The sequence below is a fragment of the Dendrobates tinctorius genome, unplaced genomic scaffold (genome assembly GCF_039654945.1).
Source record: "Dendrobates tinctorius isolate UK_male_01 unplaced genomic scaffold, ASM3965494v1 ptg000120l, whole genome shotgun sequence".
Classification (NCBI taxonomy): Eukaryota; Metazoa; Chordata; class Amphibia; order Anura; family Dendrobatidae; genus Dendrobates; species Dendrobates tinctorius.
The window spans coordinates 46,262,597-46,517,500 of NW_027361788.1; the positions used below are offsets into that span (position 1 = coordinate 46,262,597).

At 47.1% G+C, this 254,904-nt stretch overlaps 3 protein-coding genes across 13 annotated transcripts in view; 1 reads left to right on the forward strand and 2 right to left on the reverse strand.

Annotated features, from left to right (window-relative positions):
- Positions 1-7,419: 7,419 nt before the first annotated feature.
- Positions 7,420-52,226, reverse strand: ARAF (A-Raf proto-oncogene, serine/threonine kinase). Of its 6 annotated transcripts, none has more exons than XM_073541380.1 (17): positions 52,066-52,226; positions 51,195-51,239; positions 44,383-44,632; positions 44,176-44,279; positions 43,605-43,707; positions 43,370-43,521; positions 39,467-39,547; positions 39,236-39,374; positions 38,417-38,444; positions 36,123-36,241; positions 34,639-34,841; positions 34,377-34,553; positions 33,114-33,160; positions 32,087-32,205; positions 31,876-32,007; positions 14,508-14,642; positions 7,420-8,422 (listed from the first exon to the last, which is right to left on the reverse strand). In XM_073541380.1, the coding sequence occupies exons 3-17, from the start codon at positions 44,623-44,625 to the stop codon at positions 8,282-8,284; spliced, it is 1,923 nt and encodes a 640-aa protein (XP_073397481.1). In that variant the 5' UTR covers positions 44,626-44,632; positions 51,195-51,239; positions 52,066-52,226; the 3' UTR covers positions 7,420-8,281. The 6 variants fall into 6 exon arrangements, with proteins under 6 accessions (XP_073397481.1, XP_073397476.1, XP_073397477.1 ...); XM_073541375.1 differs by having other exon boundaries at positions 39,236-39,377; XM_073541376.1 differs by having other exon boundaries at positions 39,236-39,377; positions 52,004-52,226.
- Positions 52,227-52,592: 366 nt separating this feature from the next.
- Positions 52,593-236,350, forward strand: ZNF618 (zinc finger protein 618). 6 transcript variants are annotated; one of them, XM_073541369.1, is made up of 18 exons: positions 52,593-52,835; positions 55,775-55,859; positions 181,210-181,453; positions 183,800-183,955; positions 184,127-184,270; positions 184,498-184,605; positions 184,995-185,072; positions 191,181-191,219; positions 198,591-198,680; positions 203,462-203,539; positions 207,249-207,338; positions 212,182-212,262; positions 212,562-212,645; positions 213,615-213,659; positions 220,476-220,559; positions 226,733-226,810; positions 227,248-227,346; positions 228,169-236,350. In XM_073541369.1, exons 2-18 carry the CDS (start codon positions 55,812-55,814, stop codon positions 229,677-229,679), a joined length of 3,057 nt encoding a protein of 1,018 aa, XP_073397470.1. In that variant the 5' UTR covers positions 52,593-52,835; positions 55,775-55,811; the 3' UTR covers positions 229,680-236,350. The 6 variants fall into 6 exon arrangements, with proteins under 6 accessions (XP_073397470.1, XP_073397471.1, XP_073397472.1 ...); XM_073541370.1 differs by having other exon boundaries at positions 183,800-183,940; XM_073541371.1 differs by lacking the exon at positions 226,733-226,810.
- Positions 236,351-251,053: 14,703 nt separating this feature from the next.
- LOC141046739 (cholesterol 7-desaturase nvd-like) overlaps positions 251,054-254,904 on the reverse strand; it is an 18,729-nt gene continuing 14,878 nt past the window's right edge. Inside the window, 2 exon segments of the mRNA XM_073541382.1 lie at positions 251,054-252,152; positions 252,321-252,497. Coding sequence (XP_073397483.1) covers positions 251,991-252,152; positions 252,321-252,497 — 339 coding nt within the window. The 3' untranslated portion in view covers positions 251,054-251,990.

Here is a 254,904-nt window from a genome sequence, read left to right on the forward strand (position 1 = left end):
CGCTGCCCGTCACATGTAGCCCTGTCATCACTAACATTATGATCAGAACACTTCTTTCCTGTAATACTCTGTGCTGCTCAGGGACCGCTCTCCTTGTGCTGTAGGGGATGTACATGCTGATCAGTTCAGGCTCATTCCCAGGCAGTGATCTGCTGTAGGCTGCCAACTGTCCCCTCTGGTGGTGAAACTCCTCATTACACTGGCATCCAGACTGTAGATCCTCATCAGATTCCTCCAGACTTCCTCAGCAGTAAAAGGGTTAAAGGTAAGCATCAGTCTCCTAATATTATGTTACAAGATGGGTTCAACATTGCCCTACAAGAAATACATGTCATACTATATGGAGAAAAGTAACGAGCTCACTGATACCAGCGCGGTCCTGTAAAAAGTAGCAAGTCCGATCATGACATTTCTTCCTCCTAAATCTTCCCCCATCACCTGTGAATGATATTATTGAGAAGTGGAAGGAACCACAACAACTCAGCCATGAAGTGGAGACCCCATAATAATACAGAGCGGGGGGGGGGGGCCGAGTGCTGAGGAGCAGAGGGCAAAAAAGTCACCACCACTCTACTGCCTCCATAACCGCAAAGTAAAGACCTCTGGTATCAACATCAGCACAATCACTGCGCCCCCACCAGGAGCTTCATGGCCGAGCAGCTGCATGCAGCCGTACATCGCCAAGCGTTGGATGGAGTCATGTAAAGCCGCCACCACTGGACTCTGGAGGAGACAGATCACACTTCTCTATCTGGCATCTGATGGAGGAGTCTGGGTTTGGTGAATTCCAAGAGAGCGTTACCCCCTGACTGCATTGTGCCCCCTGTACAGATGGTGGAGGAGGATAATGCTATGGGATTGTTATCAGGGGGCGGCCTCAGCCCCTTAGTTCTAGGGAAGGGAAATCTTAATTCTTCAGCACAAGACATTGTGGATAATTGTAGCCTCTAGCTTTGTGGGAACAGTTTGGGGAAGACCCTTTTTAGCCATACAGACATGGTTGATGGAGTTTGGTGGAAGAACATGAGCAGACGCACAGAGCCCGGACCTCAGCCCCATCCCATAATGGAGATTGTGAGCCCAGCCTCCCCGCAACATCAGGGTCTGACCCCACAAATGCTCTTCTGAATGAAGGGGAAAATATTCCCTCAGACTAGCGGCAACTGTTATACCTGCAGAGAGGCCGGCTCCATTTTAATGTCTATTGAAAAAGGGAGGTTAGAAAAGGCCATGGAGGGGGCACATACTTTTCTTCATATAGTGGATATCAGACCCCACCCCTTGTGCAGTTTCCCTAAACTGGCACAAGAGTCATCTGGTGTTTTTGTTTTCCTGAGGAAGGAGTTCTGTGAAACTTCGAAACGCGTCGAATAAAGACCACTGTAATAATAATTGTTCATAGTGATTCGAAGCGCGGATTGTCTGACTTTTTTCCTATCCTGCATCTTCTCCATCGGTCCCTCGTGGATCTGTGGTTTCTGCAGCAGCGAATCCTCCATGCTTATTACAAGCTCCATCTGGTGAGTGTATTATTTTCAAATTGATATACCTACACTGGATAATGCACTATTGCGCTATTTCTCTTCAATAGTATCCCTAGTATCTTGGACAATCAGTCACGTGATCATTATACTCCACCCACAATGGTATAGGAAATGCAGGTGGGTACCATTTTTAGGACTGAGACATAATGCTTATCAGGTCATCTGTATAAACTGGGGGGCAGCACGGAGCCTAATATTAGACCCTATATCCCCTGTTGCCACCTTACAATTTCACTTACGTGCCACGCTCCAATTTATATAAAAGTAGTTATGCAGATTCCATGTGGGCAGTGCTACTTATGGTGGAGACATGTCATGTGGGCGGTGTTAATGGTGGAGACATGTCATGTGGGCAGTGCTACTTATGGTGGTGACATGTCAGGTGGGTGGTGCTACTTATGGTGGAGACAAGTCATGTGGGCAGTCTTACTCATGGTGAAACTTAGCTTTTAATGGTACAAAGTTAAAAAAAAGAAAACAAAATATGCCACCTAAAAAAAAAGAGAGATCAGGACTCTCTCCCGGGTATGTAACATTCTAAAAGGACAGGATTTTGTTCCCACCCTGACATGGGCTGTCCATAACTGGTCCTATATTGGAGGCCCCCCTTATTGCATGTCTCGACGTGTTTCTTCCACGTAATTCCTCAGGGCACTAAACGCTTGTATCAAGGAGTAAGGTTATCTAAACTGCTAGGTGCAGTGTAATCACAGGTCCACGGGTCCCTCCACTCTGTCCCTGCAGAGAATGAGTCAGTCAAAAGGCCAAATATATAGAGGGTGGATCATTAGAATATAATTAGTAAGTCAAGGAACTTACCCTCGTTTGTCCAGCCCATGATGAGCTATACCCTCCCCAAGAAACCGCCCCTCTTCCATGTGTGGTTGGCAAGTGGCTCTGGGTTCAGGAATCCTCCGTTTCCGGTGGTTGAAGCGCACGTCAGAGCCATCTCCAGTCTCGTGAAACGCACAACACCCACCCATAGTTGATGTTATGTGGAAAGCAAAGGCGCATCACATCCGGAGTTTGGAATGCAAGTGCCAGGTTATGAATGGAGTAGGCATCCCCAGCATCTCCCCTCAGAAGGTCCACCCCATTGTTTTCCTAGGACATCCTTTCTAGACACAAGCCACACATCACACAAAATATCAAATTCAATTTTAGACACTCTCTACACACTATAAAAATAATGTCTATATATCGAGTCCATATATAAAATCTGATGACCTCCTCCATGCCATTTCTGAACACCTAGGTCTCTTCCCACCATCTGAGGAAGAGATTTGCGTATGTTGATGCACACGGATTGCCCAAGTTCCTTGAGTTACTAATTATATTCTAATGATCCATTCGTCAAGATCTTATCTCACAAATTTAATATCACAGGCTGGGAAGGTCACGCTGAACCACACGCTGTTATCTTTGTGTCGAACAGCTCTCAGCTGCCCCTCATCGTTTGGATAATTACACGTTTGACCGACAAATAATTGAAGAGGCAGCATGATGTTTGCACTAACAGGTGAATTATCGGGAAACTAACAGTGAGCATATGGTATATACACCTCCGGATTCCAATGCATGGAATATATGTATATACCCCCCCGTACGGTCACCGCTAACTCCACGCTAACTCCAGACTACTCACCGCCACCACCAGTCATTTACACAGGCCAATTGGAAGCCTGACAGGTATCGGATGGCTTTGGGGTGTAGCTTACAGAACAAAAGGAACAGAACTATTACATTTTATATTTAATCCAAAGGGAGACACTGTTCATGAAAAATATACAAAAGATTTTACAAGGGGGTAAAAACAATACAGTATATACAGTTATATAAAAATAAGGCTGGTTTTAAAATAGCATATTTTTGCCGTTCGATTTTGCAACCCCAGTAGCTTTCTATGGGGCCGCAAAGTCAGCCCGCAAAAATTCAATAGTGGGACGTATATACGGCCGTGAAAATATATTGAGCTTGCTCGATATTTTTCACGGACACCGCCCCCATTTAAATCAATGGGGTTGCAAAAACAAACAGAAGTTTGTTTTTGCGGCGCGCCGTCACTTCCGGTTTTGTGGAATGCCATTTTTTTTCTCCAATACTATTTCCATAGTATTGGAAAACAAAATGGTGATCCGCAAACATTTTTTGCGGCCCGTTATTGCGGTACAACACAAAAAATGCAGTGATACGGCCCGCAAAAAATGCGGTAAGTGTAAAACCAGCCTAAAAGGAATTAAACAAAAACTTACTACACCGATCGCAAAGACGATTTAATTTAGCTAAAGGAGAGCACTTTGGCCATTCAGTGAACGGGATCCCTGCATACGTAATATGTATCTCTCTACATGAACCCAGATCATAATTCAGCTTGATCTTTTATTGGCCTCTGAGTCCCACCCACACACCCTCCCCGTGATGACCCCACGTGGACAGGGTTGTGGGGTGTTCTCAGCCCTTCAGGATTTTACGCGATAACTCCACACTAGACAATTACATAAGTTCAAGATTGATGCCACATCTTTTATCAGGATTTTATGTTTACTTAGAAACCAAACATGGCATAGCTGTTGGCAGTTATCTGGCCCCTATGGCTTTGGGGTCTTTTGGCGGAGTTATAGTTATAAGAAAATATATATCTTTTTTCCTGGTGCCGAAAATGTATGCTTCATTATTAACGGAATTATACAAATTCCCATATTCAGTATTTTCTTTCGGAGACATTCTGTCTGAGCTCGCTTATTGTAACATTTCCCCCTGCAGAAACCCAGTGTCACCTGAATCCAACATGCATTTCTTGTACAGGGTGGGCCATTAATATGGATACACCTAAATAAAATGGGAATGGTTGGTGATATCAGCTTCCTGTTTGTGGCACATTAGTATATGGAAGGGGGGAAAGTTTTCAAGATGGGTGGTGACCATGGCGGCCATTTTGAAGTCGGTCATTTTGGATCCAACTTTATAAATGGCCCACCCCGTAGACAAAAGGTCTTCCACTGTCCTGCTTTTGTGTACGCTGGGTAACCATGGCTATGTCTAAAGGGTGTGAGATATCCCCTTTAATCCTCTCAAAACGTAAAAAGTCTTTTCCTGTCTTTGTCCAAGCTCTCAATGCAGAATCTACATCCTCGTTCAGTCATCTGGGCATAAAGAGGACGCCATGCATTTTAATTAAGATGGTTCACGTCTCTTTGTACACTACCATTTTACATACAAGCAGCTTTAGATTGCTAGCTCCTGTTTCCTTACTGCAAATGGGAGAGGGGACGAGGAAGAGGGGTTTGGTATCAGGTCCTCTATTGCTCTTACTGGAAATTGGTGTGAGAAAAAAAGGAGGGAGGATATGAGTGACTAGAGATTTTTAGGGTCTAAGAGGTAATGTTTCTCCTTGCGGAGAGTGACATGCCAGCTCTGGCTTGTCAAGGTAAGGAGGCTTATTCGCCGTGCAATGCTCCTCTGGGAAAATAATATGCAAATTGCCTCTTCAGAAAGAAAGAGGACTTTTACTCTACAGCGCCACCTATTGGTAGTAGCGATCCTACAAGTCACAGTCAACCCTTTAACGAGTCTTGTAATATGACTTAGGATACAAGCCAAATCTGATTCTGATTTGGCTTGTATCCTAAGTCATATTACAAGACTCGTTAAAGGGTTGATTGTGACTTTAAGGATCGCTACTACCAATAGGTGGCGCTGTAGAGTAAAAGTCCTCTTTCTTTCTGAAGAGGCAATTTGCATATAGAGATTTTTAATATCTTCTATGACAAACCACCCTTTATACATTTGGCCTTTTGACTGACTCATTTTCTGCAAGAACAGACAGAGTGGAGGGACCCATGATTACACTGCACCTAGCCCTCTATAATGTAAAGTGCTGCGGAATATGTTGACGCTATAGAAATAAAATTATTATTACAAGCTTTTAGTCCCGAGGAATTACTTGGAAGAAACACATCAGGACATACAGTAAGGGAGAGTGCAGGGCCCCCCAATACAGGGGACTGTGGACTGCGCTTGTCAGGGTGGGAGCAAGATATAGCCACTGCAGGGGGTCTAAAGGGCTACACTGCATCCCTGATTATCCCCCCCAGAGCAGCGATGGCGAACCTATGGCACGCGTGCCCTCTCAGCTGGCAAAGGCATCGCCTCATCCTTGTTCCGGAGCACCGAGCTGCAGCTTCCTGCCTCACACATTGAGCAGCATGGCCACGGCTGGATGACATCATTCAGCTCCACAGCCGCTGTGCCAGTAAGAGGAAGGAAGCTGCCGGCGCGCAGAGAGGCGAGTGTGTCCGCTGTGCCAGTGAAGCTGCTGTGTGTATCAATGATGGGGAGGGGGCCAATGAAGGGGAGAGGGCCAATGATGGGAGTGATGGGGAGAGGGCCAATGATGGCGGTGATGGAGAGAGGGCCAATGATGGGAGCGATGGGGAGAGGGACAGTGATGAGGATAGGGCCAATGAAGGGAGTGATGAGGAGAAGGTCAGTGATGGGGAGAGGGCCAATAATGGCGGTGATGGAGAGAAGGCCAATGATGGGAGTGATGGGGAGAGGGCCAGTGATGGGGTGATGGGGAGGAGGAAATGATGGAGGTGGTGAAATGGGCAATTTCTACATGAAGGGGATCATGATGGGGCATATTTCTACATGAAGGGGATCATGATGGGGCATATTTCTACATGAAGGGGATCATGATGGGGCATATTTCTGCATGAAGGGGATCATGATGGGGCATATTTCTGCATGAAGGGGATCATGATGGGGCATATTTCTGCATGAAGGGGATCATGATGGGGCATATTTCTGCATGAAGGGGATCATGATGGGGCATTTGGCACTTCATCATAAATAATTGGGTTTTAGGTTGCAGTTTGGGCACTCGGTCTCAGAAAGGTTCGCCATCACTACCCTAGTGGAATACTAAAGGATGAAGTACTCCCCCAACGGCCATGAAGAGCACCATATGTGTGAGGACGCTCCTTATTTATTACCATTATGCACTCAGGGTCAGATTATGTTTTGATTTATTCCTCTTCCATGGTTTGATTGTCTTTTCTGTATCCTATTGTGTCTAATTAGTCCCAATATGACCAGTCAGCTTCGGGCCTTAGACGCCAGTAACAGATGGACTTAGTAACATAGACACGTGTTATAGTCCTAGAAATGCCATGTGGGGGGATAATTTGTTTCCTGGAAGTGGTGGGATCATTGAGACAATGTTATACAAAGGGTCACTGTTTGCCCACCCTATTCCACCGTACAACTCCCAGAATATAGGATTCTGATCTCCAGACTGTATGGATGATGGCTTCATATTTGTTCTTTTATTATGATATACAGACCATGTCCTTCTAGGGTGTTGCATACCCGGGAGAGGGTCCTGATCTCTCTTTTTTAGGTGGCATATTTTGTTGTTTTTTTAACTTTGCACTATTAAAAGCTAAATTGTGGAGGAGTGATGGAGACAACATGTGGGCGGTCCTACTCATGGTGGAGGCAAGTCACGTGGGCGGTCCTACTCATGGTGGAGGCAAGTCACGTGGGCGGTCCTACTTATGGTGGAGGCAAGTCACGTGGGCGGTCCTACTCATGGTGGAGGCAAGTCACGTGGGCGGTCCTACTCATGGTGGAGGCAAGTCACGTGGGCGGTCCTTCTCATGGTGGAGGCAAGTCACGTGAGCGGTCATACTCATGGTGGAGGCTGTCAATCACTGACTGACTCTGCCCATTGGTCTCTTCACTAAATGCGAATACAAACTCTCCCCACAACAATATGTATCAGTGAAACATTGTAGGTGGGGGTTGTCTTCAGTTCGGCAGATCACAGGGGTGCCGTTTCTTCTATTTCAGAGGGAAAGAAAAAAAATACATGTTTTTTTTTTTTACACCAAACTTATTTTATTTAAAACTATATATATATATATTACACATCCGTATATTCAATGCATTCAGATTTCCCTCACCGTACAGTTTAATTTATGGGATTCTCAAGCATGACGAGGCTCAATGTAACCCCCTCCTCACCACCCACGTCCATCCTCACAGCAGAAGACGGGCGACTTCACACGTGAAGAAGCTTGATGCCAGGAAAAAAATCATTAAATCTGAGTTTTTACAAACAATTCTCCCCAATTAAAAAAAAAACCCACATGATTTTCCGAGAGAAGGAATCAGGCACGTGAAGAAATAAATATCTTCCCCCTCTTGGACTCGCAGCTCATGACAGTGCCGGAAAAGGAAATGCAACATTGATTCAAGGGCGTGGCCTGAATAATCGGCTACGCCCCATAAACACACGGGGAAGGGGCATGGTATAGTTTGATTCGCTCATGGAAAATAATTTGCATTCATTTTATTGGTTCCCAAAGGACCAGATTTTGTCACAGTGCATTATGGGAAACCTTAAAGGAGAGCTCCTATCAAGAAATTACAATGTCTCTGAGAACGTCGGCAAGTGCTCCCCGTTACAGTTTGGTTTCTACACAGTAGCAGCTTGTGGTTCTCTCCAACATAAGATCCCACTTTCTGTGGCCATGAGCATCTTAGGAGAAGACGACAATTCACCCCATAGTTTTTAAGACGACCGGGAGACACCCCGGAGAAAATAAACAGCAAGGAAAGAAAAGTCTATCGAGGAAGAGGACTAGGAGTTAGGAGATCAGGACAGAACGGCCAAACGAAGCCCCGAATTAGAGATACTGCCACCTCGGAGTAGGAAACATGGAGAACGCTGATCACTGAGGCACGAGGCGCAAGGTGTTAATCAAGAACGGGTTGAGGTCCTCAGAGTTCACAGCTCGGTGAAGCGAGGGTTCGGATGCACTGCGCTCTATTTTTGGGAGAGCCCGCTGCAGCAGCTCAATAGAAGAAAGGATCTAAAGGAGAGAAGTGAGAATGAGCAAAATCCATGTAAATGTGACCCTCAAATTAAAGGCAATACGCAGAAGCAGCCTGCATCACTATACACATACATTACTGATCCAGAGTTACACCCTGTATTATACTCCAGAGCTGCACTCACTATTCTGCTGGTGCAGTCACTGTGTGCATACATTACTGATCCTGAGTTACATCCTGTATTATACCCCAGAGCTGCACTCACTATTCTGCTGGTGCAGTCACTGTGTACATACATTACATTACTGATCCTGAGTTACACCCTGTATTATACTCCAGTGCTGCACTCCCTATTCTGCTGGTGCAGTCACTGTGTGTATACATTTCTGATCCTGAGTTACATCCTGTATTATACCCCAGAGCTGCACTCACTATTCTGCTGGTGCAGTCACTGTGTACATACATTACTGATCCTGAGTTACATCCTGTATTATACTCCAGAGCTGCACTCCCTATTCTGCTGGTGCAGTCACTGTGTGCATACATTACTGATCCTGAGTTACATCCTGTATTATACCCCAGAGCTGCACTCACTATTCTGCTGGTGCAGTCACTGTGTACATACATTACTGATCCTGAGTTACATCCTGTATTATACTCCAGAGCTGCACTCACTATTCTGCTGGTGCAGTCACTGTGTACATACATTACTGATCCTGAGTTACATCCTGTATTATACTCCAGAGCTGCACTCCCTATTCTGCTGGTGCAGTCACTGTGTGCATACATTACTGATCCTGAGTTACATCCTGTATTATACCCCAGAGCTGCACTCACTATTCTGCTGGTGCAGTCACTGTGTACATACATTACTGATCCTGAGTTACATCCTGTATTATACTCCAGAGCTGCACTCACTATTCTGCTGGTGCAGTCACTGTGTACATACATTACTGATCCTGAGTTACATCCTGTATTATACCCCAGAGCTGCACTCCCTATTCTGCTGGTGCAGTCACTGTGTACATACATTACTGATCCTGTACTGATCCTGAGTCACATCCTGTATTATACCCTAGAGCTGCACTCACTATTCTGCTGGTGCAGTCACTGTGTACATACATTACTGATCCCGAGTTACACCCTGTATTATACTCCAGAGCTGCACTCACTATTCTGCTGGTGCAGTCACTGTGTACATACATTACATTACTTATCCTGTAGGGATCCTGAGTTACATCCTGCATTGTACTCCAGAGCTGTACTCACTATTCTGCTGGTGCAGTCACTGTGTACATACATTACTGATCCTGTACTGATCCTGAGTTACATCCTGTATTATACTCCAGAGCTGCACTCACTATTCTGCTGGTGCAGTCACTGTGTACATACATTACATTACTTATCCTGTACTGATCCTGAGTTATATCCTGTATTATACCCCAGAGCTGCACTCACTATTCTGCTGGTGCAGTCACTGTGTACATACATTACATTACTGATCCTGAGTTACATCCTGTATTATACCCCAGAGCTGCACTCACTATTCTGCTGATGCAGTCACTGTGTACATACATTACTGATCCTGAATAGAAATAGGCAAATCCGAACAGTAAAGTTCAGCGTCCGAACCTAACATCTACTGTTCGGGCACAGATACCGAACACAGACTTCACCAAGAAGTCTGTGTTACTGTTCGCGGCAAACACTGCTTCTGATCAGTGGTAAAGTCATTACTACAGTCAGACAGCTGCAGTTCCCACGCTCATATGACAACGTGAGCCCGAAGCTGTGATCGGAGGTATAAAGTTTACCTCCATTCACTGGCACAGGCTGATGGGACTATTGCTCCCATCAGCCTACGCCTGCTGCAGCTAACAACAGGGAAAGTAGTCGGCAGCTGTTGAGAGTATTCATCAGCCAGGGTATGCGCTCTAAAACCGCCGTGGGTTCCCCTGTATTATTGCTAACAAGCCGGGGGGGCTGCAATCCTCAGCTGACAGCATTAGTAAAGCTGGTTATCAAGAACAGAGGGGTCCCCAAGCTGTTTTTATAATTATTTAAATAAATAGTTTAAAAAGCGGTGTGGGGTCCCCACCATTTTTGTCAACCAGCCTTGCTAAAAGCAGACAGCTGAGGGCTGGTATTCTCAGGCTGGTAAGGGGCCACGGATATTGACCCCCCCCAGCCTAAAATTAGCAGCTCACAGCCGCCCAAAAAGGCACATCTATTACAGGCGCCAATTCTGGAGTTTTGTCCGGCTCTTCCCACTTGTCCTGTAGCAGTGGCAAATGGGTAATATTTGTGGGGTTGGTGACGTCAAGTCCTCACCTTAGTAATGGAGAGGAGTCTGTAAGAGACCCATCTATTACTAATCTTATGGTTATATTGTAAATAAACACACAGCAAGTATAAATTATCTAATATACAAAGCTCAATTTGGGTATGTATGTATGTGTGTATGTGTGTGTATGTCCGGGATTGGCATCCGCACAGTCGCAGCTACAGCCACAAAATTTGGCACAGTCACACGTCTGGACCCCGAGAGTGTCCTAGGCTATGTTGTGAGGCAAAATTTTAACCCCGCGCGTTCCAATTCACCAAACAATTTTGCCCCTATCTGCATAATGGGGAAAAAGTGTATGTACAGTTAGGTCCATATATATTTGGACAGAGACAACATTTTTCTAATTTTGGTTCTAGACACTACCAGAATGAATTTTAAACAAAACAATTCAGATGCAGTTGAAGTTGAAGTTCAGACTTTCAGCTTTCATTTGAGGGTATCCACATTAAAATTGGATGAAGAGTTTAGGAGTTTCAGCTCCTTAACATGTGCCACCCTGTTTTCAAAGGGACGAAAAGTAATTGGACCGTTGACTCCAAGGTTATTTCATGGACAGGTGTGGGCAATCCGTTATGTCATTCTCAATTAAGCAGATAAAAGGCCTGGAGTTGGATTTGAGGTGTGGTGCTTGCATTTGGAATGACAGCTGCCAGATGTGAACAAGGGGGACTTAGAGAATGAGAGCGATGGCGCCAAACAGTATATACCGTACAGTTGCTAAGGTGGGGCCCTGACATGGGATACTCACCACACACGGGGATATGAACACACACACAAAATGCGCCACACACTACCACGTGCTTCAACACATATACCACCCTCAGCACGCATTTCACCACACATACACCAACCTCGCCACATAAAAGTCAAAACACAAAAGTCGCCACTCAAAACTCGCCACGCTGTTTAAAAGATGAAAAATGAGCTGTGATTGGTTGCTATCAGCAACAGTTTTCCTTGTAGACAGTTGTGGTAACTGAGGCCTATTATTCTTATCATTTCTATGGTGTTATCGTCCTTCTGTAAAGCTGGAAATAACACAATTTATTACCGTGCCAACACAGACCACCCTCTGACACAGACTGCAGGGGGAGCCCAGTATCACACAGGATAGGATTAGATACACAGCTCAGCAGTCAGTATCATACAGGATAGGATTAGATACACAGCTCAGCAGACAGTATCACACAGGATAGGATTAGATACACAGCTCAGCAGTCAGTATCACACAGGATAGGATTAGATACACAGCTCAGCAGTCAGTATCACACAGGATAGGATTAGATACACGGCTCAGCAGTCAGTATCACACAGGATAGGATTAGATACACGGCTCAGCAGTCAGTATCACACAGGATAGGATTAGATACACAGCTCAGCAGACAGTATCACACAGGATAGGATTAGATACATGGCCCAGCAGGCAGTATCACACAGGATAGGATTAGATAAACAGCTCAGCAGTCAGTATCACACAGGAGAGGATTAGATACACAGCTCAGCAGACAGTATCACACAGGAGAGGATTAGATACATGGCCCAGCAGGCAGTATCACACAGGATAAGATTAGATAAACAGCTCAGCAGTCAGTATCACACAGGAGAGGATTAGATACACAGCTCAGCAGACAGTATCACACAGGAGAGGATTAGACACATGGCCCAGCAGGCAGTATCACACAGGATAAGATTAGATAAACAGCTCAGCAGTCAGTATCACACAGGAGAGGATTAGATACACAGCTCAGCAGACAGTATCACACAGGAGAGGATTAGACACATGGCCCAGCAGGCAGTATCACACAGGATAAGATTAGATAAACAGCTCAACAGTCAGTATCACACAGGATAGGATTAGATACACAGCTCAGCAGTCAGTATCACACAGGATAGGAATAGATACACGGCTCAGCAGTCAGTATCACACAGGAGAGGATTAGATACACGGCTCAGCAGTATCACACAGGAAAGGATTAGATACACAGCTCAGCAGTCAGTATCACACAGGATAGGATTAGATGCACGGTTTTTATGTGCAATATAATCATTATAATTTGTTATAACTGACCACAGTTGGTTACTATGCCCAGGCAACGCCGGGCTCTTCAGCTAGTTTGAAATAAAAAAGGAAAAGTGTGTTTTGTTTTTATTTAAAAATAACAAACACAGTTATGCATACCTAATGCCCATTCCATTCAATCCCTCGTCTCGTGTAATAAAACAAAAAAAAACGACGACAATATCCCTCACCTGTCCGACGTTCTTTCCCACGCCATAATCCATGTCTGGGGATAAATAGTTTTCCACCTGGGCGGTGCCAACATGTGACCATCCAGGCTGAGAACAACTGATGAATGACCTGCTGCGAGTGCAGCATCAGTGACCGGGGGTGACATCATCGAGGTTACTGCAGTCACTGAGGCTGCGTTCCCAGCCAGGCTGAACAGCGGTTACCTCCCTCCAGGGAGAGGCGAGTTCACTGGGAGAAGTTCACTGCAGTGAATTTGAACTGCGGTAAACTCACATCTCACCGGAGAGAAGTCTCCGCAGTTCTTCCCAGCTGGGAACACAGCCTCAGTGACTGCAGTAACCTCAATTATGTCAACGCCAGTCACGGAGGCTGCGTTCCCAACAGCTCAATCATCAGTGGTTCTCAGCCTGGATGGTCGCATCTTGGCACCGTCCAGGTTGAAAACTAGCATGGATTACTGCGTGGGACAGAACGTCAGACAGGTGAGGGATATTGTTGTGTTTTATATTTGCTTTATTACAATATTTAATATTGTTTGATATTTTTAAATTTCAAAAAAGGAAAAGTGTGTTTTGTTTTTATTTCAAGTAAAAGACTTTATTCTTACCGAGTCTTTATTTACAATAGAACTAAATAGGATTAGTAATGGAAAGGTGTCTCTCCATTACCAAAATCTGTGGGCTTGATTTCACCAGACAATACAAAGGTGACATCAACCCCACAAATATAAACCCCACTTTCCACCTCTACAGAGCAAGTCAGAAAGAGTCTTAATAGATGTGCCTTTTCTGGGCGGCTGCAGACTATTTTTAAGCTGGGGGGAGTGTCAATATCAATGACCCCTTACCAGCCTGAGAATACCAGCCCCCAGCTTTAGCAAGGCTGGTTGTCAAAAATGGGAGGGGCCCCATGCCTGTTTTTATTTATTTAAATAGTTAAAAAAAACTGTGTGAGGACCCCCTCTATCCTTGATAACCAGCCTTGTTGAAGCTGACAGCTGAGGGTTGCAGCCCCCAGCTGTCAGTTTTGCCTGGCTGGTTATCAAAAATACAGGAGAACCATGCTGTTTTTTTTTTTTAATATTTAATAGCGAAGCCCCTGGCTGATGAATACTCCCATCAGCCACCGCCTGCTCTCATTGTTATTAGTGGCAGCAGGCGTACGCTGATGAGGGCAGTAGTCCCATCAGCCTGACTGGAGCACCATCATTTGATAGCGTGGGAACCACGGCTGTCTGACCGGCGGTTATGATTTTACCACCGATCAGAAGCAGTGTTTGCCGCACTGTCATACACATGACAGGGTTGCAAACACTGGATATTTGGGCCCCCCATTCAAGTGAATGAGGTCCGGGTTAAGAGTTCTGTTCTGGTACCCAATTGTTATTTTAACTATTCGGCTGAACCTGAGCATTCAGGGGTTCGCCCATTTCTAATCCCGAGTTACATCTTGTATTATACTTCAGAGCTGCACTCACTATTCTGTTGGTGCAGTCACTGTGTACATCCAGTCACACTGTGCTCACCTGTGGGAAGAGCGGCCTCTCATCCCTCTTGAATTCCAAGCAATTTGCAAGAAGTCTTTTCATGGCTTTGGGGCAATTGTTCGAGACTTTACTAAGGTCAGGAGTGAGGTATCCGCGTCCAACCATGAAGATGATCTGGGGATGTGATTATACGGTGATTATGCGCTCAACTTACAACCAGGTGAGTTGTAAACATTACTGGACCGAGCAAATTTTTACAATTATGACCACTGTCACTATAATAACTCTGGAACGCTTCAACGAATCCCACTGATTCAGAGATTGTTTTTTCGTGACATATTGTACTCCACGTTAGAGGTCAAATTTCTTCCATATGACTTGCGTTTATGAAAAAACGGAAGTTCGGCAAAAAATTTGAAAATTTTGCAATTTTCAAACTTTCCATTTTTGTGCCCTTATATGACACAAAAGACTTAATAAGTAAAATTTCCCACATGTCTAACTTACATCAGCACAATTTTGGAAACAATTTTTTAGGAAGTTATAAGGGTTAAAAGTTGACCAACAATTTCTAATTTTTCCAACAAAATTTACAAAACCATTTCTTTAGGGACCACATCACATTTGAAGTGAGTTTGAGGGGCCTATATGACAGAAAATACCCAAAAGTGACACCATTCTAAAAATTGCACCCCTCAAGGTACGCAAAACCACATTCAAGAAGTTTATTAACCCTTCAGGTACATCACAGAAACTGAAGCAATGTGAAAGGAAAAAAAATGAACATTAACTTTTTTACCAAAAAAATTACTTTCGACCCAAACTTTATTTTCAGAAGGGCAACAAGAGAAAAAGGACCCCAAAATTTGTTGTGCAATTTCTCCTGAGCATGCTGAATGCTGATACCTCATATGTGGGGGAAATCCACTGTTTGTGCGCACGGCAGGGCTCAGAAGGGAAGGAGCACGATTTAACTATTTGAATGTAATGTTTGCTGGAATAATCAGCGGACGCCATGTCGCGTTTGGAGACTCCTTGATGTGCCTACACAGTGGAAACCCCACAAGTGACCCCATTTTATCTAGGGGTATAGTGAGTATTTTTAACCCACAGGTACGACACAGAATTTGATAACATTAAGTTGTCATATACAATATGTCATCATTGGTATTGAGCGTAAGTGCTTCCTACTCCAGTTTGCACTAGGTGCTCGAGTATTCACCGGATATCGCGGGTGCTCGAGTGACATGCTTGAGTCCCCCCCCCAAAAAAAAAAAATATGTAGGGATCTGTGATACTCCATGCATATCCGGGCACCTGATGCAAACGTGAGTAGTAGGCACTTGTGCTCAACACTAGCAGTCATATCGACTCGACATCACATTATATCGATCTGTTTCCACAAGACATAGTTTAGGGTTTACCCTCTTACCTTCGGGACTCCACACAGTTCATCCAGAAATGTAAAGACATAGTATGGCAAGAGGGTTTTCCTTTTATTACTCTTGATGTAGTAGGTTTATATTCCAGTACTGATAATACATTGGGACTGGCAGCTGTGGATTTTTACCTCCATGAAAACAAACTAATACCATCCCTACAGTGGGAGTTTTTATTAAGGGGTTTGGAATTTATTTTAAAATAGGGATTTTTGTGTACTCACCGTAAAATCCTTTTCTCCGAGCCATTCATTGGGGGACACAGAGACAGTGGGTGTTATGCTGCTTGCCACTAGGAGGACACTGATTAACCAGAAAAAAAGTTAACTCCTCCCCTGCAATATACACCCATAGGTCTCTTCTAATGGAGATCGCATTAGCGGCAGTTTGAGCAGCGCAATTGGCGGCATCAAAAGAAGCGTCCACTACAAAGTAAGCTGCGTGAATTATCTGCCTGGCGACAGTGGTTGCCTCCGGAGGAAGATTGGTGCCCTGGAAGGAAGTAATCAAGACATCTGCCCAAGCGGCCATTGCCTTAGTGACCCAAATTGCGGCGAAAGATGGAAAAAGCGCTGCTCCTGAAGCTTCAAAAACTGAACGGGCAAGGTAGTCAATTTGACGATCGGAGGGGTTTCTGACTGAGGAACCCTCAGAAATGGATAGGAGCGTTTTAGGAGCAAGACGTGATACAGGAGGGTCCACCGGAGGGGACTGTAACCAATCCTTAATTAGGTCTGGATCAAAAGGGTATTTAGCCTGAGTAGACTTTTGCCCTGTGAACCGCTTATGTGGACGATCCCTGTTTCTGGACAATTTCCTTTAACTACGGATGGCTAGTAAATAACCTGCGCACACACATGCTTGGTTTTCTTAAATGAGATAGGGTGTGCTGGAGCGGGAATATTTTCCTCATCCAACTTCAGAATCCTGTTGACTGATTCTATAAGAGAATCAAGCGACTCTTGATCAGTTGGGGGATTCTGAAGAGCTAATGTGTCAGATTTGAATTCAGAGTCGTGCTCGCTGTGAACCTCAGGAGAGGGAGAGCGAGAGACAGGAGTCGCTGAGGCGCGAACGGGACTAGGGGACGCGTCATGGGTCCGCTTTCTAGAGACCTGACCATCCGTTGAACGAGTACGGCCCCTGCTGGTGGACGGTTCCCGGCCGACGCCAGAGCCCTCCTCGGGAGGTAAGGACGCTTCCTGACTGGGTCAGAGACTCCACCGACCGTGACAGGAACGCAGCCCACTCAGGGGTACTAAACACAGGAGGCCCGTCAGCAGCGGCGGTGAGGGGCGTTTGAGCGCAGGCTGGGGGTCGCAGACCGTGCATAACGGATTAGTCTGTGCACTGGGTAAGGCAAGTGGTACACACGGTAAATAATGCAGTGTGCTTCTTAGCAGCCCGTTTAGCCTCCTTAGATTGAGACATAGCACTCCTGAAAGGGTTAACGGCAGAGTCTGTCTGCAGCTACAGGGAATGTGCCGGGAAGGGGTTAAGCTTTAATCTGAGGACAGATGCAGCTTACCCACGGTCCTGTGCGGTGTCCCTTGGGAGGAAAGCGGTGGCCCTGTGGTGTCACCCGGTATCCGACAGAGTGCACGCCTCACAACTTGTGTCCAGAGCAGGCTGAGGTAAAAGACATGGCCCCCAAGGTTAGAATTGCGCTTCTCGTAAGGAATGAGAGCCGCCAAGAGGAGGGAGCGGCGCTATTCAAATTGCGGCCTAGTAGGCCGGTAAAGCCAGGGACTCAATTTTTGGCCTACCCGCGGTAGGCGCTATTCAAATTGCGGCCTAGTAGGCCGGAAAAGCCGGGGACTACATTTTTGGCCTACCCGTGGTAAGCGCCGAGAGCGTGAGGGCCGCGATGGGGTGCCGGTGCACCGCCGCTGACGCTAAGTCAGCGCTTCTCCCGGGGACCAGGACTCGACCCCATAACTCTACTCCAGTGCTCAGGCAGGCCGCGCTGTCCGGGGCCATCCCTCCAGGTCTTCTCATTCTCCTGGGCTGATGTAGCAGAGCTGGAGGAGTTCTTAAAGGGGTATGCTCATTCGATCCTCCCTATGGCAGGGGGATGGAGAGCTATGGGGCTGATTCAGGGCATTTGGAAGCGCTATTCCAGTCTTCTCCATTGCACTCCATGCGCTTGCCCTCGTATCCGTGGATTACCGGGACCGTAAAGATAATCGCCATCATCGCCAGAGGAATCAGCCCCAATCGTCGCAGGAAAGTGTACGGGGAGGTATACTCCGTGTGCTTGCCTGTTGTTGGTTCGGGGGGAGAGCGGGCTGTAGAAAGGAACCGTCGCCCCCTTCACTCCGTTAATTAAAAAATAAAAATTTACAGAAAAATAAAAAATAAAATAAAAATGGTGGGGTCTGAAACCAGACTCAAGTGCCTCCTACAGACACTAATCAAGAACTGGAGAAATCTCAGCCAGCGAGAGGGTGTATACTGCAGGGGAGGAGTTAACTTTTTTCTGGTTTACTTAGTGTCCTCCTAATGGCCAGCAGCATATCACCCACTGTCTCTGTGTCCCCCAGTGAGGCGTAGGAGAAACCTAACTTTTTTTGCCTTTCAGGATTCACTCTATTTACAGAGGCTCGGGACCGTGATGGGGACGCGGGTCGCCTCGAGTTTCGTTAATCTCTTTATGGGGCGATTTGCGTCCCTATCTGCGTTATCTGGGCCTTTTTGCAAAGAAAAAAATTTGCTTTATAAACGCTACATAGATGATTTAGTGATCCTGTGGAAGGGGTCCACAGAACACGCATGGGAACTAATTAATAAACTAAAAGCAAATGAATGGTGGATTATTTTTACTGCAAATTTAGACAAAAATAGAATCACTTGTTTAAACCTTTACGTTAGCCACAAAGATGGTCACATAATGACAAAAACCTTTTTCCAAAAGTGGATAGTAATGGCTTTTTAGACTTCCGTAGGGCACACTATTGTAAATGGAAGCAAAATATCCCACGCAGTCAATTTCAAAAGAATTGCAGCAGTGAAGAGGACAATGTGGAACAATTCAAGATTGTTAAGGCCAGATTTTTGGAGAAAAAATATCCTAAAAAAAAGTAGTACAACGCGCATACAAAAAGAATCTGAGAAAAACTCAGGTTGACTGCTTATCACTGAATAATCGGGAAAAAGTCTTCTCCCTAGAAAATGGGACTAGTAACAATCTGAACGAGGTAGGGGCTGAATCTTGTGGTCCTTTGAAAAAGAACCAAACAATAAAAACAAACACCTGGCGTTTTAGTTTCGTCACCCAGTTTAATAATGGCAACCATAAAATAAGAGACATCCTTGAAAAATTTTGGTATCTTTTAAAGACCCCATTTTAAAAAATTTGTTACCGAAAAACCTTTAACTCCTTAATGACCGAAGCTTTTTTGGTTTTCGTTTTTCGCTCCCCAACTTTCCAAAGCCGTAAATTTTTCATTTTTCCGTCAATATCGCCATGTGAGGGCTTATTTTTTGCGGGACAAGGCGTACTTTTGAGCGACATTGGTTTTAGCATGTTGTTTACTTGAAAACGGGAAAAAAATTCCAAGTGCGGTGAAATTGCAAAAGAATGGAATCCCACACTTGTTTTTTGTCTGGCTTTCTTGCTAGTTTCACTAAATGCTTAAACTGACCTGCCATTAAGATTCTCCAGGTCATTACGAGTTCATAAACACCAAAAACGTACAGGTTCTTTTTCATTTAAGTGTTGAAAAACAATTCCAAAATTTCCTTAAAAAAAAAAAAAAAATTTGCGCCATTTTCCGAGACATGTAGCGTCTCCATTTTTTGTGATCTGGGGTCGGGTGAGGGCTTATTTTTTGTGTGCTGAGCTGATGTTTTTAATGATATCATTTTGGTGCAGATATGTTCTTTTGATCGCCCGTTATTGCATTTTAATGCAATGTCGTAGCAATAAAAGAAACGTAATTCTGGCATTTTGATTTTTTTTCCCCCACTATGCCGTTTAGCAATCGGGTTAATCTTTTTTTTATTGATAGATCGGGGGATTCTGAACACGGCGATACCAAGTATGTGTAGGATTGATTTTTTTTTTTAAATTGTTTTATTTTGAATGGGGCGAAAGGGGGGTGATTTAAACGTTTATATTTTTTTATATTTTAAAATTTTTTTTTTTACTTTTGGCATGTTTCAATGGCTAGAAACTGCCATAGCCTGATCAGCTCTGCTACACAGAGGCGATGCTCAAATCGCCTCTACGTAGTAGCAGAATTACTACATTGCTATGAGCGCCGACCACAGGGTGGCACTCATAGCAATCCAGCATCAACAACCATAGAGGTCTCAAGGAGACCTCTGGTTGTTATGCCGATGAACCGATTACCCCCGATCACGTGACAGGGGTCAGCGGTGAGCGCATTTCCAGACCGATGGTTGGAAGTGTACGTTAAATACCGCTGTCAAGAGTTTGACAGCAGCATTTAACTAGTTAATAGGCGCGGATGGATCGCGATTCCACCCGCACCTATTGCGGGCACATGTCAGCTGTTCAAAACAGCTGACATGTCCGGGCTTTGATGCGGGCTCACCGCCAGAGCCCACATTAAAGCGGGGGTACTGTCACTGGACGTACTATTCCGTCCAATGGCAGTAAGGGGTTAAGCAACATCTGTCTTTCGAAGTGACTGTTATTTATGTAGTCACGTGCTGCTGCGGCCTCCCGCTATGTTGGCTGCACTACACAAACAGTCAGAGAAAGAATGAATGGACACCGTCACAACACAAAAATTGGCTTCCTTCAGCATAGCTTGGACCGTCGAATGTTATTAAAGCATAATAAAAAATTTCAAATAATGGTTACACTAGTAGAAAAAAATGTTTCTTTTTTTATTTAGGTATTTTCGTTCTACATTATCATGGTTTCATTTCAGTTTTCTAAGTTTTTTTGTGATATGCCATATTGGCCCTATAATGTATGATTACCTTCTACCAGGGTTTAACATTTCAAAGGGAATCTGTCACCCCATTTTTGGCCTATAAGCTGCGGCCACAGCCATCAGGAGCTTATCTACCGCATTCTGTAATGCTGTAGATAAGCCCACCGATGTAACCTGAAAGAATAAATACTCACCCCGGCGTCCGGTCCGATGGGGTAGTTCCGTCCGGCGCCTTCCATCTTCATACGATGCCGTCCTCCTTCTTGCTTCTCCCTCAGCTCCTGCGCAGGCGTACTGTATCTGTCCTGTTGAGGGCAGAGTAAAGTACTGCAGTGCGCAGGTGCCGAACCTCTCTGACCTTTCCAGGCGCCTGCACACTGCAGTACTTTACTCTGCCCTCAACAGGACAGATACAGTACGCCTGCGCAGGAGCTGAGGGAGAAGTAAGAAGGAGGACATCATCGTATGAAGATGGGAGGCGCCGGACCGGACTGCGACACCCATCGGATCGGACCCGGACCGCCCTTGGGTGAGTATAATGTAACTCGTTTTTCTTATCTTTCAGGTTACATCGGGGGCTTATCTACAGCATTACAGAATGCATTACAGAATGCTGTAGATAAGCCCCTGATGGCGGTGCTAGCAGCTTATAGGCCGAAAATTAGGTGACAGATTCCCTTTAAAACATATGGTTCATTTTTGCATATAAATTCCTTTTTCTTTAAAGTGAATTACATCCCTTATCCTCCTGTACTAATGAATTAAACTAAGTAAGCAAATCAAGTGGAGTATTGGTGCTGGTAGCAAACACCCCTCCCTTTCCCTTTGTAAAAAAAGTTTTAAAAAGACATGGCTAGCTTTTCAGTATGATTGTATAATTTACATGATGAAGGCTTTTGCTCTTTTTAAGCCGAAACGCCTTGTTTTTACTTGGTATATGTAGAATAAATAACTTTTTCAATAAGCCAATATAGCACGATATAATTTTCGGAAGCGCCGGAGTCAGACTGGTTTTCGGCATCTTTTTACTTTCACCTGTGGACGATTGAAAATCGTCTCGTGGACCAGGAGTGGTGCAGCAGACCGAGTAACCAGGACCTTGGTTGGGATCCTCCCCCAGGGCCAATACGCTGTTCCTTCAACCTCAGTCTGGTGAGTGCATCAGCTTTGCACTTTTATTTGTGATATTTTTAATATTGCGTTTAGATCCAGTGCGGTTTTGTCCCTTTTATATTCCCTATCCTTAGGGAATTATATGAAAATGACTAGCAGTCATATCGTCATGTTTTTTTTTACACTTTTGAAACTCCCCCAATGCTGACTAACTACAACCATAATTGCAAAGAATGGAAAAAATTCCAACTTTTCCCTGTTACAATTTGTATCTAAGGGGGGGGGGAATTGAACACAGGAGGATTTGATTTACTATTTTTTATTATTTTGATCACTGTGATAGGGTCTTTGACAGTGATCAAAAAGAACCAATAGGAAAAATTCCCTATTGTTGCTGGGTACCGGCTGGCAGATCTTGGCGGGTGCACTGCGGAAACGCTCGCCATTTCTGTCCAGGATGATAATGCAGAGGGCCGGGGAATGGCGGAGGTACTAAGGGGCTCGGGGGACCATATTTCTCTCTTATCTGAGATGTTAGATCATATTAGTGGAGAGAGAAATTAATTGTAAATTAGACTTTTTTTGTGATCGCTGTTATTTGGTGAATAAAGGCGATTACGTGACAGGGGACTGTAAAAAACGGCCCTGAATATGTTTTCCAGGGTCTCAGGTACCCCTGGTAGGTGAGAACCTGGAGGTGTTATACCCTTATTCCTCAGCGCTGTTGAAAAATGGCGCTGAGGAATAAGTACCTTTAAATGTCGCCGTTAAAAGGCGTATCGGCCGTTGTTAAAGGGTTAAATCCCATCCCCAATCCAGTAGAACTCCCAGCATGCGCTTACAACCAAATGATGTCAGGCATACTGGGGAGTTGTAGTTTTGTAACAGCTAAGGAGCTGGCTGAGGAACACCGCCTATGGAGAATGGAGCCTGTGATGTACAATGTCTGTGAGGTATGGGGTTTTGTCCACAAAATATGATGTTTTCTGTTGTAACTTTCCAGAAAGATCGGCACATATGACAATCCAGGCTGCTAGCTCTGCAGCTTCACCCCTCCTCCCTTCACACACACACAGAGCAGTGCCACCCCCCTCCTCTACAGCCTGTGTTCGCACTAGTAATAGGAGACCCCCCTGCTGTTACAACCATTTGTTTCCTTCTCTCAGCTGAAAAATGCGGGAAAAGGTCTTTGTTTGAAATAAAGGTTAGTAGTAAACCTTTAAGAGCCTACCCTGCGAAAACCGTACCAAGTAGAGATATGAAAATCATATTTTTGTAACCTGAGCGGTCCCAGCTTCGATACCGCGTATCTTTCGAAGTTCTACCCTGTCCAGAACATGAGATAGGATTTGCACCCAAATGGACGGTCATATCTCATAGATGTTTGATGTTTTCTTGATAGGCTCATTACGCTGGGAAACATGATACCACTGATGAGTCCATACCAGCTTCTCCCATAAAGTTATAGCTAATCTAAGTTTTGTAGCCAAAACATAACTTGGATAAGAGAGGTGGGATCAACCCAGAATGCACCTCTCTGTGATGTCACATAGGAAAGTCTATAAGGCATTCCCTGGCAGAACCAGCTCAGAACAGCTCAAGTCGTCGTGCTAGAAAGACCCGCAGATGAGCGGAGAAGTGCAGCTCCGCCTCCACCCCCCTTAAAGCCACATGGGATGCCAACTGACCACATGTGAGTGTGACTTTCTACCCTTTTAATCCTTTTATTTTATATCTGTACTGTACCTATTTTATGTCTCAATTTTATAGCAACTTTTATCTGTAATCACTGTCCTCTTTCGGAAAATAAATGAAATAATTATTTAGATCTGTCTCCATGCTCTAAGAATCGAACTATACGCCTTTGTTAGATAATCGCTACTAATTCAAGGGGTTTGCCACGGACCCTCTTAATTTAACACTGTGAATTAAGTAACCGTGACTGGTGGCAGCGCGTTGTGCACGGCTATTGCGGCTTGCTGGCAGTCCAGAAGGGTCTTATATTGCTGAATAAGGGTCTGCGGCCACAGCATTGATAATTCCCTTACTGCAGAAGCCCAATTGCCGGTTCACAACAGGCAGCCCGTCCGGCGACCAATTATCCTAGGTGCAGTTCCCTGACTGACCTGAGGGTAAGGGGGGCGCCGGAGAGCTGCGAGTTCCAAAGTGGAACTGAGAAAGTGGGATGTACATAAATCCCCGCAGTACTTGGAAGATTGATAGCAGTGGTGGGGCATCCAAATTAAACTCCCCCTGTGGCAAATTGTAGAGCGAGATTAGCTTGCTGGATATTTTTGGTCACATGGTGCCAGTGGTGGGATAACTAAGATAAGCCCCAACGGTGCCTGTGATAGCCGTGTGCCGGCAGTGTGTCTCGTCCCTCCGTCCGCTGATACACCCGTGTCAGTGGTGGGACTGTGACATAGTGGTGACACAGGGTCCGCTGTCCGTTGCGTTTTGGTGGCAGCGGGACCCCCGTTAGTCGCCTCCGTAAGTGGACGAACGGCCGTGGGCTGTTCGTCACATATTGGTGGCAGAGCGGTGGGATAATCCTAGAGCATTAGTGATTTGGTTTGAGCAATCATTCCTCTCACTAAAAACCTGCACGGTTCCTGCGGGAATCCTGCATCATAGGTTTTGGAGAACAAACTCAGTGGTTACTAGTCCTGAGACATTAGTGTGTACTTGCAAGTATCCCCCTTCCGTTTCTTCGTTTTTCTTTTTCTATCTTTTATTTGGCAACCATGGCGGCAAAAGGAGAACCTTGGTACAACCGGCAGACAAAGGAAGTTCTTGCTGGGTTATGCACGTACCAAGGCCTTGACGCCACGAACAAAAACAGAGCTCAAATGATCGCGGCTCTAGTGCAGCTGGACAACGACCAGAATCCAGCGAGCGCAGAAGTTGGCCCAAGTGGCAATGGGGCTGCAGCAGAGGCTCCACTCATGAGCGCGGGCCCCACATTCAACCAGAGCACGCTGGACCCCTACCTGCAAGTGGCCTTGGACGCACTCCCTGCCGAAGACCGTGATGGACGTCTGGCGCTGATCCAGCAAGCTCGAGAGAGAGCAGAGCAGCGAGCCGAGCGGGAGGCTGAGAGAGCCGAACGTGAGCGTCAAGCCCAGGCTGAGAGAGCTGAGCGCCAAGCAGAAGCTCAGAGGGCACATGAGCTGGAGATGCTCCGACAAGGGGGGCATGCCCCCACAGCCCGAAGCGGTGAGCCCAGCAGCGTTCAGACTCCTAAACCCCGGCTAGAGCATTTTCCCATGATGGAAAAAGACGGGGACTTGGACACGTTCCTGCGAGCCTTTGAGAAAGCCTGCAGACAGTACCAGCTGCCTAGAGACCAATGGGCAAGGTACTTGACCCCAGGGCTAAAAGGCAAAGCCCTTGAGGCATTTGCTTCTCTTCCGCCAGAAGCCGATGACGACTATGACGCCATCAAGCAGGCGCTGATCGCCAAATACCGGCTGACACCTGAGGTATACCGAAAGAAGTTCCGGCACCTCCAACGTGGCCCACACGATAGCTACAGTGATGTGGTGCAAGGACTCAGGACCCACTTTGACCAGTGGATCCATGGACTGTCCGTTGAAACCTTTGAGCAGCTACGGCACCTGATGATCAAAGACCAGTTCCTGCATCTCTGCCCAGCTGAGGTCCGACAGTTCATCCTGGACCGCGAACCAACGAACGCGGACAAAGCGGCGCAGATCGCCGACAACTACGAGGCCAACCGGAAGCCCGAGACGCGGAGGCCAGTCGCCACCAGCTGGAAAGGGGGTAAGCCAGCAACCAACCCCAATGCCCCAGCTAGCCGTCCCTCCGGAGGCCCTGTCCCTGTTGCCAACAACAGGCCGGCTACTGACAGTCGCCTGTGTCACCACTGCCAGCGGCCTGGTCACTTCTTTTACGCCTGTCCGAACAGGCCGAAGAACCTCCCAGCCAAGGCCCCCGGGCCCAACGCCTCTGTTCTTTTGGTGGGAGGTGTGGTTGGGAGGGCTGACGATAACGTTCAACCTGTTCAGGTGGGGGCCCGTCTTGCTACAGGCCTCAAGGACACCGGGGCTGAACGAACCCTCATCCGTCCTGGACTGGCGGCCCCTGAAGAGTTTGTTGAGGGGAAAACCCTGACTGTCACCGGGATTGGAGGCACCCGTTGTCCCTTGCCAGTGGCACGAGTTTTTCTTGACTGGGGTGCCGGGAGCGGGTTGAGGGAGGTGGGAGTGTCTGAAAACCTGCCCACTGATGTTTTATTGGGGACTGACTTGGGGCGGATGGTTGCATACTACGTCCCTGACACCCTTCCCCAAACTGATAATAAGGGTAACGTTAACCCTGATGATGAAGAGTTTGTTGAGGGGAAACTGAATGTGTTACCTGCTAATGCCTTGATGAGTAATGATGCAACTAACAACCATTCCTTCCCCAGGTATGATGCTGATGTGAATGTACCAAAGCAAACTGATAACCATTCTTCTCCTAGGAAGGATGATGATGATGTTGATGTATCTGTGCTGACTGAACCCGTTAACCCTTTCTTTGAAGCGGTAGATGTGTCCACAGGTACCGAAGTGCTCAGCCCCGTCACTCTGCGGAGTGAGACGGCTGAGGAACCCCTGGCAGGAGTAAGCAACGGTGCTCAAGGAAATGGGGAGATGCATGGGGACCATGAGGAAGGTAATGCCATGCAGCTGACCAGTGCCACCGAGGAAGGTAACTGGCCCATAAGTAGCACTGCTCCTGAAGTGTTGGGGGTGGATGGGGAGGTAGAGCCCAAGCCAGCACCGGCTGGTGGGTCTGTAGAAATCCCCAGGGAGACAGCATACATAGCAGCTGTCACACGCAGTCAGAGTGCCCAGATCGCAGGTAACGCACTGTCTTCTGGACCCTCTGCTGCTACAGGAGAGACTGAACCAGAGGTGAACCCAGAGCCGGTTCCAGAGGGTCCCAGTAAAGAGGGGACCCTGACGTCACTTCTGGCAGCCTCCAGCATGGAGTTCCAGGCTGCTCTGCACTCAGATGCCAGCCTGGAGAAATTGAGAGGTCTCGCCGAGACGCCCACCTCCAAGTCTGATAAGGAGAGGGTGTTCTGGGAACGAGGAAGGTTGGACCGGGAGACAGTACCCGGAGATCCTAAAAAGGAGTGGTTGAGGGAAAGACAGCTGGTCGTCCCCTATCAGTTCAGAACCGAGTTGTTGCGGATTGCCCATGAGATTCCACTCGCTGGACACTTGGGGATCAGCAAAACAAAGGCACGGCTGTCTCAACACTTCTATTGGCCCAAGATGGGGACAGATGTAACACACTACTGCCGCTCCTGCGCCACCTGTCAAAAAGTGGGTAAGGCGGGGCCTGCTCTTAAGGCTCCCCTTATTCCTTTGCCGGTGATAGAGGAGCCTTTCCAGAGAATCGCGGTGGACATTGTAGGACCGCTGTCCGTCCCCAGCAGCTCCGGAAAGCGATACATTCTCACCGTGGTAGACTACGCTACCCGGTACCCAGAGGCAGTAGCTCTGTCTTCAACCAGGGCAGATAAGGTGGCTGACGCACTGGTGACCATCTTTTCAAGAGTAGGATTTCCCAGGGAGATGCTTACCGATCAAGGGCCCCAATTCATGTCTCGCCTAATGGAGGCTCTCTGTGAGAAAATGCAGGTGACGCAGCAGGTATCGAGTCCGTATCACCCACAGACTAATGGTTTGTGTGAACGTTTCAACGGTACCCTCAAACAGATGCTCCGCATACTGGTTGAGACCCTAGGGCGCGACTGGGAGCGGTACCTCCCACACCTGCTGTTCGCTTACAGAGAAGCTCCGCAGGCCTCGACCGGGTTCTCCCCCTTCGAGCTCCTGTATGGCAGGCGAGTCCGGGGACCCCTTGGGTTGATAAGAGAAGCCTGGGAAGATGAGCCAAACCCCACAGAAGTGTCCATCGTGGATTATGTCATGCACTTCCGTGACAAGATGCAGACCTTGACGCAGTTGGTGCATGACAACATGACGCAGGCTCAGGCTGACCAAAAGCGCTGGTACGACCAGAACGCCCGGGAGCGGACCTACCAGGTGGGTCAAAAGGTGTGGGCGCTGGTCCCTGTACCAACGGATAAGCTTCAGGCAGCCTGGGAAGGCCCGTACGTCGTCCACCAACAGCTCAACCCGGTCACCTACGTAGTCACGCTTGACCATGCTCGGGGTAGGCGCAAGGCCTTTCACGTCAACATGCTGAAGGCGCACTACGAACGTGAAGCTTGCGTCCTACCGGTCTGCAATCTGCCAGAGGATGGGGAGGAAGATCCCCTCCTGGACATGCTGGCCCAGGCCAAGGCCGATGGGTCCATTGAGGACATGGAGATAAGTGGTTCGCTAACCATATCCCAGCGGTTGCAGTTGATGGCCACCCTGGAACTCTTCCGGCCCGTGTTCACCAACCGTCCTGGGAGGACGGAGTTAGCGGTTCATGAGGTGGACACCGGGAATCACGCCCCATTACGGCGAACACCTTATCGGATCTCTGAAACGGTGCAACAAGTCATGCGCCAAGAGATCGATGAGATGTTAAGGCTGGGGGTGATTAGACGGTCAAAAAGCGCGTGGGCTTCACCTGTAGTCCTCGTGCCTAAAAAGGATCGAACCACCAGGTTCTGCGTGGACTACAGGGGGCTCAACGCCATCACAACCTCTGATGCCCACCCGATGCCGCGCATCGAGGATCTGCTCGAGCGGTTGACAAACGCCAACTACATATCCATCATGGATTTGAGTCGGGGATACTGGCAGATTCCCCTGAGCCCTGAGGCGCAGGAGAAATCCGCCTTTATCACCCCCTTTGGACTGTACGAGTCCACGGTCATGCCCTTCGGCATGAAGAATGCCCCTGCCACTTTCCAGCGGATGGTCAACCACCTGCTTCGGGGACTGGAGGAGTACGCGGTGGCGTACTTAGACGATATTGCCGTCTTCAGTTCCACCTGGGAGGAACACCTTCAGCACCTCCAGGAGGTGCTCAAGCGTCTTCACCAGGCAGGCCTGACCATCAAGCCGGGGAAGTGCCAGATAAGCATGCGCAAGGTCCACTACCTGGGGCACCGGGTAGGCGGGGGTTCCATGAGTCCGGAGCCAGAAAAAGTGGACGCAATCGTGTCCTGGCCCACCCCCAGGACCAAGAAACAGGTGAAGTCCTTCTTGGGCACTGCAGGGTACTATAGGCGGTTCGTACAGGACTATAGCGCCCTTGCCAAACCCTTGACTGACCTCACCAAGCAGAGGCTACCCCAAACAGTCAACTGGACAGATGACTGTGAGGCGGCTTTCCAAGCTTTGAAAGCAGCCCTGTGCAACTCTCCAGTGTTGAGAGCAGTCGACAGCAGTCGCCCGTTTCTGGTACAGACCGACGCCAGCGAGTTTGGCCTCGGTGCTGTGCTTAGCCAGGTCGATTCGGGGGACCAAGAGCACCCCGTGTTGTATCTGAGCCGGAAACTTTTGCCGAGGGAAGTGGCATACTCGACCATCGAGAAGGAGTGTCTGGGCCATGGTGTGCAGCGTTTGCAGCCCTACTTGCACGGGCGCTCCTTCACGGTGGTAACTGACCACAACCCTCTGAGCTGGTTGCACACAGTGTCCGGAACCAATGGAAGGTTGCTCCGCTGGAGCCTTGCCCTTCAACAGTACGACTTCACTGTAAGACACAGGAAGGGCAGTGAAAACGGCAATGCCGATGGGTTGTCCCGCCGGGGCGAACCCGCTGAGGTGCGCATGGCCGATTACCGAGAGGTAATGCCTCCTTAGCGCCCTCTTAAGGGGGGAGGTGTGATGTACAATGTCTGTGAGGTATGGGGTTTTGTCCACAAAATATGATGTTTTCTGTTGTAACTTTCCAGAAAGATCGGCACATATGACAATCCAGGCTGCTAGCTCTGCAGCTTCACCCCTCCTCCCTTCACACACACACAGAGCAGTGCCACCCCCCCTCCTCTACAGCCTGTGTTCGCACTAGTAATAGGAGACCCCCCTGCTGTTACAACCATTTGTTTCCTTCTCTCAGCTGAAAAATGCGGGAAAAGGTCTTTGTTTGAAATAAAGGTTAGTAGTAAACCTTTAAGAGCCTGCACTGCGAAAACCGTACCAAGTAGAGATATGAAAATCATATTTTTGTAACCTGAGCGGTCCCAGCTTCGATACCGCGTATCTTTCGAAGTTCTACCCTGTCCAGAACATGAGATAGGATTTGCGCCCAAATGGACGGTCATATCGCATAGATGTTTGATGTTTTCTTGATAGGCTCATTACGCTGGGAAACATGATACCACTGATGAGTCCATACCAGCTTCTCCCATAAAGTTATAGCTAATCTAAGTTTTGTAGCCAAAACATAACTTGGATAAGAGAGGTGGGATCAACCCAGAATGCACCTCTCTGTGATGTCACATAGGAAAGTCTATAAGGCATTCCCTGGCAGAACCAGCTCAGAACAGCTCAAGTCGTCGTGCTAGAAAGACCCGCAGATGAGCGGAGAAGTGCAGCTCCGCCTCCACCCCCCCTTAAAGCCACATGGGATGCCAACTGACCACATGTGAGTGTGACTTTCTACCCTTTTAATCCTTTTATTTTATATCTGTACTGTACCTATTTTATGTCTCAATTTTATAGCAACTTTTATCTGTAATCACTGTCCTCTTTCGGAAAATAAATGAAATAATTATTTAGATCTGTCTCCATGCTCTAAGAATCGAACTATACGCCTATGTTAGATAATCGCTACTAATTCAAGGGGTTTGCCACGGACCCTCTTAATTTAACACTGTGAATTAAGTAACCGTGACTGGTGGCAGCGCGTTGTGCACGGCTATTGCGGCTTGCTGGCAGTCCAGAAGGGTCTTATATTGCTGAATAAGGGTCTGCGGCCACAGCATTGATAATTCCCTTACTGCAGAAGCCTAATTGCCGGTTCACAACAGGCAGCCCGTCCGGCGACCAATTATCCTCGGTGCAGTTCCCTGACTGACCTGAGGGTAAGGGGGGCGCCGGAGAGCTGCGAGTTCCAAAGTGGAACTGAGAAAGTGGGATATACATAAATCCCTGCAGTACTTGGAAGATTGATAGCAGTGGTGGGGCATCCAAATTAAACTCCCCCTGTGGCAAATTGTAGAGCGAGATTAGCTTGCTGGATATTTTTGGTCACATGGTGCCAGTGGTGGGATAACTAAGATAAGCCCCAACGGTGCCTGTGATAGCCGTGTGCCGGCAGTGTGTCTCGTCCCTCCGTCCGCTGATACACCCGTGTCAGTGGTGGGACTGTGACATAGTGGTGACACAGGGTCCGCTGTCCGTCGCGTTTTGGTGGCAGCGGGACCCCCGTTAGTCGCCTCCGTAAGTGGACGAACGGCCGTGGGCTGTTCGTCACAGAGCCATGACATCATTGCAATGCAATGAAAAATGAGGATGAATGAACTCATGGAGATCAACATCCAACACTGAGGAGACACCATCACATGTTTCTCAACGCAGTGATTCTAGAGCAATGCCCCCATCCCTTATGGGAAATATGTAAAAACATGCAAAACACAAGCCGCGGAGACACCATCACGTTTCTCAATGCAAGCAATGACAAGCCAGGTCTTTCCCCGGGAAGGAACAACCACGGGAAGGGCAGTCTCCAATGAAGGAAACCACCTATGCCAAAACATGGTATCCATCCACAGACAGGCATTGCTCCTACTAGCCAGTTTCCTACTCCACACTGATGAGGGGCAATACCCCGAAACAGCTGTCTGTGGATGGATACCATGTTTTGGCATAGCTGGTTTCCTTCATTGGAGACTGCCCTTCCCGTGGTTGTTCCTTCCCGGGGAAAGACCTGGCTAGTCATTGCTTGCGTTGAGAAACATGTGATGGTGTCTCCGCGGCTTGTATCATTGTAATAAAAGTCACAGAAGCCTCTGCTCATCACCTGGTCTCTGTTATTGATATTTGCATAGGGTAGCAGTCCGGCCATCAGCTCATACAGCACCACCCCGTATGCGTAGACATCAGACTGGAAGCTGTACGGACTATTCTCCTGCATCCTTATCACCTCAGGGGCCTGGGGAAAAAAAAAAAAACCATCAGCGCGAGAGCGAGAATATACAGCAAGTTACAAAGCGGCGGACTGATGAGCTCACCATCCATAGGATGGAACCACTGGGCTGCTCCACCTGCTGTGATCCACTCCACCGCGTCTTTACTGTGGCCAAGCCAAAATCTCCAATCTTCACGGTGAGCCCCTCATGAAGGAAGATGTCTGCACACTCAGTTAAGGAGGAAAACAAGTCAACAGTGAGGGTTTCCCCAATGTATGATTCGCAATCAGCAAGTGATCGGCTGCCAAGTGTGTCTATCGCTCTGGAGGACCCAGCGAACTACATGAGGGCCCATTGATTTCAATAAGAATTCTGTAATGCTTCTGTTCACCTTTGGTGGTGATGTAGGGAAACTGAACACTGTCAGATAATCTGCGTTTCTTTTACCAAAGTGATAAGTTGTTTTTAGGAGGCAGTTCATAGCAGCAGCTAGAGTTTTCCTGAATGGTATCTTGGATGTGTACTACCCATTTGACCAGGTAATAGGGGGGGGGAGCATGACCAATGCTTTTTTTTGCGTCGGTACGCGAAGGTATGGCGTGCTGGAAATATGAAGGTGCTTCAGCGGGGGAGGAGGAGCGGCGGCAGGAGCCGGTGGCTGGGAAGTCATACTCACACCTCCCGTGCCTCCCTGAATGTCCCTAGCATCCTCCTTGTCCCAGCGCTGACAGCTTCTTCCTGGCTTCAGCGGTCACATGGTACCGCTCATTAAGCTCATGAATATCGACGCCCATGGGCGTGGAAGCATATTCATGAGCTTAATGAGCGGTACCATGTGACCGCTAAAGGCAGGAAGAAGCTGTCAGCGCTGGACAACAGAGGATTCAGGGACGCTCAGCGACGGCACAGCAGGGTGAGTATGAAGTAGGAGGACAGGGGCTGCACAGAGGTGGTCGGGGGCTGCACAGAGGAGGTCGGGGGGCTGCACAGAGGAGGTCGGGGGCAAGTATTGCGTACCGGCAAATATTTTTTTACAAAAAAAAGCCCTGAGCATGACAAATATATCCATAGTGTTCCCTTTAAAAAAAAAAAACCTTTAGAAAAAAAAATGTGTGGGGTGAAAGGATACTGTTGGATTTCAAATCACGATGGATGATATTCTTCGCATGGAGGTAGCTAAGAAAAAAATAAGTGAAAAATTATAAGAGGTTGAAAAGTTACACCCTGATAGAGGGAATGCCAGATGGAGGCTTGGAGTATGTCCCCTGCTGGATGAATTCGCAGGACCCGCACTTTAGTAGGTAGGCAGGGAGGCTCGGAGAATGCCCCCTGATGGAGGAGTTCCCAGGACCCGAGCTGTAGTAGGTAGGCAGTAAGGCTCGGAGAATGCCCCCTGCTGGAGGAGTTCTCAGGACCCGCACTGTAGTAGATAGGCAGTGAGGCTTGGAGTATGCTCCCTGCTGGAGGCGTTCCCAGGACTAGCGCTGTAGTAGGTAGGAAGGGAGGCTCGTAGTATGCCCCCTGCTGGAGGCGTTCCCAGGACCCGCGCTGTAGTAGGTAGGAAGGGAGGCTCGTAGTATGCCCCCTGCTGGAGGCGTTCCCAGGACCCGCGCTGTAGTAGGTAGGCAGTGAGGCTCAGAGTATGCCCCCTGCTGGAGGCGTTCCCAGGACCCGCGCTGTAGTAGGTAGGCAGGGAGGCTTGTAGTAGGCCCCCTGCTGGAGGCGTTCCCAAGACCCGCGCTATAGTAGGTAGGCAAGGAAGCTCGGAGTATGCCCCCTGCTGGAGGAGTTCCCAGGACCCGCGCTGTAGTAGGTAGGCAGTGAGGCTCGGAGTATGGCCCCTGCTGGAGGAGTTCCCAGGACCCACGCTGTAGTAGTTAGGCAGTGAGGCTCGGAGTATGCCCCCTGCTGGAGGAGTTCCCAGGACCCGCGCTGTAGTAGTTAGGCAGTGAGGCTCGGAGTATGCCCCCTGCTGGAGGAGTTCCCAGGACGCGTGCTGTAGTAGGTAGGCAGTGAGGCTCGGAGTATGCCCCCTGCTGGAGGAGTTCCCAGGACCCGCGCTGTAGTAGTTAGGCAGTAAGACTCGGAGTATGCCCCCTGCTGGAGGAGTTCCCAGGACCCGCGCTGTAGTAGGTAGGCAGTGAGGCTCGGAGTATGCCCCTTACTGGAGGCGTTCCCAGGACCCGCACTGTAGTAAGTGGGCAGTGAGGCTCGGAGTATGCCCCCCCTGCTGGAGGAGTTCCCAGGACCCAGGCTGTAGTAGGTAGGCAGTGAGGCTTGGAGTATGCCTCCTGCTGGAGGAGTTCCCAGGACCCGCACTGTAGTAGGTAGGCAGTGAGGCTATTTTCTGGATTGGATCGATTATGGTGTAGGGGGATAGCACATTACTTACTCCATCCCCTGCGCCGTCTGTCGAGCGATGTCGATTAGCTGGAAAACGTCAAATCGCGTCTCGATGACGTGCAGGTGGCGATACAGGCTGCTCCCCTCACACCACTGGGTTATTATTGCAAAGTTGGGTTTTGTCATGAAGCCCATGAAGAGGAGGATGTTGACGTGACGCGTTTTCCTGTAAGTGTGAGGGGGGGGTGTTAGTCACGTGGACAGATCTCAGGGAAGGGGTGGTCTTCCTCGGGATGAAACTCCTTCCTCACCTGAGAACCTGCATCTCGTTCTTAAAGGCCTGGATTTGCTCTGCGGTTGGATTTGTCACTTTGAGGATCTTGACAGCCACGTCACCATGCCACTTGCCTCTGTACACTGTGCCAAAGGATCCTGTGCCGATGCGCTTTAGTATCACCACCTCGCTGGAGTTCACCTCCCAGTAGTAGCTGGAGTCCCGGTAGCCCAACTGTTTCTAGAGGCGAAAGGATGGAACCAGGGGCGTCATTTACATGACACGTAGGACTCTTGGTGTACATGCACAGCAGACGTCGGGGGATAGGGCTCCGGAGTAGAGCTTGACCTATATGCAGCCATAAGTAATATACAGAGGGGCTCCTTGTGCAGTGGCCAGAATAGGAGACAACTCTGATCACGGCTGTTTCTACTGGGATTAATATAGGATCTTTCAAACTTATATCCACTGTGATCATGGGGTGCCGATGGGCAGTAAAGGCAGCAGAGGACTAAAAGAAGCGGAAGGTTGCGGCAGCCAAAAAAAACCCCATAATTCTGGTGTTTGGGATTTTTTTTTGTGTTACGCTGTTTACCAATCAGATTAATTTACTTTATATTTCGATAGATCAGGCGTTTCTGAATACAGAGATACCAAACATCTGGGTTCTTTTTAATTGTTTTATTTTGGAAGGAGCAAAAGTGGGGTGAACTGAACTTATGACAACCCATCGGCACCCCAAAATCACGAGACGGGGGGCCGGGAGGAAGGGGTGATGCACTTCCTCCCAGCATATGTTAAATTCCGCTGTCAGAGATTCACAACAGCATTTAAATGGGTTGTCCAGAACTTGAAAAAAAAAAACGCGCCCAAGCACTATCGTACTTGTAGTTACTAACAGAGGCAACTACCTGTCTGTTGTTCCCAACTCCAGTCATTGATTGCTCATGACAGAGATTCAGCTGCTCCTTGTCAACAGAGAAGTGGTTTCTCTTCCTGTGGAGAGGGTGGAACTACTGGTGTCATGCTGATTGACAGCTGACTTTCCCCAATTAAACTTGAGCTGTCAATCAGCATGACAACAGGCCCGCCCTGTAAACAGGAAAAGAAACTGGCGCTCTGTTGACGTGACATCAGCAGACATCTGTGACCGCTCTGTGTAGCAACTACCTGCCTGTTACTTGTTCGGCACTTTTTTTTTTTTTAAAGTTCGGGATATCCTGTTTAACTTGTTAACATCTGTTAGAGGCAAATGACAGCTGATCGCATCAGCTGTCATGTGCAGGAAAAGATGCCCGAGCCTGCATCAAAGGGAGAGACCCTGGATGTACCTAGATGTGAAGAGGTTAAGTCTGTGCTGCACACTGAAATGACAAGCGCTTCATGCACAGGAGTCTCTCTTAAACCTGCTTTGGGCATGACACGAGCCATTGAAACCCCTTGAGCCCCCCCGATATACAGGGACTTGTCTAGTGGACAATCTGAAGGGTTTCCCCTCTCAACTAAATATCCATCACTCACCACTTTCTTCTTATCATCAGAAGATGAAGTCCTCCGGTCTCTTGGGGCCTCCACAGACGACTTAGCTGGTGGAGACTTACTGCCAACAGGGGGGACAGTTTTGGGGGTTCCATCCTTGGCTGCAAATAAAAGATTTAATGTTATAGGCGGTGGGGCACAGCATGGAGAGAAGAGGACACAGGGGTCCATACGGGGAACAGGGGCACTGTATGAAGAGAGGAGGAGACAGAGGTCCATACAGGGGCACTGCATGAAAAGAGGAGGAGACAGAGGTCCATACAGGGGCACTGCATGAAAAGAGGAAGAGACAGAGGTCCATACAGGGGCATTGCATGAAAAGAGGAGGAGACAGAGGTCCATACAGGGGCATTGCATGAAGAAAGGAGGACACAGGGGTCCATACAGGGGCATTGCATGAAGAAAGGAGGACACAGGGGGTCCATACAGAGGCAATGCATGAAGAGAGGAGGACACAGGGGTCCATACAGAGGCAATGCATGAGGAGAGGAGGACACAGGGGTCCATACAGAGGCAATGCATGAAGAGAGGAGGACACAGAGGTCCATACAGGGGACAGGAGCACTGCAAGAAGAGAGGAAGACACAGAAGTCCATACAGGGGACAGGGACATTGCCTAAAGAGAGGTCGACACAAAGGTCCATACAGGAGACAGGGACACTGCATGAAGAGAGGAGGACACAGGGATCCATACAGAGGCACTGCATGAAGAGAGGAGGACACAGAAGTCCATACAGGAGACAGGGACAGTGCATGAAGAGAGGAGGACACAGAGGTCCATACAGGGGCAATGCATGAAGAGAGGAGGACACAGAGGTCCATACAGGGGACAGGGGCACTGCATGAAGAGAGGAGGACACAGAGAGGAGGACACAGAAGTCCATACAGGAGACAGGGACATTGCATGAAGAGAGGAGGACACGGGTCCATACAGGGGGCACTGCATAAAGAGAGGAAGACACAGAAGTCCATACAGGGGACAGGGACATTGCCTAAAGAGAGGACGACACAAAGGTCCATACAGGACACAGGGACACTGCATGAAGAGAGGAGGACACAGAAGTCCATACAGGAGACAGGGACAGTGCATGAAGAGAGGAGGACACAGAGGTCCATACAGGGGACAGGGGCACTGCATGAAGAGAGGAGGACACAGAGGTCCATACAGGGGCACTGAATGAAGAGAGGAGGACACAGGGGTCGATAAAGGGGCACTGAATGAAGAGAGGACGACATAGAGGTCCATATAGGGGACGTGGGACAGAGGCACTGCATGAAAAGAGGAGGACACAGAAGTCCATACAGGGGCACTGCATGAAGAGAGGAGGATATAGAAGTCCATACTGGGGACAGGGGCACTGCATGAAGAGAGGAGGATATAGAAGTCCATACTGGGGACAGGGGCACTGCATGAAGAGAGGACGACACAGAGATACATACAGGGAAACTGCATGAAGAGAGGCGGACACAGGGAAAGGGGCATTGAATGAAAAGAGGATGACACAGGGGTCGATACAGGGGCACTGAATGAAGAGAGGAGGACACAGGGGTCCATACAGGGGCACTGCATGAAGAGAGGAGCACACAGGGAACAGAGGCACTGAATGAAGAGAGTAGGACACAGGGGTCGATACAGGGGCACTGAATGAAGAGAGGAGGACACAGAGGTCCATACAGGAGACAGGGACAGTGCATGAAGAGAGGAGGACACAGGGATCCATACAGAGGCACTGCATGAAGAGAGGAGGACACAGAAGTCCATACAGGAGACAGGGACAGTGCATGAAGAGAGGAGGACACAGAGGTCCATACAGGGGCACTGAATGAAGAGAGGAGGAGACATGGAACAGGGGAACTGAATGAAGAGAGGAGGACACAGGAGTCCATACAGGGGACGGGACCCTGCATGAAGAGAGGAGGACACAGGGGTCCATACAGGGGACGGGGCACTGCATGAAGAGAGGATAACACAGGGATACATACAGGTGACAAGGGTTGCTGTATAGAGAAAAGGACACAGTGGTTCATACAGGGGACGGAGGTGCTGGATGGAGAAAAGGAAAACAGATGGCTCTATACAGGGAACAAGGCACTAGATGGAGGGGAGGATATTTGGGTCTATACAGTGGACCGGAAGCATAGAATGGACAGAGGAGAATACAGAGTGATCTATACAGGGAATGGGGGGTGCAGGATACACTGGGGTCTATACAGTGGGCGTTGGATTGAGAGGGGAGGATATAGGGGTCTATACATAGAGAAAACAGAAAACTCACGAGAGATTGCTGCATTCCTTAATGCCTCCTAACAAAGAAAGAAAAATGTGACAATGAATGATCAAATGATACATTTAGGAGTCCACTCCTTGTCTAGGAGGGAAGCAGAAGCTTCTACAGACCTCCCCAAGACTCGAGTCCGCAAATACTGTTATAATCAATCCTCGGTCTCAGACACGGTGAGAGTTATAGATGAATCACAAGAGGAGGAGGACAATGATGTCTGAATATGAATGGACATGGCTGACTGGTGTCTGTCTAGTAGCCCACGTCCCCCAACACCCACCTGTAATACATGGTACTAGGGCCCGGACAGCCCTTCCCACCCTGGACATTGCCATCATATGAGCAGACGTATTGGCAGATGAAAAGATTCTCAACGTCAGCCATTAGATGGGGCATAGTGGTGCTTGTTAGTCCAGCCCTAATTTAAATGGTCGCATTTTGGCAAAGCATAGCACATAAATAACTACTAAACAGAACTGATACCCCATGAACCCTGGTCCATGCCTCAGCTGAGATCATGGCACACAAACCCCCTGGTGATCAGAAGGGGCACCACAGAAATATATACTGCAGTGGCCACTACAGGGAAAATGTGGTATTACATGTGATACATGGTGCTCCAGAGCACTTGGCAACAACCCTAACAAATAAGAGGGGCTGTGACTGGATAGAAAAAATTATAAAAATGAATGCCCCCTCCCCTTGTCAATGCCCAGTGGTCTATGCTCATGGCACTCTCTACTCCCTTTACAGCGGGGTCTATGCTCAATCACATACAGTAATAGCACAGATGCTCCCCTCCTGACAGGGTACCTCAATGACGCTGTTATCCACGGGACCAGTGGTGCTGTCAATATGAACGTTGGGGGTGGAGGTGGAGCGATGCCGTTGCAGGGGTTGCCCCTCGCTGGGGAATGAAAAGGATGCAGCTCCAGGGTGCTGTGTCCGGGGGCTGCTGGAGGGAGAGATGGAATGGGCTGGGTACCAGGGACATAAACAAAGAATGACACAGACGTGACGAGGACAGTATGGAGACGTCATTACCTCGATGGCTGAGGGGTGTAAGGTTCATGGATAATGCCAGGGGAATGATCGTAATAATAATCCTGACAACTGGGTACTGGTCTAAAGGACAAGCAAACAAGAGGCATTAGGATCCGGGAGGTGGGTAAAGAACGAAATCTGTACCCCATGTGACTGCCGAGAGTGGCGTCTGTGTGCCCAACTTTCTGCACTATCATTTTTTTCAATATTTATATCCAAAATTCTGATTAATTTTATAATATGTTTTTATAATGCTCAGCTCAAAATATTCTGCAGAGCCATAGTGCTACATGGTACCATTCTTTCTACTTGCAGCTACCACTAGGGGGAGCTCCCTGTATACAGAGATACATAAGATTCTGTCTACATCCACCACTAGGGGAAGCTCCCTGTATACAAAGATACATGATAAGATTCTGTCTGTCTGCAGCTACCACTAGGGGGAGATCTCTGTATACAGTGATACATGATAAGATTCTGCCTGCAGCTACCACTAGGGGGAGCTCCCTGTATACAGAGATACATGATAAGATTCTGTCTGTCTGCAGCTACCACTAGGGGGAGATCTCTGTATACAGAGATACATGATAAGAATCTGCCTGCAGCTACCACTAGGGGAGCTCCCTGTATACAGAGATACATGATAAGATCCAGACTGCAACCACCACTAGGGGAAGCTCCCTGCATACAGAGATACATAAGATTCTGACTGCAGCCACTACTAGGGGGAGCTCTCTTTATACAGAGATACATGATAAGATTCTGTCTGCAGCCACCACTAGGGGGAGCTCCCTGTATACAGAGACAGTTAGGTCCATATATATTTGAACAGAGACATTTTTCTAATTTTGGTTCTAGACATTACCACAATGAATTTTAAACAAAACAATTCAGATGCAGTTGAAGTTCAGACTTTCAGCTTTCATTTTAGGGTTTCCACATTAAAATTGGATGAAGGGTTTAGGAGTTTCTGCTCCTTAACATGTGCCACCCTGTTTTTTAAAGGGACCAAAAGTAATTGGACAGAATAATTGTAAATAAAATGTTCATTTCTAGTAGTTGGTTGAAAACCCTTTGTTGGCAATGACTGCCTGAAGTCTTGAACTCATGGACATCACCAGACGCTGTGTTTCCTCCTTTTTGATGCTCTGCCAGGCCTTCACTGCGGTGGTTTTCAGTTGCTGTTTGTTTGTGGGCCTTTCTGTCTGAAGTTTAGTCTTTAACAAGTGAAATGCATGCTCAATTGGGTTGAGATCAGGTGACTGACTTGGCCATTCAAGAATATTCCACTTCTTTGCTTTAATAAACTCCTGGGTTGCTTTGGCTTTATGTTTTGGGTCATTGTCCATCTGTAGTATGAAACGACGACCAATCAGTTTGGCTGCATTTGGCTGGATCTGAGCACACAGTATGGCTCTGAATACCTCAGAATTCATTCGGCTGCTTGTCCTGTGTCACATCATCAATAAACACTAGTGACCCAGTGCCACTGGCAGCCATGCATGCCCAAGCCATCACACTGCCTCCGCCGTGTTTTACAGATGATGTGGTATGCTTTGGATCATGAGCTGTACCACGCCTTCGCCATACTTTTCTCTTTCCATCAATCTGGTAGAGGTTGATCTTGGTTTCATCTGTCCAAAGAATGTTCTTCCAGAACTCTGCTGGCTTTTTTAGATGTTTTTTAGCAAAGTCCAGTCTAGCCTCTTGATTCTTGATGCTTATGAGTGGCTTGCACCGTGCAGTGAACCCTCTGTATTTACTTTCATGCAGTCTTCTCTTTATGGTAGATTTGGATATTGATACGCCTACCTCCTGGAGAGTGTTGTTCACTTGGTTGGCTGTTGTGAAGGGGTTTCTCTTCACCATGGAGATTATTCTGCGATCATCCACCACTGTTGTCTTCCGTGGGAGCCCAGGTCTTTTTGCATTGATGAGTTCACCAGTGCTTTCTTTCTTTCTCAGGATGTACCAAACTGTAGATTTTGCCACTCCTAATGTTGAAGTAATTTCTCGGATGGGTTTTTTCTGTTTTTGCAGCTTAAGGATGGCTTGTTTCACGTGCATGGAGAGCTCCTTTGACCGCATGTTTCCTTCACAGCAAAACCTTCCAAATGCAAGCACCACACCTCAAATCATCTCCAGGCCTTTTATCTGCTTAATTGAGAATGACATAACGGATTGCCCACACCTGTCCATGAAATAGCCTTGGAGTCAACTGTCCAATTACTTTTGGTCCCTTTAAAAACAGGGTGGCACATGTTAAGGAGCAGAAACTCCTAAACCCTTCATCCAATTTTAATGTGGATACCCTCAAATGAAAGCTGAAAGTCTGAACTTCAACTGCATCTGAATTGTTTTGTTTAAAATTCATTGTGGTAATGTCTAGAACCAAAATTAGAAAAATGTTGTCTCTGTCCAAATATATATGGACCTAACTGTACATGATAAGATTCTGCCTGTAGCCACCACTAGGGGGAGCTCTCTGTATACAGAGATACATGATAAGATTCTGTCTGTAGCCACCACTAGGGGGAGCTCTGTGTATACAGAGATACATGATAAGATCCTGTCTGCAGCCACCACTAGGGGGAGCTCCCTGTATAGACAGATACAGAAGAGTCTGTCTGCAGCCACCACTAGGGGGAGCTCCCTTTATACAGAGATACATGATAAGATTCTGCCTGTAGCCAACACGAGGGGGAGCTCCCTGTATACAGAGATACATGATAAGATCCTGTCTGCAGCCACCACTAGGGGGAGCTCCCTGTATACAGAGATACACGATAAGATTCTGTCTGCAGCCACCACTAGGGGGAGCACCCCACATACAGAGATACATGATAAGATTATGTCTGCAGCCACCAGTAGGGGGAGCTCCCTGTATAGAGATACATAAGAGTCTGCCTGGATCTACCACTAGGGGGAGCTCCCTGTATACAGTGATACATGATAAGATCCTGTCTGCAGCCACTACTAGGGGGAGCTCCCTGTATAGACAGAAACATAAGAGTCTGTCTGCAGCCACCACTAGGGGGAGCTCCATGTATACAGAGATACATGATAAGATTCTCCCTGTAGCCACCACTAGGGGGAGCTCCCTGTATACAGAGATACATGATAAGATCCTGTCTGCAGCCACCACTAGGGGGAGCTCCCTGTATACAGAGATACATGATAAGATTCTGCCTGTAGCCACCACTAGGGGGAGCTCCCTGTATACAGAGATACATGATAAGATCCTGTCTGCAGCCACCACTAGGGGGAGCTCCCTGTATACAGAGATACATGATAAGATTCTGCCTGTAGCCACCACTAGGGGGAGCTCCCTGTATACAGAGATACATGATAAGATCCTGTCTGCAGCCACCACTAGGGGGAGCTCTCTGTATACAGAGATACATGATAAGATTCTGTCTGCAGCCACCACTAGGGGGAGCACCCCACATACAGAGATACATGATAAGATTATGTCTGCAGCCACCAGTAGGGGGAGCTTTCTGTATAGAGAGATACATAAGAGTCTGTCTTCAGCCACCACTAGGGGGAGCACCCCACATAGAGATATATGATAAGATCCTGTCTGCAGTGAGCTCCCCCTTGTGGTGTTTGAATATATTTAACAATTTAGCTCCATGTCTTTCAGAGGTCTGGATCATAAAAATGGAGCCCGACCGCTATTTAAATACCCAGTGTAGAATTTTAATCTTTTCTGCCATAAAGCTCTATTCGTGCTGCCAGTGAATGTAAAGCCTTCCACGTTCCACTCACTGCAGCACTACAAACAGGATACTATTCCTGCCATTCCCTGACAGGAAGCAGAAATGATCGCAATGCTGGAGAATTGAAATATAAAGTGTATTAGTAAGCATGCATGGCACCCGGGCGGTCGGAGGCACTTACTTGGGCAGCTTGGTTATGTCCACACAGGCGGTGGGCACCTTACTGCTGCAGTGCTGGTGAAACTTGTAGCCGCAGGTCTGACAGCGAAAACCATGAAACAGGAACTTGAGGCAGAAGTCGCAGAACGCCAGGTTAAAATGGGTCTTCCGCACCTGCAGCAAGGCATTGTGGGAAAGTGACATGGCGGCGGCGGCAGCAGCAAGAGAGAACACGGGCACACAGATGGGGCACTCACAAAATTGTGCATGGACAGTGGGACGTCAGCCAGGACCTCCACCATCAGCTCCTCCCCCACTAGCGGCGTGATGTCCGTCTCCCAATCTGTGAGGGTTTTCCGTCTGCAGGGAAATAGGTCTTATTACTCGACATTGTTTGCTCCTTCCCCTTTAAGGATGGGCATGACAACCTGAAGGCACCACAAAGTGGCATCCAATATGGTTGTCAATCTTCAGGAACATGCACCAAGGGAGAAGCGAGGGCAGTTCTATCTGCAGCGCCATGACAGCACTGCTGTGCAGGACAGGGGTTCACTTACTTATGAGGCCAGTGATGGCGTCTAGGAGACAAATGAAAGGGAAGCTGCAGCAGCATGGCGTTACATAACCGCATCCAATGCTGGGAGAGATGTGTTAGGGGATGGGAACGCCGAGCTGCCAACAAGCGGGGAAGACAGCGCTGAGCGACAGCCACCCATATGGTGCTGAACGGCGATGTAGCAGAGCTGTCACAAGAAAGAGGAGAACCTGTGCTCCACACTCTGCTCTGCTGCACCAGAATATAACCAGGTCCGTCACCCTGCTCCGTACCCGTGTAACAGGCGATACACCGCACAGCACTGCTGGTTCAGGCCGCGCACTTTCAGCGCCTTATCCAGGGAGTCGTAGACGGTCATCCCCGGACGGACATTCACCTGGAAACAGATACGGACAGCATGACATCTAGTGATGGCTCCATTTAATATCCAGCCATCTCTTCCCACCCCCTATACCCTGATGCCACCAGATCCAACTCACCACTGTCCTCTGCTGGTTGGGCAGATAGACTTTGACGGTGCCCCCAGACTTCCCCTCTGCGGCTGTCACTTCACTCTGCGATCCTCGGGGTCCCTCTTGGGGGAGCAGTCCTCGTCCCCCAGGACTTGGCAGTTCCAAGACGGCTGCCGACAACATGACGGCGCTTCCTTTGCCGAGCTCCTGAGACAGGAAGCGCAGGGCGCCATTGGCAATGTTTGCCGGTGGGGTATGGGATCGCTTCATTGGGACTCTGCAAACAAAGGAGAGTGGGTTAGAGTCGGGGCACTGGACAGGTCTCCTGCTCTCGCCCAGAAGTGAGGTACTCCGCCTGCCTTCTCCTTGGCCACGCTCACCCACTGCCTGCCGCTTGCTATCGAGCTGCATCTCTCGCACACGAGAAAAAGATCCGCCTGTTTGTGCCATTTGGCGGAACAATAACTGTGGCAGATGGAGGCAAGGGGAGTCATAAAACAGAAAGTGGGAGGTGGAGAGATGGGGGAGCAGCGGGATTGACAGCCACGAGCGGCTTAAAGGGGACTGTCACAACCAGCCATTCAGAGGGAAGAGGAGACCAGGAGGGAAGGGGGGACGGGGGACAGAGGAGGAGGAGCCTGGGGATGGGTCAAAGAGGAGGAGGGTCCCGGGGGAGGGAGCGAGGAGGGGGGAGGGGGAGGGGGGGAGAGGAAGAGGAGGAGGAGCCCGGAGGGGGGGGGAGAGGAGGAGGAGGAGACCGGAGGGGAACGGGGAGAGGAGGAGGAGGAGGAGACCGGAGGGGAACGGAGAGGGAGAGAGGGAGAAGGAGTCCGGAGGGGAACGGCGAGAGAGAGAGGAGGAGGAGTCCGGAGGGGAACGGCGAGAGAGAGAGGAGGAGGAGTCCGTAGGGGAACGGCGAGGGAGAGAGGAGGAGGAGTCCGTAGGGGAACGGCGAGAGAGAGAGGAGGAGGAGGGAAACGGGGAGAGAGAGGAGCACGGAGGAGGGGGGGGAGGAAGAAGCGCCTGGAGGGGGGGGGAGGAGGAAGAACATGGAGGGGGGGAGGAGGACCCTGGAGGTGGGGAGAAGGAGGAGCCTGGAGGAGGGAGGAGGAGGAGCCTGGAGGAGGGAGGAGGAGCCTGAAGGAGGGAGGGGGAGGAGAGAGAGGAGGAGGAGGAGCCCGGGGAGGAGGAGAAGCCGGGGGGGGGGGGGGGGGCAGTGAGAGGAGAGGGAGACCAAGGTGCCTAGAGGGGGATGGGGAGAGGAGGAGGAGTCCGGAGGGGAACGGGGGGAGAGAGAGAGGAGGAGGAGTCCGGAGGGGAACGGGGGGAGAGAGAGAGGAGGAGGAGTCCGGAGGGGAACGGGGGGAGAGAGGAGGAGGAGTCCGGAGGGGAACGGGGGGAGAGAGAGAGGAGGAGGAGTCCGGAGGGGAACGGGGAGAGAGAGGAGGAGGAGTCCGGAGGGGAACGGGGAGAGAGAGAGAGGAGGAGGAGGGGGGGCTGAGCGGAGGAGCACGGAGGGGGGTGGGGAGCAGAGAAAGGAGAAGGTGACCGAGGGGGGGGGGAGCCGGGAGGGAGGAGCCTGGAGGGGTATGGGGAGAGAGAAAGGAGGAGGAGGAGCCCGGAGAGGAGAAGCCGGGGGGGGGGGGGGCAGAGAGAGGAGAAGGAGACAGAGGAGTCCGGAGGGGGACGGGGAGAGAGAGAGGAGGAGTCCGGAGGGGAACGGGGAGAGAGAGAGGAGGAGGAGTCCGGAGGGGAACGGGGAGAGAGAGAGAGGAGGAGTCCGGAGGGGAACGGGGAGAGAGAGAGAGGAGGAGTCCGGAGGGGAACGGGGAGAGAGAGAGAGGAGGAGTCCGGAGGGGAACGGGGAGAGAGAGAGAGAGGAGGAGGAGTCCGGAGGGGAACGGGGAGAGAGAGGAGGAGGAGTCCGGAGGGGAACGGGGAGAGAGAGGAGGAGGAGGGGGGGCTGAGCGGAGGAGCACGGAGGGGGGTGGGGAGCAGAGAAAGGAGAAGGTGACCGAGGGGGGGGGGAGCCGGGAGGGAGGAGCCTGGAGGGGTATGGGGAGAGAGAAAGGAGGAGGAGGAGCCCGGAGAGGAGAAGCCGGGGGGGGGGCAGAGAGAGGAGAAGGAGACAGAGGAGTCCGGAGGGGGACGGGGAGAGAGAGAGGAGGAGTCCGGAGGGGGACGGGGAGAGAGAGAGAGGAGGAGTCCGGAGGGGGACGGGGAGAGAGAGAGAGGAGGAGTCCGGAGGGGGACGGGGAGAGAGAGAGAGGAGGAGTCCGGAGGGGGATGGGGAGAGAGAGAGAGGAGGAGTCCGGAGGGGGATGGGGAGAGAGAGAGAGGAGGAGTCCGGAGGGGGATGGGGAGAGAGAGAGAGGAGGAGTCCGGAGGGGGATGGGGAGAGAGAGAGAGGAGGAGTCCGGAGGGGGATGGGGAGAGAGAGAGAGGAGGAGTCCGGAGGGGGATGGGGAGAGAGAGAGAGAGGAGGAGTCCGGAGGGGGATGGGGAGAGAGAGAGAGAGGAGGAGTCCGGAGGGGGATGGGGAGAGAGAGAGAGAGGAGGAGTCCGGAGGGGGATGGGGAGAGAGAGAGAGAGGAGGAGTCCGGAGGGGGATGGGGAGAGAGAGAGAGGAGGAGTCCGGAGGGGGATGGGGAGAGAGAGAGAGGAGGAGTCCGGAGGGGGATGGGGAGAGAGAGAGAGGAGGAGTCCGGAGGGGGATGGGGAGAGAGAGAGAGGAGGAGTCCGGAGGGGGATGGGGAGAGAGAGAGAGGAGGAGTCCGGAGGGGGATGGGGAGAGAGAGAGAGGAGGAGTCCGGAGGGGGATGGGGAGAGAGAGAGAGGAGGAGTCCGGAGGGGGATGGGGAGAGAGAGAGAGGAGGAGTCCGGAGGGGGATGGGGAGAGAGAGAGAGGAGGAGTCCGGAGGGGGATGGGGAGAGAGAGAGAGGAGGAGTCCGGAGGGGGATGGGGAGAGAGAGGAGGAGTCCGGAGGGGGATGGGGAGAGAGAGAGAGGAGTCCGGAGGGGGATGGGGAGAGAGAGAGAGGAGTCCGGAGGGGGATGGGGAGAGAGAGAGAGGAGGAGTCCGGAGGGGGATGGGGAGAGAGAGAGAGGAGGAGTCCGGAGGGGGATGGGGAGAGAGAGAGAGGAGGAGTCCGGAGGGGGATGGGGAGAGAGAGAGGAGGAGTCCGGAGGGGGATGGGGAGAGAGAGAGAGGAGGAGTCCGGAGGGGGATGGGGAGAGAGAGAGAGGAGGAGTCCGGAGGGGGATGGGGAGAGAGAGAGAGGAGGAGTCCGGAGGGGGATGGGGAGAGAGAGAGAGGAGGAGTCCGGAGGGGGATGGGGAGAGAGAGGAGGAGTCCGGAGGGGGATGGGGAGAGAGAGGAGGAGGAGGAGCCCGGGGAGGAGGAGAAGCCGGGGGGGGGGGGGGCAGTGAGAGGAGAGGGAGACCAAGGTGCCTAGAGGGGGATGGGGAGAGGAGGAGGAGTCCGGAGGGGAACGGGGGGAGAGAGAGAGGAGGAGGAGTCCGGAGGGGAACGGGGGGAGAGAGAGAGGAGGAGGAGTCCGGAGGGGAACGGGGGGAGAGAGGAGGAGGAGTCCGGAGGGGAACGGGGGGAGAGAGAGAGGAGGAGGAGTCCGGAGGGGAACGGGGGGAGAGAGAGAGGAGGAGTCCGGAGGGGAACGGGGGAGAGAGAGAGGAGGAGGAGTCCGGAGGGGAACGGGGGGAGAGAGAGAGGAGGAGGAGTCCGGAGGGGAACGGGGGGAGAGAGAGAGGAGGAGGAGTCCGGAGGGGAACGGGGGAGAGAGAGAGGAGGAGGAGTCCGGAGGGGAACGGGGGAGAGAGAGAGGAGGAGGAGTCCGGAGGGGAACGGGGAGAGAGAGAGAGGAGGAGGAGTCCGGAGGGGAACGGGGAGAGAGAGAGGAGGAGGAGTCCGGAGGGGAACGGGGAGAGAGAGAGGAGGAGGAGTCCGGAGGGGAACGGGGAGAGAGAGAGGAGGAGGAGTCCGGAGGGGAACGGGGAGAGAGAGAGGAGGAGGAGTCCGGAGGGGAACGGGGAGAGAGAGAGGAGGAGGAGTCCGGAGGGGAACGGGGAGAGAGAGAGGAGGAGGAGTCCGGAGGGGAACGGGGAGAGAGAGAGGAGGAGGAGTCCGGAGGGGAACGGGGAGAGAGAGAGGAGGAGGAGTCCGGAGGGGAACGGGGAGAGAGAGAGGAGGAGGAGTCCGGAGGGGAACGGGGAGAGAGAGAGGAGGAGGAGTCCGGAGGGGAACGGGGAGAGAGAGAGAGGAGGAGGAGTCCGGAGGGGAACGGGGAGAGAGAGGAGGAGGAGTCCGGAGGGGAACGGGGAGAGAGAGAGAGGAGGAGGAGGGGGGGCTGAGCGGAGGAGCACGGAGGGGGGTGGGGAGCAGAGAAAGGAGAAGGTGACCGAGGGGGGGGGGAGCCGGGAGGGAGGAGCCTGGAGGGGTATGGGGAGAGAGAAAGGAGGAGGAGGAGCCCGGAGAGGAGAAGCCGGGGGGGGGGGGGCAGAGAGAGGAGAAGGAGACAGAGGAGTCCGGAGGGGGACGGGGAGAGAGAGAGGAGGAGTCCGGAGGGGAACGGGGAGAGAGAGAGGAGGAGGAGTCCGGAGGGGAACGGGGAGAGAGAGAGAGGAGGAGTCCGGAGGGGAACGGGGAGAGAGAGAGAGGAGGAGTCCGGAGGGGAACGGGGAGAGAGAGAGAGGAGGAGTCCGGAGGGGAACGGGGAGAGAGAGAGAGAGGAGGAGGAGTCCGGAGGGGAACGGGGAGAGAGAGAGAGGAGGAGTCCGGAGGGGAACGGGGAGAGAGAGAGAGAGGAGGAGGAGTCCGGAGGGGAACGGGGAGAGAGAGGAGGAGGAGTCCGGAGGGGAACGGGGAGAGAGAGAGAGGAGGAGGAGGGGGGGCTGAGCGGAGGAGCACGGAGGGGGGTGGGGAGCAGAGAAAGGAGAAGGTGACCGAGGGGGGGGGGAGCCGGGAGGGAGGAGCCTGGAGGGGTATGGGGAGAGAGAAAGGAGGAGGAGGAGCCCGGAGAGGAGAAGCCGGGGGGGGGGGGGGCAGAGAGAGGAGAAGGAGACAGAGGAGTCCGGAGGGGGACGGGGAGAGAGAGAGGAGGAGTCCGGAGGGGAACGGGGAGAGAGAGAGGAGGAGGAGTCCGGAGGGGAACGGGGAGAGAGAGAGAGGAGGAGTCCGGAGGGGAACGGGGAGAGAGAGAGGAGGAGGAGTCCGGAGGGGAACGGGGAGAGAGAGAGAGGAGGAGTCCGGAGGGGAACGGGGAGAGAGAGAGAGAGGAGGAGGAGTCCGGAGGGGAACGGGGAGAGAGAGAGAGGAGGAGTCCGGAGGGGAACGGGGAGAGAGAGAGAGAGGAGGAGGAGTCCGGAGGGGAACGGGGAGAGAGAGGAGGAGGAGTCCGGAGGGGAACGGGGAGAGAGAGGAGGAGGAGGGGGGGCTGAGCGGAGGAGCACGGAGGGGGGTGGGGAGCAGAGAAAGGAGAAGGTGACCGAGGGGGGGGGGAGCCGGGAGGGAGGAGCCTGGAGGGGTATGGGGAGAGAGAAAGGAGGAGGAGGAGCCCGGAGAGGAGAAGCCGGGGGGGGGGCAGAGAGAGGAGAAGGAGACAGAGGAGTCCGGAGGGGGACGGGGAGAGAGAGAGGAGGAGTCCGGAGGGGGACGGGGAGAGAGAGAGAGGAGGAGTCCGGAGGGGGATGGGGAGAGAGAGAGAGGAGGAGTCCGGAGGGGGATGGGGAGAGAGAGAGAGGAGGAGTCCGGAGGGGGATGGGGAGAGAGAGAGAGGAGGAGTCCGGAGGGGGATGGGGAGAGAGAGAGAGAGGAGGAGTCCGGAGGGGGATGGGGAGAGAGAGAGAGAGGAGGAGTCCGGAGGGGGATGGGGAGAGAGAGAGAGGAGGAGTCCGGAGGGGGATGGGGAGAGAGAGAGAGGAGGAGTCCGGAGGGGGATGGGGAGAGAGAGAGAGGAGGAGTCCGGAGGGGGATGGGGAGAGAGAGAGAGGAGGAGTCCGGAGGGGGATGGGGAGAGAGAGAGAGGAGGAGTCCGGAGGGGGATGGGGAGAGAGAGAGAGGAGGAGTCCGGAGGGGGATGGGGAGAGAGAGGAGGAGTCCGGAGGGGGATGGGGAGAGAGAGAGAGGAGTCCGGAGGGGGATGGGGAGAGAGAGAGAGGAGTCCGGAGGGGGATGGGGAGAGAGAGAGAGGAGTCCGGAGGGGGATGGGGAGAGAGAGAGAGGAGGAGTCCGGAGGGGGATGGGGAGAGAGAGAGAGGAGGAGTCCGGAGGGGGATGGGGAGAGAGAGAGAGGAGGAGTCCGGAGGGGGATGGGGAGAGAGAGAGAGGAGGAGTCCGGAGGGGGATGGGGAGAGAGAGAGAGGAGGAGTCCGGAGGGGGATGGGGAGAGAGAGAGAGAGGAGGAGTCCGGAGGGGGATGGGGAGAGAGAGAGAGGAGGAGTCCGGAGGGGGATGGGGAGAGAGAGAGAGGAGGAGTCCGGAGGGGGATGGGGAGAGAGAGGAGGAGTCCGGAGGGGGATGGGGAGAGAGAGGAGGAGTCCGGAGGGGGATGGGGAGAGAGAGGAGGAGTCCGGAGGGGGATGGGGAGAGAGAGAGAGGAGGAGTCCGGAGGGGGATGGGGAGAGAGAGAGGAGGAAGAGTCCGGAGGGGGATGGGGCAAGGAGGAGCTCAGAGGGGCGAGGATGAGCCCGGGAATTGTGGGGTAGGGGAAGAGAGGAGAAGACTAGGAGCAGAGATGCTGACAACATGTGGGGAATAGAGAAAAAGGGTGGTCTGTGCTTTCCAACATGCTGCAAACAGTACCGATGCAGAGCCATGTTCTCACCTTGCTGAGCACTGCCTCCTATCCTCAGCCTTCAATGTGCACTATCTGGAAAAGGAATGGAGAGAGTTAATGGGTAAAAGCAGCAGTACATAGCTTGTGACACTACTCCTAGTGGCCAGAGAGATCATTACAAGCAATGTTTACAAGGTGGGGGATTATAGAGGAAGAGGAGCCAATCAGAGCTGCAGAACGGTTGGTTATTGGATTAATAGTGGCCCCAGAGCAGGGGACGCAACCTTTTTTTGGGGTCCGAGAGCCACATTGTAAGATCGAACCAACCCCATGGGTTGGAAATATTCCCACTCATTGTGCCATAATATGGCTGCCCCAGAGATGACCACAGCACCCTGTGTATAATCCCCCATCCCTCAGGACATGGAGGTCACAGGTGAGCAGATACTCCAGATGGTGGAGCCCCCTTAATAGTCCCCTGCAGTGAGGACATAGGAACATTGCAGCCATATGCAGTGATCACAACCTGCGATTCCCCAGCTGTCACAGAACTACAACTCCCAGCATGGCATGCCTGGTCAGGGGTTGTCAGGGCATGCTGGCAGTTGTAGTCGCCATGAGCAGGCCCATCCACTGACAGCAAGCAGAGATCTGGAAAATGGCGAGGATACAAGTCAGGAGGGAGCAGGTGGCCTGGAATGCCGGCACGGCCCCGTTATCCGGTGACTCAGGTCCGGCCCTCACATACAGGACGCGGTGTATACAGGAATGTCGCGATATACAGGCTCGCACTGTGTCATGTATCGGGCTGTCGCCGCACACTCGGGAGCAGCACTGGCCTATCAGAAGGTGCTTACAGCACAGTCAGTACTGGACGTGTCACTGCTTCCTGACGTCACGCCGGCCCGTTCTCACTCACCCGGTGCTGGGAGCCGCCGCCATGTCACACGGAGCACGTCCCGGACCCGCCCCCTTCTGCGTCCTGCTCTCCGCCGCATGCCATTGGTGGAGAGGAACGTCAATCAAACGTCTCCTCGGTTCCTCCCAGGGCCAAAGAGAAGGGAGAGGGCGGGGCGTGCTCGGTGGTGACGTAATACTAGTAAACCTGAAGGAGCCGGAAAGTCGGCGGTGGTCGCTGTGTGTGAGGCTGGAAGGACGGTGTCTGAGGACGGGGTTTCTGACGGGACGTGACCGGTTTGCTGCGTTTTCTGTCACCATCTGCGACAAGGAAGCGCTCCAAACATCCCCCAAACCGTGCGAGACTGCGAGTGGCTGCTGTGAGGGCTCGGGAAGGCGCCTGCGCACACGGCATTTCTTCCAGATTTGACGAATTTAGAGGGGTTGTCCATAATAATTTTTTTTTTTTTTGTATTTTTGTCTAAAAAAAATCGTTTTTTTCTTCTTTTGGATTTCATTAAACATTTTTTTAGTGTTTACCTTCTACAGCCCCTGCTGCCTTCAGAAGGAGCCAACTGAGAGTCAGTCAGCGAGCCCGTTCCAAGGGAATGTGCGTGCTAACTCAAGAGAACGAGCAGATGCGTCTTATGAAAAAGCGACTGTTCACATGTTCAGCCTTTTCAGCATCTTTCCGCAGATTCAGGCTTCAGAAGACGTCAGAGGGTTAAAAGAAGGGGTCCGTCTGGTGATCTGCAGACCCTCCGTACTTTACCATACAAGTGAATAGGAGAGGTCAATAGCCGCCTGGGCATCTGCCTTTCTTTTTTTTTTCCTTTTTGCTGTCTTGAAAATTTGATACATTTATTCATTTCATGGCTGAATTATTTTTTTTTTTTTTTTTTTTTTTTTAAAGCAAAAAAAAAAAAAAAAGGAAAATTACTGTGAAAACTGACCAAACACTTGATTATTTGTTTTGCAAATGCGAAGAATCATTGATGTCTGAGATTAGCCCTAAAGGGAATCTGTCACCCATTTTTAGTGATATGTAACGATATCACCCAATTGTGCGTCCCATAAGGATTCTATTAGGAGTTTTTATTCCCCCTGACCCTGCACCTTTGAGGCATAAATACCTTTTTTATCTTGTTGGGAATGTATGCAAATCACCCGGTCCGATGGGCGGGGCTTAGGCTGGTTTCACACTAGCGTTTCGTCCTTTTCCCGTATCTTTAACATGGGGGCACATGGTCTAGCGCATGCACACCATTCGTATGTGTTTTCGTGCGCATGCGTTTTTTGTAGTGTGCGCCCAAGCGCTACGGACGCAACCTGTTGCATTTTTGGTCCGTCCGACCTGTCTCAAAAAAACCCATGCGCACGGAATGCGCAAAAAAACACATTACAGTCTATGGGAACGCAGATGTGCGCATGGACATGCGCACGTCTGTGTTTAAAAACGCATGCGTTTTAAGAGTAAAAATGGTTAAAACACGTGCAAAAAAGCAGTAAATGCATGATGTGTTTTTTGTATGCGTTTGCACTGCGCAAAAACGCAGCCCAAAAAAACGCTAGTGTGAAACTAGCCTTAGTCGCCTTCTTCCCCCCCACCTCCTCGGCTTGCTTCACGTAATCTTCGTCTGTGAACATCACATGCCATTGTTTTCCACGCTTGTGCAATGTAAAGGCCCCCAGCGTCTGCACAGTATGCTTTGCCCAACTGTGGGCGAAGCATACTGCGCATGCGGCGGTATTTTCCAGTGCGGTCTATGCCCCGGAAGTGTGTCCTCCATGTGAAGACTTCCAGGCATAGACGCAGGTTTCTAAGGTACACATCAGGTAACTAAGTGACGTGCGCTGCTTAGTAACCCGATATTTACCTTGGATACCAGCGTCCTCGCTGGTGAAACCTGCCTGTTTGGCAGCTCAACTGCGATCATGTAGCGACGCACCAGCGATCCTGACAAGGTCGTATTGTTGTCGCGATCACTGGTGCATCTTTATGTGTGACGGGGCCTTAAAGCATGGGAGTTGATCAGCAGCTGCTTATGATGAAGTTGGAGGTGAATTCTAAACACAACCATGTAGTAGTTGTTTGTAATCTATCACCTGAAAGTGGAAGTCCCATGCACAACCAATTGCAAATTTTGTGGCCGTTCTGCAAATCAGAAAACGTGGCCGCAATAGGGTCATGTGACTTGGCCTTGTAAAAAAATATATATATACTGTATATATACTACTAAGCTGCAATCAATCATAGTGGTACATTGATAGAGCAGAGCTGTAGGGTAAAGCATGGGTGGTGAATAGATCAGTAGCTTGACCCTTTGGGCCTGGAGTTGGATTTTTGAGGCAGTACAGCTAAATTGGATTTGCTGTATGGTATGGGAGAGGGACAGGGCAACAGGTGGGCTCCAGACCCCCAACAGACCGTAAATATCACTTAAAGCATCGGTCAAAAGTTTGGACACCCATCATGTAATGTTTCTCCTTGTTCTTATTGGAATGTGCACAGTGTAGGTTCAGACTGAAAGCAGCAAAATGACAAAGGAACATAGCGAAATAGGGAGTAAATAAATGTGTGATACCAACCAGTGCAGACCAGTTGGAATGGCCATGGCTGCAGAACGGTGGGGTGTACATGCTGGAGAAGAGCTGGGAATTTGGAATAAATCAATAGGATCATCACAAAGCTCGCCTCTACCCGTCACACCTCCCCTCCATGCTTCATGGTGGTCACCACATGTACAAACCATTCACCTTTTCTGCCTGTCACAATGACACGTTAGCTGATAAACGTTTCTAATTCTGACTCCTCAGACCACCGTGTAGATCTCTCCTGATCTACTGTTCAGTGCTTGTGTTGCCCGGTCCATACAAGTCTCTTATTGTTTGCGGTCCTCAGTAGCGACCTCGTTGCAGCATTTCGGCCATAAAGGCCGCTTATCGCTTTCTTCTCTGGACAGCTGATGTTGACATATGTCTGCTACATGATGTCTGTGCATCATTTATGAGGGCTGATATCTGAGTGGCAGTCGGCTTGTGATTTTGGAGGCTGGTAATTTTGATGAACCTATCCTCTGCAGTAGAGGTTATTCTTAGTCTTCCTCTCCTGGGCCAGTTTCATCATAGCGATTGATGGTCTTCTTTATTTTGGCTAACCTTCATATCTTAAATTAATGATGAACTGTCGATTCAAATTACTTAATTGATTGGTTCTTGCCAGATTCTGGCTTGATACAGATGTGGAATGGTTTCAGCGCTGGAAGGAGATGTGGACCAACACTGCTCCTGCAAATGGCCACAGATATTCATTCTGATGGCTGATCATTGAAGCCATTCCAGCTGATGAAGATGATGAGTGTATGACGGGGGTGGAGGTGTAAAACTGACATCAGAGTAATGAGGTACATGAGGAATCTTTGGTGTACCTGCTCCTGGTTTGTGACACATGTTTGTTCCTGCTGTCTTCAGTCTGAATCTACAATGTGCACATTCCAATGAGAACAAGGAAAACCATTGCATTGAACAGTGGTGTCCAAACATCTGGCCAGTACTGTATACGTTGGTGTGATATCTAGGTGCCCAACACTAGAGGGCCAGGCGGTGAGGACTTCTCCCAGGAGCCTGTTAGGGGTAAGCTGAAAGTAATAGATACACATCGGCCAGAGAGTTACTAGCATACAGCAGTGAGCTTTTCTCTACAATTACTGATCATCCTCCATATGTTTCAGGGATTATAAATTGGGATTCCCAACATCCTGGAGAATCATGCGAGTCGCTGCGGGTCTGGAAATCGCAAGAGGGGATTATTCCAAGGTAAGACTTAAAAAGCAGGGTGAGTGGTGACATCTCATAACGGAGCTCCTAGAGAGAGAACTTGTGACACGTTCTGATTCCTGGCTAATAATTCCATCACCTGTGCAATACTAAGGGATCCTGAAAAAAATTATTTGGTTTGTGGCCGTTAGGAAACACTGGTATAGAAGATCTCTTTGACGTTGAGGTGGTGCAGTGCAATTTTTTATCAGTAAGACACCTAGTTGGCCACAAGGTGGTGCTATTTATAGTGTCGACCACAAGAAGTCTGACTTGGGTGATCGTCCATGCGCACACTAGTCTCCACATTTACAGCATCGGATCAAAAATGACAGCAAGCACCAGGCTCATCTGTTGTAAAGACAGCACTAGCATCAACGGAGCCGAAAAGCCCATAGCTCGTGTGTCCATCAGTCAGATGTAAGCTGACATGGTCATTTAGTGACGTGTATATTGAATACTTGTAGATTGTGAGCCCTCACGGGTAGGGTCCTTTCTCCTTCTGTATCAGTCGTGACTTGTTTAAGATTACTGTACTTATTTTTTATGTACTGTATACGTCCTCACATGTAAAGTGCCATGGACTAAATGGCACTATAATAATAATAATTATCCTTTTAAGAATTGTGGTTTACAATGGGATTATTGGGTTCACCCCCATCAAAGTTGGACAGTGGAGCCAAAGTACTGATATAGTTAATAGTAGCAGCTCCCTCTGCTGGACAATCTGTTGTACTGCATGAGAACTGCTCAGCGACCTCGCCTGACTGCTTGCAGGACAATAACCTGTGATTAGCGCAGATTGCAGGTGCATAAATAGCAATGTGCATTTTACCATAAAACATTAGCACTCAGCAGGAGACCCCCTGCTGCTCAGTATCACACTGTGCCTGATAGGTAAACAGCACCTCCTAAAATCATATCCACTCCTCCACCGCAGTGGTACCGAGTGGCTGGACGGAGGCAGCGAATCTCTCCTTCCAGTCTGCCTAGTTGGGACCTGTGGATTATTTTTGTTCATTCATTCACAGTCGTAGCCTCCAGAACTTTATCTTTATGTAGCTTCACTATAAGACATCTGGCTTTTTTGCGTCTGTATGACCGTGTTCACGTGGAGCATAAATACTGTGTTTACACAATAACAATCTTCTCTGATTATTGCAGTTTTGCTGCATTTTTTATGCCTTTCCCTCTTATTTGGTTTGTTTCTGGTGCAGATATGAATCTATGTTCTTAATGTGTTTTTTTTAAAGTACAAGAAGTTTTGACTCTGGTTTTAAAAAGTACCTGCAGATTTTTATAATAAACAAAATCCCATTTGGAGTTTAACCCCTTAACGACCGCCGATACGCCTTTTAACGGCAATAGATAAGGGTACTTAAACCACAGCACCGTGAATTCACTGCGCTGTGGAAAAAGTGTATAGCGCCCCCCAGTGTCAGAATTTCTCTGGGGTGTCGGCTGCCAGTGGTAGCCGAGACCTCAGAGAACATGAATGTGGTCAGTTTTTACCGACCCTGGTGTTACGATCGCCGTTATTAACCGTGTAACGGCGACCGCAAAAAAAAGCCCAATGTGCCATTTAATTTCTCTGTCATGATCCCAGTGCAGGTTTTTGAGCTGCACGTCAGGGGTTAATGTCTGGAACTCAGTGCAGGTTTTGACTTGCACACCTGGGGTTAATGATTGTGGCCTATTTCTGGTTCTGGGAGAGCTTCTTAAACCCCTGGGAAGCTCCAATCCCTGCCAGTTATACTTTTGCCTTTGGCCGAGTGAGGTGACCTCTGTGTGCCTGTGCCTGTTCATTGTTATAGCTTGCTTATATGGTTCTGACCCGGTTCTGTTTCCCGTTGTGAGTTTGCCTGTTGATTCTGTACTGTGCTATCCTCTCTGTGTATGACTCATTGCCTGTTATCTGACTACTCTCTGCTCGCCCCTCTTGTACCTTGCAGCTATCTCTGTGTATGACTCATTGTCTACGTCCTGACTACCCTCCCTGTCTATGCCCCTTGGTAACTTTGTCTCGCAGTTACCCTGCTAGGAGTTCTCTTGCAGCTCCTGGCTCTCTGGAGTTTAGGCCACGCCCCTAGCAGTCACGTGCTTCAGGTCCTGCGGCTGCTGCCCGCTCCACAGGTATCTTTGAGCACAGTTCGCTTTACTCAGGACACACGCACTGGCTCAGTGAGCAAGTTCAGTGCGGTGTTTCTGACATTCTCTCTCCTCTGATGTGATCGCACATCAGAGAAGAGAGAAATAGGGTCCCCGATTTCCCCCCGGTACCTTCCTGGGTCTCCTGGCCTCCCCCCATGGCTGCTGGCGTCTTCAGAGGCCTGTTTCACACTTCAGTTTTTTTGCATCAGTTCAAATCCGCCAAAAAGTCATTCAAGCGGATCCGTTGTTAACTGATGTGAACGGATGGCACAGGATCCGTTTTTAGACGGATCCTGAAAATGCGGAAATTTAAAGGAAATGCTGGCCGGGAAGGGGGGGGGGAGGAGAGAGAGAGAGAGAATTTTTTTTTTTTTTGTCCGGCACCCAGAAAGAATTTCGGGTTAAATGAGTGTCTGGAGGATCCGCCACAGAAAAAACGTTACAAGCTCCGTTTTGAAATCTTTGAGGATGGTGACGGACAGCAAATTTTGGCGGATCCTCAAAAAAAACGGATGCAACGGACAGCAATCCGTCACAATCCGCCATTAATGCAAGTCAATGGGGAAAAAAACGGATCCTCAAAAAAAATTTGAGGATCCGTTTTTTTCAAAACCTGGCGGATTGTGACTGATTGTAAAAAACGGAAGTGTGAAAGAGGCCTTACGGTAAAAAAATAGTAAATAAACTCCCCCCCTCTGTCACCCCCTTAGTTAGGGAAAAATAATGAAATACAAAAAAAATATATTTATTTCCATTTTCCCATTAGCGTTAGAGTTAGGCTAAAGTTAGGATTGGGGTTAGGATTAGGGTTAGGGGTGTGCTGTGGTTAGGGTTGTGGTTAGGGTTATGGTTAGAGCTGGGATTAGGGTTAGGGGTGTGTTGGGGTTAGGTTTGTGGTTAGGGTTATGGTTGGGATTAGGGTTATGGGTGTGTTGGGGTTAGAGTTGGAGTTAGAATTGTTTGAGAGTTTCCACTATTTAGGCACATCAGTGGGTCTCCAAACGCGACATGGCGCTACCTGTTACGCTATTGGAGACGGGAGCAAGAGTGGACCCACTGGACCGTGACGTCGAACCCTCCCTGAGCGAGCGCACCAGGTGGACCGACCCCTATACAGGGACCGTTTGGGAGCAGGCTCAAGGAGTTCAAACGTCACGGCAGCCAGGACCAGGGGTCGGCTCGAGAAGAGGAGCAGCAGAGGAGAACCTAGCGAGACATCCGGAGGAACCAGAGTCCAGGGACTGGCGAGAGTGAAGCTGGCGGAGGAAGGAGGACAACGGGACCAGGCGGAAGCAGGGTACAGCGGGCTGAAACAAAAGGAAAACACAGAGAAGGTTAGCGGGGAACCAGAGGAGAAGGACACGGGAGCCGGGAGAGAGAACTGGAGCAAGGGGCTAACAACAGGGAGCAGGGCCTAGACAAAGTGAGTAGTAACTCGATAGTCAGGCGCCTCCCACAGGGAGGGCAGCCTGAAATACCTAATGGTAGCCTCTGATAGGCCAGGCAGAGAGTCCGGGTCAGGTCAGGCTGGGAGGCGTCCATACTGTACGGACGCGTGGTCTGGCACCCCGGCGCGTGCGCAGAGGCACAGTGCGCGCGGCCGAGGGCAGAGGAGGAGCGCCCCGGGAAGCCGCCCGCTGGAAAGGAGGAAGACGGGAGGCGTGTGCTGGAGCCGAGAGACAGGAGGGACCCGGGCCGGAAGCAGAAGCGGCGGCGGGAGCAGCGGTTGAGTATGGAGGCGGCAGGGGCAGCGGGGCCAGGAGCGACGGTGCTGACACCCCCATTGATTCCAGCCAATTTTGCGTTCAAAAAGTCAACCGGTGCTCCCTCCCTTCCGAGCCCCGACATGTCCCCAAACAGTGGTTTACCCCAACATATGGGGCATCAGCGTACTCAGGAAAAATTGCACAACAACTTTTGGGGTCCAATTTCTCCTGTTACCCTTGTGAAAATAAAAATTTGAGGGCGAAAAGATCATTTTTGTGGAAAAATATGATTTTTTATTTTCACTGCTCTATGTTATAAACTTGTGTGAAGCAGTTGGGGGCTCAAAGTGCTCACCACACATAGATAAGTTCCTTAAGGGGTCTAGTTTCCAAAATGGTGTCACTTCCATCAGGTGCTCTTCAAACGCGACGTGGCATCCTATCTCAGTTCCAGCCAATTCTGCATTGAAAAAGTCAAATGACGCGTCTTCCCTTCTGAGCCCTTCCGTGCGCCCAAACAGTGGTTTACCCCCACATATGGGGTGCCGGAGTATTCAGGAGGAATTGCACAACAAATTTTGTGATTCATTTTCTCTTTTTAACCTGAGAAAATAAAAAAATTTGGTTCTGAAGTAAAATGTTTGTAAAAAAAAAAAGTTAAATGTTAATTTTTTACTTCCACATTGCTTCAGCTCTTGTGAAGCACGTAAAGGGTTAATAAACTTCTTTTATGTGGTTTTGAGCACCTTGAGGGGTGCAGTTTTTAGACTGGTGTCACTTTTGGGTATTTTCTGCCATATAGGCCCTTCAAAGTGACTTCAAATGTGATGTGGTCCCTAAAAAACAATGGTTCTGTAAATTTTGTAGTAAAAATTAGAAATCGCTGGTCAACTTTTAACCCTTATAACTTCCTAACAAAAAAAAAATTTGTTTCCAATATTGTGCTGATGTAGACATGTGGGAAATATTATTTATTAAGTATTTTGTGTGACATATCTCTCTGATTTAACCCCTTTCTGACATCAGACGTACTATCTCGTCCACGATACCTGGGCCGGTATGACCGGGGAAGGGATAGTACGTCTTAGCGACCAGCAGCGCTCCCGGGTGTCAGCTGATTATCACAGCTGACACCCGGCACTGTGTGTCAGGGGAGGTCACGTACCGTCCCCGGCACATTAACCCCTGGCACACTACAATCAAACATGATCGCAGTGTACCCGGGGATTATGGAAGAATCGCGCAGGGAGGGGGCTCCCTGCGTCCTTCCCTGAGACCCTCGGAGCAGAGTGACGTGCTGCGCTGCTCCGAGGGTCTCTTTCCCTGCAGGGCAGGCACTGAGAAAGCCTCTGCAGTGCCTGTCAGATCGCAGATCTGACAGAGTGCTGTGCAAACTGTCAGATCAGCGATCTGACACTTTATTATAATGTCCCACATTGGGACAATATAATAAAGTGAAAAATAATTTATAAAAAAAAACCTAAATAAATAATAAAAAAAATCCCTAATAAACTCTTTTTTGTAAATAATAAAAAAAAACACATATTTCGTATCGCCGCATCCATAACGACCCGCCCTATAAAACTGTCCCACTAGTTAACCCCTTTAGTGAACCACTTCAAAAAAAAAAAAAAACTAGGCAAAAATCAAATGCTTTATCATCATACCGCCGAACAAAAAGTGCAATAACACACAATCAGTTCAATAAGGAATAAATTCTTGGACTTTGAGTGCGCTGCCAGACAAATTCAATAACCACACAAGGTTAAAAAGTTAACCCTTTAATCCCTACGCGTTTCGAAGCATAACGCTTCTTCTTCAGGGGTTGATACATGTAGATGTATCAACCCCTGAAGAAGAAGCGTTATGCTTCGAAACGCGTAGGGATTAAAGGGTTAACTTTTTAACCTTGTGTGGTTATTGAATTTGTCTGGCAGCGCACTCAAAGTCCAAGAATTTATTCCTTATTGAACTGTGGTACGGTTCCGCTGTGGACCGTTGGACGTGCAGCAGGCTGACTTACTATACAGGCTTTATTTTCTCTTTGAGAAGGTGAGTTTAATACTTTCAGTATTTGTACATTTTACCCGGATAAGACCCTATTGCGCTTTTGTTTCAACCCTTTAGTGAAAATAACACACAATCAAAGAGACGTATATAAATAAACATGGTACCGCTGAAAATATCATCTTGTCCCACCCCACAAAAAACGAGCCGCCACACAGCGTCATCAGCAAAAAAATAAAAAAGTTATAGCTCGCAGAATAAAGCGATGTAAAAATAATTATTTTTTATATAAAATTGGTTTTATTGTATAAAAGCACCAAAGCATAAAAAAATGAAATAAACGATATATCACTGTAATCGTACTGACCCGAAGAATAAAACCGCTTTATTAATTTAACCGCACGCGGAACGGTGTAAACGCACCCCCCAAAAAGAAATTCATAAATTGCTGGTTTTTGTTCATTTTGCATCCCAAAAATCGGAATAAAAAGCGATCAAAAAATGCCATGTGCCTGAAAATGGTACCAATAAAAACGTCAACTCATCCCGCAAAAAATAAGACCTCACATGACTCGGTGGGTCAAAATATGGAAAAATTATAGCTCTCAAAATGTGGTGATGCACAAACTATTTTTACAATAAAGAGCATCTTTTAGCGTGTGACAGCTGCCAAATATAAAAACCGCCATAAATAGTAAATCAAACCCCCCGTTATCACCCCCTTAGTTAGGGAACAATAATAAATAATTTAAAAAAATGTGTTTATTTCCATTTTTCCATTAGGGCTGAGATTAGGGTTAGGGGTGTGTTAGGGTTGGAGTTAGAATTGGGGGGTTTCCACTGTTTGGACACATCAGGTGTTCTCCAAGCGCAACATGGCGTCTGATCTCAATTCCAGCCACTTTTGCGTTGAAAAAGTCAAACGGCGCTCCTTCCCTTCCATGCTCTGCCGTGCGCTCAAACAGCAAACAGTAGTTTACCCCCACATATGGGGTATCAGCCTACTCAGGTCAAATTGCACAACTTTTGGGGTCCAATTTCTCCTGTTACTCTTGGGAAAATAAAAAAAAATTGGACCTGAAGTAATTTTTTTGTGAAGAAAAGTTAATTTTTTTTTTTTTTAAACATTCAAAAAATTCCTGTGAAGCACCTGAAGGGTTAATAAACTTATTGAATATGGGTTTGAGTACCTTGAGGGGTGCAGTTTTTAGATTGGTGTCACTTTTGGGTATTTTCATATAGACCCCTCAAAGTGACTCCAAATGTGATGTGGTCCCTAAAAAAAAAATGGTGTTGTAAAAATGAGAAATCGCTGGACAACTTTTAACCCTTATAACTTCCTAAAAAAAAAAATACCGTATATACTTGAATATAAGCCGAGATTTTCAGCCCAAAAATTGGGCTGAAAGTCCCCCTCTCGTCTTATATTCGAGTCATATACAAAGGGGGTCAGAGGGGGAGGGGGGGCGGGGGTGTCAGGTCATACTTACCCGTCCTGACGCTGTGTCTTGAACCCCCAGCTTCTCCCCGTGCTCTCTCTTCCTGCCTTCATGAGTTTTAATGAGCGGTACCACATGACCGCTGAAGGCAGGAAGAGAGAGCGCGGAGAAACTGGGGGCTCAAGACACAGCGTCAGGACGGGTAAGTATAGTGATACTCACCTGTCCTGCGTCCATGGCTGCTTGCTGCTGTCTGTCATCGGTCAGTGACTTCAGACAGCAGAGGGCGCGGTGACGTGGTTAGTGCGCGCCGCGCCCCCTGCAGTCTGAACGTCACTGACTGATGACGTGGCAGATAGCGGTGAGCAGCCATGGACGCAGGACACGTGAGTATCTCAGGTGCCAGCAGTGACACCGGCACCTGACACCCAGCGACGGAGAGATGAGTATGTCATTTTTTTTATTTTTACATGCAGCAGCAGCAGCATGGGGGCAGCATACGGGGGAATAATCTATGGAGCTTCTTCTGGGGTCAGCATATGGGGGAACAATCTATGGAGCTTCTTGTGGGGGCAGCATATGGGGGAATAATCTGGAGCTTCTTCTGGGGTCAGCATATGGGGGAACAACCTATGGAGCTTCTTATAGGGGCAGCATATGGGGGAATAATCTGGAGCTTCTTCTGGGGGCAGCATATGGGGGAACAATCTATGGAGCTTCTTATGGGGCAGCATATGGGGGAACAATCTATGGAGCTTCTTATGGGGCAGCATATGGGGGAACAATCTATGGAGCTTCTAATGGGGGCAGCATATGGGGGAACAACCTATGGAGCTTCTTATAGGGGCAGCATATGGGGGAATAATCTGGAGCTTCTTCTGGGGGCAGCATATGGAGGAACAATCTATGGAGCTTCTTATGGGGCAGCATATGGGGGAACAATCTATGGAGCTTCTTATGGGGACACCATATGGGGGAATAATCTATGGAGCATTTCCCACCCTAGGCTTATACTCGAGTCAATAAGTTCTCCCAGTTTTTTGTGGCAAAATTAGGGGGGTCGGCTTATACTCGGGTCGGCTTATACTCGAGTATATACGGTATATATATTTTGGTTCCAAAATTGTGCTGATGTAAAGTAAACATATGGGAAATATTACTTAAGTATTTTGTGTGTCATATCTCTCTGATTTAAGGGCATAAAAATTCAAAGTTGGAAAATTGTGAAATTTTCAAAACTTTCACCAAATTTCCGTTTTTTTCCAAATAAACACAAGTCATATCAAATAAATTTTACCACTAACATGAAGAATTAGTGTGATCCGTTAAAGCGTTCCAGAGTTATTACCTCATAAAGTGACAGTGGTCAGAATTGTAAAAATTGGCCTGGTCATTAAGCTGCAAATTGGCTCTGTCACTAGGGGTTAAAGGGGATAAAGAGGCATAGGCGAAGTATGCTAAGAATTATATTTTATTAAAAAAAAATGTAAAACAATAAGCAGCAGGATAATCTCAAATTATCCGGGTGATTACACACAGTGGCCCAGGATATAAATTTAAGGCAGCCATGTTTCATAAACAGTGATTCAAAACCGTATCACATGCAATAATGTGTTGTAGGAAGAAGCAAATCACAGGTATCCTATAAAGTGGTAAGTGCTTATATGTAATGTAGAATGCGATCACCTACAACACAGAAAATTACAATCTTATACTAGTAAACAAGCTGAAGAGCCCAGCGCTGCCCGGGCATAGTACCTAACTGTGGGTCCCACTCTCTTCCTTAACAGCCCCGCTCTCCACCCGCCATCACGCTCTGTCCTTTTGCAGCCCCGCTCTCCACCCGCCATCATGCTCTCCACCCGCCATCACGCTCTCTCCTTCCACAGCCCCGCTCTCCATCCGCCGTCCTGTTCTATCCCTCTGCAGCCCTCCACAGCCCTGCTCTCTTCCTCCACAGCCCCGCTCTCTTCCTTAACAGCCTCGCTCTCTTCCTTAACAGCCCCACTCTCTCCCTCCACAGCCCCGCTCTCTCCCTCCACAGCCCCGCTCTCTCCCTCCACAGCCCCGCTCTCTCCCTCCACTTCCCCTCTCTCTCCCTCCACAGCCCCGCTCTCTCCCTCCACAGCCCCGCTCTCTCCCTCCACAGCCTCGCTCTCTCCCTCCACAGCCCCGCTCTCTCCTTCCACAGCCCCGCTCTCTCCTTCCACAGCCCCGCTCTCTCCCTCCACAGCCCCGCTCTCTCCCTCCCCAGCCCCGCTCTCTCCCTCCACAGCCCCGCTCTCTCCCTCCACTGCCCCGCTCTCTCCCTCCACTGCCCCGCTTTCTCCCTCCTCAGCCTCGCTCTCTTCCTCAACAGCCCCGCTCTCTTCCTCAACAGCCCCGCTCTCTTCCTCAACAGCCCCGCTCTCTTCCTCAACAGCCCCGCTCTCTCCCTCCACAGCCCCGCTCTCTCCCTCCACTGCCCCGCTCTCTCCCTCCACTGCCCCGCTCTCTCCCTCCACTGCCCCGCTCTCTCCCTCCACTGCCCCGCTCTCTCCCTCCACTGCCCCGCTCTCTCCCTCCACTGCCCCGCTCTCTCCCTCCACTGCCCCGCTCTCTCCCTCCACAGCCCCGCTCTCTCCCTCCACAGCCCCGCTCTCTCCCTCCACAGCCCCGCTCTCTCCCTCCACAGCCCCGCTCTCTCCCTCCCCAGCCCCGCTCTCTCCCTCCCCAGCCCCGCTCTCTCCCTCCCCAGCCCCGCTCTCTCCCTCCCCAGCCCCGCTCTCTCCCTCCACAGCCCCGCTCTCTCCCTCCACAGCCCCGCTCTCTCCCTCCACAGCCCCGCTCTCTCCCTCCACAGCCCCGCTGTCTCCCACTCTCTCCCTCCACAGCCCTGCTCTCCCGCTCTTTCCCTCCACAGCCCCGCTGTCTTCCTCCACAGCGTCAGCCCCGCTCTCCATGTGTGGCACCCCTGAGGGTTCATTTGCCACAGAGGTACTGCACCTCCTCCTGAGGTGTGGTGCCCCACCATCCAGGTAGGTTGGAGGCTCCCAACCACGCTCCAACACTCGCATCCCACACAACACGGTAGTTCAGCAAAGCCACATTGCGGCTCCCTGCTTAGAGTGTAGCAGAGCACCTTTGGTGGCTCCCTGCTTGGAACACGAAACGTGCTGGGAGGCGGGTGGAGTTTAAAATACATAAGAGAGTGGGAAGTTTTAGAATTTCAGAGAGTTCGAGGTCAGTCAGTCGGAGGGAGTCACTCAGAGAGGAGTGAGGAGAGAGGATCCCTGAGAGAGGGATGGAGGAAGGAGTGCTGCAGCTGCCTCAGTGATCTGAGCCAGCTGGCACGGGAAAGGAAAAAAGAGAAAGACATTGAACAGAAACCTGATCTTCCATAAGAAGGAAAGAATAGTACGGAACGTAGGAGTAAAAGGGAACAGAGGGCGTGGGTTAGAAGAAGAACCCAGCCTAGAAGTTCTAAGCGCAAGGCCGGGGCCCGGTCCCTGAGGTTGTATGGACACTAATGGTTCTGCAGCAGACACCAGTGGAGTAGTGGGCTGTAAATGCACTACTCCCATCTAAGACTTGGGGGCCCAACAGCAACATTGATAGTGAGCCGGCACTCAGGAGTAAGGAGTCCCCGAAGCAGGCTACAGCTGTCTGCCGTACAAGTAGAGTTCTTGGGAACATCGTCAGAAGGAACTCCAGTGTAACTCAGTACTAGGAGATCTTCACACTTAAAGGCGCTATAGAGGAGACGTTCAGAAAGGCACATGTTGGCGGAGTGTTGGAAGGGAGCATCCTATCTTGCCTGGAGGTCGACTGAGTCCCTGACCCGGAGGACACAGCACGGAGGCAGGCACCTGTGTGTACTACAGACTGTGAGTGAAGCTTTGGAACTACAAGCCCTGGTGTCCTCCATTCATTCCTGCGCCAACACACCTGGTACCGCTACATCTGGGTACCAGCTTCTACACTGCCTGCGCCTCTCAGCTACCCCTATATCTACACTGCCCTGGGACTACAGCTCCACCTGTGGGGAGCTTCACCATCTTCGCTGCAACACACCACCAGTCCCAGAGGATCTGCATGCAGTGTCGGCTTAACATCTCCCTTGCCGAACACCACAGGTGGCGTCACAAACTATTCATCAATTCTGTTTCATTGTTCTTTCACCCCCTTTTGCCATGGAGCCCCAGGGCCACGGACCTGGTCACAGCTTCCATGACAACTCCCATTGAGATCAACGGGCCCGGTGCCGAGTACCCCGATAGCCCTGGTCGGGCGCTCCACATGCACCACCCGCGGTGACGCCGGGACCAGGAGAGAGAGCTGCGCAGATTGTTCGGCCGGAGTTGCAGCGTGTGTGATTGGGTGGCCTGCAGGGGGCATGGCCTAGCGCTGTAGTAGGCCGCAGTAGAAGCCGGGGGCTAAATTTAGGCCGGGAAGCTGCAACGAAGAGGGGTGATAGCGCGGTTGGCGACAGGGAGCGCCGACTGAGCCGGGACAGGGCTGGGAGGCCCCTGTCCTGAAGACTGTCTTCCTCCACAGCCCCGCTCTCCATGCACTGTCCTGCTGTAGCTGTATCCGTCCTCAGCCCAGCTCTCCATCCGCGTCCCACTCTGATGCTTCGTGATTGATTGGTGTCCCACTCTGCTGCTTCATGATTGGTTGGTGATACACACATACATACATTCATTTTTATATATATACATGTGGGAACATAAGACCATAGAGTGCATAAATGCATGTAATATGGAGTTGCCGACTAACTTAGATTGCCTTTTAAACTTACCTGAGTATAAGTCTCGGCCACAGGCCCACCTCGGCTAGACGCCGACAGCGCCGTTTCGCCTGACTGGCTTCCTCACATGGGGGTATGTGTTCCCCATTTGAGAAAGCCAGTTAGGCTGGAGTCACACACAACGATTAAAAAATCGGTCCGATTTTAACGGTCCGAAATCGCACAAAGGTTTCTTCAACATGGCTCCGTCTGTGATCCGATTTTCCAGCGTAGAACCGATTTTATACGCATGTAAGCATCCGTTTGACATCCATCTGCCGAGATTTTCTCGCAGACTTGCAAAATGGACATCTAATGGAGCCCTATGACAGGTTTTCAAACACAAAGGAAAGAATAGATATAGACACATAGAATACATATATATATATATATATATATATATACATATATTTATAATTCATGCAGTTCTTCATAGCAGAATAGCCACTGAAACATTTGCCGGCTTCTGTAAAATCATTCCCCTACCCGACATGAAATGACACATGGTTTACATACAGTTAACCATTTCATTTCATGTTTTTTTTTTTATGTCTATCACTAGTAATTAGATGAGGGTTTTTGTGTAAAATTTTGGAGTTGTAGGTGTTAATTTAAGGGGTTAATTTGTTGTAAAAAATTGCGGGGACTCCCTGCAGCCTCAGTGACGTCAGCGGAATTCCCCGCAATTTTTTACAATTAACCCCTTAAATTAACACCTACAACTCCAAAATTTTACACAAAAACCCTCATCTAATTTCTAGTGATAGACATATAAAAAAAAACATGAAATGAAATGGTTAACTATATGTAAACCATGTGTCATTTCATCTCAGGTAAAGGAATGAATTTACAGAAGCCGGAAAATGTTACAGTGGCTATTCTGCTATGAAGAACTGCATGAATTATATATATATATATATATATATATATATATATATATATATACAGTGGGGAAAAAAAGTATTTAGTCAGTCAGCAATAGTGCAAGTTCCACCACTTAAAAAGATGAGAGGCGTCTGTAATTTACATCATAGGTAGACCTCAACTATGGGAGACAAACTGAGAAAAAAAAATCCAGAAAATCACATTGTCTGTTTTTTTTTTCATTTTATTTGCATATTATGGTGGAAAATAAGTATTTGGTCAGAAACAAGCAATCAAGATTTCTGGCTCTCACAGACCTGTAACTTCTTCTTTAAGAGTCTCCTCTTTCCTCCACTCATTACTTGTAGTAATGGCACCTGTTTAAACTTGTTATCAGTATAAAAAGACACCTGTGCACACCCTCAAACAGTCTGACTCCAAACTCCACTCTGGTGAAGACCAAAGAGCTGTCAAAGGACACCAGAAACAAAATTGTAGCCCTGCACCAGGCTGGGAAGACTGAATCTGCAATAGCCAACCAGCTTGGAGTGAAGAAATCAACTGTGGGAGCAATAATTAGAAAATGGAAGACATACAAGACCACTGATAATCTCCCTCGATCTGGTGCTCCACGCAAAATCCCACCCCGTGGGGTCAGAATGATCACAAGAACGGTGAGCAAAAATCCCAGAACCACGCGGGGGGACCTAGTGAATGAACTGCAGAGAGCTGGGACCAATGTAACAAGGCCTACCATAAGTAACACACTACGCCACCATGGACTCAGATCCTGCAGTGCCAGACGTGTCCCACTGCTTAAGCCTGTACATGTCCGGGCCCGTCTGAAGTTTGCTAGAGAGCATTTGGATGATCCAGAGGAGTTTTGGGAGAATGTCCTATGGTCTGATGAAACCAAACTGGAACTGTTTGGTAGAAACACAACTTGTCGTGTTTGGATGAAAAAGAATACTGAGTTGCATCCATCAAACACCATACCTACTGTAAAGCATGGTGGTGGAAACATCATGCTTTGGGGCTATTTCTCTGCAAAGGGGCCAGGACGACTGATCCGGGTACATGAAAGAATGAATGGGGCCATGTATCGTGAGATTTTGAGTGCAAACCTCCTTCCATCAGCAAGGGCATTGAAGATGAAACGTGGCTGGGTCTTTCAACATGACAATGATCCAAAGCACACCGCCAGGGCAACGAAGGAGTGGCTTCGTAAGAAGCATTTCAAGGTCCTGGAGTGGCCTAGCCAGTCTCCAGATCTCATCCCTACAGAAAACCTTTGGAGGGAGTTGAAAGTCCGTGTTGCCAAGCGAAAAGCCAAAAACATCACTGCTCTAGAGGAGATCTGCATGGAGGAATGGGCCAACATACCAACAACAGTGTGTGGCAACCTTGTGAAGACTTACAGAAAACGTTTGACCTCTGTCATTGCCAACAAAGGATATATCACAAAGTATTGAGACGAAATTTTGTTTCTGACCAAATACTTATTTTCCACCATAATATGCAAATAAAATGAAAAAAAAACAGACAATGTGATTTTCTGGATTTTTTTTCCTCAGTTTGTCTCCCATAGTTGAGGTCTACCTATGATGTAAATTACAGACGCCTCTCATCTTTTTAAGTGGTGGAACTTGCACTATTGCTGACTGACTAAATACTTTTTTTCCCCACTGTGTATATATATATATATATATATATATTGTATTCTATGTGTCAATATCTATTCTTTCGTTTCTTTATTTAACCGGTCAGTGTGATTTTACTGTATTGCTAAATGAATTGCCGGCTTTTTGTAAAGGACACCGGGTGCGATTTTATCGCAACTCACATATCTGGTCCGTTTGTAATCCGATTTTTTATCGCCCCCATAGACTTGCATTGGCGAGTCCGATCCGAAATTCGATGACAATCGCAGCATGCTGCGATTGTCTCGGTCCGAGGAGACGTTCAGAAAAAAAATCGGATAATGGGAGCTGCCCCATAGAATAACATTGGGACGAATGCAATGTGATTTTTTATCGCATTGCATTCATCCGATTTAATCGCTAGTGTAACTCCGGCGTTAGGCGAAACGTTGATATAGAAGCCAAAAGAGGAAAAAAAAAAGCACCAAAGCCGCACAGATCAGCAGCGCCTCTAGACACACAGGAGCACAGTTTTCTTGAAATCACATCAACTTTGCTTGGCAGTTAAATACAGCAGAATTTATGTGCAAAAAAGCAGCAGAAAATACGCAGATTTATGTTACATGTGAACACGGTCTAAATGTCTAAGAAAAGTTGATGTGATTCCATGAAATCTCACATGTCCTAATATTTCCAGGACCGGAAAAACCAGTATGAGAGATATCAGTGTCTGTGTGTTTAACACTCGTGGAATACATGTGGCAACCACACGTACCGACGACTGGGAAGCAGCGGTACTATTCGCATTGTTCCCCGGCGCCAGGTGCTGAAGACAGCTCTCATCATTCCCTCCTGCTTGTGCTGCAATAAGCAATAGGGAAAAATGTTGAGAGTTGTATTCAGCTGATAACAGCAAGACAAGGTGGATGCTGATAGGAGTACCATATTTTTCGGACTATAAGACACACTGGACCATAAGACGCATCTGAAATTTCCAGAAGGAAAATAGGGAAAAAAAATTAATGTGTCAAATGGGGGTCCGTCTTAGGGTGTGTGCACACTTTGCGGATTCTGCTGTGGATTTTTCCGCGCAGATTTGACTAAATCCGTAGGTCAAATGACTGCGTTTTACCTGCGGATTTTGTGCCGATTAGCCTTTGGTTTGACACCTATAATGGAGCAGGTGTCAAACCACTGCGGATTCCGCACAAAGAAGTGACATGCTGCGGATTTAAAGCCACAGCAAATCCGCGCGGAAAAATCCGCAACGTGTGCACTGGGTTTTTCATTTTCCATAGACTTAAATGGTACTGTACAACGCAGCAGAAACTGCTGGGGATCCGCAGGGCCAAATCCACTGCGGATCCACAGCATAATCCGCAACGTGTGCACACACCCTTTCAGTCCAATTTCAGCTTACTCATGGGGGATCAGCAGCACTGGTGGAGCGGGGTCACAGGCGGTGTTCGGTGGTCAGTTGATATAACTCCCATCCCAGGCAGGAAAGGAGACTTCCGGGAAATCCCATCCCAAGCTGGTGCGGCCGGTTCGGCGGTGTTGCTCTGTGGTGCGGTGGGGCTCCGCTAGCATCTTGTGAAAACCTGGAGGCCCCGCATATCCATTGCTGCTATGTGGTGACATCCGGGAAAATGGCCGCCGGGGGCGTCGTATGCTCGGATTGAGATCTCGGCGGCCGTTTTCCAGGAGGCCACCGAATCACAGCAAAGGATGTGCTGCGCCTCCGGGCTTTCACAAAATGCCAGTGGAGCCCCCCCCGCACCACAGAGCACCACCACCGAACCTGCCGCACCTGCTGCACCAGCCTGGGAAGGGAGTGAGATCATTGCCCGGCAACGTCGGACCGGGACTGCCGCAGAATCACCCGATTGGTTATCAGCTCCCATCATCTGACACCTACAGCTGCTAATTACAGTGAGAGCAGGAGCGGTGGATGGGAGTTTTCATCTGCCGCTCCTATAATAATTAAAAAAAAAAAGGCATGGGTTCCCCCCTATTTTTGCTAACAACAAACCAGGCAAAACTCACAGCTGGGGGCTGCAACGCTTAGCTGTCAGCGTTAGCAAGGTTAGTTATCAAGAATAGAGAGGTCCCCATGCTTTTTTAAAAATATTTAAGTAAATAATTTAAAAAAAAAAATGGCGTGGGGTCCCCTCCATTTTTGACAACCTGTCTTGCTAAACAGACAGCTGGGGCCTGATATTTTCAAGCTGGTAAGGGGCCATGGATATTGACCCCCCAGCCTAAAAATATCAGCTTGCAGCCGCCCAGAAAATGCACATCTATTAGATGCGCCAAATCTCGTGCTTTACCCAGCTCTTCCCACTTGCCCTGTGACGGTGGCAAGTGGGGTAATATTTGTGGGGTTAATGTCACCTTTGTATTGTCCGCTATGAAGCCTTCGGCTTAGTAATGGAGAGGCGTATATAAGGCTAGTTTCACACTAGCGTTTGGCAGAGCTGCGGAGGGCTGCGTAGTTCCTCTGTTAAGTCCCACCCACTGCCGCACCTCTTCCTTCAGCTCCGCCTACGTCGGCATGCGTCCTGCGTACCCTATCTTTAACATTGGGTACGCAGGCCATGCGAATGTATGCGGATGCCTGCTCATACATCGTTTTGACGCTGCTGCGAACGCAAAATGTTGCATTTTGTTGCTGTCGGTGCAGCGTCAAAACAACGCATGCGCAGGCATCCGCATACATTCGCATGGCCTGCGTACCCAATGTTAAAGATAGGGTATGCAGGATGCATGCCGACATAGGCGGAGCTTAAGGAGGAGGTGCGGCAGTGCGCGGGGCTTAACGGAGGAACTACGCAGCCCTCCGCAGCTGTGCCGAACGCTAGTGTGAAACTAGCCTAAGATACTCATCCATTACTAATCCTATAGTTATATTATAAATAAACACACATCAAGTATAATGTCTTTTATTGTAACCCCTTAGTGACAGAGCCAAATGTTAAAAATCTGACCAGTGTCACTTTATGTGGTAATAACTCTGGAACGCTTCAAGAAATTCCAGTGATTTTGAGACTGTTTTTTCGTGACAAAATTATACTTTATGATAATGGTAAGTTTAGGTTGAAATGTTTGTGTTTATTTATAAAAAATATCAGAAATTTGACAAAAATGTAAAAAAAAATTTCAAACTTTAAATGATTATCCCTTTAATTCAGATAGTCATACCACACAAAAAATTAGTAAATAATAATTCCCACATGTCTGCTCTACATCAGCACCATTTGTAAAATTGTATTTTATTTTGTAAGCATTTTAGGAGGTTTAAAAATGTAGCAGCAATTTTTCATTTTTTCAAAGAAAATTTACAATATTATTTTTTTTAGGGACCTATCCAGGTTTGAAGTGACTTTATGGGTCCTATGTATTGAGAAACCCCCCAAAGTTATACCATTTTAAAAACAACACCTCGTAACATACTGAAAACTGCTATCAGACAGTTTATTAACCCTTCAGGTGCTTTTCAGGAATTAATACAAAGTGGCATGATAGGAACGAAATAGTTGATTTTCACCACCTAATTGTCACTGACTTTTGAACAGGTTACTATAACCGGCAGACTCTAAGGCCGCTATTTGCTAGTGAATTGCCATGGCAAACATCAGGGCCACACAATCATGACCTGAGGGTGCCAATAGGGATAAAGAGGGAGAAGCCACACTCTCTTAAACATTTATATGTAGCAGTGAGTATTGGCAGCAGCATCTAAGGGGTTAAACATATATGGACGGTGACAAAACTGATCGTGGCTGATGCAGCAAGTTGTCAGCTATAGTGTACAGCTGACAGCTGCTGGATTGTCACCAGTATGGGGATGCTAGTCTCTTATATCTCAGGTCAGTTAAAAGGCGTATTGACGGTCATTAAGGGGTTAAATAAAAACAAAACACATTTTTCCATTTTTATTTACAAATAACAAACACAGTTATACTCACCTAAAGCCTAATTCCATTGAATCCCTCGTTCTCAGTATCCAAGATGGGAGATGGTGGTTTGTGAATGGTGCCTGTAAGCTGAACATACACAGAAGTGGCACAAGTCCTTGCCCCGGGCCTCTGTGTTGGTGGCACTTTATATAGAGTGTGGTCACCAGTGATGGACCTCCAGTGGTCACAGGGTTGTACATGGGTGCAAGGAATGCAGACTATAATATTGGTAGGTGGGTATAGCAGAGGTGCTACATACACAATTGATAAAAGTTCTCTGAAACCACCAATTTTGGTGGGATTGGCCATACATCTAGTGGGTATGGGTGGTTTCTGATAGATGGTGTAGGAGGAAAGAAGGATCCAGCATGTTGGATTTCATTGGTTGATTTTTTTTCTCTTGGAGATAGACATTGGTGGCAACTTATGAGTGGTTGTCACACAAAGAATACAGTAGCGCTCCTATGTATGGGGGAGCCGGGAGAGGTAACAGACTCCAAAGCATCTAATGTATATGATGTGCAATGTGTGTGGTGTTAGTGGACGTGGTAACTGGCATTTGGATGTCATGTTATGAGGACATTGTGAGTAGTGGGGCTCTCTTATAGGGATGTTGCACAGTGCGTGGTGTGGCTCTATTATGGGGCTTTGTGAGCGAAGAGGCTCTTTTATGAAGGCACTGAGTGTTGAGTCTCTGGTATTAGGATATTGTGAACAGTGGGGCTGTTATGGGGACACTGAGCGGTGGGGCTTTATGAGAGCACTGTGAGCTGTGGAGCTCTTTTAAGGGACATTGAGTGGTGGGGCTCCTGTGAGCAATGGAGCTCTATGTAGCACTGTGAACAGTGGAGCTCTGTTATGAGGGCACTGAGTGGTGAGGATCTGTTATAGGGCACTGTGTGTGGTGGGGCTCTGTTATGAGGGCACTTTGAGCAGTGGTGTGGAACGCCCGACCAGGGCTATCGGGGTACTCGGCACCGGGCCCATTGATCTCAATGGGAGTTGTCATGGAAGCTGTGACCCGGTCCGTGGCCCTGGGGCTCCATGGCAAAAGGGGGTGAAAGAACAATGAAACAGAATTGATGAATAGTTCGTGACGCCACCTGTGGTGTTCGGTAAGGGAGATATTAAGCCGACGCTGCATGCAGATCCTCTGGGACTGGTGGTATGTTGCAGCCAAGATAGTGAAGCTCCCCACAGGTGGAGCTGTAGTCCCAGGGCAGTGTAGATGTAGGGGTAGCTGAGAGGCGCAGGCAGTGTAGAAGCTGGTACCCAGATGTAGCAGTACCAGGTGTGTTTGGCGCAGGAATGAATGGAGGACACCAGGGCTTGTAGTTCCAAAGCTTTACTCACAGTTTGTAGTACACACACAGGTGCCTGCCTCTGTGCTGTGTCCTCCGGGTCAGGGACTCAGACGACCTCCAGGCAAAATAGGACGCTCCCTTCCAACACTCCGCCAACATGTGCCTTTCTGAACGTCTCCTCTATAGCGCCTTTAAGTGTGAAGATCTCCTAGTACTGAGTTACACTGGAGTTCTTCCTGACAGATGTTCCCAAGAACTCTACTTGTACGACAGACAGCTGTAGCCTGCTTCGGGGACTCCTTACTCCTGAGTCCCGGCTCACTATCAATGTTGCTGTTGTGCCCCCAAGTCTTAGATGGGAGTAGTGCATTTACAGCCCACTACTCCACCGGTGTCTGCTGCAGAACCATTAGTGTCCATACAACCTCGGGGACTGGGCCCCAGCCTTGCGCTTAGAACTTCTAGGCAGGGTTCTTCCTCTAACCCACGTCCTCTGTTCCCATTTTACTCCTACGTTCCGTACTATTCTTTCGTTCTTATGGAAGATCAGCTTTCTGTTCAATGTCCTTCTCTTTCTTTCCTTTCCCGTGCCAGCAGACACAGGTCACTGAGATCTGCTGCAGCACCTCCTTCCTCCATCCCTCTCCCAGGGATCTTCTTTCCTCACTCCTCTATGAGTGACTCTCTGACTGACTGACTGAAATTCTAAACCTTCCCACTCTTTTATGTATTCCAAACTCCACCCGCCTCCCAGCACGTTTCGTGTTCCAAGCAGGGAGCCACCAAGGGTGCTCTGCTACACTCTAAGCAGGGAGCCGCAATGTGGCTTTGCTGAACTACCGTGTTGTGTGGGACGCGAGTGATGGAGCGTAGTTGGGAGCCTCCAACTCACCTGGATGGTGGGGTACCACACCTCAGGAGGAGGTGCAGTACCTCTGTGGCAACTGAACCCTCAGGGGCGCCACACTCCCCCCCCCCCCCCCCCCGTTAAACACAGCACGTCTGCAGGCTGCAAGTTAAACAGAGTTAACAATACAGGAACATACAAAATTTCATAATGCTGAATAAACATGTCTTATACTAAACTTCCTAATATAGGAGGCACGGTTTCTTGAACGTTACAAACAAATTAACTGTCTAAATTTTAAATTATGCTACCTAATTTAAAGTGCTATATAAGCAAACTCAATATCAATTCACATTTGCTAGCAACACATCTCCTTTCTTTCACATTTTCCTCTTTCTACTGTCTCTTCTAGATGTAGGATGACAACCGTGGATACCTGGTTCGTCACCTGTACTTTCGATTCTATATTCACATCCTCAACATCTTTATTCAAAGTTCTGTAAACATTCACTATGTCTTTTTCTCAAGATACTTCCATAAAATCTGTCATTAATACTTTTCATCATACACTATTAATGTTATTCCTGGCACAGAAGTTAAAAAGTAAGCATTATCAATAAGTGCAAAAGTAGACACTGGTCCAGCCATCGTGTCTGGAAATGTCCCTATAACGAGGTAGGTCTTCTTTTACGAAGAGAGTCCTATGTAAAACCATGAGAGAGCACCTAAAGAGGTGCAAACTATGTATAATAACAGTTCTGGACCATTCAGCGTTCATGATCTCCACAGTTCAAGTGTGAAGGCTGCCAATACAACTGGGCAACAACTGGAAAAACAAAACTAAACCATGATGGTGAAAAATAGGAAACAAATGGCACAACTGTGCAAATACCCTCCTGGGTAACGAGAGTTAAAGTAAAGAGCGTTTTAACTAGTGATTGTCCCCTCCTGGGGTTTCTGGACTGGAACTGCTACCAGATGAGAGAAACGCATTGGCAGTCCTCAGGTATTCTTCCTCCAGTGGGGTGAAACTTGCGGCTTTCTGTACTTTTGGCTGTGGGACTGGTACTGAAGTTACGTTGCACATAGGGGTAGGTACAAACACAGTCTTCTCAATAACTGTTGCTGCAGAGGTATCAGGTGGCTGCTGCCTGTAGGTCTTTATGAGATCTTCCGGGATCCGTCTAATGTTCATAGCATACCATCCCCCCAGTCCTTCGTGTCTAGTGAAGGTCACATAATCTCCCAGGCTTAAGTTTCTGGCAGGGTGTCCTTCTCTCAAGTGAGGTTCCACATCTCTCCGGTCGAAAAACAGATCGGAGACTCGGCTAGGGTCATGGATAAAGCCGAACCCCCTCTCAGGATCCACATTCAGGATGCGGCCCCAACCTGCCGAGTCTCTGGGACCGTAGTGACCGGCACGATCCTGCTCCTTCCGGTCCAAATCAGGGCCCAGTACAGCTAACCTCCACTGCTCTCTGTCTCGGTGTTCAGCTGCCAGTTACCGGATAGTTGCTTGGCAGCTAGCCCAGTTCTCCTCGTCCTCCTGTTCCTCCCAAGACTGATCCAGACTAGTTTTGTACCGCGGCGCCACTGTCAGGGGTTCTGGTGTTACCCCCCGGGGGCTAGTATCCCGGTCCCAGACCAGATCTAACACGACCTGGCCAGCCGCTGAGACCGCGGTACACCCCAAGGCCTTCCCAGGTGCAGGGACATCAAACATACCTGGAGCCTCCTGGCAGTGTGAGTTCTGCTCCGGTGCAGGTGGGAGCTGGCCGGTGGCAGCAGTCCGCGTTGGAGCGGATGGTGGCTCCGGGCCCACGGGGCCTCTGGTGGGACCTGCGCAGCCGCGTCAGGTCCGGGCGGGAGCTCCTCTTCCTCCACTTCGGCTCCCGGGGCCTCATACAATTCCTCCTGTGGCGGCAGCGAAGGGGTTCCGGATGCTGCCGGTGGTGTGATGGCGGCTGCAGACTCCGTGGAGTCTGCCTGGGGATGCCCCGATGCAGCAGCGGCGGTTACCGCAGGTGTAGGCCCCTCCCGGGCGTGCTGCCAGTTCAGCCTCCACAAGGCCTCCTGCCTCAGCCGCAAACATTGGGTCAGCCGGGCAATCTCCTCCTCCAGCTGCCGTCGATTCAGCCTAGAAGCAGGGTCCGAGCCTTCAGCCATGGCGCCGGGGAGATCCAGCTCAGCCTCCCCGCGCTCCGCAGGCCTCCTTCCCTCTTCTTCCATCATGGCGTTCTGGTGTTCTTCTCCTTCCTGTCTCGGCTTCCTTCCCACCACTGGCTTCTGCTCCTCCTTCTGGGGGCGGCGTCTTCTTCCAACTCCTCCATACCAAGCCAGTATACGAACCCCTCGGGGGGTGGGCCATGTTGCTGTCGCATAGAAGTTTAGACAGGGGAGGCCCAGGACAGTCCGCGCTCTTTTCATAGGACCACCCATATGATCACGCCCTTCTTCTCCAGGCTGTCGGACATTTTAAGTATTCATTTCACAGTCTATCAAATTGGGTCTTCTGCACATTCTCAGAAGTTTTAAGTCCAAAAGATCGTAGGCACACAGAATTCGATGGCATCAGGTCTCGTCACCCTGTTCGTGAAGCCAAAATGGAGCGCCCGACCAGGGCTATTGGGGTACTCGGCACCGGGCCCATAGATCTCAATGGGAGTTGTCACGGAAGTTGTGACCCGGTCCGTGGCCCTGGGGCTCCATGGCAAAAGGGGGTGAAAGAACAATGAAATAGAATTGATGAATAGTTCGTGACGCCACCTGTGGTGTTCGGCAAGGGAGATGTTAAGCCGACGCTGCATGCAGATCCTCTGGGACTGGTGGTGTGTTGCAGCCAAGATAGTGAAGCTCCCCACATGTGGAGCTGTAGTCCCAGGGCAGTGTAGATGTAGGGGTAGCTGAGAGGCGCAGGCAGTGTAGAAGCTGGTACCCAGATGTAGCGGTACCAGGTGTGTTGGCGCAGGAATGAATGGAGGACACCAGGGTTTGTAGTTCCAAAGCTTTACTCACAGTCTGTATTACACACAGGTGCCTGCCTCCGTGCTGTGTCCTCCGGGTCAGGGACTCAGTCGACCTCCAGGCAAGATAGGACGCTCCCTTCCAACACTCCGCCAACATGTGCCTTTCTGAGCGTCTCCTCTATAGCGCCTTTAAATGTGAAGATCTCCTAGTACTGAGTTACACTGGAGTTCCTCCTGACAGATGTTCCCAAGAACTCTACTTGTACGGCAGACAGCTGTAGCCTGCTTCGGGGACTCCTTACTCCTGAGTCCCGGCTCACTATCATTGTTGCTGTTGGGCTCCCAAGTCTTAGATGGGAGTAGTGCATTTACAGCCCACTACTCCACCGGTGTCTGCTGCAGAACCATTAGTGTCCATACAACCTCGGGGACTGGGCCCCAGCCTTGCGCTTAGAACTTCTAGGCAGGGTTCTTCCTCTAACCCACGTCCTCTGTTCCCTTTTACTCCTGCGTTCCGTACTATTTCCTTCTTATGGAAGATCAGCTTTCTGTTCAGTGTCTGTCTCCTTCTTTCCTTTCCCGTGCCAGCAGACCCAGGTCACTGAGATCTGCTGCAGCACTTCCTTCCTCCATCCCTCTCCCATGGATCTTCTTTCCTCACTCCTCTCTGAGTGATTCTCTGACAGACTGACTGAAATTCTAAACCTTCCCACTCTTTTATGTATTCCAAACTCCACCCGCCTCCCAGCACGTTTCGTGTTCCAAGCAGGGAGCCACCAAAGGTGCTCTGCTACACTCTAAGCATGGAGCCGCAATGTGGCTTTGCTGAACTACCGTGTTGTGTGGGATGCGAGTGTTGGAGCGTGGTTAGGAGCCTCCAACTCACCTGGATGGTAGGGTACCACACCTCAGTAGGATGTGCAGTACCTCTGTGGCAACTGAATCCTCAGGAGCACCACAGGTGAGCTTTTATGAGGGGACAGTGTGTGTTCTGGAGTTCTATTATAAGGGAACTGTGAGTGGTGGGGCTTTGATATAAGCAGGGCTGTGGAGATGGAGGCGGTATAAAATGGACCAACTCCGACTAATAAAATATAGTATATTGGGTACAGTAGTACAATGCAGGATGTGCTGTAAATGTTTTCAGGAGAATTTGGGAAATTTATGAAATGTACTGTAAATGTCTGTCCTGTTCCTGATCTAAGAATCTGGCCTTTTAGTTGAGATGAATCTGTGCTGCACTTTATGTACATGCTCAGTAGTGGCCAGTGCTGTGGGGTCATAGATGAGATGTATCTGTGCTGCCCGTTATGTACATGCTCAGTAGTGACCAGTGCTGTGGGGTCGTAGATGAGATGAATCTGTGCTGCACTTTATGTACATGTCAGTAGTGACCAGTGCTGTGGGGTTGTAGATGAGATGTATCTGTGCTGCCCTTTATGTACATGCTCAGTAGTGACCAGTGCTGTGGGGTTGTAGATGAGATTAATCTGTGTTGCCCTTTATGTACATGCTCAGTAGTGACCAGTGCTGTGGGGTCGTAGAGGAGATGAGTCTGTGCTGCCCTTTATGTACATGTCAGTAGTGACCAGTGCTGTGGGGTCGTAGATGAGATGAATCTGTGCTGCCCTTTATGTACATGTCAGTAGTGACCAGTGCTGTGGGGTTGTAGATGAGATGAATCTGTGTTGCCCTTTATGTACATGCTCAGTAGTGACCAGTGCTGTGGGGTTGTAGATGAGATGAATCTGTGTTGCCCTTTATGTACATGTCAGTAGTGACCAGTGCTGTGGGGTTGTAGATGAGATGAATCTGTGTTGCCCTTTATGTACATGTCAGTAGTGACCAGTGCTGTGGGGTTGTAGATGAGATGAGTCTGTGCTGCCCTTTATGTACATGTCAGTAGTGACCAGTGCTGTGGGGTCGTAGATGAGATGAATCTGTGTTGCCCTTTATGTACATGCTTAGTAGTGACCAGAGCTGTGGGGTCGTAGATGAGATGAGTCTGTGCTGCCCTTTATGTACATGCTCAGTAGTGGCCAGTGCTGTGGAGTCGTAGATGAGATGAATCTGTGCTGCCCTTTATGTACATGTCAGTAGTGACCAGTGCTGTGGGGTTGTAGATGAGATGAATCTGTGTTGCCCTTTATGTACATGCTTAGTAGTGACCAGAGCTGTGGGGTCGTAGATGAGATGAATCTGTGCTGCCCTTTATGTACATACTCAGTAGTGACCAGTGCTCTGGAGTCGTAGATGAGATGAATCTGTGCTGCCCTTTATGTACATGTCAGTAGTGACCAGTGCTGTGGAGTCGTAGATGAGATGAATCTGTGCTGCCCTTTATGTACATGCTCAGTAGTGACCAGTGCTGTGGGGTTGTATATGAGACGAATCTGTGCTGCCCTTTATGTACATGTCAGTAGTGACCAGTGCTGTGGGGTCGTAGATGAGATGAATCTGTGCTGCCCTTTATGTACATGCTCAGTAGTGACCAGTGCTGTGGGGTCGTAGATGAGATGAATCTGTGCTGCCCTTTATGTACATGCTCAGTAGTGACCAGTGCTGTGGGGTTGTAGATGAGATGAGTCTGTGCTGCCCTTTATGTAGATGTCAGTAGTGACCAGTGCTGAGGGGTCGTAGATGAGATGAATCTGTGCTGCACTTTATGTACATGTCAGTAGTGACCAGTGCTGTGGGGTTGTAGATGAGATTAATCTGTGTTGCCCTTTATGTACATGCTCAGTAGTGACCAGTGCTGTGGGGTTGTAGATGAGATGAGTCTGTGCTGCCCTTTATGTACATGTCAGTAGTGACCAGTGCTGTGGGGTCGTAGATGAGATGAATCTGTGCTGCCCTTTATGTACATGTCAGTATGTATATGTCAGTAGTGACCAGTGCTGTGGGGTTGTAGATGAGATCAATCTGTGTTGCCCTTTATGTACATGCTTAGTAGTGACCAGAGCTGTGGGGTCGTAGATGAGATGAATCGGTGCTGCCCTTTATGTACATGCTCAGTAGTGACCAGTGCTGTGGAGTCGTAGATGAGATGAATCTGTGCTGCCCTTTATGTACATGTCAGTAGTGACCAGTGCTGTGGGGTCGTAGAGGAGATGAATCTGTGCTGCCCTTTATGTACATGTCAGTAGTGACCAGTGCTGTGGGGTCGTAGATGAGTTGAATCTGTGCTGCCCTTTATGTACATGTCAGTAGTGACCAGTGCTGTGGGGTCGTAGATGAGATGAATCTGTGCTGCCCTTTATGTACATGCTCAGTAGTGACCAGTGCTGTGGGGTCGTAGATGAGATGAATCTGTGCTGCCCTTTATGTACATGCTCAGTAGTGACCAGTGCTGTGGAGTCGTAGATGAGATGAATCTGTGCTGTCCTTTATGTACATGCTCAGTAGTGACCAGTGCTGTGGGGTTGTAGATGAGATGAATCTGTGCTGCCCTTTATGTACATGTCAGTAGTGACCAGTGCTGTGGAGTCGTAGATGAGATGAATCTGTGCTGCACTTATGAACATGCTCAGTAGTGACCAGTGCTGTGGGGTTGTAGATGAGATGTATCTGTGTGCCCTTTATGTACATGCTCAGTAGCGACCAGTGCTGTGGGGTTGTAGATGAGATGAGTCTGTGCTGCCCTTTATGTAGATGTCAGTAGTGACCAGTGCTGTGGGGTCGTAGATGAGATGAATCTGTGCTGCACTTTATGTACATGCTCAGTAGTGACCAGTGCTGTGGGGTTGTAGATGAGATGAATCTGTGCTGCCCTTTATGTACATGTCAGTAGTGACCAGTGCTGTGGGGTTGTAGATGAGATGAATCTGTGTTGCCCTTTATGTACATGCTTAGTAGTGACCAGAGCTGTGGGGTCGTAGATGAGATGAATCTGTGCTGCTCTTTATGTACGTCAGTAGTGACCAGTGCTGTGGGGTCGTAGATGAGATGAATCTGTGCTGCCCTTTATGTACATGCTCAGTAGTGACCAGTGCTGTGGGGTCGTAGATGAGATGAATCTGTGCTGCCCTTTATGTACATGCTCAGTAGTGACCAGTGTTGTGGGGTCGTAGATGAGATGAATCTGTGCTGCCCTTTATGTACATGCTCAGTAGTGGCCAGTGCTGTGGAGTCGTAGATGAGATGAATCTGTGCTGCCCTTTATGTACATGTCAGTAGTGACCAGTGCTGTTGGGTCGTAGATGAGATGAATCTGTGCTGCCCTTTAAACATGCTCAGTAGTGACCAGTGCTGTGGGGTCGTAGATCAGATGAATCTGTGCTGCCCTTTATGTACATGCTCAGTAGTGACCAGTGCTGTGGGGTCGTAGATTAGATGAATCTGTGCTGCCCTTTATGTACATGCTCAGTAGTGACCAGTGCTGTGGAGTCGTAGATGAGATGAATCTGTGCTGCCCTTTAAGTACATGTCAGTAGTGACCAGTGCTGTGAAGTCGTAGATGAGATGAATCTGTGCTGCCCTTTAAACATGCTCAGTAGTGACCAGTGCTGTGGGGTCGTAGATCAGATGAATCTGTGCTGCCCTTTATGTACATGCTCAGTAGTGACCAGTGCTGTGGGGTCGTAGATTAGATGAATCTGTGCTGCCCTTTATGTACATGCTCAGTAGTGACCAGTGCTGTGGGGTCGTAGATTAGATGAATCTGTGCTGTCCTTTATGTACATGCTCAGTAGTGACCAGTGCTGTGAAGTCGTAGATGAGATGAATCTGTGCTGCACTTTATGTACATGTCAGTAGTGACCAGTGCTGTGGGGTCGTAGATGAGATGAATCTGTGCTGCCCTTTATGTACATGCTCAGTAGTGAATAGTGCTGTGGAGTCGTAGATGAGATGAATCTGTGCTGCCCTTTATGTACATGCTCAGTAGTGACCAGTGCTGTGAAGTCGTAGATGAGATGAATCTGTGCTGCCCTTTATGTACATGCTCAGTAGTGACCAGTGCTGTGAAGTCGTAGATGAGATGAATCTGTGCTGCCCTTTATGTACATGCTCAGTAGTGACCAGTGCTGTGGAGTCGTAGATGAGATGAATCTGTGCTGCCCTTTATGTACCTGTCAGTAGTGACCAGTGCTGTGGGGTCGTAGATGAGATGAATCTGTGCTGCTCTTTATGTACGTCAGTAGTGACCAGTGCTGTGGGGTCGTAGATGAGATGAATCTGTGCTGCCCTTTATGTACATGCTTAGTAGTGACCAGAGCTGTGGGGTCGTAGATGAGATGAATCTGTGCTGCACTTTATGTACATGTCAGTAGTGACCAGTGCTGTGGGGTCGTAGATGAGATGAATCTGTGCTGCCCTTTATGTACATGCTCAGTAGTGACCAGTGCTGTGGGGTCGTAGATGAGATGAATCTGTGCTGCCCTTTATGTACATGCTCAGTAGTGACCAGTGCTGTGGGGTCGTAGATGAGATGAATCTGTGCTGCCCTTTATGTACATGCTCAGTAGTGGCCAGTGCTGTGGAGTCGTAGATGAGATGAATCTGTGCTGCCCTTTATGTACATGCTCAGTAGTGACCAGTGCTGTTGGGTCGTAGATGAGATGAATCTGTGCTGCCCTTTAAACATGCTCAGTAGTGACCAGTGCTGTGGGGTCGTAGATGAGATGAATCTGTGCTGCCCTTTATGTACATGCTCAGTAGTGACCAGTGCTGTGGGGTCGTAGATTAGATGAATCTGTGCTGCCCTTTATGTACATGCTCAGTAGTGACCAGTGCTGTGGAGTCGTTGATGAGATGAATCTGTGCTGCCCTTTATGTTCATGCTCAGTAGTGACCAGTGCTGTGGGGTCGTAGATGAGATGAATCTGTGCTGCCCTTTATGTACATGCTCAGTAGTGACCAGTGCTGTGGGGTCGTGGATGAGATGAATCTGTGCTGCCCTTTATGTACATGCTCAGTAGTGACCAGTGCTGTGGGGTCGTAGATGAGATGAATCTGTGCTGCCCTTTATGTACATGCTCAGTAGTGACCAGTGCTGTGGAGTCGTAGATGAGATGAATCTGTGCTGCCCTTTATGTACATGTCAGTAGTGACCAGTGCTGTGGGGTTGTAGATGAGATGAATCTGTGCTGCCCTTTATGTACATGCTCAGTAGTGACCAGTGCTGTGGGGTCGTAGATGAGATGAATAAGTGCTGCCCTTTATGTACATGCTCAGTAGTGACCAGTGCTGTGGGGTCGTAGATGAGATGAATCTGTGCTGCTCTTTATGTACATGCTCAGTAGTGGCCAGTGCTGTGGAGTCGTAGATGAGATGAATCTGTGCTGCCCTTTATGTACATGTCAGTAGTGACCAGTGCTGTTGGGTCGTAGATGAGATGAATCTGTGCTGCCCTTTAACATGCTCAGTAGTGACCAGTGCTGTGGGGTCGTAGATGAGATGAATCTGTGCTGCCCTTTATGTACATGCTCAGTAGTGACCAGTGCTGTGGGGTCGTAGATTAGATGAATCTGTGCTGCCCTTTATGTACATGCTCAGTAGTGACCAGTGCTGTGAAGTCGTAGATGAGATGAATCTGTGCTGCCCTTTATGTACATGCTCAGTAGTGACCAGTGCTGTGTGGTCGTAGATGAGATGAATCTGTGCTGCACTTTATGTACATGCTCAGTAGTGACCAGTGCTGTGGAGTTGTAGATGAGATGAATCTGTGCTGCCCTTTATGTACATGCTCAGTAGTGACCAGTGCTGTTGGGTCGTAGATGAGATGAATCTGTGCTGCACTTTATGTACTTGCTCAGTAGTGGCCATTGCTGTGGAGTCGTAGATGAGATGAATCTGTGCTGCCCTTTATGTACCTGCTCAGTAGTGACCAGTGCTGTGTGGTTGTAGATGAGATGAATCTGTGCTGCTCCTTATGTACATGCTCAGTAGTGACCAGTGCTGTGGGGTCGTAGATGAGATGAATCTGTGCTGCCCTTTATGTACATGCTCAGTAGTGACCAGTGCTGTGGGGTCGTAGATGAGATGAATCTGTGCTGCACTTTATGTACATGCTCAGTAGTGAACAGTGCTGTGGAGTCGTAGATGAGATGAATCTGTGCTGCCATTTATGTACATGCTCAGTAGTGACCAGTGCTTTGAAGTCGTAGATGAGATGAATCTGTGCTGCCCTTTATGTACATGCTCAGTAGTGACCAGTGCTGTGGAGTCGTAGATGAGATGAATCTGTGCTGCACTTTATGTACATGCTCTGTAGTGACCTGTGCTGTGGAGTCGTAGATGAGATGAATCTGTGCTGCACTTTATGTACATGCTCAGTAGTGACCAGTGCTGTGGGGTCGTAGATGAGATGAATCTGTGCTGCCCTTTATGTACATGCTCAGTAGTGAATAGTGCTGTGGAGTCGTAGATGAGATGAATCTGTGCTGCCCTTTATGTACATGCTCAGTAGTGACCAGTGCTGTGAAGTCGTAGATGAGATGAATCTGTGCTGCCCTTTATGTACATGCTCAGTAGTGACCAGTGCTGTGAAGTCGTAGATGAGATGAATCTGTGCTGCCCTTTATGTACATGCTCAGTAGTGACCAGTGCTGTGGAGTCGTAGATGAGATGAATCTGTGCTGCCCTTTATGTACATGCTCAGTAGTGACCAGTGCTGTGGAGTCGTAGATGAGATGAATCTGTGCTGCACTTTTTGTACATGCTCTGTAGGGACCAGTGTTGTGGGGTCGCAGATGAGATGAATCTGTGCTGCCCTTTATGTACATGCTCAGTAGTGACCAGTGCTGTGGAGTTGTAGATGAGATGAATCTGTGCTGCACTTTATGTACATGCTTAGTAGTGACCAGTGCTGTGGGGTTGTAGATGAGATGAATCTGTGCTGCACTTTATGAACATGCTTAGTAGTGACCAGTGCTGTGGAGTCAGTCGTTGGTTAGGCTTACCGACTCTATAGCCCTGGTTATAAGGGCACTATGAATGGTGTGCCTTTGTTATGCGGGCACTGTGAGTGGTTGGGCTCGGTTATCGGTTATTGTGAACAATGTGGCTCTTGTTATTGGGACACTAAGTGTTGGGGCTCTTTTATGAGGGTACTGTTACGAGTGGAGCTCTGTTATGAGGGAACTTTGAGCGGTGTGGCTTTGTTATGCTCAAAAACATGACTGTTCACACTGGGCGTTTTTGCAGCCCTTTTTTTGCAGCCCTTTTTTTGCAGCCCTTTTTTTGCAGCTTTTTTAATGCTAATTTTCAGCTGCTTTTTACAATACCAGCAAAGCCTATGAGATTTCAGAAATCTCATACACACACACATTGTTTTTTTTGTCATCAGAGTTTTGTGCTTTGCAACGTTTTTTGACATACAGCATGTCACTTCTTTTAGCGTTTTTGCAGCGTTTTTCACCCATTGACATGAATGGATGGTGAAAAAATACAGCAAATACGCAGGTTGACTTTTCTCCTTCGTCTCATTGGGGGACACAGATACTGTGGGTGTATGCTTCTGCCGCTAGAAGGCTGACACTAAGTGAAAAAAAGAGGTTAGCTCCTCCTCCGCAGTATACACCCTCGCCCCTATTGCGGGCGGAAATCAGTTTTTTGCTTAGTGTCCTATGGAGGCACACACAGTCTGGATCTCTCCAGACTATTTTTTTCTAGTTTACTGTGAAGATGAGACAGGGGCGACGGATCCTATTGAAAGGGTCCGATCTCCCCAAACCATCAACGGGCGAGCACGCGTTGAGTATCATCTCCGCGTATACTTTCCCGCACCGAGGGAAATATCTGGGACTTTTCCCCAGACTTCTATTTTTTTTTGTTATTTTATGAAGATGAGACAGGGGCAACGCATCCTATTGAAAGGATCCGATTTCCCCAACCCATCAACGGGCGAGCACGTGCGAGTGTCCCTCCACGTATCCTTTCCCGCGACGTGGGACATTATGCCAGACTTAGCCCTGTCCACCCCTAGGTATTGAAACCATGGGCTTGCACAGAGGCACAAGACTAATCTGTGCGGCCCCCACTGCTCCACCAATGCTAGATGGCGGTGCTGCAAGGTGGCGGACTGTCCCTCTCCTCACCCCCTGAAGGGGTTAGATGGAGCTAGGGTGCCTGCACCGTCCTATTTTTTTTTTATCAAAGACCCCCTCACATACCTGCGCTCAGGCTGAAGAGGATCATCGGTGAGGAGAGGGTCGGGGAGGGCTCCTGCGAAGATTTCGGGCTGGAGCCCACAGCCGCAGCAGGCGGCGTCCACTAGCATGCAAGAGAAGGGCTGGATCCGGAACGCTGCGCCGGTCAGTAGCACCATTTTTTGGTACCGCGCCCCCCACCCCACCCCGGTCGGGTAGGGGAAAAATTGAGGCCGCGGCTTCGGCCGGAAGTTCTGCCCTCGGGGCCGCGTGTCACTTCCGGCAGCACGCCCCGCACTCGGCGGCGGTAAAAATCGAGGCCCCGGCTTCGGCGCACGATTTAAAGGAAGCATCCAGGTCGGTGGGGCGCAGGACTGGGGTAAGTGCTGCCCGAGAGGCCATGCTAGGGAAAAACGAGGGGCTACCTCTTCCCCATATCCCCAGCAGCAGACAGATACAGCATGTCCGAAAAAAGCAAAGACACACACGTTCTTTTACGCGGCATGCATCTCTTGTCGGACTGCGTTTCTGCGGGCGTAGAGCAAGCGTTTATGCGAAGCCTGCGAATCCAAACGCGCCCAGGAGCCCTCCCCTGCGACCGCGACCAATGTGTCAAATCCCCCGGAGTGGGCTCGATCACAGTCACAGTACATGGTGTCGCTTACGAGAGCAATAGAATCCCTTCAAGCCCCAGATAGGGGCAGGGACAGTGTCGCCGCCTTTAGAGGGAACATCCACCCCACAGGAGCCTCCGGCCTGCAGGGGCCGCCCTCACTCCAGGCAGACCCGGGGGAAACAAATCCACACGGTGTCGCCCAGTCCATCCGGTACCTTTTGGCATCCGTAAGATCTGCTTCTCGCTCCCCGTCACCAGTGGGTGATAGCGAGCAGACCTCAGATTGCGACTCAGACGAGCCCATGGACCTGGACACTCCAGAGTCACGTGAAATAGTGGACAGCCTCATAGAAGCCATCAATCAGACCCTGGGGATTGAGGATGATACCGCAGCGGCTACGGGGCATAAAGTGGCATGTAAACGAGTGAAGCGGCCGCACAGAATTTTTTCCTCTCACCCTGAGTTTGAGGACATGGTACAGCGGCACAGAGAACATCCAAAAAGGCGTTTTTCTCGGGTTAAAGGGTACTCGAAACGCGTTATCCGTTTGCTCCGGACCTCCGTAAACAATGGATGGAATCCTCAATAGTGGATCCTCCGGTTTCACGCCTGGCCACTAAGACCCTGTTATCTGTCCCTAGGGTTTCCTCGATTAAAGATCCCATGGACTGCCTTATTGAGAGCCTAGCTCGTTCAGTATATGAGGCGTCAGGGTCTGCACTCGCTCCCTTGTTCGCAGCAACTTGGATAGCCAAGGCTATGATATCATAGTCAGAAACATTAAACAAGGTCGCTCAGGAGCAGGATCTACCTGCAGAGATCTCGGAGGTCACAGGTCAGATGACGATAGCCGGAGATTATGTAATGAATGCGTCTTTGGATGCGGCCAATTGTTCAGCACTTGCTGCCGCTAATGCAATCTCTATCTGAAGAGCCCTATGGTTGAGGACATGGCGGGCCGATTCTACTTCCAAGAAGTCCTTGACTTCCCTGGCTGATCAGTGCGGCCGCCTATTTTTGGATCAACTTATCTCCGACTCCACAGGAGGAAAGAGTGGTTTTCTCCCCCAACAGAAGGTTAGATCGTTTTTTTCGTCACCCGGTTCAGGCACGTTTTCGGGCCTTTCGCAGTGCCACCGGCCATTCTAGGCCGGGCGTGACGGCATTGGTCAGGGGGCAGCCGCTAAGCAGCCTGAGCCTGGTCCGGGACCCGAATAGGAGTCGGTCTGGGGTCATGCGTTAAAAGATTCCGGGTGGACTACGGGGCCCAATTCCGCCACCTCAGGCCGCCCCAACCAGGATAGGGAGCGGCAGGTCATATAGAGCCAACCCATTGGGGAGAATGCGTGCTCAAGAGGCCAGATCGAGGGGACCCAGATCCTAAGGATCATCGGCAAATGACTCGAGGTCTTTACCTGACGACACCAGCAAAGTGGGCAGCTGCCTACTCTGTTTTCACCACGTCTGGGCCAACATCGCTCACGACGCATGGGTAAAAGAGTTGGTGTCCTCAGGTTACAAAATAGAATTTGTCAGATACCCTCCAAGAAGGTTTTTTCTTTCCCGGCTTCCCAGGGTGGATACCCAGGTAAGGGCTCTATTGGGAGCCATCAAGTCGCTCCTGCACAACGGAGTCATTGTTCCAGTGCCGGAACACAGAAGAGCTCAGGGATTTCATTCCAACCTTTTTGCGGTTCCCAAAAAGGACGGGTCTGTTAGGCCTGTTTTGGACCTAAAGCTTCTGAACAAATTCATCAGGATCAGACATTTCCGGATGGAGTCTCTCCGTTCAGTCATAGTGGTCATGGAGCAGTGTGAATACTTGGCCTCAATTGACAGCCATGACGCTTTTCTGCATATTCCCATTTTTTCCTCCTCATCAGAGGCGGCTACGCTTCACCATCAGCGTTCAGCATTTTAAGTTTGTAGCGCTACCCTTCGGGCTAGCCACGGCTCCCAGAGTGTTCACAAAGGTTATGGCAATTGTCAGGGCCACACTGCATTCTCGAGGCATAGTCGTCTTGCCTTATCTGGACGACCTCTTGGTCAAGGGCCCGTCAATACGGGCATGTGAGGAAGGTGTCAACATCACGCTAGATACTCTTGCCGCTTAGATAGTTGGTCATTGCAAAGAAATCATCCCTTGTGCCAGCTCAGAGGATCTCCTTCCTAGGAATGATCTTCGACACTTGCTGAGGGTTGATAATTCTCCCTCAGGAAAGGGCGCTAGTCTCCGGCAGGGAGTCCGGACACTACGCCAACCGGTCCCTCATACCATCCGATCCGCGATAAGGATCCTAGGGAAAATGGTGGCAGCAATCGAAGCGATACCTTTTGTCCAGTTCCATCCTTCACCCCCTGCAGCACGCCTCGTGTCAGCCTGGGACAAGAATCCTTTCACGCTCGATCGACGGTACAAACTGTCCTCTCAAGTCAGGCAGTCGCTCGGATGGTGGATAACCAGTTCCTCTCTGGCCTAGGGGAAACCTTTCCCCCCATGTCATGGGCTGATGACAATTGACGTCAGTCTCCTCGGTTGGGGAGCGGTGTTTCGCCACCACACAACCCAGAAACGGTGGTCGCCACAGGAGGCACGCCTCCCGATCAACTTATTGGGGGATACGAGCAATTCGGCTGGCTCTGCAGAGGTTTCATCACTTTCTAGCAGGCCGTCCCGTCCGGATTCCATCGGACATCACCACGGCAGTGGTTTACATAATTCGTCAGGGGGGCACCCACAGCAGAACAACCATGCGCGTGGTGGAGCACGTTCTTCAATGGGCCGAAGCAAACCACTCGGTGATTTCGGCTGTCCACATCCCGGGAGTGGAAAATTGGGCGGCAGACTTCCTCAGCCGGCAGGGTCTTGCATCCGGAGAGTGGTCTCTACATCCCAAAGTTCTTCAACAGATTTGTCAACTGTGGGGAGCTCCGGATGTGGACCTGACGGTTTCCAGAGTGAATGCCAAGGTGCCCACATATGTCGCTCGGGCCAGGGACCCGCAGGCATTCGCGGTGGACGCGTTGGTTCTGCCATGGAACCAGTTTTGCCTCCCATATCTATTTCCCCCACTGCCACTAGTCCCGAGAGTCAGCAAAGGGATCAAGACGGAAGGCGGGCCGGTGATTCTGCTGGCCCCAGGCTGGCCCCGTCGAGCGTGGTACGCAGATCTAAGGCAGCTGCTCGCCGACGTTCCTGGGCGCCTGCTAGAGCGTCCAGATCTACCGTCTCAAGGGCCAATTTGCCACCCGAACTCAGGGACACCCTGTGTTTGACGGCAGGGCCGTTGAATCTTGGATTCTAACCCAGACAGGGTTCGGGAGCAAGGTGGTCGCTACAACGATTAGCGCCCGGAGGCCTGCTTCAGCATGAATTTACCACCACACCTGGAAGGTGTTCTTTGCTTGATGTCGAGGCGCGGTGTTTCTCCGCTAAGATTCTCGATCTCCAACATCTTGGTTTTTTTCCAGTCGGGCTCAGAGAGCCAGGATAGCTCAGTCGGTAGAGCATTAGACTCGGGCTTTGCCCCAGGTTTCCGCAGGAGACAAATGTCGGCCTTATCCGTCCTGTTCCAGTGCAGGGTTGCTGCCAATTTGCAGGTGAAAACTTTTCATCCGGGGAGTGTCCCACTTGATACCTCCCTATATGGTGCCGATGGACGCCTGGGTTCTTAACATGGTCTTAAGCGTTCTGCAGGAAGCTCCATTGGAACTGCTTCAGGATACCTTTCCTGGAAAGTTGTTCATCAGGTGGGTTTCAGAGCTGGCGGCTCTATCCTGCCTAGCTCCGTTCCTCACTTTCCATAGGTATAAGGTGGTCCTCAGACCGGCCCCTCTTTTTCTGCCGAAGGTCGTGTCCTCTTTTTCACATCAATGAAGATGATGTTTTGCCTTCATTTTGTCCAGCACCGGTGCACCGTGTGGAAGAAGGCTCTTCACACGTTAGACCTGTAAGAGCCCTCCGGAGGTACGTGTCACGGACGACACCCTTTCCTCAGACGGACACGCTGTTCGTGCTCCCTGAAGATTGCAGGAAGGGACTCGCCTCAAAGTCGATCATAGCCAGATGGATTCGTTTGACTATTCAGGAGTCCTACCACATTAGAGGCACGCCGATTCCAGCAGGGATCAGAGCGCACTCTACTCGGGCAGTGGGCGCCTCTTGGGCGCTTCGGCATCAGGCTTCGACGGAACAGGTTTGCAAGGCAGCAACCTGGTCCAGCCTGCACACACTTGCCAAACATAATATCCATGCTCAGGCCTCGGCGGATGCAAGCCTGGGTAGAAGGATTCTCCAAGCAACGGTGGCGCACCTTTAAACAGGAGGTGAATGTAGCTTGGATCGGTGAGTCAATCTCCCACCCAGGGACTGCTTTAGGACGTCCCACAGTATCTGTGTCCCCCAATGAGACGAAGGAGAAATATGGATTTTTGTGAGTACTCACCGTAAAATCCTTTTCTCAGAGTCGCTCATTGGGGGACTCAGCACCAACCCTATTAGCCAGTTGGCTCTTGTTTAAATGAATTTGTGTTTACTTATTTGATATAAGGGTGGTGTTTTCCTTTGGACATGTTGTACCTGTATTAAGGCTGATTTGTTGTCCTCCTACTGCTTTGGCACCAAACTGATTTCCGCCCACAATAGGGGCGAGGGTGTATACTGCGGAGGAGGAACTAACCTCTTTTTTTCACTTAGTGTCAGCCTCCTAGTGGCAGAAGCATACACCCACAGTATCTGTGTCCCCCAATGAGCGTCTCGGAGAAAAGGATTTTACGGTGAGTACTCACAAAAATCCATGTTTTTTACAAAATATTTGCAGCAGAAAAGTCAAGGACAGCTGGATGGGACCTCACACTTGGCTCTGCTACCTCTTGATTGCAGGCTGCATGATGCGTCCATACAGCCTGTCATCCAGCAGAGCAGACTCGAACCCCATTCACTTGAATGGGGGGCCTGACAATACAGTGTTTGACATGTGCATGACAGCGCAGCAAACACCGCTTCTGATTGGCGGGGAAATTATCCTCTCCTGTCAGAGAGCCACGGTTCCCACGCTGTCAGAAGACAGTGAGAGCGCTCAGCTCTGATCGGAGGTATAAAGTTTCCGGTCACTGGTGTCAGCTGATGGGACTACAGCTCCCATCATCTGACACCTACAGCTGCTAATTACAGTGAGAGCAGGAGCGGTGGATGGGAGTTTTCATCTGCCGATCTTATAATTAAAAAAAAAAAAAGCGTTTTTTACAACCAACCTTGCTAAAGCAGACAGCTGGGGGCTGTTATTCTCAGGCTGGTAAGGGGCCATAGATATTGACCCCCCCCCAGCCTATAAATACCAGCCCGCAGCTGCCCAGAAAAGGCACATCTATTAAATGCGCCAGTTCTGGTGCTTTGCCCGGCTCTTCCCACTTGCCCCTTAGCGGTGGCAATTGGGGTAATATTTGTGGGGTTGATGTCACCTTTAAGGTCACATCAAGCCCACAACTTCGTAATGGAGAAGCATCTATATGACACCTATCCATTACTAATCCTATAGTTTCATGTTAAGTAAAGACACCGCTAGAATAAAGTCTTTTATTTGAAATAATACTAAACACAGTTTTCCCTTTAAATTATTGCACCTAATCCCAGCAAAGCCCTCGATCTCCTGTAATAAAAGTAAAATATAAAAAACAACAATGTACCATACCTGTCCATTGTTCTGTCTCACCCCGTAATCCATATCTGGGGGATATACAGTTTTCAAACTGGATGGTGCCAATATGCGACCGTTCCGGCTGAAAACCACTGGTGAATGAGATGCTGCAGGCGCAGCTTCGGTGACTAGCGGTGACGTCACTGAGCCTACGCTCCCTGCCAGCCTGAACTGCGTGACCTCTGGACCGTGGCAAAATGCCAGTGAAGAGGTGACCACAGTTCAGGCTGGCAGGGAGCATCAGTGACATAACTGCTAATCACTGAAACTGCGCCCATTCATTTTGAAAACTGTTTATCCCCCAGATATGGATTACGGCGTGAGACACAATGATGGACAGGTATGGTATATTGTTGTTTTTGTATTTTACTTTTATTACAGGAGATTGAGGGCTTCGCAGGAATTAGGTGAGGTCGTAAGTATGGTTTAATTAAGAATATTAAAGGAGTCTTCTGTGTCGTTATTTCAAATAAAGGATTTTATTCTGAGTGTCTGTGTTTTCTTACACTGTGACTATGGGGTTAGTAATGGGGCGTCTTATTGACGCCTATCCATTACTAACCGCGGCGCTTGATGTCACCTGACAAAATTGTGACAAATCGTATTTGTCACTGACATATATATAACTACTTATTCTAAGTGTATTTACTGTGTGTAATCCATCTCTTCTATCATGTTGGCTTTTCTTCTATCTCTCTATGCAATATATACAGTACAGACCAAAAGTTTGGACACATCTTGTCATTCAAAGAGTTTTCTTTATTTTTATGACTATGAAAATTGTAGATTCACTCTGAAGGCATCAAAACTATGAATTAACACATGTGGAATTATATAATTAACAAAAAAGTGTGAAACAACTGAAAATAATGTATGTCTTATATTCTAGGTTCTTCAAAGTAGCCACCTTTTGCTTTGATTACTGCTTTGCACACTCTTGGCATTCTCTTGATGAGCTTCAAGGGGTAGTCACCAGAAATGGTCTTCCAACAGTCTTGAAGGAGTTCCCAGAGATGCTTAGCACTTGTTGTCCCTTTTAACTTCACTCTGCGGTCCAGCTCGCCCCAAACCATCTCGATTGAGTTCAGGTCTGGTGACTGTGGAGGCCAGGTCATCTGGCGTAGCACCCCATCACTCTCCTTCTTGGTCAAATAGCCCTTACACAGCCTGGAGGTGTGTTTGGGGGTCATTGTCCTGTTGAAAAATAAATGATGGTCCAACTAAACGCAAACCGGATGGAATAGCATGCCGCTGCAAGATGCTGTGGTAGCCATGCTGGTTCAGTATGCCTTCAATTTTGAATAAATCCCCAACAGTGTCACCAGCAAAGCACCCTCACACCTCCTCCTCCATGCTTCATGGTGGGAACCAGGCATGTAGAGTCCATCCGTTCACCTTTTCTGCGTCGCACAAAGACACAGTGGTTGTAAGCAAAGATCTCAAATTTGGACTCATCAGACCAAAGATTTCCACTGGTCTAGTGTCCATTCCTTGTGTTCTTTAGCCCAAACAAGTCTCTTCTGCTTGTTGCCTGTCCTTAGCAGTGGTTTCCTAGCAGCTATTTTACTATGAAGTCTCCTCCTAACAGTTGTTGTAGAGATGTGTCTGCTGCTAGAACTCTGTGTGGCATTGACCTGGTCTCTAATCTGAGCTGCTGTTAACCTGTGATTTCTGAGGCTGGTGACTTGGATGAACTTATCCTCCAGAGCAGAGGTGACTCTTGGTCTTCCTTTCCTGGGCCGGTCCTCATGTGAGCTAGTTTCTTTGTAGCGCTTGATGGTTTTTGCCACTGCACTTGAGGACATTTTCAAAGTTTTCCCAATTTTTCAGACTGACTGACCTTCATTTCTTAAAGTAATGATGGCCACTCGTTTTTCTTTACTTAGCTGCTTTTTTCTTGCCATAATATAAATTCTAACAGGCTATTCAGTAGGACGATCAGCTGTGTATCCACCAGACTTCTGCACAACACAACTGATGATCCCAACCCCATTTAAAAGGTAAGAAATCCCACTTATTAAACCTGACAGGGCACACCTGTGAAGTGAAAGCCATTTCCGGTGACTACCTCTTGTAGCTCATCAAGAGAATGCCAAGAGTGTGCAAAGCAGTAATCAAAGCAAAAGGTGGCAACTTTTGAAGAACCTAGAATATAAGACATATTTTCAGTTGTTTCACACTTTTTTGTTAATTATATAATTCCACATGTGTTAATTAATAGCTTTGATGCCTTCAGAGTGAATCTACAATTTTCATAGTCATGAAAATAAAGAAAACTCCTTGAATTAGGTGTGTCTAAACTCTTGTTCTGTACTGTGTGCATATATATATATATATACTGTGTGCATATTGTAGGGATTCAACTCGCTCAGGAGCAGCGGGAGTCAATCAGGAGGCACGTTCCTTTAAAAGTTCATAGGGTTTATTGCTCCAAAACCCATAAACCAGCACATAACATAAGGAATAGCCTTTAGCTCAGGTGAAATCAAGTATAAGTGTCCATTGTTTCAGGCTCAGTCCTGGAGCCTCAGCAAACACAGGAGGCTTATCAGTCCTCACATACAGCCAATATCCACAGGTCTCACCGGGTCCGCAGCCTCAGCACGTGGTCTTCAGGAAGGTAGCACACCTTCCTCCACGTAGGACCTTCCACATAGCTCAATCAGATCCATGCGCTCTCTCTCATGTGACCTTCTCTGGTTACCTTATATGGTCCGTAGTCACGCCCAGCGGATCACATGGCTATGACCTCATCACAGGTCCTTCAAGCATTCATACATATATACTTTATTATGACACCCCCTGGGTGGGTTTGTAGGTAACTGGCCCTCCCATCTCCCTAGTTACCTGGAGACTTCTCCCTGACACATTAAAGCAGCACCTCAGCAGTATCACTGCTGATCAACACATAAGTCTCCCACTTTGATATTTTTTATTTTAACCTTTCAGTGTGATTTTTACTGTAGCAGCACTTGAATTGACGGCTTTTGAAAGGAGGTACGGTTCTACAGGAAGTGTTTTTTTTTTTTTCCCTCTGGGGCACTCAACTTTATTAGCATGCCCAGAGAGACACAAATTAGCCCCAAAAACGCACTAAAACATGCGTTTTGCCATAGCTTCTTTCCTGCCAAGATATCAGGTTTTGCTGCAGAAAAAAAACACAGCAAAAATGCACAGTGTGAACATGCCCTAAGAGTGTTGTGCCACTCAACACATTGATGCCGCTGCTACCGATGTCATTGTTACTATGAAATCTCTCGTTTTAATCTTCTGTTTGTACTGATCTGAATAAAATTAATTCGTCGTTCGAGAGCTGGATTTTCCTTACTTTGTTATGAGTGTCCCGTGAGTGGTGGGGCTTTGCTATAAACTGTGAGCAGTGGGCCTGTGTTATGGGGCCACTGTGTGATGGGGTTGTGTTATGGGGGCACTTTGAGTGGTTGGGCTTTGTTAAATGGCACTGTAAGTGTTGGCTCTGCTATGAGGGCACTGTGAGAAGTGGGGCACTATAAGGCTATGTGCACACGATGTGTTTTTTACGCGCGTTCTACCTGTAAATGCTCCAAAAACACAATGGAATACTAAAGCAAGGTAATTCAATGAAAATCTTGAAGTGTTGTGCACATGATCAGTAAATTTCCGTCCGTATTTGCAGCGTTTTATTTTCTGCAGCATGTCAATTCTTTTTGCGTTTCTGTAGCATTTTTGACTCATTGACTTCAATTGAGTCAGTCAAATCTGCAGCAAAAACGCAGGTGTTGAAAGGTTTGCGTATTTACTGTAGATTTGCTGCCAAAAACGCTGTGAATTGTCAAAGGAAATGTCAGAACGAGGAAGAGTGTGTGAGCAGAGAATATGCGTGTGTCTGCGGGTGTGTGTGTGTCTGTCTGTGGGTCTCTGCGTGTGTACCCATGCGATGAACAGCCCATAGTGATTGTAATTGGGCATCGTCTGATGGGACTACTATTTATGTCTGCTGTCACATATAACAGAGACCGCATGAGCCGATGATGGGAGAACAGTCTCCTCATCCGGTGCCTGTGTTCAATTATAAAAAAAATCAAAACATTTACATAATTACATTACATATTTACATAGAAAATACATACTCACTTAACGCCTAATTCCCAACGCCCTAGTCTGCAAGCAATTAAAAATAATAAACCAACATATACTCCCTGTCCGCCATAGTCCATTTAATACCGAGTATCCCACGGCGATCTCACGTGTAGAATAGTCACATCCGGAGATGTGACCACTATACCCGGCCTCCGGAGATATACTACGGAAGCGATTACCTCCTGTCAGTGTATCACTGTGCTGCTGCGAGAGTTCACCGGAGTTCAGCTGATCAGCTCCAGTTCTCACGCAGTGGTGCCGTAAGTGAGAGCACCGGAGCTGATGAACTCTGGTGAACTCTCATGGCAGTGCAGTGATATACACTGCGGGAGTGATTACTTCCTGTCAGTGTATTTCCGGAGGCCAGGTAGAGCAGTCACTGCTCTACACGTGAGATCGCCTTGGGACACTCGGTATTAAATGAACTATGGCGGGCAGGATAGTATTATATGTTGATTTATTATTTTTTGATTGTTTGCAGGAGACAAGGGCATTGGAGATTAGGCGTTCAGTAAGTATACATTACAATCACACATAGCATCATCCAAACACAGTACATGACACTACACACTGTACATGTCATCACACACTATACATGACATCACACACTGTACACGGAATCACAAGTCACCCACTGTACATATGATATTACACACTACACACTCTACATGACATCACACTGTACTTGACCTCAAACAGTAGATCACACTACTCGCTGTACATGACATCACAAATCACACAATGTACATGGAAAAAAACACACTGTACATTACATCACACACTACATGCTATACATGACATGGCACGCTATAAAAGACACCAGACATTACACACTGTAGCTGTACATCACATCACACATTGTAAATCACACTGCAGATTACATCACACATTGCACAGTACATCACCCACTGTACATCACATCACACACTGTACATCACACACTGTATATGACATCACACACTATAAATCACACACTATGGATGACTGCACATTTCACTGTACATGACCCACTAAATGACATCACACACTGTACTTGACACTGTAGATGACATCAAACTGTACATTACATACTGGATTGCACACTGTACATGACTTTACACATTAGATTACATCACACACTGCAGATCACACATAGATAACATCACACATGGTAGATGACATCGCACTGGACATCACACACTGTAGATGACATCACACAAACTGTACATTTCACTGTACATGACACTAAATGAAATCACACACTGTACATGACACCGCACCCTAGATTACATCACACACTGCAGATCACACATTATAGATGACATCACATAATGTACATCACCCACTGTACATTGCATCACACTGTGCATCACACACTATAAACCACACACTGTATATGACATCACACACTGTACATGACATCACACATTGTAAGACTGTGGAGACCCGCGTGTCTCAATCAGTGCCTTCCCCTCCCACCAGTCCAGTAATAACAACACAGACAGGCCTAGATGGGTAAAAACAGGTCGGTCACAGTTAATTAATTACATAAGCACAGAAAGGCACTTAAATTTCAAAACAGGCTCATTGCCGAAGGCCCTGTCTGCGACAGACAGGTGAGCAGGTCACTGAAAGGTTCGTAACCGTTGCCCCTCTCCACTACGGGGGATCATGTGTATGACCTCCACAGGACTCCGACCCCCAACCATCAACATTAGGGCCTCTCCGACTCCGTCCTGTAAGCTGGATAGAAGTATGTCAAGACCAATGTCCGTGAGGTGTACTCCATCCTGTCTTAATAGTGCCAAGTTATCACCTTCCAGCTGGTGGTGACGAACCACAATACCACGTCTTCCCCCCACGAATTTCGCCATCTGCGCATTGTTCTTCCTCCTTGAACGCTCTATGGCTTTTGCAACCCTTGTGCCATGCCAGACGGCTCGTGGTACTATCTCTGGGCCACATCAGTACAGTGCCTTGCAAAAGTATTTGGCCCCCTGGAAGTTCTCAACCTTTTCCCACATATCACTTGATTACACACAGGTGGATTATATTTATCATCATTAGTCATTTAGGACAACATTGGATCATTCAGAGATCCACAATGAACTTCTGGAGTGAGTTTTCTGCACTGAAAGGAAAGGGGCCGAATAATATTGCACGCTCCACTTTTCAGTTTTTGAATTTCCATAAAAATTTAAAATAACCAATAAATTTCGTTCAACTTCACAATTGTGTCCCACTTGTTGTTGATTCTTCACCAAAAATTTACATTTGGTATCTTTATGTTTGAAGCATGATATGTGGGAAAAGGTTGAAAAGTTCCAGGAGGCCGAGTACTTTCGCAAGGCACTGTATCATATCCGGGAAGAAATAGGTAGAAAGTTAAATGTCTGTTTTCATTACTGTATAGAGTTCAGCAATTTGGCGTGTGCCCAGATCATTGCCACCGGTGTCTCACTAATATTACCGGCCCTTTGGCCCTCCTGGAGATGACAACTATCTCCGGGAAAACCTTTTGCCATTGGAGCCCTCTGATGCCTCTCCAGTTGACCTTTCTTCTCGGGAAGCCTAGATTTTTTCCTCCTGGCCGAAGCTCGACCCTTTTGCCGCCCAGTAGACAGATGAATGTCCTAATACCCAAACTGCGAGCTTAGGCTAGTTTCACATTAGCGCCGTTTTGCGAAGCGTTTTGTGCGCACTTGAAACTCGTTAAAAAAACACTTGCAAGTGCATGTAAATGCAGCGATTTTTTTTGTCGCATCACCATGTGCATAGCGACAAAAAAATGTAGCGTTTGTATACGTTTTCATGCGTTTTTGTATGCGTTTGCGTTTTTTTATGTGCATGTGTTCTCTAGGTGTCACATTTCACAGGAGGTAAATCCTTGAAACATACTACACCAATGGGACACCAGTGGGCGTGTGTCTTGGGAATCCTTTATATAGACCCTGTTACAGCTGAATTCTTCAGATGTTTTTTTACTTTTTCCTTTGCGAACATGGATCTGTGTTGGAAGACTTTTCACTTTAACTTGGATCAAATGGTGTGAAATAGATTTCTTGTGTGTATGTTAATAAAAAACCTAATTTCATACCTGCACCGAGTGCACCCTGTTTTTATACACTCCAATACAATAATCACCTGGCCAGGTGTACCAGTGAATTATTGATGCTGTGTTTTGTTCATCATGAATGTACTAGTACTCATGGCCATGTGACTACGTACACAGAAGTTGTATGACCTTTATCATCTCTATAGTTTATGTTCAATGTGCAGCGATGGTGGAGATAATGCAACTAATATTTGTATCACATGGCCTGATGTTACAAATATTGCTTTTGTGATGCAATTTTATCCTTCACTTTCAAAATATTAGTTGTAGGATCTCCACTGTGACTACAGTAGGAATGCAGACTCAAGAGATGATAAAGTTTATACAATATCTACAATCCCCAGGCCGGGTGTCATGGTGGCGGTATCACACCTGGGCAGGTGAATACACATATGAGTTAAACTGCAGCATCGCTACAGTCTGCGTGCAATAGATAATGCAGACTGAAGCGACGCTGCAGGTTATCTCATATGTGTATTACCTTGCCAAGGTGTGATTAATAGTTATGATACGAGGCTAGTGTATTGTACATATGATGTGTATTTTCTCCATCATCTCTTCAGTCTATTCGCCACAGACTGAAGAGATGATGTGGTTAATTACAAGGTATATCTAGAATCCCGTGGCCTTGTGTCACAAAGAGTGAAATGATGATGGTCAAAACACACCATGATCAATTCACTCTTTATGATACATGGCAAGGTAACCTTGCACTCAACACCATCCTGTATTTCAGTCTGTGCAATATTAGCAGACTGAAGAGAGTGGTTGTGAAAATACAAGTCATATAGGGGTGTTTTTGACTACACATATCTCCATGAATGACACAAGAAACATGTGTCAGGTAATGGAGCTATGTGGTGGCAAAAACACATATTGTACGGCGCTGTGTGTGTAGCCGGCGAAAGACACATTAATAAAACATTAGTATGGTAAACCACAAATTCACATTTATTTAAAAAAAAAAAAAGAAACATTTTATTTGGACCGACTTTTTGGGGAAGATGGAGGCAATTTTGGGGTGTTGGAGAGATGAGGAATGGCTTAAAGGGGGGGAAGGGGTTCTAGGGGAAGGGGCAATGAAAGTAGTGGGGGATGAGAGCTCAGGGATGGAACTGGAGGCAGGTTGAGACACACTGGGAGGTGATGGGGAGGGAGGGTAAGAGTCCTTCTCTTTTTTTGTCTCCTGTTGCCTTGTGGGTCCTGCCTGGAGCGCCTGCTAGTTGTGGACCTCCTTGCGGTGGGTGAACGCCTGCAGCTGGTGGACCTGGGCCTGGTTTCTACTAATAGAGAATGCAAGTCACCCCTCTGCTGCTGATGCTCAGTGGTGGCGGTGGCAGTGCTGGTCCAAGCAGGAGGAGCGGTGGTGGTGCCCAAAACAGGAATATCGGTGGCAGTGGTGGTGCTCATAGCAGGAGGAGCGGTGGTGGTACTCCTATCAAGGGGAGCGATGGTGGTGCTCATAGCAGGCGGAGTGGTGGCAGTGCTCCTATCAGGAGGAGCGGTGGTAGTTCTCCTAGGAGGATGAGCCGTGGTGGATCTCCTATCATGAGGAGCGGTGGCGGTGCTCCTATCAGGATGAGCGGTGGTGGTGCTCCAATCCGGGGAAGCGGCGGCAGTGCTAATATCAGGAGGAGCGGTGGCGGTTCTCCAATCAGGAGGTGCGGCGGTGCTCCTATCAGGAGGAGCGGTGGCGGTTCTCCTAGGAGGATGAGCGGTGGCGGTGCTCCTAGCAGGCGGAGTGGTGGTGCTCCAAGCAGGAGGAGTTGTTTCGGCGGAGGTGCTCCAAGCAGGAGGAGTGTTTTCTGCGCCGGTGTACCAAGCTGGCGGAGTGGTGCCGGTGGCGGTGCTCCAAGCAGACGTGGCGGTGGTGGTACAGACAGGAGCAGCGCTTTCCATGGTGGTGGCGGTGGAGTATCCAGCAGCACTCGGACTTGGGGTGGTGCCCGGCTTGGCATTCAGGTGGCCGTGCAGTGGTATGCAGCAGAAGTCTGTAGTGACGTGAAGCGAGTCAGTGGTGGCACAGGTGGAAATGCCACCACTGACTGCTGCCCGTACTGACTCTGCTGCATAGCCTGCAAAAAAGCATTGTTGCAGGCCTGCATCACAGTCAGCTGGAGATCTGGACTAAGGCTAGTTTCACACTAGCGTTTATTTCCTGCAGCGCACGGCGCCGCTAAGCCCCGCCCCCTCCCGGCTCCCTGCCCGCCCCATCCGGTCATCGGCGCCTACTAGCGCACATGGACGCTTGCGATCTGCGCACCCTATCTTTAGCATAGGGTGCGCAGATCGTGCGCTGGCCGTGCGCTAGCAGGATTTTGCCGTGTGCTGCGCACATTTGAAGGTGCGCCCGTGTGCGCCGAACGCAGCATGTTGCATTTCGGCGCGCACAGCGCACCTTCAATAGTGCGCAGCGCACGGCAAAATCCTGCTAGCGCACGGCCAGCGCACGATCTGCACACCCTATGCTAAAGATAGGGTGCGCAGATCGCAAGCGTCCATGTGCGCTAGTAGGCACCGATGACCGGATGGGGCGGGCAGGGAGTCGGGAGGGGGCGGGGCTTAGCGGCGCAGTGCGCTGCAGGAAATAAACGCTAGTGTGAAACTAGCCTTAGGTGTTCCGCCATGGCCCGTTCAATTTTGCTAAAAAAAATGGTGCGCTGGTCTGTTGAGGGCGCTTCAAGACGGTCAAGGCGACAGAGTGGAAGCGGTCGTCCATGTGGTCAAAACCACGTTCCATGAGGCAAAACCGCTTTCCACTCTGTCTGCCAGTGCCTTGAGGCCATTTTGAAAGGCCGAGCGCAAGTGAAGGAACTCGGGCATGACATTCCTGTCTGAGGCCCTCTGCAGGAAGTGCCCGCAAAACCAGTGGCAGAGACATGGGGGATGCAAGTCGTTTGAATCCTTCTGTTAGGAAATTGGTTAATCATTTACTTTTGGTTTCTAAAAATGAAATTGCGTTTTATTGGAAATCCACTCGAGTGCCCTCTTCACTCGATATTATTGCAAAGCTGACTTTGCATAAGTCATATGAGCAAAAATTGGCGTTGATGAATGGCTGTCTTCCTTCCTTTATAAAGAAATGGTCTCGCTGGCTGGAAATGTTTCCATGAGTTCTTATTATTATTATTATTATTTATAGTCTGGTTGTGTTTTTTTTAATTTTTTCTTTCATGTGTCATGAATGCCTCATGATATTGCATTTATGTATGCTCTGTTATAAAATGTTAATAAAATTGTTTGGAAAAGCAGAGACATGGGACAGGAGAAGACCTGAAAGACCAGCTTCCCGGTCTCCAGTTGTATGTGTTGCTGACTTGCAAGATGCTTCCTGGCTGTCGGATGGCTGGGACGGGTCTGAGGCAGCTTGATGACGGACCACTCCAGGGACAGGTTGCAGGGTGCTGCTCCAGGTGCTGTGGAAAGAAAAGAAAAACATTAGTATCATGCATTTACAAGTGCCAACTGCTGTGGAATAGAAAAGCACTGATTAAAAAACTACAATACACCAAAATTCTTACGCTCTGGTGGCACGGACCGGTCTTAGGAATGCCAACTCCCGATGATAACGGTATTTTGTTCTGGTCCTTGCCGCTGAACCACTGCGAACCTGGCCCTCATCACGAACATACCTGTTGAAGCGGCCCTTCATCGAGTGCTAGCGGGTTCACTGTGGGAGAAACAAAGAAAAAAAATTATACAATGCACTGATGGCAAAATCTCTATGATGGCACACACCTGTTTGAACATGGCCAACAGTCAATGCAGCATCACACAGCAATACAATAGAAAATGCAATCACTGTTGGCCAATGTAACACAATTGTGTATCATGCTAGAATATATCTAGCATGACACACAACTGTGTGATCAAGGCCAAGAGTCAATGCGGCATCATACAGCAATACAATAGACAATGCCCTCACTATTGGCCAATGTAACACAATTGTGTATCATGCTAGAATATATCTAGCATGACACACAACTGTGTGATCACGGCCAAGAGTCAATGCGGCATCATACAGCAATACAATAGACAATGCACTCACTGTTAGTCATGATAACACAATTGTGTATCATGCTAGAATATATCTAGCATGACACACACCTGTGTGAACATGGCCAACAGTCAATGCGGCATCACACAGCAATGCAATAGACATTGCACTCACTGTTGGCCATGATAACACAATTGTGTATCATGCTAGAATATATCTAGCATGACACACACCTGTGTGATCACAGCCAAGAGTCAATGCGGCATCATACAGCAATACAATAGACAATGCACTCACTGTTGGCCATGATACATGGATTTTTGTGAGTACTCACCGTAAAATCCTTTTCTCCGAGACGCTCATTGGGGGACACAGATACTGTGGGTGTATGCTTCTGCCGCTAGGAGGCTGACACTAAGTGAAAAAAAAGAGGTTAGCTCCTCCTCCGCAGTATACACCCTCGCCGCTTTTGCGGGCGGAAATCAGTTTGGTGCCAAAGCAGTAGGAGGACAAAAAATCAGCCTTAATACAGGTACAACATGTCCAAAGGAAAACACCACCTTTATATCAAATAAGTAAACACATATTCATTTAAACAAGAGCCAACTGGCTAATAGGGTGGGTGCTGTGTCCCCCAATGAGCGTATCGGAGAAAAGGATTTTACGGTGAGTACTCACAAAAATCCATGTTTCTCCTTCATCTCATTGGGGGACACAGATACTGTGGGACGTCCTAAAGCAGTCCCTGGGTAGGAGATTGACTCACCGATCCAAGCTACATGCACCTCCTGTTTAAAGGTGCGCCACCGTTGCTTGGAGACTCCTTCTACCCAGGCTTGCATCCGCCGAGGCCTGAGTATGGATATTATGTTTGGCAAATGTGTGCAGGCTGGACCAGGTTGCTGCCTTGCAAACCTGTTCTGTCGAAGCCTGATGCCGAAGCGCCCAAGAGGCGCCCACCGACCAGGTAGAGTGCGCTCTGATCCCTGCTGGAATCGGCGTGCCTCTAATGCAGTAGGACTCCTGAATAGTCAAACGAATCCATCTGGCTATGGTCGACTTTGAGGCAGCGAGTCCTTTCCTGCGTTCTTCAGGGAGCACGAACAGCGTGTCCGTCTGAGGAAAGGGTGCCGTCCGTGACACATACCTCCGGAGGGCTCTTACCAGGTCTAACGTGTGAAGAGCCTTCTTCCACATGGTGCATGGGTGCTGGACAAAATGAAGGCAAAGCAACATCTTCATTGATGTGAAAAAGAGGACACGACCTTCGGCAGAAAAGGAGGGGCTGGTCTGAGGACCACCTTATACCTATGAAAAGTGAGGAACGGAGCTCGGCAGGATAGAGCCGCCAGCTCTGAAACCCACCTGATGGAAGTGATGGCCACTAGGGGAACAACTTTCCAGGAAAGGTACCTCAAAGCGATATCCTGAAGCGGTTCCAATGGAGCTTCCTGCAGAACACTTAGGACCATGTTAGGAACCCAGACGTCCATCCGCTCCATATAGGGAGGTATCAAGTGGGACAATCCCCGGATGAAAAGTTTTCACCTGCAAATTGGTAGCAACCCTGCACTGGAACAGGATGGATAAGGCCGACATTTGTCTCCTGCGGAAACCTGGGGCAAAGCCCGAGTCTAATGCTCTACCGACTGAGCTATCCGGGCTCTCTGAGCCCAACTGGAGAAAAACCAAGATGTTGGAGATCGAGAATCTTAGCGGAGAAACACCGCGGCCTCGACATCAAGCAAAGAACACCTTCCAGGTGTGGTGGTAAATTCATGATGAAGCAGGCCTCCGGGCGCTAATCGTTGTAGCGACCACCTTGCTCCCGAACCCTGCCTGGGTTAGAATCCAAGATTCAACGGCCCTGCCGTCAAACACAGGGTGTCCCTGAGTTCGGGTGGCAAATTAGCCCTTGAGACGGTAGATCTGGGCGCTCTAGCAGGCGCTCAGGAACATCGGCGAGCAGCTGCCTTAGATCTGCGTACCATGCTCGACGGGGCAAGTCTGGGGCCAGCAGAATCGCCGGCCCCCTTCCGTCTTGATCCCTTTGCTGACTCTCAAGAGTAGTGGCAGTGGGGAAAATAGATATGGGAGGCAATACTGGTTCCATGGCAGAACCAACGCGTCCACCGCGAATGCCTGCGGGTCCCTGGCCCGAGCGACATATGTGGGCACCTTGGCATTCACTCTGGAAGCCATCAGGGCCACATCCGGAGCTCCCCACAGTTGACAAATCTGTTGAAGAACTTCGGGATGTAGAGACCACTCTCCGGATGCAAGACCCTGCCGGCTGAGGAAGTCTGCCGCCCAATTTTCCACTCCCGGGATGTGGACAGCCGAAATCACCGAGTGGTTTGCTTCGGCCCACTGAAGAATGTGCTCCACCTCGCACATGGTTGTTCTGCTGCGGGTGCCCCCCTGACAAATTATGTAAACCACCGCCGTGGCGATGTCCGATGGAATCCGGACGGGGCGGCTTGCTAGAAAGTGATGAAACTTCTGCAGAGCCAGCCGAATTGCTCGTATCCCCAATAAGTTGATCAGGAGGCGTGCCTCCTGTGGCGACCACCGCTTCTGGGTTGTGTGGTGGCGAAACACCGCTCCCCAACCGAGGAGACTGACGTTGATTGTCATTATCAGCCCATGACATGGGGGGAAAGGTTTCCCCTAGGCCAGAGAAGAACTGGTTATCCACCATCTGAGCGACTGCCTGACTTGAGAGGACAGTTTGCACCGCCGATGGAGCGTGAAAGGATTCTTGTCCCAGGCTGACACGAGGCGTGCTGCAGGGGGTGAAGGATGGAACTGGACGAAAGTTATCGCTTCGATTGCTGCCACCATTTTCCCTAGGATCCTTATCGCAGATCGGATGGTATGAGGGACTGGTTGGCGTAGTGTCCGGACTCCCTGCCGGAGACTAGCGCCCTTTCCTGAGGGAGAATTATCAACCTTCAGCAAGTGTCGAAGATCATTCCTAGGAAGGAGATCCTCTGAGCTGGCACAAGGGAAGATTTCTTTGCATTGACCAACCATCTAAGCGGCAAGAGTATCTAGCGTAATGTTGACACCTTCCTCACATGCCCGTATTGACAGGCCCTTGACCAAGAGGTCGTCCAGATAAGGCAAGACGACTATGCCTCGAGAATGTAGTGTGGCCCTGACAATTGCCATAACCTTTGTGAACACTCTGGGAGCCGTGGCTAGCCCAAAGGGTAGCGCTACGAACTGAAAATGCTGAACGCTGATGGCGAAGCGTAGCCGCCTCTGATGAGGAGGAAAAAATGGGAATACGCAGAAATGCGTCCTGGCTGTCAATTGAGGCCAAGTATTCTCACTGCTCCATGACCGCTATGACTGAACGGAGACTCCATCCGGAAATGTCTGATCCTGATGAATTTGTTCAGAAGCTTTAGGTCCAAAAACAGGCCTGACAGACCCGTCCTTTTTGGGAACCGCAAAAAGGTTGGAATGAAATCCCTGAGCTCTTCTGTGTTCCGGCACTGGAACAATGACTCCGTTGTGCAGGAGCGACTTGATGGCTCCCAATAGAGCCCTTACCTGGGTATCCACCCTGGGAAGCCGGGAAAGAAAAAACCTTCTTGGAGGGTATCTGACAAATTCTATTTTGTAACCTGAGGACACCAACTCTTTTACCCATGCGTCGTGAGCGATGTTGGCCCAGACGTGGTGAAAACAGAGTAGGCAGCTGCCCACTTTGCTGGTGTCGTCTGGTAAAGACCTCGAGTCATTTGGCCGATGATCCTTAGGATCTAGGTCCCCTCGATCTGGCCTCTTGAGCACGCATTCTCCCCAATGGGTTGGCTCTATATGACCTGCTGCTCCCTATCCTGATTGGGGTGGCCTGAGGTGGCGGAATTGGGCCCCGTAGTCCACCCGGAGTCTTTTAACGCATGACCCCGGACCAGTCTCCTACTCGGGTCCCGGACCAGGCTCAGGCTGCTTGGCGGCCACCACCTGACCAATGCCGTCACGCCCGGCTTAGAATGGCTGATGGCACTGCAAAAGGCCCGAAAACGTGCCTGAACCGGGTGACGAAAAAACGATTTAACCTTCTGTTGAGGGAGAAACCCGCTCTTTCCTCCTGTGGAGTCGGAGATAAATTGATCCAAAAATAGGCGGCCGCACTGATAAGGCAGGGAAGTCAAGGACTTCTTGGAAGTAGAATCGGCCCGCCATGTCCTCAACCACAGGGCTCTTCAGATAGAGATTGCATTAGCGGCAGCAAGTGCTGAACAATTGGCTGCATCCAAAGACGCATTCAATACATAATCTCCGGCTATCGTCATCTGACATGTGACCTCCGAGATCTCTGCAGGTAGATCCTGCTCCTGTGCGACCTTGTTTAATGTTTCTGACTATGAAATCATAGCCTTGGCTACCCAAGTGTCTGCGAACGAGGGAGTGAGTGCAGACCCTGATGCCTCATATACTGAACGAGCTAGGCTCTCAATAAGGCAGTCCATGGGATCTTTAATCGAGGAAACCTTAGGGACAGATAACAGGGTCTTAGTGGCCAGGCGTGAAACCGGAGGATCCACTATCGGGGATTCCATCCATTGTTTACGGAGGTCCGGAGCAAATGGATAACGTGTTTCGAGTGCCCTTTAACCCGAGAAAAATGCAATTTTGGACGTTCTCTGTGCCGCTGCACTATGTCCTCAAGCTCAGGGTGAGAGGAAAAAATTCTGTGCAGCCGCTTCACCCGTTTACATGCCACTTTATGCCCTGTAGCCGCTGCGGTATCATCCTCAATCCCCAGGGTCTGATTGATGGCTTCTATGAGGCTGTCCACTGTTTCACGTGACCCTGGAGTGTCCAGGTCCATGGGCTCGTCTGAGTCGCAATCTGAGGTCTGCTCGCTATCAACCACTGGTGACGGGGAGCGAGAAGCAGATCTTACGGATGCTGAAGGCACCAGATGGACTGGGCGACACAGTGTGGATTCGTTTCCCCCGGGTCTGCCTGGAGTGAGGGTGGCCCCTGCAGGCCGGAGGCTCCTGTGAGGTGGAGGTTCCCTCTAAAGGCGGCGAGACACTGTCCCTGCCCCTATCTGGGGCTTGAAGGGATTCTATTGCTCTCGTAAGCGACGCCATGTACTGTGACCGTGATCGGGCCCACTCCGGGGGATTTGACACATTGGTCGCGGTCGCAGGGGAAGGCTCCTGGGCGCGTTTGGATTCGCAGGCTTCGCATAAATGCTTGCTCTGCGCCCGCGGAAACGCAGCCCGACAAGAGATGCATGCCGCGTAAAAGAACGTGTGCGTCTTTGCTTTTGTTCGGACATGCTGTATCTGTCCGCTGCTGGGGATATGGGGAAGAGGTAGCCCCTCGTTTTTCTCTATAGCGTGGCCTCTCGGGCAGCACTTACCCCAGTCCTGCGTCCCCCCGACCTGGATGCTTCCTTCAAATCGCGCGCCGACATCTGTGGCGCGCACCAGCCTGTAAAATCGCTTTAGGGGCGGTACTCCCACTATGCGGCCTAGCCGCATATCTCCGTGCTCCGAAGCCGTGGCCTCGATTTTTACCGCCGCTGAGTGCAGGGCGGGCTGCCGGAAGTGACACGCGGCCCCGAGGGCGGAACTTCCGGCCGCGGCCTAGCTCCGGCCGAAGCCGCGGCCTCAATCTTTCCCCTACCCAACCGGGGGGGGGGGGGGGGGAGCGGTACCAAAAGTGGCGCTACTGACCGGCGAAGCGTTCCTGTCCCGACGGATCCAGCCCTTCTCTTGCATGGCTAGTGGACACCGCGAGGCGTGCTGTGGCTGTGGGCTCCAGCCCGAAATCTTCGCAGGAGCCCTCCCTGACCCTCTGCTCACCGATGATCCTCTTCAGCCTGAGCGCAGGTATGTGAGGGGGTCTTTGATAAAAAATAGGACGGTGCAGGCACCCTAGCTCCATCTAACCCCTTCAGAGGGTGAGGAGAGGGACCGTCCGCCACCTTGCAGCACCGCCGTCTAGCGTTGGTGGAGCAGTGGGGGCCGCACAGACTAGTCTTGTGCCTCTGTGCAAGCCCATGGTTTCAATACCTAGGGGTGGACAGGGCTAAGTCTGGCATAATGTCCCACGTCGCGGGAAAGGATACGTGGAGGGATACTCGCACGTGCTCGCCCGTTGATGGTTTGGGGAAATCGGATACTTTCAATAGGATGCGTTGCCCCTGTCTCATCTTCATAAAATAACAAACAAAAATAGATGTCTGGGGAAAAGTCCCAGATATTTCCCTCGGTGCGGGAAAGTATACGCGGAGACAATACTCATCGCGTGCTCGCCCGTTGATGGTTTGGGGAGATCGGACCCTTTCAATAGGATCCGTCGCCCCTGTCTCATCTTCATAGTAAACTAGAAAAAAATAGTCTGGAGAGATCCAGACTGTGTGTGCCTCCATAGGACACTAAGCAAAAAACTGATTTCCGCCCGCAATAGGGGCAAGGGTGTATACTGCGGAGGAGGAGCTAACCTCTTCTTTTCACCCACTGTATCTGTGTCCCCCAATGAGACGAAGGAGAAAACACAATTGTGTATGATGCTAGAATATATCTAGCATGACACACACCTGTGTGAACATGGCCAACAGTCAATGCGGCATCACACAGCAATACAATAGACAATGCACTCACTGTTGGCCATGATAACACAATTGTGTATCATGCTAGAATATATCTTGCATGACACACACCTGTGTGATCAAAACCAAGAGTCAATGCGGCATCACACAGCAATACTATAGACAATGCACTCACTGTTGGCCATGATAACACAATTGTGTATCATGCTAGAATATATCTTGCATGACACACACCTGTGTGATCACGGCCAATGGTCACTGCGGCATCACACAGCATTGAAATACTTACGAAAATCCTTGCGGACCCTGGTACAGTTGTTGTCCCAGCCATCCATCAGCGCTGCGGCCACCTCATTCCAGAGCTGGCGGGTCACCACCGTGTTTGCGTGCTGTGGATCACAGCTGTCCCACAACGGGACACGCTCCTGGACCAAGCGAATCAGGGCATCATTGTCCAGAAAGATGTCTTCCTCCCGTTGTGGAACCTAGAAAAAAAAAATTAGATTCTTGGAAATATTTGTAAATGAAAAAGATAGAAAAACATACAGAAAAGATTTAAGATGAAAAACAGGACAGAAAAAAAGCCAGGGGAAAAAAAAAATACCAAAAAAATGGACATTCACAGTCAGTCTGTTATGAATGGGTCACCGAGGAGAAAAAAAGCAACACACGCTAAGTCTAAAAAAACCAGAGAGGTTGGTAATTATGCAGATTGCAGATCCCTGATCTTAACACACAACTAGCAGCAGTCGTGGAGCGTGCCTACGATGGTCCTGGACGCTTCGTCACAACCGGAGAGCTAAATAAGCCTAAAGTAAGAAAAGAGGAAAACTAACTCCCCCAGAGCAGACCCCAAAGGAAAGACAGCCCCCCACATGTATTGATGGTGAAGCAAGATGAAAACACAAACAAAGGCAGAAAAATAGGCTGAGCAAACGATGGGCCCAAACTAACTTGAAAGGACAGGAAAGGAAAGATACTGTCTGCAATCTGCCAAAAAACCCTACCCAAAGTAATGTCCAACACATCTGATAACAAAATTAACCCTGAAGTCACTAGACTTCTCCCACTATATCAGCACTCTGAAATATTCTGAGACAGAGCAAAAAAGAGGCCAATCTAATAAAGGACAAAAAAGCAAATTGGCAAATACAGATAAATAAGAGTGGAAGTTCAGCATAGCCCAGCCGGGCTGGCTGACCACAAAAAAACAGAGTTGACCAACAAGAGCAAGTGTGAATGTTAGCAAAAACAAACTTAACTTGAGAAGACTGGAGCAGAGCTGAAGTCCAAGACCTGAGAAGCAGACTGAATCACCAGCAACTAGATAGGGCGTCGGCTGTCTTATATCCAGTCTGATACTCCAGAGATCCAAACATTATCCTCCTCGTCAGGTGGCAGACCATTACCAATTAAACCAACCTCACTACCTCCTGTCACCAGAGGGAGAACGGAAGGAGAACTCCCAGCTGGTGGAGCAGAAAATAAGCTCATAACAGTACCCCCCCTTGAGGAGGGGTCACCGAACCCTCATCCACGCCACCAGGCCGATCAGGATGAGCCCGGTGAAAAACACGAACAAATTTATTGGCATGAATATCCGAGGCAGAGACCCAAGAATTATCCTCCTGGCCATAACCCTTCCATTTGACCAAATACTGGAGTCTCCGTCTGACCAAACGAGAATCCAATATTTTCTCTACCTCATATTCCACATTGCCTTTAACCAAAACAGGGTCAGGAGTTGCCGCCACAGGAACTACTGGCTCAACAAACCTCTTCAACAGTGATTTGTGAAATACGTTATGGATTTTGAACGTAACTGGAAGAGCCAATCGAAAAGAAACAGGATTAAAAATCTCCAAAATCTTATAAGGTCCAATAAATCTTGGCTTAAATTTTGGAGATGCAATTTTCATAGGAATATTCTTAGGCGACAACCAAACCATATCACCCACTTTAAACCGGGGACCAATGGTCCTATGCCGGTTGGAAAAACGCTGGGCCTTTTCCTGAGAGAGTGACAACTTATCCACCACTTGATCCCATATCTGCTGCATTCTCACAACCACAGTGTCCACACCTGGGCAGGACGAAGATTCCACTTGTCCTGAAGAGAATCGAGGATGAAACCCAAAATTACAGAAAAAGGGTGACATCAAAGTGGCAGAACTAGCTCTATTGTTCAGCGCAAATTCGGCCAAGGGCAAAAATGAGACCCAATCATCTTGATCAGCAGATATAAAACATCTTAAATGAGACTCCAGGGTCTGGTTTGTTCTCTCAGTCTGCCCATTGGTCTGGGGATGAAACGCGGAGGAGAAGGATAACTGAATTCCCAGATTGGAACAAAAGTCTTTCCAAAATCTGGAAACAAACTGGACCCCTCTATCGGACACACTGTTCTCAGGAATCCCGTGTAACCGAACCACCTGTTGTAAAAACAAAGGTACGAACTCCGCGGAAGATGGCAACTTTGGGAGTGGTACAAGATGGACCATCTTCGAAAATCTATCACAAATTACCCAGATAAGTCATTCTCTGAGAGATAGGAAGATCAGAAATAAAATCCATTGAAATATGGGTCCATGGCCTCTTGGGCACCGGCAGGGGCATCAGCAACCCACTAGAATGAGAACAGGGTTTAGACCGAGAACAAGTCCCACAGGACTGTACAAAATTCCTGACATCACGAGATAAGGCAGGCCACCAAAACGACCGACTCACCAAATCTCTAGTACCAAAAATACCTGGATGACCAGCCAATGCGGAGCAATGGACTTCAGACATCACTCTCTTTCTCCACTGGTCAGGAACATACAATCTTCCCATAGAGCAACACTCAGGTTTATCCTCCTGAAATTCCTCCAGGGCGTGTCTTAAATCGGGCGAAATGGCAGAAAGAACTACCCCCTCACCTAGGATAGTAGTAGGCTCAGTCACATTAAGAGAATCAGCAAAGAAACTCCTAGAAAGGGCGTCTGCCTTAACATTCTTAGTGCCCGGAAGAGACCACAAAATTAAAACGCGTGAAAAACAAGGCCCATCTAGCCTGTCTAGGATTCAAGTGTTTAACCGACTCCAGATAAATCAGATTCTTGTGATCGGTGAGGACCACAAATTGATGTCTAGCTCCCTCCAACCAATGTCTCCACTCCTCAAATGCCCATTTCATGGCCAACAATTCCCGATTCCCCCATCATAGTTGCGTTCAGATGGGGAGAGCTTTCAAGAAAAGAAGGCACAGGGATTCATCTTAGAAGTCACAGGGTCTTTTTGGGACAAAACAGCTCCTGCACCAATCTCAGAAGCGTCTACCTCCACTTGAAATGGAAGTGAGACATCAGGTTGCCGTAGAACTGGAGCTGAAGTAAATCTCTGCTTAAGCTCCTGAAATGCTGAGACAGCCTCAGGAGACCAATTCAGCACATCAGCGCCCTTCTTGGTCAGATCAGTCAGTGGTTTGACAATACTAGAAAAATTACCTATAAATTTACGATAGAAATTAGCAAAACCCAAAAACTTCTGGAGAGCCTTCAAAGAAGTAGGCTGAACCCAATCATAAATGGCCTGTACCTTGGCCGGGTCAATTTCAATAGTCGATGGAGACAAGATAAATCCCAAAAATGAAATCCTCTGTACACCAAAGAGGCATTTCGATCCTTTAACAAACAGGGAATTCTCCCTCAAAATCCGGAACACAGTCCGGACATGTTCCACATGGGAATCCCAATCACTAGAAAAGATCAAAATATCATCCAGATAGATGATCAAAAACTTATCTACAAAGTCTCGAAAAATATTCATAAAGGACTGGAAGACAGAAGGGGCATTAGAGAGCCCAAAAGGCATCACGAGGTACTCAAAATGTCCCTTCAGAGTATTAAACGGCGTCTTCCATTCATCCCCGTGCTTGATGCGAATAAGATTATACGCCCCCCTAAGGTCAAGCTTAGTAAACCAGCAGGCACTCTTAACTCTGGAGAATAAATCAGACATCAGAGGTTACGGGTACTGATATTTAACCGTCATCTTGTTAAGGGAACGATAATCAATACACGGTCTTAATGAACCATCTTTTTTGGCCACAAAAAAAAAACCAGCGCCTAAAGGTGACGAGGATGGTCTAATATGACCCTTCTCCAACAACTGCTTAATATAAGATCGCATAGCATCATGTTCGGGTACAGATAAGTTGAAAAGTCGACCCTTGGGAAATTTGCACCCAGGCATTAACTTAAATGCACAGTCATAACTCCTATGAGGACCTCGGCAAAGATGCAGACTTACTCTCACTAAATACATCAGAGAAATCAGCCAGATAATCAGGAATATCATGAGACTGAGGAGAGGTGGAGAAAACAGGAGCGTCCCTAAGAACACACTGACAACCTCAACTCACCACAGACACAGATTTCCAATCCAAAACTGGGTTATGAGTTTGCAACCAGGGGAAACCCAGAACAATAGTATCATGCAAATTCTGCAGCATCAAAAATTTACAATTTTCTTGGTGGGCTGGGGCAACTCGCATTACCACCTGGGTCCAAAACTAAGATTTATTCTCCGCCAAAAGAGTGGCATCAATACCCCTCAAAGGAATAGGCGTCTGCAGAGGCGTCATGGACAGACCACAACGTTTAGCAAAGTCCAAATCCATCAGATTCAGAGCTGCTCCTGAATCCACAAAAGCCTTAGTGGAAAACGTGGACAAGGAGCAGATCAAAGTAATTGCCAAAAGGAACTTAGGTTGTACACTGCCCACAGCAAATGTGTGTGCAAAATGTTTCTCTCGTTTAGGGCAGACAGAAATAGTATGAGAGGCGTCTCCACGAGGGTACAACAGTGTCAACCCGTACTATCCGTCGGCGTCTGAATGAAAAGGGACTGTATGGTAGGAGACCCAGGAAGACCCCACTTCTTACCCCGAGACATAAAAAAGCCAGGCTGGAGTTTGCCAAAACTTACCTGAAAAAGCCTAAAACGTTTTGGAAGAATGTTCTCTGGTCAGATGAGACAAAAGTAGAGCTTTTTGGGCAAAGGCATCAACATAGAGTTTACAGAAGAAAAAAAGAGGCATTCAAAGAAAAGAACACGGTCCCTACAGTCAAACATGGCGGAGGTTCCCTGATGTTTTGGGGTTGCTTTGCTGCCTCTGGCACTGGACTGCTTGACCGTGTGCATGGCATTATGAAGTCAGAAGACTACCAACAAATTTTGCAGCATAATGTAGGGCCCTGTGTGAGAAAGCGGGGTCTCCTTCAGAGGTCATGGGTCTTGCAGCAGGACAATGACCCAAAACACACTTTAAAAAGCACTAGAAAATGGTTTGAGAGAAAGCAATGGAGACTTCTAAGGTGGCCAGCAATGAGTCCAGACCTGAATCCCATAGAACACCTGTGGAGAGATCTAAAAATGGCAGTTTGGAGAAGGCACCCTTCAAATATCAGGGACCTGGAGCAGTTTGCCAAAGAAGAATGGTCTAAAATTCCAGCAGAGCATTGTAAGAAACTCATTGATGGTTACTGGAAGCGGTTGGTCGCAGTTATTTTGGCTAAAGGTTGTGCAACCAAGTATTAGGCTGAGGGGGCCAATACTTTTGTCTGGCCCATTTTTGGAGTTTTGTGTGAAATGATCAATGTTTTGCATTTTGCTTCATTCTCTCTTGTGTTTTTTCATTTAAGACAAATTAAATGAAGATAACAATACCAAAGAATTTGTGTTTTGCAATCATTTTCAGGAAGAAGCTGAGTATTATCTGACAGAATTGCAGGGGTGTCCATACTTTTGGCCACAACTGTAGCATTCCAGCATCAGGGCGTATCCTGCTGGAGAGACAATCCACTCATGGGGAGCTGAGACATGGGAAAACCAGTGTTAATGTAAAGTATTCCCCTACACTCCCTGTCGTGCCCCAGTGTTACTCCTGTCCTAACAAGAACAGGCCCCAAGTGGATCCTGTAGTGGACACCCCCACTGATAAGAGGAAAATTAGACAGAAGCTCCCTACACGTTTCTTCCCCAATGGGGGGGATTCATCAGGGGAGTCAAATAGATGTAAAGCAGTAGGAAAGGATATATAGAATTAGTGTTATCCGTTAAGTCCACAGGCCCTGCAGGGGCGAGGTGCCTAACAAACTAGTGTGACTGTCCCTGTCACTACCAAGTGGAGTCTGGTTTTAGCTAAGCACTACTTGAAAATTGCCTGAAATTGATACTTAGTAAGAGGGGACCCGTCTGTATGTTAGAAAAAATCTGCTTGCGTGTCTTATTAGCGAGTAGCGTTTGACTATTTTTAGTGGGCATACCGGGCCATCTGATGAGTTAACCAGGACCCACGTGCCCCTGCCAGCGAGATCGCACTTGGATTTACGCATGCAAATGCACAGAGCGTCGCTGCATATGACTAAATCCTCGTTGATTAAACCGCCTTCCGTCGCCACTTTTGAACGCGGCAACAATTCTGATGGGGATATTGAAATAATGTCATGTAATAATCCCAATGAAATGGAGCGACAGTATTCCTGACTTGGTTGAAGCCTTTTCCATCCTTTAATAGCTTGTTTGATGAAAAAGAACTTTCCTACATGTACCCACCCCATTTGTTGAAAGAAAAAGGCTATTCCCAATAATTGTCGTTGTGCCGATGTATCAGACACCCCCCTTTCTTTGAGCCAAATCAAAATTCTTTTGATACTTTGCATCTCACTTGGTCGCACTTTTTGATGAGCCTACCCTGAATTAGAGAGCACCAAGCCTTACCATAGACCTGCCAGTTAGTCTGTGTAATGGAGGCGCAAATTAATGGCATCCGTGATTGGCCACTGTGTCCCATTGGAATGGGGGACACTGGACATCTGATGGTTGCACATTGGGAAAAAGGTCTCTGAAGGCCAGCCAATCGGAAGATAACAGTGAGTTAACGAGATTATCATCTACATCTGTCAATAATCTGGCTCAGCACCAGATGTTGTGTTTCAAGCATAGTAGTGCTAGCAGGCGTAAGAGAGCGAGTAAGGGCCAGGATGCAGAAGACATATGGTTTAAGCTCCTTGCAGTTGTCGGATTTTTCATTTGAAAATCGAATGTTGGCGTATTTCAACTTTGTATCCCATAGCTCTACCGACGATACTATTGCGAAAATTTCTAACAGGACTGGATCACACCCACAGCTTGATGTGGTCCATAGCTCCAGCCAGCTGCCTTTGCACCATTGGTTTTTGTAGATTGCTGCAAAACCCTCTTTGTTACCTCTCCTACCGCAAGCCCTAGGTCCTTGCTTGACATCTCTTTTGCCATGAGGTATGGCCATTGTAGGACTATTTTCCAGACTAGTAAGTCTGCCTTCAATGAGTGAGTGAGCCTAATTCTTTGGCCAGGCTGGGAAGTGCCCTTTGTTGCCAACGATAATTGGCGAGAGAAGGCTCTGCCGACTGGAATTACGCGGCTGGCGATTGTCAGCAGGCCCAGCAAGTACTGCATCTGTTGGAGGGTGACCTTTTTGACTTCACAGAAACCTTCCAACATATGTAGTTTTCAGTATTTTTTTCTGCTGGTAAGCGAAAAATCATTGAATTGGTGTCTAGTTTGATGCCAAGGAAAGGCATGGTCTGTTTTTTTCTGGTGATAGCGGTACGCTGAAATGGCATGATATAAATTTAAATTTTGCGAGAAGGAAGGAACAGAGTTTTCAATTTTTGGGGCCGACGAACAAAAAATCGTCGAGGTAGTGAATCAGAGAATTGCTGCGTGTTTCATAACGGACTACCCAGAGTCCAGGAAAGTAGTCAATGTCTAGAAATAGTGACACAAAATGGGAACATCCCATCAGCAAGCACATATCAAAATAGTGCTGGTCTACCTTGCAACCTAACAAGTGGAAGCAGTCAGGGAGCATGGGTAATAGGCGGAATGCCGTCTCTGAGTTGGACCCAGCTGTGCGGACTAATTCTCCTGCTTTGACAAGACGCGTATGTCACGGAAGCTTCCTCTGGGGAAATAGTGTCATTAACCGATTCGCCTTTTGGGTGTGACAGATGATGGATCAAACAATATTTCCCAGGTTCCTTTTTAGGAATAAGGCCTAATAGCGTGATTCTGATATTTTGGAAAGGCAACAATTGAAAGGGGCCTACCATTCTCCCTAGTTCAACCTCTTTTTGGATTTTTTGGTGCAAGATTTTGGGGAATTCGCGAGCGGATTTTAGGTGGTTGGTGTTCTACTGAATTTGAAGGGGATAAGAAAACCGTATGTAAAGCTGGAGTGTAATTGCCGTGCTGCTTCTTTATTGAAGTAGAGCTCTAGCCAGCGGCTGATAACGACCATACGTCGACTGTCGGGGAAATATAAATTATTTCCTATGTTCCTAAGTACACATACAGGGCTGCCTGTTTTTCCTCCCCCCATCGGTTTGTGAGAAAACCCAGTTCCTGCTGCATCCCCCTCCACTGCTACAACCCCCTCAGTGTTTACAAAAATACAAAAGATATTACAAAAGGAGACAAAATACAATATGTATAACAGAAATAAAAGGAATTAAAATATGAAACTTACTCTCTGTCACAGGTATGACGTGTCAATAAAGGGGAGGAGAGCCTTGCCAAAGAAAAATGGTTCTTCACCACAGAATGTTGTCTAGCTGAATCGCTGGCGTCTGACACCTTCCCAAATGTGCTTTTCAGAGAGTACTTGGCTTCTATCGATATCCAGGATGCCTATCTACATATCCCCATTTTCCTTCCACATCAAAGGTTTCTACGCTTCGCCATCAACGGTCTACGTTTTCAGTTTGCAGTGCTGCCCTTCGGGCTAGCCACTGCCCCCAGAGTGTTCACAAAGGTCATGGCAGTCCCCATCGCCATCCTGCACTCCCGGGGCATAATTGTTTTCCCCTACTTAGATGATCTTTTGGTCAAGGGCCCTTCTAGGTGGGCATGCGAGGAAAGTGTCAGCATCACGCTAGATACTCTTGTCCGCTTAGGGTGGTTGGTCAACGTAAAGAAGTCATCCCTTGTTCCAGCTCAGAGAATTTCCTTTTCAGGGATGTGTCATGTCCGCCATTTCTGTCATGTGCGTGTCATGTCTGCCTTGTCTGTTTTCTCTCAAGAACTTCTGGAGCGATGTGCATGCGCATATCTTGTCTGCTATCCTGCTCGTTCCCTAGAGCAGTGTGCACACTCACCTCATGTCTGAGCTGCAGGATGCCTGCGTTTCTGCTCTGCCTTCTGTTATCTTCTTGTGATGTCTAGAATCCCTGATCATGTGTCCCTGCCTGGATCCTGCACTGTCTGGTTCTGCAATCATCTCGTCATGTCTAGAACTCTGATCATGTGACCTGTCTAGGTTTCAGCACTGATTCTGCAGTCGTCGCTCTGTACCCTGTCTAGTCCCAAGTTCCTTCCTTGGCCTGGCTCTGGGCTTCGGCCTACGCGCCGCTGCTAGACTGTCCCTGGCATGCTCTTCGCATGCGCAGGTCTCTGCCTCGTTCTTTGTCTTGTCCCTGTTTCGTGCGCTCGTGCACATTTCGTACTAGGCTTTGCCATGCTGTCTCGCATGTGGCTCTGTCCTGTACCCTTTGCCTAGCCCTGCCTTGTGGCCCCGTGCCTCTGTGCACGTGTCTGGTCGCCTGTGCCTGCATGGTGTGCCTCAGCCGTGCCGCCTCTAGCCGTGCTCGCCTGTGTGCCCCAGCCGTGCCCCGTCCAGTGCTATAGTGGTTTGGCTGCGTGGCCCCGCAGCGGTGCCGCCTCTAGTCGTGCCCGCTTGCAACTGCCATCGTCAGTACCACCTGCCGGTGCTCCCAGCCGTGGTCTCTGTGCTTCCTTGCACTCACGCTGGTTCTCGCACTTTTCGTGCTACTCTTGCACAAAGCCTTTGTCTCTTTTACTCTTCTCTGACCCCTAGTTTGCCTGCCGGATTCCATAACCTGCCGACCGCTGCCAGAGGTCCGGACCTAGATGACTGCGGCCTGATGTCCGGAGCTGATGTCCGTAGCCAGATACCTGGACCTTGTCGGTCAATGCCAGCATTTGGATTCCGATGCCACCGTACTCTGTGCCTCTCCCTGGTATGCCCCTGGCTGACTTCTGGATGTCCGGATCCTCCCGATCATCCTCTGAGCTACAGACCCTGATGCCCTGGTTGATCGTAGACTGTTGTCCGGAGTCCGAGGTCCGCATACCATCTGCACGTTCCATGCCTGGACCTTGGCGTGCCATTGCACGCACCCTGTTCCACTAACGTCTTGTCTCGCCTTGTCTTATTTCCCTGAGCCGGCCGTCTGGTCCAGCTGCCGTGGTGGCTCACCCCCTTGGTCTTGCCCCTGACACTCCCTGTATAGGGGGTGGTTCTTATTAGGTCAGCTCGCCCTAGGTGGGGGGTGCCATGGCCCAGAGGGTCCACTCTTTCAAGAAAGAAACGACTCAGCGTAACCTGACACTCGTCATAGGATGATCTTCGACACTTGCCGAGGGGTGGTAATTCTCCCTCAAGACAAGGCCCTAGCCCTCCGGCAGGGAGTGTGGGTACTGCGCCAACCAGTCCCTCACACCATCCGTTTCTGCATGAGGATTCTAGGAAAAATGGTGGCGGCGATAGAAGCGATTCCGTTCGCCCAGTTCCATCTTCGCCCCCTGCAGCACGCCCTCTTGTCATCCTTGGACAAGAACCCGTTCACGCTCGATCATCAGTGCCGGTTGTCCTCTCGGGTCAGACAGTCACAAGAGTGGTGGACAATCAGTTCCTCCCTTCAGGGGAAACCCTTTCCCCCAGATCAGTGGCTGGTGGTCACAACCGACGCCAGCCTTCTCGGCTGGGGAGCGGTTTTTCGCTGCCACAGGGCCCAGGGACGGTGGTCACTGCAGGAGGCAGCCCTCCCGATCAACTTGTTGGAGATACGGCAATCCGGCTGACTCTGCAACGGTTTCATCACCTTGCAGGCCACCCCGTCCGGATTCAGTTGGACAGCGCCACGGCGGTGGCTTACGTAAATCACCAAGGGGGCACTCGCAGCAGGGCAACCATGCGCGAGGTAGGGCACGTGCTTCGCTGGGCCAAGAGGAACTTCCTCAGCCGGCAGGGGCTTGCATCCGGGGAATGGTCACTACTAAACCCCGAGGTCTTTCAGCAAATTTGCCAACGGTGGGGAACACCGGATGTGGATCTGATGGCCTCCAAGGTGAACGCCAAGGTGTCCGTATTTGTCGCTCGGTCCCGGGACCTGCAGGCAATCGCCATGGATGCGCTGGTTCTGCCATGTAATCAGTTTCACCTCGTATACCTATTTCCCCCACTGCCACTACTTCCGAGGGTCATCAAAAAGATCAAGGCAGAAGGGGTGCCAGTGACTCTGCTGGCCCCAGACGGGCCTCGTCAGGCGTGGTACGTAGATCTAGTGCAGCTGCTCGTCGGCGTGCCATGGCGACTGCCAGAGCGCCCAGATCTACTTTCTCAGGGGCTGATCTGCCACCCGAACTCAGGGGCCCTGTGTTTGACGGCTTGGCTGCTGAATCTTGGATTCCGACGCAGGCGGGGTTTGGGCGCAAGGTGGTTGCTACGATGGTTAGCGCCCGGAAGCCTGCCTCAGCATGAATTTACCACCACACCTGGAAGGTTTTCTTTGCATGGTGTCGAGGCAGCGGTTATTCTCCACTGAGATTCTCCATCCCTAATATCTTGGCTTTTTTCCAGTCTGGCCTAGACTCAGGCTTAGCCCCCAGTTCTCTCAGGAGACAGATATCGGCTTCATCCGTCCTTTTTTGGCACAGGATTGCTACCAACTTGCAGGTAAAGGCTTTCATCCATGGGGTCTCCCACTTGCTACCCCCCTATAAAGCACCCTATGGACGCCTGGGACCTTAACCTGGTCCTAAGCGCTCTGCAGGAAGCTCCATTTTAGCCGCTACAGGATGTCTCTTTGTCATGCCTTTCCTGGAAGGTGGTGTTCCTGGTAGCTATAACATCAATCAGGCGGGTCCCTGAGCTGGCAGCGTTATCTTGCCAAGCCCCGTTTCTGACCTTTCACAAAGACAAGGTGGTTCTTAGACCAGCTCCCCCTTTTTTGCCAAGTCTTTTCCTCGTTTCACATTAATGAGGATATTGTCTTGACCTATTTTTGTCCAGCATCGGTACACCGTGTGGAAAAGGCCCTGCATACGTTAGACCTGGTGAGAGCACTCAGGAGGTACGTGTCGCGGGCGGCACCCTTTCCGTCAGTCAGACGTGCTGTGCGTGCTCCCTGAAGGTCGCAGGAATGGACTCGCCTCAAAATCAACCATAGCCAGATGGATTCGTTTGGCTATTCAGGAGTCCTACCGCATCAGAGGCACGCCGATTCCAGCAGGGATCAGAGCACACTCTACTCGGGCAGTGGGCGCCTCTTGGGCACTTCGGCACTAGGTGTGATGAAGGAGCAGCCGTCATCTTAGATATGGGGCCACATGTCTGAGCTTGGCATCCATTTTGCTCTAAGTTCAGGAATTACAGGCAGCTAACGGCTTCTATACCCCCAGGTGCTGTGTACTTAGTAAATACAAGCAGGATTTAGTGTTCCAATGCTAAATCGCCAGAGCCATTGGTGTGATAATGAGGATAGGCCCAAAACAGAGCTTCAAAGCTCAGGTACGGCGCCGTGCCAGCAGGGGGCCGGAAAAAAGCCTAGGGCTTCAATTAGAATGTACCTGCTAGCAGATGCAGGAATATACGTCCTTTGTGTGTCCCAGACGCTTTGGCTCCATCCTAGGAGCATGGATTATTAGCCCACCCTCTGACACAGGGGGAGGAACCTAGCGTGTTTAAGTACTAGCAACCCCTGGCAGATATTCAGTCTTTCACACAGAAGATCCAGACCATGACTATCTAAGAAGAACCTGGGGACGAGGACCTCAGCAGAAAGAGGAACAGGCCATGGGGGGAGGGGGCGTCCCGGGAGAGGAGCCACCAGGTAAGACCCCAGCGCAGGAGTTCCCCACATCCGGGATGTCAGGAGGCCAGGGAAGTCTGCCTGACCCGGCGACTTGGTCGGGGGCCGAGGGGAAGCAGGCGCTGCCTGTGGTCTCAGCGGTCGTGGCCGCTGTTACCAGGAGTAGGAGCGCCGGAGCCCAAGGAGCCTCGCGGAGGTCCGACGGTTCCCCTCTCTCTGACCAAGTGGCTGTTGAGTCAGACAGCGGCCAGGAGACAGATCCCGGGGAGCTGACAGAGGAGGTGGCAGTTTCGTCAATTCTTGCCACATCGATTCAGGGATTTCAGGCAGCGTTGGAAGCTGACGCTAGCCTGAAAGCTCTCAAGGAGCAGGCAGCACAGCCTCCCCTGGAGTCCGACCGCGAGCGAGTGGTCTGGGACCAGGGACGGCTGTAACCGGGTAACGGTCGAGCAGGGTTCACCGGAGGCGTGGCCCAGGGACCGACAGTTAGTGGTACCCTATCCGTTTAGGGCAGAATTGTTGCGGATCGCACATGAGATTCCCATGGCCGGACACCTAGGGATTGCTAAAACCAGGGCCAGGCTCAGCATTTCTATTGGCCAGGAATGAGGACCGAGGTGATTGCCTACTGCCGTTCGTGTGACACCTGTCAGAGGGTGGGGAAGGCGGGGCGGTGCCCCAAAGCCCCACTGGTAACTTTGCCCATCATCGAAGAGCCTTTCTCGAGGGTGGCTGTGGATCTCATTGGACCTCTGTCCACTCCCAGCCGCTCCGGGAAATGCTTCATACTAACGGTAGTGGACTATGCCACCCGGTACCCGGAGGCGGTAGCTTTGTCGTCCATTCGAACCGACAAAGTGGCCACTGCCTTACTGGAGATTTTCTCCAGAGTGGGGTTTCCCCAGGAAATGCTCACCGACCGAGGGACCCAGTTCATGTCGCAGCTGATGGAGTCTCTCTGTAAGCAGGTACAGGTGCAACATCTGGTAGCCAGCCCGTACCACCCACAGACCAATGGCCTGTGTGAGCGGTTCAATGGCACCTTAAAGCAGATGCTGAAGATGTTGGTTGACTCCCACGGGAGAGACTGGGAACGGTATCTCCCACACCTGCTGTTTGCCTACCGAGAGGTCCCACAGGCCTCAACAGGGTTCTCCCCCTTTGAGCTCCTGTACGGGCGACGTGTACGGGGGCCCCTTGCTCTGGTGAAGGAAGCATGGGAAGGGGATTTGGCTACCCCTGGAGTGTCGGTCATTGAGTATGTCGTGCGCTTCCGGGACAGAATGATGGCCTTGACACGGCTGGTGCATGACAATATGGCCCAAGCCCAGGCTGACCAGAAGCGGTGGTACGACCAGAATGCTTGTGAGCGGACCTACGAGGTGGGTCAAAAGGTGTGGGTACTGGTCCCCGTACCTCAAAACAAGCTTCACGCAGCCTGGGAGGGTCCATACCTCGTGCACTAGCGGCTCAATGCTGTCACCTATCTGGTCACCCTGGACCACCCCGTGGAAGGAGGAAGGCCTTCCACGTGAACATGATGAAGGCCCATCATGAGCGGGAGGCTTGTGCCCACCCAGTGGGCAACCTTCCCGAGGAAGGAGAGGTAGAAACCCTCCTGGATCTGCTCACCCAAGCCAAGGCGGGTGGATCCATCGAGGATGTGGGGGTTGGCCACCAGCTCTTGCAGGAACAACGTTCCCAGCTGAGGGTCACCCTACACCCCTTTCGGGAGCTGTTCAGCAGCCTGCCCGGAAGGACTGAGACAGCCGTCCATGACGTGGACACCGGCAATCACCCCCCGATCCGGCGTGCAGCATATCGGGTCTCTCTTGAGGTGCAGCAGCACATGCGCCAAGAGATAGACGAGATGCTGAAGCTGGGGGTGATCCAAGTGTCCAATAGTGCATGGGCTTCGCCTGTAGTCCTCGTCCCTAAAAAGGACCGAACTACGCGGTTCTGCGTGGACTACCGGGGGCTCAACGCTGTTACGGTCACCGATGCGTACCCAATGCCGCGCATCGATGACCTGCTCGATCGGCTGGCCGGGGCCAAGTACCTGACCATCATGGATCTGAGCAGGGGGTATTGGCAGATTCCCCTGACCCCTGGGGCACGGGAACGCTCTGTCTTTATCACCCTATTCGGACTGTACGAGGCCACGGTGATGCCATTCGGCATGAAGAATGCCCCTGCCACTTTTCAGAGGATGGTCAACACGCTGCTCGAGGGACTGGAAGGGTATGCGACCACGTACCTAGACGACATCGCCATCTTCAGTCCCACCTGGGAAGATCACCTAGAGCACCTGGTGCAGTAGATGACCTCAAACGCACTGCACATCACACACTGTAGATGACCTCACTCTGCACATCACACACTGTAGATGACCTCACTCACTCTGCACATCACACACTGTAGATGACCTCACTCACTCTGCACATCACACACTGTAGATGACCTCACACACACTGCACATCACACACTATAGATGACCTCACACACTGAACATCACACACTGTAGATGACCTCACACACTGTAGATGGTACACTGCGTATCACACACAGTAGATAACCTCACACACACTGCACATCACACACTGTAGATAACCTCACACACACTGCACAGCACACACTGTGGATGACCTCACACACACTGCACATCACACACTGTAGATAACCTCACACACACTGCACATCACACACTGTAGATGACCTCACTCACACTGAACATCACACACTGTAGATGAGCTCACACACTGCACATCACACACTGTAGATGACCTCACTCACACTGCACATCACACACTGTAGATGAGCTCACACACTGCACATCACACACTGTAGATGACCTCACACACTGCACATCACACACTGTAGATGAGCTCACACACTGCACATTACACACTGTAGACCTCACACACACTGCACATCACACACTATAGATCACCTCACACACTGAACATCACACACTGTAGATGATCTCACTCACACTGAACATCACACACTGTAGATGACCTCACACACTGCACATCACACACTGTAGATGACCTCACACACTGCACATCACACTGTAGATTAGCTCACACACTGCACCTCACACACTGTAAATGACCTCACACACTGCACATAACACACTGTAGATGGTACACTTCACATCACACACTGTAGATGACCTGAAACGCACTGCACATCACACTGTAGATGACCTCACACACTGCACATCACACACTGTAGATGACCTCACACACTGCACATCACACACTGTAGATGACCTCACACACTGCACATCACACACTAGATGAGCTCACACACTGCACATCACACACTGTAGATGATCTCATACACACTGCACATCACACAGTATAGATGACCTCACACACACTGCACATCACACACTATAGATGACCTCACACACACTGTACATCACACACTATAGATGACCTCACACACTGAACATCACATATTGTAGATTACCTCACTCACACTGCACATCACACACTGTAGATGACCTCACACACTGCACATCACACACTGTAGATGACCTCACACACCCTGCACATCACACACTGTAGATGACCTCACTCACACTGCACATCACATACTGTAGATGACCTCACACACTGCACATCACACACTGTAGATGACCTCACACACTGCACATCACACACTGTAGATGACCTCACACACACTGCACATCACACACTGTAGATGACCTCACACACACTGCACATCACACACTGTAGATGACCTCACACACACTGCACATCACACACTGCACATCACACACTGTAGATGACCTCACACACTGCACATCACACACTAGATGACCTCACACACACTGCACATCACACACTGTAGATGACCTCACACACACTGCACATCACACACTGTAGATGACCTCACACACTGCACATCACACACTAGAGATGACCTCACACACTGAACATCACACACTGTAGATGACCTCACTCACACTGAACATCACACCCTGTAGATGACCTCACACACTGCACATCACACACTGTAGATGACCTCACACACTGCACATCACACACTGTAGATGACCTCACACACTGCACATCACACACTGTAGATGAGCTCACACACTGCACCTCACGCACTGTAGATGAGCTCACACACTGCACCTCACACACTGTAGATGATCTCACACACACTGCACATCACACAGTATAGATGACCTCACACACACTGCACATCACACTATAGATGACCTCACACACTGAACATCACACACAGTAGATGACCTCACTCACACTGAATATCACACACTGTAGATGACCTCACACACTGCACATCACACACTGTAGATGACCTCACACACACTGCACATCACACACTGTAGATGACCTCACACACTGCACATCACACACTGTAGATAACCTCACACACTGCACATCACACACTGTAGATGACCTCACACTCTGCACATCACACACTGTAGATGAGCTCACACACTGCACATCACACACTGTAGATGACCTCACACACTGCACATCACACACTGTAGATGACCTCACACACACTGCACATCACACACTGTAGATGACCTCACACACTGCACATCACACACTGTAGATGACCTCACACACTGTAGATGACCTCACACACACTGCACATCACACACTGTAGATGACCTCACACTCTGCACATCACACACTGTAGATGACCTCACACACTGCACATCACACACTGTAGATGACCTCACACACTCTGCACATCACACACTCTAGATGACCTCACACACTCTGCACATCACACACTGTAGATGACCTCACACACACTGCACATCACACACTGTAGATGACCTCACTCACACTGAACATCACACACTGTAGATGACCTCACACACTGCACATCACACACTGTAGATGACCTCACACACACTGCACATCACACATTGTAGATGACCTCACACACACTGCACATCACACACTGTAGATGACCTCACACACTGAACATCACACACTGTAGATGACCTCACACACTGTAGATGGTACACTGCGTATCACACACAGTAGATAACCTCACACACACTGCACATCACACACTGTAGATGACCTCACACTCTGCACATCACACACTGTAGATGACCTCACACACTGCACATCACACACTGTAGATGACCTCACACACTGCACATCACACACTGTAGATGACCTCACACACTCTGCACATCACACACTGTAGATGACCTCACACACTCTGCACATCACACACTGTAGATGACCTCACACTGCACATCACACACTGTAGATGACCTCACACACTCTGCACATCACACACTGTAGATGACCTCACACACACTGCACATCACACACTGTAGGAGACCTCACACACACTGCACATCACACACTGTAGATGACCTCACACACACTGCACATCACACACTGTAGATGACCTCACACACACTGCACATCACACACTGTAGATGACCTCACTCACACTTAACATCACACACTGTAGATGACCTCACACACTGCACATCACACACTGTAGATGACCTCACACACACTGCACATCACACATTGTAGATGACCTCACACACACTGCACATCACACACTGTAGATGACCTCACACACTGAACATCACACACTGTAGATGACCTCACACACTGTAGATGGTACACTGCGTATCACACACAGTAGATAACCTCACACACACTGCACATCACACACTGTAGATAACCTCACACACACTGCACAGCACACACTGGATGACCTCACACACACTGAACATCACACACTGTAGATGAGCTCACACACTGCACATCACACACTGTAGACCTCACACACACTGCACATCACACACTGTAGATGACCTCACACACACTGCACATCACACACTGTAGATGACCTCACACACACTGCACATCACACACTGTAGATGACCTCACACACACTGCACATCACACACTGTAGATGACCTCACACACACTGCACATCACACACTGTAGATGACCTCACACACACTGCACATCACACACTCTAGATGACCTCACACACTCTGCACATCACACACTGTAGATGACCTCACACACACTGCACATCACACACTGTAGATGACCTCACACACACTGCACATCACACACTGTAGATGACCTCACACACACTGCACATCACACACTGTAGATGACCTCACACACTGCACATCACACACTCTAGATGACCTCACACACTCTGCACATCACACACTGTAGATGACCTCACACACTCTGCACATCACACACTGTAGATGACCTCACACACACTGCACATCACACACTGTAGATGACCTCACACACACTGCACATCACACACTGTAGATGACCTCACACACACTGCACATCACACACTGTAGATGACCTCACACACACTGCACATCACACACTGTAGATGACCTCACACTGAACATCACACACTGTAGATGACCTCACACTGCACATCACACACTGTAGATGACCTCACACACTGCACATCACACATTGTAGATGACCTCACACACACTGCACATCACACACTGTGGATGACCTCACACACACTGCACATCACACACTGTAGATGACCTCACACACACTGCACATCACACACTGTAGATGACCTCACACACACTGCACATCACACACTGTAGATGACCTCACACACACTGCACATCACACACTCTGCACATCACACACTGTAGATGACCTCACACACTGCACATCACACACTGTAGATGACCTCAAACACTGCACATCACACACTGTAGATGACCTCACACACTCTGCACATCACACACTAGATGACCTCACTCACACTGAACATCACACACTGTAGATGACCTCACACACTGCACATCACACACTGTAGATGACCTCACACACTGCACATCACACACTGTAGATGACCTCACACACTGCACATCACACTGTAGATGACCTCACACACTGCACATCACACACTGTAGATGACCTCACACACTGCACATCACACACTGTAGATGACCTCACACTCTGCACATCACACACTGTAGATGACCTCACTGCACATCACACACTGTAGATGACCTCACACACTGCACATCACACACTGTAGATGACCTCACACACTGCACATCACACACTGTAGATGACCTCACACACTCTGCACATCACACACTGTAGATGACCTCACTCACACTGCACATCACACACTGTAGATGACCTCACACACTCTGCACATCACACACTGTAGATGACCTCACACACTCTGCACATCACACACTGTAGATGACCTCACACACACTGCACATCACACACTGTAGATGACCTCACACACACTGCACATCACACACTGTAGATGACCTCACACACACTGCACATCACACACTGTAGATGACCTCACACACACTGCACATCACACACTGTAGATGACCTCACTCACACTGAACATCACACACTGTAGATGACCTCACTCACACTGAACATCACACACTGTAATGACCTCACACACTGCACATCACACACTGTAGATGACCTCACACACACTGCACATCACACATTGTAGATGACCTCACACACACTGCACATCACACACTATAGATGACCTCACACACTGAACATCACACACTGTAGATGACCTCACACACTGTAGATGGTACACTGCGTATCACACACAGTAGATAACCTCACACACACTGCACATCACACACTGTAGATGACCTCACACACTGTAGATGGTACACTGCGTATCACACACAGTAGATAACCTCACACACACTGCACAGCACACACTGTGGATGACCTCACTCACACTGAACATCACACACTGTAGATGAGCTCACACACTGCACATCACACACTGTAGATCACACACTGTAGATGACCTCACACACACTGCACATCACACACTGTAGATGACCTCACACACACTGCACATCACACACTGTAGATGACCTCACACACTGCACATCACACACTGTAGATGACCTCACACACTGCACATCACACACTGTAGATAACCTCACACACTGCACATCACACACTGTAGATGACCTCACACTCTGCACATCACACACTGTAGATGAGCTCACACACTGCACATCACACACTGTAGATGACCTCACACACACTGCACATCACACACTGTAGATGACCTCACACACACTGCACATCACACACTGTAGATGACCTCACACACTGCACATCACACACTGTAGATGACCTCACACACTGCACATCACACACTGTAGATGACCTCACACACACTGCACATCACACACTGTAGATGACCTCACACTCTGCACATCACACACTGTAGATGACCTCACACACTGCACATCACACACTGTAGATGACCTCACATACTCTGCACATCACACACTCTAGATGACCTCACACACTCTGCACATCACACACTGTAGATGACCTCACACACACTGCACATCACACACTGTAGATGACCTCACTCACACTGAACATCACACACTGTAGATGACCTCACACACTGCACATCACACACTGTAGATGACCTCACACACACTGCACATCACACATTGTAGATGACCTCACACACACTGCACATCACACACTGTAGATGACCTCACACACTGAACATCACACACTGTAGATGACCTCACACACTGTAGATGGTACACTGCGTATCACACACAGTAGATAACCTCACACACACTGCACATCACACACTGTAGATGACCTCACACTCTGCACATCACACACTGTAGATGACCTCACACACTGCACATCACACACTGTAGATGACCTCACACACACTGCACATCACACACTGTAGATGACCTCACACACACTGCACATCACACACTGTAGATGACCTCACACACACTGCACATCACACACTGTAGATGACCTCACACACACTGCACATCACACACTGTAGATGACCTCACTCACACTGAACATCACACACTGTAGATGACCTCACTCACACTGAACATCACACACTGTAATGACCTCACACACACTGCACATCACACACTGTAGATGACCTCACACACACTGCACATCACACATTGTAGATGACCTCACACACACTGCACATCACACACTATAGATGACCTCACACACTGAACATCACACACTGTAGATGACCTCACACACTGTAGATGGTACACTGCGTATCACACACAGTAGATAACCTCACACACACTGCACATCACACACTGTAGATGACCTCACACACTGTAGATGGTACACTGCGTATCACACACAGTAGATAACCTCACACACACTGCACAGCACACACTGTGGATGACCTCACTCACACTGAACATCACACACTGTAGATGAGCTCACACACTGCACATCACACACTGTAGATCACACACTGTAGATGACCTCACACACACTGCACATCACACACTGTAGATGACCTCACACACACTGCACATCACACACTGTAGATGACCTCACACACACTGCACATCACACACTGTAGATGACCTCACACACTGCACATCACACACTGTAGATAACCTCACACACTGCACATCACACACTGTAGATGACCTCACACTCTGCACATCACACACTGTAGATGAGCTCACACACTGCACATCACACACTGTAGATGACCTCACACACACTGCACATCACACACTGTAGATGACCTCACACACACTGCACATCACACACTGTAGATGACCTCACACACTGCACATCACACACTGTAGATGACCTCACACACTGCACATCACACACTGTAGATGACCTCACACACACTGCACATCACACACTGTAGATGACCTCACACTCTGCACATCACACACTGTAGATGACCTCACACACTGCACATCACACACTGTAGATGACCTCACACACTCTGCACATCACACACTCTAGATGACCTCACACACTCTGCACATCACACACTGTAGATGACCTCACACACACTGCACATCACACACTGTAGATGACCTCACTCACACTGAACATCACACACTGTAGATGACCTCACACACTGCACATCACACACTGTAGATGACCTCACACACACTGCACATCACACATTGTAGATGACCTCACACACACTGCACATCACACACTGTAGATGACCTCACACACTGAACATCACACACTGTAGATGACCTCACACACTGTAGATGGTACACTGCGTATCACACACAGTAGATAACCTCACACACACTGCACATCACACACTGTAGATGACCTCACACTCTGCACATCACACACTGTAGATGACCTCACACACTGCACATCACACACTGTAGATGACCTCACACACTGCACATCACACACTGTAGATGACCTCACACACTCTGCACATCACACACTGTAGATGACCTAACACACTCTGCACATCACACACTGTAGATGACCTCACACACTCTGCACATCACACACTGTAGATGACCTCACACACTCTGCACATCACACACTGTAGATGACCTCACACACACTGCACATCACACACTGTAGGAGACCTCACACACACTGCACATCACACACTGTAGATGACCTCACACACACTGCACATCACACACTGTAGTTGACCTCACACACACTGCACATCACACACTGTAGATGACCTCACTCATACTTAACATCACACACTGTAGATGACCTCACACACACTGAACATCACACACTGTAGATGAGCTCACACACTGCACATCACACACTGTAGACCTCACACACACTGCACATCACACACTGTAGATGACCTCACATACACTGCACATCACACACTGTAGATGACCTCACACACACTGCACATCACACACTGTAGATGACCTCACACACACTGCACATCACACACTGTAGATGACCTCACACACACTGCACATCACACACTGTAGATGACCTCACACACTCTGCACATCACACACTGTAGATGACCTCACACACTCTGCACATCACACACTGTAGATGACCTCACACACACTGCACATCACACACTGTAGGAGACCTCACACACACTGCACATCACACACTGTAGATGACCTCACACACACTGCACATCACACACTGTAGTTGACCTCACACACACTGCACATCACACACTGTAGATGACCTCACTCATACTTAACATCACACACTGTAGATGACTCTCACACACACTGAACATCACACACTGTAGATGAGCTCACACACTGCACATCACACACTGTAGACCTCACACACACTGCACATCACACACTGTAGATGACCTCACACACTGCACATCACACACTGTAGATGACCTCACACACACTGCACATCACACACTGTAGATGACCTCACACACACTGCACATCACACACTGTAGATGACCTCACACACTCTGCACATCACACACTGTAGATGACCTCACACACTCTGCACATCACACACTGTAGATGACCTCACACACACTGCACATCACACACTGTAGATGACCTCACACACACTGCACATCACACACTGTAGATGACCTCACACACACTGCACATCACACACTGTAGATGACCTCACACACTCTGCACATCACACACTGTAGATGACCTCACACACTCTGCACATCACACACTGTAGATGACCTCACACACACTGCACATCACACACTGTAGGAGACCTCACACACACTGCACATCACACACTGTAGATGACCTCACACACACTGCACATCACACACTGTAGTTGACCTCACACACACTGCACATCACACACTGTAGATGACCTCACTCATACTTAACATCACACACTGTAGATGACCTCACACACACTGAACATCACACACTGTAGATGAGCTCACACACTGCACATCACACACTGTAGACCTCACACACACTGCACATCACACACTGTAGATGACCTCACACACACTGCACATCACACACTGTAGATGACCTCACACACACTGCACATCACACACTGTAGATGACCTCACACACACTGCACATCACACACTGTAGATGACCTCACACACTCTGCACATCACACACTGTAGATGACCTCACACACTCTGCACATCACACACTGTAGATGACCTCACACACACTGCACATCACACACTGTAGATGACCTCACACACACTGCACATCACACACTGTAGATGACCTCACACACACTGCACATCACACACTGTAGATGACCTCACACACTCTGCACATCACACACTGTAGATGACCTCACACACTCTGCACATCACACACTGTAGATGACCTCACACACACTGCACATCACACACTGTAGGAGACCTCACACACACTGCACATCACACACTGTAGATGACCTCACACACACTGCACATCACACACTGTAGTTGACCTCACACACACTGCACATCACACACTGTAGATGACCTCACTCATACTTAACATCACACACTGTAGATGACCTCACACACACTGAACATCACACACTGTAGATGAGCTCACACACTGCACATCACACACTGTAGACCTCACACACACTGCACATCACACACTGTAGATGACCTCACATACACTGCACATCACACACTGTAGATGACCTCACACACACTGCACATCACACACTGTAGATGACCTCACACACACTGCACATCACACACTGTAGATGACCTCACACACACTGCACATCACACACTGTAGATGACCTCACACACTCTGCACATCACACACTGTAGATGACCTCACACACTCTGCACATCACACACTGTAGATGACCTCACACACACTGCACATCACACACTGTAGGAGACCTCACACACACTGCACATCACACACTGTAGATGACCTCACACACACTGCACATCACACACTGTAGTTGACCTCACACACACTGCACATCACACACTGTAGATGACCTCACTCATACTTAACATCACACACTGTAGATGACCTCACACACACTGAACATCACACACTGTAGATGAGCTCACACACTGCACATCACACACTGTAGACCTCACACACACTGCACATCACACACTGTAGATGACCTCACACACACTGCACATCACACACTGTAGATGACCTCACACACACTGCACATCACACACTGTAGATGACCTCACACACACTGCACATCACACACTGTAGATGACCTCACACACTCTGCACATCACACACTGTAGATGACCTCACACACACTGCACATCACACACTGTAGATGACCTCACACACTCTGCACATCACACACTGTAGATGACCTCACACACTCTGCACATCACACACTGTAGATGACCTCACACACACTGCACATCACACACTGTAGGAGACCTCACACACACTGCACATCACACACTGTAGATGACCTCACACACACTGCACATCACACACTGTAGTTGACCTCACACACACTGCACATCACACACTGTAGATGACCTCACTCATACTTAACATCACACACTGTAGATGACCTCACACACACTGAACATCACACACTGTAGATGAGCTCACACACTGCACATCACACACTGTAGACCTCACACACACTGCACATCACACACTGTAGATGACCTCACACACACTGCACATCACACACTGTAGATGACCTCACACACACTGCACATCACACACTGTAGATGACCTCACACACACTGCACATCACACACTGTAGATGACCTCACACACTCTGCACATCACACACTGTAGATGACCTCACACACTCTGCACATCACACACTGTAGATGACCTCACACACACTGCACATCACACACTGTAGATGACCTCACACACACTGCACATCACACACTGTAGATGACCTCACACACACTGCACATCACACACTGTAGATGACCTCACACACACTGCACATCACACACTGTAGATGACCTCACACACACTGCACATCACACACTGTAGATGACCTCACACACACTGCACATCACACACTGTAGATGACCTCACACACACTGCACATCACACACTGTAGATGACCTCACACACTCTGCACATCACACACTGTAGATGACCTCACACACACTGCACATCACACACTGTAGATGACCTCACACACTCTGCACATCACACACTGTAGATGACCTCACACACACTGCACATCACACACTGTAGATGACCTCACACACACTGCACATCACACACTGTAGATGACCTCACACACACTGCACATCACACACTGTAGATGAATGATCCCCCGGTGTAGCAGCCTCCTGTGCTGTCGGTGACATTCAGTCCCGGCTCTTCCTCCTCCTCTTCTCTCCTCCCTCCTCGCTGCTCCTCCCCCTACAGCCGATCCGCTGAACTCTCCCGGGCCGAGGCTGGCAGGAGCCGGGACTGATCGCATCCAGCGGCCGGGAGAGCCGCCCTGCAGCAGCGAGGTAAGAGGCGGCCCCGGTGGCGGCAGTGCAGGGAGGTGCCTGGTGGGGGCTGCACTGTGCCCCCCGTACACCACCCCTGTATACAAGTGAGTGAGGGGCAGCTATGTGGTGAGAGGGAGGCGGGAGCAGGGGGTCCCTGCAGGGATACAATGCCCCCAGTAATAATCCCCCCCCTCTTTTTTTGCTTTTTCCATTTTGTAGTATCGCAAAAAAATGTGTTGAATTTGTTTTCATCCGTAGCTAATAAGTGTGTGAGCGAGCAGCCCCCCGGGCCGGGCCCCCGCACCGGGCAGTCCGACCCCTCACCGGCGGCGGCGCCCCTCCTCTCCGGCTCAGGCCTCACATTTCTCTTCTCAATTTTTTTCCAATATTTTTTTTCTGATTTATTTCAATAAAGCAGCGCCACCTGCAGGAGGAGCGCCGAACACGCAGGGATCCAGCAGGAAACAAACAATTATTCCCAATTATAAAAAAGCACTAAAACTTTAATTTCATCAAAGATTTTTTTAGTCTTTTTTTTCCTTGGGGGAGGGGGTTTGCCCTCATTTCCTGTGGGTGAGGGATAATACACTCCTTCCTCCTCTGCATTTTTTTCTACAATCCAAATCTTTAATTTGATTTTTTTTATATATTTTTTTTTTTTATCCTCTACATAAAATCTCCATAGTTTTTGTTTTTTTCCCCCCCTGCATTTCTTTAGAAGCTAAAATGTCCCCTTCTGGTGTGGTGCTCAGGATAAATGTGTGCAGTGCAGTATTTTTTTTTTTCCTGGCCAGGGAAGAGAAATATGAAATTTTCAATTATTTCTGCCCAGATGAAGAGCAGCTACACGCCGACATCCCCGATGTGGCCGGTGCCATCCTGGCTGGTGAGAGCGCCACCCCGGCTTCTGTCTGCTCCTAGGGCAACACCCAGAAATCTGGGACATTTTTTAAACGATTGAAATTTCATTTTTTGCCAGAGGGAGACGATCTGTCTCATTCATTGCTGGATTTATACTTTTTGAATAGATTTTTATGTTTGATGCTAAAAGTTTAATTGGAGAGGTTCTGATATTGAAATATTTATTGGGATTTTTTTTAATGCTTTGATTTTTTTTTTTCTTTTAATAGTCTAGTGCTGTCAGAGGATCTCCAATTTCATTCAACCCATGTCCGCCATATTGAGTGAAATTGTAATTTAATTGATTTACTTACTCTGGCTGCAGTAGATTGATTTTTTTTTTTTTTTATGTACCGTATATTTATTTTTTGGCTATTTTTTAATTTATTTTTTTTTCTTTAGCTGTACCGGCTTTTATTGTCATTTAAGCGACACTTAGAAACACTGGCAATCTGTAGCTTCCCCCTCTGCTTGCTGCCTCTGAATGACGTCAGATTGGCCTATTTTATTCTGCCCAAATTCTTTCTTTATAACTGAAAAGTAATGTTTCAATGAATAATCGGAGTTACTTTTCCGTGAATAAGGCTGTAATAATAGATGACAGGAGGACCCTTCTGAAGGATGGGATTTTCTCGTTTCTGGAGATGTGACTTGATGGGACTCGGTTTTGGGGTCATTTTGGATTTTATTTGGAAATTTCCATATAGAAACTCTCTCTGCTACATCGGTACGGTTTTCGCCTAATGGGTGCAAGTTTTTGAAAACTTTACAAAAATTTAAAAAAAAAAAAAAGGTTTGATTTGTGGGGGTTTTTCTCCCCTCAATTCCAGATTTTGGCTTTTGTTTCTGCTCCATGTAAATGACAGTGCCGTCACCTGCCCCTCCGGGAGGCCCGAGCGCCCTCTGGAGCCATCTGCCATTTTTCCTCCGTTTATTTGATTACATTGATTTGCCGTCAATCACTTCAGCCTTCCTTTTAGAACTTAATTAAGCAAATTGTAGGACCTTTTTTTTCCTAAAGGTTTTTTTCTCCTATGATTCACTCTTCCTTTCTCCTATGTAGAGATCGATCTGATTCCACTTTTTGTAACTGCCGCTTGCCATATGGTAAGTGCCACATCCGGCCGTTCGCTCACACCTTGCTGCCGCTGGTGTTTCTTCTTGTGGGCGAGTCAACACTGGCAATTGGTCACACTCCTGACAATAAAAAGTTTGGAAAAATCTTCTGAGCCCAGAAAAGTGTCCCCGTGAAAATGCATCAAAAACCCGGCATTTCTTCCGGAAGGATAAGCAACTTCCATTTTTTTATAAATTACCACACTTTATTGTAATTGTTTATCATCTGACCACTTGGAGTGCACTTAGACATGTCACCGCTAGGGGCGCTGGTTTCTAATAGTCGTGTCACCACTAGGGGCGCTGGTTTCTAATAGTCGCGTCACCGCTAGGGGCGCTGGTTTCTAATAGTCGCGTCACCGCTAGGGGCGCTGGTTTCTAATAGTCGCATCACCGCTAGGGGCGCTGGTTTCTAATAGTCGCATCACCGCTAGGGGCGCTGGTTTCTAATAGTCGCGTCACCGCTAGGGGCGCTGGTTTCTAATAGTCGCGTCACCGCTAGGGGCGCTGGTTTCTAATAGTCGCGTCACCGCTAGGGGCGCTGGTTTCTAATAGTCGCGTCACCGCTAGGGGCGCTGGTTTCTAATAGTCGCGTCACCGCTAGGGGCGCTGGTTTCTAATAGTCGCGTCACCGCTAGGGGCGCTGGTTTCTAATAGTCGCGTCACCGCTAGGGGCGCTGGTTTCTAATAGTCGCGTCACCGCTAGGGGCGCTGGTTTCTAATAGTCGCGTCACCGCTAGGGGCGCTGGTTTCTAATAGTCGCGTCACCGCTAGGGGCGCTGGTTTCTAATAGTCGCGTCACCGCTAGGGGCGCTGGTTTCTAATAGTCGCGTCACCGCTAGGGGCGCTGGTTTCTAATAGTCGCGTCACCGCTAGGGGCGCTGGTTTCTAATAGTCGCATCACCGCTAGGGGCGCTGGTTTCTAATAGTCGCATCACCGCTAGGGGCGCTGGTTTCTAATAGTCGCGTCACCGCTAGGGGCGCTGGTTTCTAATAGTCGCGTCACCGCTAGGGGCGCTGGTTTCTAATAGTCGCGTCACCGCTAGGGGCGCTGGTTTCTAATAGTCGCGTCACCGCTAGGGGCGCTGGTTTCTAATAGTCGCGTCACCGCTAGGGGCGCTGGTTTCTAATAGTCGCGTCACCGCTAGGGGCGCTGGTTTCTAATAGTCGCGTCACCGCTAGGGGCGCTGGTTTCTAATAGTCGCGTCACCGCTAGGGGCGCTGGTTTCTAATAGTCGCGTCACCGCTAGGGGCGCTGGTTTCTAATAGTCGCGTCACCGCTAGGGGCGCTGGTTTCTAATAGTCACGTCACCGCTAGGGGCGCTGGTTTCTAATAGTCGCGTCACCGCTAGGGGCGCTGGTTTCTAATAGTCGCGTCACCGCTAGGGGCGCTGGTTTCTAATAGTCGCGTCACCGCTAGGGGCGCTGGTTTCTAATAGTCGCGTCACCGCTAGGGGCGCTGGTTTCTAATAGTCGCGTCACCGCTAGGGGCGCTGGTTTCTAATAGTCGCGTCACCGCTAGGGGCGCTGGTTTCTAATAGTCGCGTCACCGCTAGGGGCGCTGGTTTCTAATAGTCGCGTCACCGCTAGGGGCGCTGGTTTCTAATAGTCGCGTCACCGCTAGGGGCGCTGGTTTCTAATAGTCGCGTCACCGCTAGGGGCGCTGGTTTCTAATAGTCGCGTCACCGCTAGGGGCGCTGGTTTCTAATAGTCGCGTCACCGCTAGGGGCGCTGGTTTCTAATAGTCGCGTCACCGCTAGGGGCGCTGGTTTCTAATAGTCGCGTCACCGCTAGGGGCGCTGGTTTCTAATAGTCGCGTCACCGCTAGGGGCGCTGGTTTCTAATAGTCGCGTCACCGCTAGGGGCGCTGCATTGTAATAGTCGTGTCACCACTAGAGGCGCTGGTTTCTGATCGCCATGTCACCCCTAGGATGCTGTTTTTTACAAATGATGCGGCCATTGGGGGCGCTGCTTTCTAATGCTCGTGTGACTTCTAGTGGCATTGCTTTCTACTCGTGTGGTTTCTGGCGGCGCTGCTTTCTTCTTTTTTTATACTTTTTATTGTTTTATAAAGTCTTGCTCTACAACAATTTAGCATTCAATCATTGTATATCATTATAATATCTTAATGATTTATCAGCCAAATCTAGTATTAGAATGCAGCTCCCCAGGGGTTACACGAGTATTAGAAAGCAATGTGACCTCTAGGGGCACTGCTTTCTAATACTCATTTGACCTCTAGGGGCGCTGCGTTCTAATACTTGTGACCTCTAGGGGCACTGCTTTCTAATACTCATTTGACCTCTAGGGGCGCTGCGTTCTAATGCTTGTGACCTCTAGGGGCGCTAGTCTCTGTAAATCATATGACCACTAGGAGCGCCATAACTGGACACTGTTGATCACAATGAGCACCAAATTCTGGCCTCTATATGTTGTAATAAGCTTTGACATATTTTATAAAATCCACTGGTGTCCACACAGGTTTGTTGGAGCAGTCTACTTTGAGCAATAACTTGTAGTTAGCTGTTCCCTCTGACTATGGGGTCTCCCACTGCTTGAAGCTCCGGGGATGCTCTCCGATCTCTGGGGGAATCCAGCAGCAGGTGTGCGATTCTCCTGCAGCGCCACCACATAGGAAATTAAGTATTACACAGGTCTCTTCAGAGATATGGAGACCTTTTGTGAAGTCCCTCGCTCTTAGGCTATCACACAATGGTCCTGATCATTATCTCCCCTTGTGATACGTAATATTTCCGTGTCTATGTCTTGATGTGGATTGGTAGGATATAACACGTTGGTCCATCCAGTGCCCAGCAATGTAGATTCCCCTGCACGATTGAACCCTCCGCCCGGCATTGGTCAGGATCATAGGTGATACCTCTCCATGTAATGTCATGTTACAACCACAAGTGTCCAGTGGGTGGCACTCTCATGTACTTTGTGCTGGACTCTCCCTAACCCCATCCACTCTGAATGTATGAGCAATGGAATCATTTTGTGATAATGTTTATGATGGAGGCTGCACATGTCAGTACAATATGGAAGACGTAACAAATGAGTCAAGCAGCACAGAGCATTTCAGGAGAGGGGTGTGCTTATTTTATACATTGCTGTGACTTGACTGTATGTGGCCGGGGCAGCTTTCTCATAAGGGACGAGGTGGCCACAGACTGGTAGTGGTAGAGGCTGGATCCCAGCAGCACAGAGCATTTCAGGAGATTACCTTAAAGGATGTGGAAAACCAAAGTGCTTTGCAGCAATTTTGGGACATCACGGCAAATTGAGGACAGGCCCATAATGATCAGAGGGGCCCCAGCAGCACAGAGCATTTCCAGTAGCGAGTGCAATATGCGAATTTGGTCCCTTTGGGCGAGAAGAAAACATTTCTTTCCATCCTGCAGCCTCTTCCTGGTTGTCGATGAATGCGGCCTTTCTTCTCGTCCATGATAACAAGTTGCGTAAAAATATTTAATACTCTAAATTCTTTAGAAAAATATTTTCTCTGGAAATATCAGCGCGGAGAGATTTTCAGAAATGTCACAGAGGAGCTCCACGTCCTTGGTGCCTGCTACAAGACATGGCGGCCACATTCCCGTCTGAGGAGGCAGTGTTTTAGCCTTGTTTCTTAAAGGGCCCCTCCCCCAACTTCGAGGCCAGTTACTGGCCCCTGGATCTAGTGACGGGGTCAGTATTGTGCTTGCGCTGCCTCCCCTTGCCTTGTATATCTGGGTGTAATCCAATGTGTTCTCCAGTGGAGGATGTTATGGCTGGAGCTTTCCAAGGATCGTGATCTCACGTTATTTTATTTATTTTTTGTACTCTTGCTGCCATATCCCGCTTTGGCTCACAGGGTCCGATGGTTCCGCAAAGTTTTATTTCCCTTTTGTAGACGGGGCATACAATTTTAAATTTTCCATTCAGTTAATAGCTCTTCGCACCCCTCACGTCCATTCCCCTCCCCCTCAAAAAATGTATAAAAAAAAAAAGTATATATTACGGTAAATTTCAAATTCACTTTTTTTTAATGAAATTGGAGCCAATATGTACATGCAGAGGTTGAATAGGCTATAGGGCGGTAACTTTAGGACATCTTTCTTTTTTTCCTCCAAAATCTCATTTCTTCCGCCGCACAGTGGGTAAGGCTGCATCAGATGTGTAGGGTGTAGCAGTAGTAGAATTTCAATCGGATGGAATGGGGAATTGGGGAATTGATAAATGTGTTGGTTTACTGGCCCCTAAACACCCAAGTGACCAGAATCCTCATAACAGAAGCTAGATTAAAGCCAGTCTTGCTTATTCTGTCCAAATAAGTAAGAATATTTTTGATAATTTCTGTTAAGGGTGGGGGGAACATTTAGGAAAAAAAGTGTTGTAAGGTAGTATAATAGAAAATTCACAGCTTAATGATCCCGTTCGGGCACTTTTTGGGTCCCTCGCTGGTCTATATGCTTTCTGCTTGATCGCTGCAGCAATGACGCCTGGTTGGGGCAGTCAGTGTCCATGCTCAAACCATTCATTGGAATAGTAGAAAGCGATTATTACAGTACTGTTTCTTGTAAACTTTTGGAATCAAATGTAAAAAGGCTGAGCAAGCCCCCATAACTGAGCCCAGATCTGAGCCCTCTAGTCCATGGAAGAAGCCTCTACCGGGAGCAGTGGAGCCGGATGACCTAATTTCTCATCCACATCATTACATTGCATTTACTAAATAAACAAAAGAAAATGAAATCTCCAGAACCGCATCCGCCATTCATCCTCCTGTAAAGTAGCGGAGCTAGAAGAGGGCAGATTTATGGGTTTTTATAAACAGCCGCACAAATCCGGTTCTGTTCTGCATCCGCAGTTATTAGCTGATTTATAAGGTTATGTAAAAATACTATGACTGTGTGTATTTTTTTACATGAAATTTAGAAGAAAAAAGTTGTGTGATTGTTTTCATGATTACGCTGGAGGAGACGGTGACGACATAGGGTTGGGTATTGGAGGGGGTCTATTATTTAATAGGGGGTGAGCCATAACCATTCGTCACCTGTACACATGATGGGTGTCCAGCTGCTGCAGATTCCTTCCGATCATGGGAGCGGAGGTTGCAGGTGCTCACGGCGCTTTATTTCCCTTTTTCTTTTGGTCAATGGGGAGAACAGCAGTTGGACCCCCAGCAATCTTACATTTATGAAAAATCAGACTACAAAGAATTTTACTGTAGTCTGTTACCATGGAGACACATACACCTGAATAGTAGCTGTAGTCAATAAAAAAAGTAGGAAACATGTAAATCCACACACAGGCAGTGAAAATGCTGGAACGGTTCTCAGCCAATAATAATTGGCATAATATGAACTTTTTTCCCCACAAAGCATTGGGGGAAAGTTATGGTCAACTGTACAGCGGACCCTAGCGGCAAAGCTTGTAGCGACACTGACAACCGATTCTGACAACACAATCACTTAGATTTAGCTTATTTTCCTTTCTCACGAGTAGATGGGGACACGATTTCACTTTGATGAGCAAAGCCTGTCCCTCTTTCATCAGTACTAAGGACATTCAAGTCCGAGCGACACGGTTTCTGTAATTTTTTCCCGTGAATTTTCCTTTTTTCTCAGTTTTCATGCCCCTTTTCATTGGAATTCTTTCCAGATATCAAACATGCAATTTATTAGAGTAAAGGAAGGCAGCTTCTCTGTCTCTTCCGGTAACTGATATCGCGACAACAGGACTTTTTTTTTCATCTTTCCCCATATTTCCTGTTATTCCTAAATCCTTTACAAATTACTTTTTTTTGTTGTTGTTGTTGTTTTCCATCGTCGTACAAATAAGATTTTTTTTTTTTTTTTTTCATCTCTTCCTCATCAGCTCAGTCCAGAGGAAATAAATCATTTTCTGTGATTCTATGGAAAACAATTTCAGGAGAATAACACCCTAATAAATTTCAGATCCAGTTTCTACGACCGCAGCGAAACAGCCGCGTGGAGTTATAAAATGCCTATTATTTTCTTTAGGAGAACTTAAAAAAACGAAAGAAAATGAATAAAAAAAATGTTTTAGGCAAATATTTTTCCATAAATTATTTTTTTACTTCTCTGTGCAATGTTACTATGTTCAGTTGTCTTTAAAATATTTCACACTGAACTTTTTGTCTTTTTTTTTTCCTTCAAGTTCTGTCTAATTACAAGTCACGGTTGGAGACAATTTTTTGGTAATGTTGTTACACCAGTTCATGCCACCCAAATATCTTAAGCGTTTTCTTGTTATGTCAGTGACAGTCGGTACTATTTGTAATTAATTTGTTATTATGAATGGAGGATTTTTTTTAAAAAAATTTTATTTGTGGTTTGTTGCCTAGAGGACCAGCTACTTCTGCAGTCTGTGAGTGGTTGCCAGTCTCCTAGACTAGGAGCTCTGCACTTACAAGGCCTTTTGGAGAGAGCTGGTAAGTGCTGCGCTGAAGTTTCAGCACTACTTTGTTCTTTCTTTGACTTCTCCTTGCAGCATCAGAGAGGGCACGGATTATGACTATGCCAGCAGCTCAAACTGTCAGTCAGGAGCGCACAACTCCTGCAGAAGGCTGGGGAGTCATGTGCTCCCGAAGATCAAAGTTGAGAGCGACCCTTTAGGCTGGGTCTACACCACGACTATCACATGGTCAAAGATTGCTGGATGTTACATTGCAGTACAATACAAGTGAATGTGGTTGCATTACGACCGCTGAGGGGACCGCCACAAGCATGTCGCAAAAAGTCCATCTGCACTTAGTGCCTTCAAGATCGCGATGCGACCGCATTCACATACAAACTTTCACCAAGCAGCTTGGCACAGCCACAATCAGCCCTATCCAGGCTGTGTAAGGTGTCCTGGTGGCAAATCACCATGGGAAAATAAAGCAAATTACATCTTGAGGAGGAAAGAAAACTGTTAGGTATTGGAAGCTGATCCAATAGCGGGCCTTGCCCCATAACTAGTGATATAAACTATAGGAACTACTATGAGCCGGCCTGCCACAGGAGCGATGAAAAGTGACAAGACTGTGTCCAGACCCCGGCAGACGTTTTTCAAAACTTTTTATTTTCCGAAGTTTTTTAACCTGCAGCATCACGAAGCTGGAAATGAGTTGTCAGGTTCGGCTGTGGGTCTGTTCTCTGCCGTCTCTGCACTCCACACAGTTCACAGTTACATCCTAGGTGGCACAGACTCCGAACAATTACAGGGCAAAAATAGATCACGTCAAGTGCATGGCGTTGGCGTTCAAAGGCTTCTTTGTGCGGCACTCAGGATTAATGTACCAAATTGTCATGGAAAATTAAAAAAAAAAATGTTATATTTGGAATATGTGTAAACTTGGCCGAAGACCAAGACTCTCGAACATGTTCTACACGAGCTGCTAAGTCTCTCAAGTCCCTGCATGGAAATAAAATCGGATCCGCTCTGAAAAAGCTCAGATTATTTTGGCTCTTAGAATATTGATAATTCAGAGTTGTTTATAGCCGGCCACTGCCAGGGAGTCACAATCGCTGAAATATTCAGTTCTCCACTGCAGAAAGGAGTACAACGTTTAAAAAAACCTTTTTAGTAAGATCTCAGACAAGCCCTTATATATATATATATATATATATATATATATATATATATATATATATATATATTTATTTTTTTTTTTAATTTCATCAATTGACAAGAAGTTTTTGCTTAATTTTGACATTGCAGTCTAATTCTGCTTTTTCTTTTGTTTTTCATTATATATTTCATTATCTTTTAAATCTGTATATATTTTTTTCATTTCTATGTAATGTTTTTTGACGGTGATATCCACAAATTATGGTTGTGTATTCAATATTTCATTTTGAGGAGGAAAGATTTTTCCGATGCCGCCAGGTAATTGAGTATTTTCTTACCATCGCAGACTCTTTGCAGAACAGACTGATTGGAACAGAACTTGACCCTGTCACCAACAATTATATTTGCAATTTTGCACAAAAAAAATGCTTGTGAAGACAAACCAATCTTCTGTCCCATTAATCACAAATCTGGGGATTATGGGTAATAATTTGGAAATTCATCTATGCAGTCATGGCTTCTCTTACAGAGTTTGCGGAAAAAACTAGAAGTCTGAGAAAGTCCCTAACATAGACAGGAGCAATGGCCGATATTGCTGTCATTACAAATCCCAAAGTTGGATGTTAACTACTTTGGATGCTGCTATGGAAGCCATACTGGATACAGTGCTAAAACTGTCGTTAAGCAATCAGTGTGTGATGACGGCTTCTTCATGTGGACGGGGAGGGCCTGTTGCTATGGAGGGTGGGGTTGTTGCTATAGAGGGCAGGTTTTTAGTAGAGTAGGAGGAAACGACCAGTTCTCATTTCAATATATATATATTATAAGTAAATGCCAACTTTTATATCTGAAAAGAACAAATGATCCTGAAACAACCAATCAAGTGTCGGTTGCACAATAATTTATAACTTATCTGGGGGGGAAAATAGGAAAAGGATGCTAGGTCTTTATATAGATTAAATTACCCTAATTTAATTGAAAAAATACTGAAAGAACTTGAAAGATGGAGAAATTTAAATCTTTCATTATTTGGGAGAATGCATTTGATAAAGTTGGCTCGTTTTTCGCGGCTGCTATACCCAATGCTGACTATTCCACTTTTGTTGAAGTATTCGGACACAAAAAAATTAGTCGGCTTTCATAAAGTTTATTTGGCACGGCAAAGGGCCGAGGATTGCCTACTGTAAGCTTGTCTTAAAAAAGGGGGGTGGGGAAGTCAGATGCCATTGGTTAAAATATATAACTTGGCCGCTTTGATGAGACATATCAGAGACTGGTTACAAGGTAACTCATACTTCTCCAACTTACTATTGGAAAAGTAACTAATCCATTGATCCTTAGCGCAATTTTGCACACAAAATTGGCCCATCTGCCGGACTATGTAAGAGCGAGTAGCTTGCTCAGAGACACGTTATGTGCTTGGAAAGCTATTAGGAAACTATTCGGTCTCCCATTTTGTGTTTCCAAATATCTGATGATATGGAAAGACCCGAATTTTACACAGGGAACACAGAATAAATTATTTCGGGAGTGGAAGGAAAAGGGAATCTCAATCTTAGGAGATATTTTACAACCAACAGAAGGTAGAGTGTTGAGTTGGTCAGAAACGTTGAACAAATACGGTTTGGAGAACAAACAGTATTTACAATACCTGCAGGTTACGACACATTACACGGCCTTAGTAAAAGACCTAGGGAGGGTGGAAAAAACAAATAACTATGATTCCATGATAGGGTTAACCACAAATCTGAACTCTCTCCAGCACTTATGATTATATACGCTCTCAAATGCAAACGCCCTGGAGCTCTAAGACATTCAAAACATGGAATAAGCTTATATCAGATGATGACCTAGGGGCCAAAATACTGATTGGGTGGGCAAAGGTGAGAAGGGTAATGATCAATGACCAGTGGAGGGAGATGCGATTATAAATTGTTACATCAAGTGACATATGCTTTTAATTTTTCCTACAAAAATGTACCTGCTCACTTTCTTACTAGATGCCCAAAATGCAATTTGCATAGGGCCAATTTATTACATGGCATTTGGGAGTGCCTATTTATCCAAAGATTCTGGGACGAGGCAATTGAGTATGTACAAAGAATCTGAAACGTTAATTTACCCAGAACTATACAGGCTTGTGTTTTCCATTTTTTTATGTCTGGTAGATGAATCAAATAATAAGCTATATAGCGCTCCTGATGTTATACATATTGTATTTCTGGTTGTTAAGAAATATATCTTGAGGCACAGGCTAGAAACGAAAACGCCTAATGTTTTGGAATTGACGTCTCTACTGTTGATGGACAAAATAGATACGGAATACCATAAAGAAAAGTATACTGGAACATTTTTCAAAAAATGGAGAACTTTTATCGAATGCAGTTATTCACAGGTGGAAATCAGCCAATTAATTTTAGCATTTAAAGATACAACATGGTATACATAATCTTGAGGTCATAGCAGGTAATTTGGGGATTCTGAGGACATAATATTGCTTAATCGTTTTTCCATTATGGTTTTATAGTGTTCTTTCGAAGTATTGTTGTAGCATTAAAAAGGTTAAATTGAATATGGGTGAGATCAACCTTATATCTTCAGGATATATGCATAATGATGCATTTTATCTGATGTATCTTGAGCTACATGATTTTTCTTTTGTCAACTCATCTAATAAAAAAGTTTTTGGAAAAAAAAAATGTGTAGACCATGTACAGAGCAGCAATTCTGATAAGCCAGGAACTGAGTGTCCCCCTAGCTATGTGTGCAAAATGTTGTATTGCGCATGTGCAAAGTAAACAGCATGGCTAAAAAGGCTACAGAGAGAAATAGACTAGTGACCTGGTGTAAGATCAACTGCATAAAAGTGGCCGGTGCATGTTTGGCAGCAAGCCATCAATGCATAGAATAGAGATCAAGATGAGCGGAAAAAAAAAATTGTACTGGTTTGCAAAGAGATGTGATGCAAGAGCCAGGGGTGAAATCCCCATAGAAGTAACTACCTGACCGGTTTAAAAGGGAGAACATATGAGAAGCCAACAATAGGCGTGCAGTCCTCATGGGGCAGAGGTGTGGGAAGTCCCCACGCGTATCGCTGCTAATTGTCGACGAAGCTGCTTTTGAGCAGCGATATGCATGGGGCCTTCCTACACCCCTGTCTCCGTCTAATAATTCAACTACCAAGTGTTGGGTAAAGCTGAAAATTGGACCCATCAGAGAAGAGTACAGTCCTCTATGGTCCACTCCTTATGGTCTTTGGCAAACTTCAGCCTGGCTCTCCTTTGCTTCTCAGTGATGAAAGGCTTTTTTGTAGCTTTACATGACTTGAGCCCTGCTTGTTGGAGCCTGTTACGAACTGTTCACCAGGGTTTTTTATACTTTCCTTCGTTAAATAAGATTTGGTTCAGGTGATCACCTAATCAGAAGCACATTAGTTAGAATGAGGTATACTCTGGTTGGAATTCAACTGACACTGGAATGGAATGGCTGTCAGACATGTAGAGAAGCTGATTTTTATAGTGGTCTCTTAATTTTTGCCCCCAGAGCTGTACATTTCGCTGGTTTGACATAACATTGTGTCTGAGTATCTGTAAGACCTGCCTGACATGTACCTGATGTGACTCAAGGACAGGTGAATAAATTAATATGTCATCAAGATAGATTACAACTAGTGATGGGTAAGTAGCATTGTTGCTCGGGTGACCTCCGAGTATTTTGGCGTGCTCGGAGAATTTATTCTTTCGTCTCAGCTGCATGATTTACGACTTCTAGACAGGCTGAATACATGTGGGAATTCTCTAACAAACAGGCATTCCACACATGTATTCAAGCTGTCTAGCAGTCACAAATCATGTAGCTGAGGCGATGAAAACTAAAGCCACCTGAGCAACGAGTATACTCGCTCATCACTAGTTACAACAAATCTATTAATATGTCATCAAGATAGATTACAACAAATCATCAGGTGACTAAAAATGTCATTTACAAAAAGCTGAAAGATGCCAGGTGCATTAGTCAACCCAAAATGCATCACAAGGTTCTCATAGCGTGCCTCAGGCATATTGAAAGCTGCTTTCCATGCCTCCCCCTCTTTAACACGAATGAGGTTGTAAGCCCCCCTAAGATTCAGTTTAGGAAACCATTTTGCTCCTACAATCTGATTAAAGAGGTCCGGAATGAGAGGTAAGCAGATATGCATCCCGGACAGTGATCTGATTGAGTTCGCGGAAATTTAAGCAGAGGCATAACCCCCTAGTCTGTCTTTTTTACAAAGAAAAACTCTGCTTCAGTGGGGGGGATGGGGATAGTCTGATATGACCCTTTGCCAAACTTTTTGCGATATAGTCCTTCATGGACTGTCACTCTGGACCAAAGATATTATATAGTCTGCTGTTGTGAGTTCATTTTTCCCTTCACCATTGAGGTCTGATGAACTTCCTCCTCTGGTGAAGGAAGGTAGTGAGGCTGATTGCCAAACACCTGGGCAGCTAGATGATGACTGGGTGGCTGGAATTGAGGACTGGATATAAGGCTGCCGACGCCCTTCTTCCTGGCTGGTGATTTTCCTGCTGGATTCTTGGAGACCAGTCTGATTCCTGCAACTCAAAGCTAAGTTTTTCTGCTCTGCTTTGTACTCTTCAGTTTTGTTTTTGTTTTGCCTTGTTTTTTGGGAGTTCTGCCATCACCGGCCGGGGGTGAGCTGAATTCCATTTTTGTCTCTGATTTGTTGATCTTTTGCTCTGTCTTCAGAATATACCTGAGTGCTGATATAGTCTTTTGAAGCCTAGCTACTTCAGGGCCTGTTTTTCCTATCAGTCGGTTGGCTCATTTTGATAGGGTTTTTGCGGATGGCAGACAGCAGCTTTCCTATCCTGTCCTATGTAGTTAGCTTGGGCCCCATCATTTGCTCAACCTATCTTTCTATGTTCGTGTTAGTGTTTTCATCTTGCTTCACCGTCATTATATGTTGGGGGCTGCCTATTGCTTTGGGGTCTGCTCTGGGGCAGTTTAGTTTTTCCCCTTTCTGTCTTTAGGCTATGTAGTTCTCCGGCTGTGATCGAGGGGTCTAGGGCACCGTAGGAACCCCCCACGGCTACTGCTAGTTGTTGTGGATAGGTCCAGGGGTCTGCAATCCAATAGCTGCCAACCTCTCTGGTTTTTCTGGACTTAGCTGGTATTTTGTTTTTTCCTCCTTCGGTTACTCATCATAACAGTCTGCTCTTTGGCAGCTTGGCCCCAGGAACAAGATTAATGGTGCAGTCATAAGGACGATGGGGAGGAAGTTCTTGGCACTCTTGCTCTGAAAACATCCTAAACATAGGTATTTAGGCACGGAGTAGATAACCATCCTTGCAAGCAGGGTGCCCAAGCAGTGTCCTTGACAATACTCACTCCACTTTACCACCTCCCAAGTCTTCCAATCTACCACAGGGTTGTGCAGAGTGAGACAAGGATGTCCAAGAACCACAGGAGAGGGCAAACCCTCTAGCACCTAACAGTCAATACCTTCTTAGTGCATGGCCCCTACATGTAGATGTAACCCTTGGACCACTTGATTAAAATACCCCTTTCTCAAGGGTGCACAGTTGATGGAGATTATGGGTATAGGTCTGGACAGTGTATGTAGTTTGAGGCCTTGGACCTGGACGAACCTAAAGTTGATCAAGTTAAACCCCACCCCACTGTCCAGGAAGACAAAAACAACCCCGTTATTTTTGCCCAGATGGATTACAACAGGCAGAAAAAACTATGTCCGACTCACGGAGGCGATATGTACAACCGGGTAGCTAACCTCCCCGCAACCCAGACTCCTTAGTTTTCCGGCAGCTGTTTACAGTGAGTTTGGGAAGGAGACGAGACCACGAAATGACCCTTTCTATCACAGTGAAAACATACTCCCCCTTTGCGCTAAACAGACTGCTTTCAAGAACGAGTTGCCCCACCCAATTGCATAGATTCCTCAGATCAGTTTTCCCTTGGCCCTGGCCCTCCTCCACATTGGGGGGTGTCTCGCGAAGATGACAATCCACCTGGATAGCCAAAAACATGGCTGCCTCAAGAGAAACTGGAGTCTCATACAGGGCTAAGGCATCCTTCACCCTTACTTATAGCCCTTCACAGAACTGGCTACGGAGTGCAGTGTCATTCCAGTTAGTGTCAGTGGATCACCTCCGAAACTTGGAGCAATACTCCTCTATCGGCCAGTCTCTCTGCTGAAGCTGATGTAGTTGTGTCATCATATATATGACTCAGTGCAAGAAAATTGCTCTGCCATCTGGAGCAGCTGAGAGTTAGATGGAAGAGAGAGTGCCTATTCTTGGGGGTAAGCCTGAAGGAGAGAGATTATCCCCACTCCTTGGTCCCTGAGGAACAAGGACGTAACCTGAAGTGTAGCTTACAGACCTCCCTGAAAACAAACTTGTCATGCCCCCCAGAGAACCTGTCAGGCAAAGCAATCTTGGGCTACATTAAGGGTTGCCTGGGAGTCACGGTCCCCAAACCTAATGTGTTAGGGGACTGTAAAATGAAAATGTGTACATTTGCCACCTCCAGGCTGAGCTTCTGCAGTTCACCTGTCAGAGCAATTATAGAATCCATAATGGATCAAAAAATGGTTTTGGTCAGAGCTAATGTCACGACTCTGTCGGGTGCCCCAGAACTAGGGGCCTCTTCCCTGACCCTAGCGCTAGGGGCACCCTAGCTCGCCCTGTTCCCCGAATTACTTCTGATGGTGAAGAGGCCGGGGCCATGTACCTTGTTTTAGCTCCTCACTCTGCCCTCAGTCTGTACCCTTCCCCCACCAAGGGAAGAGGGGAGTAGTAGTGTACTGTAATACACCAACTAGACTAACAGGGTAATACGAACAGGGATAAAGGAAAATACCAATCATACAAATATACACACGTAAACAACAGAGGTAAACACAAAGGAGTGGTGGATGGGGTTAAACCCAAAGTAGAAGAAGGGTAACTATCACACTCAAAACCTTTTTATAAAAAAAAAGTTTCTATATCTTGGGGTGTGAGCTGATCATCAAGAGGAAGTGGAAGGAGTAGATGCATAATATATATATATATATATATATATATATATATATATATATATATATACATGGTTTCAAATAGGTACAGTGCGGGAATTTTTAAAACAAGTGATTTTGAATGCAATTTCACTCTGATAACCAAGTCTAGTTATTGAGGGAAATTTTGGGTGGTGTTTCTTCCCCCTTCCCCTCACCACCCCCTCTAGAACGGCGACCCATGTGTTTGTCTATACTGATTGGAGAAATACAGCAAAGAGGGGAAGTTCCAAGGGAGAAACCGCACCCACATTAAAATGGAGACACCTATATAAAAATTCTACCAGTCATATAGCTCTAAAGACCTGATGAAGGCTCTTTGACAGCAGAAACGCATTGTGTTCCCATGTTACATGTTCCCACTTTTTATGATGCTTGTCATTTTTAGCGATCCCTTTTAATGGACATGTGGGTTTTGTTTTTACTTGTCACCTTATGGAATAGTAAAGTGTTCCAACCAGTTTGGTTACTCAGTCAGAGGTCAGATTGGACCAGACACTGGGAATAACAATGACAATGAGTGCTAGCCAGGGCCTAGTTTATATAGGAGTGGTTAACAGATGAGAGCCTTAATGCAGGAAAGCTTCCAGGAGCTCTCAACTGAGCAGATTAACCTCTGCACTGCTAAAACAAATCTGCACTGTTTAATATGAAGGTGATGTGCTTCTAATCCGTGTAGGAGGAGGAGAAATCGAGCATTGTGGTCTTCTGGCTCCTCTGTGTCGCCGTAAACCCATGACAGTTGACCAATCAAGGTGCAAATTGCGTAAATGTTACAGCAGTCCTACCAGAATATTACCATCCTGCAACTATTATCTTGCTCTGTGCCCAAGAGGTTCTGTATTGTTAGTCCAAATCTCCTATAACATTGACTGAAATATGGTCGCCTTAATAATATGCCTTATTTTTTTTCTTGAATTAAGGTCAAACTCAAGGTTGTGTGTTTACTGCTTTTTATATTTCACACTTTCCTACACTTATTATGTAATAACTTTTTTGTCAAAATCTTTTGTCAAAAATGTGGGATTTTAATTGAAAATGGATAAATGACGGTGTCATGTTGTGCACATCAAAGATTTCCAATTCCACCATCTCTCTTGTGTGATTACTCCCATGTATTGCTGAAAGGAACCAAACGCGTTTTGGCCGTTTTAGTAGCCCAATAGTCTGAGAGTCCTGAAATCTTGCTCTTTTTTTTTTTTTTTTTTTTTTAAATCATCACCCCCATCTCGATGAGAGATATTGAAGAAAAGTAGGATTGGGCTGACTGATTTCACCTGCTTAATACTTATGTTTTCAAGGGTGATAAGTTGCTGCCAAAGGTGTCCATCAGATGATATGTGCTTGGCCCAATAAAGTGTATATGGGGGGGGGTCAGGAGCAACCATTATTGTAAAGTTTCTGAGCAGCTTCAGTCTTCTTTGGGAGGTGTTCCTGCTGCCTTCTCCTATTAGCCCCCTCTAAGAGTTTCCGAAACAGAAGATACAATTGAATGACACCTCAAGCGGAATATAGAATTATATTTTTATTTAGTTTTTATAACTTTTACATATGCTTTATTTTTTATATACTCTTTATAGTATTTTTTCCAGAATGTTTATTCCTTTTCCATTATACGTCAATCCCACTTAATTACATCAACCTATTGTCAAGAAGGAAGCACGCTGGTCCTCTAAATGATTTGCACTAGATTGTCGGTGGTGGGAGGCAGTGAGCGGAGGACGATCAGGTCACAGATGTAGCGCAGCTAAATGAGAAAACTGTTAGTCAATATTTGACACAAATTAGCCAAATTAACTTATCTAAAGGGGGTGGGTCATCTGGCTTGGATTGGGCCATTTTGGAATTTTCTCAGCTCCTTTAAAGAAGCTGATTTGGACGTGATGATTTTTCTGCACCATCCAACTGATAGTCTGTTCTTGGACTGGTACTTTTTCATTATCTGATGCTGCCAATAACTGACCGTGTGTGAGGTCGAGACCTCTAAGGCTGGGTCATCAGTCCATATAGTTACCAGTAAAGTCCCCTGTTGTGAGTTCATTTTCCCCTTCGTCACTGAGGTCTGGTGAACTCCTTATTCTGGTAAAGGAAGGTGATGAGCCTGATTATCAGGCACCTGAGTCTGATGAGGATGACTGGCTGAGTGGAGTCACGGACTGGATATAAGGCTGCCGACGCCCTTCTGCCCTGCGGGTGATTTCTCTGTGGACTTCTAGGACACCAGTCTGATTCCTGCTCCTCTAAAGCTAAGTTTTCTGTTTTGCCTGTTAGCTTTTTTGTTTTGTTTTTTGTTTTCCTTGCTTTTCTGTATTCTGCCATTCCCTGCTGGGGTGATCTGAATCTCCTTTTGCCTGTAGCTCTGTCTTCAGAATATTCCTGAGTACTGACATAGCATTTTTGAAGCCTAGCGTCTTCAGGGCCTTTTTCACTGTCAGTCTGTTGGCTCTTATTTTCATAGGGTTTTTCACGGATTGCAGACAGCAGCCTTCCTGTCCTTTTCTATCTAGTTAGCTTGGGCCCCGTCTTTGCTCAGTCTATCTTTCTGTCTGTGTTAGTATTTTCATCTTGCTTCACCGTCATTATATGTTGGGGGCTGCCTATTGCTTTGGGGTCTGCTCTGGGGCAGTTTAGATTTCCCCTTTTCTTTTTTTAGGCCTATTTAATTCTCCGGCTGTGATCGAGGGGTCTAGGGCATCGTAGGAACCCCCCACGGCTACTGCTAGTTGTGTTGATAGGTTCAGGGGTCTGCAATCCGATAGCTGCGACTTCTCTGGTTTTCTGGACTTAGCTAGCATTTCTGTTTTTGCCTCCTACGGTGACTCAATCATAACAGTCCCCCTACTTATTACTAGTAACCAGTTGTGCGCTGTCAGAGCCCTCCACTTTGTGGGCCGTGGCAGGCTCTGGCTGCTTCCCATTCTGTAGGCATCTCTAGAAGCCGTGGTCCTGAAGGTTAGAGATGAAAGCTTTGGCAGAAATATGGCATAGTTGGATGTCAGAGCTAATAACCATAGGTGGGATGGTGTATTGCAAGAGGAGGAACAGAATCGGAATTTGGATATATATATTATGTTTCTTTTCTTTTTCCTGTGTTATCATAAATCTTCCCTTCTGTTTTGTGTGATTTGCTAATCTTCCAATTTCACTGACCCTAGTAATACAGGAAAAGAAAGATCCACGCTTAATTACCCGTATTCAATAGAGCAGGATCAATACCCTTTAACCAGTTACTAGAAACAAAGAAAAATTCTCAATATCCCTGTAGCAACGACCGGTGACGCTGCCGCCACCGTCCACCCGCGGCTTTACCGATGGCGCTTTAATCTACATTGATTCAATTGATTTTAAAAACCTGCCCGTAGGAATGGAATAGTCACGCCACATTCTCGCTGTAGATTAATTTGGATTTATGTATGGATTTCCGTGGCTGCTTTGTTTTTAGTTGGTTGTTGCTTCTTCCTTTTTTATCTTTTTGGATCATTTCCTTTTAAAAGAATCTTGGGAGATATGGAAAGGATCATAACCCCCTCCCACGGATTACAAAGTCAAACCCGGGGCAACTGGGGGTACTGAGTTGCAGGACAGGAGAATGTGGTGTTAAGGGCATTTTTTTAATTTTTCTGAAAAGTGGCTAATCGCCTTCTGTATTTATTTTTTTTAAATTGAGGATTATAAAAACCTTTACATTTTTTGAATCATTATGAGTGCAGAATATTCCACATTTTTTGCTTTTAATTTATTTTTTTTTTATAGAAATTGCTATTTGTAGGATGGACTTTTTTTATACTATATTAAATGATAAAATATGATTTCCCGTTGACAGGCGCACTTTTTTTTAAAGCCGCATCTCAGAATTACCTTTGAGGTTCACTCGAGCCGGCAGCGAGCCGTGACTGCCATTCAACGCTCTTCTTATAGAGATAATTAATTATTTTCTCAGCCTAAGAATAGGACGGCTGGACGCAAATATCATTACCACAGAAACACAAATGCAAGTTGACGACCTAGATTTTTTTATTTATTTTTTTATCCAAGAACAAAACTGCAGTCTCCAGTAATAGCAAGATGAGGCTGAGTAGGAGACAAGAACAAAGGGCTGTCTTCTCGTGCATGAGCAGGCCTTTCTCACTGGACCAGGGTTTATGGTGAAAAAGATGAAAAATGGTCATGGGTGGTGAGAGGGGTTCTCAAGATGTCAGACGGGGGTCCATAGTAGCAAGGTGAGTTCTGCCAGTCTGGCCAGCTGTCCAGTTGCACAGAGTGTTTGGTCTATATACAATGACCCTTTCCCTCAAGCAGCCCAAAGCGAAATAAGTGTTGCCGGTATACTAGACAGTTTTGCAAGGAATGTGTGATGGAATTGCCCATTGTCCTTGAAGTTGGCTATTTGGTGGACTAAATGAAAGGCAGTTGGAGTTATTGTGGTGCATTGAGGCAATACTGGTGGCTAATACATCCATTTTGGCTGAATGAGTGGCAGGTGGATAAGTAATTGATATCCCATGGGGCTAAATGAGCAACAACTGGTAGCCTATTGGGCTTCATAGGGTACAGTCATGAACGGTCCATTAGGCTCATTGGGATTGATTAGAACAACCATTGGTGGCTTGTTGGGTTGGATGTAGGCTGTTTTTGTTGGGCAGAGATGGTCTCTTGCAGGACTGCCACTAGGAATTTCAGGGCCCCATACTGTCAACATTTTTGGTCCCCCTAGAGACTCCACCTAGGCTCCACCCCAGCTCCACCTCCACCACTCGAATCTTCCACAGTCCCACCACCCGCTCTTGGAAAAACTCCACTTCTGCACCACGTCCTCACCAATCACACATTAACAGTTCCCAGATCACATACATAGCCATCAGCTTTTGTTCTGGCCAAAAGAATTTTTAAGCTGCACCCGCCACCACGGCAAGGTAGACTCTTTTGGCTGGGTCCTACTTTACTCTAACCTATTAAACATTTGTTAAAATATCCTATACTCTTTATGTCTAATTTGTCTTTTTCTTTAAGGGAATGTGGCACATACATTTTTTTAAATAATTTAAACCAGATTGACTTTTTTCATATTCTGTATTTCTGATTGCAGATTATTGTATTCTGTTTTCTGTACATTTATGGAAGCTGTCGGTGGATATCAGTATGTGCTCGGACTGCAGTGCATGAACGGGCCGCGGGTCTCCTGACTCTGCAGCCTCACAGCATGTATGATGATGCTGGCTGGGAGGTCGGCGCCCAATCCATGCACTGCAGTGTGAGTGCAGACCAATTTCCCCCTTCCAATTATTATACTGCTATAATAATAAATTAAGATGTTTTCCAAACATATATACCCACTTTTTTTTTTCCATCATTATGGCCATGTGAGGGCTTATGTTTTTGAGGGACAAGTTGTACTTTTGAATGACATAATTGCTTTTACCAAATACTGTACTGGAAAATGGGGAAAAAATTCAAAGTGCGATGAAATTGCAAAATAAAAAAACAGAATTCTACAAGTTTTTTGGTTGTGTTTTTTTTTTTTTTTTTTTTTTTTTTTACCAAGTTCACCAAATGTTAAAACTGACCTGCCAATATGATTCTCCAGGTCATTACGGGTTCGTAGATACCAAACATGTATAGGCTCTTTTTTTATTTAACCCCTTCCTGACATATGACGTACTAACCCATCCATGTCCCCTGGGCCTTAATGCCCATGGACGGGATAGTACGTCATAGTGATCGCGGCCGGGTGTCAGCTGATTATCACATCTGACACCCGGCACTATGATCAAACATGATCGCAGTGTACCGGGGGCATAGGGAAGAATCGCGCAGGGAGGGGGCTCCCTGCATGCTTCCCTGAGCCCCTTGGAACAATGCGATGTGCTCGCGTTGTTCCGAGGGCCTCCTCACTGCAGGCTCCCAGATCCAAGAGGCCGCGGGGACCTTCGGGGTCCTGCAGGGAGGTGGCTTTCTCAGTGCCTGCTGAGAAGCCGCCTGCAGTGCCTGTCAGATCGCTGATCTGACACAGTGCACTGCAAAGTGTCAGATCTGCAATCTGACACCATACAGTGATGTCCCCCACCTGGGTCAATATAATAAAGTTAAAAAAAAGTGTAAAAATAATGTTTAAAAAAATCCTAAATAAGTAAAAAAAAATATTCCCTAATAAATTCTTTTTTTTTTAAAATAAAAAACAACCTATTTAGAATCGCCGCGTTCGTAATGACCCGCCTATAAAACTAACCCACTAGTTAACCCCTTTAGTGAACCCCTTTCAAAAAAAAGGCAAAAAACAATGCTTCATCATCATACTGCTGAACAAAAAGTGCAATAACACGCGATCAAAAAGACAGATATGAATAAGCATGGTTCCACTGAAAAACGTCATCTTGTCCCACAAAAAACGAGCCGCTATACAGCGTCATAAGCAAAAAAATAAAAAGTTATAGCTCGCAGAATAAAGCGATGCAAAGATAATTATTTTTTATGTAAAATTGTTTTTATTGTATAAAAGAGCCAAAACACATAAAAATTATATAAATGAGGTATCGCTGTCATCGTACTAACGCAAAGAATAAAACTGCTAGGGTTAGGACTAGGGTTAGGGGTGTGTTGGGGTTAGGGTTGGAGCTAGAATTGGGGGCTTTTCACTGTTCAGGCACATCAGTGGCTCTCCAAACGTTACATGGCGTCCGATCTTAATTCCAGCCAATTCTGCGTTGAAAAAGTAAAACGGTGCTCCTTCCCTTCCAAGCTCTGCCATGCGCCCAAACAGTGGTTTACCCCCACATATGGGGTAACAGCCTACTCAGGAGGAATTGGACCCCAAAAGTTGTTGTGCAATTTGTCCTGTTACCCTTGGGAAAATAAAAAATTGTGGACAAAAATTTTTGTGGAAAAAAAATATTTTTATTTTTATGTTTCTTCTGTGAAGCACTTGGGGGTTGAAAGTGCTCACTACACATCTAGATAAGTTCCTTGGGGGGGTCTAGTTTCCAAAATGGGGTCACTTGTGGGCGGTTTCCACTGTTTAGTCACATCAGGGGCTCTCTAACGCGACATGGTGTCCGATCTCAATTCCAGCCAATTTTCCATCGAAAAAGTCAAATGGCGCTCCTTCCCTTCCGTGCTCTGCCACGTGCTGAAACAGTGGTTCCCCCCCACATATCAGGTATCAGCGTACTCAGGAGAAATTGCACAATAACTTTTGCTGTGCAATTTCTCCTGTTACCCTTGGTAAAATAAAAAAAAATTTGACCTGTTTTTTTTGTGAAAAAGGTTAAATGTTGTTTTTTTTTTTTTTTTTTAAACATTCAAAAAATTCCTGTGATGCACCTGAAGGGTTAATAAACTTCTTGAATGTGGTTTTGAGCACCTTAAGGGGTGCAGTTTTTAGAATGGTGTCACTTTTGGGTATTTTCTATCATATAGACCCCTCAAAGTGACTTCTAATGTGATGTGGTCCGTAAAAATAAAATGGTGTTGCAAAAATGAGAAATCGCTGGTCAACTGTTAACCCTTATAACTTCCTAACAAAAAAAATTTTGGTTCCAAAATTGTGCTGATGTAAAGTAAACATGTGAGAAATGTTACTTAAGTATTTTGTGTGCCATATCTCTGATTTAAGGACATGAAAATTCAAAGTTGGAAACTTGCAAAATTTTCGCCAAATTTCCGTTTGTTTTTTTCCACAAATAAACGCAAGTTATAACAATGAAATTTTACCACTAACATGAAGTACAATATGTCACGAGAAAACAGAGACAGAATCACCGGGATCCATGGAAGCGTTCCAGAGTTATTACCTCATAAAGGGACAGTGGTCAGAATTGTAAAAATTGGCCCAGTCATGAACATGCAAACCACCCTTGGGGGTAAAGGGGTTAAAGGGGAACCTATCAGCAGGATTGTGCCCAGTCACCTACAGACAGTGTCAGGTCGACGCCGTTATACTGAATAAAATTATACCTTGGTTGATGAAATCCGTTTTGTGGCTGTTTCTTAATCTTTATTTTCAGTTTTGTGTTAATGATATGCTCATATCCTAAGGTGAGATTGGGGTATGTGGGGCTCTGATTAGATGCAGCCTGTTGACAGGTCACTGATCTCTATATAGCATCTCCTCAGGAAGATGTCCTGTAGACTTCAAAACGCTTTGAGAGAATAAAACACCATTTCTTCACCATCTACTTGACTGGACCGTTACTTGGATAGCAGCGCAGATGATAACCAAAATTTTTCCCTACTGCTAGCGGCACATGACAGCTGATCACATCGGCTGTCGTGTGCCGGAAAAGGTGTGGGCTCATTGCTGAATTCCGCACCAAACAGGGGGAGGCACCCAATGACGGACACTGCACGTCATTGGATGTTAAAGGGTTAATAAATGTAAACAGTATGTATTATTGCATATATATTCACTGATTATACACCACCAAAAAAATCTCTTTATTGGTATTCATTGAAAACCTATAAATTCTAGAATATACCGTAAATACCCCCCAAAACATGAGAACTCAAAAAGTGATATGATACAAAAAAAAGTATCAAGTAGTCAAGCATAAAGGCGGATCACCCTATTTGTCAGCTACTCTTGTTCCTACCTGTCCATAGAGGTTGGCACCCTTTTAAAACGCAATTGGCGCCACCGCTTCTCATCGACTAGCCCTGTTTTGTCTTCGCCGCCACGTCCTCAGCCTCACCCTGTCGGACACAGGATGCAGACTACCCTGCAGGATGCAGACTTCCCTCAGCAGCCTCTCCTCACTCCTGTAAACAGCTTCCCCCTGCCGGATGCAGCCTCCCCTCACTAGCCTCCCCTGTCAGATGCAGATTTCCTTCAACACCCTTTCCCTGCAGGACACAGACTCATCTCAATAGCGTCCCCTCTCCTCACTCCCCTCAGCAGCCTCCCCTCTCCTCACTCCCCTCAGCAGCCTCCCCTCTCCTCACTCCCCTCAGCAGCCTCCTTTCTCCTCACTCCCCTCAGCAGCCTCCTTTCTCCTCACTCCCCTCAGCAGCCTCCTTTCTCCTCACTCCCCTCAGCAGCCTCCTTTCTCCTCACTCCCCTCCGCAGCCTCCTTTCTCCTCACTCCCCTCCGCAGCCTCCTTTCTCCTCACTCCCCTCCGCAGCCTCCTTTCTCCTCACTCCCCTCAGCAGCCTCCTTTCTCCTCACTCCCCTCAGCAGCCTCCTTTCTCCTCACTCCCCTCAGCAGCCTCCCATCTCAATCAGTTGCCCATTTGGTTGGATGCAGACTGTCATTGGTGGCCCATTGTGTTGGATGGAGACAGTCTTTATTGGCCCGTTGAGTTGCATGGATACAGTCATTGATGGTCCATTGGGTTGCATCGATACGGTCAATGGCAGCCTGTTGAATTACATGGAGACAGTCAGTGGTGGCCCGTTGGGTTGCATGGAGATGGTCAATGGCGGCTTGTTGGGTTACGTGGAGACTGTCAATGTTGGCCCTTAGGGTTGCATGGAGACGATCAATGGTGGTCCGTTAGGTTGCACGGAGATTGTCATTGGTGGCTCGTTGGGTTGCAGGAGATGGTCAATGGTGGCCTTTTATGCTTCTAAGGGACAGTGATAGTGAACTGTGGTAAAGCAAGCAAGCCTCACTTGCTTTATATACAGCTTATGTCACATATTGGCTTGTCATTGAGGTGTTTTGTCCTTATTACCCCTCCCCCTAAAAGGTCATTTTGACCATCGTGGAGCAAATGACTATTGATAGACTCCCGGCCATCTCATAACCTTGTCCAGAGCTGACGGCACCTCCTGGTTGTATATTCATTCATCCATCCAATCGCTCTGTAATCATCGCCAGAGCTGTGTCCTTCTATGCGAGTGGTGGAGGGAGTGCGGCCGTGCTACAGGCTGATTAGTTTCTCACTCTGAATAATGCTGTCACCTTCTCCATCGGCCTCCATATTATTGTGTCTATTCCGGCGTCATAACTCCAAGCACTTGTGACAAAAGAGACATCAGTAATATGGATCTGGGAACGCACTTGACAGCTGTTGTGTAAAGCGCGCGGTTGCTTTCCGCGCGCTGCAATCTCGCACATTTGGAAATTGTTTACAAATGATTTGGCAACATTCAGAATTTTCCTGTCTTGTCCTTTACAAGCTCTTTATTTGCATATAAATGAGTTTTCTCAGCTGCACATTAGTGACATTACAGGAACAAGTACAATTAGAATCTCAGTTGTTTTTTCTTTTCTTCTTTTTCCATTTTTCTCTCCTCTAAAATCTCCGCTCCTGATTTCACGTCTCAAATTTATTAAGTTTTGGAACAACTAATTTAATTTTGTTAAGACACTTAACCCCTTCACAACATCCATCGTATATACACAACGCATTTCGGAAGAGGATGTATGGAGCGCGCTCACGTAACGAGCCTACCCCATACCTGGCAGGTGATGGCTGAGTATTACAGCCAGAGCCTGCCGCTAACAATCACAGGTGTAGCGGAGCCTGCACGTCATTACCTCCGACCATCGGCACGCCTGTGACGTGATCGTGTGTCACCGATGGGTTGTCATGACAGCCGGAGGTCATCTGATGATGACCACCGTGCCTGTCATTACGGAGCTCCTTGGAAACCCTGCCTGTGGCGATGCTGTGGCGCATCGGTGCATCTAGCACACGCATCCTCAAGTCCCATAATGGGGCTAACAAGAACAGGAAAAGTGAAAAAAAAATGTTTTAAAAAATATGAAAAGTTCAAATCGCCCTCCTTGCGCCCAATTGAAAATAAAGATGTTAAAAAATTTTTAAAAATACACGAGGCATCAGAAAAGTCCAATCTATCAAAGTATAAAAACAGTTAACCCAATCAGTAAACATTTTAAATGGAAAAAATTCAAGAACGCCAAAATTACAGTTTAGTTTTTTTGGTTGCCGCAGTTCAACAAAAATGGTGTAACAAGCGATAAAAAAGTCACATCTATCAAAGTAACAAGACAGCCCCTCCAGCGATCAGGACCAGCGACGCTGGACGCTGGTTTTTAATGTAAACATCGGGTATCTAAGAGCTGCGCGGCTCCTGGATACCCGATGTTTACATTAGAAACTAGCGTCGCTGATCGCTGGTCTCTCGCTGCCACGTGCAGCGATGCATGCTGGCCAGCGGGAGACCAGCGATCGAAAAACGGCCCAGGCCGATCGAGCACGATCAGCGATAACCAGCAGGGGGGGCCGGTCGCTGATCCCCGTCACACACCGCGATCTCGCTGGCGCGTCACAAAATCAGCGATCTCGCTAGCAAGATCGCTGTGTGTGACGGGGGCCTTAAGCCATCACACAACTCCCTAAATTGTTTTTAAACCTTCACCATGAAAATAATAAAACCCACTGGGCATGTTTGGTATTGCCGTAATTGTGTTGATGAGGAGAATCACATTGCATGGTCATTTGTACCACAAAATGTACACCATAAAAATAATTCCCAAAAAAACAGACTTGTGTTGTTTTTTTTTTACAATTTCATCGCGCTTGGAATCTTGTTTTCCCGTACACTATGCGGTAAAATTAATGGTGTCATTCAAAAGTACAACTCGTCCCGCAAAAACAAGCCCTCATATCTCTATGAGAACAGAAAAATAAAAGTTATGGCTCTGGGAAGGGGAGGAAAAAACAGACAAAAACGGAAATTGGCTGCGGGGTGAAGGGGATAGTCCACGTTCTTCTGTGTCTCTTGCGTTCCTTTATTCTAATATCGGACGCACTTGTAAAGGCACCACAATGGCGCACCGACCGCCAGTCTCCTTAGTTATTTCCATATGTGTTTTCTCTGTTGGAAATAGGATGGTGACTGCTGCAGCCAATCGGCGACCTCTGATCGGCTGCGTCTTTCACAGTTTTGTCTGACTAAAAGAACAGCTTTTCTTTTTCTGTAGATAATAGGGATGGTGTACAAAGCCTTTTAAATAGGACTTAATTCTGCCACGTGAGAAGCACTGTTGTTGGCGGTGGTGCTTGCCGAAACTTTTTGTGGTACATCATAGTAGGAACATTGATCAAACACAAAGCACAAGGGCTGACCAAGATACACCTGAGCTGATCAGCTAGTGTTGTAGAGGTTTATGGGAGACTCCACGGCCAGTAATAATCTACTAGAGGAGTGGGGTCAAAATGTTAGTTAACTTGTATGTGTATGGCTATGTGAAATAATAAAAAAGAAAAGTGATATTCCACGTACTTTTCTTGTTCTGACTCGTCTTGGGTGCTCTGGTCCCTCTGGACACTAGAAGATCACGGCTCAGGCCAGTGATTATCATTTTCTGGCATTTCCTGTGTATCAAAATGGAACGGGACCTGAGGGCATCGGGGTAATAGTGGCGAGGGAAGACTCCAAATCCTTGTAAATTTGTGAGCTTAGGACTATTTCAGCCATCCGTTACGCAAGGGTTTTTTCTTCCACCGTCCAGTAGTAGTTGACCTGAAGCATTTTTTAGGTAAGAAATGGTGGATAAATATCAGTGTTGTGTAGATATTTGCATTTCTGGAACTCATCTCGGAGTATTTCCAGGTCTGAATCTTGGGTGACTAATTTTACGATACTTTGGAAATAGAACTACAGCGAAAAATTGATGCCAAGTTCACTTACTTTACTCACCAGCTTTGTGATTATGAAAATGGGTGCCATGTCCATGCCAGGAGAGGCTCCCTGTGCCAAGCCACAAGTTCCCATATGCAGTGGGGAAAATAAGTATTTGGTATACCTCCGATTTTGCAAGGTTTTCCACAAAAAATGGAGAGGTATGTAATTTTTATCGTAGGTACACTTTAATTGTGATAGACAGAATCTAAAAATAAAACCAGAAAATCACATTGTAGGATTTTTACATAATTAAATAGCATTTTATTTAATAAAATAAGTATTTGATCGCTTACCAACCAGCAAAAATTCTGGCTCTTACAGACCTGTCAAGAGTGCTTCTTAGAAGGAAAAACTACTCTGCACTCATTACCCTGTATTAATTGCACCTGTTTGAACTTGTTACCTCTTCAAAAGATACCTGTCCACACACTCAATCAATCACACTCCAACCTCTCCACCATGGCCAGGGCAAAAGAGCTGTCTAGGGACGCCAGGGACAAAATTATAGAACTGCACAAGGCTGGGATGGCCTACAGGACAATAGGCTAGCAGCTTGGTGAGAAGGCAAAACTGTTGGCATAATTGTTAGAAAATGGAAGAAGCACAAGATGACGGTCAGTCTTCCTTTGTTCTGGGGCTCAATACCAGATCTCGCCTTGTGCAGTAAGTATGATTCTGAGAAAGGTCGGGAATCTGCCCAGAACTACACTGGATGACCTGGTCAATGACCTGAAGAGAGCTGGGACCACAGTGTTTTGAGGAAGAAGGATGAGTACAACCCCAAGAGCACCGTCTCAACCGTGAAGCCTTGTGGGGGAAACATTGGGGGTGTTTTTCTGCAAAGGGGACAGGATGACTGCACTGTATTGAAGGGAGGATGGATGGGGTCATGTATTGCAAGATTTTGGCCAACAACCTCCTTTCCTCTGTAAGAGCATTGAAGATGGGTCATTGAATATGGATCATGGCTGGGTCTCCCAGCATGACAATAACCCGAAACACAAGGGAAACTAAGCAGTCACTCTGTAAGAAGCATTTCAAGGTCCTGGAGTGGCCTAGCCAGTCTCCAGACCTGAACTCAATAGAAAATCTGTGGAGGGATCCGAACCTCAATGTTGACCAGCGACGGCCCCGAAACCTAGAAGATCTGGATGGAGGTGTGGACCAAAATCCCTGCTTGCTGTGTGTGCAAACTCGGTCAAGAAACACAGGAAACGTCTGACCTCTGTAATTAATTGCAAACAAAGGTTTCTGTACCAAATATTAACTTCTGTTTTTCTTTTGTATCAAATACTTATTTCATGCAATAAAATGCAAAAAATGCAAATTAATTATGCAAAAATCATACAATGTTTTTTTTTTAATTTCTAAATTCTGTCTCTCACAGTTGAAGTGTACCTACGATTAAAATTTAGACCTCTCCATTCTTTGTAGGTGGGAAAATTTGCAAAATCAGCAGTGAATCAAATACTTATTTTCCCCACTGTATATGGCAGCAGGGTTACATTACACTCTCAAACTCCGGCCTTGGTGGATATCACCTGTAGCACTCGGCAATTTCCTTATTGTTCTTCGTTCTTCAATTTGCATTATTTTGTTTATGTGAGTAAAACGTGGCAGATGTTCCCCATTTGAGGGTATTGCATTCATTTTAAGAAATTCATTTTTTTGCTATTTCTATGTAGTTTTTAGATTTTGCTGTTTACAAATACATGCATACCCTGCTGGTAGACCCTCGACACTTGGCCGGCAGCCTCCATTCTTTCTTATGCGGTATCAACCATTGTTGCCAACGGCTACAGAAAGGAAATCAGAGCAAAGGGAGATCCCTGGGGGTTTTGCCCCAACCATAGTACTACATAGTCTGAACTACTCTCCTAATCATCCATATACATCACCCTGGTAGATGCGTCATGTCTTCCTATACAATCTGCCATTGTCGTCGGAAGATTCCTGATTTATCTTTTAGGGAAACGCAAAACTGTGTGACACTTCTCTGTCTGTTCGGACCTCCGTTTACCCCTCGTAGTTTTTATTTTAAGGACTAGAAGGGTGAAATCCGGAGTTACCTTATTGCCTCTGTTGAGCTAAATGCCGAGTAATCTCTGCTCCTAAGACTCCATGGCTAATTTTGGAGTTTGAGGTTAAGAGTTCATCTATTTTGGCTTCGCAGTAAGAAGACCTGATGTGGTGGGATTTTCTGGGGCCATTTAATAAGTCTATCTCGAGGGGAAAAATAAAAAATCATTCTTAAGCCGAGGTCATCGTAGACGAAACGTAAAACGACTAAAAATAATAAAAGAAGAATACTAAAGCAAATCATTAAAATAAAAGACATCTGAATCTATTAAAAGCTTACTTCATCGCTCCCTGGCATTGCGCTCCTGCGCAGGCTTACTTCTCTGCCCTCTTGAGGCCAGAGAAATGTACTGTAGTGCGCAGGTGCCAGAAAAGGTCAGAGACCCAGCGCCGGGTAGAGAAGTATGCATGCGCAGGAGCGCAATGCCTGGGAGCCATGAAGCAAGCAGGAGGGCGGCGTCGCAAGAAGATGGGAGGCGTCGGACCTGCGACACCCATCGGAACGGACCGCTCCCCCGAGTGAGTATAATAAAACTGACAGGTTCCCTTTAAGGACAGGTATGTATTGTAGGGACTCTGAAAAGTTGTGTGTTTTAGGTCAGGGCTTTAAACTCTGATTTTAGTGTTGACTAAAGAGAGAGAAAGAGTTGAAAACTTACGATATTAAAGAGGTTCTCCGTTTTGGACTGTTCCTACTTGTTAGAAAGCTCCCTTGACTATAAGCTGATCATAGTGTATCCCCCTGCTGCAATCAAATGTGATCTATGTAGAAACCTTGGGAGCAAGTGTTCAATTTTCCTACCGTGCCGCCACCAGGAGATATTGGGTATTTCACAGTACTCCTCCTAATAAATGGGGAGCCTGTATAATACAGGACAGGTCCTCCCGAGGGAAAGACAATCCTGGTAACCATTCTCTACCCCAGCCAAGACCTGAATAGAGGACCCCCAAGTTTTTCCTTTCGCTCTCCCTGGTGCGTCACAACAGGTAGCAGAATATTAAGCTGAAATGAAGTATGTGGGGAACGTGTACAGCAAGACCTCTCCTAAAAATAATGCAGGTATCAAGGCTGTTAAAATAGCTCTGATGAGCCCAAGGGATGAGCTGACCCACATTTCACTCTGACGAAGAGAGATTTTTGGTGCTTGACAGACAGCTGCTTGCATATCGAAAGCTGCATCAGTCAACATGATTAGGTAGATCCAGTCAGAGGAAAATAATTCAGGATCTTGTGCGCACATTCCCTCTTTATATGGTGTGTGATGGGGCACGTCCTGATTTGTTGGAGTCGTATAAAATGGATGATCAAGTAAGTACCATACCAACTCAGTGGCTGCACAAAGCCATTGTACTGTAGTGCACAAGTAGAGATGGGGGACCTGTGGATGTTCGGGTCCGACGGGTTCGTCCCATCATTTAAAAAAAAGTTTAGTTTTGGTACCAGAATGTACTTGAATCAGAACCCCATACATTTGAATGGGAGGGCACAAACATGCGTTGTTTGACGAGCTGTCATCTGCTTGACAGTCCAGCAAACACTGGCTCTGATCGGTGGAAAGATCATTATCACTGACCAAAGAGCTGCAGTTCCCACGCTGTTAGATGACAGTATGTGAGCCAGCAGCTGTGACTGGTGGTAGCAAGATTACCGCCGGTCACAGGCGTCGGCTGATGAAAGAGTACTACTCTCATCTGCGTATGCCTGCTTTCGCTGATAGCAGTGAGAGCAGGCAAGGCTGATGAGAGTATTCATCAGCTGGCGCCTGCGCAATAAAAAAAAAAGACTTGGGGTGTCTCTTATTTTTGAAAACCAACTCTGGCAAAACCGACAGCTGTGGGCTGCAACCCACAGCTATCAGCTTATTGTAGCTGGTTATCAATAATAGAGGGGTCCCCGCACTGTTTTTATTTTTTTTTTAATTGTTACTTAAAACACTGTGGGGTCCCCCCACATTTTTTACAACAAGCCAAGCTAAAGCAGACAGTTGTGGACTGGTATTCTTAGACTGGCGAGGGGGTCATAGATATTGGCCCTCCTCAGCCTAAAAATAGCAGCCTGCAGCTGCCCCATAAAAAATGCATCCATTAGATGGTGCTTTGCCTGGCTCTTCCACTTGCCCTGCTGCCGTGGCAAGTGGTGTAATAGGTTTGGAGTTGATGTCAGCTGTTACATGGCCGCTGACATCAAGCCCTGGGTTAGTAATGGAGAGGCATCTATAAGTTATACTCATAGTGATATATTATTTTTTTGTCTCTTACTGGTGCCATGGGCTTCAGTAGAAGTCCGTGTTCCAGGTTCATGCATGACACTAGGTTTTCGGTACAGACCCCAAATTTTACTGTTCATGCTCTCCCATCACTACATGTGAGCTCTCAGGGTATTTGAAGGACTATTCCACTCCACTTTTATATGAGAACTTTCCAACTTATTTAAAGCCACATGGTAGTCTGCTGCTCCTAGCAATAAAGTTATTTTCCTCTTATCTCGTGACGTTATTCCAGTTAATTTTCAGGAAAACTCAAATTTTTAACAGCTCTTTCAAAATTCATGAGCATCAGAGAACGCTCCTCCTACCAGAATGGCAAATATGCAAAATTAAAAATTGTGCTCTGCACTGAGGCGTGATGGGGGGGGGACAGAATTCAAAAAGTGAAAAATAAACTGGGCAAAGGTTGTTTACATGCAGTGCAAGGATAATTCCCATCATCTAAGGGATGGTGGAGAAGTAGTCCTTGTTCTCTTCAGCTGCCATGATTTCTAGTTTCTTTTTTTTTTTTTGTCTGTTTCTGGCACATTCCTGAATTTTTTGAAGTTTTGTGCTTTTGAGGAATTTGCTGCTGCAAGGAATTTACCAAATAAAAGCCGGACTGTGAGCGGCCGGCGCCTGAATTCCACCAGTGTTCATACAAAAGTCTCAGCTTTTTTGTTTTGTTTTGTACCCTTTGGCTTCCAAAACTTAAATTCCTATCAGTCTACTTACGGAGAGCGCTTGTGCTGACAACAAAAGCGTCATTAAAAAAAGGTCACAAAAAATGTAAATTTTAAAAATAAAAAATTGAAAAAGATGGAAAATTTTGATTATTAATTTGGTTTAATGTTTTTAATCAGGATTTGTTTTTTTATTATTGTTGTACTAGTTCTTGATTCTTTGGGGGACACTTTTCGTATGTATGAATATTAGAAGATTTTAGATATTCCAGTAAGTAGTTGTTCCCTCATAGTTTTGTTACATTACTCAAGAGTTTCCCTACCTTCGGCTCTTCAGCTTTTTCCACACTACAACTCCCATCATGCTCTGATGACCACACTGTGTCATCTCAGTGTTGGTAAACTTTGAGCAGCCTAAGGCTGTTTGACTCTGGCTGTTCACAATTGGGTTATAAATTCTGTTTATTAGCCAATATACCGTACCCTTTATAGGTCTCGTGCAGGGCCTCTTGAGCGGCGCATGGCACAGGGGACTCCCTGTAATATCATGCTCCTCTCATGCTCCGCCCCAGACATAACACAATACTCCCTGTAATATCATGCTCCTCTCATGCTCCGCCCCAGACATAACACAATACTCCCTGTAATATCATGCTCCTCTCATGCTCCGCCCCAGACATAACACAATGTTGTAATTTTGCCTGCAGTGTTTCTTTAAGAACTTGTAAGGGTATTGAAAAAACATGGCTCTTTTTTTTCCAGTAACAGTACAACTCTTGACCATTGGTTGTAGGTGGTATTTCATCCCATTTTTTATTAAAGGGTGTATTCCTTTCTTAATTATACGGTAATTCTGTAGACTTTAGTAGAGTGAGAGATTTGTGAATCGGCAAATGGGAGTCAGTGGACCCCAATCTTCCTCCCTGCGCAATGACCCCTGCACAGCTCAGAGAGCATGCCCACAACTCTCTCCTACAGAGATCGATGAGTTATCTCAAGTCCACAGCCTCCTATGGTCTGTATGGCTGCTCTAAAGCTTATCCCGATAGCGGTTCAGGTACGATGTAGGCTCCCATAATCACGAACTATAAATACAAAGAAAAATGTACAACCTGAAAATAAAACAGATTTGAAATAAAATATATTGATGAACTGTTTTTAATTAAAAAAAAAAAAAAAATCACACTGGTGATACATTCCCACTGATTAGATTTTGTTTTACACGATTTAAAAAAAAAAAAAAAAAAGAGAGAAAAAATTTACTTTGCTCATATTTACTATGCTCAGCTCCCAACATCCAAGTAAAAAAATTGTGTTGTCTGAAATATTTTAAAATTTTTTGTTCATCAAAATCTATATATTTTTTTTTTTCTCCCCGCATGAATCTCCGGCTCCACGGTTGATATTCCTTTAATATTTCTGAATTTCATGAGTACATTAAATGTGACCTCTATAACTCTAAATTAAGAATTTATGCTGTCTTGAAATTTATGAAATATTTCAACATGAAAGAAAGGCCCGTTCCCTTGGGAAGGGAGTATAATAAATCACAGCTCTGTGGATTTAATACTCCGTAGTCAGCAAGATCTGGGTTTTTTTTTTCTTCTTCTGCTTTCAAAAATGAAAAAAATGTAATCCTATAAAATAGCTTAACTGCCATCATCCCACATACTAGAATTTTTAATTTCTGCTGTTTCTGCCTGGATTTATTTCCAATATTCCTGCTCAGCTTTTCAATTTCCTCTGTTATTAAAATTTAATTCAGTGCATTAGCATTTAAATTAAAAAAGGTTTTATTTTGTAAGAATCATTGGCGGGGAGGAAAAATTGTAACAGACCTATTCTTTCGCTGCATGAATTTGTGATGCGGTTACGAGGCTTGCACAATTTAAAATGCAGATGGGGTTTCTTTTTGTTTTGTAAAAAAGAAAAAATGAAAAAAAAAATAAAAATTCACCTCTGAATTTTAAAAAAGAAAAACAAATGGTTTAGAAAAGAGTACAAAAGAAAGGAAAATAGCCCAGTAATTTTAATTAATACAATGTTATAGATTTACCTTTATATTTTGGGAGTCACCCTTGTGATCAACTGATTGCTTCCAATCATGCTCCTGGTATGACTTAAATAGGCATTTTCCCTATAGTAGCCACTATTGGACAAGCAGAGTATTACATGGCTGCTATTCAGATGGTTTGAAACCAGCAGGGCAGATCACTTTTCTGGCTATTGGAGGGGTGAGGGGGGTTCCCAGGACCTAAGGAGGCATGTGTCAGGCACTTGATTTATTATCTATCTAGAGGGAGCAGTAGATTTTCAACAGCTGAACCTCCCGTTGATTGGGAGCCATTGATAGACTATATCCCGACAACGATATGGATCGCTGGTGCATCGCTAAGTGGTCGCTAGTGAGCTGCCACACAGGCAGATCTCACCAGCGACATAGCAGCGGTCGGGGGTCGTTACTTACCTGTCAGACGTGGCGATCCTGACGTCCTCCCGTCGCTCGTCGCCACAGCAGGAAGCTGACGACGAGAAGGACCTTCTCGCGCGACCAGCGATAACCAGCGGGGGAACCAGTCAGAGGGAAGTATCACACACAGAGATATTGCTAGCAATATCGCTGCAACGTCACAAAATCGGTGACGTTACAGTGATATTGCTAGCGATATCGCTATGTGTAACGGGCCCCTAAATCTTTTCAGATTACAGAACCAGCAGGACCACATGATTACTAGCATGGCGATCATTGATACCTTAGAATAGTGCTGGGGAGGTCTTTTATTGTGCCCAAAATTACATACAGCCCGTCACTGGTTTGATGTTCTCACTTTATTTCTGACCATAGGAAAATAAAAATCTTTTTGGTAGAGCGGCAGATTTTCGTGCCCTTTTCTATGCTCTACACTACTAGAAAACTTCATAAGAATGGCATATATCATCATCATAGAGCCATTTTTTTCTCCGTGTGAATCTGCGACTAAATAGATATTTTATATATTTTTTTTTACTTGAAGTTTTCGACTCAAGCCTTTTTTGCTCGATGACTGATCGCTCTTTCTTATCTTTTCTCCATAGGGTTTTAATAAATATTCATGCTACAGAAATAATGATATGTTCTAATTTAAATTAATTAGGATTATTAAAATGAGTGAAGAAAATAGGCGACCTTTCCACCCCACGCTTCACACCGCGCATATATTACCATCCGAACATTTGTATAAATTAGCGGACAATGGGCGAGGGGGTGGGGGGCGGCTTTTGTGAAATGTACACTATCTTTAGAGATTGTCATGCCTCTCTCATTGTATGGTTTGTTTTGGGGTGGGGGTTTTATACGTCCAAAAAAAATTGTCTTTTTTTGGAGGGGTGGGATTCGGGCTATTTTTCAGCATTAATCCCTTTTTTTGTTGCTTACTGAATTTGGAGAGAAGATTTTATTACAAGATTATTGTAGTTTTATTGTGGTTGTTTTGAGCAATTTGATCAAATTGGGGTAAATTTTAAAAAATTGAAAACATTTTTGTGGAATATTTTTCAAATACCGTATATATACATGGGGTAATTTCCTGAAGAAGTACCGTAACTATATACTTCGAAACGTGTAGTATAAACCACCATCCTTCATCTATTACATCTGGATTGATGTCTTATTCAGCAGCTCTGATAATAGCCACAAGATTTCTTTTACTTTGGTGCATATGAAACAAGGCATGTTTAATGCATTTTGAATTGCATATAGAGCTTTTTTATGATGGGGTTGGCATTTCCTAGCTTTTACTTTTACCAATTTTGTACCAAAAGGGTGAAAAAAATCACTTTTGACATGACTTGTTTTCTAGCAGAAGTCAATATTTTTTCATTTTATTTTCTTCCCAGTACAGTTTTTCTAGAGCAAATTCTCAATGAGACGCGCATGGTAATATTTTCCACCACCTACTTTAAATTTCGGTAAACCGCCTCGGGCTAAAAAAAAAAAAAAGCCTGCTCCCTTCTTTGCAATTTTTCGATATTATTTGCATACTATTTTTCTAACCACATTTTTTTTTGTCTTGATTCATTGAAAATCTTTTATATAAATTTCCCCCTGCTGCTCATGAATGCAATCATTTTTTTTTTTTTTTAATAACATTTTCCCTTTTGACATGTAATTTATAGAAATGGAAAAAAATGAAATTGACAGAAATATACATCAGTGGAAAATTCCCCCCAGCTCTTGAAATTTTTCCACTAGAAATCATTGGCTGCGGTCTGAGCCGAGTCTGAATATTCTATTGTGTAAGGAGAATAACTGGATTCCTAAATGGGCTCCTTGAGCAAATGTCACCTCGGGGCCTTATATAGAAACGTGGTGATTGTGCTGCCACCTCTTGCACGAACACAATATTTCTTGTATTTGTAACTCAAGCAAATTTAATTTTGTATTTTTATGTAATATACAGCTCTGGCAAAAATTAAAAGACCACTGCAAAATTTTCAGTTTGTCTGATTTTTCTCTTTATAGGTATATTTTTGAGTAAAATGTAAATTGCTCTTTTATTCTAAAACTATTGACAACATGTCTTCGAATTTCCAAGCACTAAATTATTTATTTATTTTCAGAAAAAATGAGAAATAGTCAAAATAACAAAAAAATGCAGTGCTTGCAGACCCCAAATAATGCTAAGAAAACAAGTTCATAATCCTTTAGAAACAACAATACTAATGTTTTACCTCAGGAAGAGTTCAGAAATTATTATTTTGTGGAATAACCATGATTTTTAATCACAGCTGTCATGCGTCTTGGCATGCTTTCCACCAGTCTTTCACACTGCTTTTGGGTGACCTTATGCCACTCCTGGTACAAAAATTTAAGCAGTTCTTTGTTTGATGGCTTGTGACATCCATCATCCTCTTAATTACATTCCAGAGGTTTTCAAAGGGGTTCAGGTCTGGAGATTGGGCTGCCCATGACAGGGGTTTGATGTGGTGGTCCTTTCTCCACACATTGATTGACTTAGCTGTGTGGCATGGTGCATTGTCCTGCTGTAAAAACCTGTCCTCAGAGTTGAGGAACATTGCCTGAGCAGAAAGAATCAACTGTTTTTCCAGGATAACCTTGTATGTGGCTTGATTCATACGCCCTTCTCAAAGAATAACCTGCCCAATTCCAGCCTTGCTGAAGCATTCCCAAATCATCACCGATCCTCCACCAAATTTCACGTGGGTGCAAAACACTGTGGCTTGTACGCCTGTCCAGGTCTCCATATAACCATTAGACGACCAGGTGTTTGGCATAGCTGAAAATTAGACTCATCAGAGAAGATTACCTTACTCCGGTCTTCTATGGTCCAATCCTTATGGCCTTTGGCAAACTTCAGCCTGGCTCTCCTTTGCTTCTCATTGATGAAAGGCTTTTTTCTAGCTTTAAATGACTTGAGCCTTGCTTCTACGAGCCTGTTACGAACTGTTCTTGCAGTGCACTTCACCAAAAGCTGCCATTTGCAACTCCTTTTGTAGGTCACTTGATGTCATCCTGCGATTGCTGAGTAACATTTGAATAAGATGACTGCCATCCCGGTCACTGGAGAGTCTTTTTCGCCCTCTGCTGGTCTGTAGCTTTGTTGTCCCAATGTCTGCTGCTTGACCTTGTTGTAATGGACTGCCGTCTTAGAAATTTTAAGAATGGAAGCAACAAGACGCTCACTGTATCCCTCTGCTAGTAAAGCCAGAATTGAGCCCTTATTTTCCTCACTCAAGACTTTTCTTTTCAACTCCTTTGGCATGGTTAAGTTATTTTTTCATTCCTATTACTTTTGGGATATTACTAGCACTTGTTTTGCCATACAGCTTGTCCTATTGCAAGAGGATTGTGAACACCACAGCAGGGTTTTTTTATACTTTGATTTGTTAAATAAGATTTGGTTCAGGTGATCACCTAATCAGAAGCACATTAAGTAGAATGAGGTGTAGTCTGGCTAGAATTCAACTGACACTGGAATGGAATGGCTGTCAGACATTTAGAGAAGCTGATTTTTATAAAACTGTGCAGTGGTCTCTTAATTTTTGCCAGAGCTGTATAGTGGAGGTGAAAACAAAATCCGTAACACTCCATAGTAGTCATAGTAGTGAATAAAGGTTACACCTGTCCATGTCCTAATAGAGCTGATGGAACTGTGCAAGGTAGAACGTGGAAGATCTGCTTGTGCCAGCGGCTCACTTTTTGGCACAATATAGCCATCCTATCTGTCATACTGTCATGGGATTCCCCCCGTCTGAAGAATACCCCACGTTGTCCACTTTGGATAATCATTTTAGTCTTCTGATGATAAGCGATCTGCTCCAAAATGTGCAGCAGCAGGTGTTTGAATTCCCCACAGCACCACCACAGGTGAAATGAAGCATTACATAATACTCAATGCATATCTAAGATTTCATTGCTATGTCGGATCCTCCAGGGGTGGGGTACGCTATTTTTAGCCTCTGGCTAGTGTCCTATAGACTGGACCGCTCCTCTAAGCATCATTTTTACTGAAATTTCAGGGTTTGTTCTCAAAGGCGTTTCCATGTACCGCATAGACACAGACCCAATGTCCAAGCTTTGATCCAACATCTAAATGTCTGGTTTTATAAATTAATGAATTTAGAAGCAGAACCACAGAAAGTACGGCACTCGCATTAAACAATGGGATCCCCGGTTATTTTTCAAAACCAGTATGGACCTGTGGAGGTTTCACTGTGGCTGCTGCTGATATTGTATTATTAATTGTGAACCACTGAAGGAAAGGAGGTCAGTCATCCAATGCTTCCTGCTCCCAGCACCCGGGTAAAAGGGATCTGAAATCCTATATTATGCAGTGGACCCATGTCAATCTCAGGTGGGATGGGGTCTCTGCAACCGGACAGGTATACCAGAATAGAAAACAGGGCTGTCAGAATCTAGCACCACATTTCTCTACTTTACAGATTGTATGGTATTGCAGTTCATCCCCATTCACATCAATAAAACTGAACCGGAAAAAAAGACAAAATCTATAGACCTGGGAGGTGTAGTTCTGGAAGGAAGCAGCCGTGTGTTCTAATTCTTTAGGGACTTTTATAATTTTCAATTTTGGTCATCGCAGACATCTGCTGTGTTTTTATAGGGAGTGTGCCATCCAAGGGGGAGAGCGAGACCCTTACTTCATTCATCTCAAAGCGCGTGGACCATGAGTACGCAAGATGTGACGGTGACAGTGAAAACAGAAAAACCTGAATATGTTCTCCAGCCTGCACTGTGGAATCAGGAGGCCAAAAATGCTGCCGAGAAGGAGAGGGATGGTGGTGCCAAAAAGGTGCCCGCCGAAATCTGCGTGGTGATTGGAGAAAACCACAACCAGCAAAATATTGGTGAGTGGAGCCATTGTAACCATAAGGTCAATCTTTAGAAAAATGTGTGGGGTCCTTTCTGCCCCACACCCCATCCCCATAGCAGAGGCATTGTTTTTGGCCAGACTTATGAGCAAGGGAAGGGGATTGACAATCGCACTGACCACATATCTGTTTTTTGCTGTTTTTATTTGATAAGAATTCTTATAGTGAGTACTTAAAGTATTCAGACCCCTTTAAATTTTTCACTCTGTGTCATTGCAGCCATTTGGTAAATTCAAAAAAGTCCCTTTTTTTCCTCAATGTACACTCTGCACCCCATCTTAACTGAAAAAAACAGAAATGCAGAAGTTTTTGCAAATTTATTAAAGAAAAACTGAAATATCACATGGTCATAAGTATTCAGACCCTTTGCTCAGTATTGAGTAGAAGCACCCTTTTGAGCTAGTACAGCCATGAGTCGTCTTGGGAATGATGCAACAAGTTTTTCACACCTGGATTTGGGGATCCTTTGCCATTCTTCTTTCCAGATCCTCTTCAGTTCCGTCAGGTTGGATGGTGAACGTTGGTGGACTGTCATTTTCAGGTCTCTCCAGAGATGCTCAATTGGGTTTAGGTCAGGGCCCTGGCTGGGCCAGTCAAGAATGGTCACAGAGTTGTTCTGAAGCCACTCCTTTGTTATTTTAGCTGTGTGCTTAGGGTTATTGTCTTGTTGGAAGGTGAACCTTCGGCCAAGTCTGAGGTCCAGAGCACTCTGGAAGAAGTTTTCATAAAGGATATCTCTGTACTTGGCCGCATTCAAGTTTCCTTCAATTGCTGCAACCAATTGTCTTGTGTCTGCAGTTGAAAAACACCTCCATAGCATGTTGGAGCCACAACCATGTTTCACTGTTGGGATTGTATTGGGCAGATGATGAGCAGTGCCTGGTTTTCTCTACACATACCGCTTAGACTTATCACCAGAAAGTTCTATCTTCATCTCATCAGACCAGAGAATCTTATTTTTCATAGTCTGGGAGTCCTTCATGTGTTTTTTAGCAAACTCTATGCGGGCTTTCGTATGTTTGGCACTGAGGATTGGCTTCCGTCTGGCCACTCTGCCATAAAAGCCCGACTGGTTGAGGGCTGCAGTGACAGTTGACTTTGTGGAACCATTTATCCCATCTCCCTTACTGCATCTGTGGAACTCACTAAACAACAATAGCACAAAAAGAGGACTTAAAAATCCTCAAAAATTTCAAAACCACAGCAAAAAATGCAGAGATGCTTACTTGCCTAGGCCTCCAAACAAATGCACTGTTAGATCAGGCAGGCTGCCCAGCAGTATCAAAATGCATCCCATTTGGGCCCATTTGGTCTTGTAAACTGTGGTGTCTGTTCACAAGGGCTGCATTTTGATAGCACTGGGCAAGCCTGCCTGAGCTAATAGAAGGGCGTAACTAATAGGCTGTTAACCTGAATGCTGTGCATTGCCATAGAGTGAACAGCGCCGCATACAAGTCTTCATTATTCATTAATATACCAAGCAACCACCCCTCCATGGATTGGTAGGCTGTGAGCGGTTGTCTCATCGGTATTCTTGCACCTGTGTTGCTGCCATCTTAACTATATGGGTCCACTGCATCCTGTTTGGAGGCCTGGGCAGGTAAGCATCTCTGCCTTTTTTTTATGTGGTTTTGAATCTGTGGAGGTCAGCCACAGCGATCTTGGGGTTCTTCTTTACCTCCCTCAGCAAGGCTCTTCTCCCACGATTGCTCAGTTTGGCTGGATGGCCAGGTCTAGGAAGACTTCTGGTGGTTCCAAACTTCTTCGTTTTAAGGATTATGGAGGTCACTGTGCTCTTAGGAATCTTGAATACTGTAGAAATTCTTTTGTAACCTTGGCCAGACCTGTGCCTTGCCACAATTCTGTCTCTGAGCTCCTTGGCCAGTTCCTTTGACCTCATGATTCTCATTTGGTCTGACATGAGCTGTGAGGTCTTACATAGACAGGTGTGTGCCTTTACAAATCAAGTCCTATCAGTTTAATTAAACACAGCTGGACTCCAATGAAGGAGTAGAACCATCTCAAGGAAGATCACAAGGAAATGGACAGCATGTTACTTAAATATCAGTGTCTGAGCAAAGGGTCTGAACGCATGACCATGTGATAGTTCAGTTTTTTTCTTTTTTAATAAATTTGCAGAAATCTCTACATTTGTTTTTTTTCAGCCAAGATGGGGTGCAGAGTGTACTTTCATGAGAAAAAAAGATGATTTTTGCATTTACCAAATGGCTGCAATCAAAGAGTGAAAAATTTAAAGGGGTCTGAATACTTTTCGTACCCACTGTATCTTTTTTTTTTTTTTTCCATTTCTGGATATTCCAGAAAAAACTGAAGATGTTCACCCTGCACTGTGGAAACAGAAGGCCAAAAATGCTGCAGAGAAGAAGATGGAAGATGGCACTAAGAAGAAGCCTGCCGAAATCTGTGTGGTGATTGGAGAAAACCACGCTCAGCAGAAAGTTGGTGAGAGGAGCTATGGTAAACTTGAGGACAACCCTTAAACAAATTTGTGGGGTCCTTTTTGCACCGAGGGGCTGGGACAGTGTTTATGGCCAGAAACATGAGTGGGGGATTTGCTGTTTTTGGCCAATCTAATATGAATTCTGTCCTTTTTTTTTTTTTTTTTCTTCCTGTGGATATTCTCCCCAGAAAAACCTGAAGATGTTCTACAGCCTGCCCTGTGGAAACAGAAGGCCAAAAATACTGCCGAGAAGAAGATGGAAGATGGCGCCAAAAAGGTTCCCGCTGAAATTTGCGTGGTGATTGGAGAAAACCACAACCAGCAGAATATTGGTAAGTGAAGTAATGGTAATCATGAGGACAACCTTTAGAAAAACTTTTTTGGTCCTTCCCATCCAACCCTCTCCCCACCTTGGCAGAGGCACTGTTTATGGCCAGAGCCATGAGTGGGGGAAATGGATTGAGAATCGCGCTGACCACATTTGTTTTTTTGCTGTTTTTGTCCCATCTAATATGAATTCTTCTGTCCTTTTCTTTACACTTGTGGATATTCCCACCAGTTGCAGACTCTCCGGAGAGACATTCAGTAGTAGTGAGCAGAGAAGCCTCCTGGAGCGGCGGCAGCCGTCCGCGCAGCATCCCACCAAGAATCAGCACATCTTCTCCAGGTGAGCAGTGGGAACAGGATAGCAGCCAGTGCTGCCATACTGGTCGTCATCAAAAGTACTGTGGATGCAGCTCCCTGTGTCACCTCTCCCCTCTGCATTGACAGGTGCACAGCCGGTAGGTATTGTGCACCTGTCCTGTTGATTGCACACCATATTTGTCAGCTGCACTCGTACTAGCAGCACAAAGTCATCAGTGCAGGCACTGTGGCAACCAATGATGCTGAACGTGAATGTCCGGAATCCAACATTGGATTTCTGATGACCGTCAGGCCGCAGGCTCTTGTGGCTCCACATTCATATCATTAGTAGCCATTATGTCCCACTAACATTAATGGCTGCAGGTCGTCAATCGTCATAAAGGTCTTTTTCTCATCTTTTTCATTTTCCAGGTTCTTACGAATGTGGAATTTGTAGGAAAAAGTACAAATATTACAACTGCTTCCAGACTCACGTCCGAGCGCACATAGGTAACTACTGCCGTACGGACGCATCGTGTCTCCGCCTTCTCTGTAATTGCTCGGTTCAGTTTAATCAGTGTGTGTCATAGGAAAGGGCACTCGCCTCGCGCCACTGCTGATAAAGGATTTCATTATCTGAAAAAAATAATTACATTGATCTAATGACCATTGTGTATAATAGCTCAGGGCAGAGAATGAAGGGACGAAGGCCACGGCAGCCACTGAACCAGGCTGTAAAGTTACTAATGACTCGCCATTGTGACATGTAGCAGCACTTACACCCCACTCCACCTGCTGCTCATATCCACTTCTTACCCTACACTACTAGGCAATAAAATGCTAACTCTTTTTCTACCCTAGACTACAAGGTTTTAAACTTCTCTTCTGCTATTAGCCCAGCATAATAGAGAATTAACTAATCAGCCTTATTCTACCTTAGACCTCCCAAGGAATAAAGACCACCACCATACACTAACAAGCAAAGGAACATTACCCTAGAGTGTGAGGGAATTACATATTAACACCTAAACTGCCCTTGGCCACCAGGGAATTAAATATTAATCCATCCGCTATCCAACAACAACAAGCAAGAGAGCATTTTGCTAGACTACCTGGGAACAAAAGTCATTCTCCACTTCTTTAATCTGACAGTGAAGTCTCATTTCCCTAGACCGCCAGGGAATGAAAAACTTATCGCCCTTACTATTTTAGACCACCAAGAAATAAAATATTGACCAATCCACTCGAGTACCCTAAAGTACAAGGGATATTAAAAGCAACACCTGAAATGCCCTAGACTACCAGGGGAATTCAGACTTACCCTAGATTATCTTGGAGCAAGAGGAGAATAAATTATTAACCCTTCAGTACCCAGACCACCATGGATTGAAATATTAACCCTCCATTATCCTAAACCCACCACCACTCCGCAGAGAATTAAATATTGCCCATCCACTACCTTAAACCACAAGGAAATAAAATAATGGCTGTCCACTACCCTAGACCAAGAGGGAATTGCGTATTAACTCTCCACCACCTTAGACCACCAAGGATTGCAATGTTAACCCTTCACTATACTATTAACTCTCCATTCACTAGAAAATTAAATATTGGTGCTCCAACCACCTTAGACCACCGTGGAATGAAGCATTTGATATAAACGGGTTGTTGTCTCATAAAGTGAGTTATTTGCCGTATTCCTTATTTGCCGAATAATATTGCACGCCCCACTTTTCAGTTTTTGGTTTTCCACAAAAATTTAAAATGGCCAATAAATTTCGTTCATCTTCACAATTGTGTCCCACTTGTTGTTGATTCTACACCAAAAATTTACATTTGGTATCTTTATGTTTGAAGCATGATATGTTGGAAAAGGTTGAATAGTTCCAGGGGGTCGAATACTTTCGCAAGGCACTGTAGATGTGACGGGTGGGACATGCATCTGTCTATGGCTGTGATGGGAAGAGCCCTTCAGCAAAGGTGCACTTTAGTTCTCGCAGACTCAGATGGTCTCTGTATTCCATGGTCACTAGAGATTGCACAGCCTGCAGATGGCACCATAGAGGAAGCTCTGGTAGTAAACGGCGTTGTCTGTCCCTCAGACTAGAGGCAACATCACGGCTTCTCATTGTGTTTTGGAGGCTGTCGGTGATTAAAATGTATAATTAAATCCTATCTGCCCATAATGAGATAAAAGCCTCGGAAAACGAATGGGTTGTGCGAGATATTGTAATTAGAAGAGCAGATACGGGCAGCGAATTCATCAGGATGAGAGAGGCGCTTTATTGGAATCTTTTAGATTATTAATGGATCTCGTTACATCAAAAAGATTATCTTCAAACCCCTCCACTATATCGCTGAGAGATTCACACTTTGAGATGGCAGATGAAAAACCGCCACCGAGAACTTTGTTACAAGACTGTTTTCCAGCCGAGTCCCAATATGAACCGTGGTCAAGATCTCACCTGTCCCCGAAGCAGAAGGCATGACCTCAGGATACAGACCCCTGCGTCAATTCTGAAGTGGTCAGTTGCACTAGTGCAGCCTTATCCGACCATGTGTTGTTGTTTATTACGCTTTTTATAAGGTTACTGCAATTTTTTTTTATTTCTTGCAAGTTAATTGTAACGTTTCCAGAAGACGCAGTAACATTGCAATTTTACAGCAACTCACTTGACTGTGCATGAAATATTCAGAAAGTTCTTGATCTCACCATTTTGGATATGCAGGAATTTTCCTGAAAATGTTATCTTCATAGCTGACAGCTGCTGATGGGTTTGCAGGACAGCCTTTTGCCAGTCCCATATTACAATTTAAAGGGATATGTCCACCTTAGCATACTAGTGTATCTGATTAGTGGCAGCTCAACCCTCAGGGATTGCTTTGCTGTTGTCTTAGCACTGTGGTCCATAGGAATTGGGTCTTGGCACCATTTAGTAAATAATCGTGTGTATATATACACTGCGTGCAAAATTATTAGGCAAGTTGTATTTCAGAGGATTCTTTTTATTATTGAATAACAACTATGTTCTCAATCAACCCAAAAGACTCATAGATATCAAAGCTTAATATTTTTGGAAGTTGGAGTGGGTTTTTTTAGATTTGGCTATCTTAGGAGGATATCTGTGCAGGTAACGATTACTGTGCAGAATTATTAGGCAACTTAATAAAAACCAAATATATACCCATCTCACTTGTTTATTTTCACCAGATAAACTATTATAACAACATAAAATTTAGAAATAAACATTTCTGACATTCAAAAACAAAAAAAAATCAGTGACCAATATAGCCACCTTTCTTTACTATGACACTCAAAAGCCTTCCACCCATAGATTCTGTCAGTTGCTTGATCTGTTTACGATCAACATTGCGTGCAGCAGCCACCACAGACTACCAGACACTGTCCGGAGAGGTGTACTGTTTTCCCTCCCTGTAGATCTCACATTTTATGAGGGACCACAGGTTCTCTATGGGGTTCAGATCAGGTGAACAAGGGGGCCATGTCATTATTTTTTCTTCTTTTAGACCTTTACTGGCCAGCCACGCTGTGGAGTGTTTGGATGCATGTGATGGAGCATTGTCCTGCATGAAAATCATGTTTTTCTTGAACGATACCGACTTCTTCCTGTACCACTGCTTGAAGAAGGTGTCTTCCAGAAACTGCCAGTAGGTCTGGGAGTTGAGCTTCACTCCATCCACAACCCGAAAAGGTCCCTCAAGTTCATCTTTGATGATACCAGCCCATACCAGTGCCCCACCTCCACCTTGCTGGCGTCTGAGTCGGAGTGGAGCTCTCTGCCCTTTACTGATCCAACCTCGGGCCCATCCATCTCGCCCATCAAGAGTCACTCTCATTTCATCAGTCCATAAAACCTTACAAAAAACTGTCTTAGGCTATGTGCACACACTGCGGATTCACCTGCGGGGTTTTCCGTGCAGAACCCCAGGTAAAACCGCAGGTAAAGTGACCTGCGGTTTGGCCTGCGGTTTTCCCCTGCGGTTTCACACCTCTACTATGTTAAAGCTGTGAAATCGCAGCGGAATCCGCAGAAACAATTGACATGCTGCGGTTTATAAACGGCAGCAAAACCGTGCGGAAAAAAACGCAGCGTGAGCACAGTGGTTTTTAAAACCCATAGGGTTACATGGTACTGTACCATGTCTGCGGAACTGCTGCAGTTCCGCAGGGCCAAAAATGCTGCGGAACCACAGCAGAATCCGCAGCGTGTGCACATAGCCTTAAGATATTTCTTGGCCCAGTCTTGACGTTTTATCTTATGTTTCTTGTTCAAAGGTGGTCGTTTTTCAGCCTTCCTTACCTTGGCCATGTCCCTGAGTATGGCAAACCTTGAGCTTTTTGATACTCCAGTAACATTGCAGCTCTGAAATATGGCAAAACTGGTGGCAAATGGCATCTTGGCAGCTTCACGCTTGATTTTCCTCAATTCATGGACAGTTATTTTGCGCCTTCTTTTTATCAACACGCTTCTTGCGACCCTGTTGGCTATTTGCCATGAAACGCTTGATTGTTCTGTGATCACGCTTCAAAAGTTTGGCAATTTCAAGACTGCTGCATCCCTCTGCAAGACATCTCACAATTTTTGACTTTTCACAGTCCGTCAAATCTTTCTTCTGACCCATTTTACCAAAGGAACGGAAGTTGCCTAATAATTAAGCACACCTTATATAGGGTATTGATGTCATTAGACCACACCCCTCCTCATTACAGAGATGTAAATCACCTGATTTACATAATTGGCAGTTTGCTTTCAAGCCTATGCAGCTTGCAGTAGGACAACATGTGTAAAAAGGATGATGTGATCAAAATACTCATTTGCCTAATAATTCTGCACACTGTGTGTGTGTGTGTGTGTGTGTGTGTGTGTGTGTGTGTGTGTGTGTGTGTGTGTGTGTGTGTATAATATGCACTGTGGCCAAAAGTATTGACACTCCTGCAATTCTGTCAGATAATACTCAGTTTCTTCCTGAAAATGATTGCAAACACAAATTCTTTGGTATTATTATCTTCATTTAATTTGTCTTAAATAAAAAAAACACAAAAAAAGAATTGTCCTAAAGCCAAATTGGATATAATTCCACACCAAACATAAAAAAGAGGGTGGACAAAAGTATTGGCACTGTTCTAAAAATCATGTGATGCTTCTCTAATTTGTGTAATTACCAGCACCTGTAACTTACCTATGGCACCTAACAGGTGTTGGCAAGAACTAAATCACACTTGCAGCCAGTTGACATGGATTAAAGTTGACTCAACCTCTGTCCTGTGTCCTTGTGTGTACCACATTGAGCATGGAGAAAAGAAAGAAGACCAAAGAACTGTCTGAGGACTTGAGAAACCAAATTGTGAGGAAGCATGAGCAATCTCAAGGCTACAAGTCCATCTCCAAAGACCTGAATGTTCCTGTGTCTACCGTGCGCAGTGTCATCAAGAAGTTTAAAGCCCATGGCACTGTGGCTAACCTCCCTAGATGTGGACGGAAAAGAAAAATTGTCAAGAGATTTCAACGCAAGATTGTGCGGATGTTGGATAAAGAACCTCGACTAACATCCAAACAAGTTCAAGCTGCCCTGCAGTCCGAGGGTACAACAATGTCAACCCGTACTATCCGTCGGCGTCTGAATGAAAAGGGACTGTATGGTAGGAGACCCAGGAAGACCCCACTTCTTACCCCGAGACATAAAAAAGTCAGGCTGGAGTTTGCCAAGACTTACCTGAAAAAACCTAAAACGTTTTGGAAGAATGTTCTCTGGTCAGATGAGACAAAAGTAGAGCTTTTTGGGCAAAGGCATCAACATAGAGTTTACAGGAGAAAAAAAGAGGCATTCAAAGAAAAGAACACTGTCCCTACAGTCAAACATGGCGGAGGTTCCCTGATGTTTTGGGGTTGCTTTGCTGCCTCTGGCACTGAACTGCTTGACCGTGTGCATGGCTTTATGAAGTCAGAAGACTACCAACAAATTTTGCAGCATAATGTAGGGCCCAGTGTGAGAAAGCTGGGTCTCCCTCAGAGGTGAGGGGTCTTCCAGCAGGACAATGACCCAAAACACACTTCAAAAAGCACTAGAAAATGGTTTGAGAGAAAGCACTGGAGACTTCTAAGGTGGCCAGCAATGAGTCCAGACCTGAATCCCATAGAACACCTGTGGAGAGATCTAAAAATGGGAGTTTGGAGAAGGCACCCTTCAAATATCAGGGACCCGGAGCAGTTTGCCAAAGAAGAATGGTCTAAAATTCCAGCAGAGCATTATAAGAAACTCATTGATGGTTACCGGAAGCGGTTGGACGCAGTTATTTTGGCTAAAGGTTGTGCAACCAAGTATTAGGCTGAGGGTGCCAATACTTTTGTCTGGCCCATTTTTGGAGTTTTGTGTGAAATGATCAATGTATTGCTTTTTGCTTCATTCTCTTTTGTGTTTTTTCATTTAAGACAAATTAAATGAAGATACTACCAAAGAATTTGTGTTTGCAATCATTTTCAGGAAGAAACTGAGTATTATCTGACAGAAATGCAGGGGTGTCAATACTTTTGGCTTCAACTGTATATATATTTTATTCATCTTTTTTAAATTTCCATCTTTCTGATTTCCCCTCAGATAATGAAGTTGCATCGGTGGAAGGGGTCGTACAGGGAAGTAAGTATGCTTGTCTTCTCTTCCTTCCGATGTTATTTGGGTCTCGCACACGATTTTCTCTGTCGTTATTAATTGCATTATCACTGACAAGGAACCACATGAATTTCTGAACAATTATTATAGCACCATTTATTCCATTGCGCTTTCCTTATTTATTTTACTCATTTATATAGCTCCATTAATTCCACAGCGCTTTACAGACACACATTATTGGCACTGTCCCCGATGGAGCTCACAATCTAAATTCACTATCAGTATGTCTTTGGAATGTGGGAGGAAACTGGAGTACCCGGAGGAAACCCACGCAAACATGGGGAGAACATACAAACTCCTTGCAGATGTTGTCCTTGGTGGGATTTGAACCCAAGACCCCAGCGGTGCAAGGCTGCAGTGCTAACCACTTAGCCACCGTGCTGCCCTACGTGTGAAAAGGGGTATACATGATAAAAAACAAGTACAATAATCTTTATCAATTCAAGTCACGACTGGTACAGGAGGAGAGAGAACCCTGCCCCCGAGGGCTCACGGTCTACAAGGACTGGGTGAGGATACAATTGGTGAGGGCAGAGCTGGTCGTACAGCAGTTTTGTGGATCGGTGGTTACTGCAGGTTGTAGGCTTGTCGGAAGAGGTAGGTTTTCAGGTTCTTTTTGAAGGTTTTTACGGTAGGCGAGAGTCTGATGTGTTGTGGTAGAGAGTTCCAGAGTAGGGGGGATGCGTGGCAGAAATCTTGTATGCGATTGTGGGAAGAGGAGAGTAGAAAAGGAGATCTTGTGAGGATCGGAGGATGCGTGCAGTTAAGTACTGGGACACGAGGTCACAGATGTATGGAGGAGACAGGTTGTGGCACCTGAGGAAGACAGATGATTCTGTCGAAATGCGTTGTGGACTATGCAATAAAAAGATTTTAAATCCACCTCCCCTTTCTCTGCGCTCCTTCTGACCGGGTTAATCATCAGCATTGCAATTACCCTCCTCTCTAGAGGTACCCGGCTGGAGCTGCATTGCGCCCCTAACTGCGCACGGCTGGCGCACCTTCATGACCATTATTACCACTATCTGAAGGATTACCCCGAGGCAGTGAGCTTGTCGGACTGGGGAGAGTGATCAGCCATTTAGTTTAATGGATAGGTTTGTTGGGAGAGTTGAGTGAGATGGGGGAAAGATGATGAATTCTGTTTTGTCCATGTTAAGTTTTAGAAATCTAGCGGAGAAGAAGGATGAAATAGCGGACAGACATTGTGGGATTTTGGTTAGTAAGGAGGTGATATCTGGTCCTGAGAGGTACATCTGTGTGTCATCAGCTTAGAGATGATACTGCAAGCCGTGAGATTCTATGAGCTGTCCCAGTCCGAAGGTGTAAATGGAGAAGAGCAGCGGCCCTAGGACTGAATCTTGCGGGACTCCGACAGACAGGGGGCGAAGTGAGGAGGTGGTGTGTGAGTGGGAGACACTGAATGTCAAGTCTGTTAGGTATGACGAGATCCAAGATAGGGCCAAGTTTGTGATGCCATGAGATGAGGGTCTGTAGTAATAGGGAGTGGTCCACTGTGTCAAAGGCAGAGGGCAGAGTAGTGTCTCTTGGCTTTGGCGGTTAGTAGGTCATTGGTGACTTTAGGGCAGTTTCAGTGGAGTGATGCGGTCGGAAGCCAGATTGTAAGCAGTCGAAGAGAGCTGGGAGAACAGTTCAAAATGGACATGTTGTTCCAGTAGTTTTGAAGCAAAGGGGAGAAGTGACATGGGGCGATAGCTTGATACAGAGGATGGGTCAAGAGAGGGCTTTTTGAGGATGGGTGTGATTGAGGCATGATGGAAGCATGAGGGGAAAACATCAGTTGTTCTTAATAGGCTGAAGAGATGGGATGGACTTGGGATGAAGACTGTGGTGAGGATTGGGTCAAGTGTACGGGTGGTGAGATGTCATCTTGAGAGTAGGGTGGAAAGTTGGTCTTTTTGCAGTGGTGGAGAAGCTGGTTTTGGAGGAGGAGGGCTAAGTTGTTAGGAAGAGAGGTTATGGGGATTTGAGGCCAAAGCTTTCTCTGATGTTATCAATCTTCTGTTTGAAGAATGAGGCAAAGTCTTCAGCTGAGATGATTGGAGAGGGTGGAGGTGCTGGGGGACGGAGAAGAGAATTGAATGTGTTAAATATCTGTTTAGGGTTGTGAGACCGGGAGAATGAGAGATGAGAAGTAGGTTTTTTTGCTGTGGTGAGTGTGGCCTTGAAAGTAGTGAGGGACTGTTTGAATGCGATGAAGTGCTTGTTGGAGTGGGATTTTTTCCATCTCCGCTTAGCAACCCTGGAAGCCTGCCTCAGTTCTTCGGTCAGGCTGGTGTACCAGGGTTGTCTGTTGATTTTTGCGAACATGGAAATGTTTTGCATTTCTAGTGGACTCTATGTACCAATTCTCAATTTTTTTCCGAGCTTTTTAAGGTTCCTATTTCCATTCAGATGCTGATAAGATTCCAATTGGTTTGTAACAATGTTTAGATGTAGCCTGAGCTTTACCTACAGTCATGGCCAGAAAATGAAGTATTTCACCCAGAAAATGATTTCAATTATACATGTTCATTTCCTTTGTGTGCATTGGAACAACACAAAAAAATGAGAAAGAAAAAGCAAATTGGACATAATTTCACACACAACTCCAAAAATAGACCGAACAAAATTGTTGTCACCCTCAATATAATATTTGGTTGCACAGCCTTTGGAATAGATGACTGCAATCAATCGCTTGCTATAACCATCAACAAGCTTCTTACACCTCTCAACTGGAATTTTGGATGCCTCTTCTTACAAACTGCTCCAGGTCTCTCATATGTGAAGGCGCCTTCTCCCAACATCAATTTTAAAATCTCTCCACAGACGATCAGTGGGATTTAGATCTGGACTCATTGCTGCCACTTCAGAACTCTACAGTACTTTGTTTCCATCCATATCTGGGTGCTTCTTCAAGTATTTTTGGGGTCATAGTCCTGCTGGAAGACCCATGACCTTGGACACAAACCCAGCTTTTTGACACTGGGTACTACATTGCGACCGGAAATCCTATGGTAATCTTCAGATTTCATGATGCCTTGCATAGTCAAGACAGTCAAGGCACCCAGTGCCAGAGGCAACAGAACAACCCCAAAACATGTTTGAACCTCCACCATATTTGACTGTAGGTTCTGTGTTCTTTTCTTTGTAGGCCTCATTCCATTTTCGGTTAACAATAGAATGATCAAATTTACCAATAGCTCTATCTAGGTCTCATCTGTCCTCAAGACTCCTTCCTTGAAGCATTTTGGCTTACTCATGCACATTTTGTCAAACTGCAGTCTAGCTTTTTTATGTCTTTGTGCCAGCAGTGGGGTCCTACTGGGTCTCCTGCCATAGCGTTTCATTTCATTCATATGTTGACGGATAGTTCACGCTGACACTGATGCAGCCTGCAGTACAGCTGGAATTTCTTTGGAACTTGATTGGGGCTGCTTATGCACCATCCATACTATCCTGAGTTGCAACCTTTCATCAATTTTTCAACCCACAAGACATAGAGGGCCTAGAATGGGGGTATACCAACAGAAACAAGAACCCATAAAATATAACTTTTAATTGCTATCATAAAAGTAACATACAATTTCCTATTTATATTTTCATATAGCCTAAAATGGTGAGTTAGGTAGTCCTGGTTAAATATTCAGGTATTCATATTAAAGTACTCTGAAAATTTCTAAGGGAGACAGAAACTTTGCCTCAGTATCCCTTCTTGCCAGCGGAGATTAGCACCCTAGGGGTTCTTTGTGGTGCCCCGCTTCACGTAGCCCATTCTAACTGACCCTAAAAGGGCTTTCCCCGCCAAAGCCAACACCACCACCCAAATAAAGTGCTTATGTGCGTTACAATGTCCACATCCGAAAAAGCCTCTATGGGCATTTAATACAAGTTGTGTAGCGGTCTATTTGTGGGTGATAAGTTAACAGATTTAGAGAGAAGAATGTATTTCTTACATACAATGGAAGGAATCTTATCAAGAATACTTAAGAGGTGTAGTCACAGAGGTAAAAAAAAAAAAAAAAATATATATATATATATATATATATATTTTTTTTTTTATACGAAATTAACAATCATCGATATGTGATGAGCACTCCATTAAGCCCAAGAGAATGTACAATAAATCTTCTGTGGTGTTGTGCACCTTCAGAGCTTAAGCCCAATGGGTGGAACAGGGATGGGTTGGGTACCTTAGATGACAGTCCTATCCATACATAGTGAATATTCCACTTCGCCACATATATAATTGTAGAGATTATAAGTCCAAAAATAACCACACTTAACCAGTGCCAAAGTAAATAACACATACAAAATAATATAAGGAATTGCCAATCAATGGGCAACCCCCTCAGCCATATCAAACATCAGACATGGATATTCAATAAACTAAAGATGCAATATAATAAAAGCATTTAGTAAAGATGACAGGTTGTCATTTATCTCAAGCTGAGTTCCCCATCCCGACACGTTTTCCCCCTTCCAGTCTTCCAAGGGGTTCATCAGGGGTTTAATAGATATAGGGCAGAACTTCAAGCAACTCCTGCCATGTGGACAGGATCTCCCCAATGGAAATGACACAATGTAAAGATTGAGTCAACATCTCCCCTTTTTATCAGTTTTCAGGTGTTCTTTTCATATTGCCCACCTGTTACTTGCCACAGGTAAGTTTGAACGAGCATCACATGCTTGATATAAGGTTATTTATCCACAATTTTGGAAAGGTGCCGACAATTTTGTCCAACCCATTTTTGGGGTTTTGTGTGAAATTATGTCCAGTTTCCCTTTTTCTCCATTTTTTGTGCTGGTTAATTGTATGGAAATAAGCGTGTGCATAACAGAACATCTGTAAGTGAAATAAGTTTCTCGGAGAAATACTTCATTTTATGGAACAATTTAAGGGTTCCAACACTTTCGGCCATGACTATTGTGGCAATGGGATAAGGTGTAGATGTCTGATCATGATACGGCAACGTCGGGACCCCCACTAATCAGTAGAATGGGCTTCCTAACCCCTGTCCATCCTCCCTACATGACCTCAGCAAGCAAAGGTCTAGAGTGCACGGTGCCGATCCATTCAGTGTCTGTGGCTGACGGAGGCAAACAGGCCATTTGCTCTGGTTTCTCCGGCAGTCCCATTGATAGTGATGGGGTACATTTCCACCTTCTGCTTCCGGTACCATATTAGATCTTTTACATGCGTCACTTTATGGTTCTGAAGTAAATATGAATGTCCTGTGCTGCTGCATTATACATAAAACATATATTAATAGTCCTGCTGTGTGATCGCTCGGCTGTACTATCTGGCGGTAGGTAAGTGAGGTAAGTATGGTCATCCTCCTTTTACAGAACTGAATTATGGGCACTGAAAACAGGACACATTTAGGATTTGACTGGATTAGAAACCATATATTTTCTTTACAATTTGTTATTTTGTTTTGTCATGTTTTGGGCATTTTAATACTGCATATTCTTCCCAGAGCTGTATTCACAATTCTGTTATTTTGTCATTGGAAACACTCATCTAGTTGACAATTTGGCTTGCCTCATATAATGCAGGTGGCAATTAAATTAGTTTTTCCTACACTGACTACTGACACTTCCCAAAATGCGAGTCACAAGAAAACAACAAGCAGGGAATGCTGAGAGATTTCAGTTCTGAATTATGAATGCAGCGCTGGATAAGAAATGGTTTGATAAATCAGGCTTGTTACAAGATGAGGCTACAAGTAAAGCAGTCTCCATAGAGTGTATCTAGATGTAAAATGTGATCGGAGCTGAGCAGTGGGCGGATGAGAACTATTGAAGATAGATACTTGGTGATTGGTGAGGATCTGACTGTTGAGAACCCTGGACTGCCATTCTAGACTTTCCCTACATATTGCTGTTCTATCGATTGGTCGGACTTGCAGCAATCATAATATTTTACTGTATTATTACCTATTAAGGAGGACGTGGGATGTGACAAATATATAATGTATTTTTTTGGTGTAAATGCTGATATTCTCCTGAATCTGGTGTTGCTTTTCTTTTGTTCCCGCGCTTCTCTGTTCCTGAGATACAGCCTCTTCTTCTCTGTATGTAAATCTAGTCTTCTAGCCAAGTGAGTGTGGTCTTGAAGAAGATACCTATAGACAACAAATGAGGACCATGCTCACTTTTTTAATAAGTCTAGATTTGTATTCACAGAGGAGGAGGCCATAACTCAGGAACAGAGAGCCGAAGGAGCAAAAGAAACTCATCGCTGGATTAAGGAGAACAGCGGCGTTTGCACCAGGTAAAATAATACATTAAGGGAAAGTGACAGGTCCCCTTTAAGTGCTCCCAGATAGCCCACACCAACCCGTTTCCACAACCACCTCATATAGTCATGTTTGTGTAAAACCCCATTATTATTTTTGGACATGTTTTTACCGTATACCGTATTCTACCTATCCACTACATGGTAGGGAATACAGTGTTGTACCCCGAACCAAGGTTGACTCCAAAAACAAACACTACAAGAGACAATTCTGGTTACAAACTGTTTGCACATAAAAAGCCCATGTAATCCTGATTGGTGATAAATGTATGATCAACACCATTGGGACTCCCAACTGATGAGAACAGGGTCCTGTGCTCCCTGTTTGGTTTTGGGGTGGTCACACACACTCACTCCTACTCCACTTAATGGAGGACACAGCACAGCCATTCTACTGAACTGTTGGAGACTTCAGGGATCAAGGGTAGGGGTAAATGTATTTTTGTGGACCAAATGGTAAATGGTCAGTTTTGGGATGGTTTGTATGTGGTAATAAGGCTAGAATCCCTCACCAGTTCTCCCCTTTACATAATATTAGGACATTCCCTTCAAAACATAGTTGTAATCAATTATCCATCATGTCAATGGATGCCATCACCTTGGAGCTATGTATCTAAGCTTTTAGGGCTAATAGTACAAGAAAATCTAGGTCTCAGGCAATGAAAAACTGTGTTGTCACTCGTCGCGTAGATATTAAGTACCATATATGCCGTCATTCCTCTCTGCTCCCCGCCATGTCTGCTTCACGTCGTTCCATGTCTACTCATGTGGGTAAGTGTCACTCCTGCATATTGCAGAAATTATAGTTGTGCCCTTAAATGAACCGGGTGACGACTAGTAAGGCCGGAGAGGAGTTATCTATTGATGATATGGGTATTTCTGGCAAATGGTGCCAGTCTGCCCCATTACATGACTCAACATCAAATTCTATTGGCGAGGTGGGGGGGCGTTGGTGTCTGCCATCCACGTGTCCCGTGTTGTGTTGCCGTCCGCTCATTCATCTGAACGTGCTAGCCGACATATTTTCATTCTTGCAGACAATTTTCGCTACACGTGCGACGTCTGTGGCAAAAAGTACAAATATTACAGCTGTTTCCAAGAGCACAGAGACTTGCATGCAGTGGATGGTAAGTATCCCAGCCTACATCTCTCAGAGGTAGGAACCCTGTGCTACAGATCTGCGGAGTGGGTAGGTGGCAAAAGGAAACTGTCAGCAGGTTGGCAGCATGAAATGGGGAGAGTACTATGCTTTCCTCTCAGGTAAAAGTCTGTTGTGGGTGTGCTTGTTCATTCCCAGCTGGACCTGAATCACTCATTTCTCCCTATAAAATCATTGTCATGCTGCCCTTAGTTATCTGCTGACAGGTTCCCTTTAATGGCCATATCAAAGGGGTTATCATTCCTGCAAGATATCAGATTGGGGGGATTTTAACTTTTCTGCGTTTGCAAACCTTCAGTGAGCGTCACTTTTCCTCCATTGTTTACCAAGTACAGTGTCAATGCCGGGTGTTTCAATGGATCTGAGCTGTAATACCAAGTACAGCCACTACTATATGTACGACGCTGTGCTGATAAACTGACACTCACTGTAAGGCTGTGATCCCTTCAATCAGCTGATCGAAAAAGAAAAGTGGGTGATAAGGATCGGACCCCCACCGACTTACCAACCTGTTGTTGGCCTATACTAAGTCTAAGCCATACATTTTGGAGGACCACATTAATATGCATCAACCATGTCTTAAAGGGAACATCCATCCAAGTCCTGAGCTGTAACGTAAAAATGAAGGGTCTAGTGCCTTCTTGGAGTCTCTGAGCCCAACCAAATATTTGTAAATTGCATTATTTGAGGGGTGTGAAGTTTTACTAAGTGAATGAATTGTGTGGAGTTCCCTTTAAATAACATTATTGTATATAGTACTGCTTCATACTAGTGACATAGGACACCACACACCTCTTAGCTGCCTCTCCTCACCACAAGAGAGCAGCCTTTGCTAGACAGGCCTCCTTTAGTACAGGTTTGCCCCCTTGTGGTGACTGTAAGCAGCAGATAATTTGCGCTGCTGCACTTCACTGCTTGTCTGTTTGCCTTTGCTCCTAGAGAATTATTAGAAATCCCCGCAATTGCTATTTTCTTCAGTGCTACCTTATACAATGGGTTAATTTTCTGATTAATTTCTGTGATTGATATAATGAAGCCATTATACAGATTCTGAGCATTTCGTGCAATTTATATGCTGAATTTTTGGAATTTCTTGGAAAATTGTTCTCTTGATGGTGGATGTCTGCCTTTGTTAACTAATATTAGGGTAAAATAAAGTTGCACATTTACCCGTATATACTCGTGTATAAGCCGACCCGTGTGCAAGCCAACCCCGCCCCCTAATTTTACCACAAAAAACTGGGAAAGCTTATTGATTCGCGTATAAGCCTAGGGTGGAAAATGCAGCAGCTACTGGTAAATTTCAAAAATAAAAATAGATGCCAATAAAAGTAAAATTAATTGAGACATCAGTAGGTTAAATAATTTTGAATATCCATATTGAATCAAGAGCCCCATATAATGCTCCATACAGTTCATGATGGGCCCCATAAGATGATCCATACAAAATACACCCCGTATAATGCTGCATAAAGGTTAATAATGCCCCCATAAGATCCTACATAGAATAATATGCCCCATATAATGCTCCATGAAGGTTATCGCCCCATAAGATGCTCCATAGATTATGCCCCCGTAAGATGCTCCATAGAATATTCCACCATAAGATGCTCCATAGATTATGCCCCATAAAATTTATGCCCCCATAAGATGCTTCATAGATTATGCCATTATGCCCCCATAAGATGCTCCATAGATTATGCCCCCATAAGATGCTCCATAGATTATGCCCCCATAAGATGCTCCATAGATTATGCCCCCATAAGATGCTCCATAGATTATGCCCCAATAAGACGCTCCATAGATTATGCCCTCATATGCTGCTGCATAGAATATGCCCCCATATTCTGCTCCATAGATTATGCCCCCATTTGCTGCCCCATAGAATATGCCCCATATGCTGCTCCATAACTATGCCCCCATATGCTGCCCCGTAGGATATGCCCCCATATGCTGCCCCGTAGGATATGCCCCCATATGCTGCCCCGTAGGATATGCCCCCATATGCTGCCCCCATATGCTGCTCCATAGGATATGCCCCCATACGCTGCTCCATAGGATATGCCCCCATATGCTGCTCCATAGAATATGCCCCCATATGCTGCTCCATAGGATATGCCCCCATGTGCTGCCCCCAAGTCCATAGTATATGCCCCCTTATGCTGCCTCATAGAATATGCCCCCATATGCTGCTCCATAGGATATGCCCCCCATATGCTGCCCCATAGAATATGTTCCCATATGCTGCCCCCATATACTGCTCCATAGAATATGCCCCCATATGCTGCTCCATAGGATATGCCCCCATATACTGCTCCATAGAATATGCCCCCATATGCTGCTCCATAGAATATGCCCCCATATGCTGCCCCATAGAATATGCCCCATATGCTGCTCCATAGACTATGCCGCCATATGCTGCCCCACAGAATATGCTGCCCCATAGAATATGCCCCCCATATGCTGCTGCAAAAATAAAAATGCCATACTCGCCTCTCCTGCTCAGGACCCGGCACCTGAGATAGTCACCTGTCCGGGGTCCATCGCTGCTCACCGCTGTCTGGCGCTTCCTGTGTCAGTGACTGTTCAGCCAGCAGAGGGCGCAGCACGCACTAACCACGTCACTGTGCCCCCTGCTGCCTAAACATCACTGACACAGGACCACAGCAGACAGCGGTGAGCATCGATGGACCCTGGAAAGGTGAATATCGCTATACTTACCCCCTCCTGGCACGGTCTCTGCAGCCCCGCTTCTCCACGGTCTCCCTTCCTGCCTTCAGCGGTCACGTGGTACCGCTCATTACACTCATGAATATGTGCATATTCATGAGTTTAATGAGCGGTACCACGTGACCGCTGAAGGCAGGAAGGGAGATCGTGGAGAAGTGGGGAGGCTGCAGAGACCGCGCCGGGGGGTAAGTATGATCTCTGACACCCCCGCTCCCCCTCCCCCGCCGACCCCCAGGTATATGACTCGTGTATAAGCCGAGAGGAGGGGGGGGGACTTTCAGACCAAAAAAATGGGCTGAAAATCTCGGCTTATACACGAGTATAGTTTCAGGGCCATACTGTAGGCAGAAAATGACACATTCAGCAAGTTTTAGAAAAAAAAATTCTGATTATTGTAGTAAAGCAAGAGATACACATGCTCTTATATTTTGGACCCCTCCCTCCAGTGTCTGCACAAAGGCCAGGAATTAGGAGAAGTCTTTTCTTGCATTTTGCAGCTCACTCGTTTCCCATTAGTATCACTCGTTGCCGCATTTTACATCGCTGCCATAGTACATGTATGTGGCTAGAGGCTCACCCCTCATATCTCCCATAAGATCTGCTCACCTTAATGAGGTTTGCACCTATCCACGTACCCCATTTAGATGAATGGAACGGATTTTCAGTAGTTTATGCACCTCATCTCCTGCGTGTGAATTCACCCTCCATCATTACTTATTTCTAAAGGACATGAGTGGAGCAAAAAGATTTGCAGGACCTTGGTCCAGTGGATAATCTGTGGCTGCCAGACCAAAGCCCTAAGTTCACAAGGAGTTAATCCAAGGACCAAGCAGTGATTATAACTTTCTTTTTATTCCATAAACTCTACGCGTTTCGTGTACACACTGTACACTTCCTCAGGAGCAAAGGTACAATTGGTAACTTTGCTCCTGAGGAAGTGTACAGTGTGTACACGAAACGCGTAGAGTTTATGGAATAAAAAGAAAGTTATAATCACTGCTTGGTCCTTGGATTAACTCCTTGTGAACTTTGGACTGGAACAGCGCGAACCTGAAAGCCGGACTTCTCTCCTTCCTATATATGCAATTCTAGTGACCGGCTGACTGCTGCAGTTCATCGGATCCTACCCATTTGTGCTTATGGTTGTTGTGTTTCACACAACTGAACCAGGTGAGTGGATCCATATCTGTGAAACGTTTATATCATTGGATAAGACCCTATTGTGCGCTTCTGTCTCCCCCTTTTTTTATAGACCAACGCCCTGAAAGTCTTCTCCTACCTGCCAAAACCTCTTTTGGTCAGTGGGTCCTGCACAACGTCCTCATGGCAGCGTGATCCACACATGACGGTGTTTACTTGTCAGAGTAGGTCTCAGGTAGTAGGCAGTTCATAGACCTTCCACCCCCCGTGCCAATGGACTACTGATGTGGCACTCTAGACCAAGGTCCAACAAATCATTTTACTCAACCCTAAAGGACCCCCTCTTTGCATGCGTTGAGTGCATGGGGGCCTTTAGATACATTAAGCGTTCAGTGCATACCAGCAGAATTCTATACTTATATTAGTAACCGATCCCATCATGTCACTAAATACAGATCTTTCTGTTTATTTCTGTTAATTGCATAAAATAAAAACATGAGATTATTACAAGATGCTGATATAAATGAATCAATATGTTCTAGAGCTATAAATATGAGATACATTGTAATATCAGGAAATGCATAAAAGTAGCATCTCTAACATTTCCTGGCCCTATGTGGAAGTGCACAAGAGTATATGGAGGGACTCCTGTATTTTGGCGTTGTAGACCCCCGTGCACTTACCTCCATATTTGCTCCTTGTGAGTAGGCAACCCTTTTAAATGAGTTTGCTGGACGCCCAGAGGTGGGGGGTAAGGATGGGAATGATTATGTAAGTGATGGTCCACTTTCTGTATTTTTTATATATATTTTTTTTTCTTCAGATCATATAACATCCGTTTCTTTTTATTTCTTTTTATGGTTCTTTTTGCCTTTTTAGACACCTATATCCATATGATGGTAACGTCAGGGGACGCAAAAGAAGAGGACCTAGAATCATGTGTCAGATTTGGTCCAAGTATGATTCACATATGGGATATCTCTAAAATATCTCCTCCCATCTTCATGTCTGTACCTTTCATTCCCGCTAAGTTTATTTTTATAATGTTATCCCTATTTATTGTATAAAGGGTCTTTTTCGATTATTTGGTCAGTTTGCTGGGGAAGTTGTGTGCCCCGAAAGTTATATATTAATACGTTTACGTGTGTATGTAAAGTTTGGGTCTGTACACTGACTCCCTCACCATCAACTCTTAGTTAAAAATCTAAAAACGACCCCCTATGATAAGCTCCATGGTAGAGAGTGATCTTTAATGGGAGCAATTTAGTTAGCAGCTAAGTAATTCATGACATCATTCTTGGAGATTCATAATGTCACTCTTTAGAATATTTAAGCTATCCTCCCAATGCTTTTAAGTTAAGAGTTCCCCTTTTCCTACTGATGTAGAAGATGCACCTAAGCCAAAGTATTGATTGAGTGGCAGATAGTTTCTTCTATACCCAGTGTAGGACCCTGTAGAGTCTAGCGCAAGAGATGCATTCTCATAAAGGGGATATTGCTAGGGGGCCACTACAAAATTACCCAAATATTATGGAATATGTTTAGTCTTTTTTCTAACAATAAGCATTATTTTAATCGTGAATTAGTATTACATGTAGTAATATTCATATATAATTAGGCGATCGTGGCATCTTTCTCCCTTTTTGCCTACCTGCAAGTTCTCAATAATAGTTTAGATTCCTCCTCAGTCTCCAGAATTCTATTAAATCTATGTAGTGTATAGCAGGAACTAGTAGCGAGTGCAGATGGCGCTGCAGGTGCAGCTTCTCTTGTGTCTGTGCGACTGCAGCTTCTCTGGTGTGTCTGTGTGGCTGCAGCTTCTCTGGTGTGTCTGTGCGGCTGCAGCTTCTCTGGTGTGTCTGTGCGGCTGCAGCTTCTCTGGTGTGTCTGTGTGGCTGCAGCTTCTCTGGTGTGTCTGTGCGGCTGCAGCTTCTCTGGTGTGTCTGTGCGGCTGCAGCTTCTCTGGTGTGTCTGTGTGGCTGCAGCTTCTCTGGTGTGTCTGTGCGGCTGCAGCTTCTCTGGTGTGTCTGTGCGGCTGCAGCTTCTCTGGTGTGTCTGTGTGGCTGCAGCTTCTCTGGTGTGTCTGTGCGGCTGCAGATTCTATAGTGTGTCTGAACAGCTGCATTCTCTCTGTGTGTGGCTGTAGCCTCTGTGTGGGTGTCTGTACGGCTGCAGCCCCTGTGTGTGTATGTGTATGTATGCATCTGTGCGGCTGCAGTTTCTGGCTGTGTGTGTGCAGTTGCAGTATCTCTGTGTGTGTCTGTGCGGCTGCAGCCTTTGTGTGTGTGTGTGTGTGTCTATACGGATGCAGTCTCTCTCTGTGTGTCTGTGCAGCTGTAGCCTCTGTGTGTGTATGTGTGGGTGTTTGTACGGCTTCATCCCCTGTGTGTGTGTGTGTGTGTGTATGCATCTGTGTGGCTGCAGTTTCTGGGTGTGTGTGTGCAGCTGCAGTATCTTTGTGTGTGTCTATGCGGCTGCAGCCTCTGTGTGTGTATATATATGGCTCCAGCCTGTGTGTGTGTGTGTCTCTGCGGCTGCATTCTCTCTTTGTGTGTGTCTGTGTGGCTACAGCCTCTCTGTGTTTGTGTCTATGCGACTGCAGCCTCTGTGTTTGTGTCTGTGCGGCTGCAGCCTCTGTGTTTGTGTCTGTGCCGCTGCAGCCTCTGTGTTTGTGTCTGTGCCGCTGCAGCCTCGGTGTTTGTGTCTATGCGCCTACAGGCTCTCTGTGTTTGTGTCTGCGGCTGCAGCCTCTCTGTGGTGTGTGTCTGTGTGGCTGCAGTATCTCTGTGTGTGCTTGTGTGGCTGCAGATTCACTGTGTATGTGTCTGTGCTGCTGCAGCCTCTGTGTGTGTGTCTGTGTGTCTGCAGCCTCTCTGTGGTGTGTGTCTGTGCGGCTGCAACCTCTCTGTGGTGTGTGTCTGTGCGGCTGCAGCCTCTCTGTGGTGTGTGTCTGTGCGGCTGCAGCCTCTCTGTGGTGTGTGTCTGTGCGGCTGCAGCCTCTCTGTGGTGTGTGTCTGTGCGGCTGCAGCCTCTCTGTGGTGTGTGTCTGTGCGGCTGCAGCCTCTCTGTGGTGTGTGTCTGTGCGGCTGCAGCCTCTCTGTGGTGTGTGTCTGTGCGGCTGCAGCCTCTCTGTGGTGTGTGTCTGTGCGGCTGCAGCCTCTCTGTGGTGTGTGTCTGTGCGGCTGCAGCCTCTCTGTGGTGTGTGTCTGTGCGGCTATAGCCCCTCTGTGTGTGTGTGCGGCTGTAGCCTGTCTGTGTGTTGTGTTTGTGCGGCTGCAGCCTCTGTGTGTGTGCGGCTGTAGCGCGTGTGTGCGTGTGCGGCTGTAGCCTCTGTGTGTGTGTGTGTGGCTATAGCCCCTCTGTGTGTGTGTGTGTCTCTGCGGCAGCAGCCTGTGTGTGTCTGTGTGGCTGCAGCCTCTCTGTGTGTTTATCTGTGCGGCTTCAGCCTCTGTGTGTGCCTCTCTCTGTGTATGTGTCTGTGTGGCTGCAGTCTCTGTGTGTGTCTGTGGGGCTGTAGCCTGTCTATGCTGCTGCAGCCTCTGTGTGGGCGGCTGTAGCCTCTCTGTGTGTGTGTGTGTGTGTGTCTGTGCGGCAGCAGCCTCTGTGTGTGTGTGTGTGTGTGTCTGTGCAGCTGCAGTCTCTCTGTGTGTGTCTGTGCAGCTGCAGTCTGTGTGTGTCTGTGCGGCTGTAGCCTGTCTATGCTGCTGCAGCCTCTGTGTGTGCGGCTGTAGCCTCTGTGTGTGTGTCTGTGCGGCTACACCCTCTGTGTGTCTGTGCGGCTGCAGCCACTGTGTGTGTGTGTGTCTGTGCAGCTGCAGCCTCTGTGTGTGTGTCTGTGCAGCTGCAGTCTCTGTGTGTGTGTGTCTGTGCAGCTGCAGTCTCTGTGTGTGTGTGTCTGTGCAGCTGCAGTCTCTCTGTGTGTGTCTGTGCGGCTGCATGGTACGAGACGGTGGAAGTATGTTATTTTTAGCTCACTTGTCAGATCCTAACTGTGTCCTTCTCTGCCCATCACCAGTTCTGTGAAATTAAATTTTCTGTAACATATCAGCGTATTATTATAACAGTCTGATCTGTGCCCTATTGTAGAGCTAGGATCCATCATGGCAGCATAGGCGCAAACCCGGCTCTGATTGGCATAGAGGAGCTGACAGTCAGGGTGTTCCTGTAGTAAGGTTCCCACTTATATCATATTTGCGTAATGCATTGAAGAGTAGGGTTCCCTCTGAAGCCGCTCATTATTCTGGGGGTCCCAATTGAATCTCCTCTTTTTCATATATTTATGGATCATAGAGGACAGGATCCTTCTCTATTAGGCTGACTGGAGTCTTTTCTCTGGAGGACACTACATTTCCATAACATAGACTTGTGATGCCTCATTTCGCCACTTGAGGCTCTGCAGGGTGATTGGTGTTGGTTTTCCCCACAGACTATCAGTGATCACTGGAGTCCCAGAAGTCAGTGGGAAATATGTAAAGATGGCAAAGTCCATTTTAAGTCGCCTTTTGGGTATCTGTCAATGTGCACAGTGGCTGCAGTAGGAACAGCTTTGGCTGTGACTGGAGTATAGTAGACCTGTTAATGGCAGGATATGATGCCATCCTTGCCGGCTGATATTTCTCCATTGGATTCAGCACAGTGATGTGGAATTATCTCCTCTTTTTTATAGAGACCGGTAATTATATGTGCGAGTTCTGCGGCAAGCAGTACAAATACTACACTCCGTACCAGGAGCACGTTGCTCTGCACACCCCGATCAGTGAGTATAATGATTAACCCCTTCTCCCTGGACAACAGCAACGCCTCCTGCAATGTGCAAGGGGCATGGATTCAGCGGCAGAACACTTATAAGGGGAGCGATGTGGGGGGATTGCAAATACGAGGGGGCGCAGTTTGCAGGTAACACAACATCTCTCAGCCAGTCAGAAGTGCTTGGAGAGCTTGGGTCACACCCAAAATAACATTAGACACAAACGTCTGATGTGGATGTGTTAAATAAAATGTTCCTGTGCTGAGATAATCTTATAAATGTGCCCCTGCTGTGTACTGTGTAATGGCTGTGTCTGACCATACAGGGACATGGTCTGATCATACCATATCTCCTGGGCAGGGGAGGTAGAAGAAGAGTATACAGACAGGACACCACTGATCACAGAGGAATCTTTCTTTGAAGTAAAACATTGTTTAACCCCTTAATCCCATATGACGTACTATCCCGTCCATGTGCCCTGGGACTTAATTCCCAGGGACGGGATAGTACGTCATGGCGATCAGCGGCGCCCACGTGGTGAGCGCCGCTGATCGCGGCCGGGTGTCAGCTAATTATCACAGCTGACACCCGGCACAATGTGTCAGGGGCAGTCACGGACCGCCCCCGACACGTTAACCCCTTGCACACCGCGATCAAACACGATCGCTGTGTACTGGGGGTTAAAGGGAAGCATCGGCAGGGAGGGGGCTCCCTCCGTGCTTCCCTGAGCCCCCCACAGCAGCGCAATGTGCAGCGCTGCTGCGGGGGGCTCCTTCCCTGCAGGCCCCCCGAATCCAAGATGGCGACAGGGACCTTCTGGGGCCTGCAGGGAGCCGGCTTCCTCAGTGCCTGCAAACCACAGGCACGAGGAAGCCTGCTGCACTGCCTGTGACAGATCGCTGATCTGTCACAGCGATCTGTCACAGGACAGTGAAGTCCCACCTGGGACAATGTAATAAAGTTTAAAAAAAAAAAAAAAAAAAAAGTGTTGAAATAATTAAATAAAAATCACCAAATAAATTAGAAAAAAAAAAAAAAAGATATTCCCCCAATAAATTCATTTTTTGGAAAAAAACAATAAAAGTACACATAATTGGTATCGCCGCGTACGTAACGACCTGCCCTATAAAACTGTCCCATTAGTTAACCCCTTTAGCGAACCTCTTAAAAAATAAAAAACGAAGCAAAAAATAATTATTTATTATCATACCGCCGAACAAAAAGTGCAATAACGCGTGATCAAAACGATGCATATAAATATCCATGGTACCGCTGAAAACGTTATCTTGTCCCGCAAAAAACGAGCCGCCATACAGCATCATCAGCAAAAAAATAAAAAAAGTTATCGCTCGCAGAATAAAGCAATGCAAAAATAATAATTTTTTATATAAAATAGTTTTCATTGCATAAAACCGACAAAACATAAAGAAACAACCTAAATGAGGTATCGCTGTAACCGTACTGACCCGAAGAATAAAACCGCTTTATCAATTTTACCGCACGCGGAACGGTGTAAACGCACTCCCCCAAAAGAAATTCATGAAACTCTGGTTTTTGTTCATTCTGCGTCCCAAAAATCGGAATAAAAAGCGATCAAAAAATGTCACGTGCCCGAAAATAGTACCAATAAAAACGTCAACTCGTCCCGCAAAAAATAAGACCTCACATGACTCGGTGGGTCAAAATACGAAAAAATTATAGCTCTCAATATGTGGTGATGCAAAAACTATTTTTACAATAAAAAGCGTCTTTTAGCGTGTGACAGCTGCCAAAAATAAATACCGCCATAAATAGTAAATCAAACCCCCTGTTATCACCCCCTTAGTTAGGGAAAAATAATAAAATAAAAAAAATGTATTTATTTCCATTTTCCGGCTAGGGTTAGGGCAGAGATTAGGGTTAGGGGTGTGTTGGGGTTAGGGTTGGACTTATAATTGGGGGGTTTCCACTGTTTGGGCACATCAGGGGCTCTCCAAATGCAACATGGCGTCTGATCTCAATTCCAGCCAATTCTGAGTTGAAAAAGTCAAATGGTGGTCCTTCCTTCCAAGCTCTGCCATGCGCCCAAACAGTGTTTTACCCCCACATATGGGGTATCAGCCTACTCAGGACAAATTGCAAAACAACTTTTGGGGTCCAATTTCTCCTGTTACCCTTAGGAAAATAAAAAATTGGGGGCAAAAATATCATTTTTGTGGAAAAAAATGATTTTTTTTATTTTCACTCCCGGGCGTTATAAACTTCTGTGAAGCACTTGGGGGTTCAAAGTGCTCACCACACATCTAGATAAGTTCCGTGGGGGGTCTAGTTTCCAAAATGGGGTCACTTGTGGGGAGTTTCAATAGTTTAGGTACATCAGGGGCTCTCCAAACGCACATGACACCCGCAGACCATTCCATCAAAGTCTGCATTCCAAAACGTCACTACTTCCCTTCCGAGACCCGACGTGTGCCCATATAGTAGTTTTCTCCCACATATGGGGTATCAGCGTACTCAGGACAAATTGGACAACAACTTTTGGGGTCCAATTTCTCCTGTTACCCTTGGGAAAATAAAATTGGGGACTAATTGATCATGTTTGTGGAAAAAATACGATTTTTTTATTTTCACGCCCGGTCATTATAAACTTCTGTGAAGCACTGGGGGGTTCAAAGTGCTCACCACACAACTAGATAAGTTCCTTAGGGGGTCTAGTTTCCAAAATGGGGTCACTTGTGGGGGGTTTCCACTGTTTACGTACATCATGGGCTCTCCAAAAGCAACATGACACTGCAGACCATTCCATCAAAGTCTGCATTCCAAAACGTCACTACTTCCCTTCCGAGACCCGATGTGTGCCCATACAGTAGTTTTCTCCCACATATGGGGTATCAGCGTACTCAGGACAAATTGGACAACAACTTTTGGGGTCCAATTTCTCCTTGTACCCTTGGAAAAGAAAAAAATTGGTGACTTAAAGATCATGTTTGTGGAAAAATACTATTTTTTTATTTTCACGCCCGGGCGTTATAAACTTCTGTGAAGCACTGGAGGGGTCAAAGTGCTCACCACACATTTAGATAAGTTCCTTGGGGGGTCTAGTTTCCAAAATGGTGTCATTTGTGGGTGGTTTGCAGTGTTTTGGTACATCAGGGGCTCGCCAAACGCGACATGGTGTCCGATCTCAATTCCAGCCAAAAACGTCAAATGGCGCTGCTTCCCTTCCGAGCTCTGCCATGCGCCCAAATAGTGGTCTACTCCCACATATGGGGTATCAGCGTACTCAGGACAAATTGCACAATAACTTTTAGGGTCCTGTTACCCTTGGAAAAATAAGAATTGAGGGTGAAAAGATCATTTTTGTGGAAAAAATATGATTTTTTAATTGTACGGCTGTATGTTATAAACTTCTGTGAAGCCCTTGTGGGTTCAAAGTTCTCACCACATATCTAGATAAGTTCCTTGGGGGGTCTAGTTTCCAAAATGGGGTCACTTGTGGGGGGTTTCCACTGTTTAGGTACATCAGGGGCTCTCCAAACGCGACATGGCGTCCGATCTGAATTCCAGCCAATTTTGCATTGAAAAAGTCAAACGGCGCTCCTTCCCTTCTGAGCTCTGCCATGCGCCGAAACAGTGGTTCCCCCCCACATATCAGGTATCAGCGTACTCAGGACAAATTGCACAATAAATTTTGCAGTCCAATTTCTCCTGTTACCCTTGGTAAAATAAAAAAAATTGAACCTGAAGTATTTTTTTTTTAATATTCAAAAAATTCCTGTGACGCACCTAAAGGGTTAATAAATTTCTTGAATGTGGTTTTGGGCACCTTAAGGGGTGCAGTTTTTAGAATGGTGTCACTTTTGGGTATTTTCTATCATATAGACCCCTCAAAGTGGCTTCAAATGTGATGTGGTCCGTAAAAATAAAATGGTGTTGCAAAAATGAGAAATCGCTGGTCAATTTTTAACCCTTATAACTTCCTAACAAAAATAAATTTTGGTTCCAAAATAGTGCTGATGTAAAGGAAACATGTGGGAAATGTTACTTATCAAGTTTTTTGTGTGCCGTATCTCTGTGATTTAAGGGCATAAAAGTTCAAAGTTGGAAAATTGCAAAATTTTCGCCAAATTTCCCTTTTTGTTTCACAAATAAACGCAAGTTATAGGAATGAAATTTTACCACTAACATGAAGTACAATATGTCACGAGAAAATGTCAGAATCACCGGGACCCATGGAAGCTTTCCAGAGTTATGACCTCATAAAGGGACAGTGGTTAGAATTGTAAAAATTGGCCCGGTCATTAACGTGCAAACCACCCTTGGGGCTTAAGGGGTTAAAAAACGGCAGGGAAATGCTGTATCTCTCAGAAAGAATCCTCTGTAATCTCATGCTGTCTTTTGTGTATACACTCTTCCTTTCTCTCGTGCCCAGGAGCTGTGGTATGATCAGACCATGTTCCTGTACGGTCTGACACCACCATTACACAGTACACAGCAGGGGCACATTTATAAGATTATCTCGGCACAGGAACATTTTATTTAAACACATTCAATTGTGGAAGTTATTATTATTCGAGGTTGATTGATTAAAATGAACCTTTGTTCATGGAAAAACCCCTTTAGGCCATCCCCCACTAGGCTTCTAAATAGACACCAAGCTGTATTTTCTGCAGCGGGGAAGGGGGTGAGGCTTGTAAAGAAAAACAAGGGACAGGAAACACCCATAGCAAAGAAAATAATCTCAAATATGTATGGGCTGGTGATGTGGGATTTTTTTTACTGAATAGAACTCTGTTCCAAGAATATAATGTCTCCGGCCTACGGATGATCAGGAGACGTAAAATGCTGAAATCTGTGTGTCTCTTTTTCTCAGAAAGTTCATTCAGCCAAGATGTAGAAGAAAAGCAGCCCAACAACTACGAGGAAAACAACAGCAATTCTCAACACTCCAGTGGTAAGAGCTTCATATTAGAATGGTCACCTCCAGAGCTGCATTCAGAGTTCAGCTGGCACTCAGTAATGTGACACCAGAGACTAGACTGGTGTATTACGGGCGTAAATTCCGAACCCTGTGGCATAGTCAGCTCAGTTTCTAAGTCCCACAGTCAAGCTGAGACTTTCATCTGTGGTATGTTCTTTGGGACTGGCCTGATATTGACGTGTGGAGGGAGGGCGCTGCTGCAGTGTTTCTTTATACTCAGAGCTGGGTCGGTTTCTGCAGTTTTGTGACACACTTTTACACAATTCTTGTAGCCGGCTCTTGTCGAACACACACAGGAATGTCTGACATGGTGGGCGGAAGTGGAGGAGGTGGCAACGTGACCAGCTGGCAGAAAGGTGAGTTACATGATTATGCGCCACACTTACCAGATATAGCCACTGGGTGGAGCTCTAATACTTGATCACGGTTTAGTGAGGTCCCTTGTCTCAGCACAGATAACCTAAAATGCAATAACCCAAAGCCGTGGGACATTCTCTCTACAGCTAGATCTCGTATAAACCAGATACCAGGCGGAGGCACCGCGTGTCAGTAAAGTTAATCTATAACCCCTAGATGTTCTTAGCCAATGCTACCGGCTTATTCCTCACCTGTCCATAAAGCCCAGGATTGTTATAGCCGAGCTGCTCCTGACTTGTCATGGAGGCACCCGATATGGATTGCAAGCTCTTAGTAGGTGGACGGCCTGCTCTTTGTATCTTTACGGGGTCATAAACTAATTGTTAGGCTATGTGCCCACGTTGCGTTTTTTTGTGTTTCTGCAGCGTTTGAGCCGGATCAGACGCTGCAGAAATGCTTAAAAGAAGCTTCCCATTAAATTTAATGCATTTTTGGCTTCTTGTGGCAATGCTGTGTTTTTAAACACTTAGAAAACGCTTAGCGGCTAAAAACGCAGCATGCTGATTATTTTCCGCATTGCTCCGCGTTTTTAGCCATTTCCAATGTTCCCAGAAACCGCACAGAAAAAAACGCATCAAAAACGCGCGTTTTTTGTGCAAAAATCGTGCAAAAAATGCACGGTTTCTGGGAAGGAGTCCGATTTTCTAAGCGTTTAAAAACGCTAACGTGGGCACATAGCCTTAAGGCGCTATATACCCCATACTGCATTCTATCATCAAGAAGCTGTATAGCCTTGCCCTTCCTAGCTGCAAGGACGGAGAAACTTTCATTGAAAAAAAATCATGTGACAGTCTCCATCTTTAGCTGTCAGAAAGGATGGCGATCACTATCTGCACAGCAATGGACACCAATAATGGACGTGATAATGTATTGCTCAACTCATAGCATTTTATCTTTTGTCTTTTCAGAAGCCACCAGCCCAATGACATCCAGCTCCTTCCCACTCATGCAAGGTCTGTATCTTTTCTCTCGTTTATGTCACATTTCAGCGAGGCTGCAATACTGAGAGTGATTACGCCATGTCTAATCAGTTTGTGCAGCTCGGAAACAGATTGGATTGTGAACTAGTGTCACTGGCTTAACGGCGTACTGCAGGGAACAGCGTGGCACCCCCAAAAAGGGAAGGGTGCAGGTGGTGCCACAGACATGTCCTCTCTCCTTACTGTCCCTGACAGACTTGTGTCCTTGTCACTAGGAAGGATGATGTGGTAGCTGCTACCCATTTAGGTGGCACAGGTTGTCCAGTGCCTCCAGGATGGCATACTACTGATCACAGTATTTGATGTCTGGATACATACAGACACGTGGCGTCATACACTACTGATGACATTATAGGATATCAGGATGCATACAGACACTCCTAATATTTCTGCTCACTCTCTTATGGATTTTTCTCCTTCGCCTCATTGGGTGACACAGAGACTGTGGGTGTATGCTTCTGCCGCTAGGAGGCTGACACTAAGTGGAAAAAAAGAGGTTAGCCCCTCCTCTGCCGTATACACCCTCGCCCCCATTGCGGGCGGAACTCCGTTTTTTGCTTAGTGTCCATGGAGGCACACGTCTGTTTTTTTTTCTCCAGACTTTTTTCTTTTTCCCATAAAGATTAGACAGGGGCAACGGATCATATTGAAAGGGTCCGATTTCCCCAAACCAACAACGGGCAAGCTCGTGCGAGTGTCGCCTCCACGTATCCTCTCCCGCGTTGTGGGACACAATGCTGGACTTAGCCCTGTCCACCCCTAGGTATTGAAACCATGGGCTGTACGGAGGCACAAGACTAGTCCGTGTGGCCCCCACTGCTCCACCAATGCTCAGACTGCGGTGCTGCAAGGTGGCGGACGGTCCCTCTCCTCACCCCCTGAAGGGGTTAGATGGAGCTAGGGTGCCTGCACCGTCCTATTTTTTCGAGGCCCCCTGACATACCTGAGCTCAGAAAGCTGAAGAGGATCATTGGTGAGGAGAGGGCCTGGGAGGGCTCCTGTGAAGATCGGGGCTGGAGCTCTTAGCTGGGAGGCCACCGGCCATTCAGGGCTGAGCGTGGCGGCATCGTAAACGGCACCATTTTTCGGCGCCATGGAAGTCCGCGCACCCCCCCTCCCCGTCAGGCGGGGAATAAAATTGAGGCCGCGGCTTTAGCCAGAGCTAGGCCGCGGCCGGAAGTTCCGCCTCCGGGCTGCGCGTCACTTCCGCACTGGGCGGCGGCGAATAAATTTAGTCCCCGGCTTCGGAGCGCGGCTAGGCCGCAGAGCCGGAAGTACCGCCCCTGGAGCGGTTCATATGCTGGCAGCTGGTGGCTAGCGATTTTGGATGTGGATGTGTCCAGGAGTGGGGGCGCAGGACTGGGGTAAGTGCTGCCCGAGAGGTCACACTACAGGAAAAACGAGGTGCCTACCTCCTTCCCCCCTCCCCAGCAGCGGACAGATACAGCATGTCCGAAAAAACAAGGACGTACACTTTTTTTACGCTGCATGCATCTCTTGTCAGGCTGTGTTTCCGCGGGCGCAGAGCAAGCGATTATACAAAGCCTGCGAGTCCGAACGCGCTCAGGAGCCCTCCCCTGCGACCAATGTGCCGAACCCCCTGGAGTGGGCCCTATCACTGTCACAGTCCATAGCGTCGCTTACGAGGGCAATCGAGTCCCTTCAGGCCCCAGATAGGGGCAGGGACAATAGCTCGCCGACCTTAGAGGGAAACTCCACCTCACACGAGCCTCCGGCCTGAAGGGGCTGCTCTCATTCCAGGCAGACCCGGGGGAAACGAATCCACGCGGTGTCGCCCAGTCCATCCGGTGCCCTGGCATCCGTAAGCTCTGCTTCTCGCTCCCCGTCACCAGTGGTTGATAGCGAGCAGACCTCAGATTTCGACTACCCCCTTGACCTGGACACTCCAGGGTCACGTGAAACAGTGGACAGCCTCATAGAAGCCGTCAATCAGACCTTGGGGATTGAGGAAGATCCCACATCGGCTACAGGGCATAAGGTGGCATTTAAGCGAGTAAAATGGCCGCACAGAATTTTTTCCTCTCACCCCAAGTTTGAGGACATAGTGCAGCGACACAGAGAACGGCCAGACAGGCGTTTCTCGGGCCAAAAGGCACTCGAAACAAGGTATCCATTTGCCCCGGACCTCCATAAAAATTGGACGGAATCTCCGATGGTGGATCCAACCTTATTATCCGTACCTAGTGTTTCCTCTATTAAGGATCCCACGGCTTGCCTCATAGAGAGCTTAGCTGCTCGGTATATATGAAGCGTCAGGGTCAGCACTCGCTCCCTCGTTCGCAGCAACTTGGGTAGCCAAGGCTATGATCTCATGGTCAGAATCGTTAAGGTCGCACAGGAGCAAGATCTACCTGCAGAGATATCGGAGACGCGAGTCAGATGGCGATGGCCGGAGACTACGTAATCAATGCATCTTTGGATGCGGGCAATTGTTCAGCACTTGCTGCCGCTAACGCAATTTCTATCAGAAGAGCTCTATGGTTAAGGACATGGCGGGCCGATTCTACTTCCAAGAAGTCCTTGACTTCTCTGCCTTATCAGTGCGGCCGTCTTTTCGGAGAGAAGTTGGATCAACTCATGGACTCCACAGGAGGAAAGAGCGGGTTTCTCCCTCAACAAAAGGTCAAGCCGTTTTTTCGTCACCCGTTTCAGACACGTTTTCGGGCCTTTTGCAACCCATTGGGGAGAATGCGTGCTCAACAGCCCAGATCGAGGGGATCCAGATCCCAAAGATCGTCAGCCAAATGACTCGAGGCGGTTACCAGACGACACCAGCAGGGTGGGCGGCCGCCTACTCTGGTTTCACCACGTCTGGTTCAGTGTCGCACGCGACGGATGGGTAAAGGAGTTGGTGACCTCAGGTTACAAAATAGAATTTGTCAGGTACCCTCCAAGACTGTGTCTTCTTTCTCGTCTTCCCAGGGTGGATGCCCAGGCAAGGGCTCTATTAGGAGCCATTGAATCGCTCCAGCACAACAGGGTCATTGTTCCTGTACCAAAACACGAAAGAGCTCAGGGCTTCTATTCCAACCTGTTTGCGGTTCCCAAAAAGGACGGGTCTGTCAGACCTGTTTTGGACTTGAAGCTTCTGAACTATTGCATCAGGATCAGGCATTTCCGGATGGAGTCCCTTCGTTCAGTCATATCGACCATGGAGCAGGGAGGATACTTGGCCTCGATCGACAGCCAGTACGCATATCTGCATATTCCCATTTTTCCTCTTCATCAGAGGTTCCTACGCTACGCCATCAACGGTCGACATTTTCAGCTCGGAGCGCTACCCTTCGGGCTAGCCACGGCTCTGAGTGTTCACAAAGGTTATGGCAGTTGTCATGGCCATACTGCGTTCTCGAGGCATAGTCGTCTTGCCTTACTTGGACGACCTATTGGTCAAGGGCCCTTCAATACGGGCATGCGAGGAAAATGTCAACATCACGCTAGATGCTCTTGCCCGCTTAGGGTGGTTGGTCAATGCGAAGAAGTGTGCCAGCTCAGAGGATTTCCTTCTTAGGAATGATCTTCGACACTTGCTGAGGGTTGGTACAGTAATTCTCCCTCAGGAAAAAGCCCTAGCGCTCCGGCAGGGAGTTCGGACTCTTCGCCAACCAGTCCCTCATACCATTCTAGGAAGAATGGTGGCAGCGATGGAAGCGATACCGTTCGCTCAGTTCCATTTTCACCCCCTGCAGCACGCTCTGTCAGGCTGGGACAAGAATCCTTTCACGCTCGATCGGTGGTGCCGACTGTCCTCTCAAGTCAGGCAGTCGCTCGGTTGGTGGATAACCAGTTCCTCTCTGACCCAGGGGAGAACCCTTCCCCCCCAGACCATTGGCTGGTAATAACAACCGACGCCAGTCTCCTCGGCTGGGGAGCGGTGTTTCGCGCCACCACACGACCCAGGGACTGTGGTCGCCACAGGAGGCATGCCTCCCGATCAACTTATTGGAGATACAAGCAATTCAGCTGGCTCTGCAGCAGTTTCATCATTTCTTAACAGGCCGCCCCGTCCGGATCCAATCGGACAATGCCACGGCGGTGGCTTACATAAATCACCTAGGGGGCACCCGCAGCAGAGCAACTATGCGCGAGGTGGGGCACGTTCTTCAGTGGGCCGAGGCAAACCACTCGGTGATTTCAGCAGTCCACATCCCGGGCTTGGAAAACTGGGCGGCAGACTTTCTCAGCCGGCAGGGTCTTGCGTCCGAAGAGTGGTCACTACATCCCGAGGTCTTCCACCAGATTTGTCAGCTGTGGGGAACTCCGGGTGTAGACCTGATGGCGTCCAGAGTGAACGCCAAGGTGCCAGCATATGTCGCTCGGGCCAGGGACCCGCAAGCAATTGTTGTGGATGCGTTGGTTCTGCCATGGAACCAGTTACGCCTCCCATATCTATTTCCCCCCGCTGCCACTACTCCCGAGAGTCATCAAGAGAATCAAGACTGAAGGGGTTCCGGCGATTCTGCTGGCCCCGGACTGGCCCCATCGAGCGTGGTACGCAGATCTAATGCGGCTACTCGCCGACGTTCCTTGATGGCTGCCAGAGCGCCCAGATCTGCTTTCTCAAGGGCCGATTTGCCATCCGAACTCGGGCCCTGTGTTTGACGGCATGGCCGTTGAATCTTGGATTCTGACCCAGGTAGGGTTTGGGAGCAAGGTGGTCGCTACAATGGTTAGCGCCCGGAAGCCTGCTTCAGCACAAATTTACCACCACACCTGGAAGGTGTTCTTTGCTTGGTGCCGAGGCCGGAGTGTTTCTCCGCTAAGATTCTCAATTCCTAACATCTTGGCCTTTCTCCAGTCAGGCCTAGACTCGGGCTTGGCCCCAAGTTCCCTTAGGAGACAAATATCGGCCTTATCCGTACTGTTCCAGCGCAGAATTGCTACCAATTTGCAGGTGAAGACTTTCAGCCAGGGAGTCTCTCATTTGGTACCTCCATATAAGGCGCCTATGGACGCCTGGGACCTTAACCTGGTCCTAAGTGTTCTGCAGGAAGCTCCATTTGAACCACTTCAGGATGTCTCTTTGAGGTACCTTTCCTGGAAAGTGGTGTCCCTAGTGGCCATCACTTCAATCAGGCGGGTTTCAGAGCTGGCGGCCCTATCCTGCCGAGCTCTGTTCCTCACTTTCCATAGGGATAAGGTGGTGCTCAGACCAGCCCCTCCTTTCCATAGGGATAAGGTGGTGCTCAGACCAGCCCCTCCTTTTCTGCCGAAGGTCGTGTCCTCTTTTCACATTAATGAAGATGTTGTTTTGCCTTCTTTTTGTCCAGCACCGGTGCACCGTGTGGAAAAGGCTCTTCACACGTTAGACCTGGTAAGAGCCCTCTGGAGGTACGTGTCGAGGACTGCGCCCTTTCGTCAGACGGACACGCTGTTCGTGCTCCCCGAAGGGCACAGGAAGGGACTCGCTGCCTCAAAATCGACCATAGCCAGATGGATTCGTTTGACTATTCAGGAGTCCTACCACATTAGAGGCGTGCCGATTCCAGCAGGGATCAGAGCGCACTCTACTCGGGCAGTGGGTGCCTCTTGGGCGCTTCGGAACCAGGCTTCGATGGAACAGGTTTGCAAGGCAGCAACGTGGTCCAGCCTGCACACATTTACCAAACATGATAATATCCACACTCAGGCCTCGGCGGATGCGAGCCTGGGTAGAAGGATTCTCCAAGCAGCGGTGGCGCATCTTTAAACAAGAGGTGCATGTAGCTCCCACCCAGGGACTGCTTTAGGACGTCCCTCAGTATCTGTGTCCCCTAAGAGGTGAAGGAGAAACATGGATTTTTGTGATAAACTCACCGTGAAATCCTTTTCTCCGAGACGCTCATTGGGGGACACAGCACCCACCCTGGTAGCCAATTGGCTCTTGTTTATTTAATTAATGTGCATTTACTTATTTGATATAAGGGTGGTGGGTTTTTTTGGACATGTTGTATCTGTATTAAGGCTGATTTTGTTGTCCTCCTACTGCTTTGGCACCAAACTGAGTTCCGCCCGCAATGGGGGCGAGGGTGTATACTGCGGAGGAGGAGCTAACCTCTTTTTTTCACTTCGTGTCAGCCTCCTAGCGGCAGAAGCATACACCCACAGTATCTGTGTCCCCCAATGATCGTCTCGGAGAAAAGGATTTTACGGTGAGTTTATCACAAAAATCCATGGGTTTTTTTTTTAAGACTAATAATGGTCTGTTCCACTTCCATTGAGAGCGCCTTTGACTTCATGTTGTGGGTTCACAGCAACAGCTTCGAAATGCAAATACCACACCTGGAATCAGCACTAGACCTTTTACTTTCTCAATTGATGATGGATTAACAAGGGAATAGCCCAAGCAGCGCATTAAAGAGCTTTTGAGATTATTGTCCGTTTACCTTTGTTATCTTGAAAAAGAAGCAGCTACATATTAAAGAGCTGTAATTCCTAAACCCTTACTCAAATTAGGATGTGAATACCCTCAAATTAAAGCTGAGAGTCTGCACTTTAAGCCCATATTGATTATTTAACTGTATCCTGAATATGTTTTGGTAAACAGCTAAAATGCCAGAACTTGTCACTATCCAAATATTTCTGTACCTAACTTTATATCTGTAATGATCTTCAGCTTGAACCTTTTGTTCTTCAAGATCAAATTTGTTATTTTCTTGTTCCTTCCAGGTTTTCGAGCAGTGAAAATGACACCGCTTTAGAGTCCAGTATACGGAGCCTTATTACCTCCTGTTACTGTGATCAATCTTGTGAACATTCATTTAAATCGTCATTTTTCTTCTATTACAGGAAAAGGGTGGAAGAAGAGGATCAAGAGAAAGGTGGAAACAAACAACAAATCTGTGAAAACAGAGAAAAGCAGTAAAGTAGAAGGTAGGTTTATTGTGAGAGCATTTTACCAGGACAGAGATATTGCCAATGCTTATATGTCAGTGTATTCTATGAAGAAACCACATGTAGATGTCATGCTATGTTCACATTAAATTTCAGTTTACGTTTGCCGTATATGGTGGGAACCATGCAGCAGCATGATCGGTGGCCGGGGGTTAGCTTGGGGCTGCAGGAGCTCTGACCGGCGGGAAGCTTGCGGAAGCAGGAGCCCCTTGGCAGGAGTATCTTGCAGAAGCAGGGGGCGTAGCTTGCAGGAGCTCTGACCGTGGGATAGCTTGTGGCAGCAGGAGCTGTGGCCGGGTATAGCTTGCAGGAGCTCAGGCAGGGGGTAGCTTGCAGCAGCAGGACCTCTGGCTGGGGGGGGGGGTAGATTGCTGCTGTAGAACCACTGGCTGGGGGAGTAGCTTGCAGGACCCTGGCCTGGAGGAAGTTTGCGGCATCAGGACTAGTGTTGAGCGATACCATCCGATATCGTGAAATATCGGATCGGATTGGATCGAACCAATAGCCAAAAAGTATCGGGTATCACCGATTCCGATACCGGAAACCCATGCAAGTCAATGGGGCACAAATATCGGAATGAAAATAAACCCTTTCTTTACTTGCACATCCAGTTCGGGAGGGGGAATAGTGTGGGCGGTGCGTGGGCAGACACTGTGCGTGTCTGTGTGTGCGGGCCTCTCGGGGGTCTGTGCGGGCCTCTCGGGGGTCTGTGCGGGCCTGCCGGGGGTCTGTGCGGGCCTGCTGGGGGTTGTGTGTGTGTGCAGGCATCGTCATTCAACACATTAGCCGGATGATGGGACTACTACTGTCCCATCATTGGCTAATGTGTCAATCACTGTCATTGTAGCAGGCATAGCCCGATGGGACTTGTAGTCCCATCGGACGATGCCTGCACACACACAACCCCCGGCAGGCCCGCACAGACCCCCGGCAGGCCCGCACAGACCCCCGGCAGGCCCGCACAGACCGCGCATCATGATGACATCATTTCAGCAGCCAATCACAGCCATGCCATTAGTTAACATGGCTAACACAACTGACTCATTGCATTATGGGAACTTCCGATTCCGGTATTCGATATTGTAAAAATATCGGTACTCGGTATCGGAACTCCGATACAGCGAATATCGGCCGATACCCGATATTTTCAGTATCGGAATGCTCAACACTAATCAGGACCTCTGGCAAGGGGGGTAGCGTGCGGCTGCAGGACCTCCTAGCTGGGGAGTAGCTTACGGCTGCAGTACCTTTGGCCGGGGAGTAGTTTACGGCTGCAGGACCTCCTGCTGAGGGTTAGCTGGTGGTAGCAGAAGTTCTAGCTGGGGATAGCTCACGGCAGCAGTACTTCTGGGCTGGGGGGGGTAGATTGCTGTAGTAGGACCACTGGCTTGGGTGAGGAGGGCCAAATGGTAGCTTGCGGCTGCAGGAGCTCTGGCCGGGGGCGGGCGGTGTCTTGTGGTTGCAGAACCTTTAGCTGGGGAGTAGCTTGCTGCTGCAGGACCTCTGGCCGAGGAGTAGTTTGCGGTTGTGGACCTCTGGCTGGGAGGTAGCTTGCAGGAGCTCTGGGGGGGGGGGGGGGGATAGCTTGCAGCTGCAGGACCTCTGGCCACCGGGGAGTAGCTTGCGGCTGCAGGAGTTTTGTCCGGGAGGTAGCTTGCGGCTGCAGGACCTCTGGCCAGGAGGTAGATAGCAGCAGCAGGACCTTTGCCTGGGGTGGTAGCTCACGGCAGCAGGACACCCGGCTGGGGGGTAGCTTGCGGCAGTAAGACGTCTGGCTGGGGGGCTAGATTGCTACAGTAGGACCCTGGCATGGAGGTAGCTTGGCGCAGGAGCTCTGGCCGGGGGGGGGAGGTGACTTGCGGTTGCAGGACCCCTAGCTGAGGAGTAGCTTGCAGCTGCAGGACCTCTGGCCGAGGAGTAGTTTGTGGTTGCTGGACCTCTGGCTGGGAGGTAGCTTGCAGGAGCTCTTGGGGGGGGGGGGGGGGGGTAGCTTGCAGCTGCAAGACCGCTAACCGCTGGCTGGGGGTTAGCTCACAGCAGCAGGACCTCTGGCTCGGGGGGCAAGATTGACGCAGTAGGACCCTGGCTGGGATGTAGCTTGCGGCTGCAAGAGCTCTGGCCGAGAGGAGGTGGCCTACGGTTGCAGGACCTCTGACTGGGGAGTAGCTCACGGCTGCAGCTGCAGGACTTGTAGCCGGGGGGGGTAGCTTGCGGCAGCAGGACCTTTGGCTGGGAGGATAGGCTTGGGGGGGGAGTAGCTTTGCAGCACACGTAGCCGGGGAGTAGCTTGTGGCTGCAGGACCTCTGGCTGAGAGGTAGCTTGCGGCAGCAGGACCTCTGGCTGAGAGGTAGCTTGCGGCAGCAGGACCTCTGGCTGGTGGACTAGGTTACTACAGTAGGACCCTTCCCGGAAGGTAGCTTGCGGCAGCAGGATCTCTGGCAGGGGGTAGCTCGTGGCAGGAAGATCTCTGGCTGGAGGTCAAGATTGCTACAGTAGGACCCTGACCAGGAGGTAGCATGCGGCAGCAGGACCTCTGGCTAGGAGGCTAGATTGCTACAGAAGGACCCTAGTCAGATGATAGCTTGCAGAAGTAGGACCTCTGGCTAAGGAGTAGCTCGTGGCAGCAGGACCTCTTGCTAGGGGGCTAGATTGCTACACTAGGACCCTGGCCAGGAGGTAGCTTGCAGCAGTAGGATCTCTGGCCGGGTGGGGTGGGGTGGGGGGGTAGGAGGTAGCATGCGGCAACAGGGCCTCTGGCTGAGGAATTGCTTGCGGTAGCAGGACCTCTAGCCGGGGAGTAGCTTGAGAGAGCCGCAGGAGCTTTGGCCTGGCAGTAGCATGTGGCAGCAGGATCTCTGGCTGGGGGGGGCTAGATTGCTACAGTAGGACCCTGGTCGGGAGGTAGCTTGCTACAGTAGGACCCTGGTCGGGAGGTAGCTTGCAGCAGTAATACCTCTGGCTGGAGGGTAGCTCGCTGCAGTAGGACCTCTGGCTAGGGGACTAGATTGCTACAGTAGCACCCTGGCTGGGAGGTACTTTGCAGTAGTAGGACCTCTGGCTGGGGGGTTGTTCGCTGCAGCAGGACCTCTGGCTGGGGAGTAGTTTTCGGCTGCAGGAACTCTGACTAGGGAGTAGATTGCGGCTGCATGACCTCTGACAGGGGGGGATAGATTGCTACAGCAGGACCCTGGCTGGGAGGTTGCTCACGGCAGCAGAACCTCTGGCTGGGGGGCTAGATTGCTACATTAGGACCCTGTCTGGGAGGTAGCATGCAGGTACAGGACATCTGGCCAGGGAGTAGCTTTTGGCTACAGGACCTCTGACCGGAGGGGCAAGATTGCTACAGTAGGGCCTTGGCTGGGAGGTAGCTTGCAGCAGGATCTCTAGCCTGGGGGGTGCAGCTTGCAGCTGCAGGACCTCTCCTTTCTTTTTCTTGATGGGTGGGATTTGGCAAGAAAAGACAATAGAGGGTAAAGGGGACCAAAAAGATTTGGTCCCCATGTTTTACTTCCCAAAATAGAATGATTAAAACTAGGTCTTGGAGGCCTAATAATAGATTAGTCCTTTGTTTTTCTGAGCCCTAAGGTCTGAGATTTTCTTCGGGACACTCGCTCTCCATATTTGAGAATACAGCAGGTAAAGCCATGTGTTGTCTCTTGATGTGCAGCCAGGTTCCTTGTGTGATCACATCAAACACATCAAATGCTACATGTGGCCTCACCCTATATAGACCTTTTGAATACTGAATCATTGGAAGCCGGCACCTGGATTACCAACATGCCCTTCTAATGCCAGGTTGTGTGGGTTGGATTTTATATTTTACTGCCGTTCTCTGTGACCGAATTTGCTTTAGTGTCTTAGAGAATTCACTAAGCAGCGCTGTTAGAAAAGCTAGTGTGTATGGAGATTTAGGGCAATACTCTTTGTGTCACTTAAAGAGTTAACGTGCCCGAACAAGACTGTATGACCACTGTGACCCATAATAATTTCTGGCATGTGTAGTTTATGTAAGAGCGAGGACTTATCTCTCATCATTGGACTGGTATGTCCAGGCTGCTGCTGAACGCTGTTCCTAGGCTTAGCAGATAGGATTGTCAGTCAGGAGCCAAACATGATATTGCAGCAATAGTGCTCAGTAATAATATGTATATATTCAGTATATGGCACAGCCCCCATGACCGTCCCAATGTCCTCTGTCACACCCTTTCTGGTTTATTTGTAGACTGTGCTGGTGATTTCCATAACACTGTTACTCCCACGTCTGCTCCTGGTATACTGCTCGTGCTCCACCACATCATCTCTTACACCTTCTCTTACCTCACATTACACCATCCATTTCTTAAAGGTTTAGTCTAGCTCCCTTCACTTGTGCATTGGGAGCGGAACTGATAACATCACATTTGCACATACCTGCCGGGATTCCTGCACGATCTGCTGGTATCCAGTACCTGATGTGTTCATTAGAATAGGAATCGCACACGACATCTGCTGATTGTGCACCGTCCTGGGAGGTATATGCAGAGTAGATGACATTGGTGCTGCTCATGATACGGAAATGAGGGGCACTGGACAAACCCTTTAGGCAGAAGTAATAAAGCCCCTCTTACTGGTCCTGCATGTGCTTTATCCATCTTCTCCCTAGCAGAACTGCTTTCAGCCATGGAATAATAAATTATTTTGGTATCAAAGATGGATTCCGATTATGATTCCAGTTTCTAGAGTGTTAATGACAGGCAAACGCGTAAGCTGCCGTTCACACTGGCTGTGAAAGGTGCTGAAGACATACAGTAATACACTCATTTTTATATTATTAGTGACCAGCCCAACTGAGCAGATCAAGCTTTCTGCCTTCACCATACATCTTGTTGATGGGTGGTGCACTAATACGGCCATAGCAATCTCTTAAAATTTCAGTTAGGTCCTTAGAGAGTTCTCCCACATTCTCTTCTAAGTGGCACTTTCCTCACAGATGGACGACCACTTCTGTCCATGCATAATAATAATAATAATTTTTATTTATATAGCGCCAACATATTCCGCAGCACTTTACAATTAAGAGGGGACATGTACAGACAATAAATTCAATACAAGTTAAGACAATTCAAACAGTGACATTAGGAGTGAGGTCCCTGCTCGCAAGCTTACAATCTACAAGGAAATGGGGGGACACAGTAGGTGAAAAATGCTTGTTAATTCAGGTCTGGCAATTATAATAGGGATTTTCATATAAAGCTGCATGATCCGGTCATCAGCCCGTGTGTTTAAGTGCAAAAGACAAGTATCAAGTGCAGTTATCATGTGCATGAAGGGTGTGGAGACAGATGAATAGTAGGGTGCAGATTCAGAATAATATTTGGAAGGAGGGAACAGGGCAAAGTTAGCTTGCTGGGTAGTTGATGTGGTAGGCTTGTTTGAAGAGATGGGTTTTCAAAGCGCGCTTGAATAGGTCAGGGCTAGGTATCAGTCTGATCGCCTGGGGAAGTGCATTCCAGAGAGCTGGAGCAGCACGAGAGAAGTCTTGGAGGCGGAGGTGCGAGGTTCGGATTACGGGGGATGTTAGTCTTAGGTCATTTGTAGAACGGAGGGCACGTGTAGGGCGATAGACAGAGATGAGAGAGGAGATATAAGGCGGTGCAGAACAGTGGAGAGCTTTGTGGGTGAGAGAGATGAGTTTATACTGGACCCTGTAGCGAATAGGTAGCCAGTGTAATGACTGGCACAAGATGGAGGCATCGGTGAAGTGGCTGGACAGAAATATGACCCTGGCTGCCGCATTCAAGATGGATTGGAGAGGAGAAAGTTTGGTAAGAGGGAGACCAATCCTTCCATCAGCCTCCTCCAAAAAGTAAAAGCTTCCTTATGAGGTGTGTTTCATCTGGAGGTGTCTGACAGGATAGGTCTGGTCCCATGTATGGACAGAGCAGATGGGATGAAAGCTCCACTATCAAGAGAAAGTGGCCGACTCTCTAAAAGGCCTCCAGAATGTCTTCCACATTCTGGAGTCTTCAGAGAAACAAGGGTGTTTCAAGGGGCCTTCCCACCATGTCTAATAACCACTCGATTGTAACTGGAGTATCCCGTCTGTGACGTGTCTATAAGCTCATTGCATTGTGAGAAATCTTTTTGAAACCCCCAAATTGTTTTCTCGCAGAACCGTATACATGTGGGGCATGCGGGATTCAGTTCCTGTTTTACAGCAATCTCCTGGAGCACATGCAGTCACACGCTGGTGAGAATACTCGCAAATTTATTGTCGTTTGCTTGTAAATGAAGTATTCTGATATATTTTTTCTCGAGCTCTAGCTTTTTTTTGCACGCTAGGCTTTGAGGGCTAGTGACTTACTCCGGCTAACATGTAATGCTCCACATTAATGTAATATAAAATCTGATTAATAAGGCAGGATGAGGGAGAGAAGCCTTTTGGCCCCCTACCTGTCAGGCCTGGATGGCTGATAACAGAAGGGTGCACCTTTTGGCACAGTTATTTTCTACCTCAGCTGGCTTTAGTAATCAGATTTTCCTACATTCTGATGAAGGTGATGTATAATACGCTCGTGCTACGACTGCTCTCTCTATCTTCTCGTGGTCTTTGTCACTCAATTAACTCACGTACTTTTATATTTCCACATCTGTTCCAACCTGTTCTCTGCTTTTCTCTTCCATCAGCTGACAACGAGAACACTATCACCACCAACCAGACCAGGTCGCTGCCACCTGCGGAGGAGAGCTGGAAGTCTCAGCCCCAGCGAAACAACACAAATAACAGTACGTGAGCACACAGGACACTTGGGTCTTCTGATGGGATCAGATTTTGGAAAGGATCTTGAACCATTTAATCCTGAGCCATTTTTTTTTTGCTTTTTTGTTTTCCCCTCCCTATCCAAAAGCCCTAACTTTATTATTCCACCTACGAGGAGGGCTTGTTTTTTTGTGGGACGAGTTGTAGTTTTGAATGACGCCATTCCTTTTATTGAACTGGAAAACAGGAAAAAAAAAAAATCCAAGTGCAATGAAATGGTGAAAAAAAAAAATGCAAATCCACAAATCTTTTTTAGGTTTTGTTTTTACGGATTTTTTTGTTTTTGTGGGAAAAAATGACTTGGCAAGATGATTCCCTAGGTCAGTGTGATTTACGGCAATACCTAACATGTATAGGATTTTTTTTTATGTAAAGGGGTATTCTCAACTTTGAAATGTATTCCATATCCAGTAGTTGGACCCCCAGGAATCTGGAAGTTATCCCCGTATCCCATGAATAGGGTATAACTTCCAAACTTGAGAATACCACTTTAAGTGGTGAAAGGAAATTTGTAAGAAAAAAAAATTCACTTGTGGCGCCATTTTCCAAGACCTGTAATAGTCTTATTGTATGGTAAGTGGAGCTATGTATGGGCTTGTTTTTGTACCCTGAGCTGTCGTTGTTATTGGTACCATTTTGGGAACAATACATTTTGATCATTACTTATTGCATTTTTTTTTTTTTTTTTTTATAATATAGCTCCCCCTTCTTCAATAGTTGCTGTAAAGTGACTGTAGCTTGAGATCTTTACCATTGTCTTGTTTTTGTCCCATCTCTCACTTTTTTAGCAGCTGCAGCGTCCTCTGCTCCAGTGCCAGCTGTTAACAACCCTCTCCCCGAGAAGGAGCGCCAACACATTGCAGAAAGGCTTCTGAGGGTAATGTGCGCCGATCTGGGAGCTCTGAGCGTGGTCAATGGAAAAGACTTCTTGAAGCTGGCGCAAACCCTTGTAGACACTGGAGCTCGTTACGGGTCATTTGCTGTTAATGAAATTCTGGGTAACATGAACACGCTGGCTCTGAAACATCTGCCACGAATGTACAACCAGGTCAAAGTCAAGGTGACCTGCGCCCTAGGAAGCAACATCTGCTTAGGAATCGGGGTTACCTGTCATTCGCAAAGTGTCGGTCAGGACTCGTGTTACATCCTCACCGCGTATCAGGCTGAAGTGAATCAGATAAAACGCTATGTGCTGGGAATTAAAGATGTGGACAGTAGAGAAAGTGGGGAATTCATCCACCAGTGGGTGCAGAACATTCTCTCGGAGTTCGTTATGTCAGAGATTAGGACAGTATACGTAACGGATTGCAAGGTGAACACGTCCGCATTCTCCAAGGTTGGGACATGCTTGCGATGTTCTGCTTGCTCATTGAACTGTGTGGTACAAAGTGTATTAAACAAGCGTACGTTGCAGGCCCGTAACATGCATGAGGTCATAGAGCTGTTGAATGTTACCGAAGAGCTGGCAGGGTCAACTGGTATCGCCAGGGAGACTTTTGGATCCTTGGAAGAAAACTGTCCGCCTCCTTGCTGGAACTCTGTCACAGACTCTCTCTTGCTAGTTCACGAGCGGTACGAGCAAATATGCGAGTTTTACAGCCGGGCCAAAAAGTTGAACATCATCCAAAACCTAAACAAGCACCTACTGAGTAACTTAGCTGCCATATTGGCCCCAGTGAAACAAGCCGTCATTGAGCTCAGCAACGAACGTAGACCAACCTTGCAGCTTGTTCTTCCCACCTACGTCAGGTTGGAGAAACTCTTCACCTCAAAGGCCAATGACGCTGGGGTTATCAGCAAGCTCTGTCACCTGTTCCTCGAAGCTTTGAAGGAGAACTTCAAGGTCGAGTCTGCACACAAAGTCGCTATGATTTTGGACCCTCAGCAGAAACTACGGCCCGTTCCTCCATACCAACACGAAGAAATTATCAGCAAAGTCTGTGAACTGATCTTCGAGGTCGAAGAGACTGAGTTCGAAGCGCCAGCCAAAAAACCTAGACAATCCACCGAGACGACCACAGTTCAGGAAGAAGATCGGCTAGGGAAGAACGAGGTCTATGACTATTTACAGGAACCTGTCTTTCAAGTGACTCCGCACCTTTTCCAGTACTGGTCTTCAGTTTCCCAAAAACACAAGCACCTCTCCAAATTGGCCTTTTGGCTATTGGCAGTCCCTGCAGTCGGCGCGCGGAGCGAGTGTGTAAATACATGTGAACAAACATTACTTATCAAAAAAAAGAGACTCCTCAGCCCTGAGGATATGAACAAAGTCATGTTCTTGAAGTCAAATATGCTTTGAGCTGCTCGTATTTTTGGGGTTTTTCAGACTTCTTTTAAAATACTGTTCCAAAAATTAAAAAAAAGTGAATGACAAAGGATTTTTATGCTGAAAACACTGTGGACCTCAAAAAGGAAACGCTAGGAACCAAGTGCTGTTTTTTTCTTTTTCTGGTTTTAGTTTCTTGAAACTCGAGAAAGACAGAGTTGTTTTTAGGATCACCTACAATCGATGGCGACTGTTCTTTTCGCTATAGGCAGCTGACTTCCAAAGTCACTTGAAGATTTTATTTTATTTTTTCTTTTCCTCGAAGTTAGTTTTTCTCTACACATAGTAACTATTTATTTTTCACGTTTTTTGGCAGGGCCTAATAATACAGTGTGTTTGTTAAATTGACTCATAAAATAGTTAAAAAAATAAAATAAATAAAAATATCGGGGAAAAGAGATAAAAATAAATAATATTTGAAGGGAACAAGAAAGAGCCAACAACCAACTGTGAGGATGGAGAACTGCGGATTTATCTCCGTTCCCCGTTTATGCTTTGTCTAAAGTCTTTTAGGTGACAATGCCCTGTTGTATTTTTTTATGGCTGTTCTTTAGACTACTGACTGTACTGTTAGGATCAGCATTATTAGTCCAAAAAAATGTTTCACCTAAATTAGAAATGGTCTGGAATGTAATGATAGAATCTGGTCAGCAATGATTGTGAATGTATGTGCAATATCCAGCATAAAAGATGCCCACACCAGAATCGTAGCACAAATGTCAACCCGCTGCCTGGCTCCTCGGAAAGGGCTTTATAACCACTTGGTAATATTAACCTAAAAGGGTTCTCAAAGATCATACAATTGTCTTTTTGTTTTTTCTTTGGGGGAGGGGAGTAGGTTTATACAGGCACTGCACCACCCTTGTCCATAGGCTGTCTGTGGTATTGCGGCTCTGGCCAGTAGATGACTGTCTTGGGAAGAAAAAAAACTTCCTATTCAACTCCCTTTGGGTTTTACCTTGATGGCTGATTCTTCTACAAACACTGCCACTCCTGTATACAGGTTGTGTCTGGTACCTCAGCTCCATTGAAGTGAATGTTTCTGAGCTTAAATACAACACACGGCCAATGTTTAGGAAAAACAAGATGACTTTTTTTTTCTCCCTAATGTTAGACAACCACTTCATGCACTCGGTAATTTGTGTATTTTGCCTTTCCTGCCACTTAAAGATCACTACTCGTGATGGGCTTGCGTGCTCAGCACTTCTCAATACTCGATTGAGCTTCACGTGGTACTCGAGTTCCCATGAGAAGCTGATTTGAATTATCTGAGAGAGAATTTTTCCATCCTCCGGAAAACTGCTGGAGTTTGCCATTCCCTTCCATTCTACTCGAGTTGAGCAAGTTCAAGCCTCCGATGTGCTCCATTCGAGGACTGAGCATTTCAGTGCTCGATCAACACTGATCACTACGTATCCTACACTACCTCTAGTTCTTCTCCATCACCTCCTGGTCTTCCCTGCCAGCCCATGTAGTGCTATACAGAAATGGGTATCGCTCATGGCTTAATGTAAGGTGCAAGAACAACAATTCGGATCATATACAGTGCCTTGAAAAAGTATTTATACCCTGTGAACTTTTTCACAGTACACCATCAAACTTCAATGTATTTTCTTGGGATTTTACTTCCTATACCAACACTAAGTATTTGTGAAATGTAAAGGAAATGATACATGATTTTCTACATATTTTAAGAAATATAAATCTGAAAATTGTGACGTGTATTTATATTTAGCCCCCTGTATTCCGATACCCCTAAATAAAATCCTGAGTGACCAATTGCCTCCAGAAGTCACATAATTAGTAAATTGAGTCCACCAGTTTATTTCCAGTTTAACTACAGCTGTTCTGTGAAGGCCTCAGAGGTTTGTTTGAGAACATTTGGGATCAAACAGGATCATGAAAACCAAGGAACAAACCAAACTGCTCAGGGATAAAGTTGTGGAAACGAATAAAGCAGGGCTAGGTTATAGAAAGTAAAATAAAAAAATAGCCCAAACTTTGAACATCTCACCGAGAACTGTTCAATCCAACATACAAAAATAGAAGGCCCAATTCACAACTGCAACCCTACCACCACATGGCTGTCCATCTATGCTGACATCCCAAGCAAGGAGAGCACTAATTATAGAAGCAGCCAAGAGGCCCATGGTCACTCTGGTGGAGCTGCAGAGATCCACAGCTCAGGTGGGAGAATCTGTCCACAGGACAGCTATCAGTCATGTACACCACAAATCTGTCCTTTATGTAAGATTGGCAAGATGCAAGCCATAAGAAGTCATGTTTGCAAAACGTGATGTAAGGGACACAGCAAGCAGGTGGAAGAAAGGGCTCTGGTCAGATGTGAGCAAAGTAAAACTTTTTGTGAAAAATACAAAATGATAGGTGTTGCAGAAAACTAAATGCACATCACCGTGAAAACACCATTCCTACCGTCACACATTGGTGACCACATCATGCTGTGTGGAGGCTTTTCTTCAGCAGGGGCAGGGAGCTGGTCAGAGTTGATGGATGGTGCTAAATGCCGAGCAGTCCTGGAGGAAAACCTGTTAGAGGCTGCAAAAGACACGAGACTTTGGCATAGGGTTCACCTTCCAGCAGGGCAACGACCCTAAACATACTGCCACAGCTACAATGGATGGTTTAGATCAGAAAAGGGGAAAATTTTTCCTGCCAAGGGTCATTTGAATATTTAAGCCTTCTTTCGGGGACGGTACAAATTGTGTGCTAATTCCGCCCACAAAGTAAATTGTGACGCTGGCACAGGGTGTAATCTTTCATTACACTTGCCTCAGTAGTGAATGCTGCGTGAATGTGCTGCTGGCCCAAGCGCTATGGTCCCCAGGAATCTGCCCAGGGGACGGGGAAATGGCCTGAGGTTCTCCACCCCTGGTTCCCTGGTTTAGATCAAAGCTTATTCATGTGTGTGAATGGCCCATTCACAGTCCAGACCTAAATCCCAGTGATCCCATCTCACTGAGGTAGAGCAAGTGTGCAAAGACGGGTCAAAAATGTCATCTCTAGCTGTGCAAAGCTGGTAGAGACAGACCCCAAAAGACTTACAGCAGTAATTGCAGCGAAAGGTGGTCCTACAAATTACTGACTCGGGGCTGAATACAAGTGCATGTCACACTTTTCAGATTTATATTTTAAAATATTTAGAAAACCAAGTATCATTTCATTTACACTTCACAAATATTTGCTACTTAGTGTTGGTAAATCACATAAAATCCTAATAAAATATATTTAAGTTTATGGGTGTAACGTGAAGAAATGTGGAAAAAAAAATGTCCTTGGGGTAAGAGTACTTTTTCAAGCTATTGCATTTATGTCTGTGTATAATAAATATATAATTTATTTTTTTTGTTGGGAGGGGGTTTAGTACCACTACTTACACCTAATAAAGCTTACTAATCTCATTTACTGTTGGGCAGTGAGCTACTCTCCAACACTTTATGTAATGACTCCAATATACGGCGATCAACATAGAAATGCAATGAGGATATACAGGTAACCGGGTTGTACAGAAGGTCTGCACTCCGCGGAGTTGAGTACAGATCTGCTGGGAATATAGAAATCTGTCCATCACTGGTGAGAAGGGAGCGAAAACAAGCTCCTGTCTGCTTGGCATGAATTATAATCCAGCACAAAGGCGGTTTCCACTCAAATGTTTTTTCATTTTGTGATACTCAGTCATTTGCTAGGGTTGTGTATAGCAATCAGGTCATCTTCACGTCATTTGAGGCGCTTTTAACTAGGCTTAAACTGTTCATTTTTTTTTCTAGTTGTGTGCATTCAGCCAAGTTTTACTGTTGTTTTTTTTCTTCTAAAACACTTTTCTGATGGAACCAAAGCTTCTTTAGATTTCATGTAACCAAAGGGTAGATTGGGGCTTTAAGGAGAAGGGGGGTATCTAAAAAGGTTCCTCCCCCCTTGTTTTTGAGTGATTATCCATTTATGATACATTGTGCATTGCAGTTTACACCTATGGTTGTTCTGAATGGAGTTTTAGAAATTCCCAGCGAGCCTCTTCATTGCCGGTGCCCTGTCCACATTGTACTGGCCTCTAGCAATAGATACAACATTGCATGCGGTATATGGAAATATGCCACAATATTATGGAAATAACAGTATAAAAAAGACAAGATACTGGTAGCAGAAAACTGCAATTAAAGGCATTATCTGTTCCCACTCACTTCTTATGACACCGCACGCCTGACCTAGGCAAGTGCATGTGTCCCAGCCTAATAAACGCAGGCGTGCTCGATCATCTCATCATCGGCACTGTGAACTTCCACTGTAGATGCCAGTGGCGCCAAATGACCGCTTTAAAATTTAAAAAGAAGTGAATGGCCCAGAAGAAATGATTAGAAAAATAAAAAGTGATAAAGTTAATAACTAACTTTTAGGGATGCACACACCGCCTCGGTTTCCCATAATCATTTTAGTGCCACAGAAGCCTTAAAGTATATTTTTACCTCACACAACAGCTAGGGGGCAGCTATTCTGTAGGATGTGCTAATTTATTGAGAAATGATGTCACTTGCTCCTACCTTGCCACCTCCTACTACGGTGAGGACGTACATCGCACACCTTAGGCAGCAGGTACCTTACAGGGCACTGGAATATAAGGGGAGGCCAAAAAATTCTCTGAACTCTACAAGTTTTCTAGTGAGCTTTAACTTGAAGATTAACCAAATTATCTACGGTTGTACTAGGCTTTCACAGAACCAGGGTGCAGAATAACGCATCTATCTCATGACAATACACTGACCCACCCCCTTTTATATAGCAAGTATATGAAATTTATTTAATTTTTTTTTGTACTGCTAAAATTCAGAATTGTGTATTTGATTTTGTCTCATTTGCTTGCCAGAGTACTCCTTACCTCTGTGTGGTGTGTCTATAATCTATATGGAGAATTGTGCCGACCCTGTATATATTCAGCATCTACAGAGAACCTTTAGTCCACACCGATAATGCTGCCGTACAGCAAAACGCACGAGGTTTAGCTGAAATTTTACCAGTCTGAGAAATATGACTGACGATTATATGGACTTTGCACTGTGTTAAGATTGAGCCCGATTGGGAAAATACTCAGCGGAAAATGTGCTCGTGGCAAATCGGCAAAAAAAATATTTTTTTACTTTTGTCTTGTAAATGTTTTCAAAATGTTAAGAGATAATGTGAAGGGAAGGGTTTGATGAAAGAAGGAGGGTGAAAAAAAAAAGTTGATGGCAATACCACATGTTCACTCCACAGCTCGACAAGAGTCCGGACAGAAACCGAGAATCACACAATAGATTTTCTAAACTGGGTTTTCTACAGGTATTAACAAATATTTTTCGTAATCCTTTTTTCCGTTTGGTGTGTAATATTTCTTAATACCGGTAGTGTGCGTTCCTTTCTACTTTTTTAGTAACAATATTTTTCTACAGATCACATTCGCCTGCGTGGTGCTGACGGACGGTTGGGACGTGCCGCACATCAGCTCCACGTACTGATCGTCTGGTCAGATCGCTCTGAAAACTTCCGGTTTTACAAAATACTTGTTTGCTTTGTTGGCGCAGAGCAAGAATCTCACACGTGAGAGCAATACTGCATGATGAGGAGGGATTCTTTGAGGGTTTTTGTAATAAAAAAAAAAAGGTTTCATTTGTTAAAATTTGCAGCAGCGATGGAGGAGTTTCTTTTTGGAGTTGTGAAAAAAGTTTCAATTTGCACCTTTAAAATGTGACAGTTTAAAAAATATATATTTAGCATTTTTTTTTCCGTTTTTTTGAATCTCCACGTGATCTTAGGGATGTGCCATTTTATAACAGCGTCACCAATATTTTTAAGTGGTACCAATAGTTACCATATTATAAATGGTTTATCAATGACCAGAATGTTTTTTAATTAAGGATTATTTGGGCTGTACTACATTGAAGGCTGTACTATGTAATTATCGGGTAAGATTATCATCAAAGTCTTACATTTAAATAAGAAACTTCTTCCCTTCTCTTGCGTTGTACAAAAGCTTCCTGACATTTGTACGTTGCAGATTTACTAGCAGCCACAAGGACTGTACGTGGTTTTCTGTCCTTTGACACCTGTATCAACGAGAAGCTGTGTTTTTTTTTCTCTTTTTTTTTTTTTACATATAGACATTTCACAAACGTTCTATATATTAAGAATTCTATAAATATCTATATATAAAGCTGAACAGGTTTGCAGTTTTACCAGCTCCTTGTATAGGTTCCATACTGATGGTCCAGGATCAGAGGGCAATCACAAGGGGGAAAAATAGCTCATGAGCGAATTTGTTCGTTTTTTGTCCCCAAATCTGATTTTGACATATTCGAACACTATTCGTGCTGAATGTTTCTTTAATGATCGTTTCCGAACATATTCGGTAATTTCTACTCCCATTGACTCTAATGACGTTCGGATGTGTTCGAATATTGCAAAAACAATATTCTGAACCGAATCCAAACAAATTTGCTCATCTCTACTCATGAATAGTTAATGCAGCAAATATTTTCTGATACCTGATGCCAAGACAGACGACACATTGTACATGTGAGGACAACCCAGTTGCTCGCTGACTTTGTCTGTGATGTATTTATGGTTTTACAATAAAATTCAGTTCTAAAAAAGCAAAATGTGAACTTGTATTATATGGGTGAGGTCTTGATCATGGAGCGGAATTGTGTGTTGGTCACAACTTCAGGTTTCCTGTTCCAGCCAGAGAGGGATGGAAATTGGCATGAAGCTGGCCTCGTTGTGAGAAGAAAAGTAATAAGGTATACAGTAGTGTTCAAAAACATAAGTTAATTAAAAAAAAAATCTTTAAACTAGTTTTTATTTCCATGCATTGGAAACATTGCACACTGTTTTCCAATTCAAAATATAAAGAGAACATGTATATAATTTTTTTTACTTTACAGAAAATTAAAAATGAACATTGGGCTGTTCTTTAAAAATAGTGTCTGGATTTGTCTTTACAAACTCACAATATGTACCATTTTTATGACGATTTAGCATTGCTGTAAATCACTAACCTAATATTTAGTTTAAAAAAAACTGCGTATATAACTGCTTCACATCTATGTTGCATAGAGTCAACTAACACCTGTCAACTGTTATTCCAGCCCAGGATGCTTGGACTACATACCATAAGTTTTTGGCATTTGTTGGTTTTGCCTCACAAATGGCATTTTTGATGTCACCCTAAGTGTTCTATAGGATAAAGGTCCGATTGGTCTGGCCACTCCATAACCTCAATTTTGTTGGACTGGACTGGAATCAAGATTTTGCTCGTTTACTTGATTGTTTAGAAGGTCGGCTTGAAGCACCCATTTCAAGGGCATACCATCTTCACCGCAAGGCAACATTACTAGAGATTAGCGAAACTGATCGGGTCCCTGCTTATTCGGCAAGCTGTAGCGCTTACCGAATAAGTTACAGCGGGAACTTGGTTACATGGAGCACGCCAGCTGATCGTTGCCGCAGCTGCATGTGTCATGGCTGTGTCACAACACAAGCATGAAGAGCCCAGCATACAGGCTCTCCATGCATGTGTTGTGACTGACAGCCACTATAAATGCAGCTGTGGCGCGGATCAGCTGGTGCGCTCCATGTATCCGGGTTCCTGGGGTAGCTTATTCAGTAAGCGCTATAGATTGCCGAATAAGCAGGGACCCGAACAAATTTGTTAATCTGTAAACATGACCTCTTCAAGTATTTTAATATATGCAAACTGGTCCATGATCCCTGGTATGGGGTAAATAGGTTGATAGTAAGAGAAACTTGCCCATCTCATGATGATTGCACCACCAAACTTGAATGCAAAGTTTGGGGCCCTTGGACCCAAAAATGCGTAGTAACATACCGGTAATGGTGTTTTTCAGAGCCCATGACAGCACCATGAGAGAGAGGGGATGTGCCCTTCAGGGACAGGAAACCTACAGACATTAAAAGGGTGGCACTTCTGCATCAGTTGGATTACAGAGCATGAGAGGACCTCCCAGGTTAGTAGCATTATATACACATTTCATACTAAAATAATCCACACGTGACTATGCTTAGGTAACAAGAAGTGCTCACCCACATGTGAAGGGAGGGAATATAAAGGTGCTGTCATGAGCTCCGAAAAACACTTACCGGTAAGTAAGCATTTATTCGGTCTCCCATGACCGCACCAAGAGAGAATTAGAGAAGTATGGAAATTAGGGAGGGACCACAGCCTGAAGCACCCTTTTCCCAAATGTGAGATCGGAGGAGGCACCCCTATCCAGTCTATAATGTTTGAAAAACGCAGAGGAAGAAGACCATGTAGCTGCCTTACATATCTCCTCAATCGACACCTCCGATCTCTCAGCCCAGAAAGTTGCCACGGCTCGTGTGGAGTGAGCTTTCAGACCCTCCGGAACTGCAATATTACTTGCTGTATAGTTCAAAGCAATTGCTTCCCTAATCCACCTAGCTAAGGTGGTTTTGGAGACTCTAAGCCCCTTCCTAACTCCTTGAAAGGAAATAAATAGGGAATTCTCTTTCTTCCAAGGGTCAGTTATCGTGATATAACTAAGCAGACACCTCCTAACATCTAGTGAATGGAGCTCTCTTTGATTTCCGGGTTTGGCAAAGAAGGAAGAACTATCTCATGCAGTCTATGGAACTTAGAAGCTATTTTTGGTAAATACGAGGGATCCGATCTTAAAATAACTATCTTCTCAAACTGGATATAAGAAGGCTGCCTGGATGTCACTAACTCTACGGGCCGATGTCCGTGCCACCAAAAGGGCCGTCTGGAGGGAAAGAATTTTTATTGGGACTTCTTCAATGGACATCCATTCTCAACCAGGAAAACCACGGTCTCTTGGGCCAAAACGGGGCTATCAGAATAACCTGTGCCCTGTCCTCCTGTATCTTCCTCAGTACCAATGGAATCAGGGCTATTGGAGGAAATGCATACGCTAGTTTGAAATCCCATGGGAACAGGAGATCATCCACCACCTAAGGACTTTCTCTGGGGTTTAGGGAACTAAACCGACGCACTTTCCTGTTCTCTCTGTTGGCAAAAAATCTACGCCTAGACACCCCCACATCTGCACAATCTGGTTGAAGACAGTGATTCAACACCCATTCCCCCTGTTTGAACTTGTTGCGGCTTAGGAAATCGGCTTTGATGTTCTTTCCTCTTATGTGCAGGGAGGTTAACGACAATAGATGAGTTTCGGCCATCTGAAAAATACGATTCGCCACCTCCATCAAAAATCTGGACCAGGTTCTTCCCTGGTGGTTGATGTAGGCCACAGTTACATGATTGTTGTAAAGCACTCTGACTTGACCCTGCAAAGACTTAAGAAACCGACTTATTGCTAGCTTCACTGCTAACAGCTCTTTCAGGTTAGATGAACCAGCCTGCTCAGTACATGTCCAAATCCTTGGACCCAAACCTCCCCCATATGTGCCACCCAACCCACAGGGCTAGCATCCGTATTAACAGTTCAGAAGATATGGTTAACCCAGGGAACCTCTTTGGTTAAGTTCGATAAATCTAACCACCAACGCAGGGACTGTATTGTAGAGGAGGACAGAGAGAATTTTAGATCCAGGCACCCTAGCTGACGATTATTATGTAATACATCCCACAGTAAGGCCCTAGCATGGAACTGGGCCCAGCAAACCGCCAGAATGCACGATGTGAGTGAGCCTAGAAGAGACATTGCCCCCCTAAGCGACATAGACGGATTATTTACTGCCTTCAGAACCTGATGCCAAATACCGTCTACTTTAGATCCTTGTAAATGACATTCTTGCACTTCACTGTACAGCACAAGACCCAGGAATTCCTGCACCTCTAGGGGCTGTAAACATGATTTTTAAATAATATTCACAAGTCCTGAGCTCATCTAGAGTGGACATCACCTTACTTAATTGAGTAGTGCAGTGTGGGACTGAATTTCCTACAATCAAAAAGTCATCTAGATAGGGGACTCCCAAGATATCCTGCTCATGGAGATGTGCCATGACCTCTGCAATCACTTTGGTAAAGACCCGTGGAGCAATGGTGAGACAAAACGAGAGGGCTCGCTACTGAAAATATTTTACCACAACTTCCAGTGATACTGCCACCCTAAAGAACTGCTGGTGATCTGCATGTATAGGTATGTGGTAGTAAGCATCCTTTAGGTCCAACACTACCATGACGCAACCTTTGAAAACTAATTTTATTGCTGACTTCACAGACTCTCTTAAATGAACACACCACCAAGAATTTATTCAGACCTCTTAAATTAATAATGGTCCGATAAGAACAGTCCGGTTTCTTAAATAGGAAGAGGGGGGAGTAAACCCCCCTTCCTCTTTCTGACACAGGAACCTCCACCAATACTGCCTTGTGACAAAGTTCCTGTACTTCCGACTAGAGTGGGGAATGAGTAGGAGTTACCATGACCCTGTCCTGAGGAATTACTCAGAACTCTAATTTAAGTGCACAGATGATATTGTGAATCCACATACTGTCTGAAGTTCTTGACCAGGCCGGGTAGAAGGCTGAAAGACTCCCCCCTACCTAAGCCAGCAGTCATTGAGGTGGTTTTCTGCGGTCCCGGGAGGAACCAAACGTATCCTCTACCTTTCTCCCGTCGTCCCATCTAGTCATCGCTAGATGACTTTCTACGGTTGAACCACTTCCTGCTGAAGGAACGCTCGTTGAAAGGGCGTTTACTGTCTCCTGCCTTCTCCAAGAGCTTGTCCAACACTGGCCCGAACAAGTGATCCCCCTCACAAGGGATGCTGCACAACTTTGATCTGGCCTGGATGTCACCCGGCCAAGATTTAAGCCACAAGGCTTTCCGTGCTGCATTTTAAAGTGCCGCTGCTCTTGCGGCTAGTCTGACCGAGTCCGCTGATGCATCAGATAAAAAAAGCTCCCTGGATCATGGGAAGAGAAGACAGGATACTTTCTCTGAAGCTCTGTCCTTTAGTTGGGATTCCAATTGGTCCAAGCAGACCATTAAAGACCTGGCAATTTGGGTAGCAGCCAGAGCCGGTGTAAGGGACCCCGCCGACATCTCCCAGGTGCATTTAGAAAAGTATCAGCTTTTCTATCTAATAGGTCCTTTAAATTCCCCATATCCTCAAATGGCAGTGAGGCTTTTCTGGACACTTTAGAAACCGCTGCATCCAGCTTTGGGGCTTTATACCATGAAGATGAGATTGAATCCTCAAATGGGTACCTTCTTTTGAAGGCAGTAGGTAGGGAACCGTTCCTTTCTGGTCTCTTCCACTCACGCAAGATAAGAGAACGGATTCTATTGTTCAGAGGAAAAGATCTACGAGTTCTCTGGTCCATCCCTCTGAACATCACATACTGCATGGACTTCTCAGGCCAGGGCTCTACAATGCCCATTGTACTATTGACCGCCTTTACTAGCTTGTTCACCCAATCGACCGGAAAGCAGGAACGGCTTGACCAGGCCTCCGATGACGAAGTCGAAGCAGAAGAAGCCGAGACAATCTGCAGAGTCGCTGTCGCCATCTGGTAATGGGGACCTGGTCTTCTATCTCTACGTACACCTTTCTGGGAAAGGGATCTTACGGATTCCCTATCCTCTGCCCTAACAATATTCTTCAAGCTGGATGCAAAATTATGGTGTCTCTTCCGCTACCATCTGCTGAATGCATGGTTGGCATAGTCTTTTCCCATAGGAATCTGGTAGCAGGGCTCCACAAACCGCGCACTCCTTGTGTTTAGCTTTAGCGGTACATTTCTTCCCCTAACGGAAATATGGGAGAAATAAGGGGAAGATTACATCACTGAGCGAACTTTCACGAAGATCACTTACCAGTGATGTGTAACTGAATGGTACCAGAATATGCAGGGACATCTTTCAGCCGAAAAATCCTCCCTAGGGACTGGAGACTCATCCAGTCTGCTGGCACTCCTCTGACCGAACTTTCTCTCACCGAACTTTCTCTCACCCATATGACCACCTCTTGCGTCACTACGCGGTTGTCGCTGGGTCTCTCTCGCATGGGGCTTCTCAGTGAGCTGTGGCTGCTGCATAGGTGAATTATGCTCCACATGCACCTGTTACTGCTGCTGATCTGGTGATGCCATGTCCTGGCCAGATTATGGGTCTAGAAGCAACTGGCACTTTTCCTGGCTTCCTTAAATACTTCCAGCTCCTCCCCAATCTGGTACCACCCCCAGCCGGGGACAGCAAGTCCTCCATGTGGCCTGCCCAGTGTTTCCTTTGCAGACTGACGGCCATGCCCCTGCCCCAACAATCGTGTCCCTGGCACATGCACACGCAGTGACTCCCTCACCCGGTTCCAGCAATTGACCCCTATGGTTCAACCTGTGGCACCTGGCCCCCAGGTGCCCCTTCCCACAACCCAGGAACATCACCCTAGACTCACCGCTGCGTATCTTCCGACGTCGCCCCGGCCACGTCACAATGCACACCCAGGTGCGCCCCTGACACATCACAGTGCATACTCCTGGCCACGTCACCAAGACCACGCCACTGAGGCCACGCCTTGGCTGCGTCACAAGGGCGTATCGGATAAGCCACAACGCACGCCTCAGCTGACAGCGCAGTCTGCTGCCGGTCGCCGCCAGAGGGTTCATCGCCGTGAGACTAGACGCAGCCCCAGAGCCCGTACACCACCACAGCTGCATACTCACCTACACCCTGGTTTTGGACCACCTTCAAGTCAGCTCTCCTACCCGGAGGCTGCTTGCCTGCTGGCGTTCACATGTGTAGTCCCCCTAGACCTACTGTAGTGCTTTGAGGACACCGGACAGGCCGAGGCAGGAGACCGCCAGGCCTGGGAATATCCTCGATCTTCTACCTTCTTCCACAGGTATGTATGAAGAGGTTCACCTGTCAGGGACAGGAAACCAACTGATGTGGGAGAGAGGTGCCACCCTCTTTATGTCTAGGTTTCCTGTCCCTGAAGGGCAGATCACCTCTCTCCCGTGGTGCTCTCATGGGAGACCGACTAAAGAACCATTTTACTTTCATCAGTCCACAAAGTGTTTTTTCTATTTCACTTTAGGCCAGTTTAAGTGTCTTTTGGCAACTTGTATCCATTTTTTTAAACAGTGGGACTTTGAAGGACTTTTTGCCAAGAGATTAGCTTCACACAGGCATCTGTCACAGTACATACAGGTAACTGGAGACTGTCTTTGATCATCCTGGAGCTGAGCCTTCACCATTCTTCCATCCATTTGAATAGAAGTCTTCCATATCTCTCTGGTTTGGATTTCCATTTTAAATCGGAGATCATTTTAGTTTAACAGCCTATTATTGTCTGACCTTTATAAGTTTTACCCTCTCCAATCAACGTTCACTGTTCTAAATAAGGTCTCAAACGACCTATATTTCTTAGGCTTTCAAGGAAAAATGCATATACAACATGTCCTGGCTTCACTCTTAACCCTTTCCCAACATTTGACATACTATTCCGCCCATGTGCCCTGGGCCTTAATGCCCATGGACGGGATAGGACGTCATAGCGATCAGCTACACTCACAGGGGGAGTGCAGCTGATCGTGGCCAGGTGTCAGCTGATTATCACAGCTGACACCCGGCACTATGTGCCAGGAGCAGTCACGGACCACTCATGGCACATTATTCCCTGGCACACTGCGATCAAACACATGATCGCAGTGTTCCGGGGGAATAGGGAAGTATTGCGCAAGGAGGGGGTTCACTGCGTGCTTACCAGAGACCCTCAGAACAACACGGTGTGATTGCATTGTTCCAAGGGCCTCCTCCCTGCAGACCCCCAGATCCAAGATGGCTGCAGGGAGGTGGTTTGTCAGTGCCTGCTGAAAGCAAGCACTGAGAAGCCTCCTACACTGCCTGTCAGATCGCTGTTCTGACAGTGCTGTGCAAAGTGTCAGATCAGCGATCTGACTTTACACAGTGATGTCCCACCCTGGGATAATGTAAAAATAAAGCATTGTTTTTTGCCTTGTAGTTTTTATCATCATACTGCCAAACAAAAAATGCAATAACACACGATCAAAAAGACGGATATAAATAAACGTGGTCCCGCTGAAAATGTCATCTTGTCCCGCAAAAGACGAGCCACCATACAGCATCATTAGTGAAAAAAAGTTATAGCTCGGAGAATAAAGCAATGCAAAAATAATTTAATTGTTATTGTATAAAAGCACCAAAACATTAAAAAAAAAAAAAGTGAGGCATCGCTGTAATCGTACTAACCCAAAGAATAAAACTGCTTTATCAATTTTACCAACCTTATATCGGCCATTAGTTCAGAGATGGAAGGCTCACTTAAAGCATTGTTGGAAAAAGGGTTGGAAGAATCCCCCTAGTTCTACGTCAGGTTCTTCCTCAGCCTTATCCCAGACCGAACACAAATCCCCCTCCCACTCCTCAGACAGTGACACGGACAGGGGGGGGGGGGGGGGGGTCAAACCATGTTTCCCAGTAGAAGACACGGATGCTCTACTCAAGGCCATCAGGGCACCGATGGGCCTACAGGAGGAAAAACTGGCTAAGTCCTTGGAGGTTGTCATTTTTGGGGGACTACAAGATCGGAAAAAACGGATCTTTCCAGTCAATGAAAAGGTCCAGGCACTCATCGAGAGAGAGTGGAGGAAACCCGAGAAGTCAGGGGCTCTTCCCTCCTCCTCTGAGAGGCGGTACCCCTTTGAGCATAAGGACACAGAAATATGCGACAAAGTCCCAAAGATTGACACAGCGGTGTCCAGGTCATCCAAGAAATTGGCTCTGCTCTTGGAAGACTCAGGGGTTCTTAGGGACCCGCTAGATAAAAAAAAAAAAAAAAAAAACGGATTCCTACTTAAGACATGCATGGGAAGCAACAGCAGGAGGATTGAAGCCCGTAATAGCTGGCACTTGCATGGCCTATTCCCTAATGGTTTGGCTGCAGCAATTAGAAGAGAGACTAGCGTCAAAAGTCTCAAGAGAAAAAATACTGGCAGATATGTATCTTCTGGACAGCACAGCAGCTTTTTTGGCAGACACCTCTGCTGACTATGAGGTTGACAGCTAGGGCGGCAGGATTATCAAACGCCACCAGACACGCGTTGTGGCTTAAAGGCTGCCCAGGTGATCTACAGTCTAAAGCTAAACTGTGCTCTGTCCCATGCGATGGTCGGTTTTTATTCGGAAAAAACCTAGATGACATCTTGGAGAAAGCAAGTGACAGAAAAAAAAAAAAAAAAGACTTTCCCAGGTTTCCAGCAGATCAAAAGGAGGCTGCCCTTTCGGAGAGGAAAATTCAACAGGGGCCGTCCTCCGACGGATAGAAGGAGATGCGAAGACAAAAAGAAAAAGGAGTCCGGATTTATGTTTGGTGGAGGCACCTCCACTTCAAAGAAATCCCCACAATGATGCCAGTATTCCAGTAGGGGGGAGATTGGTGCTCATCTCTCAGGCCTGGGAAGACATCTCTTCCAATACCTGGATCCCAAGCATCGTAAGAGAAGGCCTGAAGATTTACGCCAGCCGAAAAGAGCGTTTGCCTTCCTGATAGGGGTAATGACAATCGAAGAACAGTTGGCCTTAGAATCAGAAATCCTGAGCCTGCTGGACAAGCAGGTTCTTTCCGAAGGCCCAAGCATACCGGAGGGAACAGGGTTCTACTCGCCCCTCTTCCTGATCAAAAAAAAAAAAACCAGACCAGTTGTTCAGAACAATTAAACGGCCTCAAAGGCCTCAATCAGTGGATAAAAATCAGACCTTCAAGATGGAATCGGTAGCTACAGCCATAAAACTGCTACATCACGATTGTTTTATGGCCGTAGTCGATTTAGAAGATGCATACTATCACATCCCCATCCACCTTGATTATCAAAAATATTTGAGAGTGGCTCTCTATATCCAGGACATTCTCAGGCATTTTCAATTCAGAGGCCTTCCATTTGGGATATCCATAGCCCCGAGAGTTTTTACCAAAGTCGTAGTGGATATGACAGCCATCCTCCGAATTCACAACACAATCATAATACCCTATCTGGACGATTTCCTAATAGTGGGAAGCCCAGAAGACCACTGTACAGTACAGTTGAGACGGGTGACCGACGCCCTACAGATACTGGGGGGGATGGTAAATGTCAAAAAATCAAGACTACAGCCCCTAAAAAAAAAATAGACCTTCCTAGGGTTTATCCTGGGTTCAGATCAACAAGCCTGTCTACTACCAGATACCAAAATAGAGAAGGTGGAGAATGTGACCTTGACTGCCCGAGACCAACCTCACATGACCCTGAGGAACGCGATGTCCTTGCTAGGTACCCTGACATCCTGTATCCTGGCGGTCAGGTGGGTACAACTTCACACACGACAGCTTTAAGGGGAGGTTCTGTCAGCACAAAGATCGCTGAGAGGGTGTTTAGAAGGAAGACTGGAGCTTTCCTTAGAGGTCAGGGACTCAACTGATGGTTAGACAGGACAAACTTGGCATTAGGGATGCCATGGGACAGATCGGCAACCGACAATTCTGACAGACGCGTGCTCCTCAAGCTGGGGGGCACACCTAAGGGGTCATATGGCCCAGGCATCCTCAAGAAAAGGGCACATCTTCCAACTTGAGAGAACTGTGGGCAGTGAGCAAAGCCCTAAGAGACTTTATTCATAGTAATTAAGGTTGAAGCATATCACGATTGTTTTATGGCCGTAGATGGAGACTTTAAGTCCATCTAGTTCAACCCATATCCTATCCTAACTTGCCCTAACATGTTGATCCAGAGGAAGGCAAAAAAACCCCATGTGGCAAACAGTAAGCTTCACATTGGGGAAAAAAATTCCTTCCCGACTCCACATACGGCAATCAGACTAGCTCCCTGGATCAACGCAACACTAAGGAAACTAGTGTATATACCCTGTAATATTATACTTTTCAAGAAAGGCATCCAGTCCCCTCTTAAATTTTAGTAGGGAATCACTCATTACAACATCATATGGCAGAAAGTTCCATAGTCTCACTGCTCTTACAGTAAAGAATCCACGTCTGTTATGCTTAAACCTTTCCTCCAGACGTGGAGGATGCCCCCTTGTCCCCATCACAGGTCTAAGAGTAAAAAGATTAGAAAGGTCTTGGTATTGTCCCCGCATATATTTATACATTGTAATAAGATCACCCCTAAGCCTTCGATTCTCCAAGCTAAATAACCCCAAGTGTAATAACCTGTCTTGGTATTGCAGACCCCCCAGTTCCCTAATAACCTTGGTCGCTCTTCTCTGCACCCGTTCCAGTTCAGCTATGTCTTTCTTATACACCGGAGACCAGAACTGTACACAGTATTCTAAGTGTGGTCACACTAGTGACTTATGTAGAGGTAAAATTATGTTCTCCTCCTGAGCATCTATGCCTCTTTTAATGCATCCCATTTTATTTGCCTTTGCAGCAGCTGCCTGACACTGGCCACTAAATGTGAGTTTGTCGTCCACCCATACACCCAGGTCTTTTTCAGTGACAGTTTTGCCCAGTGTTTTACAATTAAGCACATAATTATACATCTTGTTCGTTCTACCCAAGTGCATGACCTTACATTTATCCCCATTAAAGCTCATTTGCCATTTATCAGCCCAAGCTTCTAGTTTACATAAATCCTCCTGTAATATAAAATTGTCCTCCATTGTATTGATTACCCTGCAGAGTTTAGTGTCATCTGCAGATATTGAAGTTCTACTCTCTATGCCCCTTACAAGGTCATTAATAAATATATGTTAAAAAGGGGGCCCAAAACTGACCCCTGTGGTACCCCACTGCTAACCGTGACCAGTCCGAGTGTGCTCCATTAATAACCACCCTTTGTTTCCTATCCCTGAGCCAGCTCTTAACCCACCTACACATATTTTACCCTATCCCCATTGTTCTCATTTTATGTATCAACCTTTTGTGTGGCATTCCCCTCCTCAGTGGCAGCAATGTCCGGATCATATCGGACAACAAAGTAACAGTGGCATACATCAATCACCAGGGGGGGTACAAGATCACACTCCCTAATGAAGGCAGCCAGCGACATTTTTCACAGAGCAGAACAGCACCTACTCTCTCTAGCAGCATTGCACATAAAGGGGGCAGAAAATATAGAGGCCAATTTTGCGAGCTGCAATACACTGAAGCAAGGGGAATGGGCTCTAAATCAGCCAAATTATTTTTTGAAAAACGGACCATGGGGGGGAACCAGTGATAGACCTCTTCACCAACAAGAACAAGAGGCAAGTGGAGAGATTCTGCTCACTAAACCCAAGGGAAAAGCCATGGGCGGTGGACTCCATGCAGATTCCGTGGGACTTGAGGCTAGCCTATGCGTTCCCCCCAGTGGCTCTGATCCCAACACTAGTCAGAAAGATCAGGAACGATCAAGCCAGGGTGATCCTAATGGCCCCATTCTGGCCCAAAGGGCCCTGGTTCTCTCTGCTGCGAATGATGTCCCTCTCAGATCCATGGGTTCTGCTGGAAATCCTGGACCTACTAGCTCAAGGTCTAATATTCCACGCTCAGGTCAAAGGATTCCATCTTATGGTGTGGAATTTGAAAGGTCACTTCTAATGGATAGAGGGTTCTCTCCCAGGTTGGTGGCCACCCTGCTAAAAAGTAAGAAGCCAGTGACAACTAATATCTATGGCAGAAAATGGAATAAATTCCTGCAGTTCCTAGGTAAGCCATTAGGGCAAGAGTCCCCAATTAGTGCCATCTGGGAGTTTTTACAATCAGGATTACAGCTGGGTTTAGCAGTAAACACTTAAAGTGCAAGTATCCGCACTGGGTGCGCTTTATAACTGCAACTTGGCAGCAAACAGATGGGTAGCTAGATTTATTAAATCCTGCCATAGGTTTAGACCTCTCCCAATACCTAGAATAGCCCCTTGGGATCTAAACCTGGTACTAGAGGCCCTCACAAAAGAACCATATATGAGCCTATACAACTACCCATAAAATATCTTACCCTAAAACGATTATTTTAGTGGCCCTTACATCGGCCCGTAGAGAAAGTTACTTGCAGGCTCTCAGTAAATCCACCCTATACACAAGTTTTTCAGGACAAGGTGGTATTAAAAACAGACCCTGCTTATCTACCTAAGGTAGTATCAGATTTTCATCAAGGTCAGGAGATTGTCCTTCCATCCTTTTGCAAAAATCCAAAAAATCCAGGGGAGGAAAAATTCCACAATTTGGATGTTGAGAGCCCTGCTAGAATATATATCTGTCACTAGCCAGTGGAGGAGGTCCCAGTCCCTTTTTGTAGCCTTTCAGGGTGCCAGGAAGGGCTATGGAGTATCAAAAGGGACTATCACCAGATGGATTAGGGAGGCCATTAGTATAGCCTACTCAGCTAGTGGCATTCCAATTCCTGACAGCATCAAGGCTCAATCCCACCAGAGCCGTGGCGACCTCCTGGGTGGAAAAGGCAGAGGTATCGATTGATCAAATTTGTAAGGCCGCTACCTGGGCCTCACCCTCAACCTTATTTAAACACTATAGAATAAATCTATCCTCCGCTGACAACCTTTGGTAGAAGGGTGCTGCAAGCGGTGATCCCACCCTAAGGTGTTTCAAAGTCTCCAAAAATCTCTCAGGTGTGCTGTCATGGGTGAAGGGAAGACCACCATGGTTACTTACCAGTAGCAGTTTTTTCCAGAACCCATGACAGCACCCATATATTCCCCCCCCCCCCCTTTTCACCGTATGGGTGTGCACGTTAATAGGGTGCAATTGTGTGATGTGGTGTTGGATAAACATGTAACTAACCGGGAAGTCCTCTCAATGCTCTGTAACCAACTGAAGCAGGGGAGAGGTGCCGCCCCTTATATCTCAGTAGGTTCCTGTCCTGGCAGGGCAGATCCCTCTCAGGTGTGCTATCATGGGTTCCAGAAAAACCAGCTACCGGAAGTAACCATGGTGGGTTTTTTTTTTTTTTTTATACATTCAAAAAATTCCTGTGAAGCACCTCAAGGGTTAATAAACTTCTTGAATGTGGGAAATATTTAAGTATTTTGTGTGCCATATCTGTGATTTAAGGGTATGAAAATTTAAAGTTGGAAAATTTCAAAATTTGCCAAATTTCCGTTTTATTTTTTCACAAATAAACACCAAGTTACATCAAAGAAATTTTATCACTAATATGAAGTACAATATGTCACGAGAAAACTGTCAGAATCACTGGGATCCATGGAAGCGTTCGAGTTATTACCTCATAAAGGGACAGGACAGAGTTGTAAAAATTGGCCTGGTCATTAATGTGCAAACCACCCTTGGGGGAGTTAAAGGGCCACCTGATTCACACATGTTTCTTCACAGAATGATTGACCTCAATAACTGAACACCCTACTGATATTTTTAATACACTCCCCTTTCAAATATTATTCTAATACACAAATGTAACATGCAGATCATGAATGCAGAAATCTGGTGATTGTCTTAGAATATTCTGCATCAACTGGTAAATTGTTTGTGTGGTAGTATGATTTTAGTATAAATCAGTGATGAATGGTCATATTGGACTGCTATTATTCTGAACATTACTGTATACTTTTTTTTTTTTTAAAGTCAACACTTTCAGCTTTTTTCTGGTACAAAAATTTCATACTGGAGTTGGTGGCATTTTCCCCTAAAGCAGTGTCTGGGGCCCATGAAGGTTATTTTTCTTCCTATATCAACTCCACATGAAATTTGAATCTAAATTAAATTGTGGCACCCAGCTATCTGGTCATAAAAGGCCTTTGCTTAGGAAACTTCATGAATTGTGATGAACATTTGCACAAAATCCAAATAATCAACTTTAGCCTTCATGTGCCTGCCAAAGCTAGTATGGCAGCGTACAGTCTTCCCCATGTATCCTATGTGGAAGAAGTGTTTGTAGAGGAAGAGGCCCATTTAATATAACCAACTAGCCACATATGGGGAGAGGACAGCCTAAATACTGATGGGGAAGTGATGTGGTCGCAGGGTGTGGGCACGAGTGTGTGGTTGGCAGCAACCTCCTAAGAAAGTTTCCACCCATGAACCAGGCAGTGGCCCAAGATTGAGGCTGTGACAGATCTGAGCCCTGGGCTGTGTTTAGAGGGCTGACCATACTTCCATTTTTAATGACACCTCACCACTTATCCATCCACTACTCGCCAACCATTATCTCCAGAAGACGAGCAGTGACCTGGATCACATTGTGCAGAAAAATCAGAATTCACATCTGTCAGCAGTTAACAGTATCAGAGGCCAGCAACAACATTGCGCTAGTACAGTAGAGTGGGATCCTCTTGCAGGAGTTTTACAGAACCTGCAGATCCTCCTTTATGTAGATCAGAACTAATTAAATAAATCAAAAATTAATTCTGTGCATATTCAGACACGTTTAAAAACTGGTTTTATTGGTGTGTGGAGTAGTCATGCTGGCACCAACATAGAGTATAAAGACAATGCTTGTACAATCGAGGCAGGAGATCCAAAAATCACAATCTCACTTAAAACATTCATATACAAACCAAACAACCAGGACTAAAAAGAACCTCACATGCCAAGCAAACCTGCTGAACTCCCTTCCTCCAGTCCTGATCCAGGAAAGGGGAGGCCGTCAGCCTAGTTACCACCCACATAAGTGACTGACTCCAACCCTGCTTAGTCTTTATGTAAAGTGATTCATTGAGTTTACACAATTCAATTATTTTCATGAAAGAAAAATATATCTACAACATTAAAAAAAAAAAAGCACATTACCCATTATTCCCAGCACATATTAAGCCATAGGGAACTAGAAAACCCAACATAGAGGTGATCTCATTTGTGTCCAGTCACACTGTGGTATAGTTCCTCAAGGGTGTGGTCGCCAAAAAAACCACCTACCATACCTACATTACCATATCATTCCAGCATGAACTGAGCTTTTTGGTACTTGGTAATGTCTGTTACCCAGAATCCTTCAGTCCAGCATTGGTGACTCAGTCCTGGTTGTACCATGACATTTAAGTGCACAGGGGCATCAGCACAAGAACTAGGAAGGTCCCTTTGGCACTTTTAGAGTAATGGGAAGACAGTCAGGATTTATATAAGGCACTTGAAACACAAGAGGAAGAATGGCACCAAATGCCATGCAAGGATTGCAATACTGTGTCCATTCAGCACCACAATCAACCATGAGGCTCTGGTGCTCCACCTAGTAATGGAGTAGAGAGTGCAGAAGTCTTAGCTTTGTATAAAAAGGATTAATAAATAGGAGACTATTCCATACAGTCCTTTGGATAATTTTTCTTCTTTAATAAAAGTCCTTTGGTATCAGTCATTACCTCTTTACCAATCCAAGCCATCCTCTTGGAAAGAAAGTTGGGGGCTGTTCTCACTGTAAAACTGTGAATACCAGCGGCGGTGTTTCTGGATGGCAGAGTCCTCCTTCACCAGAAGTGGCTTCGAAATATATTTCTTGTTGTTCCAGACCATCACATCCCGCTCAAACTGAAAGATAACCAATTAGTCAAAGCGATAACACTAGAACATACTGCTCTTCTACCCTACATATCACAATGCCAGTACAAGTAGTCTGCATAATGGCAGGCACTGGGATGCCAGGAACCATTCCCACTTGTAGGAGTCCCATGAATCAAGAACCCTCATGGCACCTACCTGAATGCACTCAGCCTTCAGAATAAACTTGGGGACGATGGAAGGGATATTCCTCTGGTAGTAGATGCTGTGGGATACCTTCTGTAGCAGGGGTTCCACAGGCGTTACACCCTGCAAAATAATCCCTTGGCCAAGGAAGGCATGAGAGAAGTGTAAGAACACAATACCAGGACCGACCTGTGGAGGTGAAGCAGAGGCTGTGAGCGAGAAGAAAGGCTGCTGGATGGTAAGAGGGGCACAGACCAATCACACATTTACCCAATCAAAAAAAATAAACACTGTACAAGCCATCACGTTACAGAGCCAAGCCACTGGTCAAAACTAGTGCAAAACGCACGTCGGGGAGCCTGCCGCCTTCAGGTTTATTTAACCCATTATTAGCACAAACATGGACTTCTATTATCAGGCAGCTACTGCATTTCCTTGCACTTTATATCTCTCTTGTATCAGCCACCTTATTTGCACATGCACTTTATAGTAGTAATTGCTGATATGCTGTGACTTGCTGGAATTTGCCGTCTATATATTTAATTGGCATCTGCCCCTTTTTTATAATTGAAAATAGCTTACTCACTGATAACGGTGTTTCTCGGAACCCATGGACAGCACCACGGAGAGGGGGGATCCGCCCATCCTGGACAGGAACCTACAGATAAAAAGGGTGGTACCTCCCCTCCTCCTTCAGTTGGTTACAGAGCATCAGAGGGTCTCCAGATTAAACAGAAGTATATACACAACATATTGCTTATCAAGAAGCACTGTGCCTAAACGGAAACACTCCACAGACAGTAAAACGTGCTCACCACACTCGTGAAGGGGAGGAATAAGCGGATGCTTTCATGGGTTCCGAGAAACAGTTATCGGTGAGCAACTAAGCTATTCTCTCACCCATGACAGCACCACGGAGAGAATTACAGAGATTGGTAGCTTAGGGAGGGACCACCGCCTAAAGGACCCTTCTCCCGAAGGTCAGGTCAGACAGAGGCTAGCTCTAAATGATAGTGTCTGAAAAGAGGTAGAAGGTGTTGGCCGCGTGGCCCCCTTACAGATCTGTTCTATCGATACCTCGGATCCTTCAGTCCCCGAGGTCGCTACTGCTCCTGTGGGATGAGCTCTCAACCCCTCCAGAATGGTAGTCCCACTGGATGTATATGCCAATCGCATCCCTTATCCATCTTACCAGGGTACTCTTAGATGCTTTCAGTCCCCTCCGAGGTCCCTGGAAACACACAAACAGAGAGCCTTCCTTCCTACATCCTTTGGTGGCCTCTAAATACTGAACTAGGCACCTCTTCACATCTAGGGTGTGAAATCTTTCTTCTCCCCTATTCCTGGGATTTGGGTAGACGGAAGGAAGGACAACCTCTTGGGACCTATGAAAAATGTGATGCCACTATAGGTAGATATGCTGGGTCAGGCTTCAAGATGACTATCTTCTAGAATTTTGGTCAACGGTGGCACTGTTGATAGAGCCTGAATATCGCTTACCTTGTGAGATGATGCTAGCACCACTAGAAGCACAGTTTTAAAAAAAAGATATTAAGGGGAGCTGACTGGAAATGTTCAAATGGGGCACCTGTTAGTACGAGTTTTGGGTCCCATGATGGTAATTTCAGGCTAACTAATGGCCTAGACCTGGTTACGGCCCTGATAAACCGTGCTACCCAGGGAATTGCCTGCCACATCCTGGTTATAAAAGGCATCTAAGGCCGATACCTGTACTTTCAGTGTGTTAACCACCAGCCCCTGCTCTAAGCCCCTCTGTAGAAATTCAAGAATTTTGTCAATCTGGATTCCATCCTGGACCCTGGAGGTGGACAGAAACTTCCTTCAAGCTCTCCCATAGGCTCTTGTGACCGGTTTCCTACTCTTTTGTAGTGTAGAAACTAGGCTTTCAGAGAAAACCCCTTTCCCTCAGCAGTGCCCTTTCAAATTCCATGTGTTAAATGGAGGTTCACTGCTCGAGAGTGTAACACTGGTCTCTGAGACAGTAGGTCTGGGAGATCTGGTTTGACCCAAGGGTCGGTTATTGAGAGCATTCTCAGCCAGAAGAACCAAGTTCTTTTTGGCCAGAAGGGAGCCATTAGTATCATTCTCACTCCGTCCTCTCTGACTTTCCTTATGACTGCCGGAATGAGAATGATCGGGGGAAAGGCATACATAAGGCTGTGTCCACGGGAGCATAAGAGCGTCCAGCACCCAAGGATTCCCCTTGGGGTCTAGGGAACGAAGAAAGGTTTCACTTTGTTTTTGTAGTTGGCATACAGATCTATGTCTGGGGTTCCCCACATTTCTACAATCTGCAGAAAAAAAAAAGGACTGTTTTAGGACCCATTCTCCCTGGCATAATATGGTGCGACTCAGAAGGTCTGCTCTCCAGTTCTCTGTTCCCTGTATGTGCAGTGCCGAGAGAGATACTCGGATAGGGTGAGGATTTTGGAAGACATGTTCATTAGGGCTCGGGACCTGGTTCTTCCCTGATTTATATAAGCCACCATCACCTGATTGTCCGAAAATATGCGGACATGATGACCTCACAGCACGGGTAGGAAGTGTGTTAAGGTGTAGCCTACTGCCCAAGTTC

Coding starts and splice junctions, on each gene's coding strand:
- ARAF (XM_073541375.1), bottom strand. CDS start 44,625: ATGAAGCGATCCCATACCCCACCGGCAAACATTGCCAATGGCGCCCTG. Junction 44,280..44,382: donor CCAACCAGCAGAGGACAGTG/GTGAGTTGGATC, acceptor ATCTGTTTCCAG/GTGAATGTCCGTCCGGGGAT. Junction 38,445..39,235: donor TGGATAACAGCGTCATTGAG/GTACCCTGTCAG, acceptor TTTCTTTGTTAG/GAGGCATTAAGGAATGCAGC.
- ZNF618 (XM_073541369.1), top strand. CDS start 55,812: ATGCGAGTCGCTGCGGGTCTGGAAATCGCAAGAGGGGATTATTCCAAG. Junction 191,220..198,590: donor GGAAGGGGTCGTACAGGGAA/GTAAGTATGCTT, acceptor TCATTCTTGCAG/ACAATTTTCGCTACACGTGC. Junction 213,660..220,475: donor CTCCTTCCCACTCATGCAAG/GTCTGTATCTTT, acceptor CTTCTATTACAG/GAAAAGGGTGGAAGAAGAGG.